Raw genomic sequence first — 283,109 nt, 5'->3', positions numbered from 1 at the left:
ATTTTTGATTTTTTTTTTTTTGAAGGTTATGGTCATCAGTGTGTGCAGTTTTTAATGCTAAGAGAGTGCTAAAAGCAAAGCTCAGCTATGGAAAAACACCAACATGGGGAGTGGGTTATGTTAAAGGGCAGTGTGCATCCCAGAGAGCTCTGGTGTAGGTGATCCTGCTCTGGCATGGGGGTTGGATTGGATAATCTTTCAAGGTCCCTTTCAGCCCCTAACATTCTGTGATTCTATGAAGCAAAGGAGCTTGAAGGAAAGGGCTGAAGGAGGAGCACGTCCCATCAGCAACAAAGGTTCCTCTTCCCCTCCTGTGTGCTATCTGTTCAGGAGGTCAGCATCCCCACCCAACACCCGTTTAATTCTCCTTGCAAACTCCTCACTCATTTTCATCCAGTTTTCAAGAATACTTGTTTCTGTCTTTCCTGATTTGAGAAGAAATGGACAGTCCTACATAACCTCAAGGTAGAAGAGTGGGAGAGGTGGGTTTCTGCTCTTCTGGCACCCTACTGAAACAAATCCCCAGGCTATCTAGAGCCATTCCCAGGAAATCTCTGTTCTACCCCAGTGATAAGCTCCCTAAGCATTCAGGAAGACTCCAAAAGCGATTTCACAGTCTGTGAAGAGCTGCCCTGTGTCTTCTGGTTCCCTTTTATGTTTTTTACTTGTCAGAGTGTTCAGATTAGTATTAATTGCTGAGCCCTGCAGAAAAGGGAGTGTTCTGTTGCAGGCTGTAAAAGGAGATCACATACTTCAAAGCATTTGAGAAACAGGCAAAGGAGAGGCAGAGACATGGAGATACAGCTGCCTTGAACCCTGGCCCTAGACTAGACAATGAGCTCTAGCCCATGGGGAAGCTGCCAGTTTATTATAGATTTATGGAAGGTTTTGGGTTGGAAAGGACCTTAAAGATTATCCTGTCCCAACCCCACTGTCATGAGTAGGGACACCTTCCACCAGACCAAGCTGTCATCACCTCAGCTGCAGGCAAAGCAGAACATCAGCCTAGCCCATCTTCATTCACAACTCCCATGCAACTGAGGCAGCCATTACTGCACCTTCTCTCCTCCAAGGTGAACAAATATTGTTGTTTCCTGGGTCAGAATGGAAGGATTTGGACTGCAAATCCAAGCAGGTGGTGCCAGCCCTGCAGTGTATCTTTGGTCCCATATGAGGCCTCCAGCACTGACAACAAATAACTGCTCTCATCACTGAAGGATTTTGGGGTCTCAGCCAGCTGTCCCTCCACATCGGTGAGCAGGGCAACTGACCTGCACTCTCCCTTTCCATTTTGATTAGACCCTGTTGATTAGCACAAATGAAGTGAATAGAAAGAGGAAAATTGCTCTGGAGGCCTGGCACTAGGCAATAGATTTTTCTGTACAAAAAGGAAATGTCTGTCTCTTCAGCTTTAAGCGTTCATATTCTTAAGCTAACAAAGAGGTTCCTGGTATTCCTCCTCGGCAGCCATTCATTTGCCTCTGGGAAAGGTTTGGCCTCAGTCCTTGCCAAGCTAATCAGTGCAACAGAAAACACAGAACGTTAATGTGCATTTACATCCCAGGAGCTCTACAGTCACTAAGTAAAGAAGAAATGTTTGAGAGGCATCCACCTGATCCCCATGGGCACTTGACCCCAGTGCCTTAGTCTAGGAGGAGAGAAGCAGAAGGGATGTCTTCCATTTGAAGTTCACTGATGGAGATACCAGCTAGGACAGGAAAAAACCTGGAAGACAAATGATGGGCCCTGAGTTCCAGGTTGGATAAGCCCCAAATACAGACATTATCCCATCACTCAGTGTAATTAAGCATCGCTGACAAGAGCAGGGCTGCCAGGGAGGCCGATGCACAGACAATCCCGGCAGGCTTCCCAGAGGGCTTGGCGCCGAGGGGGCTGGCATTAAGCTGACCAAAGGCTTTGAAATCCTGCTCCATGTTTCCTCCTGGGAAAAGCCTTCAGCGCTGGCATTACACTATGTGTCTGCCTGTCTGCCTGCTGGGAGGCTCTGTGATGTGTGGGTCTCCCTCTCTTTGACATCAGATGTCTGGCAGCCTCATGTTAGTTGTTCCAGGGTTCTGGGCATGGGCTGGGTGTGATGCTGTGTGATTGGAGTGGGCAGTTCCCTGTGAGCATCCTCTCCTTAAACCTGGCTCCTGTCCTGGCTGGTTTCCTGGAAGAGCTGTGCTGTGGGCAGCAGCAGAGCTGTGGCATGGTCAGTGCCTCCTCTCCTTAGCAGAACATTACCAAAGCAAGTAAGGGTTTCATAATGTTTGCTTTCACATCTGGAAAGGGAGGAACCCCACAGGACTGTGATTTAGATCAGCCCCTCCAGCAAGAAAGCCTAACAGAAGCAGGAAATCAGCATTCCTGAAACTTCTCCTTGTACCAGAGGTACCTCAGCTTCAGAGAGGGCCAACAGCCTCTCATCTGTCCTGACAGGTAAAGAACAGCTGAACAAAGCTTCCCTGAATCCGGAGGGAAAACTGAGAGCTTCAAAAATATTTTGAAGTTCAAAAATATTTTAAAGTATTTTAAAGCTTCATTTGAACCCCGTGGCCAGGAAAATGTTCTCCACCTTGGCTGGGGAGGGGGACCAAGCCCTGCAGAAGTCAGGGTGCAATGGCTAAGACACAGCCTGCTGCTCCTGCCACACACCTAACATTGAAGCTAGGAGCAGCCTGCACAGAGGATGCTGGCTGGCTGCAGTCTACAGCCAAACACCAGCTGGGTAGTTTGAGTGTTTATTTCTTGCCTGTTGGGTTGTTTAGGGTTCTGTACTAGTAAGGAAAGAAATGGAAAATTACCACCTTGTCCACAGTTGTTAGAGAAACATCAGGCTCTGGAAATCTCTGTGCTTGCTTGGTCCCAGGTCCAGAGCTCACTCCTGAGGGCTGTTATTTAGCTTCTCAGAGCTGAGATGTTGAGGGTCCAGTTTTCTCAAGTGCTGCATTTTGGCAAAAGCCTCAAGCCCCTGAACTGTTTGTTTGCCTAAAGGTGTAGAGGTGTGAGTGTGGTGCTGCAGAGCTGTGTGTCTAAACTGTGGTATTTTTCCAGCACCTGAAGACCAGCCCTTTGGGAAAGTCCCAGCACTGCTCAGCAAATCTGAGGCTCTGAAGACTGAAAAGTGCCCTCTTCATTTCAGAGCAGTTAAATCATTCCTCTTCTGCTGCAGCAGTGCCCCTGAAGAATTCCTGAGCCAAGAGCCCTGCTGTGGTTGTCTGTGTGTCCTCTGTAGGCAGATTGACCATTCTGGGATGAGCAAAGCAGGGAGACAATAATTCTTGGTCAGGTTTGCCTGGTCCTGGGGCTTGTTGGGCTGCCCTGGACCTATGGTCCCACAGCAGCTGAGGTTCTTCAGGAGCCTTTCTGCAGAAACCCAGCGGAAACCTTCCTGGGAACCCAAACTGGTTGTCTGTAGGGGTCCTCCTTATCTATGTTGCCTCCTTCAAGCAAGGACATCTCTTCTCTGGAACTCTGAATGTGTTTAGACTTCTCCTCCACTCAGTCTCGGTTTTTTCCCCCGTGCATATTAATCTTGTTTCTCAGGCTTCTCAGAAGGGATGTTGGATGTAAAACAACCAAGATTGCCCCTGGAGACCATTTTAGAAGGGGTGTCACGTTTGCCATTTTCCACTGATCACTTTGGTGATCAGGCAGGTTTAGCTAATAACTTTAAAAGGCTGATTATCAGTCATTTTGTGTTTGATCTCGTTAGACCTCTTGGGGAAGTGCTATTTGGAGTGTGCTCTTCTGCTTCCATTATTATAATTTCATAACCTCTTTTGACTGAATTAGCTGAGAACCATTAAATGCTTCAGTGACTGTCAGCTCCTTCCTATCTCCACCTCCCCCCCCCTTTCCCTGATTGTTTTTGCTTCTGCTGCCATTTGTCAGCAAATACAGAGCAATGTAGTGTTCGAACCCCTCCTGTCTCCTACTGAATCCCAGCTTTCCCTGCCAGCCTCTCTGTGAGCTTGGCTTGGCTTCTTTTTTTTCCATCCAGAAACCCACCAGAGCCTGAGCACCCTTCATCCTCTGCCTCCATGGGTGCCCTGGGCTGCAGGGGCAGAGCTGCACCCACAGCCAGGACCAGCCTCTACACATGCTCTGTGAGAAAAGAGCCAAGGTGGAAAGCTAGCAGCCAAGGGGTGATGCAGGAGGATACCTACTGCTGACACTTAGCCACCTTTTCTCCCCCATCAGATAGGGAGGACAGTGCATGGAGATCCTTCCCAGCTGAGCTGTGTGAGCTTTCACCAGAGCCCAGGTTTTCTAGCCCGGGTCATCTGTCAACAGCTGCCCATAGACACATTTGCGACCACATCTAGAGTCCCTAGATCAGGGGTCTGGTGGGTGCCTTGAATCCAGGTAGAGCTTGAGATGATGCTGCAGTTGCTCTCAGCCTATTTATATGACCATGTGTGACTTTTGGCTTTGCCACCTCTCTTCCTTTGGTCAGAGCTGCACAAAGGGACAGAGCACTGAGGTAAATGTGCAATTTGCCTCTACTTTTTGAGCCTCATCTCCCTTCATTCCTTCCTCCCTTTGGGATATGAGTCAACCCAGCAAACCTGTCAAACCTTAAAGTTAGTGAGGCCTTTAAAGGGAACAGAGATGAGGAGACTTTACAGGATGGCATTATTGAAGAGCCAGGAAAATGTACAGCTAAGGTGCTACCTGAATTTTCCTCACCTTGTCAAGTGCATCCAAATCTCAGGCTTTGCCTCCTTAGCTCATGACAGACAAGGTGCAAATGAGAGTCTCTGCAGTGTCTGCTGGTTGTCCTGCCTTGTGGTCTGAGACACTTTCACCAAGGTTCCCAAGTGAGTGTCTTTATTGCACAGTTTTGTTGTCAGAGTTTCATCTTTCTGGCCCCAAATCAGTGATGTGCTCATAGACAGGAGCCTTTGATTCAAGACTGAAAGGTGAACAAGCTTTGAACTTGTCATCAAAGGCAACAGGGTTCCCTGTGTAGTTTGAAATGTAGTTTTTGCAGTCTCACCTGAGCTTGGCAGTGTCCTTGTTTACTGCTTCTGTATCTCCTCAGGCAGACTAAAAGCAATAGGTGCTGGCTGGGGCACCCAAAGCAAGCTGCAGTCAGAGATGAAGCCATAAATGTGCACAGTAACAGCTGTATGTCCATCACCCACACAAAGTGACTTGTCCTTTCCACTTCTTAGTCTCTTCTCCTAGCATGAGTTTTCTGTTAAGGAAACATGGTTGCCTTGATTGATTGTTTTTCTGTCCTGTTTTCCCACACAGAGGGTGAAGAAGAACCTCCTAAGAAGAAAACATACACTAAAGGTTGTTAGAGGCTCAGAGGCTTCTGGAGCCAAGAGTCTACTACAACAAAGGAAGATGCCTTCTTCAGAGAACCTCGGAAGGGGTTGGTCACCCCTCCACACACAGGCTGTTAGATCTGAAGGGCAACAGGTTGCTGACCTGTGCCACAAGCTGGGCTGCAGCACTGGAGCACAGGTAGGAAGTGTTTAGCTCTCACTGTTACCTGCTGGCTCTTCACACCACAATGGAAATCGTGTGGCCAGCTGTCAGGCAAGAACTGAACATGCTGTCAGTGGCATCTGTATGATTTTAGCGGGGGGGGGGGGGGGAATAAATTCAAGGCTGAAGATGCAGAGCCCAGTGGAGTCACCCCCCTGTCAGCTGGGGGAGGGCAGACTTAACAGAGGGCAGTGTCAGACTGCTTTGCTTTGTTCTGTCACCCAAGCCTTTCAACTGAACATTCAAGGGCTATCAAATCCATTTTGAAGCCTTTCTTTTACAACCACTTTGAGGCTCCATTGAAGGTAGCTATTACATATTTGCCATTTGTACTTTGAATAATAAAGTCTAAATTGTAACTGTCTACAGCAAATCAGAAGCAATCCTTATGGCATTGTTGCTCTCTCTTCTTAGGTCTCCCATTGAAGCCCACTTTGTACAGCTTGCCCCTCCACCCACTTGCTGGTGATGAATTCAAGTGCTTCTTAGAACATATGCTAATGGCAGGCTTGAATCTGAAATGCTGTGTTTGAGAGCTCTGCTCCCATTTAGGTGGACAGCTAATAGCAGATTGTACTCCGACCCAGGGAGCTGGTGCCTGAATATCACTGGAGGATTAGTTTGAACTTCCCAGTTCCTGCCACCTGATCTGCCTGATAATTTGACTCGAGACAGCAAGTGAATTTAGAATTTGGTTGTAGTTTCTGTCTGAAAGGTGCATTATCAGTTGTTTAGAAGTCTGGTGTTTCCATCCCAGTTTAGGATCTCCTCCATACGGTTGCTGCCTGTGGTCCGTGCTCAGTGAGCCAAACTCAGCCAAAGCACTAAGTGAAGGAGTCTGGTGCAGGAGATCTCACTCTGCAGTTCAGAAGTGATTAATTCAACCCTTGGCCATGCTGTTCCCACCTCAGGTGAGCCCAAGCTGGTCTGTAAAATGTGCCTCTGGAGGGAGAAGGAGGGTGTGACCTACACATCACCCAGCCATGCCCACTGAGCAGCACAGATGGGTGCAAGGCTTGGTAATAAATATTTCAGGGTTTCAGCTATAACTTCTGTACCTTAAAAACTGATGATAACAATAGAGTAGACACCATTATCTGAGGGCACAAGGAAGAGTTCTTGAAGCTCATAAGTTACAATGCCCCTGGCACCAGTGTATCTGCAGCATTATTAATTCATCTGTCTAGAGGGCATCCAGCCCTCCAGAAAACAAAGATACCTCCTGACATTTAAAATTAAGTCAGGAGGAAGAAAGATACTGAATGTTGTTAATATCTCCAGTTTGCAAAGTCTCCCTGGAGATGAGCAGGTAACTTGAATCCTGCCCAAGAAAAACAAGCAGAAAACGTGAAGTGATTTTATTGCACAACACAACATTCTGCTCCTAAAATCTTTTCTGCTAGGTACAAAAGCAGACAAGAGTCAGTTAGACACCTGAGACACGGAAAGCAGAGGACTGGCTGGTGTGAAGCAAAGGCCAAAGTACACAGTATCAGTGTCCTTCAAAGCATCAACACCATGGGAACCCTCAAGCAAAGAAGACTCCTTTCATTGCCAGGACTTCTTTTAGAACAGCTTGATTTCAGCTGACTGCTCTGAACATGGCTGACAAGGACTTTAATCTCTGCTTGGCTTTCAGGTTGTAAATTATCTAAGATGTTCTACTCATTAAGACATTGAGGCACACACATGAAGCCTGACTGCCCAGCTGCTCAAACCTGTTGCAGCACTGGGACCCATGGAGATGCTCTGCTGAATCACCTGGACCAGTAGCTCCCAGGAAGGACAGCAGGAGGCTGTGTGTAGGCTGGCTGAGCATGGAGAATCAATGTCAATCACCACAGAAGCATATGGCAAGAGTGGGGTGAAGGCGAGCAGCTTCTTCCTCCTCCTCCTTCACAAAGCAGAGCTGCAGTAACCCAAAGCAAGAGGAGGAATCAGGAGGAGCAGTGAGGCATTTAGCTTCTTGCCTGTCCTCAAGCCAGAACTCAAGCAAGCAGCAAGGCATGTGGGCAATAGAAGCCAGGGAAGAGTCTCTGTCCCCAGCCAGGAGGGTTAATGAGGACTGTTGTTGAGGCTGGATGTAAGCAGTTGCAATGAATCAAGTCCTTCAACCAGTGAGTGCTTCAAGAGGCCCTACCATATACCTGTAATTCAATAATTGGCACCTGGAGAAAGCTAGCACACCTAGGATTTTGCTGGAAATGTGATTAGACTGAAGTCATAGCTTTCCTCTTGAACATCTGCAGTTATAAAGCCAGGAACAACATGTGTCAGACAAGAAAAATGAGAGAGGATAATGAAGTGGCTCTTCAGATGCATGGGAATCTCACATTTCTGCTGAGAGTGACTTCAGGAGGAGGAAAAAAATACAGAAGCCTACCAGATCATCTAGTTGTAACGATAATAAATGTATAGCATATCCTTGCTACAACCCTCAGGCATGAAATTCCATACAGCCAGCACAAGACTTCATTCTGCTGCTGCTGAAAGCAACTGGAGTTTTGCCACAGCCTTGAACTGGAGCAGGTCTGAGACTCTGGGAAGCAATAAATAGGAAATTCTAAGCGAAGAACTGATTTCCTGGAAACACACATCAAATGTGTGTCTTTCCTCCTACACAAGGAATTGCTGTCTCCATCCATGTGTTCTGTTTCTTCTCTTTACCAGGAAGATCTTCTCTGGTTTGTCAATAAGCCTCTGGCTGACACGGTGCAAACCGGGGTGCTCAGTTGGCTTCGTGGCAAATATCCCCAAACTGGGAAAAAATAAACCTTTGCATTATCATCACTCTTTACTTGCCTTGGCAGAGGTTGGAGATGATGCTGGAGACCAGAGTGTGAGCTGAAGCAAGGACAAGTGATCCCATCAAGGCTCAGCAAAAGCACAGAGAAGCCGACACCTGAATCCCCATTGAACTCCCTGGGCTTTGAGTTGGGCTCTTCAACAACCCCCTTTCAGGAAGGTGCCACAGGCACAAACCTTCCACACCAGCTACGCTGGGAATTAACGTGGTGCAGAGATCAAACTGTTAGGATCAGTGTGCCTGTGTTCTGGCAATTCACATAAGAAAACACCAAGTTTTCATTCTAGCTCCCATTGATGACTTTTGAGAGCAGGCAAATCTGTGAGAAGAAGAGTCATGTTCCTTGTCCACAAGAACTCGGGAACAGCTTGTCTTCAAAGGCAACAGGGACAAGCTGCATGCACTTGTGTGTCAAGCATCCTGCCAGCTGATCCTTGCACTTTAAAAGAGGAGAATAACATCGAACTTGTAAGCAGCTCTTCGCCCTGCTTAAAATGCTATGAAGGAACACATGAGGCATCACTGTCATAGAGTTCTCTGTGCTGGAAACGTCTGACTTGTGTCTGGACCTCTCTTTAATGCCTATAGAGCATGTGGAACCCTATAGCATGGAAATGCATCAAGAAAGAAGCCCTCACCCACGGTGCTGCTCTCGAAACACATGCGTTACATGGAGATAAACCCTGCTGCCCGGGGCTCAGGTCGGTACAGAAGCCCTGCGCTGCCCGTAGGAAGCAGGAAGGTACCACGCTCATGGGCAAAGCCGCGTTAAGGGCTAAACCGCCTGGTGAGCACGGGGTGAGCCTCAGCGCTGTGGAGACGTTCGGACGGTGCCTACCCCACAGGGCACAGGGTGCTGGAGGCAGGGAGGGGCGAAGGGAGACGGGGACCCCAGGGCGATTTTTATGAATGGAGGGATGACCCCTCCCCGCGCCCCGATTGGCGGTGCCCGGCTGCACGTGCGGGGCGGGGCTGCGGGCGGGGGTCGGTGCCGGGACGCGGAGGAGTCACTGCCGCCCCGTGGGACTGGAGCGGAGCATGCGGTGAGTGCCGGCGTTGCGGGGCTGTGTGTGCCCCGGTGCGGACTGCGCCGGGCAGGGGGCGAAAGGCTGCTTTTTGGTGGGAATTCAAACGTCTGGCGGAGTGCCGCAGGAGGGACGCGGGTGGATGTGTTGGCATTGGAGGGTCAGCCCTGCTGTACCAGGAGGAAATCCATGTTGGAGCAGCCAGGAGCATCCAGCCAGCCTGCCTGCTTGCCTGACTGAGCTAGGGAAAGTTTGACTGGGTGGGCTTTCCCTCTCTGCTCCTCCAAGAGATGCAAACTGAGAAGCAGACTCTTAAAACCGTAGCATTTCAGCTCATGAGATAAAGCTCACGAGATAAGCTGGTTCAACACACCCTTCCTCAGGAGAGCAGGGAAGTCCTCTCTGCTGCACCCATCCAAGGCAGCAGCCAGCACCGAGAGCTGCAAAGCTGTGGGGTTTGGATATCGAAAGGTGTGAGGGAAATTCCATGTTAGAAAATCAGGTTGCAGCTCCATCACCTCAAGCTCTGCCGTTCTCCTTGGGCTTCCCAGGAAATGGTACCAAGGATGCACCTGAGTGATGCTCTTAGTCACATGGTTTGGTGTTAGGTGGTTCTGCAAGGAGCAGACAGTGGGACTCCATGATCCTTATGGATCTCTTCCAACTCAAGATGTTCTGTAATTTGTTCCTAGAGCTTCCCCTGGTAAAAACAGGGTTCAGCCATGCCATGGGGCAGTTCAGGAAAGCCATCCTGAGGATGGGTTTATTTAATTTTCAGATGGATCAGGGGTTTAGTGTGATTGTGCAGGAACCTGCTGCAGTACAACTGCTTTGCTCTAGCAGAATCCATGAGCACTTGTCACTCTCTGTCCTGCCTGGGCTTCTTTCACTCACAAATTTACCCAGGAAACAACCACTGCCTCTTTTCAAGATTTGTTGCTCTCCCATCTCTTGGACAATTCCTCCTTCCTGCTGCACCACCAAGTTGTGTAACATCCACTTGCTCTTGGTAGGCATCCTCTTTAGATCCTCCTGTATTCCTGATGCTCTCCAGAGGAGACACAGAAAGCAAAGTGGATTGATTGTATTATGGGAATTTATGGGTACAACCACATTCAATCCCCAGTACTACCATCAGAAAACCATTGCTCTCTGATTCTCAGCAGTGGTTGCAGCCTAGGCCAACACTGTGACAGAGCAGCGGCTGGGGGTGCTGGGTGTCTGCCACATGCCACCACCTGCTGTGCAGTCAGGGGCTGACCTGGGGAGCCTCCTCTGGGTCTGCTGCACAGGTAGGGGCTGGGGAGAATTTTAGCACTCTGAAAGCTCTGCTCACCATGTGAGATCCATTGATCTGTGCTTGGCAGGCATGACAGCAGCACACAAAGCAGCCACCCTCCTGGAGAACCCAGCAGAGCTTCTGAACGATTTTCTGCCCCTGTGTGCAGCGTGTCTGTAAATAGCAGTGTGCTGAGTTAACAGGTTCCACCCAGCACCAATAGATCAATGCAACCTGAGCTCCCCAGGGGTGTCTAAGAACGGCTCAGTAAAGGTGAGGAGGCAGAGATGTTTGTCTGGTGCGTGTCTAGCTCTGTATGTTGGTTTGTTTGTGATGGCTCCTCTGTGAGTTGCATGCCTCTACTGCCAAGTCTCTTTTTTTTTTTTAAAGGAAAGACCATTTTCTGGATGGAACTGAAGTGCTGGAAGCAGAATTCAACTATTGTTTGGAGCAGAAAATATGAAAATATGAGATAGATTGAAGGCAGCTTCTGACGTGATTTTCAGATTCTCACTTTGTGGTACCTGCTGGGGTTAGATGCAGACAAAAGCCACCCCTGCTCTCAGAAATGTTCCTCCAAATGTCATTGCCTTCATATTTCAGCAGGAAAGAATTGGGGGTGGTTTGAAGTAGGGGATGAAAGCACTGGGAGCACAGCCTTCTGCCAAACTGAGAGGAAAGATGGACTCAGGTGAGAACAAAGAAGAAAAATCTGATGTGGGATTAAAACAACTTCAAAGCCCTCCTGAGGTTTTCCTGCTTCTGGTACATGTAATAACTAGTTCTTCCTTCCAGCCCACCTGTGGAACTATTGCTCTTCTTGATAAATGAAGGGGTTGAGAGTTTGCAATCCTAAACCAGCTCCTTTTCAATGTGCCCATTGGAACTGCTCCCCAGTGATTCCTCTGTCCCTGGGGAACCCTTCACACCTTAGGGCCTCCCTTTATAGCTTTCCATTTTAAGGTGGTGTTTGTAACAACAGCTACACCTTCTTAGAAAGCCAAGCAGCTGGAGCTGATGGGTCACTTGCTGTGCTCTTATCCCAGAGGCCTGCAGCTGAGAGGAGACTCAGGGTAGCTCACTACACCTCATTGCTGATCCAGTCATACAGGTCACAGACGATGGAGTTCCTTGGGAAGTCTGACCATTATTCTTCCTTGGCCAAGCTCCTCTCAATCTACCAAGCAACCAACAGGACAACCTTCAACTGGACAGACAGCCGCATTGTTGAGTGGGAGAAGTTTGCTGAGCTGGCGAAATATGAGCCAGAATCCCAGAAGCCAACAGTGAAAGCTCTCCTCATCGTGGCATACTCAGTCATTATCATCATGTCTCTCTTTGGGAACATGCTGGTGTGTCACGTGGTGCTGAAGAACAAGAGGATGCACTCTGCTACCAACCTCTTCATTGTCAACCTGGCTGTGTCTGACATTATGATCACCCTGCTCAACACACCTTTTACCCTGGTAAGTGTCCCATGCTGCTAGCCCTTCAGCCAGGAGTGGAGCCTCTTAGAAGAATGCTCTGCCTGGTGGTCACAGCTTCTCTGTGCATGCTCTTCTAGGACTGAGGTGTTAACACAATCAAGTCTAATAGACAACTCTGCCAGGCAAGTAAAATGCTGTTTAGAAATCTGTGGGATCCCTTTGCTCTGTAAAACTCTGTCTCCTGAAAGACTGAAGCCTCTCCAAACATGCTACCAAACCACAACAAGAGCTTCTTGGGGAATGCAGGATAGGTGGGTGGATGAACATGGACTTCTAGTGTACATGCAGGAGAGCACTAGAGAAGCACACTTGAAACTTAGTGGGTCAGAACAACTCGAATGCCAGTCATACTTGGGCAACTGGAAGAGAGTAGTGAAGCTTTTCAGAGCTACCACTTGGGTAAAGTCTTCAGTGAAAGCTCTCCAGACCTGAAGAGGGGAGGGGTCATGTGAACAAAACCTGTTCCACTCTTTCCAAATATAGGTGTTAGTATGGTCAAAAGTTATTACTGCTATTCATAAACTGTGTCTCTAGGAGCAGCCAGGAAGGCTGAGCTAGCACCACTCACTTCCTATGTGGGGTTTGAACTCATAAACCCTTGTGTGGAAATGTTTCAAAATCCACCGTAGCCAATCTTTCTTTGGGCCTTGGGTGGAGCTGCACAACCAGCCCAAGCCCATGTGCATGGATGGTGGATTTTCACAAGCAAACAGCAGGATTCAATGTCAAACCAGCAGATTTCTGCTCTAAATTGTTAGATATCCAGCAGAAATCAATTTTCCATCCCAAACCATTGGAGTTCCCAATCAAACCAGTACATGTCTAGTCTGAATCCATGGATTTCCAAGCGACACGCATGAATTTTCAGAAGAAAACAGCAGGATTCAATCTCAAACCAGCAGATTTCTACTCTAAATCATTAGATATCTAGCAGAAATCAATTTTCCACCCCAAACCATTGGAGCTCAGAATCAAACCAGTAGATACCTAGTCTGAATCCGTTGACATCCAACCGACACGAGTAGATTTTTCAAGAGAAACAAGCAGGATTCAACGTCAAACCAGCAGATTACTGCTCTAAATCATCAGGTATCCAGCAGAAACCAGTTTTCCCCCACAGGCTTTCCTCATGGAGTGGCTGTCAGTACCCTTGCTGGCTGCTGATCTGTTGTTTCCCCCCCAGGTTCGGTTTGTGAACAGCACGTGGGTCTTCGGCAGGGCCATGTGCCACATCAGCCGCTTCGTGCAGTACTGCTCCCTCCACGTCTCCACGCTGACCCTGACAGCCATTGCCCTGGACAGGCACCAGGTAAAACACCACCCAGCCACTCTTTAGTGTGCAAGGCTCTTCCCAAACCCCTGTCAGCTGTGGTCAAGCCATGGGTTCAAGGTGGCTGAACTTTGGGGATCAAACCCATGTCCAGCGAGAAGGTTCTAGAGCTAAAGTCAAAGACATTCCTCGTGTGTCGTGGGTAGGAAAGCTTGATGAACTTCTGTAGGCTCCTAGGTATGGGGCAGGAGGGGAAAAAAAACCCAAATACAGCATCACAGATTCTACAGGACACTTCCAGAATACTCATCCTTGTCAGTGGGAAAGGGTGTGGACAGCTTTTTCACAGAGTTCAAAAAGAGCCATGTCCAACATGTTGGTACCATAGGCTTTGCTTTACATGGAGAGCCTTGAAAATCAGCAGAGCCAACACTGAGTGCAAAATGTTACTTCAGGTGTATTGGGAATTTTTCCAAACCTCCTAGTTCCACCACATGAAGCCCAGAGAGCATCACTCTGCACTGTCCTGAGCCTAAATTCTGGTTTAGCTGCCTGCTGGTTCTTTTGCTTTCCTTCTCCCGTTGGGCACTTGCCACACCATCAAGTTGCAGGACAGCTGAAATAAAAAGAAATTCTAAGACTAAAGGCCTGGTAACCATGGGAGTAATGATGGACCAGTATAAAGGGGAGTGGCAGAGCAGGAAATCTCTGTTGGGAATAGTGGGAGGAGACCTCAGAGCTGAGAGAGGACTGTGCCCACCACATGCCTACAGCAAGGCTGTGTCAGCTGCCTGCTCACTGCATTGCCAGTGCAGGAAAGAGAGGGCAGCCCAGGCCACCAGCTTCTCTCTGTTGTCTGCTGTCAGTTGAACAGCATCTTCCAGCCTCTCAGACTTTGTAAGCCCTTTACCTTTTCATCTGACAAAGAAAATGTCATAAAAGGTGAGATAATGCCTCCAAAAAGGGGAGGAAGGCTCAGCTTCACAGGTTGAGCTAGAAGAGAAGTCATTTCTGTAGGTAATTCACATAGACTACATGGACATTGCCCTCAGTGAAGAGACTTATCTGGATAGCTTCTTTTCTTCCTGCCTAATAATACCCACAATTTAGGGGAAATGGTCCTCACAGAACAAAATAGAACAAAAGTTTATTTGAAAGCACTTCTGAGCAGACTGGAAAGTTCAATGTTTCCCATTTGCCAGGTCACTCTAATAAGCAGGGCATTTTTCTCATCATGGCTGTCATTTTCCTAAGAGCATTAGATTGTGACCCCAAAAAGCCTCTGCTGTGTGTATTGAAGGAACTTGGCTTTCTCATGCCCCAAGTGTCAGGTTGTGATGTCTCTGTTGCAGGTCATCCTGAACCCTCTGAAGCAGAGGATGTCACTGACGAAGGGAGTGCTCAGCATCTCTGTCATCTGGCTGATGGCAACCTGCTTCTCCCTACCCCATGCCATCTATCAAAAGCTTTTCCAGTATAATTACAGGTGAGGTATCTCCCCTCCCAAGCACAAGTGAAGAGATGGTAAGGGCTCTCAGTGGGGAGAGCTGCTGGGAGGGGTCCCAGGCTGGGGGTAGGACATGGCATCAGTGGGAGTTTGTGTGTGGATGAGCTCTCACTGCTCACAGCAGAGGCTTGGCCTGCTGGAAGAGCCCCCCAGCTCATGATGACATTTGTGGGTGGGAAGTTACCTTCTCTAATGGGGGGAAAAAAGACCAGAAGTTTAGGGTTGGTTTGCCCTTGCAGGCTGTTGTTTCTCCATGGTGCACAACTTGCCCCCATCCTCTCATCACCACTAGCCTGTAGCATTGCTCTGTCTCCTCCTGGCTAGAGGACAGCCCATAATGCTACACAAAGTGGTGTACCTCCATGGTGTGTGTCACGCTGATGGTGCCTGCACCTCACAGGAATGCCACACTCAAGGTCAAGGGGATACTCTTGACACTGAACAGCATTTTCACCCCATGGCACAGAGTGAGGAGGTGGTAATGGGCACCAGGAGGAAGAATTCTGTTGTAGCTACTGAGTTGCTGTAGAAAGGACAAATATCTTCCCTCCTATGGCACAGCCACATCCCTCCCATCAGCACAGCAGGGAGTGTGTGACTGCCCTCACAGGCTTTTACTGCTGTTGGTGTAGGAGAGGTTACACAACACAGGAGCATATTCTGGGCCTTCACAGCTCTTCCTTACTTGTGCTTGATCTTGACTTGCCTGTGAGATACCTCTGCAGGGGATGTCATGCCTCCAACTGCTGAGACACAGTAAACAAAGTGCTGGGTTACTCCTGCCCCGCATCGCTCCGCAGCTGTGCCCAGGGTGTCACTGAGCACATTGCTCATGAATGAACAAACTCTGCTATCAGTTTCGTGGCACCTGTCTCTGCTCATCCCTTCACATGGCCAGAGGAAACCCAGCCCCACGTTGGCATGAGGAGCTCAGTGATATAAGGACTTCCAGGACGTTCTATTCTCATCCCTGCTTTCCATTGACTAAAAACTGCAGTGGTAATATAGCCTGTAATAGCTGCTGCTGGGGCAGGGGCTCCTGAGAAGTCCTTCCAGGGAGCTGTTGGGGGTTCTGGGGACAGGAGAACATGGGCTCCATCAGCATCAAACCCTTCTGGCTGTGGTGCACAGGGCCAATGTCATATCAGAACTTACCAGAACACAACATCCTCTTTGGTGTTGCTCTCAATCAGCCTCTTCCCTGAAATAATTGAGCCTTTTCTGCAGCAGCAGGCTGGATCCTGGGGAGAAAGGGATCAGGAGCACAGTTCAGAAAGGATGGTTTTCCCTTCTCTGTCAGCTTCTCTCTCAAACAGCATCTCCAGGGTCATCCATGGCCATACTTGGCAGAGCTCTGCTCCTGCACCCACTGTCATCCCTCCAACAGCCACACTCACAGCCCTCTGTTTTCAAGCAGTCTTCTGTTTGTGACATAAAAGGCAGCTCCAAAGGTTGAGAACAGGATATTAAAGATGTTAATCAATACCGCAGTGAATAATGCGGCGTGATGGGGACTCAAGGCTCTGCTGAACACAAACGAGCAGAGGATAAGGACTGAGAAGGGCAAAATGGAATAAGAGGGCAGAAAAGGGATAGAAAAGAAGAAAACATCCACCAGAAATAAATGTGCAAGTGCTCCTGTGTCCTAATGCTCCATCACTTCCAGCCAGCTGCTGCGGGATGCGGAGGGGACACTTACTGCTCTGCAGAGGATGCATCAGCTGGGAGCTGATGCTAGCCAGAAAACAGCCAGAGAGCCTGGATCCATCAGGTCAGAGGGGACAGATCACTCCAGTGCTGTTAAAATGAGCTACTGCAGAGAGCTAAACTCCATTCTTTTGGTAATTAACCATCAGGAGTCAAACTGCCAGGATGCAGTGACCTTTAAATGACCACGTTTTGTAACAGCCTAGCCTGTTTTCAGATGTAGCAGTAAGGTGTTAACATCTGGGCTCCTGGGGAGCTGGGGGGGTAGTGACTGAGGGTCCTGGGGTTGTTTAGCTTGGAGAACAGGAGCCTCAGGCTCCCCTGCAGAACTTATTGCTGTCTACAACTACCTGGTTGTAGCCAGGTAGGGGTTGGTCTCTTCTCCCAGGCAACCAGCTACAGAACAAGAGGACACAGTCTCAAGCTGAGCAGGGGGAAGTTTAGGCTTGATCTTAGAAAGAAATTCTTCACAGACAGAGAGACTGGCCATTGGAATGGGCTGCCCAGGGAGGTGGTGGTGTTGGCATCCCTGGAGGTGTTTAAGAAAAGCCTGGATGAGGCACTTAGTGCCATGGTCTAGTTGATTAGATAGGGTTGGGTGATCAGTTGGACTTGATGATCTTGGAGGTCTCTTCCAACCTGGTTGATTCTATGATTCTTCCAACCTGGCTGATTCTGTGATCCTGGGCTGGATTTCTGGATGGGAACATTCAGGAAAACCTGGGCATGATGCAGGTAGGAATCACCTACAGGGCTAGAGAAGAGCAGGAGTTAGGTGGGTCTCATCCATTGCCCTTTTTCCACCTGCTCTGGGTTTCTGGGAGCAGGAGGCTGGTGTGGCTGTGCCTCTGTGCCTGTGCCCATGGGGAAGGGGTAGCTGCAGCCAGGTCAGTAGCACCTTTTGTGAGAAGGGGCTGTCAGGGGTGACTTCTGCCATGTTAAGGGGACATGAGGGACTCCTTCAATGAAAATTAACTGCAGCTTCTAAGAGGAAACTCCAGTTTGTCTTTCCAAGAATGTTTTTTTTTAATCAAGCAACACAACAGCTTAAGGGGAAAGTACCACAGAGTAGCCAGACTTATCCTCGGTGAGACAGAGAACATCATGAGAAGATTTTGTGGGGAAACAGAGGTTTGGCTGAGCTTTGTTTTGTGGAGCTGAGCAATATCTGGCCCCACTCTGTCCATACCACAAATCAGAGGAGGTGCTCATGGGTGGTGTGGAAGCTCCATTGTGGTTTGCTAAGCTGGCAGCATCCATCTGCAGCGCCGTGGCCACGAGCTCTGTGTGTCTCTCTTTGTTTTCAAGGGAAGCCACTGTCCGGAGTCTGTGCCTCCCAGACTTTCCTGAACCTGCAGAGCTGGTCTGGAAGTATCTGGACCTGTCTACCTTTCTCCTCCTTTACCTCCTGCCTCTGCTAATCATCACTGCCACCTACACGCGGCTGGCCAGGAAGCTGTGGCACCGCAATGCCATCGGGGACGTCACCACCCAGCAGTACGTCGCCCACCACAAGAACAAGAAGAAGAGCATCAAGATGCTGGCGCTGGTGGTGGTGGTCTTTGCCGTCTGCTGGTTCCCTCTCAACTGCTACGTGGTGCTCATCTCCAGCCTCAGCATCCGGGCGAGGAACTCTCTCTATTTCGCCCTGCACTGGTTTGCCATGAGCAGCACCTGCTACAACCCCTTCATCTACTGCTGGCTGAACGAGAGCTTCCGCTCCGAGCTCCAGGCCCTGCTCTGCATCTGCCAGAAGGTGCCCCGGCCCCAGGACAACCTGCAGCCGCCCACCGCCACCTCCTGCCGCGAGGCCTGGATGGAGCAGGGCGGGCACAGGAAGGGACCTGCCTCGCAGACTGCTTGCTCCACCATAAACCTGCGGCCAGCCAGCACGGACCTGTGAGCCCGAGGCTGAGGGGAGTTAGCTGGCTTTGGTGGGCATCACAGGGCATCTCCCCGTTTCTCCTCAGGAGCTGCTCTGACTTCTGACTTGTACCAGAGTCACACCTGCTCCCCTTGATGCAGAGCCCCTCAGGCACCCTCGTGTGTGTCCACAGCTGGCCCAAGGAGCAGGTGTGTGCAGGGGGCATGGAGATCTATGCCCCAGGGTGTCTTGCTTTCAGGGGGTTCCCATCTTATAACTTGCAGAGGGAGTGGGACCTGGATTTCTATCCTTTCTTCTGTTGTCCCAAGCCACTGGCTCTGTCTTGTAACAAGTGTCACGACATCAGGGCTTTGCTGAGCAACAGCACTGGACCCATTCTGACGTGTTTGAAGGAAAGAGTTGCACACCCAGGTTGATTATGTCCATATGGAGGTTCAACAGGTAACTTATACTAAAGCCTCCCAGCAGAGGTAAGAGTCAGTCAATAGCAATTTCCCCTTCTTGCTCCTTCTGCCCCCACTCTGTCCCATCACTCAGCCACATCTGGAAGCCAGCCATGGTGAGAGGCAGCAGGAGGAACACCAGGCATTGACTGTGGCAGCCACAGACCATGTGTGTGGGGACACACATTTAGTCCATTCAGACTTTCTTCTTTGTTTTCATTATAGATACATTCATTCAGGAAATAAACCTGCACTGGCGCTGAAGAAAAGGAGACAGAAGATTTCATCAGGGCTGTAGCATTCACTGATGAAATCACTTTTCATAATTGCTGATTGCTGTAAGAGAGTTTCAGATGAAGAAGGGAATTGACTCTGACTAAGAGGGAAGGGTTTGTTTAAAGTCCTGGGGAAAAACATACAGGTTAATTTAGCTACACTTGGGAGCCAGGTGATGGAAAGGATGGAGAACAAAGGAAAGATTTAGTACATGAATGGGAGTTAAAAAAAAAAAGACAGACAGTGGAAAGATACATCAAAAGCAGAAAGGAACCAGAACTGTTACCTGAGGTTACAAGCAGTGTGGAACAGTGGCTGGGAAGTGAGGTGCAGGAAATAAAAGGACCTCCTGGCCTGGCCAGAGGTGTCCCTTTCTCCATCATACCACCCTTCCAAAATAAGACCAGAAAGGCCAGACTTCTCCCAGCTTCTCTGGCTGAGCTTGAGCAAGGCAATTCTCTTACCTGGAGTAGATGGACAAAAGACAGCAAAGCATTTATCACTCACTTATCCACCCATACTTTGGATTGAGTAGTATTAGTCCTTGGCAAGAATAAAACTATGTGTGTTTTGAGCCCTGACAATTCCTGGGTAGTCCTTCAAAACCTGGTGCTGGTGACCATTCTGCAGTGGTGATAGAGCAGCTCTGGTATGGACCAGCTGGGTGGTTACTTCTGGTGCTCAGACCTCAAAATCAAAGGGAAACACTGTACCTAACACAAAACCCCCCAGACACACTGCTTTGCATAAAAAATATCCAGTGCTGCTGCATCCTCACCTTGACAGCCTGGGCAGAGCTTCTGCCTGGGAAGGAGATGGGGTGGAGCTGGGATGCTGATGAGGACATGCTCCCACCCCCGTCCGAAGGGAAGGTAAGAGAGCAAGAAGGGAGACTAAGGATTGAATTTTTCTCCCCACTTGTGCAGTGAGAAGGAACAGGAGAGAAAGGAGGGGAGGTGCTCACTTCCAGGCTACTTGACCCTACTTGGCCACCTTCCTGCAACTTGGGTGTGCATTGCAATAGCTGCACAAGGACAAGACACCATGAGCAGAAGCAGCAGAACACGATCCCAGAGGCACTTCACTTGGACACTAACAGTTATCTGAATATGAGACTGGGTGTAGGCTCTGCCTGCTCTGTCAGGAGCAGGGTGGGGGTCTCATTTCAGGTGAAAAATATCATTGTGGCTTTTCCAAGATGATAAAACCCTCTCTAAATAATGAGCTTCACCTTGTTTAATTATTGAAAGAAGCTGTCATCTACCTTTTGACTGCTCCTCCCTCCTCATCCACCTTGAGTGAACAGCTCTCAAACTACCACTTCATTCAAACATCATTTCTTGGGGGATGGTAGGTGTCAGCATGGAGGTTTTGGTCTCCACCCCACGAATGCAGCAGCCCATTTCCATTCACTTGTCTTCTGAAGCTTAAGAAACTTTTTTTCCTGAAGCCATGCAAACCCAGCATCCTTCAGCCTTTGCTTGCTGTAGTACAAGTTCTTAGCATGAGCTGAGGATGTCAATGAGACACAGTCATAAGGTAGAGTGGAGGGACTCCTCTCAGTGAATGGGAAGTTTCCTTCAGGAGCAGAAATGGGAGTGATGGCAGCCTCAAGACAAATCAGAAGATGACCATGAAAAGCCTGGGAGGTGCCATGCCCTATGGGTACAGGAAGAAAAAGTCCTGGGAGGTCCTGCTTTAAAAGGACTAACTGGAAAAAGCTCCCCCTGCCCCCAAGTCTAAGACAGGGATGGAAAATCAGAGGGGGAAAAGAGTTCAGCAAAGGTTGCGTAAAGCCTGGAATCACCTAGGACCTGGCCTTGGGCAGGAAGGGATAAGCCACTTGGTGCTTGCTCTGGATCTGAAGGGCTTGATCTGGGCGATTGGACTTCCCCCACATGCTCTCACAGGGCTCCTTCAGAAAATGAGGTTCAAATTCACTCTCTCATGTTTGCCAGCAGGTTTCATGAGAAGTAATAAGCAAAACTGAAGAGAAGCCATCTCTAGTGCCATGGCAGTGGTGCTGAAGTGACCCCTGTTAGGAGCAGCTGCCAGCAAGGCAGAGGCAGAGCTGGGCTAGCTGTGATCTATGGGGTCGTTTGCTGCCCACAGTTACTCAGCTGATCCAGATACTCCCAGAAAACTTCCCTGGTATCACAAAACCTCAAATGTCATCCTGGACAAGCATATTCTTTATTTGCTCTTGTATTTACCCTGGACAAAATTTCCTGCAAAGCAAACATTTCACCAGGGAAAAAAGAAAAAAAAAAAAAGAAAAAAAGAAGAATGATGAAAAAAATGACCTCCCACCCCCAAAAAGGTGCCTGTGACAGCTCAGGGAGCTCAGGAGCATGACCCAGCACCCAAGTGGAAGTGCTGGTGTAGCCCTCCAGCCCCTTGCTCAGCCCTGCATACAGTTTTCCCTGGGCCTTTTCATACACTCCACATGAACCACCACACAGAGTTTCTAAGGCTGCATTTCATTCCATGTTTCCTTCCAATGTTCATCTTACATCTTGGGCTTCTATGAAATAACCATAGCAACAGCTCTAGCACTGATCTCCCCCATCAGAAATATTAAGCTGTGGCTCTGGCTGTGATTCTGAAACAGAATCTACCTCACTGCTGGCAAATTCCAGGGCATGAGCCAAGGCAGGGATTAAATCCCACCCTTGGGGCTATTTTACAGCACAACATGGATAAGTAGAAATTTTCAGGAGTTTCTTGAGCTGTTTGGCCCAAGACTGCTGGCACAGACTGGCTGCTGGTTCGCTCACAAACAGCTACATTTCTGGGAAGCAACAAGCAGACCTTGGAGTGGTACCTGCCCATCAGCCCTGACAAAAGAGCTGTTCTGGAAGCCTCTCCCTAGTCTAGTGGCCATGAGTGAAGTCTTTTAACTTTGGCTTGAGTCCATTTTTAATATTTCTTGGGTTGTTTTATTTTCCTGTTTTTTTTTTTTCCTGTTGTTTTTGTTGCTCTTGGTTTGGAGTTTTTGTTTGTTTGTTTGTCTGTTTGGGGTTTTTTTTCTGCCTTCCTTTCTTTAAAAGACTGCATAATTTTTTTCCAGGAGGACTCAAAGTCCAGAGACATGCACCTCTCTTCATACTTCCTTGATCTTCTGCTAAGCCATGTAGTTAGCTACCTCTTGCTGTGAAAAATAACCTAGCTGCTTTTCCCTTGGATCTGTCAATCGTAGCATCTCTTCACTGCTGGATTTTTCTCCCCTAAATGGGCATGATGCAAAAGCTGGCTGTATTGCATCTCTGTAATGGCTTAGCTATCTAGACTGGCAATTATCAATGCCTGAATGAGATTCAAAGCCTCACACACTTTGCCTCTTGCCTTGAGGCTCTTGTATCACTGGAAGATGCCCTGGCTTACACAGCAGCACTCTGGCAGCAGTGTTCTGGCAAGCATAGGATCCACAACATGAAAAAAAGGGGAAAAAAAGGGGAAAAAAAAGAAAAGAAGATAAACTGAGCTAAGTTTTTTGATTTGGGCAAGGCAGAGTGACTGAGGGACAGGACAGGAGATTGCATTGCTGCTGAACTGCAGGCTCGGGGCTTGCTGCAGCAGTCAGAGGCTTACCTAGCCAGAGGCTGCAAAAGGGAATCTGAGAAGTTCTGCTTTTGCTGGCACAAGTCAAGATCTGAGCCAGCTCAGGAGGTAAACAGATGCTTAAACATTCATGAATTTGTCTTCAGACACACTGCTTATCTGTGGGAATGGCTTTCTGAGTCGTGCTGGAGGCAGCCTGCTGCCCAAGATTAATAGGAACAAGGAATAGAATCCAAAACAGGCCCTCCCTCCCCGTGGGGTGTTCTTCCTGCTCCCAGCAGGGCTGTGCCAGTGGCTGCTGTGGTTGTGTGCCAGGGCAGTGGTGTATGGGCAGCAGCCACAGCACGTTTGGCTCCCTGCAGCCCGATGGTTGGCAGCCCCAAGGCTGGAGGGCTGGTTGAGAGTGTAGGGTGGGAGAAGAGTCCTTCAGGAAGCCCATGCTGCCCAGGGAGTCCTTGTCCTTCTCCTGCACTGGGCACAAAGCTGTTACCTTGTGCCTTGGGTGACTGCAGTGCTGCTCTCCTTGGCAGGCAGGTGACTTGGATCTGTCCCAGGCAGGCTGAGTCCCAGGAGGCAAGCCCCTGAGGGTGAACTTGGAGGGCAGATTATTAAACGCTGAGTTACCCAAAGTCTGCTCCAGAGAAACTATTTGAGCACACACAAATCAGCGTGCAGAGATTCAAGAGACATGTCTGAGTGATTAACAGCCCAGATTTATTAAGGTTAGCTCATGCCAAATGCATCCAACTGCCTTCAGCACAGTTGCTGATGAAGACGATAAGAGAGAACACAGGGCAGGGGATACCTGAATTCCAGAGACAAATCCCCTTATATAGCTCCATCACACAATGAACAAAGAAACCACAAAATGCCAACTAGATTAACAAAAAGCAGGCAGAAAAAAAAGAAAGAAACAAAACCCACAATGAGTCAGAAAATTAGCTCAGGAAGGAGAAACAGAGCACAATTATCATCAGCTCTTCGAGTGGAAAATAGTACTGAGGGGCTGCCCAAAGCATGCTAAAGGAACAAATGGAAAGGTCTTCAGTTAAACTCAGACCAAGCCCTGGGAAGTGGGATGTCAGTGTCAGACCATCCCCTTGCACTGGATAGAACTCAGCAGACTGGGGGAAGGAGAGGCAGCAAAAAGCCCAAACCTGTCTCAGGAGGCAGGGATGGAAAGGGCACACCTAGCATTAGCACTTGGAAGATGATGAGCAGAGCCATGGGCAGCAGAGAAGAGTCTCTCCCTCAAGTCAGGGCAGATGGCTCTACCCTCTCACCGACTGTGGAGCAAACAGGCTGCTCCCCCCCGAGCAACCACCTCCTGCGCTGCGGTGGGGAGAAAAATGCTTCTGATCTCCACAGACATTGGGCGAGGCCCAAGCAGGAGTCCTGACAGGGTAAGGGCAGGTTTATCATGCCAAGCCCAGTGCTGCAGTCAGCTCTCAGTTCTGAGATTCAAGGCTTTTCACAGTGCTGCCCCATCCCACCACAGCTCAGCAGGAATTCCCACCCAAATCCCAGTGTGGATTCCTCAGCTGCTCCCTAGAGCCTGATGCCCATGCACCTCCTCCCCAGCAATAGATGCTTGTCCTGGTGAGCTGTCTGTGCCCAGTAGGTCTGGCAGAGGCAACCCCACTGCCAAGATAATGTCTATGCTGTTGGATTACAGATGTCAGTGTTGGGACAGGGCAGAAGTTCATTGAGGTCTGATGGTGGAGGCAGGAGTGAGTCACCAAGCTCAGGCAAGCCCGTGGGTGATGCTCTGCATTGTGCTGGAGCAGGCAGGTGCCAGTGGAAGGAGGACACAAGGGCCAGGACATCTCCAAGTGTCCACACCTGGTGTGCTGTGCTGAAGCAAACCTTCCTTAAGAGGTTACTGGAGGTGTCCTTAGACAGCAAATCAAAAGCATTTCTTTCCCTGCCTCCCCCACCCAGGAGTTCTGTCTCTGCCGCAGTAAGAAGGGTTGAGTTGATGCCTTTGGCCATTGTAACCAGGTCTGGTTCTCCCATCAGCCCATACTGGCTAATAACTCCTTGTCCTGTGGTGCCAGCTTGCAGGAGGACACTGCCCTCTGCAATGAGCTGTCAGTGAGGAGCAGCTGTCACTTATCAGAGGGGAGAGGGGGAAAAAAATAGTCATAAAAAAGGTCAAAACCCATCAGGCCGAGTCCTGCAGAAATGATGTGTCTGATTTTACACACAATAGTCTGTCACTTGAAGAGACTTTTCATGACAGGCCTCATAAAACTCTCCTTGGCAGATGAGAGCAGACTTTATAACAGCTTTATAAAATCAGACTGGTGGGGCCAACTAATTTGACTGCTGGAGGCAAAAGCAATTGCTTTATGGGACACCATAAGGGACAGTTATTATAGGCAGTGTCTCCATTAATGGAATTTCTGCTTATTGCCTTGCAAGCAACGCTGCTTCCAAGCACAAAGGTTTATCTCCTCTCCAGGTGTCACCTCTGCTTGATATACCTGTGTGCTGTCATTGTACACAGAACTATCTGACACAGGCTGTGTCCTGGCAGGCTGTTGAACCTCGGTGGTCTCTTGCCCCTCAAGGATCTTCAGTTGGTGTTGGTAGCTGAAAGCAGCAACCCACAAAGCTGCACTGGGATGGTGCAGGGCAAAGACCCCAGCTGAGGGTTAAGTCTGACCTTTTTGGGGGTGGCCCCTTAGATTGTTGCATGTTTCTTGCTCCTGCTTGTTTCAAGTTAACCATAGGAGGTCGGAAATGATGAAAATTGGCTCCATTGTCATTGCATTTGGTTGGGGTATTTATCTGTAGTCCAATAATTCCTTAAAATCAGCTCAGAGGAGGGTGTGAGGAGGGAGTGTGAAGAGGTATTGAGCGGCTTGCAAAACCACTTTATTCTTTTGCTAAAACTCCGTTCCCCGGTGCAGCTGCATTGGAATTCAAAGCCAGCCCATTCACCGGGCTGTTGGCTCCTGTTAACGCTGTAATTGTCGCACAGAAAGAGGCTGCCCAGGCTCAAAGAGCCTCATTTGCCACCAGGGCTCAGGGAAGGGACACAAGAACAGCGCTGGAGTAATGATGGATTTTTGATAGATAATAACAGCTGTTGGCATTGGGCTGTCCCTGAAGACAGAGTGTTTGCTTTTTGTCAGCAAGGCTTTATGATTGGAGCTGTGATGTTTTCCCTTAAAAACAGACCTCTGCTGCCAAGAAAAGGAATCAAGGACCCCTTTTTAACCCTTTTTTTGTTTGTTTTTGGTGGTGGTAGTTGCGTTTGCTCCCAGTTGAGAGTGTTTGGCTCTCATTAATGTCCCCTGATACTCTGAACACTCATCCCCATTACCCAGCCCTCTGACCACACAGCTGAACAGTTGGATGAAGGTATGGGGGTATGTTTTTGTCCCCATCTGCCAGTTTGAAGGGGATCTAATGACAGAGACAGTCCCTGGGCTGAGGTGCAGTCTGGTCTGCCCAGCAAAGACGAGGACTGATACTTGCACTTACTGGGTGGATGAAGCAAAGCAGTTGGAGATGCTGGTGCCCCAGACACAGGCACCATGAAGCTTTCCAGCTGCTCCTTGAAAACTGGAGAGTCCCTGTGGGACAGCTCATGGGTTTGAAAGGTGAGTTTGGAAGGTAGAAGTAACATAAATTTCTGCCTCCTGGCAAACACCTTCAATAATTCAATAATGTGCTGTGAAATATGTGTTTTCATTCACTGGTAACTGCCCTTGTGTCCTGCAGAGGAGCAGTAACATGAGAGCCATGTGTGCAGGGACAAGCCTGTGGAAAATGTGAAATGGGAAAAGCAGAGAGCAAGCAATAAAAAATGGTCTGTGGGGAGGAGAGGAAAGTGAAGAAGGAAAAGAAAGTCAGGACTGGAAATTCAGTTCTGTCTAATGGATTAAGTCTTCATTTTTAGCAACTCAAATGCAACTGCCTGTGCTCTAGCTCTGCAGAGGAGCCAGGAGCAGGTAGAAACTGGATTGCAAAGGTTTGGTGGCACAGATAGAAGCAGGACACAGGGCTGAGCAGGAGGAGCCCAGCAGAAGTACCTCATTATGGCACTAAGTGCCACCCATGCCAACAAGGATGAGCAAGTCCTATGAAAAGAGCAGCAGAAGAGCTCCCACCTCTCAACAAAAGCCAGCAGCTCACCACTGCCACTGGCTGTGGGGACAGAGGATGTTTGGAGCATAGTCCTGACTTTGCTCCTCCTGCCATTGGTGTCTGCATGGCTGGCAACAGCCTTGCAGGAGGGGGCACGGGGCTGAGAGCAGGGACCAGCTGCAGGTGCCAGCATGAGGAGAGCCAGCAGCACCTTGCACCCCTCCTTCCACTTCTCCCTAGCTGTCCCATCCTGGGGTCCAAGGAGAGCCTGTCACAGGTTTTTGAGGGAAACTTTTGGAGGAACTGGAAGCCAGTGAAGCAGTCAGCCTGTGCCTGTGTGCTTTGAATGCCTTTATACAGCTTTGCATCCCAGCTGGAGATGTTCCTGCCAGAGGCAGGGGAGGTGAGGACAGTGGACACTCCAGCATCTCACCACCAGGACCTCTGCAGATTGTGGCTAATGAGGCTCCAGGAACTGGAGTAGGTGTCAGCCCTCTTCTGACCACCTAGGAGCTGGCTTTCAACTCCACATTTCCCTGCTTTAATGGAGTGCCTCTGTTCCTTCTGCCAGCTCTGGTCCACAGACACTTACCTCTTATCTCAGTGCAGAGAACGAGAAGCCCAAGTACTTTGAGGGGTTTATTTATCATTGCTCCTTGTGCATCAGCCAAAGGTGAGGTGAAACCAGACAACACAAACACTGTGAGGCAAGGGGCAGAGCAGGGTACAAACGCCTTGTTCACAGGGAGCTCCTGGTTTGGGAGCAGTCACCCCAGGGACTTCTCCACAAAAGCAGACCCTTGAGGTGGGGCCAAAGCCACCCACACTGCACCTACTGAAGACATCCAGTCCTCAGACACCAGAGAGAGAATGCAAAGTCCCAGATGGTTCCAGTCCCAACTCAGGAGGCACTGGAAGGTAAAGGAAGGCATGCTCTGAATTCCCATTCCAACAGCCTGCTAGAGGCTGCTCTCTCCACACACACACCCCCCTTAGATCTCCCCTCCAAACAGCCTTTCTGCATTGCCAGCAGCCTCAGGCAAGCTGCTGGCATGGGCTGGGCTCTCAGCTCAGGTCTCCAGACCTACCTCACTCCTCCCAAGCTTGCAGCACACCTACCTACACCTTCCACCTCTGGTTTCACTTAGTTCTCAGTGCAGGCAGAAACATCTGGATCACTTCTCCCTTGCAGCCCCTCAGTGAGCCTGGTTGCTCTCCATGCAAATTAATTTCACTGGTAACTTGGGGCTATTACTTTGACCATTGGTGCAAGCAGGCTCCAGGCACCCCCTGAAAAAAAAAACACTTCTTTGAAAGCCAGGCATGCTAAATGCCTCACCAGCACTATGGTTTTGCACTCAGTGATGAAGGGCTGGTTCCTCTGGGCTTGGATTTCAGCACCTGCTTTATCTGTACCTATTGCAGTGTGCTGACGGCAGGGGAGCAATGCAGCACTGCACACAACAGCAACGTGTCTGGCTGCTCTGCACACCAGGAAAGAGCTGCAGCTGTACAAGCACCCAGAGAGCCTGAAAGAGTTTGGATTAGTAGAACAGCTCTAATTAGAAAAGAAAAATCATCATATTCTTCATCCTACTAATTATTGTAAAGAACAGACCAAGAGTAAGGGCATCAACAGGCTTAACAAGTGCTGTAATTACTGAGTTTAAAGTGTTATCAGTGAAGCCTTAGGAATGAGAGCTCCTTGGGCATCGTTTATGGACTCCCTGCATCCTCCCCATCCCCATCCAGAAACTGACGCTTCTGAGAATGAAACCTGCACAACAAACAGCAGCTGATGCCCCCTGGTCAGGGCAGACACCTCACCAGGAAGGGGCCAGGTGCTGCTCCCATTTAAGCTGTTCTTGCCCCTATCCCACACCAATGCCACAAGGCTGATGGCCTCAGCTGCAAAGCATCTTTCTTTGAGAAGTTCTGCCTGGCCCTGCCAGGCAAACCCCTCCCCTAGGACTGTGGCCAGCACACAGGTGCCTGCCCCTGGCTGCAGAGATGCCCCAAGGGTTGGGGTCTGCCCCATACTCACCCATGGGCAGGGGCTGGCCGACACACTGCCCGACAGACCAACCCTGAAGGAGGGAAAAGAATCAGAACTCATCAAGCACCAGCACCTCTGGCTCTGAGATTTATTAAACTACAAACACACAGTATCTGAGAGCACCATGCCTGGGGGGGAATGTGGGGCATGCACACACCCCCCAACCCTTGCTTAACAAAACAGGCAGGAGCTTCAACTACTGCTTTATGTGACTACAGACAACACCCCAAAACCCAACAGGAACAACTCTGCTCCAGAAGTACAACAGTAATGACATAGAATTTACAAAAAAAAAAAAAATTATATAAATAACCTATTCATAACCTTAAAGAAAAATAACATCTACTACAAAAAAAAGACAAACCCCACCATGTGCTCCCCTGGGTAAACCATGGCTACAGAAATGTATTTATTATTTTCATTGCAAAGCACCAGAGTCTGCTTTGTTTGGTAACCCAAAACCTGTCAGGCATGACTGCCAAACACTCACAGACTGTTCTGAGAAATGTGCCCAGATCACTGAAAAAAAGTTTTCTTCAGTATTGCTGCTCCTGCAAGAGCATATCAAAGGTACAACTCTTGTAAGCACCCTGGTCAAGAAAAGCACCCCAGGATGTGCTAAATCACTCATTATAACGGACACTTCAATAGCATTTCAGTCTGTGCCTATTTTTAAGTCTGTGCTTAAGAGCTTTCCAGAACTGGGCTGGATTTAAACTTATCACCCAAATTCCTCTGCAAATCAAAACTTCCAGACAAGAGTGGTGTCAAGAACAATTGCTTGTAAAAAAAAAAAAAAAAAAAAGATAATCCCACTGCACGAGAGCGTTTCCATCGTTCAGCCCCAGCTAAGGTTTGCACAGATGCTAAATGATTTGACTCCCTTCAGCTCTTTCTGAGCCATGCCAGCTTGGCATGAAGAGCTTCCTGATGCTTGCAACATCAGGTCCAGAACTATGGGAATTTCTTTCCCTTTACATTCCAAGTGTGCTGCTGAAAATACTATTAATAAACAAAACTCAAGTATCAAGTCCATTGGTTCCCAAGTAAGAGAAATTCACCACCCCGGGACTGTTGCTGTTTCCAGTGTCCAAACTGCAGCATTCTGCCCTGTTCTCCAGGCTCTCGTGGTTCTTCATTTCCTGAGGGCTGCAGCTGGGCTTGAGGCAGTTGATCAAAGGGGTCCCAAGGAAGGGGGGGTTAAAGGAGGATTAAAAGCCACCTCTAGAAATTTTGGCTCCTGTAAACACGGCTGATGTTGTCACTGCAGCTGGAGGAAAGGTGCCTGCCACAGACACCAATGTGAGGAGGAGCAGCCCTTGGGTGGGAGCTGGGGGGCCTCCACCACTGACAGACCCTGTCCTGCCACGCTCTCACCTGAGGTCAAGCTTCACTGAAGCACCAGCCACAGTGACTGACACTGAGACCTGGCATGAGGCTCTGCATGGGACTGAGAACAGCTAAAACACTTTAAAACCACTCATGTGCCAGCTCTTGCCAGCCCTGTGCTCAGGGCATGTATGGGGCTTGAGGGGCAACACCTGGCAGGGCAGGAGCTACGGCATGGCACAAATCCACCCCAGGTGCCACCTCCTCAGCCCTGAGGCAGAGGTTAAGATTGACTGTGAATCATATTGCTCAGACATCAAAACAGCTGAAAAATAACAGTTCAGTTTAAAAACTATGACAGGAATGAGGTTGATTCCTTTAAAGAAGGGAGAAAAAAAATATTAAAAATCAATCCATCCAGTGGGGCCAGAGCACACCCATGGGTAAAACTGCCCAGCTGTGCAGAGAGGACCTGCAGCACAGACCTGTGACTAAGTCCTCATTATTCACTGTTTTTAATTGGACAGCTGGTCCTGCCCATCCCTTGCTCCTGAGGGACAGGAGGTGGCCAGCTCTGCTGTCCTGCCTGGCCAGCAAGGCTTGGAGCACCTTGAGGACCACCCACTGGTGACACACAGGACAAGCCACCCAGACAGGATCCAGCTTCAAAGGCAGTGCTGGTGAGCCGAGCTCTTACTCAGACACTGCAGTGAATTTATCCCAGTTCCTGCTGGAAGTGACTAAGTGTGTCCACAGAGGGATTAAATATTTGTTGTGGTACGTGACTAATCCAAGAGCTCTCTCCTGCCACAGACAAACCCCAAACAAAAACCCCCAGCCGGGGCTGCGTTTGCTGCAGCAATGCTTCTGCCTGCTCTGTAACAGACCAGGCGTGTAACGGGAGCCTGCCTAACCCCAGCCTAAAACGGGCACAAGGTCTGATGCCTCTGGGTCTTACAGAGCAGAGAGCAATACAATGACCTTGATTTGGGAAGAAACAAACAGCAGGGGAGAGAAAGTGCCAGATCCAGCTGAGACTGCCCGTGCCTCCCCTTATCGAACCACATCCTGAGCACATTCAAGCCTTAACAGTGTTGGATGGAGAAAAGAGAAAGGCAGCAGCTATTAATACCCTCGTGCCAGGGCAGGACAGAGCAGAGGGAGCCTTCCCAGAAGGCTGTCACTTTTTTCTGAGTATTCTGGTCAGATAAAAGGCAAAACTTGTCAGCTTGGCCGGCAATGCCCTGGCCGGTCCCCAGGCAGGTGGCAGGGTAACAGTGCCACTTGCTGGCAGCCAGCAGAGCTGAGGACCCTGGTGGTGGTGACAGGGAGGAAGCAGAGGAATAGCGTTGAGGAACAAAGCAGCGAACAGCCAGGGCGAGCACTGCCAGCTCGGCCACAGCGGGGTCTGGGGACAACCCGGGGTGACACTTCCAGGATGCTACCCAAAGGTGCCTGGCATCGAACCACCCGCTTCAGCCCCACTGCTCTGCCCATGACCTCAGCGGGATCGGCATCCGTGGCCGCCTGCCGCACGCCGCCTTGGCGCCGCTCCAGTTGGCTGCTGTGCCGGGGCAGCTCCCCGCATGCCAGCCCGCCCCCGCGCCGCCGCGCCCCGCCGGCCATGCCAGGCTGCAGCCAGGGCAGCGGCACAGCTCCCTGGGCAGGGCTGGGCTCCCACCGCTCCCCCATGCTCCGGCTGTTCGGCCCCCGGCAAAGCCCCGCGTGGTGCCCGGGGGCTGGGGCAGATGGAGGGGAACAGCCCCGGGGCACAACACCCGAAGTCAGGGCGCCCAGCACAGGCAGGACAGCTGCAAGCTCTGACAAATTCTCCAGGAAGGAATGAAAGCAGGAGGGTGTTGCCCTCCCCGGCAGCTACTCCCAGAAACAAGGCAATTTTTAGGCAGGGGGGAAAAAAAAAAAAAGAAAAAAAAAAGAAAAAGGACCAACAAACCCGAAAAAGACTCTTTTTAAACCCAGCTGGCTCTGCTGTGACCAGCACAGGGACGTCACCACTGACTGTGACGCAGCCAGGGCTCCAGCCTCCAGCTGCCACCCAGTGCTAGCATGGTGCTGGCAGCCCCCCAGGCCATGGTGGTTAATCTGTCCTGCTTCTGCCAACCCCCTGTCACCCACCGCTGGGTGCTTTGCAAAGCCTCAGTGCTTAGAGGTGGTGGTCAGAAATGTCCATGTGTCCAGGGCCACAGCAGGAGCCTGGGGAGTGAGCCAGCACCTCCCCAGGCTGGCAGCCACTGTGCTGTGACAAGGACACGTGTCAACCCATCCCAGGGATCAGGCTGAGACTCCTGCACTGTGCCACAAAACAGACACCAAGGGGACAGCACCAGGGTGGCACAGGGAGACTGACGGTTGGAGCCCAGTGCAGCAGCCACAGCCAGGTGCCCTGTTGAGGACCATCTCTGGCACAGAGGAAGAGGAGTGAGTGAAGAGTAAACCAGAAAGTGGCAACTGGCACCTGGGAAAGCAGAGCACAGGCAGAGGAAGGATGGGACAGCTGGAATGGAAGGGAGGTGATAGCTGGGCCCATCAGAGGGTGGCTCCCCACAGAGACCAAGCCCCATGGCTGAGGGACGCCACACCAGCAGCAGGGTCCAGCAGAACCAGAGCAGTGTGGCACAAGCAGCACAGTGACCGATGAAGTTCTGCTGCCAGAGAAGGGCATGAACACAGACATGAAAAACTGGCTTCTAGAGGGGATTGAGCAAATGCTCAGGCCTGAAGGCTTGGAGGTGGCACAGCTGTGGCCTCTTGGCACTGCTCCGAAGAAGAATGCTCCCCTAAGGAGGGGGGATGCTCCCCGTTGCATCCTGCTGTTCTGTGATGCAAAGACCAACTCCACAGACTCCTCAAGTGCACACCAGAGACTATGTGACCACAGGGCTACAAGATGCTCTCTTGTACCAGCACACACAGTGCCTGGAGCTTCCTCTGTCCCTTGGCTGTCCCCTCTAGCGCTGGCGGCCCTGGGCCTGGCTGAGGGCAAAGTGGTCGCAGAGCAGGAGCAAGGCATCGAAGCGCTGGAGCCGCTGCAGAGCCTGGGCTAGGAGTGGGATGGTGATTGTGTCTCCTGAGCAGGTGAGGTGAGCAACGAGCTGCTCGAAGCCAGATATCCGTCCCAGCAACTGGGGTGCAACCCCCAGCTCCAGTGCCACGTGGCTGAAGTTCTTCGCACCATTCAAGGAAGGGTCCAACAAGAAGGCAAGGGACTGCACCAGGGAACGGGGCAGCTCTGCTACTGGCAGACCTGGGGCAGCAACACAGCAAAGTGGGGTTAGAAACCAACCTGTGTGGCTGGGAGATGGATAAACAGAGAAGCCAGCCCCTGTCCCTGCTGTGCCACCCTGCCAGGGAAGGTATCACCTCTCATATCACTTTCATGATGCTGGTTCAGCCCTGGGGAGGCTGGTAACTGGTGACAACTGGGTGTCCATCTACCACCCACCTACAGATCATTAAAGGCATTGTCACAGAAAATCTACCCTGTGAGCTAGCAACAAATGCCACGAAAATCAGGCAAGCCCTCACAATGACTGGCACCTCCATGTAGCTGTGGTGGACTTCTGGAGGAGCTCCCTTCCAAGAATCTGCCCCTCTCTGCCACCCCAGTACCTGAAGAACAACGATGAGGCTGGAAAGACACCTACCCTTCGCTGTGCTGCTGATCTGAGTCAAGAGGCTCCGGGCATCTTCCACCTGGCAAGACAAAGACCCAAGGCTAGTCACAGTCTGGTGAGAACAGCAATGCTCGTCACTGCTCCCAGGGCCATCACAAAGGCTGAGAGGAATGGTACTTCTCCTTCCAGCACTGCCATCCTACAGAGCCAACAACCTCCTTGGGATGCTCCAGGGCCTCCCAGCAAACTGGGAGCTAAGCTGCCAGACATCTTCTGACCCTCAGAGATGTTAGTCACCAGGTACTTTACAAGCTCACCAGAGGGTGAGGAGGAACCAGCTGCTCCCCCAGCTACCAAATCAGCTTCATGGGGATCAAGAGGACAAAAACCCACTTGAGAGCACACCAATTAAAGATGCTTATACATGCAATACATTGACTCTGGTCTTTTGGGTGTTTGAGAGTGCCCCAGCAGGTCACACCTCCACAGCTGACAGCCTGTTGAACAACACATCACCAAACATCTGGCAAATCACTTTTGGTAATTGCCATCAGTCCCAGACATTAATGAACCTGTCTATGTCCCTAACCCAATGACAAGCCCAGGCCCCTGTGCCCAAGCCCTGGGTGCCTGGTGATAGTTTGGAGGAGCAATGAGGCAGGAGGAACTTACCAGGTGCCCCCCACTTTCAGTGGTGGGATTTGGGAAGGCGGAGGGTGGGTGCTGGGGCCCCTCCTGCCCCGTGCCGCCGCTCTCTGCTGGCATCCTCTGTGCTGCTCGGCTTGCTGTGTCCTCTGGCCGCTCACCACCCACAAACTCTGCCTGGCTGGAGAACTTCTGGAGGTCCAGCTCGGTGCACTCCACTGGGGCGTGTGGCCACTTGTGCTGTATCTCAGAGGCGCAAGAGGACAGCGGGGCCAGGGGCTCCGCCGTGCCCTGCCGGGGGTTGGAGGGTGGCAAGACCCCAGCCCGGATAAGGGGCTGGCTTTCCAGGAAGCTCCTGCCCAGATGGGCTTTGGAGGCAGTGCCAACCACAGTGGCTGGTGGTAAGTCCATCTCTGGCTGGAGAGGGGAGAGCTGGAGACCCACAGCTTCCCCGTCTGAGATGAACTGCACCGCTTCCACGGGACCTGCAACCAGAAACCAGCAGGACTCAGCAAAGCCAAGGGTCTGCCTTGGACTGTTCCAGGGATCTGCCAGCCTCACCCTTAAACCTGCCAGCCCAGAACTTGTGGGCACAGCTGGGACCATGCTGTGAGAGACCAGACCCCTGCAAAGCCACTTCTATGCCTTTCTGCCAAGTTCTGAGTGAGGTCAATCCCTTTTTGATAGTCACAGGGAGAGCAGAAGCAGACCGGAGGGAATCAGGAGATGCAGGAGCTGCACGCAAGCATGGTTGATATAAGGTCTGGAAGTGTTTAAGAGAGGTCCCAAATTTCATGTCGGTGGGACTTACACACTGTCCAGCTCCACCCTTCCTGGCCAAGGACATCAGTAAGTCTGAGGCCCATATGAGCTGGAGCACAGCACCACTCTCCTTTTCCCCTGAGAAAGAAGAAGGTGGTAGGAGCAGGTACCTTCTGCTTGCCTGTAGCAGGGACTCAGGTTCTTCACACCCAGGCAGCAGGGACCAGTCATCTGCTCCTCACATAGGAATCTGCCGGGCGTCGCTGCGGTTGGGAACATTGCTCGCTGGCCCGAGAAGTTCTGAGTCCTCAGGAAGACTTGGAGGAGAGGAGAACCAGTCTGAGCAAAGGCTTGGCTTGCTTCCCCAGCATGTCCTCAGCCATGTGGCACATCTACTGGCGAGGAGCTGGGAGCCAGCAGCTCTCTGGCATGCTGCTGGATGCCAACATGTTCTGACCCCAGCCACCAAGCCTACTGCCCTCTTCCCTCCCCAGTCCTGCCCTGCAGAGCTGCTTAAGCTCAGCCCATTCCCAGGGAACCTCAGGAGAAGGGAATGGACAGTTCCAACTGGGAAACAGCATTCTCTTCCTTCTGACTATGGTACCAAGGAGAGGGGAGGCTCCTCTGTGTCTTTAATCAGGCAAAGCACAGGAGAAGCCCTGCAGGTGTCAAAAGCAGGATGAGGTGCTGCTTGTGTGTGAGCAGAGGAAGGCTTGGGTGACTGCACGAGTAAGAGCAGTGATGCTGGGGATGATGCTCTACACAGTGAGGAAGGGACCATGGGCATGTGTGAACTGCTCTGGGAGGAGGAGGAACACCTCAGGCACTGACCCACCTCGCTGGCACTGGCTCTTCCAAAACCGCTTGCAGTAGATGATGGAGAGAGCCAGAAGCACCAGCACGATGATGACCAGGGCACTGCTGGTCAGTGCAAGAAGGGCAGTGTCCTGTGGTGGTACAGTGGGGACAGCTACCTTCACCAGGGTTGTCCTGGACCGACCTGCAAACACACCAGCCACAGAATGTTGGAGCCTAACCCCAAGGCTTGGGCCACCCCCTCCCCGCCTGTCCCTTTTCACAGGCCATGAGCACGCCTCCTCCAGCAGGTCGTGTGGTGGCCAGTGGAGAAGGCTGCCCAGCAAGTTGGGTCAGTGAAGGGATGGTGCACATCTGAGCGTGCACCTTTGAGACAGTCATGGCAGCCTCACACGCTCCATGGACCTGCTGTCCATGCCCACCCTACCAGTCCCAGCCAGAGCACTCGCCCTGGGCCGATGGCACGGTGACACTCACACTGTGGCTCGGAGGAGGGCGTCTGCTTGGTGCAGGGGATGCACTCCCAGTCCAGCTGCCCGCTGATCCGCGCCTTGCGGTAAAACCTGCCGACAGAGCAGAGGGGCTCAGCAGTGCCCGGCCCCACGGCAAGCCCCTGGCCACTCCAGCTCCTGCCCCAGCAGGTTGGGACACTCCAAGGCAGCAGGTCTCTCCAGCACTGGCTGAAGTTCTGCAGCTATTTTTTGCATGCCCTACCACTTCTGCCAATAAGTAACATCCCTCGAACAGCCTTCCCCTACCCCGCCCCACACTGATGGTGGTTAACAGTTCCACGAAGGCACAGAGACGCTCCAGCCTACAACTGTGTCTGAAAAGAGGCTCATAAACCAGTGCCCTGACTTGTTCCTCTGTCCTAAGTCCCACTGCTTGCCAGCACACAGTCTGCAGCCCTTGGGCATTTCATTGGCTGGGTGCATGCAGCAGCTCCTTAAACCCATCACGCAGGGCACAGCCTGTCCTCTTTGGGGACCACCAACTATAGAGTTCTACAGCCACTCATCTTCCAGGGCTTAGCCACCCTGGTGTCCACAGGGCTTGGAAGAAGTTTTCTTCAACTGCTTGTTCATGGGAGACTTCAGGTGCCCCTCTTCAGGGCTACAGAGTGGGGGGGGGATGCTGATTAACATGCAATCAGCAGTGTTCTCAAAGAGGCAAGCCTGGGTCACCAGGGCCCTCTTAGATCCCATGTTCTGGGTGGCCTCAGATGAAGCCCCATCTGTCCAACCCCATGCACAGTCCCAGGTGTGACCGCCACGGCCCCACTCACCCTGGCAGGCACTCCCCACAGATTGCGTTGGTTGTTGCCGTGCAGTTGGACTTCTGGACACGGTTGATGAGGGTGCAGGAGAGGCAGGGTTTGCAGCCATGATGCCCCCAGCTGTCCTTAAACTTCCTGGGAGGGCAGGCGACACACTGTGCGTCCCCCCCACTGCCATCACCACAGTCCTGCAAGACACCAGGTGGGTGAGGGCATTGTTGCGGCAAGGAGATGCTTCACGTCACAAAGTGGTACCAAGGTGAATGGTGTCCCTTCCTTGGGAGCAAAGTGTCCTCCTTTGGGTGGGCAAAGGGTCCTCAGAACCCAGTCAAGAGCAGATGCCACCAGAGCAGCTCCAGCTGGACCATAACTTGGCAGCAAACTGCTTCCCTGTGTATTTCCACCAGCCATAGTTAGGGATGAGTAAAGATCCATCAGCAATGTACTGATGTGGGGACAGACCTTGACAGACACCTGGGTGGGAAGCACAACTTCTGCCACTGATCCCCCCTGCAGATCCCCCCTGCAGATCCCCCCTGCAACAGCGGTGTCCTGCTCATGGCCACCCCATGTGTAGCCAGGCCAGGCAGCGCCTCCCAAGTTCCTCCACTTGGGAGGAAATTTAGATTTTCGTCTGCAAAAAAGAAAGAGCAACTTGAAAAGCAACCCAAAATCCCTTCCCATCTCCTGCTTTCATCACCTTCCCCTCCTATACAGGCTGAATGAAATTGTTCACCATCCCTTCCCACCCAGGCCCAGCTCTTCCCAACATGCTGGGACCCAAGATTGTCCTTCCAAAAGACATCTGCCGGAGGATTCACTTAGCACTGTAAAAGCTTCAGTGCTGGGTGATTCCCAGTCCTTCCAGAGCAGCAGAATTACCTTGGAAAGCTCCTGCCCAGGCATGCAGTTTCTGCAGGGGATGCATTTCCCGTGCTCATCCAGGTACTCGCTCTCCTGGCAGTCCATCAGGGCTGGAAAGGGGCAGGGAGCCTGCAGAGCAGAAGGACAGAAGGCAGAGAGGTCACAGCCAGCCCCAACACTGTTAAGATGAGCAGCGTGCCTTTCTCTGGGCAGAAGTTTCTGCTCTGGATGAATCTCAAAACTCCACCTCCTGCAGAAACACCATCCAGAGCCTTCCTGAGGCAAACTGATGGCTCAGCCAAAGTTAACAGCAGAACCATCCCAGCCTTGGTGGAGCCAGTTTGCACCTTCAGTGAGGGCAGCTCACAGGGGAACATGGGACTGGGGTCTCACCAAGAAAAAGCAAATCAGACTGAACAATTTAGAGTTCTGGGGCTGTCCTCATTTCTGCATATTCTGGCTTTTCTGTGTGATGACAGAAAGGAAATAAAATCCACCCTCACTGGATCAATTTCATTTTGCTTTCCCCACAAAGTTGTGCAGCAAATTAGGAAAGAAACAGTGTTCAGCTAGCCTTGGGACCCAAACTCCTAACACCCACCAGAAACGGGGAACACCTGGAAATACTCTTTTGAGGACGACCACCCTGAACAACCTGAAGCACCTGAGAAAGCCTAGCACTTCAACCAGAGACATGCTGCTCCTCAGCCTCCTGAGGAGGAGAGATTCAGTCCCCTGTGAGCAGCAGACCCCAGGGCCCCCTCCAGGGATCCCTCAGCACCTCATGCCACAGCCCCCTTCCCTTCCATCTACATCGTTCCCGGGCACTGAGCACAAGGTCCCACAGCAGCATTCCTCCAGAGGCTTTTTCTGCACTCTTCTGCTTAATCCCCCACCACTCCCTTGCTGGTTGCCTTTTGGAAGGGGACACTTGGACAGGCTCCCCAGGCTCAAAGCAACCGAGATTCATTCGAGATGAAGTCTGCTGAGATTCATTGGAGATGAAGTCTGCCCTGGACGAGCATAGAACGTGAGTCACCCCTCGCCGCAGCTCCCGCACATGGCCGGGGCTCGCTGGCTGATAGAAGGAAAGGCAGCGAGGACAGGCGATGGGGAGCTAAGGGAGCTAAATTTATCTTGCAAACATCTCGGGAGGGGCTTGATCACTGCCTATAAATAGTGGAAAGGTTACTGACACTATCAAATAAATAAAGGAGATTTGTCACCATCTCAGAAGGTGCCGAAGAGGGGGCTCGGTGCCAGCGCCCCAGGAGGAGCACAGGGTTTAGTGTCAGGGTCCAGCCACCAGTTGAAGGCAGTGAGAGAAAGAAAAAGAGAGGAAGTGGCCCCCAAACAGGTAACACAACCACTCTGAAGGGCTGGCATGCTAACAGCCCAAACCCAACCTCACAGTGAGCTCTGAGCCTGCACCTGGCTCATCTCCACCTCTGCCCAGTGCAGGGATTTCAGCACTGCCAATGCCCCGATACAAAGCTTGATTTAGACTTTTACAACTCATCTGAAATAGAGTTGCAGGTAATAGAAAAAAATTAGCCAAGAAACTGGAGTGAAAAGAGAATTGATTTTCACCCACTATCCAAAGTATCATTGTAACAGAAAAAAAGAATTATCTACTATCACAGAACCAATTAGGTTGAAAAAGACCTTCAAGATCATCAAATCCAACCACTAACCCAGTACAGCCGGGTCACCACTAGACCATGTCCCTCAGCAACACATTTACATGCCTTTGAAACCCCTCCAGGTATGGAGACTCCACCACTGCCCTGAGCACCCCATTCCAGGCCTTGACAACCCTTTTGGGGAAGAAATTGTTCCTTGCATACAACGTAAACCTCTCCTAGTGCAACCTGAGGCCATTTCCTCTTGTGCTATCACTTGACCCTTGGGTGAAGAGACAAACCCTCAACTCACTTCAACCTCCTTTCAAGGAGTTGTAGAGAGTGAATAGGTCTCCTCATTTAAAATTAAGCAACACCCCCCCACACCAGACAAGCAGTCTTTTTGATGAAACTGTCCTGTGAACACACCACCACCACTTTTTTTCCTGTCTTTAAACCTTTCTGCACTCCAGGAGGTCCTGCAGTTCAGACACAGCCCATCTCCCCAGGAGAGGCACAGCTCAAACCTGTTTCCCAAAAACAAATGGTAGCACAAGCAGAAGCAATCCCATGGCAGTGCAAGACCTCCTGTGGGGACATCCACCAGTGTGACACTATTGCCCCACGACAGTGTGGAATCAGCATCCACAGCTGTGCCAGCAGAACCATCCAGCACAGAGAAGCCCTGATCCTTCTCAAGCCACAATATGTTGGTACATGGAACAGATGCCTCGTTGACTGTCTGGTGTGCAACTCCAGGCTGTAGGATTCCTGTGCTTCTTATTTTAACAATACCAGAGCCAAGACATTTAGTTTGTGAGTGGAGCGAACACCCAAACCACATCACATTGCCCTGGGAGGGTGGCAATTCCTGACAGTCTCCTAAGTGACTAAAACAACTGTTCCTCATTAGCTCAAAGTACAAAACAAACCCAAACCCTCCCTCCCACCTCTCTGAAGTCTACACAGGATCCCAAAGCCATTGCCAGAGCCAGCCAGAGGCTTTATTAGCCAAAAAGGAACATAAACATGGAATCATAAAATCATAGAATGGTTTGGATTGGAAGGGACCATAAAGATCATCTAGTTCCAACCCCCCTGCCATGGGCAGGGACACCTTCCACTAACACAGGTTGTTCCAGATCTCATACAACCTGGGGCCTCATCCAACTTACAGGTCGGAGGGAAGCAACACGTGCTGCCATTGCTTCATAATGCACAGAATCTAACATAAACCCACCACAATTTGTTGAAGGACTTTTATTATCCAAGTGAGACCACTTGCCTGAGCAAGGTGAGCAGAGTGTACTCCCCCCTGCACTATTACTCACAAGAGCAAAAGCATGAGTTACTGAATGAGTTTTACTGTGTGAGGTGAAGAGTGTTTCAGCAAAGCTGCAAGTTCATCCACCTCCCTGACAGTTCTGGAGCTCTCCTGGTTTCTTTTTCCACTGAAAAGGTGATTTAAAAAAAAAAAAAAAGACTGTACAGGAATCTAAACTGTTGTGTCTAGCTACTGCAATAGATTTTAGAAGGAAAAAGAGGGCGAGGACATCAGTAAGTGAAAAGGCACACACAAAAGCAGCAGTGAAAGTGTTAGTAGCTCTGGTTCTGCCTGTCTGACCATGGCCCAGGAAGTACCAGGGACAGGCAGCAGGTACCGGGAAAAGGCACCCCCACACCAGTAGCAGCTCTTCCCCTGTCACCATGTGAGCCAGGAGGACATCACAGGGGAGGTTTCTACTCTGCTGCAGGCCAGACTAGCACAGCTAGGCAGAAACTGTGTCTCAGATGAGACACTTGTATACATTGGAACATAAATCTAGGGAGCTAAAATCCTAAATAAGAACTGCAAGTGGAAAGGAGGGGGGGAAAATGAAATGTTATCTGGAAAATATTACTGCATGTGTTGGGTTTGGCAGTGTCCAGCTCCAGCCTCTAGTTCAGTCATTCCTCTGCTCCTGCTCATCAGCCTGTACTCATTTTGTCCAGACAGCATCTCCCTGTGCCTCCCTACAGTAAAAAACATGCTGGCAGTGACTCTGCCACCCTGAAGGACACTTTGTAGAGGAAGGACTGCTAAGAGAAGCAAAAACTGGGGGAGGAAGCTGAATCTGAATCTTTCCATGTGGCTATGAAATCAGCAAGTTTTTCAATGTATTTGGAAATCCTACTGAAAAGAACATCTAGTAATTGTTTAATCAGGCTGGGAGCTTCTGTTTGCTCTAAGTGAGAGCACCCCAGGCAAGACTTTGGGCTGGTCTCATCTCCTTTATCACACTCTAGGAGCTCCCTGGTTACAACACTCACTTCCTACTCTACTACCTGCAGAGGGAGGCATGTCAAACCCCATCAAACACCCAAAATGAAACGGAACACATCCCTCCCTGTGCTGCTGTCCCCGTCCAGCTCTGTGGCGATCTCCCAGGCACCCACTTGGTCACAGTCCGAGTCCCTGCCTAAAGGAAGGGCTGCCCTGATGCTGTGTGCCTGCGGGGAGCACTGGGACAACCGAGGCCGGAGAAAAAAGGGTCCTGGAGGAACACGACATCCCTCAGGTATGTGGATGACTTCAGTCCCAGGACTACATACAGGGCTCTGTTCCTGTCTTCACTGCATAGAGGTTTGATAAACAGAGACTGGGACCATAACTACTGGGTTTTGTCAAGTTCTGGCACTCCACCTTGGGCATCCACACTCGGCGTTATTACATAGCTCAAGTAAGGCTTCCAAAACTCCAGAAAAATTCCGATTTCTATCTGGTTTTTGCCCTACATCTACTTTTTAGTAAATGCCATCATCTTACTCGCATTAATAATCGAGTCTCTTGGAGTTTCTGGGTTTTTTTGTTAGTTTTGGTTTTTTTTTTCCCCTCAGTTCTTAACTCCACTCTAAACAAACTCCCCCAGATTACACTGAGGAGAAAATCCTCACGTACCTGGAGTAACGAGTGCTGTGGGTGAAGGAATGTGCGGTCAGCGCTTAGCCCGCGCTGCTCAAGTGTGCCCTTAACACCGCTTGGCACCCTTTCATAGATGAAAACACTCTCCCGAGGGGGCACACCCGGAGGCTGACCCACCAAGAGCTGGCTCACACGGACATCACTAACCCACGCGTGGGGGCCGCCCACGCGTCCCCGCCGCGCCGCTGGCCCGGCAAGCCCTGGCTCGCCCATCGCCCCCTCCCAGGCCCGCCACCCGCGGAGCCCGGCCGCTGCCCGGCCCACGCGGGGACAGCTCCCGGGGCCGCCGGGACCGCCGAGACAGCCCAGCCCCGCCGCGCCCCCCGTCGCCCGCCTCCGGGAATACGGGCAGCGCGCCGGGATATGCCCGGGCACGTCTCGGCGAGGGGCTTCTCGGCTCCGCAGCGGCGCCACCACCCCTCATCACCCTGCCGGGCGCCCCCCGCCCGAGGCACCCATCGGTCACCGCATCCATGGCCCCCGCCCCCCTCGGCCCGGTTCTCCACGGGTGCTCGGAGGTGCCCGAAGAGCCGGCTACAGTCCACGTGTATCGCCTCTGCTGCCCTCCCAGGTGCGGGACACACCGCAAACTTAATCGGTTCCCCCAATCTCTGCAACTGCCACCGCCCAGTGGTGACACGGACACCGGGGACAGTCTGGACCGCCGTGGACGGACCGGCAGGTGCGCGGACCCCAGGGCTTACCTGTGTGCCGGCAGGACAGTGAGGTGAGAGACAGACAGCGCAAGCAGGACAGGCAGGACCGGGGCGGGTAGCACAAGCTTGGCCAGGGAAGGACCGGAACCGGCAGGACCAGGACGGGGACCAGGGGGGCTCCGTGGAACCCGCGTGGAGCGGAGCGCGGCGCGTCCCGGGCACGGAGGAGCTCGCGCTGCCACACCCCGCTTAGCCCCGCCCCGCCGACTCCTATTGGAGACCGGCGCCGCCTGGGCGGGGCTATGCACAGCAGCGGCCCGTGCGGGGGCGTCTGGCAGCGGCGCCGAACTGCTGCGGCCGGCAACGGGAGCGGGCGGAGCTGGGAGCCGTGCTTCGGGGGCCGCGCAGCGCCACACGGTGTCCGGACAAAGCAAGGACGGGGCGTCCTGGTGGTACCGGCCGCCGTGTGGAACCAACCCCCTGGAACGCTCGAGGCGTGGGGCAGAGCGGCTGGAAACTGCCCAGCGGAAAAGGACCTGGGGATGCTGGCTGACAGAGGCTGCAGATGAGCCAGACTGTGTCCGGGCGACCAAGAAGGGCAACAGTGTCCTGGCATGGATTAACAATAGTGTGTGTGTTGGTGTGAGCTGAAATTCCCCCCCCACCAACACTTTCTCTGTTCTGAACTTTGCAAGGAAAAATTAAAAAGACAGTTTCAAACTATCACAGTGTGGCCAGCAAGTGTAGGGCAGTGATCAACCCCCTGTGCTCTGCACTGCAATTCGAGGCTGCACCTCGAATTCTGTGTTCAGCTTTGGGCTCTTCACTGCTAGAGACATTGAGGTGTTGGAGCGTGTCCAGACGAGGGCAAATAAAGCCAACGAAGGGTCTGGGAAACAAGTCTTGTGAGGAGCAGCTGAGGGAACTGGGGTTTAGCCTGGAGAAAAAGAGGCTTGGAGGAGACCTCATTCTCTGCAGGAGACTGGAGTGAGGTGTGGGCCTGTCTGTTCTCCCAGGTAGCAATAGGACATGAAGAGGGTATGCCCCAGGGTAGGGAAGGCAACCAGGATCCCAGGTGAGGACCTGAATCCATTTGGCAACTGAGAGCTACATTCTTATGGACTTTGGAGGAGCCCCTGTCCAACCACCCCTCTCCATCAGTGCAAGTGAATACATATGAGGAATAAAAGAATCATTTTCACCTATGGCACAGCCACACTATAGAATCATAGACTGCACAAACCTTTAAAGTCCAAACCCCTTGTCATGGGCAGAGGCATTTTCAACTAAGTCAGTTTGTTCAAAGTCCCATCCAACCTGACCATGAACACTTCCATGAGTGAGGCACACAAAACCTCTCTGGGCAATCTCACAATGAAGAATTTCTTTCTAATATCTACTCTAAATCTCCCCTATTTCATTTTCCCAGTCAGAAAAAAAAACCCAGGTTTTTGTGGCTGTATGCTCCAGCCAGGTTGATGATGCAATCTCCACAGGAGAAAAGTTCAACAGGAGCTATTGTGCAGAGGGGTGAGGATGACCTCATCTTTCACGTGGGGCAGTTTACCTCATGTGGTCTGTGTCTGATGCAACCAGCTCGTCCTGGAACACTGCTGCCCCTCTTGCTTCAAGCAGATAGCAGCACGCAAGAGGCAGCATGCAAGAGGCAGCGTGGACTGAGGGTTTGCCTGGCACTAGGGCTCTGAGGCTGGCAGGACATGAGCATAGACATAGGCAGGGGCATGTGGCACTTTGGAAGGCTGATTATAAGAGTTGTTCAACTGAGAAAAATCACATCAGGAGAAGTCATCTATAGGATCATTTTCTGCTAAAAAGCTGATTGAATCGAGGTGAAAGATCTGCACCACAGCATTGCCACACCACACTGCCTGGCTGATGGGGTAGTGATGGGCAAAGCTGCCCTCAGCCCCTGTGGTTTGTGGTGGCTTGTGGTGGCTTGCAGTGGTTTGTGGTGACTTGCGGTGGTTTGCAGCAGTTTGTGGTGGCTTGCAGCTGTTTGTGGTGGCTTGCAGTGGTTTGTGGTGGCTTGCAGTGGTTTGTGGTGACTTGCAGTGGTTTGTGGTGGTTTGCAGCAGTTTGTGGTGGCTTGCAGCTGTTTGTGGTGGCTTGCAGCTGTTTGTGGTGGCTTGCAGTGGTTTGTGGTGGTTTGCAGCTGTTTGTGGTGGCTTGCAGCTGTTTGTGGTGGTTTGCAGCTGTTTGTGGTGGCTTGCAGCTGTTTGTGGTGGCTTGCAGCTGTTTGTGGTGGCTTGCAGCTGTTTGTGGTGGCTTGCAGTGGTTTGTGGTGGTTTGCAGTGGTTTGTGGTGGCTTGCAGCAGTTTGTGGTGGCTTGCAGCTGTTTGTGGTGGCTTGCAGCTGTTTGTGGTGGCTTGCAGCTGTTTGTGGTGGCTTGCAGTGGTTTGTGGTGGCTTGCAGTGGTTTGTGGTGACTTGCAGTGGTTTGTGGTGGTTTGCAGCAGTTTGTGGTGGTTTGCAGCAGTTTGTGGTGGCTTGCAGCTGTTTGTGGTGGCTTGCAGTGGTTTGTGGTGGTTTGCAGTGGTTTGTGGTAGCTTGCAGTGATCTGTGGTGACTTGCAGTGGTTTGTGGTGGTTTGCAGAGGTTTGTGGTGGCTTGCAGTGGTTTGTGGTGGCTTGCAGTGGTTTGTGGTGGTTTGCAGAGGTTTGTGGTGGCTTGCAGTGGTTTGTGGTGGCTTGCAGTGGTTTGTGGTGGTTTGCAGTGGTTTGTGGTGGTTCTGCTGATACCCATTGCTCCTAAGGTACTAGGAACCTGCATTGCAATGTCCAGCCTGAGCCCACCCACACTGGGGCCAGGACTAAAGTAGGCAGCCCCACAGTCACCCTGGTTCCTGCCTTTGTGGCCTCAGGGGAGCCACAGAACACTGCCAATAGAGATGGAAATGCTCCTTCTGTGATGAGTTACACCAGTCTGACCAGCACCTCACAGCCACACACCAGTGCTGCCCCAGGGACTGCTGTGAAAGCCTGTAGTACCTTGGAGAGGTGGCAGGGTGGCCTTTTTGGCTTAGGCTTGGATGGGTTTTAGTAGCTTCCCAAATTGTACCAAGCTGTGACTGGCTGTGTGACGTTTGCCAGATCTCTGATATTCCAGCTGCACGGATCGCCAGGCAAAGTGCTCTGCATCCAGCAAATTTGGTGGTCTTCTGCAGTCTGAGACCTTTGAGATGCTAGCTGCAGCCTACAGAAAGGTGTGGTGAGGTATTTGGGGGTGTAACGTGCTCAGGATCACGTCATCTCCATGAAGTTGTAACTAGGTAGCATAATTAACAAAGTTACTGTGTCATGAGGTTGCAAACCCAAGAGTTCTGAAGCAGAAAAAAAATCTGCTTTACAGGTTGGTTTTACATCCTGGAGTATTCACAACAGTAGAGGGCACCAAGTCCAAGCAGGATTCTATCTTGGAGAAGAGAAGGTTGTAAACAGCCCAGCAACACATGGAGACAGATGCAGACACACAAACATCCTCCACAGATACAAGGGGATCCTCCACTTCATGCATGATGTGCTTAAGGAGTCACCCTTGTACAGTCATGTGGACACCTCCCACCTTCCCCTCTGCTTGGGACCAGTGCTCTGCATATCCTTGCCATGCCTGAAGCTGGTGGGGAGGTTATGGAAGGCAGTGGGAGTGGTGCAGAATTCCTCTTTGCAGATGCTCCAAGGCACCTGGCCTCCAGGTGAGGCCTGTTGAAGGTGCTCCATGGAAATGCTCCATGGAAATGCTCCATGTTCACCTGGACACAACGTTCATCTGAAGTCTCATCTCTGCCAGGCTGATGTTTCTCCAGTTTCAGTTCTTACTTCATGGTCAAAGCTACCTCTTCTGAGCCATCTTTCTTGCTTACCTTGTGAGAGAAGCTGCTTTGGGCTGAGATACTGAATTTTCCCTAGGAGAAATTTCCTATGATTGCTTAAGGTAGATCTGAGTAGCAAGTTGCTGTGGCTTTTTCTGTCCTTTGATTTGGTGCTCGTCCTACTCACAGTGCTCAAAATAACACAAACTAACACCTGTTACAAATGCTAGAGCATTAAGGGTTAAAAATGGTCCAGATCTGCTCGTCTTCACATCTAGAAAAGCAGCCTCCAGAACAAGTTATAATTTCTGAGCCTGAAAGCCCATTGGCTCTCCTGCTGTCTCATCCTGTCTCCGCTGTAAGCCTTGCTTTGGACCACTCACTCAGGGCTGTTTTTCCACACACAGCAGCATCTTGTGAGGGCAAATCCCAGGTGGGCATTGGAAGATGTGAGGATGCACACGAGCAGGTGGGCATGGGCAGGACAAGGAGCATCACCTGTGAGAGCTCTACAGAGGGGCCAGGCTGGCTTTGCACAGTTCCCCAGGAAGGAGTTGGGCTTTCTCATTAACAGAGGAATGAAGAGCTCAGAACTCTCCATGCCCTTGCGAAGCTGCCTGCAGCAGCTGCTGCTCGGCCAGTGTCAGCAGAGGGCACTGAGGGCTCACCAAGAGCAGCGAGGTTCCCTCCCCTCAGCACAACACACAGCAGCAAATCACCCTCTCGTTACCAAGCTTTAGTTCATGAAGATCACGCAAACACCAGCAATGATTTAAGTTTACTTTGCCCTAAATTCTGGTTTTTGTTTTTTTTTTTTTTTTCCCTTTCTACCCTCTCACTCACTTATTTCCTACAGGCTTTCCTCACTCTCCTTTGCCATTCCTTCCCAGACTTAAAATGCAAGATTTTCTCGCCCCCCAACACCAAGTCCCAAATGAGTTATTTTCTTCACTCCTCTAGTGGAAAAGTCAACGAGTAGCTACAGATTCTTCTCCCACCAGGGTCATAAGGCAGCAGGCTCACTGCCAGACTTGCAGACCTTCTGACAGCTCTCACTGTGCTGCCCATCAAGCCTTCCTGTAACCATCTGGCATGGGTTACTCTTCCCTGCCTTCACTTCTCTCCTCTGAGCAATGTCTTGCCACAGTCTCTTAGCTAGGGCCAAAAACCCCAAACTGGCCCAATTCCAAGTGGCATCAGAGAAGGCCAGATCAGACCTCCTGGGAATGATGGGAGGCACTCAATTGTCTTCAAGGACTGAGTGTGTCTGTCCAAAAGCAATGTGCAGGGAGCCCACTTTGTGCCTGGGAATGATATTCCAACCCTGGAAATATTCACAGCCAGGTTGGATAGAGCCTTGAGCAACCAGGTCTAGTAAGAGGTGTCCCTGCCCGTGGCAGGGGTTTGGAACTAGATGATTTTAAAGGTCCCTTCCAACCCAACCCATTCTGTGACTCTTTAATTATATAAGATGCAATTGGAAACTGAAAGCCCTGCTCCTGTATCTGACCCTGTTGCCTGTGTAAGTCTTGCTGGACTTGCTGTGCTTGGCTTTGGCTCTTTCCAATGCTCTCCATGTTGTCTTTCTTAAAGCAAAAAAGGGCAGGTGTATCCTGAGAGGTATCCCACGTTGTTTCACATAATTAAAGCCCCCAGCAACACTTCTGTACAGCTGCCTAAGGGATGGAATCACACATAGGTGGACAGCAGAGCAGAACTGGCTTTGATAGAGTGACTCCAGCAGCTTAGAGCCTCGGAGTTATCACCTTGCTGCCGGCATCCTGCACTCCTCTGGCACAGCAGTGGGCTCTGTGCTCCCCTGCACAGGGTGGGCTGGAAGAGCAAGGAGGTGGGTGTTTGTCCACCAGATTTCTTGCTCTCTGTCTCTGCCTCTGCTGCAGAATGAGCTCCCCCATGGCATTCCCAGCCTTCATCTCGGCAACACTGTTTTGCAGAGCACTGACAGAGATGCAGAAGAGCCTGGAGGTCATTGGCAACAGGGAAGAGAACAGAGAGAAACTCTAATTTGAGAGAAAATGGACAAGGAATTATTTTAACTTTCTTTTCCACATTCCCAGCTGGGAGGATGAAAAGCCCTTAAGAGGTAGAGGCTGCACAGCAGTGAGTCACAGCTCCAAGCAGCTGGGCCAGGAACTCTGGCAAGAGGATCAGGAGTGTTAAGCGTGCAGCTTTCATACCCACACTACAGTTCAGACTGGACCTCAGAGTCTGAGTCCTCTCTTAACAGCTGACATTTACTTAGGCACCATGACAAATAAGGGCTCATTCCAGCTCCCCTTGCAAAGACACTGTACAAAGAACCACCTAAAGCCTCTGTGTCCCCTGAGGGTTTCTGGTGAGCCATCACCAAGATACTCCAAGCTGTCCAGAGTAATTTCTGCCTGCCAGTGGAACAGGCCTAAAATCAAGCAGAAACAAACCACGGTCATGGTCTTCTCAATTCAGCGCTTGGCAAAGGGAGTCAAGGAGTTTGCTGGCACTCCATAAACATACTGAGGGCTGATATCTCTTCTTGTCTAAACAGGCATGAGAATCAGTCCATCAGATGAGTTTTTCATGGAAATGAGTTACAAGGAGACAGATCCCTCTAGTGCTGATTCAGAAGAACTTTTCCAAGGCATCCCTACTCCCACTGCTGATCTTGTTCCCTATTTACAGCTGTGTGCTGCTGAGACACTGGGATTTTCCTAAAAGCTGCCATCATTCCTTTAGGATCTTCTGGCAATGCAACTCTCAAGGACCCCTTTGGTCACCTGCCAGGCCATTTATGTTAGATTGAGTTTTGTCACACTCAACTCTGCTGTGCCAAGGAATCTAGCTGTTGGTACAGGGTATTAGGGAAAGGCATAAAAGACTCTCTAGAAATCCTTGAAAGAAATTATGTGGCAAAATATTTTTCCATCTTGAAACACACCCTGTGTTTTCTCTCAGCCTTTGCAAAAGTAAGTCCACACGTTTTGCTTCATAATGAACTGGAATTGGATTTGTGTGGTGATTTGATTCCATTTTCATGTTGAAGGAGAAAAGCAAGCATCTCCTGTGCCACAAGTGACAGATCATGGGAAGCAAAACGAGAATCCTTTCCTTTGGAGCTTCTGATTTTTACAAAGCAATGTGGGAATGGGCAGAGTGTGACTTTCACACTTCCCAGGGTGTCAGATTCTTACTGCTGATGATGGGTTCTTCTGCAAGAGACAGATGTCACTGGGTATATGAAAGCCTGCAAGGACTGGGAGCAGGCAGAGGTCAAAAACACCAGATGACAGCAGAGGGATGTTTTATCTTAGAGCAAGCATTTTGAACATGGATGGTGCTTCTCTGGTCACTCCAGGTCAGAATCCAGGAGGAGGACCCTCAGACAAATGCAGGCTGTGAGAACAACAAAGTGCCTCCTAATTTCAGAGGGGGAAATAATGGCCAACAGATGGGTGGAAGATCTGGCTGGGTGCTTTGCTGTCTTGTGTAGACGGAAATAGTTCTGGAAAGTTGACTGTCAGCTGGTTAACATGTGCCAGATGTCTCCTTCCCTGAGCCGAGTTGTGCAGGGAGGAAAATACTCCAGGAAAGATCCTGGCTACAAAGGAGGTTCACCAGCCAGAAGGCTGGTCCTTCACTGGACATATGAGGACTACACCCACTGTTCTTCATTCCTTCCAACACTTTAAAGAAGATCTAATGGGAACCAGAGTCTTGGACATTCATCAGGAAAGAGGCAGAGTTTTCCTTGCAGAGTGAAGCCCCTTCTGGCATTCATTTTTGGCAGCCTGTTCCATCAGCATGATTCAAAGTAGAAGAGATAGGAATTGCTGGCACACATCTCTGCCCTGCAGCATTCAGAGGCCACTACAGTGTATTTCAGGAGGTTTCCTTTGGCTGTACTGGTAGAAAGTTACTGACAAGACACTGTCAGAGAACAAAAAACCTCATTGTTCTTACTCACTCCTAATAGCTGCAAATTTGAGAAAAGTAGGAATTATGTGCTTAGAACAAATTCATTGCTGTTCCCCAGCTGGAAAAAAAAAAGAGGTATTTGAATATTGTTTGTTGTTTACTGACTCACCATCTTACCTTAGGGCAAGCTGGCATCATTCCCAGAAAGATTAAAGGTGGCATAACTGATGAGTAGCCCTGAGCTCTACAGCCTGGGTGGCTGTAGGATGCAGAGCACACTGGGGCATGTTCCAGTGCTCATGCAACAGGGCCAAGGGCTGCAGTGCCTCTCCCTTCTGGAAGAAGACACCATGGAGATATATCCCAGAAGGGAATTCTCTTCACCCCAGGCCAGTTTGGCAGAAGAATCAAGTAGGTAGTAAAAGCTACAAACTTCCACACACACTTTGAACAAACCTGGTGCATTTCTACCACTCTTTCAACTTTCTCATGTAGCCTGCCAGACAGGGGGTGGTTCTTGGTTCAGTTTTTGCTGTCACAAACACAGGGTCAGCCACCTCTGGGCATCTCCTCACTGCTCAGTCCTTCTTTTGTGGCACTGCTTCTTTCACTGGTGACACAAACATTCTTGATGCTCTTTTAGCCATGATTAATGGTTATTCTATAGTGTTGGTCCTCTGCACAGCATGCAGAAAGAGAGATGTTCTTCCAAACCTTAAGAGCAGACCTTGCCTTGAAGATCTCTCAGGCCAGATTCAAAGAGCAGAATAAAAATGGCAAAGAGCACAGGAACCTGAGCTGGGCACTGGAGCTGGATTGAGTAAAGCTGTTGATGTGAAAGTCTGGAGGGAGTGGGGTGAGGCTGAGCATTGCCACAGACAAGTGGCACAAGGACAAGGTGGCATGAACCTGACAGAAAGGACCATTTGTAGATGACTGAAGCTATGTAAAGCTTTAGAGGTAAAGACAAGGTCTCAGTTTCATGGAGGGAAATGCTCCTGAAAGAGAATTATCAGAGAACTGAAAAAGGAGCTTCCAGGACCATGTCAAAGGACCCTCCAGCCCTGTACCCTGATGCTGACAATAACCAGACGAGAAGAGAATGAAAACAGAGCACAAACATTTCTTTAGTAAGCCTTGGCAAACTTCTCTTCCTTGATCTCCCTAGTTTGCTCCCAAACCCATGGACAAACAGAGAATCCCCAGAGTCTTTTGGTGAGGAGTTTCATGGCCCAGTTACTTGTCATATAAGGAAGGAAATATCTCCTTCTACTGGCTGTGAACTGCAAACCCAGTGCTTGTTTGACAGCCTCCAGTTTTGACTTACAGGAGGAAGTGAGCAATCATCCAACCCTGGGTGTCCTGACCAAGCTGAGGAGCAGGAAAGAAGAGATTACCTCTTCAGGTGCACTGCAGCACAGCCCTGCTTGTGTGCCATATATTCTTCTGGCTTCTACGCCTGGTGCTGCTGGACTGCAGCTGCAGAGATGACACTGCTTTGACATACACCCTGCAGGCTGCTCATGGGAAAGGCAAGAGCCTCAGCTTGCAGCAGGGAAGGATTTTATTTGTGGCCACTGAGGCCCCCCTGATTTTGCAGTCATGTGTAACTCCTCCAGTTACAACAGCATGCAGTCCATTTGCAGCTGAACAGGAGTCACCTTAAAAATGTCTATACATCAAGTGCCAACACTGGCAGTCCAGAACAATCAATTAAGCAGAAACTCAGCCACAGCATTAACAACCTGCTGCCTGAAGGAGGTTTGCAGGCATTAATGCAAATCTACTGTTCTTAACCTCTTGGCACTAACTGTGGCTGTTACACAGCCACACTGTTATTGTACAGCTAAATAACATTTCAGCCTTTGACAAATGAATATTGCAAAGACCTGCTTCAAAAGGGCAGTCACAGCATGAATCAGCTTAAATGAGTGCGATATTTTAATGTACCAGGATCCAAGGGCAACCTTTTGCTCTCACCCCTACCCACAGCCTCCTTCTATGCCAATTGATTCCATTCTTTGAACTGATTTTTCAAACTTCCTTTCAAAGCCATGAGAGAGTTTCCTCTCTGCAAGAGATGAGGCAGTGTTCAAGAGCTGTAGGCATTACTTACTCCTCTGTTCCACTCAGACCTGTGCCCTGACCTCTCATCTTGCTGTTGACCTGTGGAAGTAAGAAAAGCAGATTATTTTTTTTTTCCCAACCACTAAAATATTCTTGTCAAGGCAAGTTCTTTTGCTGAGTGTCATTAGCACTAGCTCATGTACCTTATTTCTAAGGGTAAGTTCAGACTTGTTTACAGAGTGCCAACATGGGGGGCTGGCCCCATCTTGGGGAGTGTGAGTGACATTGCAGATGAGTCCCCAAGATGCTCTCAGCTGTGAAGCTACTGTTGCTGCTGCCATCCCTGGAGCATAAATAGGGGGAATTGATGCATGCACACAAGGCAGCAGCTGCCCAGATGTCAGGGTTACAGGTCTGGTACCTTAAAAAGCAGATCCTGTTTCTCTCCTCCTTAAATACTCAGCTCTTTGCACATGCACTGGAAGGAAAAGAGTTTTCAGCCTTCTCTCATACACAGAACCCCCCCAGGGCAGCTGCACGCAGGAGCAGACTGACTTTCAGGCAGAACTGAGCACTGCCAACTCCTTTGAATCCACTGGCAGCTGAGGGCATGCAGCAAGTAAGATTTTTGTTGAGAAGTGTTGTTAACACCAGAATACTGCTGGGAATCACGCTGATTTAAAAGAGTTTGTATCAGCTTTCTGAGGGTCTCTCTTTCAGTGAAGGATGGATTGAAACCTGAAAGGATGATATAGAGAGGTAGGTGCTGGTCTCTTCTCACAGGTAATTAGTGACAGAACAAGAGGCAGCAGTCTCAAGCTGCACCAGGATGGGGTTAGGCTAGGCATTAGGAAAAAATTTCACTGAAAGAGTGGTCAAGCATTGGAACAGGCTGCCCAGGGTGGTGGTTGAGTCACCATCCCTGGAGAAACAGCTAAGGGTTGTTTAGCTGTGGCACTTAGCAACATGGTTTAGTGCTGAGCTAATTAGAATAGAGTTAATGGTTGGACCTGATGATCTCAAGGGGCTCTTCCAACCTCAGTGATTCTATGATTACAGCACAACACCACGGCATAGAAATACTGGAGAGATGTCAGTGCAGGGTTCAGAATGGAATGTTTGCTTCCTGGAAGGCAGCTCATGCCATCACTCCAAAGCCTGGGATCAAGACCTTCCTCATCACACGCACAGTATGAATTGGTATGAATAAGGCAGCAAAGATCCAGCTTTCCCTGGTGTCAAACAACTACTTGGGGGCTGGGCTGCTTGTTCGTTTGCTTGTTTCTTTTGCTACTTTGTATGTTATTTCTTGGCTGCTGCCACATGAACATAAGGGAAAGCTTTTTCCCTGTGAGGGTGACAGAGCCCTGGAGCAGGCTGCCCAGAGAGGTTGTGGAGTCTCCTTCTCTGGAGACATTCAAAACCCACCTGGATTCTGTTCTTGTGTAAGCTGCTCTAGTCGATCCTGCTCTGGCAGGGGGGTTGGATTCGATGATCTTTCAAGGTCCCTTCCAACCCCTGACATTCTGTGATTCTGTGATTTCAGCAACATAAAACATCTACAGAGTGGTTCCTCAAAACCTCCCACACTCCTGTGGTAGGGGTTCCCAGCAGGTGTGCTCCTCCGTAAGATCATTCAGCAGGATCATGCTTTATCTACTCTAGGCCTCTTCTTTCTCACTGAAAAATGCACATCCCAGCAAACCCACACCATTTATACTGCTCTCTAGTATGCTGTATGGGGACAGAGTGCTGCCACAAGGAGGGGTACAGGAGGACCACTATTGCAAAGGGGTAGGAGACACCTCAGCTGTGGGGCATCAGTCAGCCTGCTCTAATGCGGGACTAGGGAAAGGAGTCCCTATGAATAAACAGAAAGCCAGCCACAAGCTTTGTCTTTCCAAAGTCAGCTTTCCAGCTGTCTTTCCAGAGTCTTTCCAGCTCAGATATATCAGCACTGGTGCCACCAGTCACCCAAGATCCCTTTGTTCACCTTTTTCTGAAGGCAGAGAAGCTTCACTACAGTGTTTTCCTTAAAACATAATACTGAAGTCAGCAGGCACCACAGCAAGAGCCCTGCCAAGCCCACACTCGCCAAAGAAAGGGACAGTGCATGTGTGTGACACAGCTATTCTGACATCCATGAGCCTGGCAGGGTTTTTGGCCTCTCAGCCACTCCCCTCTGCTGCTCTGCACCCTCAGCTGCTGGGACATGCAGCAGCTCTTCCAGAACTGAAGTGCTGGGGAACCACAGCTCAGTAAAGACTTCAGAAGTGAGTGATGGTCCTGCCACTCTCACATGAGGAAGGGACGGTGGCCAACATCATGCCAGATGGGTGGTATAGATAAACAGCCATTAGGAGCCACAGGGGTGGACGAACCTGGCTGCATTTTGGACTTTGAGCAGGACTGGAGCAAGGTTTCCAGAAATGAGACATAGAACTTCCAGACACGAGCAGTGGCTGGGGGGCTGTAAGCAAGGACAGCCTTTTATTTACTGGGCCCAGCTCCTATGTTCCATCAAACCAGCTACAGCTCGACCTACAGGACGCTTCCCAAGCTGGATGCCATGTGTGTGAGAGAAAGCCTGTAGTTATCTACCATCCACCTCTGTATTTATAGCCTTCCTTTAGAGCTGTGTTGTTGTTTGTTGGCCTTGTGTCTTTTTCTTGGTAGTGACAATGACTTTTCTACTGTAATCTAAAGGAGGAACCTGTTCCAGGTCATTTTCACAGAACACTGGTCACAAACACAGGGCAAGCCACCTGCCAGAATGTCTCTGCTAGCCTGCTGTGGGGCAGGCAGCTCCAGCACTGCCAGGAGTGCTGGTGTGTGAGGCTGCAAAAAATAGAAAGCTGCTTGAAGATGGGCCTGGGTCATGATTTCTTTTGATGCACTTCATGGAGGAAGCAGTCAGAGCATGAATCTTCTAAAGGTCAGATAGAGACATTTGCACCAGGACCTAGAGCACTCAGAACTTCAGACATTTCTTGGCCCAGGCTATTTGAGCTCCCAGGAAAGTTGCTTAGGAATTCAGGCAAGGTCATTTTCTTTAGGAAGACATAAGCACACCAATGATCTTTTCCTCCAGCCTCTTCTCTAATTTCAGTTTTAGCACTTTTGTCACATGTCTTTTTTTGCTCACCTAACTGTAGACTTCATCTTTTCCAAACCCTCTGTTTTCCCCAGAGGACAAAATGTGTCCATGCATAAGCACAACCTCAAAGACTCCCCAGAGCAGGAAGACTTGGTGAAGCCCAGCTCAGTAGAGCCCAGTGGGCAACATCAGGGGAGTCAGACATTTCTGATTCTTCTCGGAGGAGACTGACCCAAGACTCTTGTGCCTGGCTTGTCTTGGGAAGCATGGAGGGAGGTGACCCTTCATAGCTGCTGCACAACCCAAGGCCTCACTGGCACAAGAGAAAACAATAGATGAATCTATCACTTTGTTCATTGCAGCTGGTTTTGCCCTTGACTGTTGATCTTTCCAAGGCAAATATCAAATAAAGTCATGGTGAAAACAAACTGCCACAGATTTATAGCTTCAGTTCTTAATTAAATTTTTCTTTTGTAGCTGCTCACTCGCGTGCAACACTCTTGGCTCCACCAAGAGCCCAGCAGAAGGTAATAAATACAGCTTTGCCCTGCTGATGGGTACCTCTCCCTTCTGGCCTGGTGAGAGCTCAATCACAGTTTTCCTGCTGGAAAGAGACAGAGAGAGGGACACCAGGCTGTCCAAGACCCCAGCAAACAGCCAGCAGGGTCTCTCAGGCAGACCCTCCCTTGATTCTGACTCGGCTTCAGCTCAAAGTTTCCCGGCTCGGTTTGACCTTTGGCAGCAAGTGAGTCATGGCAGGGAGTGACTGTGTAACATCTGCCCAGATGCTGGAATCCCTGGCAAGAAAAGGCAGCCCTCATCAGCACTCATGTCTAACAAGAAGTATTTCTGGGTCTCAACAGCCTGCTTTCAGTTCCATGAAAAGCACAATCATGAGGTGGCTGAGGGGACACATGCAGAGCAGCTGTCCATGCTGCATTAATTCTGGTTGCAGCTCTGCACATTCTGTTGAAGGCTGGATTCAGACATAAGATTTTTCTGCACACTAAGAAAAGCAACCAACCAAGATTTCTTTCTGGGAAGCCTTTAAGCGTAAGTATCCTTCATTCTCCACTCTGTCCTGCCTGTCACTGTCACACCAGGGGATATGTGTGGAAAGCAAAGTATGTTTTATTGGTAGGAAAAGGAAACAAATCACTCTGTGGGTACAACCAGTAACTAATCTCCATCCTTCAGCAGAGTCTGTGATGGACTCCCCAGCTGTCAGCATCACATGCCATGAATAAATGTCTTTCTAATGTCACTTGAAATGTCATTCTTCCTTCCAGCTCCTGTTCCACTACTGATTTTCTTGTAAGAAAAACATCTTTGCCTAAGTGAAGTTTCTGGCTGGTTTCCAGCCTCCCAGAGAACGAACTGCTAACTGCTCTCTGTCCAAGCCCTCTCCACTGACACCCACTGCCCAGGCAGTGTCCATTGCAGCCACAAGCAAGGTTTTCCTGGATACAGCAGTGTGGCATGAGCAATGGCATTGTGCCACCCTTGTGCATCAAACCAAACCGAATCACTACCAAAGGGTTCTTCTGGGAGGGCAGCTGCCAGGCCGGGAAAGGAAGCTCCGACACTCTTTCTCTGCCATTCTTTATCTGCTGCTCCTCTTTCTCTGCCACTCTTTATTCTGATCCCCACTCTTTAGCTGAGCAATAGATGGTGGAAGAAAGCACTTTCCCTTAAATCCTCCTGACAAAATGCTCTGGCAACAGAACATCTACAGAAGAGTAGCTGCTACACCAAGGAGAGTAAAAGTGATTGCTCACTGCATTTTACTCAGCCAATTAAAACAAACAAACAAACAAACAAACAAAGAATCAATCCTGTTGTTGATAATCCTTTGAAGGCAGACACTGCAGTGTTTGCAGTTCCACCTGTTCATCTCTTCCACCTCCTCAGCGCTATGCACATTAACTGTGCCTGTGTTTGTGTGCCCAGCCTCGCGCTTTCCCTTCCTTCACAACCAAACAACCCAAGCTTTTGGCAAATGTTTTCAAAACAAAGAAACCTGCATTGCGTGACTCTGTAAATAAAATTGTATATAAAGAATGGGCCAAATTTCAGCTTTCTTAATCCTTACCATGGGAGACTGAAAATAGATTTTCTTTGCCTCATTACTTGGCAATAACAATGCTTTACTCTGCTCTGGTGAGACCTCACCTGCAGTACTGTGTCCAGCTCTGCAGCCCTCAACACACAAAGGACATGGACCTGATGGAGTGGGTCCAGAGGAGGGCCATGAAAATGATCAGGGGCTGGAACACTTCTGCTGTGAGGACAGGCTGAGGGAGCTGGGGGTGTTCAGCCTGCAGAAGAGAAGGCTCTGGGAAGACCCAATAGCAGCCTGCCAGTACCTGAAGGGGGCTACAAGAAGGCTGCAGAGGGACTGTTTGCAAAGGCCTGCAGGGATAGGACAAGGAGCAATGGTTGAAATTAGAGGAGATTTAGATTGGATGTGAGGAACAAATTCTGCACCATTAGGGTGGTGAAACACTGCAACAGGTTGCCCAGAGAGGTAGTTGAGGCCCCATCGCTGTAGCTATTGAAGGCGAGGCTCAACAAGGCTCTGAGCAAGCTGCTCTAGAGGAGGATGTCCCTGCTGACTGCAGGGGGTTGGACTAGATGAGCTTTAGATGTCCCTTCCTACCCAAACCATTCTAGGATTCTGTAACTCTATGTGCCGTTTACAGAAAAGCTTTAAATGGCCCAAGTGGTGGGTTTTCCATGAGAAGCTCCAAGCCCAGGTTCCTGACTGGGTCCTCAGGTCACTTTCCCACATACCCAGCCTATTTTCCTTTTATCCACCCTTTCACTTACACATTTTAATCTTCAGGTTGTAGCCAAAATGAATTAAATTTCCAAACAGAACTTGACCCCAGAATTCATTTAGTGGCATATTTGCTTATCAAGGAAGAGAAAGTGAAAACATAAAATAAATGATGCAGAGAAGTACCAGAACAGTCAAATCCAATCAGATCCCAGCATGCTCATGTGAAAAACTGGCACAGTGTGGACCTTCATTGGACTGAAACATCGTCTTGTTGTCCCAGTTCCTATCCCTTTATCTTTTCCTCCTTCTCCTCAACCATTTAATGATCATGACTGCTCTTGGATTTTTATTTCAAATTGAAAATACCAGTGTTAGTGATCAATCAGCTGCCACCCAGCTGAAAAATCACACCTTTCTACAGCTTCATCACACAAATCTTTAAAGCCATGTCACTCTGGGGACCACAGATGAGCAGAGATTGAAACATCAAACACAAGCCAGCACACAGCGTTTGAACAAACTTCAAATAGAAGCAGCTCACAGGGACAGAAAAGGAGGATTCAACAAAGATCCTGGGGTCACTACAGGACATAAATTCATGACATGAAAGTGGCTGCAGAAATGAATTATCATGAAAATAGATAATTCTTTTTGCATTTGATGTACAACCAAAGGGGCAGAAGTTTGTGAGGTGGATGATTGTAGTTCCTAGCTCTTCAAAACAGGAAGCATTTCACAGCAGCAACTTTTTAGGTTTATCAGAAACACTCTTTTTTTTATCAGCTCAGAGGAGGAAACTGTGCCTGAACTCCACGACTGGCTGCACTGGTGAAATCACATGGAAGCAAACAAAGACTGGTTCAGTGGAGCTCATCCTTGGAGACCCTGGCAGAGGGATCACTGAGCAACCCGGATGACAACAAAGGGAAATCTACCAAGCATGACAGTGGTCTGATAATGCCATAGATAATGTAATGATAATGACATTAGAAAGCAGCCCAATCAAGTGTAGCAGGCTACCTGAGCAGTGCACTGCTGCTCTACAGGCAGTCACACTGAATCATGAAGTGTGAGAGAGTTTTAATCTCCTCAGGACCCAGAACCAGATGAATGTCACCTGCTCCAGTCATGTGCCTTCTGCATGGAGAACAAAGGGACTTATTATCCAGAGTAAAGCAAGTGACCATCTCTCTTGGCCAAGGCACTGAAGCATGCATCTGTGCTTTTGTTGGAAAGCCATTAAGAGAGGATGTAGAACTTGAATTCTAACCAGGCTTGGTTACTGTGTATCTTACTCAGGAAGACCCTTGGGTTCTAGAAAATGCCATCAGCACTCAGTTGTCAGCTACCACTCTCTCCTAGCAGAGATGCCTTCCTAGATTGAAAGAAAGCTGACAGACTTGTGAAGTCTCCACGACACAGTAGCATGACCTGAAACCACTGTCTGCTTCCAACTCATGCAGCCACTGCTCCATCACCAGCATGAATTCACTGCTCAGGCTTCAAGAACCCCTGTACAGAAAACTGGTGTCCACGTGAATTCACCTCTGCAAACTTCTCCTTTCATACTCTGGAAGATTTAAATTGTGTCTAAGTGGTTCATGAGCTGGGCAAGAGGCATCTAGTTTTCCTCTGAATCAGGGGAACCTCTAGCAGCCAGTCAGCAAGGAGGCATTGTGCTGCTGGTAGTGAGTGGCCTCCTCCCCTTTGGAATCCCTCCAGGGATTCCTCGAGCTCTCTTATTAGAGGGAGATGCATCATCACGAGCCCAACAGAAGCCTGTGTAACAAAAGATGCCCAGTGAAGGACAAGAAGCAGAGTTTTTCACTCATCCCACCACGGGATGAACTAACACCCACACTGCTTGTTCTTATGGCAGCCACTGATAAAAACAGTAACATGGGAATGGTGCAAGACCACAAAGCAAAAATAGGAACGAGGGGAGGTTCTTGCTGCCATGAAAGCCTCAAAACTGACAACCTCCAAACATTTGCCTCTGCACAGGCACTAAGAGAGTAAAACAAATCACAGACCTCCAGGCCAGCACGATTGGGGCATATGCTGTCACCATGGGAGGGTCAGGAAGAGTGTTTAGGACAGAGTTGCAGCAGTGCAGCAAGGAGACCTGACATTTTCCCTGGGTTAGACAACATCCTCATGACTGTCTCAGTGAAGGAATGATTCATTTAAGAGGCTGAGATGGCTACAGAGCTATCTGTTGTGAACAAAAGGCACGAAGCCTCTAACAGACAGCACCAGTTCAAACCTGTTAATTACTGCGAGTGTGCTTCCAAAAAATCCCTGGGGGGTATTCCTGGAGCAGACGTTGCATGTGACTGCTATTATTGATCAGCAAACACTGCCAAAACCTGGTAGATTAGACACCCATCCCGTGCACATGGCTTACACCATGCCTACAGCAGTGTGTATATCCCTCAGCAAGGGAGGCAGAGGGAGCAGGATGAGAGGAGGTGCTCTGACTACTTTGCAAAGAGCACATTGAAATAAGTGTGCAGCTCTACTGAGCACAGGAAGGGATTAGACACTCAAGAGCATCCTACAGAAGACCCTTCTTGTTGGTCAAACTATGTGCATCAGCATTGCTGATCTGTACTGAAACGATGGATATCAGGGATTCCAAGAAGCTCAGCAGAGCAGGATCAGGTAATCATCTTGCTCAACAGAGATGAACAAAGCCAGGGGGGTGACTCGTAGGTGTTCAGGGAATGCCACACTCAGAGCTAACCACAGAATGAGCACTGGATGCTGTTTCACGCTCTCGGCCAGGGCTCATGCCAGCCAGACTGAGCCACTGATCAAAAGGACTGAATTTGTACTTTGACCCAGGGATTCCTGTGGAGTCAAGATTTCAGTTTTGTCTGTTCAGAGGCACTGAGCACTCAAAGCTTGCAGTGGTCATAAAGAGAAAAACAAGTTGGTATAAAAGTCAGTGCTGAACAGCCATTGAGAAGGAGATGCCACATTCCAGGGAATGCAGCCCTCAACAACAGGAAGGACATGAACCTGATGGAATGGGTCCAGAGGACAGCCACAAAAATGATCAGGGGACTGGAGAACCTCTGCTACAAGGACAGGCTGAGGGAGCTGGGGCTGCTCAGCCTGGAGAAGAGAAGGCTCTGGGGAGACTAATAGCAGCCTGCCAGTACCTGAAGGGGGCTACAAGAAGGCTGCAGAGGGACTGTCTGCAAAGGCCTGCAGGGATATGATGAGGGGCAATGGTTTGAAATGAGAGAGGATGGATGTTAGGAACAAGTTCTTTACCATGAGGATGGTAGAACAGTGGAACAGGTTGTGCAGGGAGGTAGTTGAAGCCCCATCCCTGGAGATACTCAAGGTCAGGCTCAACGAGGCTCTGAGCAACCTGCTCTAGTGGAGGATGTCCCTGCTGACTGCAGGGGGATTGGACTGGATGACCTTTGGAAGTCATTTCCAACCCAAACCATTCTAGGATTCTAAGATATAACAGAAATGCCTTCTCTTCTTGGTTGACACTGGGTGTGTAAAAGGTAAGTTCTGCAGCACACTTGTGTCCCTCTGTCACTTCATCTAGAAATCAGTTTTTAATACAGAAATAATGGAGTCCTGTAATTAAATCTCATCCTCCCAAGGGCAATGGTTTAATTGTGACTTCTGAGCATTAATAAAACTCTGGAATAAAGCATTTTATCAGTATGCAGATTGTGCATTCTGTACTTCAAACAGAGCTCTCAATAATTAACAGGTTTTTCTAGTCATAATCAATAATTATGGAGAATGCTCTTGCAAGTGTAGAGCATAAAGTTGATGAAATAATGTGATCATTTCCATTTGCTCATTAAAACTGCACAAACATAGATCCTCCACCCACATTTCTGCTATGCAGGGTTTAGCACTGGTTCACCTCTGTCTAGCATTCATGTGGAAAAATAATCCCACCTCAGATCAGAAAAAAACAACATTATCATTCCCCAGTTTTTAGTTCTGTTTTCTTGGTATTATAAAGGTAGAGAAAAACCTACAGAGTCAAACTTAGAAGCTCACTATGAAATAAGCTTTAGAAGGGGAAAAAAGCTGGAGAGCAGTGAAAGGGACCTGGGGGTCCCAGTGGATGGAAGGCTGCCCATGAGCCAGAAATGTGCTCTTGTGGCCAAGAAGGCAAATGCCATTCTGGGCTGTATTAGGAAGGCTGTGGTTTGATGGTTGAAAGAGGTTCTCCCCCACCTCTACTCTGCCCTGCTGAGGTCGCATCTCAAGTAGTTCTGGGCCCCTCAGCAATATCTTTTGACACTTTAGAGCCTCACCTATGAGTCTGATAGGCTGGATAACAGTATTGCTCTTCACTTTCCCTCAAAGATCATACCAGCAGCAGCTGCCTGTTCACAATGCCTAGTTTCAAGCTAGTCTCCTGAGTAAGACTTATCTAGTTATACTGCCCTTCTGGCCTTCAGATAGCTGTTAGCCTCCTCAGGAAGGACATGGACCTGATGGAGTGGGTCCAGAGAAGGGCCATGAAAATGATCAAGGGGCTGGAGCACATCCGCTACAAGGACAGGCTGAGGGAGCTGGGGTTGTTCAGCCTGCAGAAGAGAAGGCTCTGGGGAGACCTAATAGCAGCCTGCCACTACCTGAAGGGGGTTACAAGAAGGCTGCAGAGGGACTGTTTGCAAAGGCCTGCAGTGACAGGATGAGGGGCAATGGTTTGAAGTTAGAGAAAAGGAGATTTAGTTTGGATGTTAAGAACAAGTTCTTTACCATGAGGGCAGTGGAACACTGCAACAGGTTGCCCAGGGAGGTGGTTGAGGCTCCATCTCTGGAGCTATTCAAGGTCAGGCTTGGCAAGGCTCTGAGTAACCTGCTCTAGTGGAGGATGTCCCTGCTGACTGCAGGGCTCTTGGACTGTTTGGAGGTCCCTTCCAATCCAAAGCATTCTATGATTCTGTGATTACTTTTTGAAGCCCTGATTAGCTTCACTCAGGTGTGGCTCAACAGCAAAGGTCTTGCAGAAACCACATCATGACAAGTTTTGTGCAATCAGTGGTGGCTGTGATATATGAGAGAGATCACCACTAATGTTCTCATGAAAGAGAAAGCTACAGTTTGAGCTGAGGCATGATCTGTGCTGCTGCCAGTGTGGCTGTCAGGAGAATGGGAGTGAGTCAAGGAGATGGAGGAGCTGAAGTGCATTAGGCAACGTGGGTTGACTTTGCAACAGGAGGTGCCAGGATGCTGTTGGGAGAGTTGAAAAAGGATGTGGAATGAGCACTGGTAAATCAGTAGCAGTATTCAAAAGACAGTTTGTTTTCAAGGGAGATGGCCTCTCAGGCCACATGGCTCATACTTGAAGCCTTACTGAATTGTTTCTGTAAGAGATGAAAATGATGATGTGAGTCAGATCTTTTTTCAGTCCATTCCTTCCTATTTACAGGTGTTGAAACTTCTTTTCTGTAAACATGGTAAAGGTCAGAAATAGATGGAAGTTTCCATGCTAACAGTTTCCAAGCACACTTTTCTAGCCAGCTCTATGCCCTGAAGAACTCTTTTTTGTTCTCTCCTTGCATCCAATGAATTCTCCAGCTTTCCATTTGCCTTCTGCCTCGAATCTGCAGCCAGACAAAGCTGTGATGTCCCACAAGCACTGGTAGCCTGTTTCCTAGGAAAACAGATTGTTTCACCACAGTTATTTCTTGCTTTGGACTTGCAAAGCAGCATTTCATCTTGGGCAACAATTTCTCTTGGTCATCTTGTCGCAGAAAAGATCTGCAATAATATCTTCCATTTATCAGGAAGAGAGGCAGCCACCTCTTCCCTTAGCTTTATCAAGAACTCTATTTCCCATCATCCAAGGCATGCTTTTTAGCCATCATTTTAGTATCTTTTGATATAACACCTCTTTTTCCATACAGAAGCAGACTTGAATTCTGCTTTCCCTTCTAAGAAGGAGTTGTGAAGGAGGATCTGAAAGACACCTATCACACTACGATATGACTGGAAAAACAGTGAAGTCAAAAAAGACTTGTTACCCAAAATGGGATCCTTCTCATGCTCTGCAGCTGAAGTACCCACTCAAACATGCACAATAGTCCTAGATCACAGATAGCCTGATTTTAGAACATAGATTACAACAAAATAAAGCTGAAATATAAACTCAGTACAGGTTAAATCCAGAAGGGGTTAGAGATGTAGAGCATGGTAGTGATGGAGAGCAGAGGAACAGAAGCTTGTGTTACAGTTATGGAGGAAATAGAAGAATCAGATCTAAAGAGGTGAAAGGAAGAGGACTTGACTGATTTGCTGCTCGAGTTTCTTCTAAAACTCCAACACAGGACAAGGCAATAGAGGAGATGGAATGTGAAATTGCTTCTTTTGCAATTGCTTATTGATCTCAGATAAGAGAACCTCCAAACAACCTGTGCTGCCAGGTTGGCTCTGCCTTCCATTGCCACTGCTGCACATAAATACACTATGGATTTGTGCCTAGGGTTTGGCTGCTTGGCTTCAGAGCTACCAGAAGGGCTGGAAGAAGCATAAAGCTTTGATGGGCTGGTGTGGAGTGGAAGTGAAGGCTGCCTGCAGTGACCCCATCTGAGTGGTTTGGAAGCAGTTCAGGTCTGAAAGGAAAAAGATGAGAAGCTTCATGCCACTCCTTAATTCATGCATTCCATGCTGAATTCTACAAGCCATTAATGAAATCCTGTTTAAGGCAAGAGAGGAGCTTTTGGAGAACTGGAAAGTTCCTCCCCCTCTACTCTGCCTTGGTGAGACCACACCTGGAACAGTGTTCAATTTTGCACTCTCTGATTCAGGAAATATGGAGAGCAATAAGGGTGGTGAAGGGACTTGAGTATCTCTCCTATGAAGAAAGACTGAGAGACCTGGGGCTGCTTAGTGTGGAGAGGAGAGGGGGTTGAGAGGGGATCTGATCATCTATAAATGTCTGAGAGATGGTGGTGCCCTGTGACAGGACAAGGACCAACAGGTACAAGCTGGAACACAGCAGCCTCCACCTCAGCATGAGGAGTCACTTCTTTATGCTGAGGGTGCTGGAGCACTGGAACAGGCTGCCCAAAGAGGTTGTGTAGTCTCCTTCTCTGAAGGCTTCCAAAACCCACCTGGGAGTGTTCCTGTGTGGCCTGCCATATCTGATCCTGCTTTGGCAAAGGGGTTGGACTCCATGATCTCTGGACATCCCTTCCAATGCCTACCATTCTGTGATTCTGTGATGTTAGACTCACCAATGGTGTGGGCTGGGGTGGGCCAAGCTGGAGCTCATTTTTTGTCTTCAGTAGCATGCCAGGACACATTCAGGCACACTAGCAGAAGATTCCTCAAGAAGGCAGTGCTGTAATGTGGCAGACTCATGGGTTAGGCATGAATCCTAAACCTGTGGGAAGGAAACCAAAGAAAGTAAACTAAACAAAACCCAGAAGACAGTGTGAATTCATGATCACCACCAAGGGAAAGTTCAGAAGTGTGGTCTAGCCAGGGAACTGAGTGTGAACAATGACATCCAGAAACCTGCATCATGAAAAAAGGCATCTTGGCCTCTGGATGGCATCTTTTTGTTCTATAAAGAAGAAAGATATCTTTGCAGGGAGGAACTGATGGGAGAATGTGAGACCCCCAGAGGAGCTTTGAAGAATGAGGATGTACTAACTGAACAGAGAATAAGAATCCTTCCAGTACAGCAGCAGGATGAGCAGGAAGAAACTGATGACACAGGTGCTATAGTAAAGGAATTCCTCACAGTCTCCAAAGCCTGGATAGGAAAATTGCATCATTTCAACAAGTAGCATCTAACTTTGACTGTTAGACAAACTTTCACAGAATTAAAGAGAATGTAAAGTAGGGAAATAGAAACCCATGATGATGAAAGCACAGCACTCTCATTGTGAAGGTAGTTGCAAAAAAGGGGATCAGTGATGTGGCTTTGCGAGAAGGATCTCAAGAAACAGACAAAAATGAAATCTGGGGGATTCTGCCACTCCTCACTTAGCCACAGAAATGGCAGGAACACCAACAAAAGTCAAGAATTTACCTCAAGGAGAATTAAAGAGATTTTAAACACTTTTGAAAGCAAATTGATATGGGAAGAAAGCAAAGTGTGAAGCATTTTTCAAGTCAATGAGTAATGTTGCTAGTGATGGAACTAACACTGGACCATGGAAAATTGTCTGCAGTAAAGCATAATGCTGGCACACAGACAATGGGCAGCAGACTGGCACTGTTAATGGCAATCTACATCTCTGGCTTTTTGGATGTCAATCTACACAGTTTCTGAAGGTTTTCTGACCTGGTTTCCAGTGTCCCACAAATCCTCATCAAGTGATGCGTTGGTTCCGCACCTCAGGTGCAGCAAATCCCAAGCCCTCACCAGAACATGGCATGAAGCTGCTTTGTGTGCTGCTGGATGGAGAAATGACACAGAGACACCTCACAGAGCAAGTGTCAAGTCTGGGCAGTCTGGAGAAATGAGTTTCTTGGGGCACAGGGCCTCCTCTTGCAGCCCAGGGTGGCTGACCCATTGCTCCTCTGCAGCCTCTCACCCCAGCCAGGCTGTACTGCCTGTGATGGGGACTGCAGCTGCAAAGCAAACATGCCTAGAGCAATGAACCACAATTTGCTCTCCTTCACTAAAGGTGACTGAGGTGAGAACAATGAAATGAGATGGACACAGTGAAGGAGAGGGGTGCTGAGTGGCTTTACAGAGCCAGCATCGCATGTGAACCCACAGCAGCTGCCACAGGGACTGGAGGCAGGAGAGCACATTGTATGTGAAGGTGAGCATCCTGCCCCACAACACATCTTGCAGTCCCCAATAAGGCTGCTCTGCCTGGTATACAAAAAGCCAATCCACACCACTGAGACGAGGTGTTTGTCTTTTATTTCCTTTCTGCAGAATAGGGTGCCAGGCATCTCACAGCACACAGCACATCCACCACTGCCAGGCACACGCTGTTTAGAATGGCACAAGGCACCTGACTGCTTTCTCATACTTCCATGTCCATCCTACAACAGACATGTTATCAAATGATTAAAACATTTTAGGGGTGTTCAAGGAGGTTCCGTAATGAGCACAACTTTTTTTTTAACCTTAGTAGTGTGTATTTTAGCATTACAATTACCCAAAGTTACTTTAGGATGCACTCTTGGCTCCTCTTTGGTCCACAAGTTATGTATTTCATTATCTTCTGTCTCAGTCAGCAACAGCAGGAGAACACATAAGACACATTGTTTTGTTTCACGTCCCATTCAAGGTTAGGGACTTTCTGTGATGCCTCAACCATGTTTCAATCCGAAGTTCTTGATAAATTTGTAGCCTTGCTCTTTTGCCACTGGTCTCCCTGCAGCCTTTTAGGACCACAGGCTCACAGGATGTTAGGGGTTGGAAAGGACCTCCAAAGATCATCGAGACCAACCCCCTGCCAGAGCAGGACCATAGCACAGGTCAGACAGGAATGCATCCAGATTGGTCTTGAAAGTCTCCAGAGAAGGAGACTCCACAACCCTCTGTGCAGCCTGTTCCAGTGCTCTGTGACCCTCACAGTGAGGAAGTTCCTCCTCGTGTTGAGGTGGAACCTCCTGTGCTGTGGTTTCTATCCATTGTCCCTTGTCCTGTCACAGAGTGCAAGTGAGCAGAGCCTGTCCCCTCCCTCTTGACCCCCAGCCCTCAGATATTTATAAGCATTTATTAAATCTCCTCTCCACTTCTCCAGACTAAACAGCCCCAGGGCTCTCAGCCTCTCCTCACAGGGCAGTGCTCCAGTCCCTTCATCATCCTGCTGGCTCTCCGTTGGAACTCTCTCCAGCAGATCCCTGTCCCTCTTGAACGGGGAGACCCCAAACTGGATGCAGTGTTCCAGGTGTGGCCTCACCAGGGCAGCGATCATTTCATGTCACAGCACCACACATTCATTGCCAGGCATTGCTCTTTCAGCTCTGACAGCAACACCAGGGCCAGCTAGCGACACCGGGCACCGCTGTACCATTACACCGCTTGCCGGGTGGGTTTCAGGACGCCCGGGGCCACGCCCGGCCTCACGGTCCCGCCTGAGGCGGTCCCGCCTGAGGCGGTCCCGGCGGCCGCCGCAGAGAAGCAGGGCAGCACAAGACGGCGCCGCCCGCCCTCCCGCTCCCCGCGGCGGGACCGCGCATGAGCAGCTGCCTACTGCCCTGTCTGTCCATCGCCTCCGCGGCACAGCCCGCGCGAAGCCCGCGGGTCATGGTGGGTCAGCAGAGTGAGCTGCTCTGTGTGAATCCCGTCGAGGTCAGTGGAATGAACTTACACTGTGTGTTTCAGGGCTTCTGGTCTGAGGCAGTGCTTGTGAGTGCCCTCAGAATGCAGCTTCCCTGCAGTATTTGCTCAATCACAGGGCCTTTAAATAACAAATAGCACGCTTGGGGCTTGGGCCAAAGGATCGATACATCTGGGGGCATGGCACACTCATACACCAGTCCCCGGCCCTCCGCAGTGGCCAGAGAGCAGGGAGAACCCTGCGTGGCCTTGGCTTTGGTGCCACAATGGCCCCAGCACCAGGCAAGGTGTGCTCCGGCAGTAGGACCTGGACCTCAAACCTCTGGCAGTTTCCTAAAGAAGCTTTTTCACACCTCTGATGTCCACCACAGTGGTAGTCAGGGCAGAGGGGAGGACAGTGAAGAAGAAATGAAAACACTGGCAGGAGGAGAGACCTAGAGTGTCTCTGATGGTGGGCAACACAGTGCGCTTCCACCTTGCTGCTGTTCCAGGGAATGTGACAGTGGTAGCAGGACCATGGGGTTTCTTGAGAGGGAAAAATGGCACTGGCACGATTTATACACGGACTTCAGGGCCTAATTTTGCATCAAAAGTGAGTTCTGCAGTCAAGTCTTTTCTTTGTAGCTGCACACTGGTACTTTTATTCAAGCAGGGCACATTCAATTAGGCGTTGTGTAGTCATTTTCTTCAGCCACCTGCAGTAGGAGATGATGGTCAATCACGCTTGCTGGGGTTTTTGAAGGTAAAACCACTGTGGTGTATTATTGAATCGACAGCTCTGTGCTGCTTGAATTCAGCAAAGGTGATAGCTCCACTGGTATTCAGCAGCACACTGACTTTTGCTTGCTCTGGCTAAGCTAAAGAAAATTGGTGGGTTTGTTTAAACTGGATGTGAAATGCTGCCACTGTGCAGTTTTTCTTAGATGGGTGCTTGCTTGCAGTTTTTCTTAGATGGGTGCTTGCTGCTCTGCTCTGAGCTATCTAGGACAAGATGCGATGAACACACTTCATCAGCCCCAGAGTCTGCACTTAGAACTTGTGGTGAAAGTCAGTCCATCAGGATGTAAGAATATTTGTGTGCTAGTGCTATTAAAACCAGTAGAAGAAATTTAATGGCTATTCAACCCCTACTTAGTTTTTGAACTCTCCATTACCTTAATATATTTTCCCCAGTATTTGTGCTCCATATTTCATGCCTAAAATGCGTTGTTGTGTCAGTTCAGACCAAAAGCCAGCTGGCAGCATTACCTATTTAAATGCTGGAGCTAAATGCTGACCTCATTTTTCCTAGATGATAATAACAAGAACAACAAAACAACAATAAAACCCAAGATAGCCTGATATTAAAGATTCTTTGTACAATTGTATGTTTGTTCTTCCACATATGCATATCAACATATGCATATCTATTTAGATACTTCAGTGAGGGCAGCATCCTGTTAGTACCACTGTGGTTACACCTTGAATCACTCCTTACACAGTTCCATTTGGGTGGTGAAGCCATCCTAAGTTGGGAATAAAGAAAGCTTTTTCCACTTTGCAGTTTGATTCGATGTACTGAACTGCTGCTTGGTTTTAGAGCTTACCTAGAGGTACACTGCAACAGGTTACCCATGGAGGTAGCTGAAGCCCCATCCCTGGAGATATTCAAGGTGGGGCTCAACAATGCTCTGAGCAACCTGATCTAGTTGAGGATGCCCCTGCTCACTGCAGAGGGGGTGAACTAGATGAGCTTTGGAGTTCCCTTCCAACCCAGACCATTCTATGATTCTATGGATGAAACGATTGAGAATTCCATCAGATTTAAGTCTAGCCACAAGTCATTGAAGGGCCTGAGTAAGGTCACTTGCTGATCTTTTTCATCTTGCTTTCATATTTGTAGAGTTAAAAGATGTTGAAAGACAATAGTAGAGTTCTTAATACCTGTGGTAGAATAGGCAGGACTGGGAGGCTGTGGCAGATGTACTACAGAGAGGACAAATGGAGGTCAGTGCTGTTGTAAGGAGTGACCAGGTGCCAAGGTCAAAGGTGGGAAGTGAATGTCTGTCCAGAGAAGAGTGTAGACTTAGAATGGATCCCAAACTGAACACAAAATAGAATCTTTCTGTTATCAGAAAGACAGATAAGATGATGTTTATTTAGAAACACAGCCAGCAAGACAGGTGAGGTCATCATGTGGCTCAACTAAGTTTCGGTAGAGTCTTAAACAAAACACTTCGTTGGGGGTCCTCTATATGGAAAATATTAACTGGATGGAGAGTCTGCAGGCAGAATAACAAAAAAAATCATCAGAGATGCTACAACCTGTCCTTATAAAGACAGATAACTGCCTGCAGATATGTAAAATGCTGTGGCACAGACAGGAATAATCTGTTCTTTGGACTCATGCTGGATAAGACAAGAAATAGTGTGCTTAAAGTACAGAAAGAGTGATTAAAGTGAGGCATAAAGTAAAAACAGCATTATCAAGGGACAATAAAATGACTCGAATGGATTGCCTGGGGAGAAGATGATGGAATCTTTGTTATTGGAGGTCTTTAAAAGCAAGTTGGACGCTCATCTGTCTGGTTTGATTAGATGTGGTTTGTGGTAAAAAGATGGATTATCTAGTCTCTGGGGCCCCTTCTGATTTTCTGTGATGTTATTGCTTCTCTCCTGGCCTTGGAGTACTCCTTCCTGTGGTCCTGGCTTGCTGTGGGAGAATCAGTAAGGAGCCAACCATCGTGGTGTAGTGGATGCTGCCAAGTCTGTGTTGCCATTGTTTCCTGAGAATGGAGCTTGCCTTCCAGTGTCCCATGTTATCTGCATTGCATGTTTTCTCATCTTAAAAAAAGCAAGCAGAGTGGACACTGAGGTTTTATGGTCAGTGAACTGGGCACTGAGGCAGGAAGCATTTAAAAGGCATCTACCAAACTTCCTAGACAGATGTTTATTCCATCCCATCCCATTCCATTCCAAGCACTGGAGTAAAAAAATAACTTAGCCAAAAATCTAAATGCTAATAATGATAACAGCTCCCCTGATAGACTTGGGACAGACACTTCTGAAGTAAAAAAATAACCTAATCAAAAATCTTAATGCTAATAATGATAACAACTCCCTTGATAGACTTGGGACAGACACTTCTAGCCCCAATAGAGTTGAACAGAGTGTACTGTGGTAAACTTCACTGCACTGGGCACTGGCCAAATGGCTTTATTGGAATGACCTCTGGATGGAGAGCCAGGTCTGCTGTGTAAAATGCAAGTCAATAAACAAATTAAACATTTGCAGTGCTTAGTTGATCAAAGGCTGTTTTATTCAGCTTGTCCTCAGCAGAAAGCAGTGTTACAACCTACAGACCAGATAGGTTTGTTTCTGTGAGATTTGATGGGAACTGATAATTCTGGAACCCAAGGAGCTGAGCAGGAAGAAATAGATGGATGTTAGGATTTTTGCTTTGGGGGATTTATTTTTCCACCCAGTGTTTCTCTGTTGTATTTTGACTTTTGTTTGACTTTTATATGTCCCATGTAATAATTTCTCAGCCAGTGTTAAGCAATAATGACTTGCATAAAAAGCCAAGTTAGAACTGGAGTGGAACTGTGTCACAACTCTCTCTGTGCCATTATTCCAACATGTTTTATCTTAGAAGTAGTTTTAGTAATCAAAGATCATACTGGAACAGGTGTGGAGAAAGAATACTCAGGAGGGTATGGAGACAGGCTGAGAGGTTTGGGGTCATTCAGCCTGGAGAAGAGAAGGCTGCAAAGAGACCTTAGAGCAGCCTTCCAGGATTTGAAGGGGGCCTGCAGGAGAGCTGGAGAGGAACTTTTAACAAAGGCATGGAGTGACAGGACGAGGGGTGATGGCTGCAAACTGGAAGAAGCTGGACTGAGATGAGACACTGAGACGAAATTTTTCCCTGTGAGGGTGGTGAGGCACTGGAACAGGCTGCCCAGAGAAGTTATGGAGGGTCCAAGTCTGGCAGTGTTGAAAGGCAGGTTGGCTGAGGCCTTGAGCAAGCTGGATTAGTAGGAGGTGTCCCTGCCCATGGCAGGGGGTTGGAATAGATGATCTTGAAGGTCCCTTCCAACCCAACCTATTCTGTGACTCTCTGACTCTGTGACTCTGTGATGTTGAGGAGACAAGGAGCCCCATGTACTGACACCAGGTTACAGTCAAGGTGTAGGCTGCCATGTGGGCTTGGCAGCATTTGAGTTGTCTTTAAATTCAGTAGCTTGAGCACTGAAAGAAAGAAAACTCCTGGTGCGTGTGTGCCCTCTTCCTCTTCTAGCAGGGACAGAGAGAAGGAAGAAAACCAACCCCTTTGGTGCATTTCTGGATGGGGTTATATGATATGGTGATGAAAATTATTGACTGCTGTACATAATGACTTGTGGCATCTCTTGTGTGCTCTCTTCCCAAGAATTTGAGGCAAGGACTGTCCACTTTAAAAGGCATGAAATAATTGAGCCTCCACAAAACAACCATGATGCTGCTGGAGTTTCTCTTCTGTTACCTGCCCTGGTGAGCAGGAGTGGGGTATCTGTAGGGAGAGAAATATCAGTATTTGTCTCTGATGCTGGTATTTACTTGTATTTTTTATTTTAATCAAGAAAAAAAACATACAGATATGATCTCCATGGCCAAACTATCTGAAAAATCCCTGATTGCCATCACCTTCTACCCTTGTTCCATTGCAAGAATAGACAAGGGTTGTGCATGGAAAGGAAATGTCTGGGGGAGCATGGAGAGGAAGATAATAGTCCTTGCTTTCAAATGTGACTCTCTGAACATGTCCCAAACCCCAAATTCTCTTGCATTCTGGCTTTAAGCTTTTAGTGTACTCACAAGCAGAAGTGAAATGATGTATTTTTATCTTTTCATACAGGGAGAGCAAGCAGAAGAAAGGGGTATGCAGATCCTGTGGAGTTGTGTGCTTATGTGTGTGGAAACACAGACTATGCTGATGGAAGAGGAGACTCTTGCTAGCTGACAACAGAGAAAACTGACTCCAGGAAAGGTAATTTAGGGATCACCATCTGATCCCAGGTGATGCCAGAGGGTCACTGCCCAAATAATCTATTCCAAAAGAAGGAAGCAGTGTACCTGGAAATTCATCAACACACTCTCTATCAGATTTGCACCCACAAATACAATATTCTAAAAGCAAAGGCAGACTAGAAGGCAGAGATGTGAATGCAAGGCAAGTCTTTAAAAGAAGAATGCAAAGAAGAAGCTAATTCCTTTTGTCATTCCAATCCACCTCACCCCATCCCCAGATATCACAGAACCACAGAATCACAGAATGTAAGGGGTTGGAAGGGCTCTCTAAAGATCATTGAGTCCACCCCCCCTGCCAAAGCAGGATCACCTAGGGCAGGCTACACATACCCCTATTTTTGTCAAGTTTTCAGTTCATTTTCCAGGCAATTCTTGCTTCCTACACTAGAATAAACAGAACTAGCTGGCAGATGTCTTGCATGGGCAGTCAAAGCTGAAAGTGGATGAAATTGGTGGATTAGCCCTGGCACATGAACACATCTATTAAAGGATAACTTTGTAGGTGCAACAATGCCATGAGTGGGACACTTGTGTCCAACAGTGCTGGACCTGTAGGAGTCATGTAGTGTCTCTGTGTGTGTGTTAAAGAATGGCTTGATGCTAAGCTGCTGCTCTCCTCTTTGTACCAAGTGCAGTTAGTGCACAGTAATGTGAGCTGAAAAAGAGGAAGATTTTGCCATACCTTTTCTTTTTTTTTTTATTCATTTGCCTGAAGCAAAGGAAACTCATATCTCAGAGATGTATTGCTAGAGAGAATCCTGCAGAGAGCAGCCTGTGCTGTTAACTGTGCCTAGTAGAGGCATAATGAAATGGAAGGGCTGAAAACTCGTGTTAGGAAACTGCAGTTGAGGAGCATGACCTGAATGCTAATAGTGGGCAGCTGTTGGGACAGGCTAGCAAGAGACTTGTTTGTTTTTCATCACTTCAGATCAGTAAGTCAGGACTGGAAGCTTTTATAAAAGCTGCTGTCTAGTTCCATGAGCAGATAGCAGGCTTGATGGGAGTCTATTTGCATAGCAAGGCAGACTGTTATCCTAATATCCTTCACTGGCCATTGGAATGTGCTGCCCAGGGAGGTGGTGGAGTCACCATCCCTGGAGGTGTTCAAGAGGGGATTGGACATGGCACTTGGTGCCATGGTTTAGATAGTCATGAGGTGTAGGGTGACAGGTTGGACTCGATGATCTTTGAGGTCTCTTCCAGCCTTCTTGATTCTATGATTCTATGATTGCATGTGTTAGTGGGCAAAACTGCTCCAGCTTGTGTTGCAGAGATGAAGTTTGTTACTCAGAGCAGCCTCCTTTAGCCCTGCAGCATAGAGGAGGTGTGTGGGAGAAGCAAAATGCAGAGGCCTGCTTTTTGTGTGCTGTGACTGCTCTCTTGCAGCAGGCAGGTTTTCACCACCACTAGAGGATGTTATTAGTGAGTATGGTAATGGACTTGCTGTAGCTAGTCCAGCTGAGTGAACCAATAGAGCCAGTTAGCATATCCCCATGAGACAGCCACAGTGTATTCTGGTTCCTGTAAAAGAGCATTAATGACTGTGTTAATTGTGTAGCGTGGAGGCAGCTTCCAGTGGCATATACAAAGAAAATGATGATGGCTAGGTAGTGAAATATCCCTTCCCACAAAGTCCCATCAAGTTGATGACATTTACCTTGTGTTTCACTGTTTACTAAGGAGATTGACTCTCTGAGGAGCCTCAGAAGACCATGATGACCCAGGTGACTCAAATTTCTTTCTTGCTGTGTTAGAAGAAAATAAACTGCATAAACCTCCCTCTCCTGCCTGTGTCAGTCAGCCACTTTCACAGGCCCTTAATACATGGATTGAAATCAGGGATTACGAAGCTCACAGACTTAAGCTAATAGCCTGGGGAGGACAGAACTTATCCTGATCTTGTGTATTAATTTGTACCTGCCTGTGTTGAAGCAGTGGAAATAGCATATGAGTAATTCTCCAAAACTATTTGATACAAGTAGACCACAAGTCTTTCCCAGTATCTCACTGTCTGGACCACTGCAATCATGTTTATTCCTTTTTAGAAGCCATTTTTCAGTGACTTTTGGTGACTCCTGTCTTGGTGCATTTCCTACTGCGTTATGTTTGGAGTGTGGGCTGGCTACTGTTGCACCTAGGCAGAGAAAGAAGCAGAATTACAGGGTTTTGAAATAACAAACAGCCCAAGAAATCATCCATTCACCCACCTGTCTTCCACAGATAACAGGTGATGTTCGCTTCTGAAAGCCTAAAGGGATGGAGTTTTCAACCTCTTTCTTTCCACTGTCTTCAAAACATATTGCTGTGAAAAGTTTCCAGCTGCTCAGTCTTTTGTAGGAAAAAAAAAAAAGGTATGTGTCTTCTGTCTCCTGTGCAAGTGCAAGTGCAGTGCAGGGCAGCTAGAAAACAAAACCTGAGCAGCCTGTGCTCTTATCTTGAGAGAGAGCACTGGAGGAGCCCTCTGAGAGCCCTCAGAAGGTTTGTGAAGATGTTCCAGAGGATGATGAATGTGCTCCATATTCTGTGTCATTTCGTGGCCTGAAGATTCCTGATTTCATCCCAGTGCACAGCATCTGAGTGATAATTTAGGAAAGGGTGAAAATTGCTGGATTTTCATATGGGAGATTTCCTTGAACAATTGCAGCACTTCTTGAGGCTGTGTCTACTCTGCATGGATGGACAGTGGAGGAAGTATTGTTTGTATTTCCAGACATGAAATTAGTCAAGTAAATAAAGACAGAAGTGGAAAGAGTAGAGAGATTTTAATTTGGTACAGGCATCATTGATGGTTTATTTGCTTTGTGATCTTGGAACTCACACTGTTTCTTAACAAATGAAGGATGCTCCTTAGCAGCTGCAAAGTGCAATGAGGAGAAGAAGTGAGAGCCAAAAGTGTTATCTTTCACAAGACATGATGCTAATTTTTTTGTGGATTGCATCGTAACAAAAAAAAGCATCACAGAACTGCCAAGACCCCAGTTGTTACCTGTGACCCATGCAGGAGCTGCTGAGTACAAACAGAAGTGTTGGAGTTCTTTCTTCTGCTTCTCTTGACCTCCATGGATGCACGAAAAGCAGCGTGGCCAGCAGACAGAGAGAGGTGATTCTGCTACCCTGTTCTGCTCTGGTGAGACCTCACCTGCACTACTGCATCCAGCTCTGGAGCCCTCAACACAAGAAGGACATGGACCTGATGGAGCAGGTCCAGAGGAGGGTCACGAAAATGATCGGGGGCTGGAACACCTCTGCTATGAAGACAAGATAAGGGAGCTGGGGGTGTTCAGCCTGGAGAAGAGAAGGCTCCAGGGAAACCTAATAGCAGCCTGCCAGTACCTGAAGGGGGCTACAAGAAGGCTGCAGAGGGACTGTTTGCAAAGGCCTGCAGGGGTAGGATGAGGAGCAATGGTTTGAAATGAGAGAAAAGGAGATTTAGATTGGATGTTAGGAACAAGTTCTTCACCATGAGGGTGGTGGAACACTGCAACAGGTAACTGTTAGTTGAGGCTCCATCCCTTGACCTATTCAAGGTCAGGCTCAACAAGGCTCTGAGCAACCTGCTCTAGGGGAGGATGTTCCTGGTGACTACAGGGGGATTGGACTAGGTGAGCTTTGGGGTCCTTTCCAACCCAAACTACTCTATGATTCTATGAAATATTATCACTGATTACAGTTAGACCAAGCAACTCAGCCAAGGCAGACTGTGGAGAACTGGATTAAAAGTTTTAATTCTGGTGAGTGCTTGGAATAAGTAGAGCAACCTTGCAATTCTTTGGCACTGTGTGATTTGCAATTCATGTGAAAACTTGCCCAGTACTTAGTGAGCAACATCAAAAGAAGTCACACCTTGATATCTGAGATGTTTGACAGAAAAAAAACAAGCAAAGGAATTCTCTTCAGTGCTTGACAGCTGTCTGCCAAACAGATCATGTCCTTTCCATTCTTCATGGATATCCCAAAGCAGTCCCAAGCTGATGATTTTGCAATGTGCAGCTGGAGTTCTCTGCAGGCTTCAGTGGATGTCTAGATCCTCCCCAAGGAAGCAGTTTGTCATCAATACTTCTCCAGTCAGATCAGTGTTATTTTTTGATTGATTGATTAATGCTTGAAATCCAGAAAGAGGAGAGAATACAATTGCATAACAGACATCATTAGCTTAAAAGCACAAGTTGGATGAAACAGTGCTCTACAGAATAGCTTTCCCAATAACATCAGTTAAAAGCCTAAATTCCATTCCATCACAGACTTTCTCTCCCAGCCTTTTCTCATGCATACAAATGAGCTCCATCCACAGAAGGCAGTGCAGCTGACACCATCAGTGCATGGGAACTCACCACAGCAATGTGGTAGCCATGAGTCCCTCATTTCAGGGGTTCGAGGAGGAGGTCACTAATTAAATCTCTTTGTTCTCTGCTTAGTTCGAGATGATGCTAGGTGATTTGGGCAGCCCTTCCAGCCTTCAGCCTTCCAAATCAACAGAAATCCTGGAGTCTGGTTGATGAGTGGGTGCTGTAACCCTTTGTTGCTACTGAGACATTAGCTCCTGTGTTGCTCAGACATGCCAGGTGGGTTTTGATACCAGCACTGCAGCAGAAAGAATATACAGCAGTGATGGCTTATCTTTCTATTATAGCCTTTGGCCTTCTCTTCTTTATACACCAGCTGCTCTCTGATATGATCACAGATCCTTGGGTATAGATGTTTTGCATGCTTTAGCATAAAAATATGACAGATTTACCTGAAGAAAAGAGAGGACAACGTGATCACATGGCCAGCTGAGGTCTGAGAACTGCTGGGGTGACACGGTGCCTGCAGGCATACACAGAGAGCTCCAGTACCCCCTGTTCATCAGGCTATTCTCATTCCAAAAATGTGGATTTGGGTATATGGGCTGAACATCTGTTCAATGAACAATTCCAGAAGTACCTAGTAATGGATGCTGGATAATATCAGGCTCACAGCTGACTTAAGAGAGGATTCCTCTGATCACTCATGAGACAGGGAGAGGGAGGGCATCAGTACAGGTGCAGAACACAAAACTGAAATACGAAGGAAGTGCTCATGTTCGTTATTTACCAGTAACTCCCCCCCCACCACCAACAGTCAGAGTTCTCAGGGGAGATGATTCTCACTCTTTTCTGGGTTGTATGCTCAGAACAAGACTTAATAGAGGCTGCTTTAAATTTCTGTCAAAAAGATTTGATTATTTCTCCTTAAATCCTGTTTTTGACAACTGTAAGAGAGCTGGAAACAGGTGTGCACGTTGTCACCTGCCTTTAAAGCAGCCACCTGGCTTTTTGAGACACCTGATTCTATCAATCTGAACACAGATTTGCAGGAAAGGAATCAATTGCTTCACTTTTCTGTCGAAATGTAGTCTTGTAAGACAGAGGCCCCGGGGTGCTGGGCAGACCTGCTGGCCCAGAAACCAGGCAGGTGACATTTCACTATAGCTTTGCCAGCGAACATCCATCTTGATTTCTTCCTCCACTCTGAACCAAGAAGTCCTGCCTTTTTACATGAAGAATCTTCATAGAATGGCTCAGGTTTGAAGGGATCTCGGAGATCATCTACTCCAACCTCCCCACCATGGGCAGGGACACCTCTCATGTAGACTCAGCTGCTCAAGTCCTCTTTCAGCCTGGCTTTGAACACCCACAGGGAGGAGGCATCCACAACCTCCCTGGACAACCTGTTCCAGGTCTCCCCACCCTTATACTGAAGAACATCTTCCTTAGTTCCAATCTAACCCTGCTGCTCTCCCTCGGCTTCAAACCATTCTCCCTTGTTCTGTTGCTACACAGCCTTAAGAAAAGTCCCTCTGCAGCCTTCCTGTAGGATTCCTTCAGGTATGGAAGGCAGCTCTAAGGTCCCCCTGGAGTCTTCTCTAGGCTGAACAACTCCAGCTCTCTCAACCTGTCCTCATAGCAGAGGTGTTCTAGCCCTTGGATCATCTTTGTGACCTGCCTCTGGACTCACTCCAACAGTTCTGTATTCCTCTTATGCTGGGGACACCAGAACTGGAGGCAGTATTCGAGGTGGGGTTCTCACAAGAGCATAGTAAAGGGGCTGAATCCCCTCCCCTGACCTGCTGGCCACACTCTTCTTGATGCAGCCTAGGATACAGTTTGTCTTCTGAGCTTCATGAGTGCACTGCCAGCTCATGTTGAGCTTCTCATCAATCAATACACCCAGGTCTCTTTGAGGTTCCACCTTCCAAAAGACCCTTAATAACAGTAGTTTGTGAACCTAATACCAGGTAGTTGGATATGTCAGCATGGAAAGGACCTATGTCTTTAAAATTCTTCTGACACTGTCCTACCTCCTTCCACTGAGATGGAGCTTGTTTTGCATCTGCCTGTGAAGCTACAGCTTACATCATTTGATGGACAAATGTAATAATGATTCAGATAGCTGGAAGCCAAGTCATTTGGACCTTTCTTCCAGCTGCATTCCCAAATCATAACATGCATCAAAAAAAGGAAAAAAAAAAAAAAGCTTGTAAGTAAAGATTCTCAATCACTACCAGAACAAAGAAACAAGTGATGGCTAGTTTACAAATGAGAAAATAATAAAACAACAGCATACAACATTTTTTAGTATTTCACAAGTGAAGACATACCAACGAATCATGTAATGGTTGAGGTTGGAAGGAAACACCTGGAGATATCCAGTCCAACCCTCCTGTTCAAAAGCTCAGAGCAGGCTGCCCAGGGTGATGTCCAAGCAGGTTTTGAATATCTCCAAGGATGGAGACTCACAGCCTCTCAGGGCAAATTACTGCAGTGTTTGATCCTCCTTACAGTAAAAGGTTTTTTACGTAGGTTTAAATGCTGAAGTTTGCACCTCAAGTGTACACCAGCTGTAAGCTCATGCCTTCTCCTCATGTCTAATTATGGAAGACAAGATGGAGACAACCCAGCAGCACATTTCCCTGACTCTTTGTCCTTTGGCCCAACATCAAGCAGCTGTTCTCTTGTTTTTCTTTGACTCTCACTGCTACAAATATCAGAGACGAGCTATTGGCAGACATTTCAGAATGCATCTTCTGAGGCAGAAGGGAAGCTGAGGAATACTCCAGCCTTTGAAATGAAGATCTCCAGAGGCTATGTATTAGGTGGTTAAAACCCTCAAACAGAGACAAATACAAAAAGATGGATAGACTAGCAGGCTTTCCACAGCATGGCAACCATCTCAAGAGCCATATTTATTACTGGTGTTTTGGAAGGAAGGACAAAAACCTGAGCCAGAATATGCTGTGCCAGGGGAAGTTTGGGCTCGAGGTGAGGAGAAAGTTCGTCACAGAAAGAGTAATTTGCCATTGGAATGTGCTGCCCAGGGAGGTGGTGCAGTTACCATCCCTGGAGGTGTTCAAAAAAAAGATTGGATGTGGCATTTGGAGCCAGGGTTTAGTTGTCATGAGGTGTTAGGTATTAGGTAATAGGTTGGACTTGATGATCTCTGAGGTCTTTTCCAACCTGGGTGATTCTGTGATTCTGTGATTCTGTGATTGTGGTCTGTGGCAATTAAAAAGACAGGTAAATATTTTCATCATTGGATCTCAAAGACACCTGAGATTAATTATCAGTACTGGATATGTTCAGCCATTCAAAGTGATACCTTCCTCAAGGGCTTGCAAAGCTTCTTACACCTGCTTGGTTTTGGACAAATACTCTCATTCACTGCAGAAATTAGTAGTCATAAAGTGCAAAAATAAATGCTGTCAAGGTGCACACTGTCCTCCAGAGCAGTCACCAGGTAATGTGCAAGCGCCAGAAAGGTTTCTATAATGTGCTGCCTACCTGACAGAAATGTTTTAACATGAAACCACTTGCACAGGCTACCAGCTGAAGTGGAACATCCCTCATGTCCTTACAGTGCTACACAACTTCTTTCAGGCTTCAGTGCTGGTTAAGCTCCTGGGCCTGACCTGAGTGTAATTGCTGAGCTCTGTCAGTGTTCATCAGATAGTGGAGCTCACTTTAGAACAGCTCAAAGGTTGTATTTTGCTGGGGAATGGTCTGAACCAGAACTGCAGCTGGACCTGAGTCAAATGCCTGCTTGGTACTTCAGATGGATGCAGACTGCAGATCACATTACAGTCAAGTTAGCCAGAACTTGGTCGTCCATCTGAGCCTCTCTCAAACTCTTTGCCTGCAAATAACATCCCACAAGGTCTTCTCAACCTGACTTACTGCTTCTGCTTAAGCAGAAGCAAGCATTTCCCTGTTTAAATGACTGGATTTGTTTTCCCAGTTCAAAGTTCCATCCACTTTTCAGATTATGACCACATGGGTTTTTTTCTCTCCCTGTTTTTCTCTGACTTGTGCTCTTGCCTACTAAATTTACAGCCTATGTATGCTGCTCAGCAGCTTCAGAACCTCTGTGTGACACCCACCCTCTAAGTACTCTTCTTTGCAAGATGCTATCTGTTACCAGAGTTCCAAAATACCAACTGAACTGTAAATTTTCACTTACCCTCTTGAGGTTAGTAGGCATTCTGCAGTGACTGCAACCCAGATAAACGACATTTGATTCTTTTTTTATTTGCCCTCATTCCTGAGCATGGGTTGGATATGTTTTGCTCTTCCTGACAGAAGTTTAACTGGAGATCCAGAACAAAATTAGAAGCTGGCTTCTATTTACTTCATTTCCCTGAACACAGTACTCTTTCTCATCTGAGAACAACAGCCACAAAACCCCTCTGACCAAAGGAAAAAAATGCATCTGGTTTCCTCTGTAATTGCAGCCACCATACAGGGCTCCATGGGTTCCTATTCCAAATCTGGATAGGACAGCATGAACTTTAGGACCTTGCTACCTTGCTTTTTTTTTTGGCCAGCATTTTAATACCAGTGCTGGAAGTTATTTTGATCCTCAGGCATTTGAGGATCAAAACCCTTGAGGGTTCTATCTTCAAAGTATCTCTGTAATACAAAAAAGTGATGATGCATTGGGGGAGGGAGGAGAAAGGCTGTTTGATCTGCACTGTGTTGTCAAATGTGTTTTTCTTGTCATCAGTTTGCCACATGTGGCTTCTAAAGAAATTATGGCTGTGTCACCATCTCTAAGCCTAACAGGACTGTTGTGTAGCAGATCTAGAAATGCTGCAGAGGTGAGGATTTTGTGACACATGTTACAACCTTGGCAAAGGAACATGCCTTTGAAATTTTATTCAATTAATTTCTTAATCAAAGACACAACAGAGGAAGGAGAAAAATCTCACAAACACTCCTTTGTGTAGCATATGCAGCCCATTCCTTCCTTGCCCAACAGGCAAAGAAAAGAGACAGTGGATGGGAGTCATTCCAAAGACAAGAGAGGCTGTTGACTCAGCCTGCAGTTACTCTCAGGGCTGTACTGATCTAGAGACTCTACTAAAGAGCAATGAAATTGTTGCCTGAGGGTTCTGCTTTCCAAGGTACTGACCTGGAGAAGAAAATGAGTCTGTGGCTGGTGTGCAAACACATGGCTGGATCAGGAAGGCTTGCGTGTCAAAATGTAAGCCTAAGCTGATGATCCTTTGCAGAATGTTAATGATACTTAATGAGCTGAATGAAATCCTGCAAGGACAATTGCAGAGTCTTGCATCTGGCAAAGAACAACCCCATGAACCAGTATAGGTTAGGGACTGACCTGCTGGAGAGTTGCATAAGGGAAAGGGACCTGGGGGTCCAGCAGACGGAAGGATGACCATGAGCCAGCAATATGCCCTTGTGGCCAAGAAGGCCAGTGGCATCCTGGGGTGGATTAGAAGGGGTGTGGTGAGTAGGTCAAGAAAGGTTCTCCTGCTCCTCTACTCTGCCCTGCTGAGGCCACATCTGGAATATTGTGTCCCATTTTGGGCCCCTCAGTTAAAGAAGGATCTCAGGGAACTGCTTGAAAGAGTCCAGTGCAGAGCCACAAAGATGATGAAGTGGAACATCTTCCTGCTGAGGACAGGCTGAGGGAGCTGGGGCTCTTTAGCCTGGAGGAGCCTGAGAGGTGACCTCATTCATGTTGATAAAGATGTGATGGGCAGTTTCAGGAGAATAGAGCCAGGCTCTGCTCAGGGATATCCAATGATAGGACAAGGGGCAATGGGTGCAAGCTGGAGCAGAGGAGCTTCCATGTGAACATAAGGAAAAACTTTTTCCTTGTGAGGGTGACAGAGCCCTGGAGCAGGCTGCTCAGAGAGGTTGTGGAGTCTCCTTCTCTGGAGACATTCAAAACCTGCTGTGGATGTGTTCCTGTGTGACCTGCTGTGGGTGACCCTGCTCTGGCAGGGGGGTTGGACTGGATGATCTTTCAAGGTGCCTTCCAACCCTTAGCATTCTGTGATTCTATGAATGCCCATCAATGAAAGAAGCTGCCATACCAAACCTTATCAGTGGCAAATCTCTGTCTAAACCATGCTGCTCACCCTCTGCTCTCTCACTGAGTCTCATGAAGCTGAAAAACAGCTTCTTTTGAATTGTTGGAAGCACACAAAATCCTCAAGGGAAATTCAGCTCCTGTGGGAATATTATTAGCCTACCTGGCTGGCTGTATGCAGCACTGTTCCATACACAGCACTTTGTGTGTGGTATGTGTGTAGATACTTGTGCTGCTTCTTTCCCCTTCACATCAGCTGTTCAGGATTAGATTGGGGGTTTAGCAAGGGTGTAAAGGTCACCAACTGAAAAGCTCGGCTCTGGAGAAGTTCCTGTCTGGAAACAAACATTCCTAGAGTGTTTCCTCCAGCCAGGGCACCAGGGCATTCTCTGGGACAGTTCCATGTGTTCTCACCAGTGGGCTGCTTATTCTCTTATTTGTAACAACAAAAATATCTTTTCTTGCCTCTCTGCTCTCCATCCCTGCTGCATGGCCTTGCTGTGACCACAGGCTGCCTTGACAGAAATCACTGCCTGGAACGATGTCCTTTGCCATGGTTGCCTTTATTTAGACAAGGTTCCTGCTCTCTGAATTCTCTTGTAGGAACAGAGGGGTCATAAAGTGTGTGCTGCACCTCAGGTCGTGGAGGATGTTTGGTGTGCCCAGGGGAAAGTGCCTTTGACATTCCCACCTCGATTGGCTTCTTCTCATAGTTTCTTACAGGGAAAACAGGAACTTCTGAATAATTTAGTGGTGTAACAGACAGTAAAGATTGATTTTGCTTTGAATATAAGCCTGAGTTATGGACAATTCTCCTTCCTACCAAGGGTGATACTCAAGACAAGTTATCCCCAGACAAATGAACCATGGCAGAGTGCATGTAATGCAGTACATGTGTGGAACACACATGTGGAGCTGGTATTTCATGGGAGCCTAACACAAATCAGCCTCTGAGGCACTGTCCCTGTGTGCAGCATTTCTACTGAAGTGTTTGCATTCAGAAATGAGAAAGATTACAGGCTGGAGATTTAAAGAGCAATAGAAAACTGATTTTCCCAGACCAGTGACAAAGCCAGGAATGGAGCTTTGGTTCCTGTTAAACCAACAACCTTTCCTAAATTTATACCAAGTGGGCAGGATAGGTTTGGCCTGGGTTTAACATCATCCAATTCTACACATATTGGGAGTTTTTCTGGTTAGGTGTCAAGCTAGAGAGCTGAGATATGAAATAGTGTGGGTAATGGAGCACTTATGTTTTATTACAGGGAACAGAATTCAGGGTTGGGATCCTGCTCCTCATACAGGCTGAGAATTCTGATGAGTCTGTGCAGAACAACAGGAGGAGAGGCTGAGCACAGATCTTGGTCTCTTATCCCCACGGAGAAGATTTGGGATGAGTATTTCATCAGTTCAGAAGTGTTTGGAGAAATCTGCATGATGTAAAGTACCAGTTAGTTGGAGAGTGGCTAACATCTATTCAGAACAGAGTGGATTTTGTGAGGCTTGCAGCTAGATCAAGTCAGGCATCTTTCCTCATTTCTATGCTATGAAACACCCTCTATTACTCACTTAGCTTTTCCTTTCACCAATGGGGGAAATGGAGGCCTCAGACAAAACAGATGATGTTTGCTCACATAGGGATTTAAACTGGCCAGCTAATGGTGCTGATAATGCTGCCTGTTTAAGAGTCTTATGTGCTGAAGACACTTGTGGCACACAAGTAAGTGAGAACATGGAGCAGAATCTGGATCAGGGGACAGAAGTGCTCTGTTAGCAGTGTCAGCTCCTTAGGCTCATGCTCATGCTTCACACCTTGTCTGTCACTGGAGTTTGTAAATGTCCCTTGCAGAAGCAGCCTTCCTGCCTCCTTTTGTGATTTATCTGACATAAATTGATAGCAGGCAGTGTACAGACATCATGGAGTCACAGTGTTACAGTCTTAGAACCAAAATAAATCATAGAAACATAGAATCCTCGAATGGGTTAGGTTGTAAGGGACCTGCAAGGCTCATCTAGCCCAACCCCCTGCAGTCAGCAGGGACATCCTCCACTAGAGCAGGTTGCTCAGAGGCTTGTTGAGCTTGACCTTGAATAGCTCCAGGGATGGGGCCTCAACCACCTCCCTGTGCAACCTGTAGCAGTGTTCCACCCCCTTCATGGTGCAGAACTTGTTCCTAACATCCAATCTAAATCTCCTCTTCTCTCATTTCAAACCATTGCTCCTCATCCTATCCCTGCAGGCTTTTGCAGACAGTCCCTCTGAAGCCCTCTTGCAGGCCCCCCCTTTCACGTACTGGCAGGCTGCTATTAAATCTCCCTAGAGACTTCTCTTCTGCAGGCTGAACCCCAGCTCCCTCAGCCTGTCCTCATAGCAGAGGTTCTCCAGCCACCTGATCATTTTTGTGGCCCTTCTCTGGACCCACTCCATCAGGTCCACATCCTTCCTATGTTGAGGGCTGCAGAGCAGGATGCAGTATTCTAAGTGATGTCTTAAATCCTTTTCTCAGCTGTATGCAAAAGTCAAGATACCGAGGCTGGTTTTGCCATTAGCTTTGCTGTGACTATTCTGTGCATGATTTTGCTTTTAAATACTCCTAAATTGAGGTTTGTGACATGCTGGGTCAATTATTTACTGTGGGCTAGCTAGGCATGAGGACGTGACTCAGTGTCTCCTTAACTCTTATCCTCCTCTAGAACTGGTTCTACTCAGTGTGACTTCCTGTGGGCTTGTCTGAAAACTCAAAACTTTGGAGTTTATAATCAATTAAAACACTCCAACCTTTAAGTTCTGTAATAAAGAGTCCAGTGGAACATCTGTGGAGAAGATAAAGTTTCCATTTGGTGTCCTGATCTCCTGGGAGGGTGTCATGCCCATCACATAAAATCAGCAGAGTCATTCCTACAGGATCAGAAGCAGTGATGGCCAATGTCCTCTTGATGACTGGGATGTGGCTGGTGTTCCAAGTGAGTCTGAAGGAGCTGGTACTCTCTCAAGGATGTTTATTTAGGCAGTTATATGATCTCTACTTTCCCAGGTATTAGTGAACTCTAACCTGGAGCTTTCCTTACTGGTGTTTAGTAGATGTTGCTCATGTGGCTCCTTGAGCACCTAAAAGGGACTGAGATCATGTTGCAGCTTTTCAGCTCCAAGTCATTAGTAGGTTCTTCATACATATTTTCACCACACTGCTAGGATTTTACTTCAGGCTCCTTCCTGGAAATAGTCCTTCTCTAGCAAAAACAGTGAGGAGATCCCACACCTGGACTTGTCTGGATGTGGACACACAGATAGCATGACAGCATTCGTTTAATTCCTCAGGGAAAAAGGATGGAAAAGAGGAGGAAGAGGAAGTGCCAGTTGACCTTCCCAAGTCAGTGATTTATGAAATGAGCAGACATGGAATTAATTTGTGCTGTGCTCCAACACAAACCCAGAATGAAATCCATGTGGGAGTTTAGACTGAAACACAAACAAACTTGTAAAAAGCCCACAACAGACTGAAAAGCAATTGGCAAAACCCCACCCCCAAGGAGCAATGGCTCTGCAGTGACATTCCCCAGGAGAGCAGGTCCCCACCCAGCTCACCCTCTGCCCTGTACCTAGGCTCAGCTAGGAGGGCTCATGGAAAAAAGGAGGGTTCCAAACCACCAGCTCTAGGGTCTGCCCCTTTTCTTTCTTAGTTTGGGCCTAGCTGCCTTGGTTCTGTGTTGGCAGAGTGAACAGCTGGAGCAGAAAACAAGGCAAGAAGCAAAGAAGCAAAACAAGGCAAGACCCAGCTAGGAAGCAGGAAGGAGAGAGCGAGCTAGTGAGGTGCAGCTGGTGAATTTCTCAAATGAAGTGGAAATTTTCACTTTCTGTGATATTTTCGAAGGAATTTATATTTCAAACAAAACTTCAGCTTATGTCTTCTAAGTAATAAATATTCTCATTAGAAAGTTCCTGGGATGGTTGAGTAAGTGAAACAGAAAAGCTGCACCTGCACAGCTACGAGCCTGGCTGTCAGTGTGGAAGAAGGAACCCCCAGTGTCTGGGCAAGCTGGTTGGGAGAAGATTCCTTGCTGGTGAGAAGCCCTGTATCCCAGGTGGCCCCTGGATCATAGTGGGCAAGTACCTGTGATCTGTGAGCACTGCTGTTCTCGGGAGTGAGCTGTGTGGGCAACAGGAGCTTGTGGCTGGAAACACTCAGTACTGGGCTTGGGCAAGGTCTGTGCAGCCTTTTGGAGGTCTCAGCCTGCTGTTTTCCTGAAGGGGTGGAAGGAGTCGAGTGGATGAGCCTGATTGTTCTGCCTCAATCGCCCCAAGGAGTGGAAACAAGCTGCTTGAGTGGATGGAGATGGAGATAAAGGTTCTGTTGAGAAGTTAGGAGGTTTTTCCAGGAAACCAGAACAGATTTTTGGTCTGCTTTAGCTGACTGGAGAGAAAGGAGAGGTAGGAAGGAGGTCATGGGAGCACTCCCTTTGGGTTTGATTGAAGGGCTGCTTTTGCCAATACAAGAGCAGCAGGGTTTGCAGCCGGAGGGGAGCTAAGCACGTTCAGCTTATTGGGAGGCTGGGCAGGGGTAAACAACTGGCCAGAAGAGCTGCAGCCAGCCCAGCACATGCTGACAGAGATGGGAGCTGACCTAGGCACTGAAGGGAGGGCTGGGATGAGGCCAGGCCTGCCTAACGAGAGCCCAGAACTGACCCAGCAGGTCATAAGAAATGCTTTGCCTGAGTACTAGAAATGGATGGGCACAACTTCCCATCCATTGATGACAGACAGGGAAGATCCTGATCTCAGTGTGGTAAGGGACAGGGAAAGTGTGCAGCAACAGTAATGCTGACTTGTTGGCACAAAAAAAAAAAAATCTCTCTAGAAAGCCCAGGCCTCACAGAGAAACTTCCAGAATGGATAAAACCTCAAAACGCTGAAAATTCAAATCAATAATTGCTAAGCCCTCTCAGATATTTATTACCCTCCACCAAACACAATATTCACTATTTCCTCTCTTTAATTGGATTCTTGAGCAGAATTTCAATTGCAGCTATTCATTTTTTTTAAGCACAAAGAAATAGTTTTAAACCTTTTATAAGCATCTGGGCGAATTGATATTCTTGACACACACATCCCCCTACCAGTTCCTCTATTTACACCAGAAAGAAGCCTGAAGCCAGAGAAAGGAGTTGGAATAATAAGAACTAATCTTGGTGGATGACAACTAAAAAGCCCAAAGCAACTCATGGCATACAGCAAATTGTGAGGTGCACCTTCTGTGGCAGTGTTTGGGAAACTGAGCATGCCGCAGGTCTCTCTTAGATCTCTCCTAGAATTCTACATCTGTTGATCTGGGTCACTCAGCTCTGTCTCAGCCAGAATGCTGGTAGGTGTTAGATGCCTAATGCAGACACCACAGTGTGTTAGGAAGACAAGTTCCACCTCTGTCAGCATCCCTCTCATTAGGAAGATGCCTTGTTTGGCCAGAAAATTCCTTTGCATGTCTGTGAGTCTGCTTCTGGCTACAACGAAGTGATCAGCACAAGAAACTCAGGTGCTGCAGAACTATAAACCAGAGAGTTTTGGAGTGCTGACAGTGGCACTGCTTCTGCTGCTGACATGTCATCTTACTGAAAATCCTTGTTCCACGCAGGGCAGCACTTTCAGTCTGAAATATTTTCTTATTCCACAGTTACTGGTTGTATTGCTATAATTATACTTGTAATTATTTCCTGACCTTAGGGCATTCAAACCTATCAGAGAGGACCACATCCACTGTGTTTGTAGCCCAATCTTGCTGGTTATGTGCAGAAAGGAACAGCTTTCATCATTCCTGTGGGTGTCTCTTCTTTTGCTGAAATGAATGCAACATCTGCAGAGAAAACAAAATGTGGTGATGGTCTCAAGTACAGGAGCATAGCTGAGTATGTAGGGTGCTGAATTCTGGCTCCAGTTTCCCTGCTGTGGAGGAATTCTCTACTGTGGCCTGATGAGACCACACCTAGAATACTGTGTCCAGTTTTGGGCTCCCCAGTTCAAGGAAGACAGTGATCTGCTGGAGAGAGTCCAACAGAGAGCTACAAGGGTGACTGGGGGACTTGAACATCTCTCCTATGAAGAAAGGCTGAGGGACCTGGGGCTGCTTAGTCTTGAGAAGACTTAGAGGGGATCTTATTAATGTCTATAAATATTGGAGGGGTGGGTGTCAAGGTGAAGGTGATGGTCTCTTTTGGGTGGTGCCCAGTGATAGGACAAGGAACAACAGGTACAAACTGGAACACAGGAGGTTCCACCTCAACACAAGGAGACACTTCTTTATGGGGAGGGTGACAGAGCATTGGAGCAGGCTGTCCAGAGACATTGTGGAGTCTCCTTCTGTGCACTCTTCCAAAACCCACCTGGATGCTTGCCCTAGATGATCCAGAAGGGAGCTTGGACTCAATGATCTCTAGAGGTCCCTTCCAACCCCTAACATTCTATGATTCTGTGAATAAACCCAGACTTCTCCTGCTCCATTTTCATCTGCTTTGGCCCATTTTCCATTTTTCAAATGGTCCAAATGACTTCCAATGTTTCATTACACGGTTTGCAGCTGTTATGGTCAATTATTGTCACAGATTCACTGAACATGGAGGACTTTGTGAGTTGCTCCCATCAGCTTTTGGACAGGCTCAGAAGTGTCTATGTGTCCTTGTGAACATGTTTGTACATTGTCTGCAGCATTCAAACCATAATGAAGTGATATGCTTTGATTTTGATATTTTGTTAGTATGTTTGCATTTTAAACTTGGCTGAAGAGCTGTGGAGTTCCAGATTATCCACTACCTTCAGAATTGTTGTGTTGTTTTTTTCCCAAAGAAAGGGCAGAGATATTCAAGAGGAAAACAAGAGAGCACTCTCCAGGTTATTCCCTCAGTGGGAGTGAGTCATCTGCAAAGCTTCAATTGCTCCACAGCATGATATCTGTCTTTAAATGTTTCTGAAGTAATCTGAAATTTGGACAAAGATTTTTAAAAAGGAGAAGTAAAAGAAAATCTCCACTGGCAGGATGAATTATTTGTGGTTTTAGCTAATCTGAGGCTGATAAAAGAGCTGGAGCAGCAGCTTCAGGCAGTCACAGCCCATTTGTCTCCATACTCTGCAGAGCAGTGGTCTGGCACAGTTAGTGCACTCACTGCCAGGTTCTGCCCCAAGCCCTGGACCCACTACGGAGCAGCTGCACGTTGGTGTCCTGAATTTGAGACAGTTCCTAAACCAAAGTGCCTTTGAGATAAGACCACTCGTTAAAGACATCTCGAAACACCAGCTGTTCACAAAATCACAGTGTCACAGCATATCAGAGGTTGGAAGGGAACTTAAGAGATCATTGGGTCCAACACCCCTGCCAGAGCAGGGATCTCTTAGGGTAGTCCGCACAGGAATACCTCCAGGTGGGTTTGGAAAGCCTCCAGAGAAGGAGACTTTCAAAATCACCTCGTTTCACCTCATTCCCTAACTCTTGGATAGCACAGGAGGGCTCTAACCCTCCTCCAAAAACATGATGTATCCAATGTAACCTGAGCTCAAAGAAACCTTGAGGAGCAGTGAGCAGATGAGGCAGGGATGCTGAGCTCACTGAATGCCAGTCTTGCACTCCCATGGAGGGGATTTGCCAAGCAGATTGTGTCTGGTTCATCCTGCTATTCCAGTGCCAGACTGGGATCAACAGAGTGTAATCCACAGTCTGCCTCTGCACAACTGTCAGTTTGCCTTCAAATTGTCCTAATGCTCAGACTGAGTTAGAGAACGACTGGTTGGTTGAATTTCAAGGGGAAAAAAAAATTAATAATGAATGCTATTGATTTTGGGGAAGGCACAAATCAAATGCTAGCATGTTCATCCTGGTCAAGGAGCTGAACTTCCTCCTCACTTTAGTTTGGAAAGAAACGATGGTGTGTGCAGAAAAGAGCTGCCATGGCCACGCATTAGAGACACTGAAAAGAAGGAATGGAAAATACCTGTTTAAGATTTCTGTTGGAGGACATCTGATTCACAGGGCACACACATACCAGAATCTGCCAGTTACTAAATGGGCATTTTAGGACAGTATCAATGAGTCTAATTCTAAGAGAAATGATGCTAACAGATTTAATCACTATTGATGAGCTGATATATCTGGAAGTGTATTTATATGTAGATTCAAGTGTGCGCATCTGTTCTGAAAAAGGGCTGGGAGTAGAAGAAGGGAGCCTCACTAGACTGAGGAAGAGAGGGGAGCTATGGACAAGCAAGGGAAACACTACAGGACAGCCACAGGGTGGGCAAAATGCCTAAAGCTGAGGGCATGGCTGGCACAGGAAGGATGGAACATAGAGCGAGATTTAGAGAACAGTGGAGCCAGGCAGCCCTCAGAAGAGTTAGAGCCTTTACAGAGAGGCATAGAAGGCAGCAGAAATGCTCTAGCAGAAGGAGAGAAGTGGGAGATTCATGTCCGTGTGGCAAATGTGTAGGATCTGACAAGCAACAAGCTCAGGAGAGAGGAATTACATCGGGAGCTGCCAGAGGCCTGCTGGTGCTCAGCCATTGGACTGGGCTTGTGGCAGTGAGTGGGAAGGACAGATCACAGAGGGGGAGTTTGGATGAAAAAGCTTTCCCAGAACACAGGCTGGTGTCACAGTCTGAAATTACTCCATTCTGGGGTTGGGTGTTCCAGCAAAGCTTTACAGACACCCCAGACCTTGATGGAAACAGAGAGAGAGAGGGACTGCAAGTCAGGGGGAGGTAAGTTAGCAGCAGAATAAATGAAAACAACTGAGGCTTGCAAGTTTGGACTGAAAGACCTAAAAAGAGATGGAAAAGGTAAAAGAGTGGGTCTAGACATGAGCTGGCAGTGCTGTCTAAGAAAGCCTGTGAAGTTTCTGCATGAGACCAGCTGTCAGCAGGTGTGAGGGGCTGCTCACTCTTGTCACTGGCCCTGCAGCACATCCAGTGCTCAGCTCACCAGCCTGGATACTGTGGGCCTGTGGCCAGGTCCAGAAGCCAAAAGGCAAACAATTAGCTGCTTCAGCACCCTTCTTACCAGAAGCTCCTGCCTCAGAACCAAAGAGAGCCCCAGGAGCATTTCAGATGCCATGTGGTCCCTTCAGCACACTCCCCAGTGAACTCATCTGCACTCTCTTGTCAGGAGATGGTGCCATCAACACCTCACCTCTGCCCATGTCAACAGCTGCTGCTGGAATCAATCCCAAGTTCAGACCTTTCTGTTTCACTCTTAAACACACAGAACCCTTTCTTAAGCAAAGTACTTCCCTCCACCCTCAAGTAGGTGTTTCCACATGAAGAAAGCAGCCCAGCACAGGACTCTGGTTTACCACTGGAACAAGCACTGGGACAAGCAGGCAACTGAAGAATGTGAGTGCCCTTTAGGAGAGAAAATCAGGAACAAGAACAAGCTGCAGAATCCTGGCCTAGACAAGAAACACACAACAGTTTCCAAGTGATGTTTTTTTTAACTCCAGGGGAGCTAAATATCATTGACATATTTTACCCTGGTTTCTCTGCTAAAATGGCCAACAGAAATAGTAAGTAACTGTGCAGGTGGGATGTGGGATCCTGTTCACCAACAAATGCACAGCACCTGGGCATGCTGACAATGAACCCTTCTCATAAGGAGTGTGCTCCTACAATAGCTCATTCACAATCCTCACCTCTCCTGTGCCTGCTTCACAGAGCAGAACATGCTCCTTATATGTCCTCCATGGCATTGATCTTGATCTCCATCAGAACAGTCCCAGAAGAATGAAGGTGCAGTCACAGCCATGGCTAGAATTACAGTGCAGTGCCTCGAAGTTCAGCAGTGACAGCTTAATAGACCTGCAATAAATGAACGGCAAGACAAGAACAATATGCTGTGGGAACCATAAAGATGTGATTATGAAACAGCAAGCCAGGATTCCTCTAAGTGCCAGCAGCCTTCTAGCATTCCATTTAAAAACTATAAATCTGCCACAGCCCAAGCTGAGTAAATTCCCCTCAATGCAGTAAACTCTTTGTGCACAGGAAGGTTAATTATCCTGCCTCTTGGTGCAAATAAGAGATGCCCACTACAGAGCACGTAAAATTAAACAAGGATCTTTTACACTGAGATGGAAAGCTCCCTCTGACATCTGGGGCAAGCTCCAATCTTCTCAAACAGAAACAGTCTCTACCCAGCATTGCTGCATATCTGCATCTGCTTCCTGATGCAGTGGGAAGAGGAAGGGGTTAAAGTCTCTGGTAGTTGTTGCTGTGGGCAGGAATGGATCCTGCAGTGAGCCAGGTGTACATTGAATGGGGAGGATTTCTGTGAGAGGAGCAAGGTCAGATCCCAGGAACAGGAGCTGAGAGTTTCTTAGTTTTAACCTTGGTTCTGGCATTGACATTTACAAGCTTGGAGAAAACAGAGAACTTCACCATGGACAGCTGAAGGATCAGAAAGCTCACCAGTCTACCAAAGAAGTTGGGCAGGTTAACCAGGATTTATTTTCATAGTGCTCAGAGATACACTTGAGAAGAACATTTGCAAAAGGTCACAGATCAAACCACAGATGAGAAAGTTATAAAATACATGTTACATATTCAGTGGCAGCAGCAGGAATGTTTCAGATACAAGTTAAGAATGGGAACACTGTAGAAAACCAACTCAGCTTCCAGTTTCTGAACACCATACCTCTGTAGGTCATGAGGCTGTCAGAGTGACACTGTTAGTGCAGTGGCTGAATTCCTGGGCAAGTTCAAATCCCAGTGCCCATGGGCTGGGTGATACAGCAACTAATTTACCCCCTTCTCTATTTGCTCCTTGACTCCTTCCATGACTTTGTAACTTGTAACTGTTTCACAGAATAACAGTGCATTAGAGGTTGGAAGGGACCTCAAGAGATCAGGTCCAACCCCCCTGCCAAAGCAGGCACCCAGGGTATTCTGCACAGGAATGCATCCAGGAGAGTTTGGAAAGTCTCCAGAGAAGGAGACTCCACAACCCCCCTGGACAGCCTGTTCCAGTGCTCTGTCACCCTCACTGGAAAGAAGTTTCTCTTCACGTTGAGGTGAAATCTTCTCTGTTCAAGCTTGAACCCATTGTTCCTTGTCTTATTATTGTGCACCACCAAAAAGAGCCTGGCCCCCTCCACTTGACACCCACCCCTCAGATATTGATAGACATTGATCAGATCCCCTCTCAGTCTTCTCCACACTAAACAGTCCCAGGGCTCTCAGTCTCTCTTCATAGGGAAGATGCTCAACTCCCCTATCATCCTCATGGCTCTCCATTGGATTTTCTCTAGCAGTTCTCTGTCTTTCTTGAACTGGGAAGCCCAAAACTGGACACAGTACTCCAGGGGTGGTCTCACCAGGGCAGAGTAGAGGGGGAGAAGAACTTCCCTAGACCTGCTGGTCACAGTGGCTCAGAGTCCTGGCCTGAGCACACACACCTACCAATGTGCATTGGCTTGGTGCTGAGCTTGCTCTGCCAGAGAACATTGCTGAATCATTTGGTGGCAGAGGACACTCTACCAAAGTCCAAATCTTTGCCCTTTTTCTCCCTTCACCTGCTTAGATGTCAGAAGCAAATACCAGCAGCACTGCTTTTGCAGCTGTACAGAAAAGAGAGGAGGTGGTTTTGCCCAGAGAGAAGGCAGCCAGGCAGCTCTGTGCTGCAGGAGCAGTCAGCACTATGGTGGATGGTCTGGTCTGCATGTCACTGAAGTGTGCAAAGTAGCTAAGTTTAAAGCAGAAAATTATTCAATTAGGTACCCAGGAGCATGGACAAACAAGCAAGAGTGATTCTAGCTCTGGGGAGAGTCCATGCATACTCATAGACCTCTCTGTGTGACAGAGAACATGGAAGCTGACTGGGACATGATACTTTGCTGTAGAAAGTGTTTATGTCTTCCAGCCCAAATTTTGCCAGAATTTGGTTCTAGGGGAAGAGCTGTTGACAGAGGCAGAGGAGCTGGTCTGCTCAGAGGGATGGGGGAGCTTCATAGAGGGAATTATGTCTTGTATGCCAACAGCCTTTCACAGACAAAAAGGAATTTTCTTGCCACTTGAAAAGACAGCTTTTTCATGATAGCAACACCCTGACCATTCTCAGGGAGGACATGGAAGGTCCCTTTTCTCTGTTGGCTGTTTGTGATTCTTCCACCAATGTTTCTGTGTTTTGTTCACTGTTCTGTTGTGGTTGGCACCCCATTTTCCTCTCCAAATCTACAATTTCATCCACCCTTAAAACTGACTGGAAGCATTCCCTGAAACTGATGGCAGGCAAAAAGTTCTTGCCTGGCTGAGAAGATGGAGCTGGATAAGGGCTTGTATTTCGCTTTGCCAAATTAGTGAACAGAATGAAGGCAGCAGTCATTTGGTAAACATGAGGCAAAATCTGGCACCTTCCTGCAGACAGACAGATAGATAAGACAGTATGGAGGCAGTGTGTCCCACGTTACCCAACAGGCAGCTAATGGGGATTTTCAGGGTGGTTACTGAGGTCTGGAACAAGAGCAGATAGTTTGTTGGAAAGAAATTTTCTCTGCAGAGAAGAAGATGAATTGGAAATGCTGTGCTGACCCACTCAATCCCTTTGAGGCACACTGGGGTTTTTTCAATACGACTTCAGATATTTGGTGTCACTGGTGAAAACAACCAATTCCTCTCAGATCGTTGCTTCTCTGAGCTCCTAAATCTTTTTTCCAAGAAGACTGTGACTAAGACTTTTCAACCTTATCTGCAGCACTCTTCCACAGGCTGATTCCGCCTTCTTTGGATCAGGTCTCTGATTCTTCAGGCCTGGCTAGATTCCACCACCAAAAAGCACAGATGATTCGGACCTTACGCAAACCTCAGAGCCCAGAAGGCTGTGGACACTCAGAGACTTGCAGAAACCTCACTCTTAGACTTCCCTTCCTGGCCTTTATTGTCTCTTTGCATATCAGTTACACTGGAGAGCAAAAGCAGCCAATTCAAATTTCCTTGTTTGCCATGTGGTCTGCTGAGCTAATACTGGATGTGTTTGTGTTTCCAGGTCTGACAGGCTTACTTGTACATAAATCAGCCTCATTCTTGTTTGTTCAGATCAGTTTTCTCCTTGCCTTCCAGTCCACTTTTATGACAACTCAGGTTTAGGGATTGAGACTCTTAGGAGCTCCACTGGCTACACAGCAGGATGATTAAACTTCCCTGTGAGATGAGAGCATCTGACAGATGGAGCACAGGGCTGAGTCCAAGGACAGCAGCTGGACTTGCCTGCACTGGTGTAGCTATGCAAAACTGCCTGTGTCTCCTAAAAAGCACAATGGCCCAAAGGTATTGAGGCCATTGAGGGGTTGCAGACCTATTGCTGTGCTGTAGGAAGATCAAAAAATGGAAAGGAAGGACTAGCCACCACTAAAAGGAAAAAGGGAGAGCAGCCTGTGAATTTATCCCTTAGTTCTTTGGCTGCCAAAAATTCTGCAGCTGTTTGCATGCAAGCTGGAGCAGAGGAGGTTCCACGTGAACATAAGGAAAAAGTTTTTCACTGTGAGGGTGATAAAGCCCTGGAGCAGGCTGCCCAGAGAGGCTGTGGAGTCTCTTTCTCTGGAGACATTCAAAACCCACCTGGATACGTTCCTGTGTGTCCTATTCTGGGTGACCCTGCTCTGGCAGAGGGGTTGGACTGGATGATCATTTGAGGTCCCTTCCAACCCCTAATGTTCTCTAACTCTGTGTTTGCTTTTCCCTTTTGCTGTAGTAAGGTCATGGATAGCAAGGGGGAAGATCACCTGCTTGGCTTTACTGCACTCTTTGGGCCAGCTGCTTTTCACATTTCTTCTGCACTCGTTTCTCTCAGACTGAAAAAGCTGAAAACATTTTGGGGTGGTTTGGTCTTTTTCCTCTCATGTGCAGACCAACTCCACTCAGGTGATGTTCATCAGACAGTACAGATTTAAGGCAATCACAGGTCAGTGGTGAGGCAGGAGCCGAATAGCGGCAATTGATTTGTAACAGATTATTCACTTTGTTTGTTTCTGCTTCACTTTATTTTGGTGGCACTAAATAGGATTTTGTCTAACAGAGCAGAACAGGTAGCCCTGATGAGCTTGTTTGAGCAGCCCTGGTGAAGAGGCAGGAAGCACTAAATAATTGGTTGGAACTCTTGGCTTCCCAGAAAAGAGTATAAACAATGTTCACAGAATCACAGAATCAACCAGGTTGAAAAAGACCTCAGAGATCATCAAGTCCAACCTAGTACCTAATACCTAACACCTTGTGGTGGGTTGAAAATTCCTCCCCCCAGCATTAATTACTAAAGCTACCACACACCTCATGACAACTAAAGCATGGCTCCAAGTGCAACATCCAATCTTTTTTTGAACACCTCCAGGGATGTTGTCAGATGACTGACAGAGATTCTGACACTGGGGAGTTCATTTGTCTTGAAGCTGTGTTTTCTCTAGCATGGTTCTTTTGCCTAGGTTACTGCTGCAGGTTTGCAAACACAACCCTCCTCCTCCAGCACAGCCCTTCTAAACCCAAGGAGCTGGCCATAAACTTGTACCACATCCCAAAGCCCCTGCTTCCAGCAGAACTAATGGCCACTGCAGGGTATGCTCTTGAGGGGATCACAGAATGTACCAGCTCGAAGGAAATGTTGAGTGTGTGTTGATTCTGGACAGCTTTGTTAAATAGCTGGGCTGAACTGCTGCAAGGAAAATCATCTAACAGTTTGATGTTCTCTATAGCTCCATGAGAGTTGCCTGTTTGGTGCAAACAAGAGCAGCAAGTTGGTATTTCTGGCTAGCTCTGTGCAAGTTAGAATGTGGCACTACATCAGTTGATTTCTGAAGGGTTACACCTGTGTCCACATAGAATAAAAACATGAAACAAAATGAGTTAAAATGAGCAAAGTGTAGCTCTAACAGAGCTACAAAGGCCTGGCTTATCACCATCACCCCTCCCAGCCAACTATGGCTAATGTGGTCACAGGTTCAGGGGAGGGAGAGGAGACCAGAGACCAGGAATGAAATCCGGAACAAAAAACATCACCTTCAGGCCTCCTTTCAGCTGGTAAAAAGGCAGTGGCTGGCTGCATCTACAGGGCAGAGGGATTGCTTGTCACAAGGGTGGCAATTAGAGAACAACCCTGATAATGAGCAAGGCTTTCTGTGGGGGTGGGCACTAGGCTGGTGAAGCCTGCTGTGAGGATAGGTCAGGATTTCAAACCCTGGTCTAGACAGAGATGGCTTTTCTAATCTTTGCTTTCAAACTAGGGCTTGACATCCACAGGGTGGATTCCTGACAGGCAAAGCTAAAACCCAACATACTACAAAACCATGCAAGTGCTGAGGACTTTTCAAGTTTTATAGGGACCTACACTAACAAGAAAAGTGCTTTCTTTTTTCATTTTGTTTTATTTTGTTTTGTTTGTTTTGTTTTCTTCATTATCAAAGCTTCCAGTTTCTTGATGTCTCAGGGACTGCCAACAGTTTACAAGCATGAAAAGCCTCCCCACATGAACCCACAATGTTTTCTCAAAGTACCCAGAACATCACACAAGGAACAATTATCAACTCTAAAAAGGAGGCTTTGGACAATACAGTTCCAGATACAGTTATATAAAGTTTTAAATTCATTGAACATTGGTTAGTGGCTGAGCACAGACCAACACCTCACTTAGCAGTGTTACTGTTCTCTGTTCACCCAAGGGGTGAGAGAAGATTTGTAACCACTAACAGCTTCCCTTTCCTCCCTTCCCAGTATGGGACAAAACTGTGGCTCTTCAAGTGTAAACCTAATGTTGAAGATCTGAGCTCGTTGCTTTTGACTGTTATAGCCTTTCCTGAGAGCTCACATTTGAAAGCCTAATAAAGTGCTTTTCAACCATTTATGAGAGCAACTGTTGATTGCACACTTCACAGAATCAGAGAATCGCAGATTGTTAGGGCTGAAAAGACCTCCAGAGGTCATTGAGCCCAACCCCCCTGCCAAAGCAGGATCACTTAAGTCAGGCCACACAGGAATGCATCCAAATGTGCTTTGAATGTCTCCAGAGGAGACTCTACAACCTCTCTGGGCAGCCTGTTCCAGGGCTCTGACACTCTCACCATAAAGAAGTGTCTCCTGTTGTTGAGGTGGAAGCTGCTGTGTTCCAGCTTGTACCTGCTGTTCCTTGTCCTGTCCCTGGGCACCACCAAAAAGAGCCTGGCAGCTTCATCTTGACACCCACCCCTCAGATACTTACAGACATTGATCAGATCCCCTCTCAGCCTTCTCTTCTCAAGACTAAACAGCTCCAGTTCTCACAGTCTTTCTTCATAGGAGAGAGATTCTGCCAGTCAAGCAGTTCCTGTGCTGTGCATGGCTCTGGCATTGCAGCTTCTGCTGGCTCAGAGCAGGAACCTGTCTGAGATGTGGCAGGGCTCTGCTGGGTTCCTGCACCCAAGAGACCTTTCCAGGGCAAAGGAATGCTTCCAGGGGGGCACTGAGTGCACCAGCTCTGTCCTGCTGTGGAGTTAAGATGTTGCTGAAGAGGGCAGCTAGAACCAAGAGATGAAGGTTCTGCCAGGTGCCCTGATTTAGACATGTTCTGTATAGGCAGTGTGAAATTTGCTGATAAATAGCAACCTGGAAACAAAGTGATTTGTCTGCTCCAACTGTCTCCTGTAATGAATATGCATGCATAGAGCTTCATTTTCTGTGTTCCAGTCATTCAGAGGGGCTGAAAGAGCTCCAGCATCCATGTGTCTGTCTGTGTGTCCACATGTGCACCTCTGTGTGCTGTTAAGGCTGGAATTGGAGCAGCAAAGACAAAGCCTAAGAAAAAAGCATGAAGTCTCTCTCACCATGAGAGCAGCACTCTGGACATACTGCTCAGGATGTAGGAGGGCTGGAAGTATCTGTTGCATCCTTATGCCAAGATTTGCTGCCTTGTAATGATGTCACTAACAGTTTGTTTTGTACTATCAGCCAAAATGTTTCATTACCAATTGAAGGGCAGCAGGAAACAAAATACTGAAAACCTGTTTCACCAGCAGGTTTCTTTTGTACTGCAGGAGAACTCTTGGTGAACAGAAACCCAACCAGTCTCTCAGCTTTCTTTGAATTACCCTCACCTCTCTTAAGGGTAAGATGTTGTTCTCCCTCTGTCCTGGTCACTTCAGCCTTCCACATCAGAAGGTTTCTTTATTTCAATTCACTGGAGCCACTTTGGAGACACTGTACTACCCATGTAGGGATTTAAGTCATTAGCAGCACAAAATCTATCATACCTTTCTATGAAAATCTGTCTCTACTTGCATCTGCCCTCACTGATCTTTGCCATCCCTAGATGCCTTCACTCTTTCTGTGCTGTCACCTCAGGACACCTACACTGCAGACTGCAGAATCTGCTGTGCAGCACGGGAAGAATTCAGCTCTAATCTTTAGGATGTGGACCCTCACTCCATTTGAGGCAGCTCAGCCTGCTGCAATCTTGTGCTACAGAAATGTAAAGAAATAAGACCTGAGACCAATAGGAACTTCAGAAAGGTTGCTACCTACAGCAGGTGATTGCTATGGCATCAGTGGCCCAAAGACACTTCCCTTGGTACAGGACCAGGATGTGCTCTTTTCGTGTCAAATATGCAGGTGAAAGCTGTCCACTTGGATGCTGATCACCCAGTCCTGGTCAGTGGAGACAGGCGATACGATATGTAGACAGCTCTGTGTTACTCTTTAGATGTGTTACAAGGTCTTTAAATGGCAACATTGGAAATAAAAACTTAAAACAACCTCCTACACATACTGAGGAAGAGCTGTGGCTGCTGAGACAAGGACCAGTAATGTTAGAAACTTCAGATAAAGGACAGTATTCTGATGGAGCTCTTCCTGGAGCACCTCAGAGCATTCAAAGAAGCAGCAACTACCTAACACCAAGTACATATTTAAGCCTGGATGAAATGCTGGCCTGCTGAAGGCAGTAGCAAAGCACCTGTGGACTTCAGTAGAGCCAAGGCCATCAGCCTCTGGTATCTCAGTTTAGGTGCTTGTCCCTGTCTAGTAATGGAAGTAGCCTTATCCCAGGCTCCTCTCAGCTGTACACTGGGAAAATGGATCTGTCAGCATTGCTGCCTTGGACCAGATTTCATATAGGAACTTGGAAGTCACGGTGTTTTACCTCCATCTATTACCTCCCCAGCTCCCTGAGGAATGTTAGCCTCTGCCCAGAATGCAATTGGGCAAGAGAGGATAAATGGTACAAATGTGGGTTTCATTAGGAATGGAGTTTCTTAATGTCTTGGCCACTGTAGTAATCGTCTGGGATCACAGGGTCCAGGCACCTCAGTCACTTTGTCAAGGTGCATGAACAGGCTGTTCTGAAAATCTGTCTTCGGCTTGGGAGAAGGAAAAATACCTCAGCAATCATTTGGAGGTGACAGGGATGTGTTCGGGCAAAGAGAAGAATAACATTTCTGGTGGTTGTAACTACTCCAGAAATATTACCTAAGACTTCTGCTCAGCCCTGTATTTAAAGCAAGATTTGTTTCATGATGTGTGAACAAAGACATTTGAAAGCCAGCATGGAGGGCTGCTGCTTTCCATGCAGGGATGCTGCCTGTTGCTGAGCAACCTGGAGCTGGCCCGATGCTGCTCCTGGGCAAGGACCAGCCAGTGGATCCTGCTGCATGCCAGGAACTGATCAAACTCATCTTCTCCTAAGTGCTTTCTTCTCAAGAGGAAGTGATGCTCAATCAATCCTGTCCTTCACCAGGACAAGGCATGCAGGGTGACTGCTGGACAGAGCAGGAGCCTCTCACTGAAGGCAGTGCCAGGAGCACACCAGGTTTGGGCTTTCTTGGGGCAAAGCAGCGCCGAGTGTTGGATGTCAGGGAGAGGTACAGGGGACCACAGCAACCTGTAGTCCCAAATCAGAAAGACACAACACATTGAGCAACTAGAGACAGGAGACATTCTTACTGATCAGGCTTAAAATAGTTGGAAGTGAAAACATTTTCTGCACCCACCTGCAAGGATGATTTTTAAAGCCTCTTGAGCCGCCCATGTGCACTCACACATCTGACAAGGCAGGGCACAGTTAGCAGTCCAGGCTTGATACAAATGCCCCCAAACTTCACATTTTAAGGAATGTGCTACCTCTCTGCAGCTTGAGGCAACCTAAGAGTAACAGGCTCGATCCAGTCATGAGGAGAAGCTGTGGGTGGTGGAAGTGGTGAAGCTTGGTTTCACTCAGCCTCCTGCTTTGTCCCCACCTGCAAGGGCTGATGGTGGCAGGTCCCTGGGGCTGCACCAGCTCTCTGGAGCCTGACGACCTATCAGCCCACATCATGCTTCCCTTGGCGACTGCAGCCAGAAGAGCTACAAATAAGACTTCTCACGCCTGCTTGGATGTTCTTTCCCCCAAATGATGTGTTCTTCACTGTCATGGAGTCTTTGCTTCCCTGCTGTAGTTAGGTGGGAGCAGTAACCAGTTCAACACACACATGTGTAAGGCTGGAGGGCCTTTAGCTGATTCCCCTGCCCCAGCTGGACAGCAGGACACTGTTTAGTCTCTAGATTCTTTAAAATGTGTGCCAGTATTTTAAACATATTTTTAATTTCACGTGTGGTTGGGAAGGACTTCCTTGTGTCAGTATTCACAGGACGTCAACGAAGCAGCTTTTCCATAGCTCCATTATAAGGAAGTCAATCACCTCAGGGCTGGGACAGCACAAAAGAAGTGGTGCAGTCAAGATAATGCTGTAGGCAACAGGCTAATGTGTCTGCAACTTGCCTCAGATGAGTGGAAGCAAAACTGTTGGACTGTGTGTTATCAGCCTCATTTCACCAGAGATCAGTGGCAAAAAGTGATTGATTCTGCTCCTGGCAAGCTCCACAGGAGTAAGATAACATTTGAGCTCTCAATGGCTGTAGATTTGTTCTCTTTCAAGATCACCTGCCTCTGGAAGCTTTTCAGGAAAGGAAACAAAGGAACAGCTATTAATTTGGAGTTTAGAGAGAGAGAGTTTTAATGGCATCTCCCCCACCTATCTGAAAAATGGTGCTTGCTGCAATTCTGAGCGGTCATGTAGGATACCCTGAGCCAAAGGATTTTATCAGAAAAAAAGTATTTTCTTGGTGTCTGACGTGTTTGACAGCACTTCATAAATAAGCAGTCTGGTAAGGCTCCAGCAGAGCACTTAAGCAAATACTTAGCATTAAGCACATCAGTATTTCCTAGATTTCAGTGGTATTTATATATTTAAAGAGGAAAACATGTGGAAGCATTTTGCTCTTCAGCATCTGTCCCCCTCCCCCCACCCAGCTCTCATTCTGCTGCTGCTGGTGTCAGACATAATGCCTGGGCAGTACCACAGAATCAAGCCCATCGTTTTTTGTTTGTTCTCCTCCTTCTGTACTTACATTGACTCTCTCTGAGCTGAAAAACAAACCTCTCAGTGACATCCACGGATCAGAGGATGGCGAAGATCCCTCGGAATGATCTGCAGGGGGCTTTAAAAGTCACCCTTTAAAAAATATTTACCAACAGATACAAGTTGCCTCAATATTTGCTGTCAAAAGATTGGGAAATAAAAGCCAAAGCCTTAACAAATTCAGGTTGAGAACAGGTCATCTCCAACATACTGCCTGGTGCCTAAAGCAGGAAGACCAGGGAACAAGATCTTTTTCATGCTGTTCTCTCAGGATGTTTTGTGTGCCTCCTCTGCCAACAGCCCAGGTTTCTTCTATTTCTTCTGGAAAGCAGAGGCTGACAGAGCTAGAGACAGCAGTGCTAGAGACAGGCTGGCTTTTGAATGCCACTTTCCTTCTCTCTCACTGAAGGCTGGGAATCTGGGAGAAGAGCAAGCTGGAATCTTTCTAACCTGGCTATTGTGTCAGCTGGAAGAATCCTCTGTTTATCAAATGAGCTGTCTCCAGGACTGACTGAGAGAGAAGAAATTATGAAATAACCAGAGAGATGATAACTTTTCTAACTATGACTAATGTGCAAAGAGCCACACATGAAAAAAAAAAAGAAAAAGCCTGGATCAGAGCACAGAAAGAAAACTGTGAGTGCTGCTCCCAGCCCTGCCACTGACTCACTGTCTGATCCCACCAAGCCACACTGCTGCACAGCCCCCTTGCTCTTCCCCAGGCAGGAAACTGGGACCAGTTGTGGTCCCACCACCTACCTCCTCTACCCACATCTTCAGCCAGGCTCACTTTGAAAAAGGCTGTAGAGCATTTTGATGCTCACACACGGGGAAGCCACAGGAATAGTGGGAAAAGCAGAGATGTCTGACAGTTTTCTACCTGATCAGAGGGAATTTCTAAAGGCTGCAGTTCTGAACCTTCCTTGAATAAGGGTTAACCCGTCTCTGTTTCCACACACTTTTCCTTCACATCTTAGGCATACACTCAGATTGCATTGCCTGTATAACAGCAGTGTGTGTCTCCCCAAGGCCAGTCAGAGGTTACCCCAAATCTGAACACTCCCTGCATCCTGCTCTGACTTATCTTGGGAAGCTCTCCACGTGTAACCAACTGCACATGGTCCCTGCCTCCTTCATGAGGTTAGAAGGATCAGAACTCAGCCATTCACATCCCACTTTGGCCATGGGACAGAAGGAGAAAGGTTTTCCTGCCTTTCCCAGCTTTGTGCACATGAGGTACTGAACTGGATAAGCTGAAGGTACTGAAATGAACAATTGCCTGTGATCCTCAATATGACTTGGCAAGGACGGTTTAGCTGTGCAATGAACATCAGTTTTAAAGTGCTCAGGCAGTGACCTCCACCAGGCAAATGGCAAAAATTTCTCTATGACCCTGGAAGCAAATACAGAGAATAATGTGATGGCTTCAACTTTAATTTAATTTACTTTTATAAAGGGTATGAAGTTTAGACATGAACCTAGGGTCTCTATTTTTGAAAGCAATTATTCTGCATGCATTTAGTTTATATTAGTAACCACTCATCAGGTGAAGGTCAGGGTGATGCTTCTCTTAACATCATTTCATGCACTTGACATTTTATTTTCAAAACCTGGCCTTTAGCTGTATTTTTGCTCTCCTTGCCCCTCTGTCCTAATCCACACCTCTCTGAATGCCAAGTATTGCCCTGTCGATGTGCTGCTCAGCTGCACAGGACAACAAAACAACCTCATGGCTATGCTCCTCCTGAGCCAATGGAAAAGGAACCCTAAGGAGCAGATCTGTGCAGTGCTAGATCAGGGCAGAGCCTGGCAGAGGCAGCCATGGAGCTCAGGGCAGAGCCTGGCAGAGATGGCTGGGGAACCAAGGGCAGAGCCTGGCAGAGGTGACTGGGGAGCCGAGGGCAGAGCCTGGCAGAGGTGGCTGGGGAGCTGAGGGCAGAGCCTGGCAGAGATGGCTGGGGAGCTGAGGGCAGAGCTTGGCAGAGGTGACTGGGGAGCCAAGGGCAGAGCCTGGCAGAGGTGGCTGGGGAGCTGAGGGCAGAGCCTGGCAGAGATGGCTGGGGAACTGAAGGCAGAGCTTGGCAGAGGTGACTGGAGAACCAAGGACAGAGCCTGGCAGAGGTGGCTGGGGAACCAAGGGCAGAGCCTGGCAGAGATGGCTGGGGAACCAAGGGCAGAGCCTGGCAGAGGTGGCTGGGGAACCAAGGGCAGAGCCTGGCAGAGATGGCTGGGGAGCTGAGGACAGAGCCTGGCAGAGGTGGCTGGGGAGCTGAGGGCAGAGCCTGGCAGAGATGGCTGGGGAGCTGAGGGCAGAGCCTGGCAGAGGTGGCTGGAGAACTGAAGGCAGAGCTTGGCAGAGGTGACTGGAGAACCAAGGACAGAGCCTGGCAGAGGTGACTGGGGAACCAAGGACAGAGCCTGGCAGAGGTGACTGGGGAACCAAGGACAGAGCCTGGCAGAGGTGGCTGGGGAACCAAGGGCAGAGCCTGGCAGAGGTGACTGGGGAACCAAGGACAGAGCCTGGCAGAGATGGCTGGGGAACCAAGGGCAGAGCCTGGCAGAGGTGGCTGGAGAACTGAAGGCAGAGCCTGGCAGAGGTGGCTAGGGAAATGAGGGCAGAGCTTGGCAGAGGTGTCTGGGGAACCGAGGGCAGAGCCTGGCAGAGGTGGCTAGAGAACTGAAGGCAGAGCCTGGCAGAGGTGGCTAGGGAAATGAGGGCAGAGCTTGGCAGAGGTGTCTGGGGAACCGAGGGCAGAGCCTGGCAGAGGCAGCCGGGGCCCTGAAGACTCTCGGCAGGCTGCTGGCATGGGGCTGTGCTGGACCCACAGGCCCATGGCTTCTCACCACCTACTCACCTGGCACACACCAAAGACACTGCCAGCTCCCTGGGCTGAGGGGAGGAACGTGATTTAGTGACACCTTCCTCCTACTCCTTTCCCCTTCTTCCCTCAGCATGGAGCTGTGATAACCTGAAGGAACATTTGCTACCAAATACTCAGATAAGCAGATTTTTCTTTGAGTCATTACTTCACAATGAAAGCCACATGTACCTCCCGTAGAATGAACATGGTTTGGAAGAAAATGTGTTTTCACTCAGGGCTAATTTGCCATCTAAATGATGTGTTACCCCATTACAAAAACAAGTAGCTGTGGGGAGATGGCAGCCTGGTGTGTGGCCTGATGCTAGCAGCCCTGGCAGTCATGGAATCATAGAATTGTCAGGGTTGGAAGGGACCTCAAGGATCATCTAGTTACAACCCCCTGCCATGGGCAGGGACACCTCACACTACAGCAGGTTGCTTGGAGCCACATCCAGCCTGGCCTTAAAATCCTCCAGGGATGAGGCTTCCACCACCTCCCTGGGCAACCTGTGCCAGAGTCTCACCACTCTCATGGGGAAGAACTTCTTCCTAACATCCAATCTGAATCTACCCCCATCTAGTTTTGCTCCATTCCCCCCAGTCCTCTCACTACCCAACATCCTAAAAGGTCCCTCACCAGCCCTCTTGTAGCACCCTTAAGATACTGGAAAGCCACAATAAGGTCTCCTTGGAGCCTTCTCCTCTCCAGACTGAACAGCCCCAACTCTCAGTCCCGCACAGGGACAGTGCCACTATCCAGGGACCTTTGGTTTTACCCTGTGCAAAGAGCTGCTCTTTCTGCAAACATGATCTGATGTGATCTGCAGTGCATTCAGACTGGAATCCTGATTTGCTGATTTTAACGTTAATTACATAACAGAATTCTTACACTCAAACTTACCAAATAAAATCAAGTACTGCTGGAACACTGTAAGAGAAGGCTTCAGAATTTGTGAGACAACAAAGCAAAACAAAATACCTTCAGCCTGCCTTCAGCAATAAAAAGCTGTCAGCTGCACAGACACCTTATCCTCAAGCACCGACAGGGGCCAAGCAAACATTCAGAATGTGGGCTGCCACTTTGCTCCAAAGAGAAGCACAGGCTCAGGAGAAAGGCATCTCTTTGGCACAGGCAGGCTCATGCTATGCCTCATTTTCCACTAATTTGATAATCCAAACTACACCTTATCTTACAGAGAAAATACACCTTGCCAGATCTCTGCTAGGTTGGGGCAATCCTAGATATCAATACCTGCTGGAGGATGATGAAATTGACAGCAGTCTGCAGAAAAGGACTTGGGGGTGCTGGTGGATGAGAAGCTGGACATGAGCTAACAGCATGTGTTTGCAGCCCAGAGGGATGGCCGCCTAGGCTGCATCAAAAGAAGAATGGGCAGCAGATGGAGAGAGGTGATTCTGCCACTTTAGTCTGGTGAGACCTCACCTGCAGTACTGTGTCCAGCTCTGGAGCCCTCAACACAAGAAGGACATGGACCTGATGGAGCAGGTCCAGAGGAGGGTCACGAAAATGATCAGGGGATTGGAGCACCTCTGCTATGAGGACAGGCTGAGGGAGCTGGGGGTGTTCAGCCTGGAGAAGAGACCTAATAGCAGCCTTTCAGTACCTGAAGGGGCCAAAAAGCAGGCTGCAGAGGGACTGTTTCCAAAGACCTGCAGTGATAGGGTGAGGGGCAATGGTTTGAAATTAGAGGAGATTTAGGTTGGCTGTAGGAACAAGTTCTTTACCATGAGGGTGGTGGAACACTGCAACAGGTTCCTCACAGAGGGAATTGAGGCCAAATCCCTTGAGCTATTCAAGGTCAGGCTCACAAGTCTCTGAGCAAGCTGATCTAGTGGAGGATGTCCCTCTTCACTGCACGGTGGTTGGACTAGATGAGCTTCAGAGGTTCCTTCCAACTCAAACCATTCTATGATTCTATGACTATGCCTGTTTCAATTTGTCACAGCTCTGGGGATTCCAGGTGCCAGCTCAGGTTGTGGGTGATTTGTGAACTGCAGAAAACAGTTTAATAGAAAGGCTTTAACTCAGCTATAACGAAACTAGTAAAAGAACTTGGAAACACTAAAGAAAGTTATGTTTTGGTATTTGTAAGATAGCAACTGCAAGTAAAACATTCAGAGCATTCATTGGCAGTGCTGATGTGTCTTGTTCACCAAGTACAAAGATTAAAAACCACAAAGCCTGTGAAAACCAGCACATGTACCCAGAACCATATACACCCAGAAAAGCCACCAACATTTAATCATTTTTTAAAACAATGGGACAATAAAACACCCATTGGGTGCTTTTCAAGAAAGAAATTAAAAGGGGGGAGGGGAAGTAAAAAGAAGGGGGGAGGGGAATAAAAAGAAGGGGGAAAAATAAAACAAAGGGGGGGAAAAAAGAGAAGAAAACAGAGAAGCTTTTCCAAATTGACATGAAGATCTAATCACAAAATTGCTTCTAAAATAGAACATCTTAACCACACAGACAATCAGTCAAAAGCAAAGTGTTGGCTCTGTAAACTGAGAAGAACAGAAACCATTTTGCAGTCAGTCTTTATGAGTCAGTTGTGATTAGTGTCTCACAAACCTCAGCAGCAAGCTTCAGATGCTGGGAAAATCCATCACCTGCAGGCATGGCAGAGATGGGGGAGGCCAGGAGAGTACCAAGAGTGGCAGTAACAGAACCAACTCAAAAGCCAGGGAATCAGGAAACATGCATGACAGCCCAGGTATGCCCAATCTCAGGCAGAAAAGACTGCTTGAACAGGAAAGTTCTGACTTGTGCTGAGGTCCTCATGGCTCACATGGTGTTTCATTGTGTATGAATTGAGGATGTCTCTTCCTTGGTGGGACTGGAGGTGTCAAAGTTCTTATGTGGCTTCTCAGAGTTGCAGGTGTGAATAACTCTTTTTTGTTTAACTCACAAAGCCAACTCTTTCTCCAGGGGTATCACAGTGCATCTCTGATCCTCAGCTTTTTGCAATACATTTCTTGATGGAATTTTGTGCTGGTTTTCTTGATGATAAGCCTCTAGACTTTTGCCATCATTTCATAGTGCAGAGCAGACAGGCTGCAAGTGATTTCTGCATGGCTGGTAGGAGGAGTGAGCTCTACACACATCTGTGTGCAAGAAACAAAGGGAAAAAAAAAGGTTCTTTGAACTCTGGCTCTAGTCTTTCAGAAAATCCAATGAAGGCTTTACATCAGCTCTTTGAAAAGCAGTGCACATGACCTCACTTCTGCAGGAGACACTTCTTTCCCAAGCCCAGGAAAAGCATCCTACATGCAGGCCTTTTCCCATGTGGGCACGTGATAAACAATTTGTAACCTGATTAGGACTTGACCACACAAACATTCTTCTTGTTCCTAAGTGTTTCTTCACATCTCCCTGAAACACCTCTCTGACCCTCTCCTGCCATTCCCTTTCCTCTTTCTAGGAGCTGCAGCTACTGTGGGGCTGGGGCTTCTGGACAATAGGTGGAGAAAGCCCACACAAAGCCTTGGCCATGCTGTCTCCAGTGACACTGAGGCTCTGGCCAGCCTGATCTATTGTGAGGTGTCCCTGCCTATGGCAGGGGGATTGGAACTAGATGATCCTTGTGGTCCCTTCCAACCCTGACTGATTCTAGGATTCTATGACACAGGAGGGGTTGCTGAACCCTGCCCTCTCTACAAGAAGAACATTGAAGTGATGAATTATGTCCAAAGGCAGTCAATGAAGCTGGTGAAAGGCCTAAAGCACACATCTGAGGAGTGGTTGAGGGAACTGGAGTTGATTAGCCCAGGGAAAACGATGCCAAGGGGAGATCTTCTTGCTCTCTACAACTACCTGAAAGGAGGTTAGAGTAAGGTGGGGGTTGGTCTCTTCTCCCAAGGAACAAGTGATAGCTCAAGAGGTAATGGCTTCAAGTTGCACCAGGGGAGGGTTAGGTTGGACACAAGGAACACTTTTTTCCTTGGAAGGATTGTCAAGGCCTGAAACAGGCTGCTCAGAACAGTGATGGAGTCCCCATCCCTGGAGGAGTTTAAAAGTCATGTAGATGTGGTACTGAGGGACATGGTTTGGCGGTGACCTGACACTGCTGGGTTGACAGCTGGACTCAATGATCTTAAAGATCTCTTCCAAGCAATACGATTCTCTGATTCTGTGAGTGTTTGAAGAGCCACTCTGCAGTTTTTTTACAGGATCTCTGTTTTTTCAGGTGTTAGCTCTGCTGCTTCACATTGGTAGGGGCTGCATTAAACCCCAGCCTGGCATTTCAGCCATGCAAAAAGCCAAGTTTCTCCATAAATTCTTTTCCTCACCAACAGCTGGGAAGAGCTGGACACAGTTGGATACCACCCCTGCCCATTGCTGTCCTGCCCCACGGACAGCAGCCGACAGTAGGTTTGGAGATGGTGGGGTGGCATTGCTGCCATCCACACCTTTCACAGCAGCCCTCTGCCTGCCCTGGCAGTTCTCTGACCATCAGACACTTTGGGGGAAGCTGCCAAATTTTGCTTGGCTGTACTTAGGTTTTGGGGGATTTTTTAAAATTATTTTTATCTTCTATGGCTTGTAAAAGTGCTTGTAAAATTGCTTGTAAAAGACTGGACACGATTCTTTGTTTTTCCAACTGGTTTCACTTCTCCATTTGCAACAACTTATTGCTTCTTTCCCTTTGTCTCCAGAGGGGTTGAAATTAATGGTCTTGTTTTAACCTCTCTCCGGTGACTGATTCCATTACCAGGTTGCCTGGGAATGGTGCCTACCAGAAACGGCTGCTTTGGGACTGTTATTTAGGACCAGTAAGGGGAGCTCAAGTCTTGTTTATGGTAGGTCCTACAATAATTTTGTCTGCTAGACAGGTCTTGCTGAACCTTGTGTGTAACGGGAGAAGTGACTCGCATAAGATGCACCAAGTTACCGTTTGGTGCTGGTGGGGATTATGGAGCGATGTGGAGCAGAGGAAGGTGGGAGCAAATTCTCCCTCTTGTTGAGGAGAGGGCGGCTGGTGCCCTCGGTAGGAGTTGGGGTTGTGAGGATCACACACACCCCTGCGAAAGGAGCGTTCCTCTGCCGAATTCTGTCCAATGGGGTGCACTCTGGAGCTGCGAGCGCGGAGGAGAGTGAGACAGAGAGAGAAGCCGGTCAGAGCCCCGGTCAGGGCCCCGGTCAGGGCCACAGCCAGGGCGGTGGAGGGAGCGGCATCGGGAGAGGCTGCACAGTTTCAGTCCCGGTGAGACCGGGACAGCCGCGCCCCCGCCCCGCCCCATTTCTCGCCCAGAGGCCGCGGTGACGGGCGCAGTGCCCCGGTGGGCCGGGCAGTCCTGTCGCGTCCCGTCCCGTCCCGTCCCGTCCCGTCCCGCTCAGCCCGCGGGGCCGACTCCGAGAAGGCACCGAGTCCAGAAATTACGGCGGAGACCGGCGGCGGCGCTGCGGCTCTGCTGCTTCGGAGCCGCCCCCGGGGCTCCGCTCACCCCACCCGCCCGCCGCCGGAGAGGGGAGTCGAGCCGAGGGCCGCCCGGCCGCTTCCTTCGTCTCCTCGGTACCGGATTAATCTCTGCAGAGCAGCGCCGGGACCGCGCCGGCGACACGGGGCGCGCTCCGCCGCCGCACCTCCTCCCCTCGGCGCCCGCTCGCACGGAGCGCAGGCAGCCTCCCGCTCCCACGGCAGCAACTTTTCCTGCCTGTTGCACGCTCCTCGCATCCCGCCCGCGGCTCCGGCGGGGATGGCCGCCCCGGCGCCGCGCCGCCGCTAACCGGGACGTCGAGAAGCCGGCCAGGGGGTGGCCTCCCGGGGCTCTCCGCCCCTGCCTCGCCTGCCGCTGCCGCTATCGCGGCTCCGCGCTCGGCCGGCATGGAGGTGCAGCTGGGGGTCGGCCGCGTCTACCCACGGGCGGGGGGCAGGAGCTTCCGCGGGGCTTTTCAGACCTTTTTCCAGAGCGTCTGCGAGGCTTTCCAGGAGCCTCGGGAGGAGCCGCCAAGCAGCCTGCAGCCGCCGGCGTGCGCGCCCTGTCCGCCGAGCCCCCGTCCGCCGGGCTCGCCCGCCTGCCCCTCCGCCCCGGAGCCCCGCGGCGCCGGGAAGGCGCTGCCGGCCGGCGGTCGCGTCATGGGTTCGCCCTTCCCCGGAGCAGGCGAGCTAAGGGAGCTGCTGTGCGAGGCGGGCGCACTGCCGCCGCTGCTGCCCCCGCCGCTGCCTCCGCCGCTGCTTCCGCCGCATGCTGAGCCCGAGCCGGTGCCCGGGGAGGACCCGCTGGGCGAGAGCGCTAAACAGCTCTGCCGCGCCGTGTCTGCCTCCATGGGCTTGGCGCTGGAGGCGCTGGAGGCGCCGTCCGAGCCACTGCCCCCCCCGCTGCCCCGGGAGGACTGCATGTTCGCTCTGCCCGCTGGGCCGCCGCCCCGTGCCCCGCGCCCTCCCGCCGGGGACCAGCCCGAGCCGCCTCCCGCCTTCACGGGACCCGAGGCCGCCCTGGCCGTCGACTCCCCCACCGGGACGGGGTTCTACCGCGGCTCTCCGGGGCCCGCGGCGCGCCCGCCCACCGCCGTCTTCAGCCTGGCTTCACCGCCCGCCCGCATCAAGCTGGAGAGCCCGCCGGGGCCGACGGCGGGCGGCGGCTGGCCTGTGCCGTGCCGCTACGGCGCCGAGCTGACCCCGCCGGGTCCCGCGGGGCCCTGGCCCACTTTCTTCGCCGAAGAGGGGCAGCTCTACGGGCCCTGCGCCGAGCCGCCCGCTGGGCCCCTCGCCTGCGGCCGCGGACCGCCCGCCGACACCGCCGACTTCCCCGCCGACGCCTGGTACCCGGCGGGCCGGCCGCCCTTCGCCGCTCCCGCCGCCTGCATCAAGAGTGAGCTGGGACCCTGGGCCGAGGGTTACCCCGGCGCGTACAGCGATGTTCGGTGAGTACTCCCGTCCCGCCAGCAGCTGCACCCTGCATGCCCCCCGGCACCCTGCATGCTCCCGACATCCTGCATTCCCCCCGGCACCCTGCATCCCGCACCGCACATCACCACGCATCCTGCACCACTCATCCGGCACTGGCATCCTGCGTTCTGTCGACACCGGCACCTCGTGTCCTGCGTGCACCTTGCATCCTGCACCACTCATCCTGCTGGCATCCTGCATCCTGCTGGCACCCCCCGCCCTGTGTCCTAACTGGCCCCGGCATGATTTGCCTCCCCACTGCTGGAGGCTGCAGTCAGGGTGCAGGAGTCGGGACGCTGCACTTGGGGCACACACTGATCTTGGATGGAGTTGGGATTCTCCCTGCACCAGGTGAGCAGTGAGTGAGCTGTGCTGAACAGGCTAAACCTGATGAATTTATAGGCAGAGAAACACTGAGTGTGCCCTCAAGTTCAGTATCAGAAAATGTGTAAAACTAGAGATGGACGAGCATTTAGGAATACAGCAGAGGAAGAAAGGTTTGTGTAAAGAAATGCTCGATCAAAAGTATTTTTTCATAGGGGTCTAACCTCAGAAAAGCAGATTACTGCCTGTAAAAAGTGTACACCACCCATACCAGTGGGCACACTGCATCATCACCTTCCTTGTGGCACAGCACATTACTGTGGGAAGGAATCACTGCAGCCGATAGAAATTGAGTGAGAACACTGCTGCAGGGGGGGCAGCCTCGGCCACAGGTTGTTGGTGTGGCTTCAGATCGGGTCTGCGTCGGTGGAGGTTCACATCCGTGTGCTCATCTTGAGGTCTTCTGTCTGGGGGAGTAAAGATTGAAATGAGCAATCGTATTTCCCCTTTAAATTAGAACAGGACAACTCGTGCTTCTGTGCTTGCTTTGTTGCTTTGAAATGCTCACAGCTTTATTTGGGCAGTGTAGTAATTACCATCCACACAATAATTTGCTTGGGGATTTTACAAAGAAGTTGAGGACTCTGTAAAAAAAAAACCACAAGGGGTAGAAGTAAGAGCAGATCAGAAAGACCAACTGAAAGCGTGGTGTGCGTGGGAGGATTTGTATACCCTGTGTGTCCTTCTCTGGAGCCCAGATCAGTGCAAAATGAGCAGGGTTGAGTAAAGTTCGAAAAGTTCAGCTGTCCAGATGTTGTCAATGGATGGTGCAGGGTTTGGTATCAGAAGGCTCAGCCTTGTCGTGGTTGGTTTGTCAGTGAAGCCCATGAAATAGAACTGCACACAGACTAGGACTATTGCAGAGAGGAGGGCAGGTTTGGGCTTAGGTGGTGGTCAGAGGCTGAGTGGGCTGAGCCAGGGCAGCAGGTAGACTTTGCCTGAATCTTGCCTTGGAGATAAATTAAATCTGCCTTATTCTGGTGGGAAATCATAGAATTCTTTTGGAAGAGACCTTTTATGATCATTGAGTCCAACTGCTAACCCAGCACTGCAAGGTCGCCACTAATTCATGTCCCTCAGCACCACATTTGCACAGCTTTTAAATCCCTCCAGGGATGGGGACTCCATCACTGCCTGGGCCGCCTGTTAGCATGCCTCGGATGCTGTATCCTCTTCTACCCCGTGGCTCTGTTCAGCATGAGGTGTGCATGTCCCCCACTTCCCTACCTTCTGAGGGGTCCTGGGCTTCCACTGGCAGACTGAGGCAGGGGTCAGCAATGTTAGAAATAGCACAGGGCTCTTGTCTTGTCCCATGAATTCTTCACTGGTACAGCAGGTGCTGCAAGGGCATGACAGCGGTGTTGGATGTGGTCTTAAACTGCTGTAAGGAAAGCAGAGCCCTTCTCTGTGGTCTGGCTGAAGCTTCACGGGTTAACTGCTGCCAGATTTAGATGTCATTGTAGCAAAGTTACTGTCAACTTCACAATGTCCTGCCTATCGTTTGCCGTGGCTTTTAATTTTCGGCCAGATATGCAGCAGTGCTGCTGCAGCAAGCAACCTCTGCTGCAGCTGGGGCTGGTGGCAGTGGATTGTGCAGCAGCTGCCCAGGCAGCAGTGCCTGTGAGGAGAACGGGGCAGGGGCTTTGTAATCAAGCTCCCTCACCAAGGGACCATCTGATTTGTACCTGTCCAGCACTGCTAGCTTTGAGTGCTAGGTTTAGGTTCCTGTCCTGTGTGGCATTGCACAGAAAGCTTTACCCACTTCACCTCGGGCAGTGGGGTCTCTTTAAGAGGGTAGAGGGCAGCGCTGGGGCTCACTGCGGCGGCGTTGCCTGCCTGGGGAGATCCCAGCGCCGTGGCACCACGGCAGCTGCAGCCTAGGTGTGCTGCATTGTGTGGTGTATTGCTTCTAGTTCCTTCTGGTTTTGAACGATCCTGCTTTGTGCTTGTGGCATTGCATCACTTCCCTCCGAGGTGACCCCCTGCTGCAACCTGGGGCAGGTGTAGGGAGGCATTTTTAAAGTTAGAGATACACTCCCTCCTTCCATCTATGACACTGAAGCATGAACAGTTTCTTAATATCTGTGGGAGTTGTTTCCATTTGCTCTTTTAAAGAAAAACTATTTGGTTTGGATTTGGGGGTTCCCAGTAGAGGAGTTTGGCTCTGAAGCCCTGAAGGAGGGGAGTTGGTTGGTTGAGGAATTGTTAATGGAAAATGGGGTGCTGGCTTCCACCTCGGTCTGGGATACAGCACAGAGCTTTTAAACCAAGCACAGTCCTGGTGCTGCTTCAGAAACCAGCAGCTCTGACGGGACTGAAATAAGGTGCTCCTGACCACAGCCCTCTTTGCCATGGAGTGGTTGGTGGTCTCCAGGCAAGAGGTGCACTGGGACCAGTGCAGATCTGTATCTGCTGCCTGCCCTTTTGCTTGTGTGGAGAAGGGGGTTTGTCTGGGTTTGGAGGCTCTGAAACATCCCACAGAAAACAAAGTGGGTGTTAACATGATTTGGTTGCATTGGATGCATTGATCCAGTACCTGACTGGGTCTGCAATGTTTATGTATAATTAGCAAATTAATCCCAGCTTTTGTTACACTGTGGGCTCATAGCTCTTTATCTTGATGCTCTGGCAGTGCATAATTATTACCAGCAGTCTTTGAGGTGACTAAACAACAATCTGGTTTAAGAGTGAGATGCAGTGTTTATAGAATAAACCCAAAGTTCTGGCATCAGTCTGCCTCTTCAGATCAGGACAGGGTGCCGGGTGGGCGGTGTGGGGCTGTTTGCTCTAAGCTAAAATGGAATCAGTGACAGAGCTGTTACTGAAGTGGTGGAAACAAAAGTGAGAAATGAATTTAAGGAGTAATTTGCTCAGAAAAAAAAATCTCCCTGTGTGGTTTCAGATTTTTTTTTTAAGTGGTGTTTGCTGTTGCTGCAGTTCATTTGGTACCCCTGTGCTTGCTGGTCACATCTACCTGTGGATTCCTTCATCTGCTTGGGCTGAAGTCAGCTTGGGCCAGTGCCCTGTATTTATGCATCACCTGGTGTAATGGCTGTCTAATCTTTTGGTGGCCAGCTCAGTGATTGTGATACTGCTCACAGATAACAACTGTAATAATTGCTGCCTGCTGCAGGAGGAGATAAGATTCTGATAGTGAGATCAAGGGTGGGGAGATGAGACAAGGTGAGAGGCCATTCCCTGGGCTGCCCTTGCTCCCAGTCTGTGCCTGGCCACCTGTACCCGGCACTGCTTTGGCATCCTGTCCCCCAGGGGGTCTGGAGGACCCTCAGCTGTTCCCTGGGCTGCCCTTGCTCCCAGTCTGTGCCTGGCCACCTGTACCCAGCACTGCTTTGGCATCCTGTCCCCCAGGGGGTCTGGAGGACCCTCAGCTGTTCCCTGGGGGTACTTAAAAGCCCTTGGGAAGGGGATGAATCTCCCACCTGCTGTCATCAGTGTGGCCTTTCTGCTCAGGTGAGCAGGGATTTTATGTAAATACTTCTTTTGAAGATGAGCCATGCTGGAAGAATGCTCCCTCTGAAGCCTGTCCCTCTGGCCAGCTCCATAATAGGCACTTGTTGTCTGCAGCTATGGTATGGATCCATGTAGGCAAATCTTGGGAACGTCACTGATGTGTTGAAGCTTTTTGATGGTTCCTGATAAAAGAAGAAGAGAAAGCATAAAACCAAATTCTTCCTTATTGCCTTCCACTTCTTGTCCCTGCTGACAGGCATGGGAGGGCTGCTTTACACGCAGGCCAAACCACCTGTCCTGCACAGCTGCTGTGTCTGGTTTAGAGAGCTGGAGATTCCTTTAAGTGTGTGCTGGCATGCTACCAGGCTGTGATGAGATGCTTATCTGTTGCTGCTTCAGTTAAGGTTGTGAAACAAGTGATATGCTGAGGCTGGTAACTGGAGCAGCCAGGATGTTCAGGTTCTGCTCAAGGCCTTGCTCCTACAGAACAGCAGTGGGTGCAGTGAACCCCTCATGACCAGGAGAGTGGCAACAACAGGCACTGCCAGCTGCCTTGCCACCGTGCTGGGAGCACAGCAGATGGGGTTCTCTTTTTCCTGCTCCTGAGAACTGCTGTCTGCACAACTGCAACATGCAAGCCTAGGCTTACTCATTTTCTTCTTTGCTTAGCTAGTTGCCTTGTTTTCCTCTTGTTTAGGGATGCTGTTTTACATAATCTCTCCCATCAGTTAGCATTCATTTCGTGTTCATTGATGACTGAGATTGTCCTTCCCCACAGCAAGTTACTGAGACTCAGCCCACAATGGTGTGAGGGCAGTGAGTGGGCCCTTTCTAAAGACAGGCTGTTTGCCTTGATGCTGGGTACCCACCAAAATCAGCATCAGGAGTCTGGCTCCTGGTGGTCTAAAGGTGGGGAGAGACCAGCTGTTTTCTTTTGGAGATGCCCAGAATCTCCCAGGAAACACTCCAGACTGGAAGGATCATGGTCCTTGTATTAACTGGGCTGAGCCTGTGGGTGTTAGAAAAGTGTTGGTTCTCTCCATCCTCACCCAGGCTTGTGTTTGCCAGTGGAGGGGCCCTGGTGGGGTGGTAGAGGTGCTTGAGTGCTCTGCCCGAGGGGCTGGCACAGCCCTGTCCTTTGCCATGAACGTGAGGTTTACAGCTGTGGCCAGGAATGAAGGAAAAATAACTGTTTCCAGTGTTCTTTCTTTGCCAGCTTGCTCCTTCCACTCAGCTGATTTTGGTTTCCTTCTTTTCTCCTCCTTCCTCAGAGGTTCTTCCTTCTCTTCCTGACTCTCCTACTATCCCTTTGCCATGAGAAGAAGAGATACATCACTCTGTTAAGGGACAGACACTGGGGGGGTGTTTGTGTGGAACCTGCCTCTCTGCTCTTAACAGCACAAACCAACTTTTTGCTCTTTGCCCTGTTCCAGGGCAGATTTTGTCCCATCCTCTTCTGTGCTTTCCCATCCTCTTCTCCCCACGTCTTGAAGTTTTTTTTTTGCTCTTAAACCCTGTGAAAACTGCTTTCAAAGTCTCATGCTTGATATCAACAATGATTATATCACTCCCCCAACTTCTTTTAAGTGTTAGTTGCAAGGAAAGAATAAGCCCTGCATAATGCTGGGCATAGAAAACAGTGCCTGAGAATTCATTACACTTCACCAAAGAAGTAGTGCATAAAAGGCTTTAAGAGTTGTTTTTTTTCTGAGACAAAAAGTGCAATGTATTTCACTAGACTGGATGTGCAGGAGAGATGAAGGGTGTTTTGCAGTCTGTGTAGGAACCTGTGGTTTGCACACTGCTGTATCTGAAAGAAAACCATCCTGGTGCACTCTGTGCCTTTCCAGCCATGACTCCTTCTTGGAGGGCCACGGGGCAGGATTCCTCTGCAGGATGGGCATCAGCCCCTGGAGCAGGATCACACCCATGGGGATGAGCATGAGCCCACAGGCATGATCCCCCCTGTCCCTTGGGCCATGACTCTCCTGGGGCTGCCACCACGTGCTGAGCAGGAGGTTGGTGCTGCTCCTGGCAGCACAGCCATGCTCAGTGGGGATCTGTCACCAGGCTGCTGAGAGCCCCTGCAGGCACAATGGGGTAGAAGGTGTCAGCATGGGCCCGGGGCTGTGCTGTGCTGAGAAGCCTGGGAGCTCTGTTGGCTTTGTCAGTGCTGATGTTGGGACTGTGCCAGTGTGTCCCTGTGGTGGGAAGCTGACGATTCCTGGAAATCTCTGCCTCCAGCCCTGGCTTTAGGAGGAGGAAGGTGTGGGACAATCCTGGCAAGGATTAGAGCAGAAACACTGTGTCGAGGCTGTATGCTGAATGCCATCTGCTGCCCAAGCAGCCTCTCTGGCTGATGCACAACTCCCCTCACCTCCGCTCCGAGGAGCTACCAAGGCCACGCTCTGCTCAGGAGCAAGACAACAGTTTCCTCTGTGCCCGTTCCGGGGGGGGCACCTTGGCATGGCAGCACCCAGGCACGTGGGAGATAAAGGCAGGCAGGCAGTTCAAGGAAAAAGCACAGTGGAAAGTGGAGCTGGTCAGAAGTTGGAGTCTGCTTGTGATGGGGTTAAAAATAAAGGCATGCTACTTGAACTAGGAGGAAAGAGGGAGATGTCAGCAATTGTTGCAGGACATAAATTCCACAATTAGGTCCTAAAACACCGGAAACCTTTGTAGTCCTGTGGGAAACGTTTTGGTTTGGTGTGCTGAAAGCAGCTTTATTTTGCAGAGTTAAAAATAATTTGTATTAGCAGTAGCTCAGCCCTTTGTAGTTTTCTGCCACTCGGGTTAGTTACACTTTCATCTCAGCACTCAGCTCAACTCCATTCATATTTTGCTAATTGCTGGTTTCAAAACACTGCCTTCATGTGCCATTTCTGTGCTGGCAGTTGTCACTTGAATTGGCTTTCAGTCTGTACATGGTGTGCTCACTGTGGCTGTCTATGAGGCCAGGGGGATTCTCTTGAGACGGAGGCTTTCAGCTTGGGGCCAGAGGATGAAGTTACATCCTATTGTTTTGTCATCCCCTGGAACATTTAAAATTTATCCAGTGAGAGCTGTCTGAAAAAAACCAAACCAAAACAAAACAACTCTGTGGGAGATTTTGTACTACTTCTAGTAAAATCCATTTGCTTTGCTGAGCTGCTCTGGCAGATCCCAAAGCTCTGTGCAGTGGCTGGCTGTGAAACACAGAAAAGTGAAGCTCCTTCTCATAGGCTTAGCCAGTTGAATCTGATGATGAATACTCAGTACCATGCTGATGTCATGTCAGCAGGAGGCCTGGGAGGGTCACACTGTGTGATGGTCACAGCCCCTGGGGATGTGGTATTGGTTGGAACAAGTCTTGGCTGCATGGTGCTCATCCCCCCTGCCCTGTGCCTCCTCATCATAGAATCATAGAATGGTCTGGGTTGGAAGGGACCTCCAAAGGTCATTTAAGTCAAACCCTCTCTGTAATAAGCAAGGGCATCCTCAACTAGATCAGGTTGCCCAGAACCCTGTTTAGCCCCACTCTTCAGTATCTCCAGGGACGAGGCCCCAGCCACCTCCCTGGGCAACCTGTTCCAGTGTTCCACTACCCTCATAGTAAAGAACCTGTTCTTAACATTCTGACATGTGGGTTTTTAAAGGAGGGGTTTGGTGTATCACAAGATGATCTACAAGCCTCCAGAGGTGTCAGCTGTGCTTGTTTTGCTTTACCATTCCTCTGTTCCCCTCTGCCGTTTTCAGAGTGTTGGCTGCAGTCTTGCACACATCTGCAAGTGGAAAAATCTCAGCACAGCATCATAGGCAGGAGGCAGTGCTAAACAGGAAGCTCCAGATGAACTTAGCTGCCTGAAGGGCTTCTGAGACATGGCCTGTTCCTCCTCTTGCAGTATTTGTTGCAATTTGGAATGAATTTTCATTTTTTTTCGAAAGCGCTGCATAGCCTCCGCAGAGTTCAGGTCTGTGATGAAGCACACGTGGAACAGATGCACCAGCTTCATCACTTTGATATCAGCACCATTTTGGAGGGCACCACTTCCCTGAGAAACAGAGAGTAGGAACTTCAGGCAGCAGTACCCATTTGCTCCTCAGCTTTTCTTAACATTTCCTGGTATGAAGAATGTTTTCTGCAAGAAGGGACACCTGCACCAGAAGCCAATACAGAGCAAACACCAAGAAGTCATCTTGGACAATCCAGCTGACCTGTGTCACCTGGAAAGAGGCTGCTCATCGATGCCACATCCAATTGGTGACATGATGCAAAGGGTGTGGGTGTCCTCCTTTGCTGTTACCATTGGGTATGATGTGAGCATTGGCCAGGGTGATTTCCTCTCCTTGGATGAACCCATTTCTACACCATACTTGTAGGAATGCAGCACTAGCAAGGTTTCTGTGTGGGTACTGGGTTCTTCTCAGCTCTTTCTTTTCCTCAGGAGAGACAGGAGACAGTGTGCATGAGAGGCAGGTGTCCTGTCCCTCATTTTAGTGGAGCATTTATGCCCAGTAGATAAGTAAAAGCCAGGTGCAGGCTTGCCATCTCTTCATAGCTGGCTAGTGCAGATCTGCTGTCCTGCCTCTGCCAACTTCCTTCCTCTTCTTTTCCCAGTTGGATTGCAAACCAAGCTGTGACATTGCAACTTCTTGTAGCTACCTGGAATTTGGAGGTAGGTCCAGAGTGGATCTCACTGGCCTCTGTGGGGCACAGCTGCAGCTGTAGGAGGTGGCTGGCAGTGTCTTTTGTGAGTCTCTGCTTTGGCTGGATCTTCTCTTTCTCCCACACAAGCTAGCACAGATTCCAGCAGGGAGTACCTGGAAGATCCTCTCTGGTCACTATAAATCTTCTGTGTGGGAAGCAAGCACAGCAGTATGGACTTGGAGGGACTGGTAACCAGCTCAGAGTCCTTCCCTGGGGGATCTCTGGACTGCTTTAGGGGTCTGTGGCAGGTAACTGGCAATTATCTGTGGGTTTGGGTGTGCTGTACAGGGAACCTGTCTGCACTGGTGTGGATGAACCTTCCTGGCTCTTGAGCTGCAGTGACCTCGTCCAGCCCTGACCTGGCCTTTTGGGGCTGAAGGCTGCAGAGAGGCCAGGCTCTGTTTTCCTGGGAAGGAGGAAAGCAGTGTGGTCACTTTGGGATTTTAACTGGGGTGGTCTGGTGGCCCTGGTGTCGACAGACACTGTGCATTGTCTGGACCAGAACTTGCTTTATTTTTTTAACAGTAATAGCCCTATGAGGGAGCTCATTAAAATAAAAAGGAACTGACCCAGTTGTCATGGCAAAGGCTTGTGACGGAGGTGCTTCATCCATGTTCCCTTTCACTGTATCCTCTGCTGGTTTTGTCTGCTCCTCTGATCTTCCCAGTGCTGCTCACCCACAGCCAGCTACATCTTAATCCTCCCACCAGTTCTGGATGTAGAGGAAAGCACAGGAGGGGAGCCCTGTGGCCCTTGGGTGGTGAGATGCTGTACTCACCTGGGCAAGGTCCCTGCAGCAGGCAGCGTTGGCTGGCGTTGCAGCATGGGTTTGTGTTTCATTCTGCTTCACAAATAATGATTCCAACCCCAGTTCTTCTCCTGAGTACTTTTAAATGAAGTTCAATGTATCCTCTAACAGTAATGAAAATGCTACCAGTGATAGTACTTTGTGCTTCTATGGCACTCTTCTTTTGAAGCATTTAAGAGCAACAGTTCCTTCAGCCTCCAGACAGCCATGCAGAGTAGGTGTTACTCCTTCTGTGTAGATGGGGGGAGAGGAGGTTTGTCAGGAGCTGGTGCCTTTGGGAAGAGTCCCTCAGTGCCATGGGCCCTGGCAGCCATCCAAGCTGGGCTCCTGAGGCCTGGAGTAGATTTTGTGCTTGCTTTTGGGAGAGTCTTCTTCTTGTGCCCTGGACTTTATGCTCTGTAAATAGTCCCATTTGCTTTAGCAGACACCAGTGCTGTCCTCAGGGATGTCTGACCCTGTCCATCTCCCAGGCACCAGGACAGTGTTTGCAGGACAAGGGGTTACGGGAGGGCAGCGTCTCACCTCAGGGGACCCTGGCAGGAGCCTCTTTGCTTGCCAGGTGGCTTCATGGGCTGGGGCAGATGGGCTGGGCAGGCTTGGCTCGGGCTGCTGGGGCTGCTCAGCTCAGGCTGCTCAGCTCATGCTGCTTGTTTGCTGCTGCTGCTGTTTTCCTGTTTAATACAATGTCAGGCAGAGCAAGGTCACCCATCTCCTCTGCAATTTGAAACTCCCCAGCCCCCTGTCCAGGGGGACCTTCGTAAATAATGAGAACGAGCGAAGTCAAATGCTGACATATCCTCAGGAGTGGTGAGAATGATTTGTTGGGACAGACCACAGGTTAAGTGATTTCAAAGTACTAGAAATCATCCTCAAAATATAGCCCAGCTCTGCAGTATTTATAGCTGCTGCCCTTTCCCTGGCAGCGGGCACCCATCCCACTGGGACGGCAATTCGATGCTGCCCGGCCTCCAGGCATCTCAGGTATCTGCACAGCATGGATGACACCCTGAGCTCTCTTCATGTCTCCTGGTGACTTTCCTGTGCAATGAAGAAGTGGGATGGTGCACACTGATAAACAGCTGGGAGCCCCCTGTGATAAGCAGTGAACAAGGCCATGGTGTTGCTGGAGGGGTTGGTTGGGTGCCTCCATTGCACTGCCAAAGGGCTGTGTGATGCCACGGACCATGCTGAGCTCCTCAAGGTTGCTGGCAAGGTAGCTGCCACTTCCAAAAGAGCTCTAGGAACAAAAGATGTCTCTTAAATAAGGTTTGTCTTCAGTCCAGCCCAACTGGAAATTAGTTTGGCTTCAGCTGTTGAAGAGAACAAACATATTAGCAGCTAAAGGAGAATTTCTGTCCTTTCTTGGATGCAGGGGGAACATAGTGGTAAAGGCTCTGGTATTTAATACCTTCTTTGCCTCAGTCTTTAGTAGTAAGACTGGAATGTCCTAGAAGACAGGAATGGGGAGCAGAGTGAAGCCCTATAATCCAAGAGGAGGTGGTTAGTGACCTGCTGCATCACTTTCCATTATTTACCAGTGGTCCTGGCTGAGTGAGGAGATTCCAGCTGACTGGAGATTGGCAAATGTGACACCCATCTATAGGAAGGTCTGGAAGGAGGACCTGGAGAGCTAAAGTGCAGTCAGTATGGCCTCTGTGCCAGGGAAGGTGATGGAACAGATGCCATTGTGCAGCATGTGCAGGGCAACCAGGTGATCAAGCATCATTAATGAAGGCCAGGCCCTGATCTAGGACAAGAGGATCTGCTTAGTGGATGAAGGGAAGGCTGTGAATGTTGTTTATGTGGACTTTAGTAAAGCCTCTGAAATTGTCTCCCACAGCATCCTTCTGGAGAAACAGGCTGCATAGGGCTTGGATGGATGGATACTTTCCTGGGTTAAAAACTGGCTGGCTGGCCAAGCCCAAAGAGTGGTGGAGGATGGAGTTCAATCCAGCTGGCAGCAGGTCACTAGTGGTGTTCCCCAGGGCTCAGTGTTGGGGCCAGTCTTGTTTAACATCTTTCTCAGTGATCTGGAGGAGTGGATTCAGTGCACCCTCAGCAAGTTAGTGGATGACACCAAACTGGGGGGAGTGTTCAAACAATGTGTAGCTGTGGCACTTGGGGACATGGTTTGATGCCCATGGTGGTGGTGGGTTGGTAGTTGGACTCAGTGATCTTTGAGGTCTTTTCCAAGCAAAACAGTTCTGTGGTTCTGTGATTCTCCGACTGCAGAGCCACCAGCTTTGGGACACTGACAGTGTTTGTATGGAACATCCTTGGCTGTGAGGACACAGTGCAGGGAGCCATGCTGTGAGTCAGCTGGGCAGAGCAGCCAGGCACGTTTTCCTGTGTGTAAGCACCGTGGAGTTCATTGGGTCTGCACCCCAGGGAGCTGCAGTGCCTCCAGGACGTGCTCCCTGTGCTCTCAGGCTGGCAGAGCCTGCGGCGAGCGGAGCTGTGCAGGGTGTGCGGAGCTGCTAGTGTGCTGTCTGTGGCCAGGATTCATCTTCAGCTCCTTTAGTGGCTGTAGGCAGGTGCCTCTGACAGGTGGTGCAGGGAGGGATGTCCCTGGATGCTGGGCACCTGCTCTGGGGTGCCAGCACTGCCTGCAAAGCTGGGGTTAAGCTCTCACTGGAGCCTGTGGGTCTGGGTGTGAGGGTGGATAGCTGGGTGCAGGCTGCTGGGTGCCCTCTCCCTCCACATGGCTCCTGCTGGGACTGGCAGCTGGGGCTGGCTGTAGCTGGTGGCTTCAGGAAGAGCCCCTGGGGGAAAAGCTGCCTTGCAAAATCTTTACCCATGCTGCCAGACCATCATCCCACTGGGTGTTCCTGGAATTGCTGCCCTCAGGAACAGTGCCTACAAATGCCAGAGGGGAGAGTGCAGATTTCCTAGAATACATTTCAGAGAGTCCCTGGGACGTGTTCAGTTCCCGGGATGAGGTGAGAAAACCCTGAACTTTGCTGCCTCTCCCCCACGTTCTCTCACTGCTTGGGGAAGGCCTTGAGAGCTGCTGCTTGTCTTTCCCAAGATGATCCTTTCCTGTTCTTGCTGGTGTTTTTTCCAGCAACCCTTCAGCAGTTCTCCTGCTGTTACATATTTTAGCTCTGCTGCCTTTTTGCTGGTTAGAAATGGCAGGAAAAAAATGCTTTGACCTTGGCCCATGTGCTAAGAAGAGAATCCAGGCACAAGTGTCTGTATCAGTCCTTTTGGAGTGAAGGCTCCTGCCTCCTCCCCCTCCCCACCAAGCTGGAGCAGGAGCAGCAGCATCCACACAGCCTCCAAAGGGCCACTGGGGAGGATTTGGACAAGCGTCTCTGCAGCTCCTCTTTCCTCTTACAAAGGAGAGAAAAAGAGAAAAGTAATTGGTGTGCAGATGAGGTTAATTGCTTTCATCTGGCTGGCAATCAGGTGCATTAACTGGAACAATGAAAGACTGCCTGCAAATACTGTTGGGATGCTGTAGAGTTTTTCTTGGATCATGTGTGTGTATTTGTGGGCACACAACTCCTTCTGCCCCGGAACGCAGCAGCTCCTCGCTGTGGGATGAGTGCTCCTCCATCCCTTGGCTTGGTGCCTGCAGCAGTCCCTCTGCAGACACTGCCTGGGGAGGAGTTGTAGAGAAATGGGCACTTTGCACCGTGCTGTCTATGTGGGGAGAGCTGCAAGCCTCTGTGTGGGGACAGGTATGGAATGGACATCACTTCTGCCTGCTGCCACACCTGGTTGAGAATGAATCCCCACGGTCACCTCTCATCCCTTCTCCTGCTGTCTCCTGCTCCACTTAGGAGGGCAGGTCTGGATGGCTGGGGTCCAAAAGTCCCTTCACAGGGACTGTGCCCCCTCCTTGGGTGGCTCTGGGCTTTGTCTGTCTGTGTGCTCCTACACTTCAGAATGTGTGAGGTCATCCTCGCAAGTCAGTTTATTTTTCTGGTTTCAGGTATTTGCTTTGTTTTTATCTGCCTCCTGTGATCAGAGAAGAAAGGCTTTCCCTGATAATATGATCTTCCACTTGCAAATAAATCTATTACTTCCTGATCTGCTCCCAAGTCCCCAGGAACATCTTTAAATGGTTAGAAAAAAAATAGCAGCGTCGGGATTTTCTTCCCTGTCTTGTTTTACAGCACAGACTCTGCCAAATGCTGGGTCCTTGGTTCTTGGCTGTTTTGGAGAGTAGCTTGGAAGGGGGAGCAGAATGGGGCAGTGCTGGGGGCTTTGTGGGATGGAGCATCTTCCCCCTGTGACTGTGCTGAAGGTGGGATGGGGCTGGGCTGGGGGCAGCAGCTGAAAGGGGCTGGTGGAGGGGGGGGACAATGGGTGTCCCTTTGTCCAGCCCCTCTTCTGTTTTGCCATGTTGGTGCTTAAAGACTTCAATTGTGTCCTGAGTTGGAACAGTTGCCCATGTCCCAGCAGGGAGAAGGTGACAGCCTGAGGTTAGCAGGGTGGTGGGCTGGTGCCTCTGCAGTTTCCAGTTAATGGAGGGGGCTCCCTGTGTCCTGTAGGGTCCCTTGGGGTCAACAGATATCTGTTTGCCCTCGATTGAAGGAGAGGATGGGGCTCTGCCCCCACACACCCTCTGGCTTTCCAAGACTTGGGATATGGCAGGTGCCTGGCCGCTTGGGCAGCTTTGTCCCAGGATGACTATCTCCCTGCTCGCTTGAAAGAGAGTTGAGAGAACACTCTCAAGGCTAGGAGGCCTAAAATTAGCTGTGGCATCTGTGTTTTGGTTTGCAGGCAGGCTTCAAAGACAACAATTCCTGGCTGCTTTCATTCTTTGCCTGCTCGGAGGAGCGAGGCAGAGGCAAAGCAGACAGGGTGCTGGGCTCCTGAGTGGTAGCAAAGACACCCTGGCTCTCTCAGGACGTGGCTGCTCAAGGGGACTGGCACATCTGCAGGTTGCTGTGTCTGTGGTCATGGGGGTACTTCCCATGAACACAGATCCCCTGGGTTCAGTCAGTTGCTGCTGCTGCAGGGTTCTGCCCTCTGTATTTCCCAACACATTGTTTCAGTCTCCAAACCCACAGGTCTGGCTGGCTGTGCCTTGTGTCACTGTAAAGCATGCTGGCATCAAGGCAGCACTTCCAGGGCTGTGCCAGGCTGGGATGCCCTGGGCTCACCAGGCATGCCACTGGGGATTGTACCAGCACAGCTTGTTGCTCATCCCTGCCAGCTTGGCCTCATCGAGGTTCTGCAGTCCTGCTGGCACCAGCTGATGTGGGCAGATATGGGCAGCTGTGGGCCATGGACATGCATAGCTGTAGGGCAGCTGCTGGGAAGGCAAGGCCATGGAGTAGGAGGACCTGGCTGGATGTTAGCTGGTTGCTGTGGGATGCTGAGTAATTCGCCTCTCTGCTTCCTCTGTGGCCAAGATCAGGGCTAAGAGTGCCAAGAGGACCAGAGGACCAGAGATATGTGAAACCTTTGTTATAATTGGCCTGTTTACTCTTTGTGAGATGACTCAAAGCATGATCTGCTCTGAGGGCATGGGGAGATGCTTCTGTTGTGTAAGTTCTTAAGTCTCCTCTAGAAAACAAGTGGTTTGCCAGCTGAGCTGAAGAGAATTCTGTAGATATAGTTTATACCTGTTCCCAAACATAATAGGAAAAGCATTTTCATGCCCCAGTTGCTGTGCCTTGGCAAAGGTTTGGTCTTGGTATAAACACATCTCGAAGTAAAGCAATTCTGCCAATAAATTATGGCACTGGCTGAAGGTCCCAGCCCTAAAACCCCACCAGAGGCTCCTGATGCTGGAGCTGGCACAGCTGGACATGCATGGCTGCCACAGTGAGTCTCAGCATCCCACCTTGGCAAGACAGATGCTGCAGGCTGAGGGCGAGGGCTGCTCCCTGAGCTGTGTGCAGATGTTCCTTTCTCTCTTCCCCATCTTTGCTGGGAGGAGGAGGAGACTGCTGGCCTGCCTGGCAGCAGAGAGGCAGGAGCAGCAGCTCTCTGGAAGGCAAGCAGTGCGGCCTTCTGCCCTATTGCCCATTCTAGCAGCTCTGGCATGCCTCCCCCAGTTGGGTGCCTCCAATGCCAGTGGTGTTTGTGGTCTTTTTCCATGCTGGATCCCTCCACTCTCTGCCGTCAGCCCATTTTCAACTCATGCTTCATCCAGTAGAGAAAGAAAAATGCAGAATTTGTGGCACTGGTTTCCTTAGCAATAACTCCACTGGCAGATAAACTGGGGAAAATGTGTTTTAAATATCCCAGTCTGGGAATGAATCCTGACATCCCTCAGCAATCCAGCTGGGAGCCGTCCCACTATGCACGTCGTACTGGTGGTATGAGGTGCAAGTGTGGCAGGGAGGGCTCTGCCCTGCAGCCCCTCTTGCACTGACTTGCTTTCTGGTGGAATAACTGGAGGGTGGGATCATCACATGGGCTTCCACAGGATCAGAGGCAGGTGCCATCTCTGGCTGCAGAGCTGGTGGGGCAGGTCACTGTCAGCAGGCAAGAGGAACGCTGCTAAGGATGTGTTGCAAGCGGGAGACAAGGTGTGGAGCCACATTCCCACCTCCTCATCGTGGAAGAATGTAGAAGCCTGTGATTACTAGAGCCTGGGAAACTCAAGAGGAGGTCAGTGAAATATGGTGGTAGGAGGTTCATGGCTTTTGCTGGCATCTCGGAGGACACTGAGGTCCCAGCAGGAGTCAGCACCTCAGCACCAGCAATCCGCTGCATGGCTAAACCAGCTCTGGAAAGTAAAGCAAATCCAATTTCTGCAGCCAGCTCAGCTCAAAGGCTAGCCATTCAAAACTGAGATCTCCTCAGAGCTGAAAAAGCCAGGATATGTGGGAAGTTTTCTTCTATCCCATGCAGAGAATGAGGCATGGAACTCAGCAGCTAGTAAAATCGTGGAGATCCCTCTAGGGAAAGCCTGCAGCTCACAAACAAGCCTGGCTTGGCTTTGATAGAGAACTGCTTTGAAATAAGGTCAGCTTTGATAAATGTGCTGCTGACTTACCAGAACACCTGAAGTGCCCACGTTTCCCTTGAATTGATGGATCCCTTTGATTGGAACTTGTCACAACTGAAATATTAACCCAGCATCTAATAAATGAGAAATATGTAATACACCGTTTTCTAACTTACAGAGTGGGGAAAAGCAAAAGTCAGGACAAACTATATAATTGCTTTAAAAAAGAAGGTGTTTGCTAGAGGAGAAGGCTCTTGCTGATGAAGGGAGCTGTCACGTCCTCTGCAGAGGCACCAGCGTGGCCCTGTGGAACATGAACACACTCTGCACATTGCAGAGAGAAAATGTGAAGGTTGGAATGACACTGAATGTGCTCTTCAGGGAAATCCTGCAACAGAAAAGCTGGAAATGGATGGTTTAAGTAGAGGGATCCTTGTTGCCAAGTTAAATTATGCTGACATTTGATGTTCTCTGTGATGCTGATGTCAGTCAGCCCACCTTGGTTATCTTCCTGCAGTATCTTATCAGATCTGTGGAGTTTACTGAAGGTTCTTGAAAACCCTGATGGAAGCCCTGTCCAGCAGCACCCTTCTCCAGCCCCTTAGGTCCCTGCTGAGGAATGGCTGGAAGGGTCAGGCCAGCTCTGGCAAAGAGACAACACAGCTTGAGGTGACCCTTGGAGGGAGTTTTGATGCTTGGGGTGCTCAAGTGTTGGCTGCCCGGTTCTGCTGCCTATGGGCTCAGGGTGACAGCACCTGAGGGGATGCAGGCCCTGAGGTTTCCTGCCCTGTGTTGAAAAGCCAAGGCTGGTGAATGCTGGTCCCACTGCCAGGCTGTGAAGGAGGTGTCTGTGGGTGGGAGAGAGGCAGAGGTGAGCAGCATTGACATCAGCCCGTGCCAGGCTGTGCACACCACACCAGCTGCCCCTCCAGCAGCTGTTGTCTGCATTCCAGATATGGCAGGACTTTGGAGGTTGGCCAAAGGATTTGTGGAGATACCTTGAGGATCAAATGGTGGTTTCATGTGGGGTTGCTCTGATACAGGTCTGGTTGTGCTGGTTGACCACTCTGCTTCTGCAAAGCCTGCCCTTATCCCTGTGTCCTTCCTGGGAAAAGAGAAGTCTCAGAGCAGGTATTGTCCCACAGAGGCTTTGTGAGCAGCAGCAGGGACTACTTGTCTGACATGTCAAAGTGGCACTGGCATGAAGATGTGTGCTGCAGACACAAAGAGAACATTAATCTGCATCTGAAGGGCATGTGGAGGGAGTGGCTTTGCTCTTCTTTCTGATGGCTCCAAGCTGTGCTTGTGGCATGGACAACCATGGGTCTGGAAGCCTCCAGTCCCCTTCCCAACCCTGGCACATGTGGGCTGCTGAGGGGTGGCCCTGGTTGAGGAGATCTTGAGGGGGTTGGATCACCTCTGCTATGAAGACAGGCAGAGGGAGCTGGGGTTGTTCAGCCTGGAGAAGAGAAGGCTCTGGGGAGACCTAATAGGAGCCTTGCAGTACCTGAAGGGGGCTACAAGAAGGATGGAGAGAGACTGCAAAGGCCTGCAGGGACAGGACAAGGGGCAAGGACTTCAAACTAGAGAAGAGCAGATTTAGAGTGGGTATCAAGAAGAAGTTCTGCACCATGAGGGTGGTAGAACACTGGAACAGGTTGCCCAGGGAGGTGATTGAGGTGTCTTCCCTGGAGATATTCAAGGTCAGGCTCAACAAGGCCCTGGGCAGCCTGGTCTAGTGGAGGATGTCCCTGATAACTGTGCAGAGGTCAGACTGGATGACCTTTGGGGGTTCCTTCTAGCCTTGATCATTCTATGATTCTAAGAGTAGATTTAAATTGGATGTTAGGAACAAGTTCTTCACCATGAGGGGAGTGGAACACTGTAATAGGTTGTCCAGGGAAGTGATTGAATTCCCATCCCTGGAGCTATTCAAGGTGAGGCTCAACAAGGCTCTGAGCAAGCTGCTCTAGTGGAGGATGTCCCTGCTGAGTGCAGGGGGGTTGGACTGGATGAGCTTTGGAGGTCCCTTCAACCCAAACCATTCTGTGATTCTGTGGAGATGGGCAGTGCAATCTGACTGGTGTGAAAAGCCACCAAGGCACTCCATCACCTCTCCTGATGTTTAATTTAGTATCCCTGTGCTCAGGTTGTGGAGAGGGAAAGCTTCCTGTAAAAGCAAGCAGTCAGTACTTGGTACTGCCAGCCTGCTGCGCCCTGCCACATACATGAGCAGCCAGGGTGCTTTCAAAGAGACACTTGGAAGCCTGTGCTCCCTCTCTGGCACGATGGCAGCATCTGCTGGAACATGAAACAGGTGGATCAGGAGTATCTCATTATTTGTCATCTTCTTTATAGGCACATTTTCTTTTTGTCAACAGCAGAGATGGATTTGAGAGTGGAAGGTCATGCTGTGGGTTAAATTCAGTTAAAAAAAAACATTAGTCAGGACAGACTGTTTCCTTGGGAAATAAGAATGGCTTCCTATGCACCCAGGACACCAAGGTCTTATCCTTGGAGGCTCCAGGTGACTGCTGTCACCAGGACAATGTGCTGTACAGCACCGATGACCTTGGAGTGCTCATCAGGGCTGAAGCCTGCTTGCATTACTCCTCTTCTGGTTTTTTGTCCCTTATGTGCTTCATAATCAGGTGAGTTCCCATCATGAGTAACCTTGCAATCCATTTATGCCATCTCTTTTCACGGATGCCTTCTCTCTCTGGGGAAATCAAGTGTTTAATCTTCTCTGAGCTGATTTATGTAAGCTGCTCACTGAGCTCACTGCTTGGAGCTGGGGTTTTGAGGCACAAGTTTTGGTCTTGTGCTGCATCCAAAATGCAGGCAAGTAGCCTACTGCAGAGGCTGCAAGTGTGACTTGCACCCCAGGACAGCACACCTGCTTCCTCACACCTTTGGAACCTCATTTTCTGCTGCTTTCTTCAGGATGACTGGAAGGAGAGAGCCAGTGGTGGGTTGTTAAAGTCAGGAGAGTCCCCAGTGGGTTGGGCTGTGGCATGGCTTCTGCTGTCCACCCCATCAGCAGATGTGCACCAGAGGCTTGCCTGGCTGGGGTAGCTGGTTGGGACTGTCCCCAGGGTGTTGGGACTAATGGCAGCCATGTATTGATTGGTGCAGCTCTAGCCCCTTTCCAGCCAAAGGAAAAAGAACCATGGGCTTGCTGAGCTAGAGATGGGGCTTTGGATATGACTGGGACCCGATGTGTGGGGGAAAAAAACAACCAACCCTGTCAAAACAACTAAACAGAACATCTGAAAAGAAAAATGATTTTAATTGGGGAGATTTAAGAATAGATTTGTGCAGCTGTGCTTGTGGAAGCTATTTGTGTCCCTTGGGCTGGGAGGTGGCTTGTGAGCTGCTGCCTGCTGCCCTCCCTGCTGCCATCTCTGGTGCCTGCTGCCCTTGTCTCAGCTGGAGAAGCCCCAGCCATCCCTCCTGGGAGCTGCTGGTGGGAGGACCTTCTCCTGAGGGCCTGCTAGTTGTGCCTGCCCTCCGTGCCAGGGCTGTTTGGAAAACCCGTTGTTATCTGCAGCCCACTTCCCAGATGTGTTTACCATGGGCTGTCCCTCTTGTTCCTGCTGTGCTCTACCCTCTCAGAGATGCTATCTGGACCTCTCTGCCTCCAGCAGTTAGGCAGGAAAACAAGGCATGGCCAGTTTAGAAACATATTCAAGGCTATTTAGAAAGGAAAAAAAAAAAGGAAATAAATTCAGTGCACAAGGCTGCATGCTTAGAGATTAAACTGCTCCAAGTGTTTTAACAGATGGGATGCTTCAAAGTGTCTGTGCAGGCCTTGTTATCTTCATCAGCATGGCTTAGTGACTGCTGAGGGAAGTTGAGTTCAGCTCTGGCTGAAGCCAGTGGCAGCAGCAGGACAGGAGAAGCATGCCTGGTGTGAATGGTCATGCTCGTAGCTAAACGTGGGGCTGGCACCTCAGTGTGAGTCACAGACCTTTGTCCAGGTATCAGCCACCCAACTCCATTGGCAGGCAGCCAGTTACTTTAATACTGTGTTTGAAAATGTCAGGCACAGATGATGCCACTTTAAAGGCAACATTTACTACTCCACAGCATCTCAGAAATGCACAGTACTTAGACCAACGGGGCAGGATTCTTTGTCACGCCAGTCTGTGTGCAAGTGCTCGTCCAGTCCAGGGTTTAGCATCTTCTCCAGCACTATGGCCAGGCAGATTTTTTAGATAAAGCATCTTTGATAAGGTGCAAAACCACCAGGCACCTTCCCTGAAGCACAAGGTGTCTGACTAAAAGCTCTTTGCCCTGTGGGTTTCCAGCTGATGGTTGGCATGAGCTGGGCTGCCTGACAGCCACTGTGGGTGAGCAGGCAGATCTTGGTAGGGATTCTTCAAAGGCCAGCTGTGCTTGCAAACCCATCACTCAGCTTTAGCAGGCATGCTTCTGGAGAAGGCAGCTAAATCTCAAAGTGGGTTCCAAGCCCACTGGTGCAGACATTGCCACCAGGCAGTTCCTGCAGGGAGCCTCCACAAGGAGGTTGTGCCAGCCCAGCCGAGAACAAGGCTGCCATGCTTTGTTCAGCCTGGTGGGCTGTGCTGCTGGAGCAATTCTGCCGTGGAAAATGTCAGACTTGAGAGTGAAGGAGGTGGAAAATGTGCTTGTTCAGTTATGTCAGACTGATGGAAAACAGAGGGAGTGTGAGGAATATGCACCGTGTTCAATTAGCATGGTGAAGTGCTTGAGCAGAGAGCCTCACTGGAGCAGGTAGGCTCCGTGTGTGGGCTGCAGACACCATGCAGATAAAGCAGCAAACATAGCCTTGCCTGGTCTGCCTCTGGGCTCAGAACTTCAGGGGAGGGAGGATGGGGGGTGGGAGGGGACAGTTGCACCTTGGCTCCTTTCAGTTAGTGTGTGCCATCTGCTGCTGAGATGGTGGGCTGTGAAAAGTGGTGGACTTGCCTCTTACCTGTGCTTGCCCTTGGTTCCCTGGGTGTGTTGTGAAATCTGGGCTGCTGGGAGGAAGCAGCTGTTGACAAACAAGTGCCTGCCTTGCCAAAGAGGCATGGAAGGAAGACATTTCTGCCCCCTGCTCCACAGAAATATTTGCATCTGGCATGAGCTCAGTAAGCTCAATTTTCTTAAAGAAGCCTCTTCAAAACAACAGTAAAATTCTTCCATAAGGGAGATACTGGAGTTGTTTGTTCTCCCCCTGGAAAGTGCTGTGCTCCTCTGCGAGCTGCACTGACCTTGGCCTTTGAGCTGTGTGCCGGGGCTGGAATCTCTGCCCGACGTCACTGCTGCTCCAGTTGTGTCTGCCTGAGCTGAGCTATCTCCCTGCTTTGGTTTTCTGAGGCATGGTGACACTTGCTGTATTTTGTGCGTGCTGTGGGCACGTACCCCGGAGCCCCCCACAAGGTGCTGGGAGCTGGTTTTGTCAGCCCCTGGTATGGCCCTGGCTCCCTGGGGTGGGTGCAGGCAGCAGGTAGCAGCAGAGTGCAAACTTCCTCTTGGGGCGAGCTTTTGGGCAGCCCATCATGAGCCTGCTGCAGAGCCACCTTCCTGGCCCCTGCACAGGAGCTGCAAACACCACTTGGTCCCCTCCAGTCCCCTGTGCAGTCGCTGCTGGTGGCTGGGCTAGGGGGATGTCAGGGGCTGTGCCCAGGGCACTGCCAGTCCCCAGGCCCCTGCAGCCACCCTTAGCCATCTTTTGTAGTGCTCTTACCTAGAGATTTTGAGAAAGCTCTTGAAAGGTCTCTAGGAAACCAGAAAATGGATGGTTAAGGGTCCCATTATTGCAGCACACTCCAAGTTGCCTGTGTTTTTAGTTGTATTTTTCTCACAATTTTCCCTCTAAGGATACTAAACAAAAGGCGAATTGAAGTCCTTTTAAAACCAGAGGTGTTCCTGGGCAAATCCTTGAGCTCTGTGGACAGCAGCTGCTGGTGGTGAAGGTGCAGAAGGGAGCTGGAAATGGTGCTGGTGCTCAGGGCTCAGCCTGTGCCCAGCTGGTCCCCAGCTGCCCAAATGTCCCTGTCCTGACCTAGCAGGGCTCAGGTGCTGAATCCTGCTCAGTGCGAGCCCTGAAGGTGTTACAGCTGGGATGAGCCTGTCCTGTAGCCAGGATTAACCTCCAGGGTCCCCCAGCTCCTCCCGATTTCTACCTGTGAGTGGCACTGGCAGAGCACACAGGGATTTGCAGGGAGAGGGTCTACTTGCTCAGCACCTGGTAGGTCCATGTGTGTGGGTACCCTGGGACAGACCTCCCTGAAGGTGTATCTGCAACTTTAAATAATTAAGCCTCAAAACTACTCCAAGGTCTTCTGGAGGTCCTGCTTCTCTCCTCGAAACAGGCTCCCTGCTGCTGCAAGAGCCAATTTTGCTCATTTCTAGTATGAAACAGATAGTGCAAAGAGTAGGGAAAGCACAGTATGGAAGGTCTTATGGGAAGGAAAAAAAAAAGATAAATTAGTCCTTTTTTTGGCTTTCTGATCACACAGAGAGGAGAAAAAAGGTAGCAGGTGATTAGAGGAAAGGTCTGGTTCTGCTGGGACCTAGAGAACTGTGGGATAACTGAAGCATTTCTAGCCATGCTTTTATATCTGCTGCTGGCTATTATCAGTGCCTCTTCTACCCCAGCTCTCAGTGGGATTGCACTGGGAGGATGGGCAGGATGCTGGGGAGGACAATACAGGGAGCTATGTGCTGCATCAGGACTTAGCCATGGCAGAGAGATTGCAGCAGACTGCATCTGCTCCCCTTAATCAGTAATTCAAGAACAGGCTTGGAATTTGAGATTGTCTGGGAAGAGTGGTGGAGCAGCACCTACAGATGAGTCACTGATGCCAATTGCTGCTGCTGAAAAGATGAAATCACTCAGAATGTTTCTTGCCTTAAGAAGGGAGATTAGAAATCCTGCTCCAGTTATTAACCTGCAGTTTAGGTAGGACCTGCACAGCTCTCATGTCAGGAATTGAAGGATGCAACTGACAGCAAGATGAGAGCAGAGAGATGAGCCTGGGTTTTGATCTCACCAATAACTGTCCTATTTCGTGCTTTATTCTCAAGGGGCTTAGAAAAGCCAGAGCACTTCAGGGAAGAGCCCTGACCTGTGTGAAAAGCAAACTGGTGCTCTGATGGCAGTTAGGCTTTGCTTGAAATGGAGCAACCCAGCAATACAGAATCACAGAATTGTAGAATGGTTTGGGTTGGAAGGGACCTTAAAGATCCAACCATGGGCAGGGACACCTCCCACCAGACCAGGTTTCTCAAGGCCCATCCAACATGGCTTTGAACACTTACAGGTTTGGAATCTCCACAGCTTTTCTGGGCAGCCTGTTCCTGTGCCTCATCACCCTCATAGGGAAGAATTTCCTCCTAATGTCTAATCTAAATCCATCTTCTTCCAGTTTGAGCCATTACCCCTTGTCCTGTCACTCCATCCATGCCTTTGTAAGAAGTCCCTCTCCAGCTGTCCTGTAGCCCCCCTCAGATACTGGAAGGTTGCTATAAGGAATCCCCAGAGCCTTCTCTTCTCCAGGCTGAACGATCCCAACTCTCTCAGCCTGCCCTCATAGCAGAGGTGCTCCAGCCTTCTCATCATCTTCATTTGCCTCCTTTGGACCTGCTCCAACAGTTCCACATCCTTCTTGTGAGCAATCTCTTATCCTCTCTGTACCGGAAAGTGATTTCCAGCCTATGGCATGATTTAAACCAGTTCCTTATCTATTCTTGAGGGAAATACTTTTTCTCATGTAAAGCCTTTATGTCTGTTGGGAAGTGGAACAAAAGGGAACAGACAGTCTGAGCTAAAGAAGCTGCTCCTATTACCAAAAGGAAAGTATCTGAGCAAAAGGTGACAACCAGGTTCCTGACCCTACGTGAGCACATCACTGTCCTTGCTGCAGATCTCCAGAAAAGTGATGGCTTCTGAAGCTGGTGCACAGTAAGTACTTTAATTCTGATGTAGTTTAATCCTGCATCAAAGGAAGTGTGGCCAGCAGATGGAGAGAGGTGATTCTGACACTCTGCTCTGCTCTGGTGAGATCTCACCTGCAGTACTGCATCCAGCTCTGGAGCCCTCAACACAGGAAGGACATGGACCTGATGGAGCAGGTCCAGAGGAGGGTCACGAAAATGACCAGGGGGCTGGAACACCTCTGCTATGACCACAGGCTGAGGGAGCTGGGGTGGTTCAGCCTGGAGAAGAGAAGGCTCTGGGGAGACCTAATAGCAGCCTTGCAGTATCTGAAGGGGGCTACAAGAAGGCTGCAGAGGGACTGTTTGCAAAAGCCTGCAGGGATAGGGTGAGAGGCAGTGGTTTGAAATGAGAGGAGATTTAGATTGGATGTTAGGAACAAATTCTGCACCCTGAGGGTGGTGGAACACTGCAACAGGTTGTCCAGGGAGGTGGTTGAGGCTCCATCCCTGGAGATATTCAAGGTCAGGCTCAAGAGGGCTCTGAGCAACCTGCTCTAGAGGAGGATGTCCCTGCTGAGTGCAGGGGGCTTGCACTAGATGACCGTTGGAGGTCCCTTCCAACCCAAACCATTCTGTGATTCTGTGTGCCTGGGACTGCTGTTTGTACTGGTGCAGGCTGCAGGACCTCCCTCTGTTCTGGGAGCAGTGAAGGGAAATGGGGGAGAGGAGATGGCAGAGGTGAAGGATGGTATGGGGCTACCTGCCCAGGTGCCTGCTGCAGTCGCAGCCTTGCAGGTGCAGACAGCCATACTGGGCATTGTAGCATGGAAACCCCCCTGGAAAAGCTGGTGGTTAGCACAGACAGCACACACAGCTTTACTTAATTAAACCTTAATTAAACCTTGATGTTGCCAGCTGCTCTCTTGGTGTCTGGATACCCTCTCCTGTGTGTCGCACCTGCCTGTGGCCCCATGGAAGAAGAGGTGCTGACCTCTTGGGGTAGAGGACCCTTGCTCTGGGGTCTGTCTTTGACTCCTTTTTCTAGAAGCTGCCAGACCTTGCAGAAGATTGACAGCATGGGTTCTGGCTGCCACCTCTCGCAGAGCTATTTTCTGTTTCAGTGGACTTTGGCTTGACTCCTCTTCTGAGCCCCAATGGGGCTTTTCTAAGTATAAAGACCCTTTTTTTTTCCTAGAAGTCCAACAGTTGTCACATTTGCTTTTAATATAGTTTAGTTTCCAAGAGCTCACTTGCAAGCATTCAAACCAGTACCAGAAACCAAGAGCAGATCTAATTCGGACCAAAAAGTTGCGGTGACCTGCTGACTGTGGGAAGCTGATTTGACAAACAGCAGGGCTTAACAAAGAACTGGAAATGCTGTTTATCACTCCCCATGCTGCCTGGATCTGTGCTGCCTTGGGATTCTGAGAAGTGCTACTCCTGCTGCCCTCCCTTCCCAAAAAGCAGCTTCTCCACGGATCTGATCGGACAGGCGTGTGGCTGCCTGTGTCGGGAGGCAGGTGGCAGGATGGGCACCGACCGGGGAGGAAGGATTTGGGCACATGGATGGAGGGAAGCCTGAGGAGTGTGCAGTTGGAGAGGAGGGTTGGCTTGCAGAGTGTCTCAATGCTGTGGTTAATGTGGGTGGTTGGCACAGTGTCAGCCTGGCATGCAGGGGTGACATTCTCCCCCGGGGTGCTGGCTCACGGGGACACAGTCCCAGGTGAGCTGCAGGCTCCGCTGGCTGGGGAGAGACAGGAGGGGTGGAGGTGTGGACCTCTGCCTCCTCAGCACCCCACAACTGCTGCATCCTCTTGTGCTTAGCACCTGCATGGGTTATGCCAGGGTTGCAGGAGGCTCCTCCTGTGTCCCCAGCAGAACTTGGAAGAGGTTGTGTCAAAACTGGAGGTTGGGGAAAGCAGCAACAGGCAAAGGTGGCCCCAGACCTTTGTGGAGTTCATGCTCGGCCCCTGCTTTCAGATGGTTTCCATCCACATCCCTGCTTCCAGCTACCCAGAGTGAACCCCAAAACAAGTTTTTCTGAGTGCTGAGCTTGGCAAATGGAAAAGGTAAAGCTCCATGATCTGCACTGGCCCATTTCCAGCATTTAATCATCGTTATCTGGCAGACCCTGCAACTTTTATTTTTACCTCTGAGGTTTGTTTTCACTCTTTTGTGGTTGGCAGGGCCATGCACTACCCATGGGAGCAGCCCAGGGCAGGGACCTTGGTGGCACTGTCCCAGTGTGCCCCCTGTCATTGGGAGAAGCAAAGGCAGTGCCTTTAGTCATGGGATTGCTGGGACACATGCACAGCAAATGCTTTATGTTTTCCCCAGAGGCTTCTGGCTGGATTTAGTGGTCATGTGGCTGAGTAAAGTATCTGAGAAGAAGCTTCCATCCAGCTGTTGCTGGGTCTTGGAAGGGGAAATAGGTAGCAAAGAAGTGAGACAAACAAAAAGGCAAGAAGGAAATAATAGCTTAAGGGAGTTTTGATAGTTTAGGAAAACTTCATTTGTTTAAATGAAGAATCAAAGAGGTGAATTGATCTGTAGTGAAGTGACAATGGCCTCAGTGTAGTGGGATCATGTTGCTTAATGAGCAGGCAGAGTTGATTTTTGATTTAGAAGACAAAATTAGATCAACAACCAGTCTGAGCTGTCTTCTGCTTCTAGGCTGTGCTGTCACCATGCCTGTCACACGCTGTCCCCCCTCCTGTCTAGGTGCAATGTCAGGAGAGCTATCCCAGCTTGGTCTTCTGTCTGATCAGGGTGAGGCTTGGCTCAGTCATTGTTTGCTAACCAGTGCTTGGTTTGTCCCATCACCAAAATGCTGGGGTGTGCCATGAATGTTCTCCAAGTGCTCACCCATTGCTGACCCTTTTTCTCTTCTTCCCTTCCTGTTTTCTGCTGCAGGTTGGAGGCTGGCCGGGAGCACGGCTTGCCCATTGACTATTATTTTCCACCTCAAAAGACTTGCCTGATCTGTGGAGATGAAGCATCTGGGTGCCACTATGGAGCCCTCACTTGTGGTAGCTGCAAAGTCTTCTTCAAACGGGCAGCTGAAGGTAATGCCATGCAGAGAGAGGAGGGAAAACCACTCCCACCTCCAAGTGTTGACTATTTCCACCAAAGCAGCCAGAGTCAAATACTGCTGACAGGTTCTCTGGCAGTCCAGTCATTAACATCTAAGCGCTGAAGGCATCTGCAACATCAGGATATGCTTTGCTCCTGTTGGAAGAGGTTAAGCAGCCTTGCTTTAGGGAGCTGCCAAGCCAAGGGGGCTGAGGCAGAAGTGCTGGGGACAAAACATGGTGGGTTTCTAATGAGAGAATTCAAGGATAGGTTGAGTTCTTTGTCCTGTCTTTGTCATTCCACATTACAGATTGCCCTCAAAAAAACAGCCAAACCAGTTTGCCAAAGCACAGTCCTTTTCAATGCCTGATTGTCTTAGTGACCCAGTGAGACCTTGGAGTGGTCAGTTCCTACTTCTCCTCTTGATCCTCTTGGTTGCCATCAGCCCTCCTGTGACCTCAGACCCACAACTTCACATTTAGGAGATGCTTTTCTTCTCTTGCATCCCATTCAGAGCATCACTGCTCTCAATGCCTGCAAACCAGCAGAACTGGCTGTCCATTGAGAGCCATGCTCTGACCCTGGTGTCCATGACCCTTCTCTCCAGCCCTTGAGAAAGCAACTTTTTCATATAAAGCTCTGTAGTTCCAGGCTCTGCAGAGATGAATGTTGAGCCCAGATGTTAGCTGTCAACAGCAAGGTCTGTGCACCATCTTGGGAACTAGCATGTGGCAGGACATAGCCCAGCAGACTGGGCTGTGGGTCAGCAAGGTCTGGTTTCTAACTGCAGTTAAGAGTGGTGGTTCCTTGGCAGCAGGGTGACTCTCTTGAGGAAGCCTGAATGTCTGGTAAGGAAACATGTCTGGAAATCACACATCTGACTGTTTTTTCTGGAACAATGAACCAGTGCAAACCACCACTGTTCCTTGGTGACATCATTTATTCAGGGCACACTATTGACAATTGGTGTCACAGGCTGTGGCCTGCCTGTAGAGGGAGACACCCTGGTCCCTCGTGGTGGCCAGTGACAAGGGATGATAGAGAAGGCTTCTGGCTCTGTCTTGTCTCATTGTGACCTTCCCCTATCATGCCTTGATCAGAGGTCCCAGACCAATGGATACTCGACTGCCAGTGTCAGAGCACTGCCTCTAGATTAAATCTGGTGCTCTTTGGATTAACCCTGGCATGGTCTAGATTAATTCTGGTGCTCTCTGGATTGACCCTGGCATTTTCTAGATTAATTTTGCCACTCTCTATATTAACCCTGGCATATTCTAGATCTGGTACTCTAGAGTAACACTGGCACTTTCTAGGTCAATTTTGACACACTCTAGGTTAACCCTGGCACTTTCTAGATCAATTCTGCCACTCTCTAGATTACCCCAGGCACGTTCTAGATTAACCCCTGCACTTCCTAGGTGAACTCTATCACTTCTTGATTAACTCCAACACCATCCTGCACATTTTCAGGCTGGATTTTTCCCTCTCTCATCGTGCATGCCAGAAGTGAAGCTGGCAGCAACGTTTCAGGGAAGAACTAATGTTGTACCACAGGACCACAGCATCCTGGTGCCATGATAGGACAGTCAGGTAGTATTAATAGATAATGAGCTTGGTTTATTTTTCCCAAGTAAATAATTTACAGATCTGTCTCTGGTGTGCACCAGTGCTGTGTAAGGCCAGATGGATCGGCTCGTGCAGCCAAAGTAAATAACAGATGCTTATTTAAGTCAGCAAGTCACTGTTGATTTATAGTAAATGAATCTTGGCTCTCTCTGTCAGACAAACTGCTGATTAAATTCCCTGTATCTAGTGGTGGGTCCTGAGGTGATGCCAGTGGGGTGGGCTCTGTCCTGCATGGTGGTGGGTGGGTGGCTGCTGGGGAGACGAGGCAGCCTGGGCTGCTCGCGCTGCCCTTTGTGTGCGGCGCTGGTGATCCCTCTCTTCACTGTGTTAATTTAGAGGGTATTTATGCCTCCTCTTAGTTTTTAAGCCTCAAGGTATGGCAGAGGGTTGGATGTGTTTGGTTGTGTTAGACGCAGGCAGCAGCAGCCCTTTGCCTTTCTCTTGGAGGAGCGTGGAGTGAAACGTGCCCAGAGTGAGGAGCAGTGCCGGGGGGGCAGGCTTGCCTGGTGGTGAGGTTTCACCTTATGTTACCCCGAGGTACATGGACAGAGGCTATTTTGGGGAAGAGGCAATATATCATAGTCCTTTATAAATCCTGAATGCAGGCTAGTGCTAGGTGACAATTACTGCTCTGACTCTTGGTAATTTTTCCAGTGAGACCTTTCCTCCTTAAAGTTGAGGAGCAATGGGGAAAGCTGATATTTCAGGGTGTTCTCATGCTTTAAAGTCCATAAAGTGCTTCTCTGCAAAACCTTAGGTCATCTTTGGAGGCTTTTCACATCAGCAGATCAGAAAGCTTCCCCAAGGAGAAGAGAAACCTTTTCTCCTGCTCTTGTTACCTTCCCTTGACTGGTGTGAACCAGGCGCCTCTGATGGGCAGGAGATGCAGTGGACAGGGAGCTGAGGAGCAGCACAAACAGATCACCTCAGAGGGAACAGCTAGACACAAAGTTTTTACTTTTCTCTTATTCTTTGCCTAATATAATACTGAATTTACTTGGCAGTAACTCAGGGCTATTTAAGAAGGTTTTAAAGACATCCCCTGACTTGGAAAGGCTAAGAAGGGGAAAAGATCTCATGAAAATAAAGTTAGCCATTGCTGCTTCTTCCCTTTGGAAGCATGCTGAGGGATTTGTGTGGTTTCCAGCAGATAACTCCTGCTCTGATTCAATGTTTGACAGATTTGAGTGTTCTTTTCTTTTTTTTCCTTTCCCAGGCTCAAATCCAACCTGTTCTTCCAGCAAGATGTTGGAAGAGTTAACAGAAAAGGCATGAATATTTTCTTGCTCTCTTTCTGTGGCCTCTGTGATTTATAGACTCTTCCAAGTTGTCCAGATTATATATAGGACAGCTCTAAGATGCACCCTGCAGATTATTCAGCTCTGATGTGGATTTCCTCACTTGAGAGATGGCCAGCCATCAAACCTGGCATTTGGCTCTCCCTTTCTGTCTCCCCTCTCTGCTGTCAAGTGCTAACAGCTGGGGCTTGCTGCCATGGCCAGAAGTGCTGGTCCTGCTCCTCTGCTGCAGACGTATTCACAGCTTGCCAGGAGGACTCCTAGTGATAGGACTGGGGGGAATGGAGCAAAACTAGAAGTGGGTAGATTCAGATTGGATGTTAGGAAGAAATTCTTCCCCATGAGGATGGTGAGACACTGGCACAGGTTGCCCAGGGAGGTGATGGAAGCCTCATCCCTGGAGGTTTTTGCAGCCAGGCTGGATGTGGCTCTGAGCAACCTGCGGTAGTGTGAGGTGTCCCTGCCTGTGGCAGAGGGGTTGGAGCTTAGATGATCCTTGAGGTCCCTTCCAGCCCTGACAATTCTATGGTCCTATGACTCCTTCTCCTGATTCTTCTTTCTCCTACAGTAACAAAGATTTGGTAAGCAAGAATTGCATCCACTTCAGCAGAAGTTTTGTTTTTTTCTTGACACAAGTAAGCAGGGCATGACTCCACACGGTTAGGATGTTCAGATGAGTTAAAGACATGAGGGTTTGGTTCTCCTGGTCCTACTCTTGTCCCTGAAACAGAAGAATGCTTCAAACATCACATGCTTCCAAATCAATTGGCAGTCCTGTCCCATCCAAGAAAGGAGCAATTTTTGTGTCCCCTGCATCCATCCATCAAAAATGGGAGGCCTTCCTTGTCCCTCCAAGCCTGCATGAGATCTGAGGGCCACCTTGGTCAGTTCAGAGCTGCCCCTGTGCAGTGTTCCTGGTAGCGCAGGACTGGGATGCCTTCAGCTACCTCCCTGATGGGGCTGCCTTTAAATAACAGAGAGCTACATGAAAACCACCACAGCATTTGACAAATTTCCCAGAGGGCTAGCAGGCAGGCTGCACAGCAGTCTGTTCCCATTCCCTCTCAGTCACTCTCCACGTGGATCGTCGCTCCACATCCTCACCTGCTGTGGCTTAGCCTTGCACCAGAGAAATGTCTCTGGGTCAACTCAACAGTTTCTTGCCACTTTTCAAGATGGCAACAAGTTTAAGTGATCCCTTTTAAAGACCATCAGCATGTTTTGAAATGCTTCCCTCTCTGGAGACATCCAAAACCTGCCTGGATATGTTCCTGTGCAGCCTGCATTTCTCTGGCTGTCTCATGTTCTCTTGCTTCCGGTTCTCTGGAGAGCTTTCCCCTGCCCTTCCCACAGAGCTAGCCACCTTCCCAGACTTCCTGGTCTCTTTGGGCTGTTGAGGTCCCTGCCATGAGGAGGAAGCTGGTGCTGGATCCTGCACTGTGTCTCTGGGTCTGGTTGTTTTCCTTCTGTTTTCTTTAGTCTCCTGGTAAATGCTGGTGACTACTAAGGAAACTACTTTGCAGAGATAGTTTATTAATAGAGGCTTAGTGTTGGCACCCCTGAGCTTTGTAGCTGTGCCCTCTTAGTTTTTTTTTTTTTCTAACAGGGACAAAGAGTGGGAACTTTGGAGTGTTCCCAGCACCAAATCCACAGGCTCAGCTCTTGCCACAGCCCAGCTGGTGGAAGGAATGGGGACCAGAGTTTTTGCAGAGGATCGCTGGAACCCCTTTGTTTATGCAAGACCCTGGGGATTCACCTTCTCAGAAAACCTGCTCTTAGCCCCCAACAGTCAGAATTTGCTTTATGCCCTGAAGTACAAGGGTGGGTCTCTCTTTCAAAAGGCATTTAATGCATTTTCACATTCACAGTGCTTAATCTTACCTCCAGACATTTGCATAGATTGCATTTTGTATAAGAAAGTTGCTCTGGGCACAGCAAGTCGTGTGCCAACAGGCCTTTAGTCAAGTAACTCCTTGGTGTTGAGCAGTGGAGCTTTCTCCATAAATCTTTGCTCAGTTGAGACTGGAGAGGTGTTCTTCCCTCTGCTCCTGACTCCTGTTGCAGTCCCAGGGGATGAGCAAGAGGACTTGGTGGTGGCACGGGTGGCACAGGAAAGATCTACAGCAGCCAGGGGTTGCAGTGAAGGGCACTGCCACAGCAGCAGAGTGGGGACTTGCAGCAGCCTGCTAGGCCTGGGCTGATCTGGGGATCCTGGTCTGGTTGCAAATAGCAGAAGAGTACTGAGGACCTTCTAACTTCACTTCTCAGAGACACAGATGTCAAGCAGTGGAGGAGGGGTGTCTGCTCTAGGCACGCAACACCCAAGTGGGTAATTAGGTCTGAGGCTGCTGCCCTGCCAACAGCCCTCTTGTAAGGGCAGTTGGGTGATTGGCTTTGCAGAGAGCAGGGCCACTGGGTAAAGCAGGAGAGGAAGTCTAAAGCTGAAACCTGTGCCTACAGGTTTGCAAAGCAGGAGCCTCTGGTGTGGAGCAGCGCAAGGGAGGGTCTCAGTTGTTTGCAGGATAGAAAAGGAGAGCAGAAATCATTCCACTGTTAAACCAAAGGAAAAGCAAATTCAGTTCATTTATCTCTGCATAAAGAGCAGCTCCCTGCTAATGTCTCATCTTGTATGGAGATGGAGAGAGTAAATTATCCTGAAATTAAAATCAAATCTCTGTATGTGAGAGGTAAGACAAGTGGAACTCAGCTGTATTCCAGCCATCCGTCCTTGCTCTCTGCTTCCAGTGGCCCCTTCTTCTCTGTAAGTCTCTGCCCAGGTGGCACAACTGTTCGTGTCCCTATGCTCAGATGGCACAGCTGTTCATGTCCCTATGCTCAGATGGCAAAACTGTTCATGTCCCTGTGCTCAGATGGCACAGCTGTTCATGTCCCTATGCTCAGATGGCACAGCTTCTCATGTCCCTATGCTCAGGTGGCACAGCTGTTCGTGTCCCTATGCTCAGATGGCAGAACTGTTCATGTCCCTATGCTCAGATGGCACAGCTGTTTGTGTCCCTATGCTCAGATGGCAGAACTGTTCATGTCCCTGTGCTCAGATGGCACAGCTGTTCGTGTCCCTGTGCTCAGATGGCACAGCTGTTCATGTCCCTATGCTCAGATGGCAGAACTGTTCATGTCCCTATGCTCAGATGGCACAGCTGTTAGTGTCCCTATGCTCAGATGGCACAGCTGTTCATGTCCCTATGCTCAGATGGCACAGCTGTTCGTGTCCATATGCTCAGGTGGCAGAACTGTTCATGTCCCTATGCTCAGATGGCAGAACTGTTCATGTCCCTGTGCTCAGATGGCACAGCTGTTTGTGTCCATATGCTCAGATGGCACAGCTGTTCATGTCCCTATGCTCAGATGGCACAGCTGTTAGTGTCCCTATGCTCAGATGGCACAGCTGTTCATGTCCCTATGCTCAGATGGCAGAACTGTTCGTGTCCCTATGCTCAGATGGCACAGCTGTTCATGTCCCTATGCTCAGATGGCAGAACTGTTCATGTCCCTATGCTCAGATGGCACAGCTGTTAGTGTCCCTATGCTCAGATGGCACAGCTGTTCATGTCCCTGTGCTCAGATGGCACAGCTGTTCGTGTCCCTATGCTCAGATGGCACAGCTGTTCATGTCCCTATGCTCAGATGGCAGAACTGTTCGTGTCCCTATGCTCAGATGGCACAGCTGTTCATGTCCCTATGCTCAGATGGCAGAACTGTTCATGTCCCTATGCTCAGATGGCACAGCTGTTAGTGTCCCTATGCTCAGATGGCACAGCTGTTCATGTCCCTATGCTCAGATGGCAGAACTGTTCGTGTCCCTATGCTCAGATGGCACAGCTGTTCTTGTCCCTATGCTCAGATGGCAGAACTGTTCATGTCCCTATGCTCAGATGGCACAGCTGTTAGTGTCCCTATGCTCAGATGGCACAGCTGTTCATGTCCCTATGCTCAGATGGCACAGCTGTTCATGTCCCTATGCTCAGATGGCAGAACTGTTCATGTCCCTGTGCTCAGATGGCAGAACTGTTCATGTCCCTATGCTCAGATGGCACAGCTGTTCGTGTCCATATGCTCAGATGGCAGAACTGTTCGTGTCCCTATGCTCAGATGGCAGAACTGTTCATGTCCCTATGCTCAGATGGCACAGCTGTTCGTGTCCATATGCTCAGATGGCACAGCTGTTCATGTCCCTATGCTCAGATGGCAGAACTGTTCATGTCCCTATGCTCAGATGGCACAGCTGTTCGTGTCCCTATGCTCAGATGGCACAGCTGTTCATGTCCCTATGCTCAGATGGCAGAACTGTTTGTGTCCCTATGCTCAGATGGCACAGCTGTTAGTATCCCTATGCTCAGATGGCAGAACTGTTCATGTCCCTATGCTCAGATGGCACAGCTGTTCGTGTCCCTATGCTCAGATGGCACAGCTGTTCATGTCCCTATGCTCAGATGGCAGAACTGTTCGTGTCCCTATGCTCAGATGGCACAGCTGTTAGTGTCCCTATGCTCAGATGGCACAGCTGTTCGTGTCCATATGCTCAGATGGCAGAACTGTTCATGTCCCTGTGCTCAGGTGGCACAGACATTTGTGTGTCTGCCCTGAGGTGGCACAGACATTCTCTGTGTTAGACAGTGCATGCTCCTAGCTTGGAGGGAAGGGAGCCTACACCAGTGTGGCTGGAGCAGAGGAGCTGCTCTTGCTGCAGCACCCACCAGAGCCAGCTGGTCTGGCAGTGTGTCAGTTGCTGCTGGAGGTGACAAGCCTCCTGGCCATTGGGGCTCTAGATGTCTGACATGCTGAGCACAGGTGGTTCAGGATGGTTTGGCTTCTGTGGGGCAGTGACACAGTGAGGTCCTTCTCCCAGGTGATGGGTTTGTTTCACAAACCATGGCTCCAGCTGGGGCTGGCAATGATGAGGGTGCCAGGTTTCTCCAGGGGAATCTCAATGTCCCTAGGGTTTAGGACGAGATGAGCAAGTGACTTGTGCTCGTGCTGAGCAGAACCATTGCATGGCCATTGGTTTCCCTTTGCTTTAGTGGCTGACAGCTCAGAATAAACAGTGCCAGGCTGTGCATGTAGAGTTAATAGAAACTCCATCCCTGCCCCAGAGAGTTATTTTGTGAACCAGGAAGCAGGTCTGTGATGTTTCAGCAGAATCACTGGGGGGTCAGTTGGGGACTGTGGTTTAAAGCCTTGTGCAAATCCCAGCCCCTCGGCAGGGAGGTGATGTTTTTTCAGAGTCTTCCCTAATGTGCCCAGTGTGTGCCTGGTGGTGCACCCAGCCTGGGATCTTCCTCTCCCTCTGTTCCTCCCCACCAGTGCCAGAGGTGGTGGATGCAGCTGAAGAACTGATGAGAAGTGGCATGGCTGCCTCATTGAGCCAGGCTTGGACTCAGTCCCCTTGCTCTCCTTCCATGGGTGCCTGGTGGGGACAGAGTGGGGTGGGGCATTAGCCCATATTTGGAGACACTGCCTGGAGCTCAGGGCAGAAAAGGAGGCTGGGGCTGGTGGATGTCCTTCCTCTTGGCAGAGGAACTGAGATAAAGCTGTGCCTGACCATGGAGTGTCCTTGTGGGGCTGGGGCAGTGACTGTGCTGCCTTCCCTGACTGAAGCCAGTCACTGGAGACACTTGACCTTTTTAAAGATTTTGAGCTATTATTCTTGCAAAAATGCCATAGTTTAGACTAGGGAGGGGAGATAGGGAAGGAGCAGGAGCCAAGGGGAGAGGGCAGTGGTGTCTCTGCTCACAGCAGCCCAACAGCCTCGGACAGAGACAGAGCTGGCCCCATGGTCCTGGTGGTCTCAACCCAGCCACTTTATACTGAGCTCTGGAGCATCCCAGTGTCTGCTGTGGTGCAGCTGGAGAGGAAAGAGAGCACAACCACCTCACAGCTCCCTGTGCCCATGCCTGAGAAAGTAGGGCGTCCACTCGGGTTTGATGTGTGCACGTAACGAGGTCAAGTGAAGAGAGTATGGCCTGGGCACATTCATTTCCCATAGCACAAAAAATAACTCCAAGTAACCCAGTTTCAGCTGAAGTTGTTTATTACTCATCCTTCTCAATGAACTGTTGAAAGAGGATGGTGCTTGTGCTCTCTGGGATTTGGTGTAATAGCTGCTTCTGAGGCTTGTCTAAGTGTCCTTCATGGTGGTAATGAGCAAGGGGAGGGGTGGGGTGAGAAGAGGTGCTGAAGAGAACGGTGTTAAAAGGGTTTAGTAAGGTATCCTGTGCTGTTCTCCTGCCCCATTAAGTCTCCAGCAGTGACAGCTATAGCTGAAGGTGGTGTAATGATCAGCTTTTAATGGGGAAGATTCCAAGAAGTTCAGGCATGTGGTATTTTTGCAGCTCCCAGGTGTTGCCTGGTGCCTGCACACCGAGGAGCTGGTTATATGCCAAGCCTTTCCTGCAGCCCTGTGAGGAGATGCTGTGGTGGAGTTTGCAGCTGGCACTGGTAGTGCCAATGAAGCCCCATCTGGGCACTGCTCGCAGAGCCAGGAAGGAGTGGTGGGACCTTAGGTGGAATCCATCCTCCCCAGGGTGTGGGGAGGATGTGCTCTCTGGGGCTGGGAGGGCAATGGGGAAGCCACAGCCAGTGCCAGTGAGGTCTGTGACACTGGGTTGCTAAAAGTTTGCCTTTCTTTCTGATTCTGGTATCTTCAGAATTTGTAGATGTGAATATGGGAGGTGGAGAACTACTAAATCACTGTACAAACATTCATGCATCTCTTCCAGCTACCCCAAACTGGCACATTAAGCAGTTACAGTCAACCCCTTCCTTTTAATGAGCTCTGGTAATTCCAAAGGGCTATTCCTGTAAGAATATAGAGAGCAAACACTTGCAGGATGATAAATAAAGGCTAAGCTGGATATAAACTGATTCTCATCCAGGCTGCTGGTGCAGAGTCTGTGAGGTGCACAGCTCTAGAATTGACTGAGACTGGTTTAGTTTGGAATGCTGTGAAGAACATCAAATAAATCCTGATGCAGTAAATGTGTTTAGACTCGACAAGAAAACAATTGGTGAGTCAGGAAGGAAAGTTCATTCTTGGCATGTCTGGCAAATGAGGCAGGGGGAAAAAAAGAGCAGACACGTGGAGCTCTGAGGGCTGCTCTCTGAACAAGTGGGAAGGTGAGTTTGAGATACCAGTGATTCTGCTAAGCAGTAACCTCTGGTTTTTCTGCAAGCCCCCCCAAACTGGCTGTAGCAAAGGGTCTCCCATACTGGGAGGTGCTGGTCCCAGTTCCCTCCTGGCTGTCCCTGTGTGCAGCCCAGGATCAGGGTGAGCAGTGCCAGCTGAGCTGGTGAGGCAGCAGCTCCCCGTGCAAACAGTCCCCCAGCCTCTGTGTCTCTAACCCGCAGGCAACAAATTGGTATTGGTGAGTGGTACAAAAACTAATTCAGCCCCAGGAAGCCCTGTAAAGAGTTGTGGTTGTGGAAGGAGGGTCACTGTCTGGGAACCACTTTCAGTGAGCTGTAGGTAAATGCCATGGCAGGAGGTGTTTTGGAGATGTTCGGGAAGAGGAAGGCTCATCACAGCCAAAAGGCAGCGACAGATGTGTGACCTTCAAAAGAGAGAACCAACCAGTCCAAATTTCATTGCTTTTTGTACTTGCTGTTTATTGACTAACCCTGCTGTGCTGCACAGTGCAGAGTGGGTTTGTGCTTGAAGATCTTGGCCTACAAGTCTCAGCCATGTGTGGGTGAAGAGGAGCTCTGCTGCCCAAGCCGCAGATGGGCAGGTAGAGGAAGGTGCTGGGGTGTGGTGAGACAGCAGTGACCAGGGTTGCATTTGGGGCAGCCAGCTGCCCTACAGAATGTGGGTGTCTGGAGATGAGCCACTCCTGGAGTAGCAGAGGAAAAACTGTGCTTTGTTCCCCAAAAGACACCAACTTCCAGCTTAAGTCTTCTGCTGGGGGGTTGAACTGGGAAATCAGCACTGGTGTGGTCTTGTCCTTCCCTGTGCTGTTCTCCCAAGAGATGGCAGCTTCCAGCACAAACCTTCTGCTGGGGGGGCGGTGAACTGGGAAACTAAACCTTCACTGATGGGTTCCCACCATCCATCTGCCATTTCCTCTGATCTTTTTGCAGGTAAACAGAAATACCTCTGTGCCAGCCGGAACGACTGCACCATCGACAAGTTCCGGAGGAAAAACTGCCCCTCCTGCCGCCTGAGGAAGTGCTACGAGGCTGGCATGACTCTGGGAGGTACAGTCTCATAGAGAATCAAAAATGCCTTAGGTTGGAAGGGACCTCAGAGAGCATCTACTCCAACCTCCCCTCTGTGGGCAGGGACACCTCTCAGCTAGACTTTGCTGCTCAAGGCCTCATCCAACCTGGCCTTGAACACCCCCAGGGAGGAGGCAGCCACAACCACCCTGGGCAGCCTATTCCAGAGCCTCACCACCCTTATACTGAAGAACTTCTTCCTAAGATCCAGTCTAAACCTACTCTCCCTTAGCCTCAAATCATTCCTCTTTGTCCTATTGCTAGATACCCTTATGGAGAGTCCCTCTGCAGCCTTTCTGTATTGGAAGGCAGCTCTAAGGTCCCTCCAGTCTGGATGATGTCTCCTGAGTCTGTGCAATGGGCTGGGGCAGCTGGGCTAATCCTGCAGATAAATGATGTCCTTGGCCTATTAGTAGTCGGTAAATGGCTGAAAAAATGAGGCTGATGGAGCATGATGAGCTTCAGGAGACATTTGCAGGTTTCTAATCCCAAAAACCATGAATTTCATTAAACCTTTGTTTGAGTTTTGGGAAACCATTTTGGTTTTTAATTGAACACCTTGTTCATTTGAGGAAATCAGATCAGCTGGCTTCTCATTCACACCAAAGCTTCTCTGAGCAGAGCACTCCTATTTCAAGATGTTTTTTTCCAGGCAGGAAGGGACATCTTTCTTTAGAAAGTCACAGCCCCAGTATCATTCTTCACTGACTGGAAGTTGCTCCTGGTAAAGGTCCTTGTTACAGTTTGTCTCAGTTCCAAAACCTGTAGCTCTGTCAAAATCTGTTCCTATCCAAAATCTGAGCTTTTCTGCTCAAAATCTAGAACCTACAATGTAGGTCATCGAGTGGCTCAACTTCTGAGTGCATTTCATGTGAGAGGGAGAAAGAAAATCCTCTGAAAAATGGGGCTGGTGAACCTGACCCTCAATGAAAAGGCCTCTGGCAGTGGAGTGGAGGGGAGTCAGTGGGTTACAGAGAAAAGAGCCCCAGGCATGGTCAGGCACAGCACAGAGGGAAGTGGGCAGCTCTGGATGGTTTGGTGTGCCAACAGTTTAGTTTATAAACTTCCACAACTGCTGGGATGGGCCTGGGTGCCTCCTGGAGCTGCTGGGTTGCTGGAATGTTGTCTTGAAGAACTTCCTACCAAGCTGGTTCTGGTTTATTGCTCATCAAGGAGCAGTGGTTTATTTTTCTACCCAGAACAGTCCTTAGAGCTTAGGTACTAGCAACCATGTCCAGTGAGCAGGGCAGGAGGCAGCCTCTGCCCTTCTGCAGCAGCAGGCAGTCAGTTTGAGTGGTGGGGTTATAATTCTTGGGGGGGCTACAGAGATGTTCAGTGTGCTCCCTTCCTCCTGGTAGCAAGAAGGAAAAACAAATGTTTCTGAAGGTATTGCAGTCCTAAAACCTGGTGAGGTCAGCCTCGTGGGCAGGCTGTGGTGGCTCTTCCCTCATGCTCCTGTGTGCATCACAGGTGAGTTGTTAGCTGACTGCACTGCAGCGCTTGGGGAGCGATGTGCGTGGCACACCTGCAGGCACACCACAGTTTGGGAGCACCAGAGAGGTGCCCAACCCACCTATGCCACCAAGCAGGCAGTTTGCTTGCTGAGGTTTCCAGGTGGTCTCTCAGTTACAGCTTCCCAGTATCTCTTGCACCACTTCTGCCCTCAGCCCTGGTCATCCAGGCCAGCCAGGAGGGAGCAAGGGCAGAGCAGCTTGTCCTGGTGCTGTGCCCATCCACACGCTGTCTTGCAGGAGCTCCTGTGACAGCTGTTGGTAGCTGTTTGTAGCCATGGCTTCCTGAGGAAGCAGGGAGACTCCTCAGGGACCCTTCCCTGGTCTGCCTGGCAGGGTTGGGACTGGGACGCTGCCACTGCCCTGCCCATGGGATTGCTGGGCTCCAGAGCTGGAGGACAGGGATGAGAAGCCAAACCCAGCTTCCTGGTCTGCAGCCAGCAGAAGGGTTTGGTAATGCCATCCAAAACAAGCATGCTCTTGTTTTGCAGTGCCTTTTTCTTTCTTTTTTTTCTCTTCTCCTGATGAATCTTCCTTAAGTGAGAGAAGACATACATCAATATAACCTTCTGCAGCACACTCTGACAAAATGAATGCTAATACTGATAGCCCCCATCCCCCAACCCTCCCCCTTTTTTTTTCTCTTCAGCTCTTTAGGTCACCCTGACCTGTTCTGCCTGGTCTGTTTTACATTTGTTTTGAATGTGGGTTTAAAGGCAATTGTTAAAAACATGCATGCTATGAGTTTGTCCACAGTTATTTCTACCACAGTAGAGGGGCAGAGCATGTGAAAAGGCTCCCGAGCTCCAAACAGTTGTTTTTTAACTGCCTGTTAATTACCAGTCCCTTGGAGGGTTTAATAGAGCTGCCTGTGATCAGCAAACCTGCAGCTTTCAGTGCTGGGTGGGAGGAGGAGGTGACACCCTGAATACCTTATTTAGGACTCTCTGCTTTGGCACAGGATGGCAAGATGTCGAAGCACTTCATTATTGATTGAGATCACTCTGACCTGCAAACTGAAATCCATTAAACAGAATCTTCTCTCCTGATCAACACTGAAAAGGCCCAGAGAAGGAAAAGATTAAAAAAAAAAAGTAAAAATATATAAAAAGAAGAAGTGATAATGCTGGCTTTGTGTGCTCAGTTCTGCTGGTGCCTCTCCCACCACACCAGCTCCTACTGTGAGCACAGGTGGCTGTGCCAGCCCTGTGCATGGGGAGCATGTCCCTGCACACATGGCTGCATGGATCCTGCCAGGCCCCTGCACACAGGGGCAACCATGGGCAACCATGCCCCTCCATCCTCCTCCAGCTATGGGCAAGCAGAGCCCTCCATCCTCCTCCAGCCATGTGCAACCAGAGCCCTCCATCCTGCTAGAGCCATGAGCAGCCAGACTCCTCTGTCCTGCTCCAGCCCAGCCCCTGCACACCCCTCAGCCAGTGCATTTCTGTCACTCTGCTCTGGATTTAAGGGCAGTGGAGTTTAGCCATGGCATAGGAGGTCCCATGGGCTGTTCCCACTGTGAGCAGCAAGCACCTCAGCCTGTGCTCTGTATGGATTCTCTCTGGGGTCAAAACCTCCTTGACATGTGAAGTTCAGTTTGTTTCATTGATGGCAGGACTGGAGACCTACTGCAGTAACTGCTGATAGCCCACAGCTGTGCCTGGTCCAGTTGCTGTGGTTGAGCAGAGCTCATGTCCTACAGAAGCATCTGATGTTGATGTTGATGTAGCATTGCCAGCAGTGGAGAGTCAACCACGTTTTTACCATTCAGTTGCAGCAGTTATTTACACTCAGGGTTGTGCCTTACTTTTCATCCTGTCTGTCCTTGATTTCCAGCAGTTGTATCTTCATTACAGCTTTCCTTGCTAGATTGAAAAAAACTGCTGTTATTGATTTTCTGTCTCTGCCATGGATATTTGTTGGCTGTGGCTTAATAACCCTTCAGTCTCCTGCAAAAATTCCTTGCTTCCCTGCTCCCAGTGTGTCAGGTCTTTTACTGGTGGTGTGGCTTCTACAGTTTGCCATCCCCTCCCTTGTATGGTGATCATGTAGTGACTGGATGAGGGGTAATGGCTTCAAACTGGACAAAGCTGGAGTTAGATTAGACATTAGGAGGAAACTCTTCACTGTGAGGTCCTGGAAGAGATTGCCCAGAGAAGTTGTGGAGGCTCTGAACCTGGAGGTGTTTAAAGCCACATTGGATGGGACCTTGAGGAACTTCATCTAGTAGGAGGTGTCCCTGCACATGGCAGGGGGTTGGAATTAGATGGTCTTTAAGGTTCCTTCCAACTCAAACCATTCTGTGATTCCATGAATGTCTAACCACAGCATCAGCAGCATCAGTGCTTCCAGGCCAGTACTTCCCTCCTTCCTGTGGCCTGGTATCCTGTTTGCCCTGTGTCCACTGAACCATCCCATCAGCCCAGGTCCCTGTGTCTGTCTGCCAGCCTTTGGTGTGAGTTCAGGCAGCCAAGGATGGAGCTCACTGGGCAGTGCTCACGTGAGGTGTGTGGTCTGTCTCCTTAGAGGGATGTATACTCTGCAGAGCACTCAGCAGACCTTGATCAGTCTCTTCAGTGTCAGTCCTTGTGCTCATTACAGGCTTCCCATCTTTGCACAGATTTTCCTGGTAGAACTGGTTAATTCTTTTTTTGGAATGAATGTGGGCATTGACTAGTGGAGGGCTGTGAACAGCTCAGGAGCAGACCTGTCTGATGTTGTTCCAACATCTGTAATTACTCTGAGCTGCATTACCTGGGTGATTGAGAACCATTCAGCAGTACCATCTGATTTTATATCATTTGAGTTTTAATTCATGTGGGCCAGACTGACTCAGAGATCTTCAAGATATACTGTTACAGTTCCCAACTTAAATCTGTTGGGCCAGAAGAGATTGGAGATGTGGCAGGGGCTGCTTTTGACAAGCCATGTGTTGGAGTTAGTAAAAAATATGAAGAAGAGGACAGAGGTCAAGCCTGGTTTCATCTGCTCTGTCATTTTGCCTGCAGCTGTAGTCAGTGTGCACAGGAGTGAGTGACTCTCTCCTCAGGGCTTTTCTCCATCTGGTAACATCAGTGGAACAACATGGACATGGGGCTCCCCTGAGAAGGGCAGCTCTCATCTGCTTCACTGCCCTCCAGCTTGGGTGGGTTTGGTTTGCAGCTGCAGTCTCAGAGCCAGTGTGGCTGGTTGCTTGCCTCCTTTCTTACTTCACTCAATGTTCACTCTTTTTACTTCACTCAGAGGAGTCCCCAAAGGTGATCAGAAGACTGGAGCACCTCTGCTATGAGGACAGGCTGAGAGAGTTGGGATTGTTGAGCCTGGAGAAGAGAAGGCTCTGGGGAGTCCTTATAGCAGCCTTTCAGTAATTGAATGGAGACTACAGGACAGCTTGAGAGGGACTTTTTACAGTCATGTAATGACAGGACCAGAGATAATGGCTTCAAACTGGAAGAAGCTGGATTTAGATTAGACATTAGGAAGCAATTTTCCGCCATGAGGGTGATGAGGCACTGGAACAAGTTGCCCAGAGAGAGGCTCCAACTGTGGAAGTGTTCAAAGCCATGTCTGGTGGAAGGTTGTCCCCACCCGTGGCAGGGGTTGGAAAGAGATGAACTTTCCAACCCAAACCATTCTGTAATTCTGTGATCTTTCAGTACTAAGGGGAAAAAAGAACATTTAAAGCAAACCATATGTGTGTTAGAGAGTGTGGGTTTGGCTTGCAGAGGCCCTGGAGCCAGCACTGGTTGAAGGGTATCACCCTGCACTGCAGCCCAGTTTTCTTGTTGCTCTCTTCTATTTTTATTACCCTTTCCTCCTCTGTTTTTGCAGAGCAACCTGGTTTAATTGCTCCTAAAGTAGATCATCCAAAGTACATTACTTAAAGATCAACGCTTTGGGTTGATTTACAAAGCTGTGCTTTAACTTGACATTTTTATGGTTTTGCTGCTTGTTTTTCTAATTACAGCTGAGAGGAAATTCCAGATAAGTATCATGTAATGAAGGAGCCAAACCCCCAAGGACAATGGGTTTGATGTTACATTCTCTGATTGAATTAGACAGTAGGGGGTTGGGTTTTTTTCTTCTCCAATTAATTAGGGTTTTGGAGTTGATAATGGGTGAAGGCTGCAGCCTGTGTTGTGCTGAACACCATCAGGCAGGTGGCAGATGAGGTGCACACTGGCTCTTCAAGAACTCTGGAGCCATGTAGCTGAAGCTCCTGGTGCATCTTGAAGCCTCTGTAATGAAGAGCTGGATGCACAGGAGAGTCACTTCATCGTGGTGACATGGGCACAGTCGTGGGCTGCCTGAAATCCCAGCCCCACAAACCCACTCTGTGGATGTTGCACTTGAAGCTGGCCAGCAGAACAAGGGGAACCCCTGCTCAAGTCTTACCCTCACCAGTGGGTTAGCTGAGGAGACTCCAGGGGAACAGCCATGGAACCATGGATTAGCTTTAGAATGTGTTTTCCATGGTGTATTTTGTTAGTAGTGACCCTGCTGGGAGAGCTTGCTTAGGGGGCAGCAGCACACAGGAGCCCCAGCAGGGAGAAGGCAGCTCTTGGTTACAGCCTGCTCCCACTCCAGCCTGGGATGGAACCCTTGCACTTGAGCTTCTGAGTGCAGTGGCTTTTATTTCCCTGGAACATGACCATCTACTGAGCTTCTTTGCTTGTGTTGCTTCCCTTTTTAACTTCATGTGAGTGCTTGTTTGAATTGAGTCACCTCTGGCTGTGGAGTCTTCAGCAAGGGAGAGATATGGACCTGTTTGAGCAGATCCAGAGGAGGGCTCAGAAATAATCCCAGGGCTAGAGGACAGGCTGTGAAGCTGTGAGGACAGGCTGAGAGAGTTGTGGTTGTTCAGCCCAGAGAAGAGAAGGCTTCAGGAAGACCTTCTTTTGTGGCCTTGCTGTATTAAAGGAGGCCTGTAAGAAAGCTGGGGACAGACTTTATAGCATGGCCTGATGGACACAATGATTTTAAACTAAAAGAGGGAGACTTTGACTAGGTATAAGGAATAATTCTTCTAAGCTGAGGGTGTTGAGGCACTGGCCCTGATTGCCCAGAGAAGTGGTAGATGCTCCATCCCTGGAAACATTCTAGGTCAAGCTGGTTGGAGCTCTGAGCAAATGGCTCTAGTTGAAGATGTCCCTGCAGGGAGACTGAACTAGATGTCTTTAAAGGTGTCTTCCAACCTAAAGCAGTTTGTAATTCTCTCTCTCTTTTCCTTGGTCCTTCCTCTGTGTTTCTAAGTGTGTGGGGGGGGGGTTGATCTGGGAGCAGGTACAGCTGGAGATGTACATGATGCTGTTCTTTCCCTGTAAGATGAATGAGCAAACGGATTGACCTGTGCACTCTGTGCTCCCTTTTGCCCTCACCTGAGGTCTGCAATGCCAGGGCACTTCCTGAGTGATGTGCACTGAAGCAGCAGCTGCTGCTGGTCATCAGTTTCCTTTTCCCTTATAAACCTGATGGAGCTGGAGGCCAGGAAACCTCAAGAGTGAGTCACACTAAACCATGTCCTCCCCACAGCCCGCAAGCTGAAGAAGCTGGGTAACCTAAAGACACAGGAGGATGTGGAGGCAGCCAGCTCGTCCAGCCCCACCGAGGAGCAAGCCCCCAAGCTGGTGATGACACGCATCGATGGGTACGAGTGCCAGCCCATCTTCCTCAACGTCCTGGAGGCCATCGAGCCTGGCGTGGTGTGTGCCGGCCATGACAACAGCCAGCCAGACTCCTTCTCCAATCTGCTGACCAGCCTGAACGAGCTGGGCGAGAGGCAGCTGGTCTACGTGGTCAAATGGGCAAAGGCTTTGCCAGGTAAGGAGGAAAGCAAACAGATCCCTTCCCTGGCATGTTCCTGAAGCCCCTCTGCTTCCATCGCCTGGGGCGGGTTCAAAGGGGGAGGTCTGTAGCCTGGGTCCCACCATCAGACAGTTCCTTTTGGGAGCATCTTCACAGGCACCTTAAAGCAGGCTGCAGCAGCCTCAGGTTTGTCTCCTTTGGGTGGCTGGTTGATGGAAGAGGTAACTAGGGGCTGACAAAGTCTGTAGAAAGTTGCTCTTTGGGATCTGATAACACTCTACTGTCTCACCATGCATGTCATTCCCCACATGGGAAGGGTTGCTGCTGCTCAGAGCTTCAGGGTCTTGTGCTCTTCCTACTCTCCCTGCAGGGCTTTTGCTCTCCTTCCAGGGCTGTGTCCACTAGATCTGCAGAAGTCTTCTCTAAACAAATATTAGCCTCATCCAGTAACCTCATGAATCAGTTAAAAGGGTAAATTTCTCAGGAGAATCAGAAGTGTGCCACTTCATGATGTGAAAATGAGATGGGGGAAACTGGACTGAAAGGAGCTGAAGAGATCCTTCCTCACCAGCATTGTGTTTCACGAGCAAATTGATAGTAAAATAGCAAAAGAGAGATGGAGAATACTAAAGGGCTTTTCCCTGGCTGTCAGGTTGCTCCTGTGTGATGCATTCAGAGCTGTGATATGGGAGAACTTCCCAGACCTTTCCAGATGGTATTAGCAGGAGCTGTAAAAGAAAACCCTCTGGTGCTGTGCATGTTCCACTGAAGGTGCTCCTTGGTTCTGGGCATGGAGGTTACCAGTCTGTAGCAGGCTCCCCATTGCATGTCATGGTCCTGCCAGCTGAATGAGTGAGACTGCAGGAGGCTGAGATCTCTGGCTGCAGTGGGATCCCTCCAGCATTCCTGAGGCTGGGACACAGGGACGTTACTGAGCTGCTTCCCTGGCCCTGCTCCTCAGGAAATGCCTCAGAACACAGGGATTCTGCTCTTCATGTGCAGGGCAGTGTGAGCAGGGGAAGAAACTGGGGCAAACTAATCTTGCCTCTATGTGCCAAAACCTAGTGGTGAGCTCTAGCAGATGGTTGATGTTCCCAGAACTGTGGCAGGCCCCCCTCAGTGGTCCTGGAGGGGCTACTTTGAGTATGCTGAAATGCAGAGCAGCCCATTCTGTTTCTTATATTCCTGAGCCAGAAGAGGTTCACCTGATTTACCCTGTGACACCAGGGACAAAAGGTGCTCTCCCTTCCACCTTATCTACCTCAGACATCAAGATTTCTTCAGCAAGGTACATGGAGACACCACCAAACCCCACTGGCAATCTGGGGTGAGGCTGTAAAAGAGCAGCAGTGCTAATGGAAAGGGAAAGTGCTTTGAAAAACCATCTCCATTGTAACCACCTCCTTATCAAAGGCTTTTCCTCTCTCATAGTGCACCTGATCTCCAACCCCACGGTGCCTGGCAGCCTGGTGGTGCCAGCTGCTGCACTGCTGCCTCCCGGGGCTGGTGCCCACTGTGCCAGCAATGACAAATGAAAAAAGTTAATGCTGATCTTCTTACATCTGAGCACTCCTTGCTCTTGGGGTAGATCAGCATGACTAAAGGCCTGGGATCCTTGAGCCATGGAGCCCAGCTCTCCTGCCTGGACATACTGTCTGTGAGGGATGCTGCTGGCTGCCCTCCCCATCCGCCGGCCCTGGAGCTGATCCTGGCCTCGCTGTTAGCAATGTCACACCCAGAGCAAGAGGCAAAGCCAGTTTGTTTTCCCCAGCTTTCTCCAGCAGTTCCCTGACTTGTGCCAGTGCTGGAGATCAACAGCAATAACCACACTTTCCTCACTTAGTCACCCTCCTGATGTTTTCCAGTGGAGGAATAAACAAGGGCAGTGCTGTTGCTGTTCTGGTGCTTGGGGCTGTGGTTCTGCAGCCCCATCACCCCAGCTGCCATAGTGGGGAGGTGGATCTCACCCACTGCTGATTGCTGCCAGCTCTGGGGCTCCTGGGGGAGCTGGGCAAGGGATGGGCACAGCTGGCAGCACTAGCGTGGGTGGCTGTACCCAGGCACTGCCCTGCCCTGCACGCGCTGCAGCCACCTCTCTTTTTGGGTAGGTGTGCAGAGTCCTGCCCCATAGCCAGAGGCAGTTTGCTGTCTGTAATTTATCTGAGCTGTGTTTGGCTCAGTAAAGCAAAGGTGTTTGCCATTCCTGGCTCCGTGGCTTGGCTGGGCAGCCTGGCACACAGCAGCTCAGGAGCGGGGTGATGCGGGCGAGTGCATGCAAACAAACCCCCAGGGAGTCCAAACAGTGGGATGCAGTTGTTTGTATCAAAACAGAAAACTCTGCACAGGCTCTGTTGGGAGGCTGGGGCTGGCTAATGAGCAGCACTGCTGGCGAGGTGCAGAGGGAGCAGACCAGAGGGCTCAGCCATGCTTAGGAACAGGGCCCCAGGCTGACAGCCCAAGCAGAGCATCTCAGCTGGTGTCCCTGGTGCCAAGCAGGCAAACCCTGCTCTGTACCGTGCCCCAGCAGCAGTGTCAGCTCCCTGCTGGAAGTGCTGCTGGTCCTCAGTGGCATGCAGTGAGGGTGGAAATGTTATCCAAGCTTCCCTCTCCCCAGCAGCAGAGCACATCTGGCACTAGCATTGGCTTAGCTAAGTGTACACAGCCTGGCCTGGCAGGACATAGAAGAGGAAAGGGGCAAAGGTTTTGCTTGCCAGTGGCTGCTGCTAGTGGGGAGGAGGGGGAACTCGATCCTAGCCATAGATTAATACTGGTTAATAGATGATGATTAACCTTGCACCCTGCATTGAACTTCCCCTGTACACCAAGAGGGATTGGTATGCAGCAAGGTGTTGCTGCACCTCTTCCAGCGAGGTTTCAGTGATATCCTTGGAACAAGACTATGTCAGGTTGGAGCATTTCTGAGTTCTGCTTGCCTGCAGTAACAGCCTCTCTTTGGTGGAGAAAATGTAATGTGTGACCCTTTGGACCCTCTGCAATTGAAATTCTGCGTAGGAGAAGGTGGAATCTAACTGTGGTTTTGCCCAGAAAGGAAAGATTAGATAACCACAGTTTGCTGAGAGAGCTGCTGAAAAACAGAATTTAAAAGTCTAATTAAACCCATAAAACTTGCCCACTTCAAGGTAAGTGGAAGGAAAATGTGTTTTCCCTTTTCCATATACATAAGCCCAGTAAAGGTGTTGGAGTTAATTTAGATCAGCACTCAAGCTACCTTAGGTGATGAGAAGTCTCTAGTTCTGTCAGGAATCAGTCCATGAAACAAACTGGCCTGTGGTGTGTGGGGCAGGGCTGCCTCAGAGCTGAGCAGGGAAGCAAGGCCAGACTGCAGCACAGCTCCCACTGAGGCAGAACAACCCCAAAACCCTTTGTGGTTTGAGCTACTTGGGGCCTTGGGATCAGGTGAGATCACAGATCCTTGGAGCTGCTGCAGATCTCTGGTAGGGAGGGCTCTAGAGGGGGTTCAGGTGTTCTTGTTCTTCTGTTTCAGATATCCTGCCTTACAACAGCTCTAACTCACCTTTTTACTACAAGGATATGATGAATTGTGCATCTTTTCCAGTCTATGGGCAGTCAAATTTCCAGATGCAAAAGAAGTGCTTCTGTTAGAAACTTTAATGTGACGTGTGAGGTGTGCAGTTGCTGATTGAGTGATGTCCTTCTGGCCCCACACTGCATCAGGAGAGAAGATAAAAGATCTATTGTCAAACTAAGCTGCTTTAAGGTTATTCAGAAGAAAAAGGTTTGGCATTAAATCTTTTTTTAAGTCACCAGTAATGTTTACTTTTCCTTTTGCTCTGGTTTCTTTCTGGAGAAGGTATCTTGGATCTCTTGTAAGTGAGCCAAGACTAAAATATTCAGATGAAATGATGAATATTTACTGTTTATGCTAAAATACTCAGATGAAATGATGAATATTAACTGTTAATGCTAAAATACTCAGATGAAATGATGAATATTAACTGTTAATACTAAAATAACACTCAGATGAAATGATGAATTTCAACTGTTAAGGCTAAACTATTCAGATTAAATGAATATTAACTGTTAATACTAAAATAATATTCAGATGAAATGATGAGTATTAACTGGTAATGCTAAAATATTCAGATGAAATGAATACTAACTGTTAATACTAAAATAATATTCACCATGGGACAAGGTGGGATGTGGAGGTTCTGCTGTAGGTGCTTCCAGTGGCTTTGTCCTGTTGATGGTGGATCACCTGGGAGAACTAGGGTTGTATTTCACCAAGCTTGCTCTTCATAGGGATGTTTACTGTCTCCAAGCCACTCAGAGAGGATAGGTTTCCTTTGGTGGTAGGATTTATGGGCCTTGCTCCCACAATACAAGCATGAGGGAAGCCAAACCATCAGAGACCTCTGATTTGCCTTCCCCTCTCCTGCCTCATCCTCTTCATCATGCCTTGGCTTGCTTGCCTTGGGTCCAACTCATCATTGGGAAGTTCTTGTAGAGTTTGAAGACAGAGCATCTGCCATCACAGATGCATTTGTATTCTCAGGATTTTCCTGGTTAGGAGAGCATCTTTCCTGGGGAACTCCTTCACCTGAGCATGCTGGCTGTGTGTGTCTGTTCAGGGTCAGGTCAGGAGTGCTGCACAGAGCTTCCTTCAAACTATGGGAGAAGTTCTGGCCATCAGTCTTCAGTCTGATCTGTTCTTTCATGTTCACCCTCCTTTGTAATAGAGCATTGTCTGCAAATTCCTTTAGAGAACACCAAAAGCTTTTCCTTCAAAGAGCAATTTAAAAAGAAATAAACCCCAACCTCACGAAGGAAGGAGTGTGGTGGACTGGCAGAACGTTCATCCTCATTGCTCAGTGCCAGTGTGGAAGTGTTCCCTGCACCATCTCACTGCCTACTCACTGCAAAGCCTCAACTACTGGGCCATCAGCATGACTCCTCTTCAAGTAACTCAAAATTTTCCTGGCTTTTCAGAAAGTCTGGGCAAGGAAAGAGAAGTATGGAGCAGGAGGAAGTTCAGGGAAGCAGTCATTGTGAGTGGCTTTGGTTTTACTAGGTGGTAAATTCATCTCTGACCAAATCTACTGGATAAATAGAAAGGCTTTTATAGCATGCAGTGGTGTGATGAGCTGTGAAGATCTAACTTAGACACGTCCCAGAGGTGGTTTGACTGATCTGGTGAAGGCTTCAGCTGCCCAGATGCCTTGTCCATACTTGCATGCTGTTGAGGAGTTCCTCTCTGGCTGCCAGGAGGTTCATGTTCAGCTGGTACCTGAGAGCCCCCTGGATGGGAATCACCTCTCTGGGTTTGGTAGGACACTGCTGGTGCACAGACTTCAGTGTTTTAATGAACTGTGAGAGGGAAATGTACAAAGGCAGAGCAAGTTTAGTCATCAATACATCAGCATGCTTGTTTGCAGCTGACAGCTTCCCAAGCAAGAGACAAATGCCTGCCTCAGTGGATTATAATTATCCACTGGAGGTGTTAGAATTGCTTTAATATTTAGTGGAAATACCTTATGATTTTCTTGAAGCCAGACTACGCTCGACTAGCTACAAGCATCTGGAGAGGCAGCGTAGCGTTGGAGGTGATGTTTGCGTCTGTGTTGTGAACACGCCTGGGACTTAGCTGTGAGCCACCATCTGGGAAGCCTGAGTGGAATTTAATTGGGATTTCTGTTTGGCTTGTGATTCTGCAGAGGTTTGCAGTGTTGTGGGCACAGTCATTAGGTAAATGCCCTGTGCAGAGCAGTCTGTGAGCCGTGTGGTGAGGCCTTGGGGTTACTTGCCTGCCTCTTGAGCACTAGACAACAAAATCCGTTCGCTGAAATTTGGTGAAGTCCTAACGGGTTGAAAACAAAGGAAGATTATCCTCTGGTTTCCTTGTGCACCACCAGCAGCAAGTGGTTAATGGGGGCTTGTTCCTGCCCTGGTGCCTGGAGAATGTGGTGTTGCTGCTGGGGCTGATCAAGCCCTGTCAGCAGCACGAAGCAAATCCATGCCCACGGCTCACATCCAGTCTCAGAACAGGGTAATGGTGAACATTTTGGAGCAGAGGCTTTGAGAGTTATGAGGTGGCTGCAGAACGTGTGGCACAGGAGAGTTCAGCCAGGCTGAGTGTCTGATGAGTGCCAGGAATGAGAGCTGTGCCTGGGTGAGCTGGTGCTGAGGGGCTGGACCTGCTCAGCACCCCTACCTGGATGGATATCCTAAGGGAATTCACTGAATCCCATCCTGCCTGTCTTTTTTTGTGTCCACTCTGTTGCAGAGCGATGCTTGTTTACCTCAAGCAAAGCCTTCAAATGCAGTTTGTGAAGGTCTTTGAGACTCACAGGGAGAAGATGCCATTTGCCACTTGTCACTGCCTTCCTTTAGAGCACTTTGCTGCTTGTGTTTTGTGTTATTCCCCCTGGGTGTCTGGGGACCCCTTTTCTCCAGTGCTCTGGTCTGGCTGTTTGTGATGGCACATCAGGGTGTGAAGCACATCAGGTTGTGCCACCCAGCCATGTGTGAGTGTCTCAGGACCAGCTGAGGTTAGGCTGTGGACCACTTTTTCACATCAGGAGAGCTGAAGTCTGCACAGAACAGTAACTCTAGGGACCCAATATTCAGCTCTAACATCCCTCTCTCCTTCTTCCATAGGATTTCGCAACCTGCACGTGGATGACCAGATGTCCATAATCCAGTACTCCTGGATGGGCCTCATGGTTTTTGCCATGGGTTGGAGATCCTTCACCAATGTCAATTCCAGGATGCTTTACTTCGCTCCAGATCTGGTCTTCAACGAGTAAGTGCAAAATAACAGCAATCCACTGCTGTGCTTTGGCTGGGGCAGGCTGGAGGAGAGAGGAGAGCAAGACACACAGCTTGCTTTCCCAGCTGCTGATAAGGTACAGCTCGAGTGGCCCTGCTTTCAGAGCTCACCCACAGAGCACAGGAGGGCCCTGGTTTTCTCCTCCAGTTACTCTGCAGTGATCCCCAGGAGCAGTAAGGTCAGCTGTAATGTCTCTTGTGCTCCTCCCTCCCTGCCCCTCAGCCTTGCCTCGGGTTCAACTTTCATCAGGGCAGCAGCAAATGCTGGTGCTGGCTGTGGGGGGTGGGTCCATACAGACCTGCCCTCTCTCTGAGGGACTGGAGTTGCTCAGCTAGAGTTGGTCAGCAAGAGCAAGCAGAAACAGACATTTATTGTAAGCTCCTGATGGGTTCTGTCAGCTTCGAGTTGGGGAGGGTTTGTTGACACTGAAGTAGAAGAGATTAAAAACAACAACTGAGCACAGCAGTGCACAAACCCACACCTCTGAGAGAGCCCTGAGCTCCACTTGGAAGCCCTCACAGCTACCACGTTCAGGACATCGTGGCAGTGGTTTTCCAGGAAGGCAGAGGCTCAGAGGAGCCCTGCAGACACCAGGTGGTCATCCCTGTGCAGACAGAGAGCATTACAACACAGTCCTGCCTGCAGCAGGGATGTGCCAGGCGAGGTGGGAGCTGCGGCGTCAGGCAGAGCATGTCCACCCCCCGCCCTGCAGACAGGGCTTTGATCTGCCGGTCGCACGCCTTGCCCTGCCAGGTACCGGATGCACAAGTCCAGGATGTACAGCCAGTGCGTCAGGATGCGGCACCTCTCGCAGGAGTTCGGCTGGCTTCAGATCACGCCCCAGGAGTTCCTCTGCATGAAGGCTCTGCTCTTCTTCAGTATTAGTGAGTACTCACACCCCCTCCTCAGCAGATCTCCAGCTGCTGTACGCTCTGTCGCCCTAGAGCTCTTAGGTGCTCTCCCCATGCACATACTCCTGCTCCCCAAGAGATGGCTGTGGATGTTCCTGAGCTGCTGAATCAGAGACAACAACCTGCTGAGCACAAGGCTTCCCCCACCCCAGCCCCCCTTAGCCAGCCCACCCCACTGGAGGGCAGTGCAGCCCTTGTCCTTGAGGTTGCTCCTAAGCCTGACAGCTGTCACATCATGGGCACCTCCAAGCATTGGCTGCTGAGCAGGAGCACAGCACTGCTCTGTGGCACACTGCCTCTGGAGAGCTGGTAAAGGGCCCTTGGGTTAGCAGTAATGCAACGAGCTGATCAGAGTGAAGGCCGACAAGGTCTGCACTGACCACGTCTTCAGCCTTCCTCACACTCTTTTCATGCTCTCTGGCCAACCCTTATGGATTGCTTCCCATGTTCCACCCAGTTCCAGTGGATGGCCTGAAGAACCAGAAGCTCTTTGATGAACTTCGAATGAATTACATCAAGGAACTGGACCGGATCATCGCTTGCAAGAGGAAGAACCCCACCTCCTGCTCCCGGCGCTTCTACCAGCTCACCAAGGTCCTGGACTCCGTGCATCCTGTAAGAGGACACTCAGAGGTCTGGCTGTTCACATAGGAAAGAAACTTGCCACAGGGAGAGCAAGCATATCCCCCTATTACAAGAGGGATCTGGACATGCTGGACCATGTCCAGAGAAGGGCCACCAGGATGAGCAGAGGGCTGAAGCACCTCTCCTCTGAGGACAGACTGAGAGAGTTGGGGCTGTTCAGTCTGGAGAAGAGTAGGCTCTGAGGTGACCTTCTTGTGGCCTTCCAGTATTTGAAGGGGGCTACAAGAAAGCTGGGGAGGGACCTTTTAGGCTATCAGGTTGTGATAGGACTAGGGGGAATGGAATAAAGCTGGAAGTGGGGAGATTCAGGCTGGATGTGAGGAAGAAGTTCTTCCCCATGAGAGTGGTGAGAGCCTGGAATGGGTTGTGCAGGGAGGTGGTTGAGGCCCCATCCCTGGAGGTGTTTGCAGCCAGGCTGGATGAGGCTCTGGCCAGCCTGATCTAGTGTGAGGTGTCCCTGCCCATGGCAGGGGGGTTGGAACTGGATGATCCTTGTGGTCCCTTCCAGCCCTGACTGATTCTGTGATTCTGTGATTCACCTCCCCAGGGTCATGGTAGTCCCTTGCCGTGGGGGGGAGGTTTCCCAGGCTCTGGGTAGCCTCGACCATGGTCCTTTTCCCAGAGAAGTTTGACTTGGTGATCTTGCAAAGTCCCTTCCAACCTGGGCTGTTGGATTCTTTGACTCTTTGTGGTTTGTTGCTGGAGGACCTTTGCAGGGACAGTGCCGCAGTGTGCTCCCAGATTAGGTGACAGAGAAAAGCCAGACATGAACTCTGCTGAGGGAGCAAAAGTTTTCTGTGCCTGTCAGTCCCTGCAGTGAGCACTTTTGGGCTGGGGTTTGTGGGCTTCCTTTTTTAGCCATGAAAAGCTCTTTGTAGATGATGCTTTTCCATCGTTGGCCTAGCAGAGCAGCTCCAAGTCCCAGTGCCCCCAATGAATCTTCTCTGATTACAGCAGTGAAAACACATTTTCTGTTTGTGACTTAGAGTACAGCATGAGCTAGACCTGTCCTCCCTCCTCAGCTCCCTGCCCACACAGTTAAGTGTCTACAAGCAAAAAGTAATCCCTGCTAAGTGCAGCCAGCAGCACCTGCAGACAGCAAGGCAAGGTGCTGCAGGAGTAAGAAGGTGCTGCTTTTGTGCAACCCTAGTTTTGTGGCACTTGGTAATCTCTGAGTGGGAGGGACCATGGCAAAATAGGCATCATGCTTCCAGGCTGGTTGGTTCCCTGCTCCATTCCCAAAGACGCCATCTGAGAGCTGCCAGCAAGGCAGTGATGGCTGCAGAGCAAGGCAGGTCCCACTGCAGCAAGGTCCAGCCCTGACCTGCTGTGCCTGCTGGGTGTCTATCCTGAGGTTTTGCTGACCTCTCCTTTCACAAACTTTCTTCCTTTCCCAGATTGCCAAGGATCTGCATCAGTTTACATTTGACCTTTTAATTAAGGCACACATGGTGAGCGTGGACTACCCTGAAATGATGGCTGAGATCATCTCTGTGCAGGTTCCCAAGATCCTGTCTGGAAAAGTCAAGCCTATCTACTTCCATGCACAGTGATCTTCCAGAGGGATCTCCCAGTTCTGCCATCCCCCATTTCAGCCATCTCCTGCCTGTTACTTCTGCACTACTGTACTGCAGTGCCTTGGGGAATCCCCTCTACAGCGGCCACGTGCCACCAAGATGGACAGTCCCAAGGGACAGCCTGCTGGGATTCCTGAGATTTCTATTTTTCTTGAGGTACCTCTGAACTGAACTACCTTCTGCCTAGCTTTGGCTGGCTCACTCTGCTGGGACAGTGGCACTGTGTCTGTGCTCTCTCATCTCTGTGATTTCCACAGTGGCTTTCAGTGGTCACAGGGGATGGGGACAAATGCCAGAGGTTGTTGGCTTTGGGTTGTTTTTAAAAGCAAAGCAAGAAAGAAGCAGGTTGAACTTACCAGTTTAGGTGTGAGTTGCTTCACTGGCCTCCCTTCAGGACTTTTTATTTGCTTTATGGTGCTGGGAAGCAGGTGAGTTAAAACACTGCAGCAAAGAAACAGAGAAGAGTTGGGGGGACAAGATGAATTCACAGCCTGATGGATTCACAGGACCTGCTGCTGGCTGTGGTGGGGTCGCTCTGGGCACCATGCTGCTGCCTGCAGCCCTGCAGACCCCCACGGATGAGCTGATGGATCTCAGCAAAAGGGCTGGAGAGGAAGGTGACCTTCAGAAATCCCCAAAGGTGGCATGTGGCTGCTGTTTTCCACCTGGGATGTTTTTTCCTGTGGCTGGTCAAGCTGGATCTCAGTCTCATTCCCGTCCTGGGCAGCGGCAGCTCCTCTGCCACAGCCGTTCCCACCTCCACAAGTGCCTGATGCCCTCGGACCTCACACCCTGCCCTCCTGCCATGGACACCTGCAGCCCCTGCCCAGCTCCTGCCCAGCTCTGCTCCTGCAGGCTGTCCTCACAGCCTGGGCTCCCCACGCTGCTTGTTTCCCATTTGTCCCAACTGCTCTTTCTGATGCCAGCAGAGGCCTGGGAGTGAAGCAGTGGGGCCGGGACCTGCGGGACCCACGAGGCCATGGAGCTGCTGCTGTTCATCCACCTTGGGAGGTGACTCTGGTGCCAGGCTGGTGCTGCCACGGTGCTGCTTCAGGGGCTGTAAAGGAACCATGGCAGGGACTTTCTGCCCTGAGGAGCAGTGCCTGCAGTTCCTCCTAACTGCAGTGGCTGATTGCAGCCTGGGGCAGCACTGCCCTGTGTCCCACATGCCTGGTCTCACGTTCGTGGTCCTCCAGGCACTGTCCCACACTGTCCCCAGCAGCTGCACAGGGCATGGTGGTGACTCAGCCCATGCCCAGGCTGCAGCTTTGCCATGAGGGACAGACAGATGTGGCCTGGCTAACAGGGGCACTGGCCCCACAGCCAGCACACAGTGCAGGCAGGTGGCTGCCTGCTTCCTGCGCAGCCCAGAGCCCACCAAAGCTGCCAGCTCAGACCCTGCTGGGGGTGCAGAGAACATGGCATGTGCAGGCTCTTGCCAGGGCAACACTTCTTGGGGGGCTGTGGCAAGATCTGGCTCTCCCAACACAGACATCTGCAAGGGGTCGTGGTGCCACACACAGTTCACTGGTGGGTGGTGGTTTCATCACTGTAGTGTGGAGTGAGGCTTTTGGTGGAGCTGTACTCACCCAGAGCTTTATAGCCATCCAGAACACTGTGCCCACCTAAAGCATGATGCCCACCTGAAGCATGATGCCCACCCCAGGAAGGTGTCCACCCGGCACGCTGTACCCACCTAGAGTGCCCAGTCAGAACATCATGCCCACCCACAGCTCGATGCCCACCCAGCATGCTGTGCCAACCCAGAACACTGTGACCACTCACAGCTCTGTGCCCTGAAGCACTGGTGCCATCTTGCAGAGACTGGCCAGAGGCAGGAAGCAGATGCCAGCTTTGGGGAGGAGAATGTGATGGGACACATGGATCACACCAGGCTGTGTTCCCCTGCCTGAGGCTCTAATGGTGAGGGGAGGGAAGTTCAGTGCAAATACTTCTGCTGCCTGGGCCCTTCACAAGCTGAGCATCACCCCCTCTTCAGGCAGGTGCCCTCATGGCCCATCTGGGTTCTGTGCCAACTCTCAGTAAACTTTTCCTGATCCTTTTCAATCATTCTGTGGGATTTTAATTAGGGGACATGGGTCGAGGCAAGAAGCCAGAACTCTTGGAAGGGGAGGAAGTTGTTTGTGATGGGCTTTCCTACCCTGCTTAGGTACAGCTCTGACTGTGTTCCTCCTCAAATCCCTTCTTCTAGGTGCCAACAGACTCTATAGAGACCCATCCTGAATGCCAGCCAAGAGGCCACTATTCTCAGCAGCTTTTCCTGGTTTAGGGGGCTCCCAGCGTTTTAAATGTCAGTGTGATTGACTAACATTTGTTAATGCCCCAGTAAAAACCAACCCTGCTGGTTCATTCCTCTCTCCTTGACCATTTTCTGGCTGTTAGCAGAGGAGTGTGGCAGCAGCTGGGTGGGAAAGGCCCTGATCACTGTTCTTCACAAGGAGGATGTTTATGAGCAGTTTGAGCAGCTCCTGGAGAGCTTTAGATTTTGCACGAGTTCATGTGAGTGAAGCTTTCATTAGTGGAAGGTGTCCTGCTGGGTGCTCTTCTGCTGCAGGCTGGGGAAGAAATCAAACTTAATAGGGCTTTGCTGGAAGCACAGTGTGAAGGAAAAAATGGTTTAGAAGGGGACACTGCCTGTGTGTCATCTGCCAGGGGTGTGCAGCTTCTCCATCTGCTTGGGCTTTGAGAAGGAGGTGAGTGGGGAGCAGGAACTTGCTGAACTCTCCCCAAGTGATGGGGCAAGGAGCATTCTGGTACCCCCACAGCCCCCTGCCCTCAATGGGGCTCTGGGGTTTTGTTCTGTCTCTTCAGCATCCAACTAAACTTCTGCAACTTCTTTGTTCAAAAGTTGATGACTGGAGAGCGTGGGGCCCAGGAGCACCAGCCCCCAGGTCTAGATTTGCTGGGGGGAGTTAACTCTGGCTCCTTGTTTGTTTTCATGGGCTGCTGGCAGAACTGGGAAGAAAAGAAGCTTAAGACATACCAAAGTCTGGGTCCTGACGTGTATCTCTGTGTTTTCTTCTGCATTTTCATGTCTGCTTCTGCTTTAGTAAAGCAAAGAGAATTTCAGCATCATGTTGAAGGCTCCCTGAGGCTTCCCTCAGAACAGCCAAGCCCTGGTGGGGGGACCCATGTCCCTGTCCCCCTATGGATCCAGTGGCTCTGCTCTGGTTTAACTGGGAAGTGAGAGGGCTTTTGTGCTGGCTTCATCTGAGTCACAGCTCACACCATCAGCTCCTGCTGAAGGCAGCAGATGGAAGACAAGGAGCACACATGCTGGTGTTGGCCCAGGAGCAGCGTTTTTTGCATGGAGGGGTTGAGGTTCGTGAGATAAAGGGTGCAAGATGGAGTTGCCTTTAGCCAGCGTAGGAGGAACTCTTCCTCAGCCCTGTGTCATGCCAGGAGCAGTGAGCCAGACAACATGGTACAGCTGCATGCCCAAGCAGGCAGCTTCCATGTGCCAGTGACTGCAGAGCTTTGCCCACCTTCACCCAGCCACTGTCAGCAGAGCTTTGCTTAGCGTGGGTCTGAGCTGGGGCAGCAGCTCTCCACCTGGAGACACGGTGTGAAGGCTTCTGCAGAGCCTGGCAGCATCCCAGCACTGCTCTCATGGGAGTCAGAAGGCCTTTTTGAGCTTGGCTTGGGGAAAAAGGTGTTAAGCCACAGTGCTGAGCACCACACACCATGAGATGGCAGTGCCAAGGGAGCCAGCCCTGCACAGGGCAGGCAGCACCCTCGCTGCCTTTAGCACCACCTGCTGGGTTCCCATCAGTCAGTCTGGGCCTGTGGTGCTGGTGGGGTCGTTGCCACAAGGTGCAGGGGTGCTGAGGTGGTAGCTGAGGTGTCACCTGCCCCCCCCCCAGGCCCACAGCATCACTGGGAAGAGCCAACTCAGGCTGGCTTCTGCTCGCTGCTGTCTGCAGCTTCGCTCAGTTGCTGGTCTCTCTCCCTGGGGGTTTCAATAACATGAGATAGGTTAAGCACACACACACACACACATATATATATATAAATAAATATATATATAGTATATAACCCATTTTTTATTGCTAAAGATATTTATGTAATGCTCTAAGAGACTTTCTACTTTGGTTGCACAAGGACTGCAACCAAATTCTCTGCAGGCAAGGAGTCAGTTTGTGCCATTAGGGTGTGAAACTCATAGTAGTTTTTTTCTGGCCAAGTACTGCCCAGTTTTCCCAGGGCCATCCTTTGGTGGCATGAACAGAGCATATGCTGGCACAGCCTGGTGGTGGAAGCTGTTTCTCCAGCTTTCTTGTAGCTGCTTCTGGTTAGGCAGGGATAGTCTTTGCACTTGGGGGGGTGATGGAGTGGCCTTTGTATCTGCTCTCTTTGGCTGCATGGTGTCCTCACACCTTAGGACAGAATCCTGGAGTTGTAGAGTGGTGGCTGGGTCCTGGCTGTTTCTGAGCAGACTTAGAGGCACAGCAATCCTTTCTGGTACCATGCTGACCAGTCCTGGTGCCTGCTTCAGATGGAAACTGGCTGCTGTGCTGGTGTGGCAGGGGACCAGCGCCATGGGGCTGGGATCTTTTGTGCATTCCCAGGCTGGTGGGGATGGGACTTGCAGCATGCTCACAGCACAGCCTCAGCCAGTAAATGGCTGGGGGAGGGGAAAAAGGGCTCAGGTGTGGGTCTGGATGAGAAGGGCTCAGGCTGCAGACCCCCCATGGCCACCTCTACCCAATCACCTGCTCCTGGGCAGCATGGACTTTGCTCATGCCCTGGCAGGGGAACCTGCACTTGTGATTCAAAAGGTAAATGTCTGCAGCACACATCCAACCACAGCAGATTTCTCTTGAGCTGCTCTCTGTGCTGGCTGTGTTGTGTTCTGTGGCAATTTAATGCTGATTTGATTTGTTACATGTCTCTGTAATAAAAAGAGTTCTCTAGATTGATATATTTTATTTTCTTTGTAATAAGCCAAAAAAGCTCATTGTTGGTGCCTTTTTTTGCCTGGGGGGGGGGGGGAACTCCCAGCCCACAGCTGTATTCATGAGAGTAACACAGCATAATGTCTGCAACTGCTCCTTTGGCTGTCCCGGGGTGAAGTCACTGAGCAAGCACTGCAGGGCCACCATGAGGAAAGAGCAAGGACCCTGTAGAAAGGGCAGAGAGATTTTTCAGGTGCAACAACCAGGCCTGGTTCCCAGGCTAGAGTGAAGCTTTTGGCTGCCCATGCCTGACCTGGACCAGCCTCTGCCCTGCTCTGGTGGAACTTGGCTCTGCCAACCTTGCTGCCCTGCAAGGTGTGCAGAGGGTGAAGCACACAGAGATCAGTCTGTTGTGGTTGCAGCTGTATGGGGATTGCACCACTGTGATCTTGTTTCAGGCACCTGGCAGAAAGGGCAGCGTTTTGCCCAAACTAACAGCCTCTGAGGCCAAATTCTGCTTCTAGAGAAGGACATTGGATGGATTGCTGCCACTGCTGGTTTTTTAATTGGAACTGAAGACACTGACTAAGGAAAGTTCCATCTCTGATGATGAAGAGCAGTGACACTGGCTGCCTTGGCTGGTGAGGTGCAGTGGAGGATGCCCAGGAGACAACTGTGACCCAGACATCACTGTATGGCCCTGAAGGACATTTATTGTGGTACCCAAAAGAGAAGCTAGCCCAGCACCGGGATACAGACAAAGCCAATCACACTACAGCAGGGGAGATGCAAGCTCCCTTCTTTGGCCTGGGTTAGTCTGTGCTTGGGGCCCCTGCAGGCCCTGGGCCTGCACTGCGCCACGGGGTAGAGCCTCATGCTTGGTGTTCAGCTCTGTCTTTGTAACCTTGAAGTCTGTTGTTGTTCTGAGTCCAATAAAGGCAGCATCTCGTTTGGTGGAACACAGCTCTGCACCTCTCTTTGGCTTCTGTTTGCAGCTGCCTGCATGACAACCCCTGCCCAGTGTGAGGAACATCAGCTCTTGAGGATGCCAGGGCCAAGTGGGTCATTGTTTTTTCCAGCAGCCAGGGCTCTCTGTTGGGTCCTTCTTGGGCTGTTTTTCACAGTCAGGTTTTGCTCTTAATCACCTCTGAACTGTTAACTTCATTTACACACCAGCTGACTTAATTCTTTCATGTATGCCTCTCTGGGTCTTTTAAGTCCAGTTTCATTTGATGAATGTATTTCTCAAAGCAAGGAGCTAATAAAGGCCAGTGTCCTCCTCCTCCTGGTGGTGTTCTCAGTATCTTTATGAGCAGTTGTAAATCCCCTCTGCTGCAACTTGGTTCTCAAGCTGACCTGTGCTCTCCAAGTCATAAAGAAGGATCCTTATCAGCTCAGTTTTCAATTCAAGGTACAGATGGGAATGCAGCACAGGGTCAAGATTTTATTCAGTCTGAGACAAGGCAAAGAGCTTGGGAAAGAGAAAAAAAAAAACCAAAAAAAAAAAAAAAAAAAAACCCCAAAACCCCATCACTCATCAGTCACAACTTGCTGGCAGTGCCCAGCAGTAGTACCTGTGCCAATGGCCTGCCAGCTGAAAGAGCAATGTCCTGAGCAGCACAAAGAGCCTTGCCCATGAGGAGCAGCATCATGGTTAGTTACCTGCAGAGAGCCCTGTGCCATCCTTCTCTCTGAGTCCCAGCCAAAAGGGAAAGTATCACTTTACAAGTGTGCCCTTAACTGGCAGTGAAAACTCCCCTGCCCTGCCCAGGCTGCAGTGCCATCTCGTGCCTGGCAGTGCCAGCCCCATCAGGCTTTTATTTGGCCACTAATGTCCCTTGGGGTATCCAGGAGCTGCCACTCCAACGTGTCATGGGGTGATGGACCCTGTCCTTCAGGTAGCCACACATCTCTTGGTCCTACCATCAGCCTCTGTCCTCCTACCCAGCTCCAGCCTCAGCTGTGTACCTGCCACAGTATTTCCCCATATGAGAGCACTGAGGAAACCACTGAGTGTCTGCAGAGGATCCCTGGAGCCATTCCAGGTCAGACTGAACAGGGCTCTGAGCAGCCTGCCCTAGCTGAAGATGTCCCAGCTCACTGCAGGGAGGTTGGGCTGGATGACCTTTGAAAGTCCACACACACAACTCCATGACTGTGATTGTCTCTGGCCAAGAGGCAAATCCCCTTCCTCTGCATTGGTTTTGCTCTGTTCAGCCATTTCTGCTGCACATCACACAGGGATCCACCACGACCTACAAACTGCACCCCAGCTGCTGATCCTCCTCTCTGTCTAACCACACAGGAGCTGTGTGGCCTGGCAGGGCTGGTGGCTGCTGTGGTGCTGGCATGGTGCTGAGCTGCAAGCCTAGAGGGATTAGAGGAGCCCTTGGAGAAGCACCAAGCTCTCCAAACACAGCCCAGTTACCATGAGCAGCCAGGTAATGAGTCAAATTAATTGTTTGCTAGGAAAGTCCCTTAGATTTGGGTTAGTTTCTCCACAAGAAGCAATCAGTTCAGGAAAAGCAACACTTTTCTAGAAGAGTTTTACTTCTCAGCATGGAGGAAGACTTGTTGGGAGGTCCAAGAGGGCTGCAGAGCTCCACTTCATGCTGCCAGGCACATTTTTTTCTTTCTTCCTGTAGGTCTTTGCAGATTCCTGGCCCTTTAGCCAGCAGTCCCTGTCCCAGGCAGGCTCCTGGATGCCCCTCCTGGAACTTCTCCCTGAGTGGGGCTGCCTGGGGACGTGGCAGCATGTGTGGCACAGCTGGCTGTGCCTGGCTACTGCAGGGTGGACTCCAACAGCAGAAATCCACTGAGGACGTACCTTGGATTGGTTTTAGTTTTGGCTTTTTTTTTTTTTTCTTTTGTGGTGCTTGGTTGTGGTTGTTTTGGGGGTTGTTTTGTTTTAATGTGCTGGCAATGCCTCATGTCAAGCAGCCCCAAAGTGGCTCCATGCTTTAAAGCTGTTTGTTTGCCTTTGTCCTCAAAACAGCCAGTGGGAACTTTTTAAAGCAGCAGAACTGTTCCATTCCCTAAAGCAAGTTGCTTTAAACACCCCCTGGATGGTGGTTTTCCTCCCCAGGGGCCCTGGGATGGCTGTGCACAGGCACAGCTGCACTGGCAGCTGCTTCCCCCTGCCTGTGTCCAGCTGTGTCAGGGTTTGGGCTGCACTCAGCCTCTCAGGCAGCTCCCGAGCGGAGGGAGATGCTCCATGTGCTGGATTATCCCAGGAGAAGAGGAATCTCAGTCAGCAGCACAGCCCAAACCTGCCCCAGCTGTGGGGACCCTCGGAGTGCTGCTGGGCCAGTGCAGGGTGAGCAGTGTGGGTGCTGAGCACACACAGCCTGCGCTGTGCTTCTGCATCACACTGAGGGTTCAGAATCCGGCCACTGAACCCTGCTGTGACTGCTGATACCTCACAGCACTGACCTCAGCCAAAGAGCAGCAACGAACCCAGGAGCCCACAGGACATTGGCTTTCCATGGCTCTAGTACCCATCAACCACTTAACCAAAGCATTTGCAGACAGTGGCCTGAGACTGCCCTTTACACAACCCTGGGGATGAAGGACACATCCAGCTGTGAGAAACTGAGAGGAATGATGGCCTGGGGCCACAGGGCCAGGCAAGGAGCAAATTAATTGGTTAGTCTGAAAGGCCTTTACATTTAGTTCAGCTTCTCCAGCTTGCCTACCATAAGTTCCTGCAGCTCCTTCAAGGATCAACTAATTTAAACTCCAGCCCTCACCTGGAGTCCAGAGAGCACTGTGCTGCCACTCTCCCACTGACCTCTCCAGCACTGGTACTGGAATGCAGAGCCCTGGCAGTGCCCAAGGTGCCAGCCAGGGTGGTGATGGGCTCCTGCAGCTCCCTGCTTGCCCAGCTCAGCATTTTGTTCATCCCAGATCCCCATGGGAGCACCACGAAGAGCTTCAGGGTGCAGGTTTCAACAGGAGAGCAGCGTGCAGCCAGCGTGGGGATGGGAGCACAGCAAGCTGCTGCCCCTGCCAAGCCTCTGCATGAGACTTTGGGGTTGGGTTGTTTTCTTTCACACAGAAATCACCCCCTCTGTCAGGAAAAGCCTGGAGGTGGGCAATGGGTCGATGACACTGGCAGCTGGCAACACCAGCACATGCTGCTGAGCTGGGGCAGGTTCACCCTGTGGCTGCTCTCTGGCCAGGAAATGTGTGACCTGCCCAGCCCAGCTCAGCAGTCCCCAGCTCACCGTCTTCAGGGGGAAGTCCTGAGCTCCAGCCCCCAGGCCCTAGCCTCTCTTCTGCACCTCCCCTTTCAGGTGGGGCAGCTCTTAACTGCCCCTGCAGCTCACCCACCCCTACCCAGGGAGCAGCAGGGAGGGGGCAGGGGCTGCTTTGCATGGGCCCTTACCCCTCAGGAGCTCCTTTCTACAGCACCAGTAGGTGAGGTGGCAGGTGAGGAGTGCCCACCACGGGTGCTGCCCCTCAGCTAGAGCTGCCCTGGCTGTTCAGTGATGGGGGCTGTCTGCTTCTTGAAGTTCATGCCTCGGTACAGTTGGCACCTCCTGCATCCTGCCTGGCTTTAGCAAACAGCAGTGAGCAAAGCTGGGTGAGCCCAGGAGCTGCTCTGCCCTCAGCCTGTGCTGGGCTCCAGTTCACCAGGCAGCCACAGACCTCAGCAGGGTCATGGTGACTTGTGTGCTCTTGCCATGAGGAACTGTGGCCACCTCTGGGGTTTGCTCTCTACCCAGAATTGCTGCCACCTCCCACTGCTGTCAGCAGGCAGATGCCAAGGAGAAGTGGGCAGGGCTCTGCCTGCCTGTGTCCTGTCCCTGCTGGAGCAGAGCAACTGTAAGGGCACAGTGCACTGGCACGGTGTGGTGGCACGGTGCTGGGATGAGCCCATGGAGATAGGGCAGGGGGGAGGGACTGGGGTGTGCAGGATGAAGATCAAAGGATGCAGGACCTGTGGAAGGATGGAAGTCTTGCAGGGGGCAATGCCCTGGGCAGGGGAAAGGGTAGGTCTCTAAGCCTCCCCGGGAATGGCAGCATTTTATATAGGACTCCAAGCACCTTCAGAGCCTCTGGGGACCTCTGATAGAGGCTGTGGAAGCTCTTCTCCCATAAACTTCTGAAGATGTGATGAAAGTAAATCACAGTGCAGCTTTCACTGGTTCAAAGCATCTCCTGATTTCTTTCTAAGCCAATGGCAGGATATTTTTGGTGTCCCAACCCTTGATTTATGGCTGTGTAGGCCAAGTAATGCTGCTGACAGCTGCCAAGAAAACATCAGCTGCAGAAGGCTGCTCCTAAATCAGAGCCTTCAGCTGGCTGACTGTGCAGGGAGCCAGGCCAGGCAGAGCGACGGAGCTCCAGCCCCAGGCTCCCATCTCACAAGAAGTCCTGTGTGGGTGGATTCCTGTGCTTTCAGGGGTCTGCATGCAGCACACAAACCTCAGCTGTCAGTGCTCCACTGAGCACATTTCAATTCTAAATTTATCATGTAGCTGTGTCTACTGAAGTGTGCCTTTAACCCCTCGGAATTCTTCCTCTGGGAAGCCCTCGCCGAGGCCCAGCCTCCAGCTCGGACTCTCTGCGATCTTTTTCCCTACCAGGTTTTACTTCCACTGGAAAAGATTTTTCCTGGCTTAGATTCAATCAAAATGTTCTCTGTCAGAAAGCAAATCACCCACCCTGTGGCCTGGGACACCAGAGGTGTTGGGGTAGTGACTTGGTGCTTGTACCAGTTCAGTCAGAGAATGGTTTGGGTTGGAAGGGACCTCCAAAGCTCACCTAACACCAACCCCTCTGCACTCAGGGACATCCTCCACTAGAGCAGGTTGCTCAGAGCCTTGTTGAGCTTGACCTTGAATAGCTCCAGGGATGGGCCCTCAACCTGTTGCAGTGTTCCACCACCCTCATGGTGCAGAACTTGTTCCTCACATCCAATCTAAATCTCCTCTTTGATTTCAAACCACTGCCCCTCATCCTATCCCTGCAGGCCTTTGCAAACAGTCCCTCTGCAGCCTTCTTGTAGCCCCCTTCAGGTACTGGCAGGCTGCTATTAGGTCTCCACAGAGCATTGATCATTTCATACAAGGGGTAAAGGGAAAGGCAAAGAGGTTGCCTCCTCAAAACTGTTCTTTTGGAGGTGTCTGGCCCTGCAAAAATGACAGTCTGCAAAGGAACATTTTTAGAGACAGAAGGAGACAGAAAAAGGATGGGGAAGAAACCTTCAAGCTGCTGCTTCACCTCATGCCACCCAGGCATGCAGACCCTGTGTCCATCCCAGCAGGGGATGCTCTGGGCACAGGAGTGGGGTGGGACAAGCACTGGAGGTGCCCATTGGGGATGTACTGTGTGGGGCTGTGCCCACTGCCAGCTGCTCCCCAGTGCTGCCACTCAGTTTCTCCACCTTCACTAAGGACCTTTAGTTTGTTCTGGGTTTGAAGCATTTTATGCTTCACCAGCAGCCTGGAGCCTGAGTGTCTCCAGGTGGCTCATGCAGTGGAATTTTCTGCCAGTCCCACAGTGGCTGCTGCAGGTGGATGAACCCTGTGGGTCCAGGTGAGACTTGTACAAGTGGTTTGTCTGGGGACAGCAGGGCAGGTCATAGGGGATGCTCTCGAGCCCACCTACCCCTGCTTGCTTGATCCAGGCTTTCCCTGAATCCTCACACCAATCCCAGGTCCAGCCCTGCTCTTCATCTTTTCCTGGCTTCCACAGCACCCTGCAGGTGAAGTCACAGAATCACAGAATCAGCCAGGTTGGAAGGGACCTCTGAGATCATCAGGTCCAACCACTCACCCAACCCTATCTACTAGACCATGGCACTAAGTGCCTCATCCAGCCTTGGAAGTCCTGGACAGCTGTCCTCACAGGAAGTTCCACTTCAATATGAGGAGAAACTTCTTTACTGTGAGGGTGGTGGAACACTGGGAGCAGGCTGCCCAGAGAGGTTGTGGAGTCTGCTTCTCTGGAGACTTTGAAAACCTGCCTGGATATGTTCCTCTGCATCCTGCCCTGGGTGATCCTGCTTCGGCAGGGGGGTTTGGACTTGCTGATCTCTGGAGGTCCCTTCCAACTCTACCATTCTGAGATTTCCCTCCCCACATTCTTGCTGACAAAGCCCTGTCCTCCAGTACCCCAAAGGTAACCCAGGAATAACATCCCCAAGTATTCCTGGGATGAAAACTGGGATGTTTTCAATCACAAGGCAAGTGAGATTTTGGAGGCTGTGTCCTTGCTTGGAGGGGGTCAGTCAAACTCTAGCTGTGGTGGGGTTAGACCAGTTTATAAAAGGACACACAGAGAGCCATGCCACTGCCTCTGCTGGTGGCAGGCAGGACACACCAGGCCATGGAGCACCTCCAGGGGATGCCCTAGTGCCAGCTGGAGCTGCCTGCCCACTCCTGCCCTCCCCAGCTCCTCTTCTGCCCCATACCAGAGGGTTCACCCCGCAGCCAAGCCAATGGCTTGAGCTCTGAGCTCTCCTAATCCTGGGTCTGGTCCAAGCCCTCCTGAGGGAGCAGATTCCTGCCCAAGCCCTGCGAGCGCTCACCGAGTGGAGCTGAGCTGCACATTAAGCCAGAGGAGCTGAGGAGGGTCCTGTGCCAGGCTCCTCAGCCTGGGGTGAGCTGTAGTCATTGAAGTGGAGCTCTGGGGTCTTGCCAGCTTTCACCACTGGCATTAGTTTTTCCAGCTGAAGAGCCAGGGAAAACAAAGCAGGGAAGAGAGGAGGCAGTGCCCATGATGTGCCACGGGCCTCACGCTGCAGCTGGGCACTTCGGCCAGCACTCGCCCCCTGCTCCTGCCACACACTGAGCTGGGATCAAACCAACATTGCCCTCTCTCCCCCTGCCAGGAGGGGGATTCATTTTCTTCTTTGCCAAGAGAAGAAAAGCCAAGACTCCAAAGCACTCTGAGCTGCAGCGAGTCCTGCTGTGGGGATGGTGCTGCAGGGACTCCGTTTCCACTCCTTCTCCCGGCAGTGGGGGGTGCAGGTGCATAAGGGGCACTGCTGGGTCCCAGGGCTGGAGGGGATGAGGAGCTGGGGGGCTGCTGGGGGGTTACTCCCACTCCAGCTGGTCTCTGGGGGAACATGGGAGCGTTCTGGCCACTGTGAGGGGGTCTCATGCCCTGTGCCACAATGGTGAGCAGGGAAGGGGAAGGCAGAACCGTGCCTGGGCAGATGGTGCCAAGGCAGGTTCTTGCTCAGGGCCCTGGAGCTGGGGCAAGGCACAGAGCTGCTCCCAGCCTGCAAGCCTGGACTCATGCTGTGAAGCTCAGCAGCCTTTAACTAGGGTGGGAGGGATACAGAAAAATGTCAGCTGGGATCCTGAGAACACAGCAATGAGTGCCTGGATAAGGGTGGAGTTGGGAATGCTCTCCCTCATTTGGCTGAGGAATCTCAGACACCAGAGCTGAACCAATTAAGTCATCTCAAAGTGCCAGAGCTGCAGCCTTTTCCAATCACCTTATCAGGTTAAAATAATAAACCCCTCACCAAAAAAGCAAGGGCTGCACTCAGGAAACCTGTGGAAACAGGCTGCACCTCCAGTTTGGGGAGGAAGCCAAAGGCTGCAGAGTGCAAGCAGCAGGAGGCAGCTCACCTACCCCATGCTTTCCCAAGGACCATCCTACCTCTCCTGGCACCTCACTGCCAGCTCCAGTGTGGGTCACCTCAGGCACTTCTCCTTAAATTCAGGCTCAGAAGCAGGCTGCAAGGCTCCTCTTTAAGGGCTGTTTTCTCCTGGGAGAGGTCGTGTTGGTAAATAAAAGCAAGAAGCTTGAAAAGCAAATCCTGGTGCAGAATGGCAGAGCTGGGAGGGATGGGAAAACAGCCACGAGGGGTGAAGAAGCTCCTGGGTGGGTGGAAGAAGCCAGAGCTGTGCCTGTGGTAATCATAAGCAAGCAGAAGGGTGTTTGTGGTGTCAGAGGCTGCTCCCTGCAGGGTCTGAGTGAGGATGGGATGGCTGCAGCATTGCCTAAAGGGCCACAAACCACACTGGGACTCTGCTCTTCTTGTACTTCATGGAAACTTTATAAACACTGCCATGATCCATGCTTGCACCCAACAGAATGGCCCCAAGGCTGCTGCTGGGGGCCCTGGCATGCTGCACAGGGTGTACCCTATGAGCTGTGCCACTCCTCTGGCTCTGGCAGCAAGGATTTGTGCCCCAGCCTTCCACCAGCACAACCCAACATCCCACCACTGTTGGTCCAGCACTCAGCTGTGCACACAGAGCAGGAAAAGCCAGCAGGACACATGTGACAATGTCTTTAACAGGACACAGGCTGGGCAGACCAAATCCCAGCTCCCTTGGATTCCTCTCTTCCCTCACACCCTGCCATGGGGGAGATGCAGCAGCCACAGTGTCCCAGCAGCCACAGTCTCCAACAGGACAGGGACTGTGGGTGCCAGCACTGCACAGCCTCCATGCCAGCCAGAGCCAGCCCTGTCCACAGCAGCTTGGAGTGGCTCCACCACAGCCATCCATGTCCAGGTGAGTGTGGGGGTGCCACCACCACAAGCCACCTGTGTCTGTGGAAGCCTGTGCACTCCCAAACCTTGGGGTTCCTCAACACACAGCCCCAAGAGGAGAAGGCATTTTGGGAGACATTGGCCTCCTGTGAAGGAACCACTGGCCTGACAGCTCTGGGACAAGCCACCCCACGAGGGGAGGATGCCACCAAAGGGCAGGCTCAGGCTGAGTGGCTGCTGCAGGCAGGTCAGTTGGGAGCTGGGCTGCTGGAGAGGCTTCCCAGTGACCACAGCTGGGCTGCTGGAGAAGCTTCCCAGCGACCACAGCCATTCCATGCTGGCCAGGGCACCTCTCCCACTTCATCCTGCTGGCTCAGTGTCTTACCTGCTCTCCCAGAGCAGGGCACCACGACAGGCTCTGGTTTGGTGCTGCTCACCTCTCTGGCTGCTGGCAGAGGGTGCAGCAGGAAGGGCTCAGTGTAGCTCTGCAAAGCCCTGAGGAGCTGGTGTGTGTAACCCAGTGGAGGTGTGGGCATCACTGGGTCTCATGGGGGGGTTCTTTTGCAAAGCCACTTTGACATGCCACTGTCAAAGCAGGAGTACAGCAGCAGGGCCACTGGCAAGGCCTGTAGGAGTGGAAGCACCATGGACACAACACATCTGTGTCCAGAGAACTCCAGAATTACATTCAGCAATAAAAAGCAAACAGGGGCTGGATGCACACACAGGGCAAGGAGGAGATGGCACCATGGCAGCACCCCCCCTGCAAACCCACCCTGGGCAGGACACAAAGCAGCTCGAGGGGATGGAGCACCTGGGAAGCAGCTAATGGGATTGGGAATGCTCCCAGCACCCAAGGAAAATCATTTGGGACACAGAAGCTGCCTCTGGGCTGTGGGAGGAAGCAGGGAAGCTGCTGGTTGCCTATTTACAGGTAAATACTACAGCCCAGGAAGGGAGCCCTGGCACCAGCTGGAACCACAACCAAGCCTCTGCTGTTAACAGGGTACAAGGGGTGGTCCTGGCTAGGAGAAACTTTCCAGACCAAGGGCATGATCTGCAGGGCTGCTGCTGAGGGAAGGAGACTGGACACCTCTTGGATTGGAAATCAATGTAACAGACAAACAAGGAACTAGGTCCCTCTAAACAAATGGTGGGTTTGGACCCACATTCAGGGAGTTCCAGCTCTTCACCACCTCTCTGCTGGCCCACCAGAATAACCCTGGGACAGAGGTTTCTTGGTGGGGCCATGGGAAGTGAATCTGGTGGAACAGTGGCTCATGCAGGAGCAGGAGGAGGAGAAAGAGGCCGAGGATGAGGAGCACCTGTTGCCTCCTTCCCCCAGCAGTGCTCTTGGGAGGCTGCTGACGTGCCTGGTGCTGCCCTGCAGGCAGGGGTTTCAGTCTCACTGAGGCCAGGGAGGAGATGAAGATGTCCCACAGAGCTAAGCACAATGGTCTCCGGCTCCTGCCCTCCTGCCACAGCAGGAGCAGAGTTTCCAGTTACATACGCTGTGCTCCTACACACTGACACACACACTACAGCTTACTGAGAGAGGAAAACACAACAGAAAGGAAGGAGCTTCTGCAAGCAAGGTGGGGCCAACCCCAGCCCCAGTCATTCCACCCCTGCACCAAGCACAGGGGGCAGCCCCTGGTGTTTTGAGTCCAATGTCTGTCTGGGGTCACCCCTGCCGAGGCACCTCCCGGCGAGCGTGTGGGCAGAGGGCTGCTCCTGTTGCCTGCTGTCCCTTCTGCAGCCCACTGGTGCTCACTCAGCCCTGCAAATGGTCCCTTGTGAGGGCACAGGAGTGTCCCTCACAGCCTGTGCAGAGAGGAGTGGTGGAGGGCCTGGAACAGTTCAACACAAGCATCTGGGCAGGGTCTGCTCTCCAGCGTCACCTCCCTCTCTTCTAATTTCCTGAGCCGCCTGTGACAGTGAGCTCTGGAACTGCTGTCCAGGGGCACTGGAACTGGAAAAGTCTCAGCTGTGACACAGTCATTTCACAAGCACAGAGGATCTCCTGGGTCTAGCTGGGCTGAGGTGGTTGCAAAGTCTGGAAGAAGAAAACAAACATGTTCTATGCAGCAGCTGAACTTCATCAGCGATGGCAAAAACACAGCCAGAGCCAGCCCGGACCTTGGCACCACCAGAGCAGCAGCAGGCTCAGGATGGGCAGCACAGGCTGATTCACCCCACCCTGCCACAGCACTCCCATCTCTAGGCAGCATCTTCCTTTCTGCAAGGCTGTCCTGCAGCAAGGAGGTTTCTTATCTTTCTTTTGAGGCTCCCAGTGCCTCCACTGAACTCCTGCCACCCCCTCACTGCTGGACTGGAGTCCCATGTGTGTGCTTTTGGGTTATTATTTGATTGATTGTCATAAACACATACCTCAGCTCTCATCACCAGGGATCCTGCCTTGTGGTGATGAAGAACTGCGAAAGAAAATGACAAAGAAACGTAAGTTAATGCAATAAGCAAGTTCAAAATTGGATCCACAAACTAAACAGAGGCTTGGCAACAGCCAGGCCAGGGATATGTTGAAGACCTTGAGCAGACTTGCTGTCAGCACGAAGCAGACAGCATTTGCCACTGACACACAAACCTGCTGGCACTCCTGGCAGCAGCTGGTGATCTTTCAGAGCAGGAAAACGAAGCTTATGTGAGCAGCTATGATTCAAATTGAAATCTGCTGCCACAAAGCACCTTGCCTGCACTTCCCAGCCCTGCTGTCCCAGCCCAGCCCCAGCTATCCCTCACTACCCAGCCTCTGGAGGAGCTAGAGCTGCACATACACTGTGTGTAGGACCATCCACTCTCTGGCCACGCACCTCTGACCATCTGCCACGATCTCAGCAGCCCTCCTCCTCCTCCTCATCCCTCCCATGAGCTTATCTGAGCTCCTTGCAGAGGCTGAGCAGCAAGCACAACACGCAGCAGGCTGACTCAGATCCAGACAGCTGATAAAAGAAATCTGTAGAGCTGTTTATTGCTTAGCAGATTGGCATTTAGCTTATCAGCTCTCTTATCTGGCTCATCTTTTATGCTTTATGCTCTTTACTTGCTTTCAGCATTTTAGCTGCCCCATGAGTAGCAGGCAAGAGAAGCCTGGGCTGGGGCTCCCCAAGGAGACTGGCTCTGCCTCCACAGGAGCACCCTGCAAAGGTCTGTTCCCATGCTGCCACTCCAGGGCCAGGCTTACTTGCTTGTTCTTCGGGAAGCTGTCTCAAAGAACTTTGTCCTGGAGGCCACCCTGCAAAGAGAAGGAGAGAGGTCACTCCAGTGATCCTGCAAGGCAATTTAGAATCATAGAATTGTCAGGGTTGGAAGGGCCCTCAAGGACCACCTAGTTCCAACCCCCTGGCCATGGGCAGGGACACCTCACACTAGATCAGGTTTGTTAATTTGCTAATTAGATCTCCTCTGCACCAGGGAAAAGAGCATTAGCAGACTAAGGTGAAGGTGATCACCTTCTAATGATGCCTTCTCTGCTGAGGCAGCAGCCAAGCTCCTGCTGCTGCCAGCTCTGTTCCCCTCTGCCTGCAGGCAGCCCTGACCACAGAGCCTTTGATGCCTTCTGGCCAGACCATTTCTTTCCATGCTTTTGCTCATAATCCTGCATGTTGGTTTCTAAACCTGCACCCATCCCTTCCTATGGCCTCTCCTTTGGCTTTCATGTGCTTTGCATTTAACTTCTAGTTGTCTTCACAGAAAGACAAATTCTAACAAAGGATTCAGGAAAGCAAAGGCAAGGCCTGACCCTGCCCTACGGGTGTGGAGCTGAGCCTCACCAGCACCTTTGGTGAACTAAGGAGTGATCAGGTAGGACTTGGATCAGCTGCACAGCATGGCACAGTGAGCAGAGTGAGCCAGCACAGTCCTGGCTGCTGGGCATCTGAGATCCTCAGGCTTTTAGTCATCCTTTTCTCTTTAATCCCCATTGAAAGCAGCAGGATTTGTCTCTTTAAAATCTGAAAGGGATCTGATAAGGAAGCTGAACACAGCCCAGTTTCCTTAAGAGAGATCCAAGCTGGATCTTGTTCTTCCCCTAGAAGAGCCTCATTTGAGAGGCTTGCTCAGGGCCAGGCAGGGAGGGGGCTCTCCAGATTCACTGACATCAGAAACAACAGAGAAGGTGACAGGGCAAAGCTCAGCCCCAGGGCTGTGCCAGAGAAGGGTCAGAGCTTTGTTCTTCCAGCCCAGCCTCTTAGGAGGAGAGACTGAGAGCCTTGGGGCTCTTTAGCCTGGAAAACAGAAGAATGAGAGGGGATCTTATAAATGCATGTAGGATCAGAGGATGGAGGTCATGAGGATGGGGCTGGGCTCTTTTCAGTGGTGCCCAGTGGCAAAGGGCAACAGGTACAAACTAGAACACAGAAGGTTTCACTTGAACTTAAGGAGAAACTTCTTTCCTGTGAGGGTGCTGGAGCCTCAGAGCAGGCTGCCCAGAGAGGCTGTGGAGTCTCCTTCTCTGCAGAGATCTCAAACCCTCCTGGATGCATTGGTGTGTAACCTGATCTAGGTGACCCTGCACTAGCAGTGGGGTTGGGCTACATGGTCTCCAGAGGTCAGCTCCAACCCCTCCCCTTCTATGACTTGCTATGGGCATGTTTCCCTTCTGGGCTGTGCCCACTGCACAGCTTTCCAGCATGACATCAAAGCCATGCTTGCTGAAGGGGGAGTCCACAGGCTCCAGCCAGTGTATGCCCCCAGCACTGGAAACCAATGTGGTATTTCTGCTCCTCATCTCACAAAACTCCCCACAGGGGACACCAGCTCCTGCTCCTGCCACCCGGGCTGAGCCCATCCTCCTGCACACTCCTCAAGCCCATGGGCATTAGCAGCCCCCTTGGGCCAAGCTGCCCAGCTGGGTACCACAGGCCCGCTGAGCACTGCTAGCTTACACGGATGCAGGCGTGTCCTCTGCTGTTCCTGCTATCAGATCTGGCTTCTGCTCCAGCCTGGGAGGGATGGAAGTCCTGCATGGTGGGTCTGGAGGTCTCACAGGGGGACGTGTTATCACGGGCTTGTCCCCATGGGATCGTGGCTTAGGGACACCATCGCACTCGCCTGCAAGGTGGAAGGTTACAAGGCCTGAGTAGGAAGCTTTGACAGAGGGCTAGATGGTTATCAAGAGGCATTCAAGGCTTAGTTCTCCTCGTCTGCTCCAACAACCTCCCTCTGACAGCAGCCAGTACCCAGAGTTCAGGGAGACTCTGAGGAAAAGGCAGTTCCCAGTCTGCTTGCCCCAGCACAGCCCTCCTGGCAGCAGGCAGAGGGCAGATGTTGGACCCTGTGATGACAAACCTGATAGAGCTGCTGGTTGCAGGGATGCTATTCCTGGGAACCAGTTTTCTGAAACAAAACCTGTGCAGTGCTGCCCATCAACAGCAAGAGGAACAGCACAAACAGGTGATCCCTGCAGCCTGGGGTTGCTGCTTCTCCAAACGTTTTCCTTCACCAGTGGCACTCCCCCAGATTTCTGCTCTGTTCACAGGAGTTCCAGCCCCAGCTGCCTTTGTTCCCCAAGGTCCAGCCAACCTCATTACTCACTGATCCCTTGGAGACTTTCAAGGGTTAAGTGAATAAGGAGTAAGTGCCAGACTTCACCTGACACCTCTGCTGGCCCCACACCTTCCCTCAGTCCCTCTCCTCCGGCCGTTCACAGGGCTCAAAACCATCTGAAGGGCTGGGTTCCTGCCCTTCCAATTTAAACATTTCCACTGCTAGAGAGTCCTGTTTCTGATTAGAAGTCAAAGATGTTTTCTTGTTTTCTAACATAATCAGTTGCTGCAATTACTTAACCAAGGCTTTGTCAACCCCTTAGCCACTGAACCTTATGGTACTCTGGCATGCATCTCAAACACCAGTCCTGAGCCAACTCTCCTTTCCTCCAGCCTTGTGTTTGTAAATCCTGATCCTAAATGCTCTCCTTGGTAAGCTCCATGACATGAATCGCTCAATACAAGGATTTCTGACCCTTCAGCCTATTCTTCCTCTTGGATTCTCAATCCATTGTTCTTCCAGCACTGATTGGCAAGTATCAGTACAGATGTAACAGGACTTTACTACTGCTTCAGTGATCTCCTCGCCCCGCGTCCAAGGATCCGCAAGCAGGGGTGGTTTATGAGCTGTGGCTCCGGGACATGCTGTCAGCACGCCACGTCTGATAATGCAAACCCATAAACCACGGAGGCACTAAGTGCAGCTGATGTATAAATCAGCCTTAAAAGCTATCTCCCTCTTCTGAAAGCAGATTTCCACCTACCATTTACAGTACAAATTCCAATTTAGCCAGCAGCGTCCGTCAGATGGATTTGATGTTTGCCTGGCCACCTACCAACTCCCCGCTGCACAGGGAGTCATGTGTCAAGAATTCAGCCTGGTTGTCATTCCCTCAGTACAAGGCTGTGGGGCTGTCAGACCCAGAAGCTGGCAGATTGCAGAAAGCAAGATGACTTTTATTACAACCACTGGCCTGAGTGCTTTATAAAACTCAGCACCAGGTGCCCTCCCCAGTCGCAACAACACAAAGTGTTCTGGAGCCAGCTCTCCAGAGGCACAGGGGACAGCATCTACAGACACAAAGATCCACCAACACCCACCTGCATTCCACCCCTGAAATGGGCAATGACAGCTCAGACCTGGCCCAAATTGTGAATTGTTTCTACTTGTAATAGCTTTCTGTATCAAGCTCCAGAGACTAGAAATAATAATCATAATTTATATTTAACACCAACTGATCAACAGCTGAAATAAGTGTTCTCAGGAATGCCTCGGTGAGCCAGGAGCTGAGTCACAGGGGTCTGGCAGATAAAACCAGCAGAAATCAAAATGTGAAACTGACTTTTGCCATTTTCCCCATCTTTGCTGAGGAGTGCCCTGGCCATCCAGAGCACTGATGGCTGGTTAGAGTGGGTGCAAATTGCTGGGGGGGTTAATGGTCTTTCTATTGCTGCTCAAAGGTGGATTTTGTAAGTCCACTGAGCTAGGCTGAGCTCAGAACAAGCTGAGCCTTGGCTATTGCATGGAAATCCTGCTTCATCTGACACTGGTGGCATCTGCCAGCTAGGTGCTGCCACCAGCACCAGTACCAGGCTCTGCAGGCTGCTCTGAAACCCTGCAGCAGCAGCAACCCCAGTAAGCCACAGACCAAAGGTGGTCTTACTGTTTGCTGTCTGAAATAATCTGGGACAACCCCAGAGGCCAGTGCTGGATCAAACCCTCAAGCTGTTCTGGTCTCCAAACCCCTCCTGCTGAGCTACTTTAAGAGGACTGCAGGTGAGAAGCCTGCCACCCAACTCCAGTCATCCCAGCACACGATGCGCAGTGGGGAGGGCTGGCTCAGGCACCTCTGGATCTCCCCGGGAGAACATCTTCTGCCTCACCTTGTCCGGGAGCCCGGCACAAGCCACAGCCCTGGGCACAAGCCACAGCCCTGGGCACAAGCCACAGCCCTGGGCACACACTCACCCTCTCTGCCGTAGATCCCTGGCCTGGGAGCAGGTCTCCTGGCCTGCAGCGTGGAGGTCCTCAGTGCAGGGCTGGCCACCACCCCGTTGGCAGCCTTGATGGCTGGCTTCACCCCTCCGTCCTGCAGCCTGGCCGCCAGCTTCCCCAGCTCCGCCTCTGCCCGCGGGTCAGGCCGGCCCTCGGCGGCCGCTCGTCCCGGCTCGTCCCCGCCCGGCCGGGGCGCGGGCAGGCGGCTGCGGTGCAGCGGTTTGGGGACCTCTGTGCCGACGCTGCTGCTGCTGCCGTTGGGGGTCTGCCCCTGCCGGTCTGCTGCGGGGCCGAAGGGACAGAAAGACTTGGGGTTACAACCACAGAACCACAGACTGCTTTGTGTGGGAAGGGACCATCAAAGGGAGCTTCCATCTAGTCTGAATCTCCCTCTTCAGTTCAAACCATCAGCCCTTGTCCTGTCACAACAGGCCCTGAGGATACAGTCTGTCCCCATCTTTCTTACAGGTCCGTTAAGTACTGAAAGCACACAAGAAGGGCTCCCCAGAGTCTTTTCTTCTCCAGCCTCAACAACCCCAACTCTCTCAGCCTGTCCTTACAGCAGAGGGGTTCCAGACCTTGGATCATTTCTGAGGTCTGGACCAGCTCAGGACCCTGCTTAGGAAGCAGGACAGTGATGTATGTGTGGGGGGGTGTCTCTGCCTGTGGCAGTGCAGAGCTCTTGCCAGAGCCACCTAGCTCCTGCCATACTGAGGGACAAGGACACTTGCAGCAGGGGATCAAGAGATCCTCACCCTGAACAGAACATAAACAGCAAGTGACTCACACAAGTGCTGAGGAATAAAGAAAAGTGAATCAAGGCTGAGAATCACAGGATGTACTCCTGGGTTTCTTTGCAATTCCCAAGACTCCTGCTCACAGCAGATATGCACCATGCTTCACAACCCACCAGTCTCATCCTTCTCACTGTGGAAAGTGACTGCACCCTTGCAGCTTCTGCTCCCCATTTGAGGAAACATTTAAATTCAAGGCCACCTCTCCCCACAGGAGCAGCCTTGTGAATTCCAACAGCAATTTGAATCAATCATGTTTTGCTGGTGCCAGGAAGTACACTTGGAGTATTAAGCCTAAAATATTAGCAGAGCCCTGAAAGCTTTAACAGAGAAAAAGACCTTTTGTTTCTTTGGTGATGATGTGATCTAGGGCACAGAGTAAATTGGGTGGAGGCAGAAACATGACTTTGAATCGATGTGCCCTTTGATGTGACAGTAAGGGCCTCACATTTCCTTACAATCAAGTGAAATCAACAGCAGGCTTGTACCTGGTCTAGAAAACCCTGTCACTGGGTCCTGAAAAAGTGCTGCAGAGCTCTTGCTCTGGTGTGAAATTACAGCAGCTGGTCCAACCCTGCACACCCTGTCAGGGTCTGGTGGAACAAAGCTCTAGCAACAGGCAGTCACTCCCAGCCTGGACCCATTCTCACTGTCCCACCAACTCTGCTCCCCATTTGCATTTCCATCACTTTGTGTTCTTGCCTCTGAAGCTGCAAAACCTCTCCACTGCTCTTCTCACACACGAGAACCAGTTTCAGTTTAGCTAAGGAAGAACACTGCAAGCAACAGAAGAAGAGAAATCCCCCTGGAGCTGGAGTTGTGAGATGACACAGCCTATCTGTGAGGAGGTTTTCTTGCTTTCCTTTCTCACTGACCAACAGACCTCTCTCTCTCTGCTGTCTTCCTCACCTGGGAAGTACACTTGTCTTATTGTTACCCTCTCTGTTTTGAGAAAGGTGTTAACAGAAACAGGAGAGGTGAGAGGCAGGTAAGGTACCAGGGAACAGCCAGACTGACCTGCACTTTCTTCCACAGAAGCTCCAAAGAAGACAGGTCTCTCCCTAAGGGGACGTTTGGAAATGGTGATGGGTTTGTGCCGCCGAGCAGTCACCCTGGGAGGAGGCACTGGGGGTGCAGTGGTGTCTTCTGGAGGCCCAGAATAGATCTGTAAAGGCAGACATGTTTAGATGACCCTCCTGTCCCATCAAGCTGAATGCCATCCTCAGATCTTCACCTCATTAACTGCCTGTCATCAAAAGGCAGCTCGCAGCAGATGGAGTCAGGAGGTTGAGTCAGATCAGGAGCACAGACCCAGCCCCTGCCACCTGCTGCCTCTGCTAAGGGCTGCCCTGCTGCTCCTCTCTGCTCTCCAGCAGAAGCTGTCTGCAGCCCAAGTCACCTCTGACTGACCCAGGAGGGTTGAAAAGCTTCAGCTGCCCCACACCACTCCAACCAGCCACAGCTGACAGGAACCTGGCAGGGTCCTCATCTGCCCTGCCAACCTCCAGCCTTTTTGGAGAGGTGAGAACCAGCCACTCTGAGGGGTCAGGGGCACCCAGGGAAGCCCTGGGGCTAGAGAGGAGCTGGAGCAGGGCTGATGCTTTAAGTGGTGTCTCCAGTGACACATCCTGCCATGGGCTCTCCTGCTCTGTACCTTGCACAGCCACTGCAGCAGCCACAGTGCTGCACTAATTAATGCAGCAAAATCACCAACACAGGCCAAAAGTGTAGCAGTAAACAACCCTGGAGCAGAAGCCAACAGGTTCTGAGAAGCATCAAGTTCCCCACAGCACTTGGGTGATACAATCTACAGAAAGCACCATGGAGCTGGCTTAGATTTAAGGCTGAGAAACCCTTCAGCTCTTGGCTTACAATGGAGTGTGTGGCACTTGGGAATTATCTTGGATGAAATACTGGCATAAACCCAATGCTTCTCAGGAGTTTTATCCCCTTTTCTTACTGCTCATACACTACCTATTTGGTTGGATTTGATTTAGAGGTTCTTGTTTATGACAGTGTTGTTTTTTTTCCCAAGAAAAAGAACTGAGCTTCTGGGCAGGCCCCTGAAGATCTGAAGCAGCACACTGAGGATGAAAACCACCTGCTCTTTGTGCCTTCCCCCCCTCCCCCCATGGATATTAATTAAATGTACAGGCAGCTTTTAAAAGGGGGTTACTACAGATGGAGTAGGCTGCTGTGACCCAAGACTACACTTCCCATCCTGGGACAACACAAAGCTGGTCCCTTCCTTAGCATTGACAGAAGGCTCAAGCCCAGAGGGCAAGAGCTGGTGCCAAGCCTACCAATAAGCAGAGCAACTGGTCCCCCAGTGCACCCTTTGTCAGGGAAGAACAATATTGTTGTGTCACACAGGAAAACAAAATTGAAATGATGTAATTGAGGCCTAAAGCATATTCATCCTTCTGCCAGCCAAAGAGCAGTTCTAGAAGGTCAAGGTGGGGGCTGAGAGAGAAAAACACTTTCCCACTTTAAACTGCTTGATCACAAAAAGCAGGCAGCATGTGCCAGGGTGAGGGTGGCAGCCAGGCTCCCCACACCTCCCTTATCTGGGCAGCACAGGGGTGAGGTTGGACCTGAGCTGCTCCCAGCCCCATCTGCCCAGGCTTTCCATGCAAAATCATGCACTGGAACCTGGCCCTTGCTCTGCCTTGGCCTGCCCTGCTCTGCAACTGGACAGGAGGAACTGCACACCCAGGGCCCAGGCGAGCTCCAAACCCCAGTCTGGTCACTTCAGCTCTCCTTCTGTCCCAGTTCAGTGGCACTATGGTGCTGATGATGCTTAATGCCAACAGAGGCTCTGTTCTTTGCAGGGGTGGAATGTTTTCTCCACTCCAGAATGCAGGGTCCTACATGTTCCCTACCCCAGGATTCAGATGACTTTGCTGTGACATTAACAGCCCATGACTTAGGAGTAGCAGCTCATGTACTATTGAAACAGCAAAGGACTACTTCCTGCAGCAAGGCAAGCTCTGGAGACATCAACCTTGTTCCTACACATTGACAAGAATCCAAGACTGTTTTTAAAGACAAAGAAGTGTTAAGCTCCCCACAGATGCTTAAACAAGGACCATAGAATGCTGTCCTCACGAGATGCTTTTCCACATCTGAAAAGCATGCTAACCCCCACCACAAACTGCTCTTCTGAAAGCTGTGGGGGCAGCTTCTGCTTTGCTTCTGCCTTCTAAATGAAAACCCAAGTTAAACAACCCCGATGTACAACAATATTGACAGACCCTCATATATAGAAGGTTTGTAGAGTAAAGAAGGTTTTTCTGGGGCGAGCAACTCATTTAATTTAACTGAAATATAAGCTGTGGCAACAGCAATTATCCACAAAGACTTCAGGAATAGTTACTTTGTCCTCAGAGACTTCATATTGCACTGTATATACCACATCCCTCTCCTCCTGCAGACTCATTTGAAGTGTTTGCTCATGTGTGAGCTGAAGGCTCTTTAAACTCTGGCGCTGAACTTAGCAGCTCAATCTAATAAATGCTACTAAGTTAACCTTATTACTGAAGAAATTAAAAGCAAGCAGAGGGATGTCTGGCTTAATGAAAGATGTCATTCCAGCTCTGGGAGGTAGCAGTGTAAACGGTGTGTTGACAGCCTGCACCGTGGGCTGTACGGGAGGGGAGAAGAGAGGCTCACTTCTGGAGCGAGCTGTGTGAGGCTGCCAGCACACAAACAATTCTCTGTTTTGCTGCAGGAAGTTATTAAAAGCGTTTGCAGAGCCCTACAAAGAAGCTCGCTTGTCATTTTCAGGTGGGTACTCAAAGGCCTCTCTGAGCTCTTTCATCCTCTTTCTCTGGTTTCAGCCCTCGCCACTATGGCCAACTCCTACACTGCCTATCTGGTCCCTGTTTGGTTGCTCTGACACCACATTCACCTGTGCAAGAGCCCTGCTCTTCCAGCTTCAGCCTCCACTTCCTCTCCCCAAAAAGGAGCTGTACTTCTGCTTGTGTGCTGCCCTGTCTGCTGGGAGCACTGCCCCATCCTCTGTACAGCAAGAAACACCCTGCAAGGGATGGTTTCAGACTTTCCCCTCCTCTAAGACACGAGAGATTGCTTGGACACTGTCGTATCAAGCAGTATGAAGGACAACTCCTTCCTCTGAACCTTGTGCTCCTACAAGGAGAGCAAGTTGATCTCTGTGCTGATCTGAATGCAAAGGCTGCTTGAGTGTTTGATAGTGAACAGACAGCTGGATCATCCTCCAGCCACCCTGAGCCACAATACAGAGATCATGAGAAGGAAGTGCTGCCACAGGAGATGGTGGAATAATCTGCTTTCATCAGGAGACAAAATGCCACATCACAAAAAGCTGCTCTCCACAAGTTAAACTTTGGCATCCAACACAGCAGACCAAGCCAGGCTGTGTGTTGAGGCAGTGCTTGCAGACAGAAACACTCAAGAGCAGTCCCATGCAAGCCAAAAAACTGCTGGAGGCCTGTGGAGAGCCCTGCCCCATAGGGAGTTCCCCTCCCCAGCCCTACCCACTCCATCTCTGCACCTGCAGCTGAACAGCTGAATGATTGTCATCAGCCTTTCAATACTGGCCTGCTTTGGGTTGTCTTTCCCTGTATTAATAGTTGTATAGTGCTTCATTTTGCTTTGTGCCCACTGGAACCAGTTATGCTCCGGTCTAGCTCCTGCCTATAGCACAGAGAAGTGTAAAGCCCTGTCATGTCTAGAATTGCCTGGAACAGAATGTCCAGAATTGCCTAGAATAGGTTTTCCTTTCCAAGAGATTCCTCTTATTTAAAAAGAAAACCAAAACCCCTAGATGCAGGGTTTCCTTCAGAACTAGAATCGTGCAACCATTTTCCAACCCCAAACCATTCTATGATTCTGTGGTTCTATGATTGTTAATGATTCTTTTGAGTCTTAATGTAGCTGAAGCCTAGCTTGAAGGCGACAGTAAGGAAGGTACCTACAACACTTTTTGCTTCCTTCTGAAGCATTCAGAACAGTACATTACATAAAACATATGCAGCCTCCAAGGAGGCTTCAGGAAGGAGCCAGAACTCTACAGTGTTGCCACAGCAACAGTTTGCATGAATATGATGGAGCAGCCGGGAGTTTTGTGAAGGCTCCTGGGGCTGCTGCCCATCCATACCTTCCCAAAGTGCTCAATGAGGATCTCCACTACTATGTTTTGGAACTTGATGTTCATCATTGCAGCCACGGTGTCCTCCTGTGCTCGCATGAGGGTAGGTCCAAATATCACCCCCATGTTAGACGGCGACATCAGATTCTCTCGGCTGTGCTCACAAACGCTGCAGAGAGGAAAGAAAGAAAGAAAGAAGGAAGGAAGAGGGCTTGGTGTCTTCCAAACAGATCTTAAGCCCAAGAAATTAAGGGGTAGAGTAAGAAGCAGTCATTCAATTCTCTTCATTCTGTCTCAGGAGGATTTGTTTCCTAAGCTTACCAGGATAAAACATGTCTCTGGCTATGACACACGTGCTTGGCTAAGGGAGCTGGTTGGGAGAGCAACATGCTGGCAGCTGTTTTATTTGATCCCTTTCCATTCCCAGCTCCTCTTTTAACCCTGAAATCAAGTCATCTGCACAACACACACACAAAAGGCAGCATTTCAATCACAAGACCCTGTTTATCCAGAGCTGACTTCTGGCTTTATTTTCCCCTCCTTCTGAAGGAGGAGGACTGGCTGTGGGGAGCACACTATGGAGGTCGTCAATAAATCTCTACACAGCACCACTGCTTGCACAGCATGGAGCTCTGGCTGTCCAGCAGCCTTCAAGCTCTGGAGGACTGTGCAAGCCTTGGAGCAGCACTGATGGCTGACTGAATGGTGCTTAGGTGGGCACTGCCTTCTTCCAGGAGTGGACCAGAAGAGAGATACCCTGAAGCTGACACAAAATGAATCCTGGGCTTGCTCTGCAGCTCTGATGTTAAAGAGGTTTCTGTCAGCATGAAGGGGAGAGGGGATGGACTTCAAGAGTAAACACTTGCAGGAATAAACACAGTGACCACAAGTGCAGTATTGGCTCCACTGGCCTGCACACCAGGCATGCTCAGCTCTGCTACTTACACAGGAAGGTTTCTAAAACCACCCCCCCACACACACATCTGCAGGCAGGACCACCCAGCCAGAGCTCCTTGCCCCATAGAGAGGCCATGGCACCATTTTTGGATTATCTTCTTTTTTCCATTTTTGAATTATCTTCTGCTCGGTGCTTCTCAGCAAGGGGCTGAAGCTGGTAATTAGAGAAGCACCACTCAGTGCAGCAGGTAGCAGGGATAATCACACCATTTGTGCAGTCTAAATGTAAACCCTAAGGGGGACTGTGGTGAGTAGAATTTTGCAAACCCTACCATCAAGGTGATTCCATTATTCCCCTTACTTTGGCTTGAGAGAAGAAGCCCTGCTTACTTGACAAGGTGCTGGATGAGGAGCTCTAACATCTCTCTGTTCTTCTCAGGGAGTTTATAGACCAGCGTGTGAATGGCTCCCAGCCTGTAATCCAGGTTCTCAGACTCTGGGGGAAAACATAACACAAAGAAAAGTTTGTGCCCACCACTTTCACAAAGTAAATACCAGGAGAGAAAGACAAAGGCAAAGAAAATCTGTGGGAGCTGTTCCTTCTGCAGGACAGGGCTGGCTGAACCCAGTGACGTGAGGCAGAAGGAAAGTGAGATTGCACAGCCACAGGGTAATCATTGTGAGAAACAAAATGAAGTGGAAAGAGGGAGAAATGAAGCTTGAAGGGAGCTCAGGGTTGCACACTGCCTCTGAGCATGGCCAGGTACTGCCCTGCACAGCAGCCCATGGCTGGCCTCTCTGCTGGGTGTCTTATCAGCCCAGAGAGCTGTCACCCTAAACAACGTGTTAACGTGTCTTGCAGGGGAAAAAAAATGGAGTCCCTGACCCAAAGAGGTCACCCTTAGAGGCATAAATAATCAAGAAACAATAAGATACTCTGTGTGAAAAGAATAGGGTGGGATCTTGGTAGCTGGGAAGCTCAATGGTCCAAGTTTCTGAGGGAAGGTAGGGAAGGGATGAGGGTTTTGCACGTACCCAGCCACCACTCACTGAACCACTTCTGAGACTAATAAATCTTGGGCTTGGGCTCAGTCAATAGGTGGTGGAAATTTTTCCTTTCCAAAGACAGAACAAGTGTTATTCATTCCCTGCAGACCCACAGTGAGGAGAGGCAGGAGCTCTCCTGCCCTCCCCTGACTCCAGAAGGCTGTGAAGGATGCTTTCATCCAGAGTGCCTCAGTGTGCCACACGTTTCCACATGCCAGTGCTCTCATGCTGAGGGAGATAACCAGCTCCCTCTGTCCCTCTGGTCCCCATCTCAGCATGCAGGCTCTCAGCATGCTCAGAGGATGCAGCCAGCCCAGATTATTATGGTTTATTTGAAATGGCCATTACAAGAGGACACCCAAGGACTGGCTGCTTTAGCACACCCATGTTACTTGGCTATCTCTGCTAATGCTGGCTGTGGCTCAGTTCCAAGAGCTGCAGCAGAAAAACGTCTTTTGTGTACTGGTAGACACTTTGTAGCCAACATGCCAGGACAAATCTTACAGCCCAAAAGGAGCACCTATCTATCTGTGCAACAACAGCACATCCCATTCCCTCACAGGTTTGGAAATAAATACATTAACAGTATCAAGAAAGAATTTTTCTGGGACGCTTGTGCTGATTGCAGGTATGTGGACATCCCCTGGCTCTCCTGGCTCTGAAAGCATGAAACTCTCTTAGAGAAGAGCACTGCAACAGCAAAAGCAAGAACCAGCACCACCTCCCTTGCACAATGAAGCACTCAGCAGAGGGAGTGACTCCTCTTTCTGCACGGGGAAGCAGCTGGACCCCCGATGTTGGGCTGGCAGAGCTCTGCCAAGCGATTGTGATGCACATTGGCTGTGAGGGCAGGGCAGCTGAGGAACTTACTGGCAGCCTGGACCAACTCTTTGTGGAGCTTGTAGGTCATGACAGGTTCAGACAAGTTCCTGCAATAACCAGAAAGAAAACTCAGCTCAGACCCACTTGTGACTGATGTCAACGCCCTCCAGCACCACCCCAGTGGCATCTCCCTCCAAGCCAGTGTTACTTCAACAGCTTTCCCAGTAGGATGAAAGGTTTCTACAGCAGGCATGTTTCTCCTTTGCCTGTGCAGTGCTACCTGAGATAAAACTTCAGGGAGCTGGTAATTGTCTTGATGTCCCAGTCACCACTTTGGAGATCCACGTCCCCTGGGCACTTTGGATCTGGGGGGAAGAACAAAATGGCTTCAAAAAACAAAACAAAACAAAACAAAACAAAACAAAACAAAAAACCAAAACAAAACAAAGGTCTATCTTGAGGCTGTTGATAAATAGGGCTCTCAAGAACAAATGGAGCTCTAACAGCACAAGAAGAAGCTGCTGATTCTCACAGTTGGGTAAAGCAGAACAGCACCAGGGTCAGTGTTTTGGGAATGCTGCAGTGCCACAGGGGCAGAGGAGCAGCAGAAGGTCACATTTAAGCAGTGGTGGAAAGTTAGCGAGGGCATATTCTCCACAGTTTGCTTTTTCCTAGCACAGCCAAGAAATATGGCACAAATTCTATATTTCTACAGATTTGAAACAAGCTTTCCTGACACACAAAGTAAACGAAGTGTTCAAGCTCCAACCCTCCCTCACAGTGACTCCCTGGAGGCTGTTCTGCAAACATTCCCTCTTGCTGCACAGAGAGGAGGGGAATCAGAGGAAGAGACACAGCAGTGTGGAGGTCGACTTTGCTCCTGCCTACCCTCACCCAACAACCACATCATTTCTGTGGTACAATGAAGCAGAGGACATGGTTGGAGGATAAGGGGGGGTGGGGGTGTGTATGTGTGTGCAGCTGGACTAAAGAATTAAACTGCATGATTTGTTTTTAAAAATAAACAGGACTAGAGAAAAAAAATATTAAAACCCTCTCCCTCCCCACTGCAGTTCTGGATGAAACCCTCCTGCAGCAGTTCTTTGTCTGTGGCTGCCCTTTTCATCATGAGTTTGTGAACAGTGGGGTAGCAAGTGGTCAACCAGTCCAATGAGTATAAAGGAAACGAGATGCCATTGGCTGGTGCAGAGCAGAAAACCACAGAGCTGCTCTCAGGGAGGGTGAGAAGAAGCAATAAAAACTTGGTCTAGGCAAGTAGTCATCAGGGAAGCATAACTGGAGAGCTGTCTGGGGTGGCAGCTCCATGGGAACTGGGTATACAGCTCTGTGACTGCTCAAAGCAATCACTTTAATAAACAACAACAATAGTAAAAGCAATAGTAAACAAGAGGAAAACACAACTGTAATAAAAGCCTCTGAGTGTTCCACTAATATCAGATTGTCTGCACAGGGTGCTGGAGTGAGCCTGAGGCATGCAGGTATGAATGTAAATGAGCCTTCTGTGAGTACAGCTCAGCCTTGGAGATGGACCCTTTGGGCTCACCTAAGGGAAGGCAGCCTGCCCTGGCCCATGTGTGCCACAGGGCAGGGATGTGATGGCCTCAGCATGGAGCAATGTTCTGTGAGGACAGGCTGAGGGAGCTGGGGCAGTTCAGCCTGGAGAAGAGAAGGCTCCAGGAAGACCTAATAGCAGCCTGCCAGTACCTGAAGGGGGCTACAAGAAGGCTGCAGAGGGGCTGCTTGCAAAGGCCTGCAGTGACGGGATGAGGGGCAATGGCTTGAAATGAGAGAAGACTGAGATTGGATGTTAGGAATACCATGAGGGTGGTGGAACACTGCAACAGGTTGCCCAGGGAGGTGGTTGAAGCCCCATCCCTGGAGATATTCTGGGTCAGGCTCTACAAGGTTCTGAGCAACCTGCTGTAGTGAAGGATGTCTCTGATGACTGCAGGGGGTTGGACTGGATGAGCTTTGCAGGTCCCTTCCAACCCAGACCGTTCTATGATTGTATGTTGCTGAGCACCACAACCTGCTGCAGGGAGCTCACCTCTCTCTCACACAGACTGCCCATGCACTTACAGCCTTGTATCAAGCACAGGGTTCAGAGCACAGGGGACCTGCAGCAGAAATGCCTGCACTGAATGGTCAGTGCTTACAGCAGAAAAGCACACAGGCACCTACCAATGAACACATCCCACACACTGCTGGGGCTAAGCCAGAAACCAGGCTAACAGCCCCCCTGTGAGGGCCACCATCCCACTACAGGTCTCCACAATACACCACCAAGAAGAAGGGTCCCCCTGAGCTCACCTGCAGGGCTGATTTAGGAGGTCACCATGGGACATGGCACTCTCCATACCCAGCAGTGGCTGGCACCGGCACTGCACGAGGAGAGGCTGAGGGCTCCTCTCTCCTTGGCCAACATCCTGCACCCTGGGTTGGTGGCAGGAACATGTCCCCAGCATGTGACTTCAAAATGCCCCAGTATTTTTAGCTCTTGATGGGAGAAGTTTTGTCCCCACTGTCACTGCCTCCCTTTATCTCACAGCTGTTCACTTAATTTACAGTGCAGGCTGCACCACCAACATGGAAATGCAGTTTGAAGGGAGAGGCCCTAGAGTGGGATGCAGAAAAAAGCCTGGAAAAGGGGAAGATGTGCCTTGAAGTGACCCCAGGGACCAATCCCCATGCTGGCCTTTTCTTGCTGTGAAAACCCAGCCCCTTGGTCCGTCCTAAAGAATACAAACCCGAGATCTAGAGTCACAGAATAATGAATTCTTACCAAAAAAGGCATTCAGCAACTTCTGCACCTGAATGTTGCTGCCAACAGTCCGGTAGACACCCTCCGTGGTAATCCCTGAGCAGGAGAAATCCAAAGAGTATCAGCCAAGGTCTTCCCTGCTGCTGGGAAGTCCACAAGCCCCATCTAGTGGAACTACACTCCTGGGTGTCAGGGTTCTGACTGCAGAAATGCTTCTTCTGCCCCAGTAGAAGGGGTTCTGTTCCCCTGCACACCAGGCTTGCACACCAGGCTTCCACCCCAGCAGAGTTGGGATGGGTACCCTCTACTGGGATGGGCACCTTCTGCTGGGCTTGTGTCCTGGTGGGGCCAGCACAGCTGCCTAAACACACCATATCTGGAAACATTGCTGCTGAAACCTGGGCTACAAAGATGCTGAGGGGCCTGGAGCACCTATCTCATGAGGCTGAGACCTGGGGCTGTTTTTAGCCTGGGGAAGAGCAGACTGAGAGGAGATCTTCTCAATGCTGATCAACAGCTAAAGAGTGGGAGGGCAAGAGGATAGGGCCAGATTCTTTTCAGTGGTGCCCAGTGACAGGATAAGGGGCAATGGGCACGGATTGGATCCCAGGAGGTTCCATCTGAACATAAGGAGAAACTTCTTTCCTGTGAGGGCAACCTGCTGGCTGCCCAGAGAGGTTGTGGAGTCTCCTTCTCTGGAGAGATTCCAAACCCATCTGGACATTGTGATCCTGAGCAACCTGCTGTGGGTGACCCTGCTTTAGCAGGGGGTGGGACTGAATGATCTCCAGAGGTCCCCTTCCAACACCCCCCATGCTGGGATTCTGTCACAGAAGACAAACCCATCTGAGCAGGTTCTTTGAACACAGCAGCCAGAGTTAGGAATCAGGCCTGCTGTATCTGCCTGGCTGTGCAAGGAGGGTATCCTTACCCTGCTCCTCCTCACTTCAGTGGGGGTTGGCTGGCCTTGTCCCTCAGACTCTGGAAACAAACCCAACCACCTTTCCCTGTGGCAGCTGGGATCCAGGCACTCTGCAGTGATTGATCTCCATCCCATGAGCCACAGCAGTGCTGTACACTGACACAGGCCAGGGCGTTTCACCAGAGCAGAGGGGAGCTACCGCCCACCAGCCTGCCTCTGACCTGCTGCTTTAACAAAATGGGCCTGGATAACCCCAGCCTGCCCTCCCAGTACAGAAAACACTTCCAGACCTGTTCTCCTTCTGCCTTACAATGAGGTTTCTCATAGTCAGATGAGAAACTGATGAATGAAAACAGAACAGAGGTGGAAGTTCAAGCCTAACCCAATTTGGTGTAACAACGCTCTGGACACACAGGATCCCTGCTGCTCTGACACAGGTTGTTCAGTTCAAAGTCAGAGTCTTGGTTCACTGACCAACACCAGAAAACACAATACATTCCAGGCCACAGGAAGCAATGCCAGGATGGCAGCACCCCCAGGGGCTGATGCCAGGGCAGGCACCTCACCTTTTGTTTCCACGGCGTTGATGCACTTGCGCACAAACTTGAAGCCGACCTCGTTCAGCTCCACTGTTCCAAAGGAGAGAAGCAGGGTTAGATTCGAGCACAGCACAAGGGAAAGCCCCAGCCCCAGCCCCTGCTCTGCCCCAGCAAACAGCTGGCTTCACAAGTGCATCTGCACTGGTGACAGCAGGGGCATTCTTTACCTCCTGACAAGGAGTCATCAGTTCCATCGGTTCTCTCTTTTGCCTTGAATTTGAGTTACAGCACTGCTGCCTAACCCCTTTCTGTCTTTAATCATAAAAGCATAAAGCAGAGCTCCACCACATGTGAATTTGTGCTGGCTAATCATTTCCAGAGCACTGCAGGATTGGCAGTCAAAGCTCTTCTGCATCACAGGTTGGTGTGATTTCTGCTTAGCCCCTTGACTAGATTAAAAAGCCCAAACAATGGAGCTGGACACGCTGAGTAAAGCAGAACACAGGTTTTGTTCCAGCCAATTACCCACAGGCTCTCTGTGCCTGTCTTGGAGGCATCCCACAGTTGTTTTGTTTGGAAAAGACACTTAAGATCACAAGTCCAACCATGAAGCAAGTGGAAAGCCAGGAACAAACTCTGCACCATGAGGGTGGTAGAATGCTGCAACAGGTTGCCCAGGGAGGTAGTTGAGGCCCCATCCCTTGGGCTATTCAAGGTCAGGTTCTACAATGCTCTGAGCAACCTGCTCTAGTGGAGGATGTCCCTGCTGAGGGCAAAGGGGTTGGACTGGATGACCTTTGGAGGTCCCTTCCAACCCAAACCATTCTAGGATTGCCTATCTGCACATACATTGCAGCCTCTGTAAATCCCACTGCTACCTCTGCTGATGCTTCTGGGCTATCTGGAAGGATTGTCCAAGTTATAAAAAGTGAAATCTTTTTCTGCTCAGGGCAAACATTTCCAGTGAATTCCTCCTCAATGACCATGCTCTTGTTGGTGTGGAATTTGGGGGGTTTGGGTTATTTGAGAGGGAGTGGGAGTGGAAATGCTTGGTTTTTATTTATCTTTTTAACATAAACCAGCATTTTACTGGAGTGAAACAGCTACAGGACAACTCTGAACCAACTCCAGTCACAGCAAGGGCTGTGAGAGGCAGCCCTGTGAAACCACTGTGTTTTCAGCAAGTTGTTTATAACAAGTCTCTGTCCTTTGAGCAACAGTGATGAAAAGGTCAGAAACATCTTAGATCTAAGGTAGGAATGAGTAAAGACAGCCTGAAGCACCAATCCACTCAGCACTTGGTGCTGAGTGATATGAGAGGGCTGGAAGCCTTGCTAGCTCTAAGCCATTAAAACAGAGTATTTACTTTTGTGGAACACTCAGCTGCATTCCTCCCCAGTGTGCAATGCCAAGGCAGGCAAACAACAGGTTTCCTGCTTATGCCCTCTGATAGGGCTACCTCTATGCTCATTAGAGCCAGCTAATTAAAGTGCTGATCAAAGCAAGCTGTAAGATACAGAATGCACATTTTCAGCCAGCCAGTGAAGCCCCTGGAGTTTTCCAGGACACTGGAGTTGCAGAGAGGAGGGGACACCTCACTTCTGAAAGGGGACAAACAGACAAAGGGGTGGCTGGGGGCTCCAGGGAACTAAAACCCACCTCCATTTTCCTATTAAAATCTTTGCTAAGGGAAATGTGCTCAGAATCTCTCACTGATCTTTTTTTTTTTTTTTTTCTTTTCCCTCTGTTATTTGGGGGTTTAGATTCATTGAATGGTTTGAGTTGGAAGGGATCTTAAAGATCACAGAATCACAGAATTAACCAGGTTGGAAAAGACCTCAGAGATCATCAAATCCAACCTATCACCCAACACCATCTCATCAACCAGACCATGGCACCAAGTGCCTCATCCTCTTATTTTAAACACTTCCAGGGATGGTGACTCCACCACCTCCCTGGGCAGCACATTCCAATGGCCAATCTCTCTTTCTGTGAAGAATTTCTTCCTCACACCCAACCTAAACCTCCCCTGGCATAGCTTGAGACTGTGTCCTCTCCTTCTGTCCCTGGTTGCCTGGGAGAAGAGACCAACCCCCACCTGGCTACAGCCTCCTCTTCTCCAGGCTAAACCACCCCAGCTACCTCAGCCTCTCCTCATAAGGCTTGTGCTCCAGAGCATCTAGTTCCAAACCAGTTCCACTAGACCAGACTGCTCAATGCCTCATCCAACCAACCTGTCCTTGAATACCTCCAGGGAGGGGGCATTCATGACCTTCCTGGGCAACCTCTTCCAGTGTCTCACCACCTTCACTGTGGTGAATTTCTTCCTAATCTCCAGTCTAAATCTCCCCTCCTCAAGCTTAAAGCCCTTCTCTCTAGAGGTGCAAACTGAACTCTGCATCCCACTAGTTGTGCACACTGCAAATATCTTGTACTGTCTGCAACTTGTTCTTATCTGGCCTCAGTGTCAGAGATGGAAAGGGCTGGAAAGGAAAGAAGCCACAGCCTGCCAGGGAGGGAAATCAGCCTGATCAGCAGAAACCAAGGATGAGTGTATCTGCAGGGAAATACACTGCCTGACCTCAGGACAGCTCTGGCAGCTCAGAAGAACAGCAAGAGAAACAACTCACTTTCTTCCTGTTTCGTGATGGGGCTGTGGTAGATCTGAAAAAGGGGAGGGAATGGAGGAGGAGGAAGAAACAAAACCACAACAAAACAGAATTCAGTTATTTATTTCCAAAGAACATGCAGCACCCCATCATGCACCCAAAGCCAACATCCCTTTTTATGATGAAGCTAGATACCATCATCAACACCAGAAATGAGCTTTTGCTGACTTCCTACCTTTCACTGGAGCATCTATTTCTAGGAATGGAATCTTGTCCTGTAAAAACAGCCTGGCACATGAGGGTTGTGGGGTTTTGTTTGCCTGCTTGCTTTCACAAATTCAAATATCAAGACAATCCTTCATCCCATACCAACATAAATCTGAGAATCGGTTATTAATAACAAACAGTGAGTGCCATACTTGATAGAAAAATCAAAAGTCCTTTATCCATGGTAACAGCAGGCAAACCAAATGAGCCCCAGACATCCCCCAAATGACTGTCTGCCCTGCCTGAGCACACTAACCCTCCTCCTCTATGCTTCCTCATGTCCTTCCCTCATTTAAATGAGGACAAAAGTGCTGTGGAGAGTGCCTGTGCCCATCTGCCTACTCCCACATCCCACCTCCCCATCATGAGCCACACAGCCCTGTGCTACCTCACTGCCAAGCCTCCTCCCAGAGCTCACTGAGGGAACAGCAACTCTCCAAAGGCAAGGGGAGCTCCCAGCAATGAGCTGTCCTGCACTGAACAGCTCCAAAGGCAAGAGGAGCTCCCAGCAATGAGCTGTCCTGCACTGCACAGCTCCAAAGGCAAGAGGAGCTCCCAGCAATGGGCTGTCCTGCACTGAACAGCTCCAAAGGCAAGAGGAGCTCCCAGCAATGGGCTGTCCTGCACTGAACAGCTCCAAAGGCAAGAGGAGCTCCCAGCAATGGGCTGTCCTGCACTGAACAGCTCCAAAGGCAAGGGGAGCTCCCAGCAATGGGCTGTCCTGCACTGAACAGCTCCAAAGGCAAGGGAGCTCCCAGCAATGGGCTGTCCTGCACTGAACAGCTCCAAAGGCAAGAGGAGCTCCCAGCAATGAGCTGTCCTGCACTGAACAGCTCCAAAGGCAAGAGGAGCTCCCAGCAATGAGCTGTCCTGCACTGCACAGCTCCAAAGGCAAGAGGAGCTCCCAGCAATGGGCTGTCCTGCACTGAACAGCTCCAAAGGCAAGAGGAGCTCCCAGCAATGAGCTGTCCTGCACTGCACAGCTCCAAAGGCAAGGGGAGCTCCCAGCAATGGGCTGTCCTGCACTGAACAGCTCCAAAGGCAAGAGGAGCTCCCAGCAATGAGCTGTCCTGCACTGAACAGCTCCAAAGGCAAGAGGAGCTCCCAGCAATGAGCTGTCCTGCACTGAACAGCTCCAAAGGCAAGAGGAGCTCCCAGCAATGGGCTGTCCTGCACTGCACAGCTCCAAAGGCAAGGGGAGCTCCCAGCAATGGGCTGTCCTGCACTGAACAGCTCCAAAGGCAAGAGGAGCTCCCAGCAATGAGCTGTCCTGCACTGAACAGCTCCAAAGGCAAGAGGAGCTCCCAGCAATGAGCTGTCCTGCACTGAACAGCTCCAAAGGCAAGAGGAGCTCCCAGCAATGAGCTGTCCTGCACTGAACAGCTCCAAAGGCAAGAGGAGCTCCCAGCAATGGGCTGTCCTGCACTGAACAGCTCCAAAGGCAAGAGGAGCTCCCAGCAATGGGCTGTCCTGCACTGAACAGCTCCAAAGGCAAGGGGAGCTCCCAGCAATGGGCTGTCCTGCACTGAACAGCTCCAAAGGCAAGAGGAGCTCCCAGCAATGGGCTGTCCTGCACTGCACAGCTCCAAAGGCAAGGGGAGCTCCCAGCAATGGGCTGTCCTGCACTGAACAGCTCCAAAGGCAAGAGGAGCTCCCAGCAATGAGCTGTCCTGCACTGAACAGCTCCAAAGGCAAGAGGAGCTCCCAGCAATGAGCTGTCCTGCACTGCACAGCTCCAAAGGCAAGAGGAGCTCCCAGCAATGGGCTGTCCTGCACTGAACAGCTCCAAAGGCAAGAGGAGCTCCCAGCAATGAGCTGTCCTGCACTGAACAGCTCCAAAGGCAAGGGGAGCTCCCAGCAATGGGCTGTCCTGCACTGAACAGCTCCAAAGGCAAGAGGAGCTCCCAGCAATGGGCTGTCCTGCACTGCACAGCTCCAAAGGCAAGAGGAGCTCCCAGCAATGAGCTGTCCTGCACTGCACAGCTCCAAAGGCAAGAGGAGCTCCCAGCAATGGGCTGTCCTGCACTGCACAGCTCCAAAGGCAAGAGGAGCTCCCAGCAATGGGCTGTCCTGCACTGCACAGCTCCAAAGGCAAGGGGAGCTCCCAGCAATGGGCTGTCCTGCACTGAACAGCTCCAAAGGCAAGAGGAGCTCCCAGCAATGGGCTGTCCTGCACTGAACAGCTCCAAAGGCAAGGGGAGCTCCCAGCAATGGGCTGTCCTGCACTGAACAGCTCCAAAGGCAAGGGGAGCTCCCAGCAATGGGCTGTCCTGCACTGAACAGCTCCAAAGGCAAGGGGAGCTCCCAGCAATGGGCTGTCCTGCACTGAACAGCTCCAAAGGCAAGGGGAGCTCCCAGCAATGGGCTGTCCTGCACTGCACATCACATTGTCCATTTAGAGGAAACTCAATGAAGCACAGGAGTCTGTGCTTTGCTTGGATTGAGGAAGGAACCACCAGCAGGTACAGATAGGTGGATGAATGCTGGTGTAGGGTGGCTGCTCCCATGGAGCAGACTTTCCAAATGCTCAGAGGAAGGACAGATGTAAAAAACCAAAAAAAATCAGCTTCAGCAGATTGCAGTGAGTTGTGAGCAAGAGGAATACAGAGTGTTCCAGAGCCAGAAAGGCCACAGTCCTTCAGCCCTTGGGCTGTCTGGCACAGCTGGGGAATGACCACAGCTTAAAAGGGGGGAAACCCAAATCCCCACGGCAAGCTGTGCCACAAGCAGAGGAGCAGCATGCTCCCGCTGGGATGTGCAGTAGCAGATGCCAGAACTACCGGCAGCTGTGTCCCTGCTCCTTCCCAGGACCGGCCAGCAGAGGACACTGCTCGGCAGCATATTCACGGCGCACAGCAGCTCCTGCAGCACTTACCGGCTCCTTCCCGTCCATGGCTTCCATCCACAACCTGCGGTTGGCTTCCGAGAGAGCTTGCAGCGTGATGGTCCCAGACCTGCACAGCGTTCAGCCACGGACAGGCGGGAAAATGAAGCAAAATGTGTGTTCAACAAACGGCAAGGAGTGATTTCAGCTGGGTGAGCAGGGTCTGGAGGCCACCTGAACCTGAAGCACCTCACCTTTCGTTTGTCTCGATGTCGAAGCAGAACCTTTTGTCTATAGAGTCAGTCTTCCTCCTCACACAGGATTTCAGTGTCAGGTCTAATGTGCCCTAGGAGAGAAAAAGCAACATCAAGGTTAGAGGAAAGTAACAAAGGAGAAGATTTCAGGTTCCTTAGTGCCCCTTGGCTGCAGCCCAGCACAGCACTGCCTATGGAGCACCAGGTCTCTACCCATGGCATCGGTACCAGGAAGCACAGATGGTCCTTCCCACCAAGAACAAAGGCAGGGATCGAAGGCTTTGTGAGCCACACTTCCTCTCCTCAGCCACACAATGTTCTAGACTTCACACCACTACTCTCTCACACATGCTACACATCTCAGAGACAAGCAACATGCCTCCACGGAGCAGGAACACTGCTACAAACAAACCTCACCAGGCAGGTGCTCAGTCTGGGAGGCCAGGACTATGCTTGTCTGGAATTTGACACAGCTGAGTTCTAATTTTGATCAGAACTGATCAGTGCTACCAGTTACCCATAGCACTCACAGTCCAAACAGCTCCAACACAAAGTATCTTAAAAAAAAGGAAAGCTAACTAACTAAATCTGGAGCAGAGGCACTCTGGTGGAAGCCTGGCACTGTGGGGCTGAGCTCTGGCCCCTTGCATTTGTGCCCCTTAATAGAGGGGCATTAACTGACCCTACAGCAAAGTCAATTTGGAGCATGACTGTGAGATCCCCAGGACTTTGCAGCAACATTGAAGAGACACCCAGGAGACCTCACAACCAACCACACCCTAGGGCTGCCTCTGCAAACCTAGAATGTGTTCATCACCCTGGCTGTCAACACATTGTGCCTGTGAGATCTCTGACAGAGGAGGATGGGGCAGGCCCAGGAGAACAAGGACAGCCTCCTGCAAGGTTACAGCCAGCTTACACATCATGATGATAATCTCCTGGCTGTGCTCTCTGTGTGTGCTGGTTGGTTGGGACTTTTAAGAGCACAGCTTGTAATTGCAGCATTTGAGTCTGCCTGTCCAACCCTAACCTGAAGATGCAGATCACCAGACAGCAAGGGTTTGGGCTGGGGACTAATTTACATCTTTACAAGCCCTTACCCTGCATTAATTGCCCTTAGGAGACATGTTTACAGCAGAAATGACAACAGATCTCTCCAGTCATTGTTTTGGATGTTTTTTTTTTTTGCCAAGGTCTCTGCCAAGGGCTTCCAAAAAAGAGATTTTATTTTATTGCTGCAGAGTGCTGCCAAAGAGCAGGCTGTGAGATCATGAACTGGAGAACAGCATGCCTGACTGGGAGGTCCCTGGGGGCTGTTGCTCCACGGCAGGGCAGGGTGGGTGGACTCAGCTGGCCACACTTGTATTGTATCATCCTGCATCCTACCCCTCCTCTGTCACACTGAGGAACTGCAGGGAACTCCCAGACACTGGCAAAACCCAGAGCAGCTCCCCACAGGGCTGCCTTTTTGCAGTTTAAAGCTGCCCCAACTCCTCCTCTCTCAGCACTGGTCCTCCACACACATAACCAGTTCTGAAGAAGACAAACCAGAGTCACAAACCAGTGACTGTGTGAACATGCAAAGGCAGAGAAACACTGCATCTGGAAGCACTCCACTGACTTGAGTAATTCAAATACTTGCAATGGCTGCCAGAGGCCTACGTGCACAGAGGCTGCAGGTTCACTGCCTGTTTGCAGGGATAAATACAAAATTAGCTTGTCTGGAAAGGCAGAGATTTCACACTAGACCAAACCTCCAAGTCACCACTGCCCCAGTAATGCTCAGTGTTACATGAACCTGTGCCTCTGCTGCCAAACCCTGCAGGCTTTGGGCCGTTTGGGAGAGGGAGATGAAACTTCACAGAGCTGCTTAGGACAAGGAGCAGTGGGTACCAGCTAGAACACAGGGGGCTCCACCTCAGCACGAGGAGAGACTACTGTGAGGAGCACTGGAGCAGGCTGTCCAGAGAGGTTGTGGAGGCTCTTCTCCGGAGACTTTCAAAATCTGCCTGGATGTGTTCCTGTGACCTGCCCTGGGTGATCCTGCTTTGGCAGGGGGGTTGGACTCTGTAGGTCCCTTCCAACCCCCACCATCCTGTGATTCCTTCAGGTTGCACCAAGTTCCTGGCCTGTCCAGCCAGGAAGAGCAGGGACAAGAAGCCCACCCCTCTGTTCTGTGGCCAGGAGCCCTTCCACAGCTGGCATGCCTTGAGGACCAGCTCTGCCAGGCAACTGCTCTTGACAGCAAGGGTGGCCTCTGCTGCCCTGGTCATAGCACCTGTACATCTGTTTGCCTGTGGAAAGAGATGATGTGGGTGGATTGAAGGTGAGACCTGATGTCTGGGTCAGTGTTTGCAGGAAAACAACTCACTTGTTTAGCTCCAGGCTTCTGGTCCATGGGTGTCATCCGTAAGGTTTTTGCCTCTTTTTCATACTGGCAGTAATATTTCACCCAGGAGATGCCCAGTGCCCCTGCAGAAATACACAGGAAGCTGGGAGTCAAAGACAACATCTCAGTTGGATGCAGTCAGCAAGGCATGGCAGGCATTCTCCACATGTCTGTACTCCTCTGGGGAGGGACTCATTTCTCTCATCAGCGTCTCCACTGACAAGAGCTAGGAGGAGAAAGAGAAGGAGGAGGATGAGAAGGAGGAGGAGAAGGAGGAGATGACGGAGGAGGAGAAGGAGGAGACGAAGGAGAAAGAGAAGGAGGAGAAGGAGGAGGAGCACTGGAAAGCAGCCACCTCCAACACCCTCCCAAAACCCTGCTGGTGAAAGGGCATTTGTGGGACTCTGGCCCTGAGCCAGGCTGGTTTGACCAAGCCCAGCCAAGACCTGCACCACCAGGATCCTACGTGGCTTGAATGCTTGTTTCACACAGACACCACTATTTCTCCCTGTTGATGAAAAAACCTGGTAGTCAAGACAAGAGCACCTTTAAGCCACTCTAAAGTTCCACTTGTATCACAGCAGATTTATCCACACTTTTTTCTACTGCCTTACCTGAAACCCTTTACATGAAACACTTAACTGAGTTTTTCCTGTAATTTCTAAGTTGCAATTGTTGGGAGGAACAACTCCCTTCACACTCAGTTTGTAGGGGAAACAAAGAGAGGCAGCAGTCACTGGTGTGCAGGGACAGGCAGCATTTGTTTGTGGTCTCAGGTTGCTGTCTATGTGTTTTCAAAGCAGGATAAACATACACACAGATGTATGCAGAAATACAGCTGGTTCTGTCATCCAAACCCTAACTGCTCACAGATCCAGAGGCCACAGCTCTGCACACAGGCTGCTGTCCCCTGAGTGCTCCTGCTTGCATGGCCATGGAAAGGTGCAGCTTTTACACGACTTGTAACAGACTGAATTTGGGTTGGTTTGCTTCTGCAAAGACTAACAAGGAACTCTGCTCTCAGAAGCTTCACTCTCAGTGCTGGTGAACACTTCAGCTGTGCTCAGATGCCCTCAGAGATGCTGTGAGAGGGAAGCTGGGCAGGCCACCAGATTCGTCCTGATAAAACACAGCCAAGGAGCAACCTGCCAGAGCTCTGGTCTCCCCAGTGCTACAGCAGAGCAATAAATCTCACCTAATTGGAGCACAGGGCAGTTAGCTCCTTGCTCACACAGCTCATGTAACCCAGGGACAGCTCAGTGCCACTGCTGAGAGAGCTGGCAGCTCAAGCTGTTACTGATCCCTGGGCTCTGGCAGTGAGTGACACAGCCCAAGGTGCTGCCACAACTAAAGCTGGCCTGGGCACAGGAGCTGAGCAGGGCTATGAGCAGAGCTATAAGCAGGGCTATAAGTAGGGCAGCCTGGGCTCACACATTCTTTACAGGCTGCCCAGAGAAGTTGTGGAATCTCCTTCTCTGGAGACTTTCAAAACCTTCCTGGATGAGTTCCTGTGTGACCTCCTCCAACTGATCCTGCTCTGGCAGGAGGGTTGGACTCGGGGATTTTTTGAGGTCCCTTCCAACCCCTAACATTCTGTGATTGTCTGATTCTTTCACACATGGAAGAGCAGATAAAAACCATTACATTTCTCCTGAGTGTAGAGATAGCCCTCAATGGTTGGCTGCCCAGGTAGCTTGCAGGTGAGAGGAGCTTCTTTCATCCTCTTCTTCAGGTCTTCCAGCTCCTCCCTCGTGCTGGAAAAATGATTCCTTGTCTGTTAAGAGAAAACAAAAAGCAGCACATTTGAGCATGACCCAAGAGCAAGCTTCAGGTGTCTCTGGTCAAATTTTAGGTGCTCTGGCAGAAATCAATTGGTCCCCAGTGTAGAAAATACAGAAGTTTTGGGTAATAGTTCTCACCTGAGAACCCCAGTTGTAAGAACACCAGGCTCTTAAAGATGATTAAGAGACAAGGTCTAACATACCATGCATGGAATGGTGCTGAGGAGTCATGACTGGGAGGGAGGACACTTTTCTTTCAATAAAAGAGACTTGGCACCCTTTTTAAGGCTAGGTGGAGCCTGAACTCCTCTTTGCAGCATTGCTGAGGTCACAGGAGTATCCTTCTACAAAACTAGGGTGTGGATCACGCTACACTGCTTGGCATGAAATGATTTTTAAAGAGTCACATCAACATCAAGGTGCTTTTATAGGACACCACTTAGACCAATGAATGAGACTCAGCTTGGCACAGATTTATGGCTGCTGTTCCACAGGACTGAGGGCCAGCCACGAAAAGAGTGAGGATAAAAGAAACAGGACATGGATATTTCACTCCCTGAGTACACTCAGCCAGCAGAGGAGCCTATCAAAGCACATGGTAAGCCCGCAGCATTAAGATCAAGATTGGAAGCCTTTTCAGAAGTACAACTGCAACCTGATGACACTGGAAGAAATTCTAAATCTTGTTTATCCACTAGGTTAAGTGACACAACTGCTATAGCCCCTTCTAGACAGAATCTGCTTTCAAAACCACTGCAACAGCACCTGCAGACTCTCTTGTGCAGGAGAGGAGAAAAATATGTGTGAAGTGAGAAGGAAACAGCTTTATCTGCACCTCCCACAGTGCAAACATGGACAGTCTGGTTTGCATGGAAAAGCTTTGCCACATTTAAATGTAAGTGAGAACAGAAGTCACATGAAAAAAAAAAAAAAGAAGAAATCCTTCAGCTGGGGCAGGAACTCACATTCTGCAGGCTGAGCTGAAGCTGCTGTTTGTAAGGGAGGAAATCCTGCGTGAGCTCAACTGTCAGGTTGTTGTAAGTGAAGAGGCTGTGGAGAAAAGCCAGCACCTGCAAAGGAGAGGAAGGACACAGATTCAGCTTCTCTTCTATGTTCCTAATCAGGGGAAAGATAAGACAGGAAAGCCTCAGAAACGATACATGCAAATGTGTAGGGTTTTTTTTTCCCTTGAAGTTTTGGAGTGATGCAAGTCTCAGTGTTACTTAGCCACCACAATGTCCCTAAAGCCCAGGTCTACCACCCACACCCCTGTCTTAAGGAAGCACACCTGAAATGAAAGCCCCTGCTGGGAGAACAAGAGCAGATCTGCAGTTTCCATGAGACCTACCCAGTTCTACACTCAACCACATCTGGGCAGAGCCAGCCACCCACCCAGGGCAGGATCCCCACACACAGCCAGGAGCTGGGACCACTGCAGCCCACACTGTGACAGGGAAGCAGGTGAGATATCACCTCTCTCCCTCTGAAAACAGCTGCCACCAAACACAGAGTGCCTGAGATGATTCATAATGACACCTCCAGCTATCTACAGCATCCAGCCTGTTCCTCAGGATCAGCTTACAGACAGGAGAAACAAGCCTGTGGTTTCACATTGCTCCAGCAAACACCACTAATGCTGTTAAGCTGCAGCAATCCAAGTGTGCAAGGTTCACTCCTGCTCCATCAGAAGACTCTCCAGGACCACATGCAGCCTGGTAACTCATTCCTTCCCATGTCAGCACCTGAGTATGAAACAGCAAGGCCTGAAAGGAGAGGAAGCTCCTACCGGTTCCACAATACTGAATTTCTTGCTCTCTTGTACTTCCTGGATCTGGTACACATACTCAAGGGAGGACTCAAAGAAATTGTGTCTCTCTTTGTCAACCTGAAGGTCAGCCTGGAAGAAAGAGGGAGAGGTGAAAAAAGAGAAAATACATCACATCTAGCTTGACAATATTTGACTAGCATTTGTCTGTCAGCACACAAATAGCCCTGTCCTCACTTCAGGAGAAGCCTGTCAAAGGTGCCCAGCCCAGTCTGGAACATCTGCCCAGGTTTGCACAGGACCAGAGGACTGGAACTTTGCCCATTCTTCCCAGGTCTGCCCTGTTCTGGCTCCATTTCCTTTACAGAAACCTTTACCCCACTCTGCAAGGACAAAGTTTTTCTGAAGGGTGTTTGCTCCTTCAGCACAAGCTCCTTCAGCACAAGCTCCTTCTCCACCTGTAGCCCTGCACTGGTGAGGGCAAGGCCATTTTCATGATCCTCTTGCCTGACTCAGCTGTGACCCCAAACCAGCAATTCCAGAGCTGCAGCACCAGGTAGGACAACCTGGCATGCCACACTACCACAGCTGACACAGGGTTTGCCTTGCAAAGATGTTTGCAGGTTGATCTGAGAACTGGTTTGACAGATCTGATTCACCCAGCTCCTCTGACGTGGCCTGCAGCAGCTGGTGCTCTCCCTTCTTGTTGCAAAGTGCTTGGCAGCAGCAGCATCTGCCAGGGGGATCCCCTCCTGTCTGCCTGTGGCTCACCACCACCATGGGCCTGCTGCACAACTACCTCTGCAAGAGGAAACCAGGCTGGCCAAAATAACAACAACCACCAATTCTTTTTCAGCCAGATCACTTCCTCAAGGCAGGTGAAAGGGTGGCCAAGCCCTGGCAGGGCCACTACAGCTGCTCACTGCCCACTGCTGCAAGGGTGAGAAGTGATGCTGCTGATGATTATGGTGAACTACCACCTCAATATCCTGGTCTCCTCCAGGTGAATAGGCTTCAGGGAGATTTAATTACTTATCAATTTCAACTGGTTACTGAAAGGGATCATTTCCCCCCGTTCTCAAGATCTAGAGCAGCTGATGGTGTTGCACTCTGGACCCAGCTCTGAAGAGAACTCCATACACACCTCCTGTAACTGGGATTCCTTCTTCTTGGAAGACAAATGTAAATGGCGATCCAGCATGGAATAAAACTTCTCACCATCCTTCTCAAACTTCTTCTTTCTTTCCTGTAGGTACAAGAGTTGAAGCAGGAACAGTTACTGGCATTTTCCAGATAAGGACATGCAGCAAGGCCAAGATCTTCTGTGCAACTCAGTATTGTCATGGAGGAATTCTGGCTGACCCACCAGAACAGGAGGTCACTTTCCATCTGCTCTCTGTTCACAGTCTGTTGCCTGTGCAGGGTTTAGTTACACCTCTTGAAGGCCCCACCCCTGCAGATGGTCTGATTCTTGCTGAGCTACTGTCCACCTCAAACATGCCCACCACAGGCATGTAAACATGACTGTGGACTCATCTGTCAAGTGAAAAACAGAACTGTTTGCACTGACAAACCTGAAAAGGTCTAGAACGAGGGCCAAAAGAGAGACTGAAGAATGAAACCCTGAGAGGAGGCAGGTAGGAGCTGAGCTGAGGACCAGGCTGTGTGCTTGTGCCTTACAACAGCTGTGACACCACAGAGGACTGTGGCAATTCAAGAAATAACCATGAGCAGAAGCTGGCTTGACAAATACCCACATGAGATTAGCTAAAGGAGCCATCAGTGATTGCTCAGAAGCAGCTAAATGGCTACAACAAGGAAACTCCAGCCTGGCAGCAGCCTCAAGGTCATTTTTAAGCAGCTGATTGGTGTGTACATACTGCAGGCTATGTATTAGATGCTCAAATCCTCTGCCTAGCTTTTGGAAGCTCAAGAAGGTGGAAAATTGTACAAGGAAATCCCAGCCTCCTGTGGAATTCCTGGTATCTTTTAACAATTACCTGCTCAAAGCCTTGAAATCCTGGTCTCTTATGCTCAGTCAGAAATGAATGAATAAGCAAACAAAGAGTGATGCCACCAGGAGACAGAGGAGATGGGCTCTGCCAGGCTGGTGGATGTTAGTTGTTCTCCTCATGAATTCAGTAGTGACCACAAAGTCTGAAGCTGTGCTTCCTTTAGGAAGCTCTTTCTCTTTCTGTAGTTGGTTCTCCTGCCATGAAGTTTTGCTTCCCCATTCCTCCTGCACAGACTCTCCAGTCTGTCCAACAGGATGTCCTCACAGCAGGATGCCTGGGGACTCACAAACCCAGCACTGTGGCTCTGCAGGCTCAGCCCCTGCCTAACCCTTGGCTTTCTTCTTTGCCCCTTGCTGCCATACTGCCTCTAGAAGAAGAAAGGTTATTTTGTGGTGGGCACCCATGGGGAGATGCTCACAGGCTGTTTTCTGGGGCACATGAAGCTTGCCCAGCTCCCCACATTACCCATTATGGTCAGCATCTGTCAGAGAAGGGTAAAGGCACTCACACACCTGGCAGTCACCACCTTGGCTTTGGCTGGAGGAGCAGCTTGCCATCAGCACCCAGGCTCTTCAGAGGCACCACAGACAAAGGGCAGACAGGAGGCACTGCCAGCTGTCTTCCTGCAAGAAAGGGTTCTCACCCCACAAGAGTCTAATCCTTGCACACTGCTATTGTGAAAGCAGTGGAGCTATGGAACAAAGCAGAGGCACCAACTGGATATCCCTGCTCAGACTGAACTGTCTGGAGCAGGGCAGGCCTAGACCAGCAAATCCTTTTTACCCCAGTAATTAGACCTGCTGCCCTGCCCAGACCCTGTAATTAAACCCCTGAGGGGAAGAGCCTCTTCTGCAACACCAGGGATACTGCAGCTTGGCCTTAGCAAATCCATGCCTTTCCATGAGGAGATCCATATCAAATCCAGAGGAGGAGAGAGTCCTCCAAGAGTGAAATCTAACTGAAGCAGAACTGCAGCTGTGGAGCTGGTGCCAGGAAGGTCTGCCCAAACAAACCACTACCCTCGTGACTAACACCCTGAGAGGTCAGCCCAAACCTAGAGAAGCCTCTGTGAGGGGCTCTAAGGCTGCAGTTCTGGGCTGGCTGTGACATTAGCTGCCATGTCCAGCACAGCCAGGAGCCTGGGCTTGCTCTTGTTTCTGTACTGAGGAGCCACCAAACCCTGAGGCCACAGGAATGCAGTGAAACAGAGGAAGAGCTGCACTGAGAGCACATGTGGCCAACACAGCTCTGTGGGTCTGCAGCTCACACCTCTCCTGCTACCAACTTCTTGTTCTTGGAGAGGATGGCTACACCAGCAGCAGCTCCTGGAATCTGCCACTGATGGCAAGCCAGCTCCAAATCTGACCAAGGAGACCTCAACTCCCCCTACAGAGGTGGCACATGGAGGTGACCTCTCAGCCCTGCTCCCTGGGGCACCCACAGGTGAGCAGACAAACCTGAAGCATGGCTCCAGGTGTCCTGTCCTGCCTCTCCACACCAGAGAGTAGCAAACGTGGGGGGACTCAGCTGTCCCCACCCTGGTGGAGTGGTCAAAGGACCACAAGCCCATGGCTGCAGGGGAGACCTCGAGCTGGGACCCATGCAGCAGCTCTGCCTCCAGCTCCCATGGGCAGCACTCCACAGGAAGGCACAGCCCATCCTGCAGCAGAGGCTGCGAGAGGAAAGGATTGGCAAGAAGAAAGGAAAAGCCTAGGGAGCAATGGAAGAGCTTTTTCCACAGCAGGAGCTCAGAGGGCAGACAGCAGCTCCTTCAGGGAATGCCTTCTCCTCCATCAGCTGCTACAGTTGGGCAGGGGGACACAGCTGGGCCAAGGGTGTGGAGTTTCAAGCATTCCCTAGGGACTGAGAGCATCAGGACCAACAGCCTAGATGCACACCAGTGTGTGGAGCACAGCTTGCTCCTGCAGAGAGCTGCTGCTGTGTAGAAAGGAGTGCAGCACAGACCAGCATTTCTGGCTGCTAAAAGGGGGTTTGCCAATTACTTCCTACTCTGGCTAATTAACATATAACTGAAAAGCAGAAGGATGAACTACAGATCCTGCCTGCTTGTCAAGCCAAGGCTTCGAACAGCTTGTTGGCTGCTGAACAGAGCAAGCAAGACAAAAAAAATACAACACCAAAAACCCACCCAGACTGAAGCATGAACATAAATCAGTTCCTGATGAATATTCCACACAGGACCTCCACATTAGGATCTGCCAAGTCCAAGAAGCCACTCAACTTTATTTGCTCACCAAGAGGAAAGGAGCTGATTGCACCTGAATGCAGGCAGAGCTGTGCAGCAACAAAGGCACCCAAAGGGCTCTTCAAAAGCTTCAGCAGATGCTGTGTTAACCAGAAACAAGCAGGAGTCCTCAGATCACCATGAGCTGCCTGTCCAGCAGCTGATCCACCAGCAGCTTCAGCCAGCTCTGTGTGGGACAGGGGTAAATCTGGGCCCCCTCAGCAGCCACTCAGTTCCAGCTTGAGCAAGAGATGGGGCAGCAAGGACTGCAAGGAGGGAGGGCCAAACATAGTTGCCAAAACTCTCTCTTTACCATTAGCTGCTAATTAGGATCCTTTGAAATTCCTGTCCTAGAAGAGGCAGTGAGCTGCCAGTGAGGAGCCCAGCTCACATGGCTACTTCTCTCCTTCTTAAAGAAAACCAAAATGAAATGAAACACACTATGCTTGCTGGGAGCTTCCACCTCTGAACACACCCCGGGGGCTGAAGTGGAGGATCAGCACCCAGCAGGATGTGCAGCTGGCACTGGGTGCTCCCAGGCTCCCTGCTCTCACATCCTGGCTGCCTCCTCAGACACGGCTCTGAGCAACACCACGAGTTGAAGGCCTGAAAATATGAAATGAGTCCAGGTCTGCTGCATCTCCCATCCCAGCATTCCCTGTTTTGATGAAGGTGACAACAAAAAATTGCAGCAGAGCTCCTGTGCTCATGACATGGACACCCACAATGCACACAGAGGGTGACTTGGTCACCACCACTTGATAAACGCAGCACTGAATCAACTCAAACCCCAGCCTGGAGAAATCCCAAGCTGCTGCTGGAGAGGAGCTGAAGGCATGAGATGGGCAGCAGGCTCTGCCTCAGCTTCTGCCAAACAGTGGAGGGAAGAAATGGGAAGAAAAGAAGCGTGTTCATGTGGAAAGAAATACCTCATGCTTGAGTTTAACTGATTTTTGTGATGCATCAGCAGATGATCCAGCAAGAGAATTTGTAGAAGTGAGGGGGGTGTAGAAGGAGCATTGCTGTAAAAGCACACCCAGTGTAGCCTGGTTTTTCTCCCTCACCTGCTCCTTACAAGCTCCTTAGATCCTCCTCCCAGAGACACAAGCAAGCACAAGTTACTGTCCTCCCTTTCTTTTATAATTATTAGTAATGAAATATCAATAAGAGACTTAACCAGGTGCTTTTAGGAAGAAGTGTTATCTCCTGGTGAGGGCTTTCTCAAGGACACTGCACTTATTCAGCATCCCAGAGGGGAGTAAACATTGCTCCAGCAGCTCGAGAAAGTTTCTCCCCCTCTGCCTTTGTTTTGCTTTTGTGTTTTGGGTTTGGTTCGGTGGTTTGTGTTGGGTTTTGTTTTTTTTTTTCGTTTGTTTGTTTTAAAGCTGGCTTCTTCCAAGTGGAATTGGAATGAAACTTTGTCTATTCAAGTCCTCCCAGAATTCATGACTGCAGCAAGGCTACAGAGCTTGCCCACAGCAGTGAGCTGGAAGCTGAGGGCTTTACTGGCAGGCTACTGGCAGGGAGGGGTCTGGTCATGTGTGAGGCCTCTATGGTAGCACCCCCAGGGGGTCTGTCCTTCAAGGGGGTGAGGAGGGGCTTTCCTCAGGCTCCTGCAGAGCTGCATCTGCTGCAAAACACACACATTACTCTGTTGCAGGGCTCTGGAATGTGTGCTGAGTAACAGCATGCTCACCGGGGGCTTCAGGCCACAACCAGCCCCACCATGCTTCCCATGCCCATCTGCAGTGAGCATCCTCCTCATTACCCCTCCTCATCCAGAATTCCACCAGCCCATGTACTGTGCTGCTGGTTTTCAAGCCTCACTGTCAGGCTTGGCGTCACCAAGCACTCCTGGAGCACAGCTTCTGCCCAGCAGAGATGGCACATGGCACAACATCCACCGAGTCCACTGCATGGACTGAGCATGTGGTCCCTTGCAACCACAGCTGCTGCATCTACCAGGGGATGCCACTGCCAGCAACTGGCTCCCGCAGGTGTGTGGCTAGCAGGGGAAGGTGGCTGGAGGGGGTGGCTGTGGCAGGTCCCAGTGCCACCCCAGGGGCTGCCATGTGTGGGAGCTCACCATCGGGCTGAGGAGTTCCTATTCAGCCCCTGGAAAACAGGTTAATGCAGACTCAGATGGCTCAGTCAAGACTGGCTGGCTGCTCTCCAACCAGAGCCATCACAAAGACCCAATTCAAAGCCTTTTCCTATCTGGCTTCAGCATCTTGCAAAGAGAACAGAAAACATCTCACAGGAGGCGACTCAGCCAAGCTACGGAAACGAAGCAGAGGCCACAAATCTCTGTGCCACGTCTCTGCTCTGCTGCACAGCCTGCCCACGGCCTCTCTCCTCCCTGGTGTACATCAGGAAGGACCCCCTTGGGTGATGCTAGTCAGCAGAGGTACAGCAGAAGTGGAGACAGACCCAGGCAGAGCCCCACTGTGAGGAGCTCTCATTTGTATTTCTGGCCTTCTGCTGAGGGATGTGACTGACCCTGAGGAGCTCTGAGGGCTGGCAGTGAAGGAAGGCTTTGTGCCCAGGTGAGACCAGAGGACACAGCACAGTGGGACCCAGGCCAGCGTGGGCTCCTGTCAGGAATGCATCAGAGGTGAGGGCAAGGCTCTGGAGTGGGCTGGGGTGGGCAGTGACCAAGGTCACTGCTCAGTCTTGTGCTCCACCATTGGGTGCAACCAGTATCAGGTGGCAGCTGTGGGGAGGAGCAGACAGGACAGGTGAGCCTAAACTGACCAGCAAGGGATTCCATCCCATGGACATCATATTCAATACAAAGCTAAGGGATCACCAGGGTCAAGCTGCTTCTTCAATGGCCAGTGTCTGAGGAGGACTCAGTCTTACTGAAGATCTTATTGACCCTTGTGCTCCTGAATCCAGTTCCAGAATCCAGCTCCTTCATCTGAGTCCAGTCTGGGACTTGCTCAGTGACTGCCCACAGCATCAGTGGTGTCTGTGGCTAATTGCCATTGGGGGTTGGGTTTGATATTGGTTTGTGTCTATTTTATTTTATTGTTATTTCCATTAAACCACTTTTAGGTTTCATTTCCACCTCATCAGTCTCTCTCTCATATTCCCTTTCTCTTCCCTTTGGGAAGGAAGATTGGTTCATGCAGAGTGTCTGTCACTCATCTAGTGGCCAGCCCAGCCCTAACTCTTGACACCTACAAATGCAGTGGGTGCCAAGTGCTCCCCTGCCAGCTCCTGCATCCCAGCACCTCTGCAGAGCTGTGGCAGAGCCCTCTTCTCAGCAAGGACACTCGTGTTCCTTCAATGAAACACAACCCAAAGCCAAACCACACAGAGCTCCAAGCAACCTGCAGGGAACCCTTATCACCTGCCACCTTTCTCCATGGCTTCCAAGCAGCATCTTCCCATGGTTACTGACTGATGCCTGTGCTCCAAGCACCTTGCCCCATCAGCAGAGACCAAGGAAGGGCTGTATGTTGCCAGGTGAACCTGTGTCAGTGCTCAGAGCACCTGCTGCCAGGGCTATAACACCAGCTGTGTCGAGACACTTGCCTGCCAGCTGGGCACCAACCAGCTCCAGAGCAGGAGATGGGGTACAAGACCCATGGGCATGGCTCTCAGAGGAGAGAGCACCCCAGGCTGGACACAAAGGAATTCTTATATGCCTCAAGGGCTACTTGAGATGAAGACAGCCTGAAGGACACTTTAATAATGTCATCCTAATATTTTTAGACTGCTGCCCTCTTAAGTGTTCTATAAACACAGAGGGGAAAATAAGCTTGGCCTTGTCCCCATGACTGCTTCCTAAATCCACACTGGCCCTTTTGTTAGTGTAGACAGATCAATCCGGAGGGAGATTCCTCCCAGTCCTGGGCACCTGCTCATAACACCCAGATCTGCTGCAAACCCACTGGTAAGTTGGTGAGAAGGCTAGGAGGAGAGGAGGCCCTCTCCCTGTGCCTGGCTCTGGTGACTTCACCAGCACAAGACTGATGCCCACAGCCACCACCTTGGCCACGCTCACACTGCTGCAGCTTCTCAGAGAGGCATCTACACACACACAGCAGTACAGGGGGTTCTGAAGGGCAGGATGGTGACCAAGGACCATTTCTCAGATCCTGTGCTTATTAAATGTCAAAGGCTCCAGATGGGCTGGGCTGAATCCAAGGCCAAAACGCTCTCCAAAACAGCTCCATTTCTGCACTGGTTCAGAGCCAGCCCCATTTCAAGCTGCTGCTGAGTAACATGGAACCTGGATTTCTTGGTAGCAGGGAAGGGAAAAACAATCTTTTCTGCTCAACATGTGCAGGATTTGCTTTTTTATAAGTTGCTTCTTTAAAAATTTGGTCCATCTGAAAGATTCATTAGATGCTTGATTTAAATGTTTCATAACAAAAGCCCTATGACCACAACCAAGCTCTGCCTGCCTGCCTCTGCTGCTCTAACAGTCACTTAGCTGAAGAAAGTATTTTATTCTCAACAGCACTGAACAAACAAAGAAGAGAAGAGAGAAAGAAGCAAAGAGTGTCTCCTGATCACCACTCAGCACAAGTGGTGCTCCTTGCTCAGAACACAGTCAGTACTGGAATTAGGCCAGAAGAGAACCCAAAGAATTCAGGAAAAGGTTTTGGAGCTGCTTATGATTGAAAAATCAGACTAAAAGTCACAGCACAGACTCTCCCGTGCCAGCAGCTGAGAGGCAGCATTAAATGGGGAAGTTTCTGAAGGCATGAATTGGAAATGGAGCACAACAATAGCCTGCTTTTCTATAAAAACAGGAGAGAAAAAAACCACCGACCCAAGAGAATTCAAAGACAGAAAACAAATCTGTTTAAATTGAACACAAGCAAACACCAGAGCCTTACCTTGGTGAATCCTATCTGCTCCTTCCGAAAGTTTTCCAGAGGTTTGATCAGCAGATCGCTGGCGTTCTGCACCTACAGCCCAAGGCAAGAAATGGTTTAATTACAGCACCCAGATTCATTTTCTCCTAACTAGAGGCTGAACAGGGCTAGAAGCCAAGAAACTCTGACTTTGAATGTCTCTGACTTGCAAACTTGCTCTCTGTCCGCAAGTGAAGTCACTTAACCCACCCATAGCCAGGGTTCCCCATCTGCTAACACACAGATGGCACAGAATCACAGAATGTCAGGGGTTGGAAGGCACCTCCAGAAATCACTGGGTCCAACCCTCCTGCCAGAGCAGGATCACACAGGAGCACATCCAGGTGGGTTTTGAAGGCCTCCAGAGGAGACTCCAAAACCTCTCTGGGCAGCCTGCTCCAGTGCTCTGTCATCCTCACCATAAAGAAGTGTCTCCTCATGTTGAGGTGGAACCTTCTGTGTTCTACCTGGTACCCATTGGTCCTTGTCTTATCACTGGGCACCACCAAAAAGAGCCTGGCACCTTTATCTTGACACCCACCCCTCAGATATTTACAGATGTTGGTAAGATCCCCTCTCAGCCTTCTCTTCATGGCACGTAAGGCTCTGGGGACACTCTGTAGAATACAACTGGATTTCCCCAGCCTGCCACCAGCCCTGTGCCACAGGCTGTGCCCAGGCAGGACAACCCTGTCAGTGACAGCACCTGCCACTCACCCCATGTTAAGAGAACCACTGGACACAGGCAGGCTGGGAGCACTGCATGTTCTTCACTGGCTGGGCGAGCCCTCACAAGCAGCAGTCCCAGGAGGCTGGGCTGCTTGTTTCTTTCTAAGAGAAGCACAAACCAGAACAAATATATTCTCAAAGCACACTGGAGGCTTCAGCTCAGCTGGGCCCAAGCCCATAGCAAGCTGCCCTGCCTGCTCTGAGGGGAAGGAAGGGAGCAGAGAAGACTATGCCGCTGTGACAGGCTCTCTTCTGAGCTCCAGAAAGGGGAGGGAGGCAGAGAAGGGGATACAGCACTACACTGCCACTGCCCCTTCAGCTGATTTAAAGTTGATCAGTGTGGTGAGAGTGTGAGACCTTCTGAGTGGGCTACTGCAAAGGACTGGTCCTACAAGCAGGGGACAGAACAGTTGGACACCATCCCTAGAAACGTTCATGACCCCTTCTGCCCACTTACCTACTGCCAAAAGAGCCACACCACCCGGGATGTAGTGAATAAAGAAATCTTACAGCTTTCCTCCAGTCTCTGACTGGTTTCCTCCCGTTCCCTGCCTGCCTGCGGACCCACGCTGTGAACGTCCCTGTGGCGGGGCCCAGCCAGCAGCCTGGCACAAGCTCTCGCTGCTGCACGAGGCAGAGGAAAGTGGAGCCAAGCAGCACATTCCTGGCATGCTGTAAAAGCTCTCCACTGAGCCTAACCTTCGTGTTTTTCCTGGAATTAGGAGTGAAACGGGAAGCCAGCACTCAGGCTGGAGGAGCTCTGCAGAGGCAGAGGGCACAACACAGTGGGAGACCAAAGGCAGCGCAGCACCTGCGGAGTTGTGCCAGGGAGGGCAGGGGCACAGGGGCAAAAACAAAGCTAAAAATACTTTTTGCTTCCTATTCTTCCATCACAAAACCAGCTTGTTACCAGCTCACACCCACCTGGCTCCACAGAGCAAACCTGCTGCAGACAGCAGGGCCCTGGGGCTCCCACCTGGCAGGAGAAGTGTTGGACGTTGTGCAGGACAATTTCCCTGCCAAGCACCTCCCCTTTGCTTGGGGCCCACAGTGATGGGCACCAGGGACCAGACAAGGTACAAAGCACAACATTCCCAGTGCTTCCCAAATGCCAGGGTACATTTGGCATTTAAAGATTGTGATGAGGCAGTAAGTAGCAGAGCACAGTTCGGATCACCTTACCATCATGGACCTCTCCAGCTCTACCTCCTGGAGCAGCTCGGCAAACTCCTTGAAGGACTCAGCTGTCAAGAAAAGAAGAGGCTGTTCAGTGGAGCTGGCATGTGGCACTGAAGCATGGCAAACACGTGGGGGTACCCAAACCTGGCTGCACCTCCAGCATCACCAAATTAGGCTGGCCAAAAAAGGGGGGGGGGGGAGAGGTGGCCTGGAGAGTCTGGCCACTGGGGAAGGCTGGCCATGAGGAGCATTGATTGGTGGACTGGAGAGCAGGGCCTCCTGCCTGGGTAATGCCATGGCAAAGGAGGAGGATGTTAATTAGCTTTCATTAGGAATTTTATTGCAAATCCAGTAAGGAAGGCAGCAGGGAAGGGGCAAAGAAGGTGAGGAGACCAGGGACTGCAGCAGGATGTGCTGTGCCACAACAGGGATGTCTGCCCTGCCTGGATGGCTGCCAACAGCACCAGAACGTGCTCAGCACCTCTGCCCAAGCTGGGAAGAGCTGCAGGTGCTTTCCAGGGCCAAGACAAGTCTAGGAAATGAAACCAGCCCAGACTGACAAAGATTGTAGGCATTGACAAGCAACACTAATCCCATGTACCTATGAAGGAAAAGCTGGGGGTGTAGAAAGGGTCACAGACATCAACACCACTCCCCCAAATGTTAAAAATTAAACAGATCTTGTTGATAATATTTTTTCTTGGAGTCCAGCTGCAACAAAAAAATGAGACCTTTTATTTTACAAACTGAAACAAGGTTTATTTAGCCTTGGGAAAAAAGAGACTAAGTAGGAGGGGGTGACTCTCCCCACACCACCAGGATTATCACCAAGAAGGAACACTCAGCCCTTTTCTCTGCCCATTGGAAGGGGCTGAATTTGTAGCAGGGGAGAAACAAAACCTCTCTCATCAGAAAATCACTCACAGCACTGAAATGAGGAGCACTGCAGAAGCCTTGGTGGATCTCCAGGAGACTGTAAGACAAGGCTGGGAAAACATCTGGCTATGCATACAGCGTGTCTGGGTGCTGAATGCCTGTGGGGAATGATCTGATTGCCCCAGTGTTCCTAGGAGTTACCTGGGAGTTGGCTGGGAAAGGTTCCCACGGTGCCACTTACTGCCTTTTAGCTGTGAGAGCAGCACCCAGCTGGGAGCAGGGCTGGGGACAGGTCTGTCTGGTTTCATGTTCACTCCTGCAGCCATGTGTAAAGCACAGAATGGCTCTAGGAAAGCTACAGGAGCTCATGAGCTTGCAGTCAGGACTCTGCACTCCCTGCCAGCACACTGAGCAATTTAAAGACTCTCTAAGAATGACTCAAAGAACCCCAGAAGTGCCTGGCTGATACCAGAGCTTGAGGCATCCAGAGCTCCAGCACGCCTGGCTTGGCATAAGGGATCAAATCAGGCATAGAGCAAGGACACACAGCAACAGCTCATCCCACAGACGAGGGGGAGAGGGATGCCTTTGAGTTCTGTCTGCAAGCTGAAGCCCTCTCCCCTCATCCACAGGCAGTACCTGTGGAGAAGGACCCTCTGCTCAGAACCAGCAGTGATGCTGAGACAGACATGGAAGGAAAACCACAGCCTTGTAACACCTTCCCTCAGCTGGCAGCATCAAAACAGAACCTGCCTGATGAGCTGGGAACTTCTGAGTTCTCCTCCAATGTGAGGGCTTCAGAGCCTGGCATGTGCAATGTCCTACTACTTTATTACTCCCCACCACAGGGCTGACATGATGACTTTCACTGTGGTTACTCAGGATGAGGTGAAACCTGAAATGCACACAGACACCAGGAGCCAGAGCCAGGAAAGGAATTATCTTGGGAAGAAAGAGAATCCAGCCCTGAACTTAGAGGGAAAATGTCAGTGCCTAAAATTTTCTTTAGATGTTTTTTTTTTTTATTTTTCCTTTGCTCTACAGAAAGTTTCCAGGAACACATTTCCTGGCATAGTCACAGAGCAAACCTCTTTGTCCTTGCACCACAAAAGCAGTGTCAGAGAGCACCAAGGGGTAGCCACACTTCTGGCCTGAGTTGACACTTGCAAACCCTTCCAGAGCAGAGCAAGGAGGTTGCCTGCCACCACTGCCTGCCACCACTGCTTGTCACCCGTGTCTGCCACCACTGCTTGCTCAGCCATGCCTGTGGACTGCCTGGCAGTGGCTCAGCTGGCCATGGTCAGCAGCATCCAGGGATGTCAAAAAGAGGATTTTAGGCTCCTGTGCCTGGGAGGGAGGAGGGGAGGGATACCTCATCTCCTCTCATTCCTCCATTCACCTCTGAGGAGCTGCTGATCCCAGGTCCCACAGGGCTGACTGGTGGAGGCACCGCAGCGCAGGTGTGTCTGCAGCTATGAACATTTCTGAGGGAAAGTCCTGCTCACAACAGACAACATCAGGCCAGCTCTGTGTCCTGTCTCACACTTGCAGTGTTCAAAGCCACCACCCGACGTGCCAGGGGTGCCAGCCTCCTGTCTGCCTGCGCTGAGGGCGAGAACTGCCCTGTCAGTGACACACAGATCAAAGGCGTTCCCTGCAGCATGCTAAGGAGTTGCCTCTGAATGTTTTGCTTCATTCCCAGACCCTGCACATCAAATGAGCTCCCACACAGCTCTTTGGCACTCTTGCAGGACATGGAAGCTACTACGGAGATGTCAATGCCCTGCTGATGTTTTGGGAATAAGGGAGCCCTGTGAAGCAGCTCAGCCACAGCAGGCACTGCAGGGTTTGTGGAGGAGGAGGAGGAGGAAGAACACAGCACAGGCTTCTTCAGTGGGGAAACCAGGGACCTCTCCTTAAAAAAAAAAAAGCTAAACAAACGTTCCCAGACAAAAAGAGAAGTGGGGAGAAGCTGGTTTCACCACAGAGGGTTTTATATTTACTGTAAATCTTCCTTCTCTCCTCTGCCCACAATAGCCCTGTGCAACCTCTGCCATTTCCAGCAGGCTTCCCTGCCCACCAACCACTGTGGTCCTGCTGCACCAGCTCACCAAAGCCCCACCACGGTGGCTCGTCACAGCCCTGCCACACCAGCTCACTGATGCTGTGCTCTGCCCCCTGCCCCCAGAGGCACAGGTGGTTGGAGCTTCATCCTCTCCAGCCAAGAGGAGGGAGGCTCCTTCCTTGGGCTGCTGCTTGCTTCAGATCCCTCTGCTCCCAGAGGGAGCATTTTCCTCTGCTTTGGAGGTGTTTGGAAATTCAGCACCTCTGGTGCTATTAGCTTGGGAGGCTGACTCACTTCCAGCAGGTTTCACCTAGAGACTTTCCATAAAGGAAATCAGATTTTGCAGGGCAAGCTGCAAGCTGCTTTAAAAGGCTTTAAATAAAACAACCCAAAGGCTTTACTTCCTTCCCCTTTCCATGATGGCTGAGAGGCCTGACATCAGCAATGTCACACTTGCAGCTGCTCTTCAACAACAGCCTGACAAAAGCTTGCGTTTGGTTGTTTTTTGCCTGTCCAGCCCCCCAAGCAGCAGCCTGGCTCAGGCCCTGTGTCCCCACCATGGGTAGTTCCATCCCAGGAGCCCCAAGGTTTTGTGCCATGGTCCAGGGTCAGACCCTCAGAGGCTGGAGGATCTCTTGTTTGTGCTGCCAGCCCTGCACCCACAGCCCTGCACTGGCCATTCAACAGCACTAGCTGAGCCAAGAGCAGGATGAATGTGAGAAGCATCATGTTTAGGGGCACTGAGGCCACTTGGTTTAGCTGCCTGGGTGCAGCTGGCAGCTGTGTTCTCTGCAGAGCTGCATGAGGCTGGCAGGGACATAAAATGATTTCAGGATTGCTAATCCCAAAACAGATGTACCACAGGCTCCCCTGCTGCGATGGCAGAGACTGGTGATTATTTTCCATATGACAACACATCCAGTAATTAATTTTTCCCAGCAGTTTGCAGCCTGGTCCCCTTTTCAGGATTCTGGGGTAGCTTTGGTTTTGTTTTTGGCAGAGGAAAGGCAGTGTTAGGAGCAGCATCTGCCTGGATTGGGCAATGTGGCTGATGCTCAGTGCCATGCATGCTCCTACTCCACATATGGCACTGGGAAATAGGACGTGCTGGGAAGGCAGTGTCTGGCAGCACTGAGCAGGGCTGGAGCCATGGAAAACCTCTGCAAATTGCAGCCCAGAAGGCAAATCTCATCCTAGGCTGCATCAAAAGAAGTGTGGCCAGCAGATGGAGAGAGGGTGATTCTGTCACTTCTCTCTGCTCTGGTGAGACCCTACCTGCAGTACTGTGTCCAGCTCTGGAGCCCTCAACACAAGAAGGACATGGACCTGATGGAGCAGGTCCAGAGGAGGGCCACAAAAATGATCAGGGGCTGGAACACCTCTGCTATGAGGACAGGCTGAGGGAGCTGGGGGTGTTCAGCCTGCAGAAGAGAAGGCTCCAGGGAGACCTAACAGCAGCCTGCCAGTACCTGAAGGGGGCTACAAGAAGGCTGCAGAGGGACTGTTTGCAAAGGCCTGCAGGGGTAGGATGAGGAGCAATGGTTTGAAATTAGAGAAGAGGAGATTTAGATTGGATGTTAGAAACAAGTTCTTTACCATCAGGGTGGTGGAACACTGCAACAGGTTGTCCAGGGAGGTACTTCAGGCCCCAATCCCTGGAGCTATTCAAGGTCAGGTTGGACAAGGCTCTGAGCAACCTGCTCTAGAGGAGGATGTCCCTGCTGAGTGCAGGGGGGTTGGACTGGATGACCTTTGGGGGTCCCTTCCACTCCAAACCACTCTGTGGTTCTATGACTCTATGAAATTATGCATTGGAAATGGGAATGTGAAACTCTACCCAAGAAAGTTCGGCCCTAAAATACACTGTGGAATAACCTGGCTCCTGATGCTCTCAAAGAACCAGGCAGAAAAGGAGAGACTTTCTAGTTACTGAAAGTTTGCATCAAAAAGCAGAAAACTTACCAATATTGATCTCGTCATCTGTCAGCGTGTCACCAATGAAGTCAAACTGAAAGGACTGCAAAGTCTGGGAGAATTTCTGTACTGCAGAGGAGTAACCTGGACAAGAAGAGAGCAATGATCATGGCTGGGTTAGTGTAGCTGCTTCACAGAAACAGCAAGTCTTAAAACTTTAGCCTGAATGGAACAAAGCTATAAGAAAATCCACAGAAACCCTGAATTTAGGTACTCCAGAAAACATCATAATATTGATAACCATGAGAGGCTGCAGAAAACATTTGTTTTGTCTTCTTTTTCTTTCTCAGTATTGCTGAAAGTGCTTGTGCAATGCTAATGGATGCCTCACATCATGCAAACAGCTGATCAATAGCCTCGTGCCCTGCTGCTTACAGAAGAGACAGGGACACATTCCCTGCAGGCAAACACCCAGCTGCACATGCAGCATGATGCAGGAATGGTTTCAGAGGAGCAGATATCCCTGGTGCCACACAGGCATCGGCACAGCTCCTTGGAGCAAGGAGGCTGCCAGACAGGCTTGGCACTGTTCAAAGGCATGTTTTCATTACAGGAGAGAAAAATCTGTAGAGTCAGAAAATAAACGTGGGGAAGAGGACAGGACTCAAAATAACTGCCCCTCCTCAGGGGGTCACAGACACAAACAGGCCCTAAGAGAAGCTCAGCAGTGCTGCAGCTGAGCACAGAGAGCCAGAGGGCTCAAGCTGGGCTCATCACAGCATCTGCAGATGGCCCCAGGACCCACTCCTGGCCTGCTGGTGAAGAAACCTTCAGTCTTGGAGCAAAAACACTTCCTGATGGTGGTTGGTAGCTCAGCCCAAATTATTTTTGGACTCTGCAGAGAAGTTTCTAGCCAAAAGGATCCTTTGTGCCTTTGCATCCTGTGGGGCTGCTTCACAGCTTGGTCAGTGGCTCCGTTGTTGAAGGCGGCTGCCGATGCTGGCAGAGGAGCTGGAGACCTCACAGCAGTGACCTCACAGCAGCCCCCAGAATCACCCAGCCCCCCAGGGCTGTGACAGCCACAGGTAACACTGCACCGCAGGACAAACCACGTCCTTCTCCTGCAGAGCACTGGGAGGTGTGGTGGATGTCACAGCCCCACATCAACCGCAGCTTCCTGCACAAGGTTTTGGGGGTGGTGTGCGTCTCTGTGTCTTTCTCCAACAGCAAATACCCAAGAGACACATAAAAGGAGGCTGAGCTTGTCTGATCTCAGTGAATAGGATGCAGACACTAAAACAAAAGCCAAGGAATGATTTTATACTTTGATTTATGTGGCTATTTTCCCTAATTCTGGACTCCAGCAATAGGCACAGTCCTAGGCTGGGGTCATTCGTGGGGTGCAGCTGAGACAGTGCTTTCTGAAATTCAGAAAGCTGCAACTGTGGAAGACATGGATGGCACAGACATTGATACCAACACTTCATAGAATGGTTTGGGTTGGAAGGGACCTTAAAGATCATCTAGTTTCAACCCCCCTGCCATGGGCAGGGACACCTTCCACTAGACCAGCTTGTTAAGGCCTCATCCAACCTGGCCTTGAACACCTCCAGGGAGGGGACATCCACAACCTTTATGGGCAACCCGTTCCAGTGTCTCACTACCCTCACTGTAAAGAATTTCTTCCTAACCTCCAGTCTAAATCTTCCCTCTTCCAGCTTCAATCCATGTAGTGAGAGCACTACAAGCCCTTGTATGCACCCAGCTCACCCTTTGCCAAACAGGTGTACATGTGGCTTTTACATCTGTACGCTTTTGGAATCAGTTGTTAAAACCTGTTGGGAGATGGCAGCCAAAAATGAGGTGCCAGTAATGTGCAGGAATGGTGTCTGCACAGCATAAGCTACCCCGTGCATTTCTAGCCTGAGGAAAACGGTGACCCAGGTGGATTTTTGTTTGTTCTTTTCCACTGCAGACTCAGTGAAGAGAACAAGAGAACTCGTCACCTCACTGGCAGACATGGGGGTTCCTCAAACACTGCTATGAAGGGGAGAGAAAAATTTGACAATGCTGAATGGGACGCTGGGAAAAGAACTCAAGCAGCCTGTGTGGGATCCTGGCAGGTCCCCGTGCTGCTCTGCTTCCCCTGTCCTCAGGCCAGGAGCACCTCAGGGTCCTGAAGTAGCCATGGCATGTGAGGACAGTGAGGTCCCAGCCTAGAGGAGAAGCATGGCCTCAAAGTGCACACAGTCCCTGCTTTCCCCTCAAAAGCCTCCTTCAGCAGTTTCCTCTGACGGGTCAAACCTTGGCTCCTGAATGGGCAGATTCAGGCCTGAATGTGACTATTTAAGCACAGTTGCTGGTGGGGGTGCTGAGAGCAGGGACATGGGTGAACTCCAGCACAGAATGATGTCATTGATTTGATGGAAAAACCTCAGCAAATAATTCACTCTCAGTCCCTGCAGTGTCTGCTTCAGGCCAGGGCTGGAGGCTGTAATTCAGTTGTACTCAGGAGAATCTTTGTTTGATCCCCTGCAAAACCTCTGCAGCAGGTTGCAGAGGGAGGTCCTGAATGCCTCATACCTGGAAGTGTTGAAGGCCAGCTTGGATGAGGTCTTAACAAGCTGGTCTAATGGAAGGTGTCCCTCCCCATGGCAGGGGTGTTGGGAGTAGATGATCTTTAAGGTTCCTTCCAACCTAAACCATTCTATGAATCTATGACTCTCCCTGGCTGCTGCTGCTGGCCTCTGCCCAGATCCTCCTCACTTCATAACTATGTTTATTAGTTGGGGAGCTTCAATAACTGCACCCAAACACCCACCCTGACCCAGCACTGGATCCCTGAGCAGCCCTCAGGTAGTTCATCATGTCCTATCTTCCCACATCCCAGCCAGTGTCATAGAATCATAGAATCCACCAGGTTGGAAGAGACCTCCAAGCTCATCCAGACCAACCTATCACCCAGCCCTATCCAATCAACCAGACCATGGCACTAAGTGCCTCATCCAGGCTTCTCTTGAACGTCTCCAGTGATGGTGACTCCACCACCTCCCTGGGCAGCCCATTCCAATGGCAAATCTCTCTCTGTGAAGAACTTCCTCCTGACATCCAGCCCAAACCTCCCCTGGCCCAGCTTGAGACTGTGTCTTCTTGTTCTGGTGCTGGTTGCCTGGGAGAAGAGACCAACCCCCTCCTGGCTACAACCTCCCTTCAGGTAGTTGTAGACAGCAATGAGGTCACCCCTGAGCCTCCTCTTCTCCAGTCCCAGCTCCCTCAGCCTCTCCTCACAGGGTTTGCGTTCCAGACCCCTCGCATGTCCATCCGTCCCCTCCACAGCCAGTCTGTCTATTCCCTCCATGCTTGTTGGCTGAAGGGAAGGTGGCAAGGCTTGGCCAGCTCTGGATGTGTGCATCCCATGGGCCTGGAGCACACACAGACTGCTCTCACTGTCCCTGGCCAGGACCAAGGGTTTGCATGCACCATTTTTCCACCATGTGTCAGCTCAGTCTTTAGCTCCAGCACTGGTGGAACAGGACTTGGCCAGCTGCTGCTGTTGGAGTTTATAGAAACAGGGGATAGAGAAACAGCAGCAAGAGTTTGAAAAAGCCAAACACAATACATTTCAATCAGGAAAAAAAAAATACCAATTTAAGTTATATTTTCCTTTCAAAGCACTGTCTGACCTGAAATTGAATTTGCCAATTGCCTAGCTGAAGGAAATCCAGGTGGATGTGCTACAAGCCACGTCTCACAGCTTAACAGTGGAAAAAGAAATGAGCACCCCTTCATTAGTGCACTGCTCTTTGGTTTGGCTTGGGACAAGGAATGGTTTTCATTTGGGGGAGTTATCAAAGGTAGGAGTAGGCTGTGAGCAGTGATGATGTGCATTCATAGGATCATTTTGGTTGGAAGAGACCTTTATGGTCATCAAGTCCAACCACTAACCCAGCACTTCCAGGTCCCTCAGCAACACGTCTCCATGGCCTTGAAACCCCTCCAGGAATGGGAACTCTGCCACTGCCCTGGGCAGCCTGTTCCAGGCATTGACAGGTTTTTGGGGAAGAAATTGTTCCTCAAGTCCAGCCTAAACCTTCCATGGTACAACTTGAGTCTGTTTCCTCTTGTCCTATCACTTGTTGCTATCACTGACCCCAACCTGGCTCCAGCTTCCTTTCAAGGAGTTGCAAAGAGCAAGAAGGTTTCCCTGAGCCTCCTTTTCTCCAGGAACAACTCCAGTTCCCTCAGCTGCTCCTCACAAGACTTGTGCTCTAGACCCCTCACCAGCTTTACTGCCCTTCTTTGGACAGACTCCAGCACCTCAATGTCCCTCCTAGAGTGACAGACCATTCACTATACTGCGCCACGCCACTGCCTGCAGCTGATGGTGGCTGAAGGCAGAGAGCCATCCCTGCTGTCCCATGCTGAGGTGGCAGTTGCTGAGAACATCACTGGGGTGGCCAGGGCACCCACCTGACACTGTGTGACAACCCCACCAGAGAAAGACAAGTGTGGAAGTTGTGGGGTTAGGAAAGGAGAGGACAAGTTGGAGGGAGCCAGTGTTGCAAAGGCCTGGCACTGCTCCTCTGAGGAGCCTCTAATGCAAACCAGACTGCTCCAGACCAATGAGACTCATCCCTGAGCACGTAAGGAGCCTTGGCTGAACACAGCCTTCTGACAAACCCTGTGCACGCACGCAGGACAGCATCGGCCACCCAGGGAACAGAAGATGCTCCTGCCTGGGGGCTGTGTCTTTGCAGGGTCCAGCAGCCAGGACAGCACCAGGGCCCTGTGCTGCTCACACACTTGGTAAGAAGCTGTCCCTTCCCTCAGTGACACCCAAACAGTGCTGTGGTGATACCAGGGGACGGGGCAGGGCATGGGGCGTTGGGAGAAAGGGATGAGACAGCCACAGGAAAGCAGTTCGACAGCAGGAAGCGGCCACCATAGTCATGGAGCTGGGCAGGAAGCTGTGGGGAAAAACAGGGCCACATCTCCACGCTGGGAGAGATAAACCCATCTGCTCCCTCCTTCTATCAGGCACTCAGAAAACTCTCCCCTCCCCATACAAGCACAGGGCTGCCAAACACCCCCGCTTCGCACACCCAAAGCCTGGCAGGAGGGAGAGGGTGCGGGCTGGAAGGAGGCGGCTGCAGGGTCCGTCCTGCTCACACAGCACCAGGAACATGTGTGGAGAGCTGGATCGCTGCTGAAGGAATCCCACTGTACTCCCAAGCCAGGGACATCCCTGCAAACAGCATGCAAAGGCTCACCACCCCCCTGCAAGGACTGCCTGCTCTCGGTACAGCTCAGCTTGTTTCCATGGAAACCTACCAAAATGAATTCGATCATGAGTCCTCTAGGACTCTTCTCCCCTCCAGCACGCAGCAAGCAATGCCAGCTTCCACAATCTGTGGTCACAGCAACGTGCTCCTTAAGTGAAAACCAGGCCCCATCTCCCTGCACGGAGTAACCCCAGCCTGGCTGGAAGGAGCATCAGCTGCAGCTGCACCAGTCGCAGGAGGCACACAAAGGACTTTCTGGTGGTATTTCATAGAATCATAGAATGGGCTGGGTTGGAAGGGACTTCCAAAGGTCATCCAGTCCAACCCCCTCTGCAGTCAGCAGGGACATCCTCAACTAGATCAGGTTGCTCAGAGCCCTGTCGAGCTTCACCTTGAATATCTTCAGGGGTAGGGCCTCAACTACCTCGCTGGGCATCTGTTGCAGTGTTCCACCACCCTCATGGTAAAGAGCTTTTATATGTATAGAAACACAACTCCAGAGACTGCAACTATTGAAGACTGTGCCCCACAGCCTGCTCAGCAAAGACCTGGAAGAGATTTTCATCTCAACCTTTCACAGTGTCCACAGGTAAATTGAAGACCACAAGCAAAACTATTTTGCTACCTTTGTGAAAGCCACGGGCCTCTCAAACAGCAGAGATTGCCACCAGGAGCCTTGAAACAGCTTGTGGTTCTGCTTTTTCCTCCCCAAAGCTTAGAATTTAAAACAGAAGGAAACCATGACCACAGGACAGACCCTGAGGGGGGACACAGCCTGCTGCAGCACCACATGCTGCAATGGGGACAAGTGGATGTGGCCGGGCAGTGAGGCTCAGAGGTGCTGCTCCAGGGTCCACAATGCTCAGTGCATCACAGACACACATCTCCAATCAGCTTTGCACTCCCCAGACGAGGGTCCCACTTCCCCACGTTTCCATCTGTGTGACTGCAATGGTCCTGCCTTGCTGAGAGAGGAAACCACATCCCCAAGCAGAGGGAAATAGGAGTGCCAGTGACAAACCACTGGGGACAGCTACAAGAGCCACCAGGATCTGTGTGCACCAGGAAAGGAGGATCATGCTTGAACTGCCTCACCTAACACCACAGGGACACAACAGGATGTTGAGTGTCACAGAGATGCAGAAATAACACTTGGAAACCCAACAAAGCCTCCTACTGTCTAAAGGAGCCACAGAGCATGCACCTCACAGCTGCCAGGACCCTCACACAGGTTGTTTCAACCTAAACGTCCCAACTCTGTTATGTTTGTGAGGTGAGCAGCTGTTGGGAATGCCAGCACCATCTCCACCTCTCCCTAGGATGTAGCCAAGTGAGAACTGCTGCTCCTCTGAAGCTAAGGGACCCAACAGGCAGCAGGTCCAGCAGGTCTTTGGCTCAACCTCAGTCACACACTGCTCCCTGTGTGTCACACTGCAACTTGAGGGGAAAAAAGTAAAATAAAATAACCCCCCCACACCCCTCATCATTGTAATATCATTGGCCAGGAACACTTCCAGAGCAAATCACAGAATCACAGAATGTTAGGGGTTGGAAAGCACCTCTAGAGACCATTGACTCCAATCCCCTTGCCAAAGCAGGATCACCTAGGGCAGGTGATCACACAGGAACACATCCAGACATGGTTGGAAAGCCTCCAGAGAAGGAGACTCCAAACCTCCCTGGGCAGCCTGCTCCAGTGCTCCAGCACCCTCAACTTAAAGAAATTTCTCCTCATGTTGAGGTGGAACCTCCTGTGGTCCTGGAAGTTGACTTGGATCCAACCAAGGGCAAGACCAGCTGAACTGTGATGGGAGTGCCCCTGCCCACACTGGAGGGTGAGAAGCAACTTAACTGGACGACCTGTGCCAGCATAGGGGCAGTTAAGGGATGAGAAACCAGCAGAGATGACCACAAGGGAACAAGCCATTCCTACGCTTCTGCATCTGACCAGCTGATCACAACATGCATATGCCCAGCAAGGAGCCACTTAGCAGCAGCTTCAACAATCCATCCCCAAACCCCCAGCTGCTTCTGAGCTATGGCAATGCAAACAGAGACAGTGTATGGGGAAGTTCCATTTCTGCATTGTATTTTCTTCTCCTCCAGCTTGAAAACAGAAATATCAAACCCACACACTTTTTATTTCCTCCAAATAAGCAAACGAAAGACAATAAAAGCTCATTCTGTACTTAAATAGAAGCTTTTTAAGCCAAGGACTGATTTTAGGGTTAGGATTTGAACTCTGGAAATCCATTTTTCTCAGGGCCATGTTGCAAGACCCTGGGGGGCAGCAGCTGAGGATCCACCTACATTTCTTCCCAGTGCTTGATCATTATGGAACACTTTTCACTTCCTCATGGAGGGCTGTGCCACAGGACATGCAGAACGTGAGAAATACCATTTTTCCTTCAGCATATGAAAGAGAGGACTCTGATCCCTGAGGGGGAAAGAATGAGCCCATTGTTACCAACTCCCACTGAAGAACTTCCCAGGGAGTTGCATCATGAAGGAGATGGGAGTTCATCCATGCTGCCAGCCCAGAGAGGAGGTTCTGGACATGATACTCAGTGGACCCTCTGTGCTTGCAGCAAAGCTTTATGAGCCAAGACACAAAGTGGTTAGCCCAAGGGCTGATTTCTGCTCGGAGTTTGTTGCATTCACACAGCATGTCTGAACTGCATGAAGTCCCCAAACACTGTCCCACCGAAATACCTCAACTCTGGAATACATACAGCTGCCCTGTAGCAGCCCAGAAGTGCCATGGCAAAGGTGAGTCCTGACTCTTTGAATGCTCCTAAACTCCCCACAGCTGCTCAAACACAAAAACATGTCAGGTTTTTCAGACGAGGGAAAGGCTCCAATCAGCCTTGTAGGTAGCTCCAAACATCTCCAAGGCTCTAGTGAGGAAAACATCACTCCTGTTACTGCACAAACAAGGAATGGTTACCATTGGGTAATTCAATCTGGCTTTTTGGGTGCTGTGGGGGTTCAGAGATACCAACACACCTCACAAAGGCCATTTTCTCACAGCCTGACTCAGGGTTTCCATTTGCCAGAAGTAAATGTGTGGTTCACAGTGATAAGACAAGGAACAATGGGTTCAAACTTGAACAGAGAAGATTTCAGCTCAACGTGAGGAAAAACTTCTTTACAGTGAGGGTGACAGAGCCCTGGAACAGGCTGCCCAGGGGGGTTGTGGAGTCTCCTTCTCTGGAGACATTCAAACCCCAGCTGGATGCATTCCTGTGTGGACTACCCTAAGTGATGCTGCTCTGGCAGGGGGGTTGGAGCTGATGATCTCTTGAGGTCCCTTCCAACCCCTGATATACTGTGATGCTGTGATACTGTGTAATGGCTAGCATGAGCTTCTAAAAATAACTACCTATCTTCAGCTGCACTTCACCAACCCCTCCCAAAGGAATCCAGTGGATGTCTAATACCTGTGAGCCATTTCTCTTTTCTAATCAGTCCTTATCGACCAAGGCTTTTACAAATTGCAGGGCTCTGGTTCAAGCACAAATGCATTTTTCAGTAACTCTCCCTTACCTAGCTGTCTGTTGCTTTGCCAGCTGGATATCTGCCCTCTGTACCATTACCTGAACTGACATCTCACCCACCCACTTCCCCCCACCCCTAGTTTCTGTTTCCTGTCCTACATCTGATTTTTTATCCTCATAGATTCTCTTCCTTGCCCAGGCAACCTCCTGGCAAGTGCACAGACCTGCTCGACAGGCTTCATTTCTTTGGTTACTGTTTAATTAATACAAGCCCAACACAGCAATTCTTGACATTTATCATGCATTCCTTATGCTTGTCTTCTCTCCCTGATGACTGATGGGAACCTGCTACACCACACCATCACACTTCAGAAGAGCTGGCAGGCCTTGTCATGCCAGAATGAAGATCAAGGAAGTCAAACACACAAGAGAAGGGTTTTCTGACTGCCATGAGTAAGAGGTCTCAAACCACAGGTCTCTCCTCATCAAGAGGCAAGCTGCTCTGGGTAACCCTGCTTTAGCAGGGGCATTGGACTAGATGATCTCCAGAGGTCACTTCCATCTCCCCACAGAATGATTTGGGTTGGAAGGGGCCTCCAAAGGTTATCTACTCCAACGCCCCTGCAGTCAGCAGGGACATCCTTCTCTAGAGCAGGTTGCTCAGAGCCTTGTCCAGCCTGACATAGAATAGCTCCAGGGATGAGGCCTCAACTACCTCCCTGGGAAACCTGTTCCAGTGTTCCACCACCCTCATGGTAAAGAACTTGTTCTAACACCCAATCTAAATCTGCTCTTCTCTCATTTCAAACCATTGCTCCTCATCCTATCCCTGCAGGCCTTTGCAAAGAGTCCCTCTGCAGCCTTCTTGTAACCCTCTTCAGGTACTGGCAGGCTGCTATTAGGTTTGCCTGGAGTCTTCTCCAGGCTGAACACCCCCAGCTCCCTCAGCCTGTCCTCCTAGCAGAGGTGTTCCAGCCCCTGATCACTTTTGTGACCCTCCTCTGGACCTGCTCCATCAGGTCCATGTCCTTCCTGTGTTGAGGGCTCCAGAGCTGGACACAGTACTGCAGGTGAGGTCTCACCAGAGCAAAGTGACAGAATCACCTCTCTCCATCTGCTGGCCACACTGCTTTTGAAGCAGCCTAGGATGAGATTTGCCTTCTGGGCTGCAAGCACACACTGTTGGCTCATGTCCAGCTTCTCATGCACCAGCACCCCCAGATCCTTTTCTGAAAGACTGCTCTCTCCATCCCCCAGCCTGGACTGATATCTAGGATTGCCCCGACCTGGGATTCTGTGAACAGTTCAGAAATCAGGCAACACAGCAGCTCTAAAAAGACAAAACAAAAAGCAAGTAAGTAAGGCTGGAAGGGCAGCAAAGTTGTGGGAATATTGATCTGGTTTGGGAGCATACTGGGAGTGAGTGCTGTGTTATGGCTTCTGGGGAGAATGATGCACTCTTCCCTCACCCTTGATTCACTGAGCACTAATTATCCAACGCAACTTTTCTTCCCCAGGCCTTCATACTGCCAGACACTGTTGCTCAGGAAGACAAGAACACAGCCCAGCCAGGCAAGAGACAGCACATATGGACCCTTGTGCTCTCCCCACAAACAAAACTGGCACCAGCTCTTCACTGAGTGCTCCTCACGTGAGTGAGAGGTAAATCCTGAACTCCTCAAAGGACTATTTTTACCTCTGGCATTTTTCTGTCCTTTCAAGCTAATCTCACAGTCCCACAAAGCTGGAAGGGTTCCTTCAGCAGTGCTGGAAAAGGACACAGGCAGACAGCCCAGAACACGTGGCTAGCTGAAATGGAAGAGAAAAACTGACTAGCAGCCTTAGAAATCAGCAAAAGAGATGAGATGTGCATTAAGAAACACTACCACTATGATTTATCTCAATCATACATCTTATTATATCCACTCAGTATGTCAGAGGGGAAATGATCGATTTTCTGCATTAATTTGAACCCCAAGCTTACAGAGAAGCTGCCTTGAAGAGCTCCCACCTCCCCTCCCAGACCAGAGGGGCTGGCACACATCTGTGGTGTGGTGCAGTCATCTCTCCTCACAGGTTAATGCCACCCCAAATTCTCACACCAGGGATGCCTTCATTCATGATCAAGCTCTTGGCAAAGCCCAACTGTTTAGAAAATTACTGTTTTTTGTATTCCAGGTGAGTTAAGGCGATACAGAGGAAAACATGCCTCATGAAGACACCTGACCACAGCACCCAAGGGTGCCAGGAAGCAACATTGGTGAGCACTGGGCTCTGCACAGCTGCAGGACAGGGGTGAGAGGCTGTGGTTGAGCTCTGCACCTCAGTGATACAAATGGCATCATGCAGCATGTTTCCAGTCTAAGACTCAACTTAGTCACTCAGACAGGAACAAGTGGGTTTGGAACCAATATTCAAAGGGTCATAGATACAGAGAAGATCTACCAAGGAGGAAATGCTGCCACAGCCCTTTGGTCCACCATGGATCAAAATCCCACTGTAGAGGCTGACTGCTGCTACATCCACATGAATTTCAGACCAACTAGTGTCTAAATCAAACTACCACTACAAAAGTGAATTGCTCAGCACCACCCTGGAGTGTTCTGAAGTGGAGGGAATGAAGGAGAGCCTGCTGAGAGCCTGCTGAGAGTCACAGAGCAAGGGGAACACTGCCCAGCTCTGCAGGTATTGGTGCCACAGAGAAAGGTGGTGCCATTTTTCCTGTGCTTGGGCATTCAGCAGCCCTTAAACCCTTCACAGGAGGGTTCCAAGGGTGGTGCATGGGGCTGCTCTCCTTCCAAACACCAAAAACCAAAGCTGCTGGATGCTTGTCCCTGTAGCAGAGCACACCAAGGCTACCAATGAGCACAGGGATGGCAGTGCCAGGTGAGCTGAGGCAGCTGGGTGTTATGGCAGGGACTAGAGCTGGAATTCAAGCAGCTGGAATTTCAAGGAAATAGGGGGAGGCTCACAGGAGGCTCTGTGTGCTGCACCTAGTTATGTACCTATTTATATCATCATCACATGGAGACTTGGATCCATCCCAGCTGCCAGGAGCCACTTCCAGCCCATGCCATGCCAGCCAGCACCACTTGGGAGCCTCTCAAGCACCCCAACCAGACCAGCACCAGGACATCCCAAAACCACCCACACTGATTAGGTGGTGCTTCCCTTTTTCTAACAGCTTTCCCCAATCCTGGGGACAGGGCTTAGGGATGGTGCCCAGGGAGGTCGTGGAAGCCCCATCCCTGGTGGTTTTTAAGGCCAGGCTGGATGTGGCTCTCAGCAACATGATCTAGTGTCCCTGCCCATGGCAGGGGGGTTGGAACTAGGTGATCCTTGAGGTCCTTTCCAACCCTATCGATTCCATGATTCTATGGTGAGTAAATGACAAACCCTCTGAAAAGCAAAACCCCCCTAAAACGCTGAGCCATGGAACACCAATGAATGTTCTCCTTCGGGAGGTGCGAGCTGTGGAGGAGAGGCTGAGCGCCCCCCTCCTGGGTGTATGAAGCGGCTGGTCGGTAAGGACAAGGCAGAGCCGCACAAATCCTTGCTGAGCTTCAGGCCACCCGGAGCTCTCCGGCTCCGAGCGCAGCGGCGCAGGCTTTGGCACGGCCGCTTTGGCGTAAGCGGCAGCAGGGTGTGCTCCAAGAGCCGCGGCTCCCCGCTGGACAAGCAGTACGAACGCAGGGAAAACAAACACGAAAACAACAGCCTCTTATCCGGGGCAGAGCATTAGCAATCCCCACAGAGATATCTTATGATCCGCAGAGCCATCAGACGCATCCCGTTCCAGCCTTCCCAGGCAGGGGCAAGGCGAAGGGAAGCCGAGCGCTGGCGGGCGGCTGCAGCGGGCGAGCGGAGCCAGCGGCTCGCTTCCCCGGGACGCGGTGATTTCAGAGTTTCCTTCGATAAGGGCGCAGGCAGGGGGCCAGATGACTCACCCGCGGGGCAAGGGCAAGACTTGCGAGCAGCTTACGAGTGATTCGAAGCGGTTCAGCGTGGGGAGGAACACGCATCCCTCCTACTCCAGAGCTGGGAGCCGCTGCCAGCAGCAGTGGGAGCGTCCCGCACCAGCCAGCAGCACCTGGGAGCTCCCTGAGCACCTTCAACTCGGACCAGCGCTGCGATGTCCCAAACCCACCCACCCTGCAGAGCATTGTTAGATGGGTTTTGCTGAGAGCTACCCCATTTCCGGGCACCTCTGTAAGCCCCAGATCCCACAAGGGCTTTTCAGTTTCAAACCCACCCACCCTGCAGAGCGTTGTTAGATGGGTTTTGCTGAGAGCTACCCCATTTCCAGGCACCTCTGTAAGCCCCAGATCCCACAAGGACTTTTCAGTCTGGCTCTTGCCCTCCACCACAGAGGGTCTCGCAATGTCCTGCAGGTCCCCAGTTCATTATTTGATGGCACAGGAAAAAGTTGTCCCTTATTTTCCATTTTCATAGCTACGAGTTTCAGCAGCATTAATAAAATTACTCTTGTTTTAAAAGTATCTAGCCTCAGCACTTCATACTCAGTCCTGTCTGGAGAAACAGGATAAAAAAAAAAAAAACCATGAAGAGAGAACAGACTGCAGAGAGCAACCTGAATTCTGAGCTTATGCCTATAAACTTTATCTCACTCTATTCAGCTGCTCTTATCGTCATTAGAACAACTCGTGACTGCACATTCACGGAGAATTCGGTGACAACAAAGGCCACCAGCCACAAAGGGAGCATTTGGATGTGTCCCAGAAAAGGCAGCATGACCTGGGGATCACTGCTCCCCAAGGAAGAGCTGGGCTGACAGCCGTGAGCAGTCTGCAAGGCAAAACAAAGGCGGGTGCGGAAAAATCCACCATCCCCAAAACAAAGATTAGGAGTTTCCAAAACCTTTTTCCTTCATACATATCAGAAGATCAAACAGAAGGTTTACACATTGGAATCATTCATTTAGTGTTTTGTAAGAAAAATAATCACCAGCACAGCCAAAGGAGCTTTTACAGAACCACAGAGTCACTGAGGTCAGAAAAAACCTTTAAGATCATTGAGTCCAACCATAACCCAAGTCCCATGACCACTAAACTATATCCTGAAGCACTACATCCACAGACTTCTTGAACACCTCCAGGGACAGCGACTCCACCACCTCCCTGGGCAGCCTGTTCCAGTGCCTCACCACTCTCTTAGTAAAAACTTTTTGCTAATGTCCAATCTAAACCTCCTCTGGCAGAACTTAAACTCATTTCCTCTCATTCTGTCACTGGTTGCTTGGGAGAAGAGACCAACACCAGCCACACCTTTCAGGTACTTGTAGGGAGCAATAACATCTTCCTAATTTAGCCTTCTCTTCTCCAGACTAAGCAATCCCAGCTCCCTCAGCTGCAACTCATATGCCATTGCCCTCCAAGCTCCTAATGTCTCATTGCTCTTCTCTGGACACACTCCAGGACCTCAATGTCTTCCCTATACTATGGTGCCCAGAATCTAACCCAGTACTCAAGCTGTGGCCTCACCAGTGCTAAGTACAGGGGCACAATCACTTCCCTACTCCTGCTGAACATTGGTTTTGATAGAGGTTGGCCTTCTTGGCCACCTGGGCATACTGCTGGCTCACGTTCAGCCAGCCATCCAGATCCTTTTCCACCGGGCAAAATTCCAGCCACTCTGCCTCAAGCTTGTAGAGTTGCTTGGGGTTGTTGTGACCATAGTGCAGGACCCAGCAGTTCTTCATACTGCACAGAACCTCTGTTCTCCTGCTAGCTAGTGCTGAGGGACTGTGCTCCTGGCACCACTTACTGCTCCAGCAGCACGCTGTGCTGCAGCCCAGCATCCATCACATGCTCTTGTCCCTTTCCCTGCTTGATGAACAAACCATTGCAGACCAGATCTATAGCAGAGATGGGTGCTAGAGTCATCTTCTCCAGGCAGGTACAACATGGCAGAGAGCCGAGGAGCAGCATGGCCAGGACTGTGCCATGGGGGGGTAACTGGCTCCATGCCATGGCACAGATGAGTGCAGACACCATTGCAACCCCACAAAGCCAGGCTGGCACACAGCAGGAGAGAAGCCACCAATGAAAAGCTTTTGGGCAAATGTGGACACCATGTCTGTAGTCACCCACAGAATTAATTAAAATATTCCAAAAATTTCTCAAGAAAAAAGGCAGAAAAGCTGAGTCTTCAGATGGTGACTCAAGAGGAAACTCTTTGGTCAGCAGCAGTGCTGCTTCGAGCCCATGGGCTGTCAGACACATTACAAAACATGGATAACACCCACATCCTCCCAGGGAAGGAGCCAGGAAAGGACACAGAAGATGGATGATCAGCTCTCTCTGCATGTCTCATGTGTGGCAAAGAAGAAAAGATATACTTAAACACGTGGAAACAACTTAACCTCTTGTCCTGGCCCTTTGTGCAGATGTATGCAGGCAAGTTCTCAGGAAGCATATTGGGATGCTGATCAGGGTGGAAAAACCATCACCAAACACTGCACATTGATTTGGTTTAAGGTGGACCAGGGCTGGCCCCAGCCTCTTCCCTAGCCCCTGCATTGGCAGGAAGAGGGATGGCAGCAGGGATTAGTGAGGGGTGGGAATAGATGCCAGCTGATATTCCTGGCTTGGGCTTCCATCAGCAAACCCAGCCCTGAGCACCCATTGTGTGGGTGACAAGGACAGTGGTGGAGCAGCTGTAATCAGCAGAAGCCAGAAGTTCCTGGGGAGGAGGCTGGGATCCCAATGACCCATCCCGGGTGACAACCCTGGCTTCCAGGGCTGGTAGCCTGCCCCAGGACTCCCAGCATCCATAGAGCTTGGCACCACACAGCTTGCACTGGAGCCACTGCCATGCAGCCATGCCGCTCTGCAACCAAGTCCAGTGTGCCAGCCACATGGCAAAGCAAACACTAGGATGCCAATGTGCAGGGCAAGCACATTGCTCCAACCTGGAGCAAAATCTAGCACACACATACACCAATGAGCTCCAAAAGGAGGGGTAAGATAGGCTCACAACTGGAGCAGGCAGATACCATGCATTATCCATGTCCTTCCTGCCTGCATGTGATGATACAGCTTTGGTGGCTGGGGGGAGGGATGGCTTTTGGAAGGGTTTTTTCTTCCTTTTCTTTTTTTGCTATTGTTTTCTATTTTCTGGTAAAAGCATGTCTGGTTTAGATTTGCACCAACTCGGGGCTCTACACTCTGTGTACAGAGCCTACAGCCCAGGAAAATGAGCTGCTTCATTGCCAGGGAGAGTGACAGAGGTGGCAGCCAGCTGAAGTCCCCTGTGTCCATGTACAGACAGAAACTTTCTACAGGTTGAACATCACAGCAGAGCTGCTGCTGGGGAATTTGTACTCCCACTTTAATGAAAGGCAGAAATGCAGAGAGGAAAAAAGGTTGTGATTTTTTCCAGTGGAAGGAGTCACGTTTGGTGGATATCATCCCACACAGTGATGGCAGAGTACTCCCAGGATCGCTTCTGTAAATGGCACTGTGTGTTAGCAGCACTGCAGAAGGCCCTGTCCTCTCTCCCACACACAGTTTATCTACTCAAGGTCTCTGTGAACAATTTCCAGGTAGGTACTCCTACCATCTCTTTGCTGTAAGACACTGCAAACCACAGCCTGCAAGCTGTAGTGCAGTGATGCTCACAGGAGCATGTAGGTCTCCAAATGCTCAAGAAGACATTTTCATAGTTACTGCATGCTTCTGTTTTGCAGAGAATCCTGGTTCCTGGCTAAATCAGCATGTCTTCCACATCTTTAACTCACTAACTGGTTTAGGCCTAGAAGGTGTCCAAGTCCATCTCCCTAAAGCAAGTGACTGTTTATAAGCTGGATGTAGGTCTGAAGTCTTGTCAGACGACTAGAGCTGAGAAGTTGGGAGAACATTCTTAAGGCATGAGCAGTAAGTGGAGCCCTTACTGGATGAAACTCCTGGTGAGGATGGAGAAGACCAGCAAGGAGCAGACAAGCACAAGGAGAATACATTATTCCTGGAGGGGAATGATGTACTTTCCATCAAGTCATTTTTCCCCTGCTGAAGTCCAGAAAGAGCTTATCACGAGCTGCTACAGCATAGTGTGCTCCAGGAATGAGGGGGAAGGTGTCCCTGTGGCAGTGAGCCACATCTGAAGAGTTGGCCCAAGGCAGCTCCATCCAGTGCCACCAGCATGGGTGGAAAAGCAGGTCCCCAGTTAAACAAAAGACTTCAGTGGGAAAGCATTAGGAGAAAACCACCAGACCTGTATCTGCATCTCTGTGATGCTTTCCTCAACATCCTTCATCTGGAAGTTGACTGAGGAGGCAGTGGGACTCAGCCCTGCTCCAGGCAGGAATGTTCCATTTGCAACTGCAAGTTGAGGTTCCCCCTAATGCTGTGTAATGCATCTTCAAATGCAGGGATGGCAGATTGGCCAAGCTAATGAGCCCACCAAGCCCCTGTTCAGCTGATTATACCCAGCTAGGGCCAAATCTTTGTTCTGAGAGCAATGCCTACTGGTACAGGGTCAGGTCAAGGCTTGGCTACCGACTGTTGCTGGGGTGCAGCATAAGCAGAGTGCAAGGATACAACTGGAGGAGAAAGAAGAGGATGGACCAATTTTTAAGCAGTCAGACTCGTTCAGCAGCAGCTGCATGACTGACCTGGGCACATGAGCAGCTCTTCACACTCTCTTGGCCAGTGGCATCAGAGAAACTGCTTATACAAGTCTTGTCTGGGCTCCAGATCCCCCTGGTTATACTGAAAAGCTTAACAAGCAGCTTTCCAGGAGACAGAAGGCCCCTGTGCAGCTACACGGACGACTTCTCTGCACATCTTCACGGATGTGCCATATGCTGGCTCACAACTGAGCTGTCTTTGTGGGACAGGATATTTTTAATGCCGGTGCCGCGATGCCAAGCCCTGCCGGGAGCGCAGAGCTAATGTTTGCCTGGAAAGCCGCAGCCTTTCCTGCGCCAACAGAAGGGCACACGTGGGACAGGCTCCTTCCTCTTCCTCCTTTTCCACAGGGGGCTTTAGGTTTGTTCTGACACAGGCAAAAAAAAGCCCCCTGTATCTGGCTGCAACACAATGTGAACCAGACGCAAGGCTTTGTCTCCAGGCTCTACATGAACCAGCACATGGGGTCTCTGCAGGAACTGGCCAGAGCAGGTCACTCAAGGTGGTTTTAACCTCATTAAAACCCTGCGTTCTGCTTGCTACACTCCAAAACATTTAGCCCCCAAGCACCACCTCCAACAACAGCACAGAAACTTGTGGAGAACAGGTCTGTCACACCGAGGACCGCAGAGTCCCCTGAGCTGACAGCAAAGTTCCCCCACAGCAGACCTGCAGGAAGAGGGTGACAGTATGAGTGTCCCTGGGTCCCCCACTCAACCTCATCCTCAGGCAAAAGCCCACCCAGTCCCTTCTGGTACAGTCTGCTGTGTGCTTTGCAGGCACAAACGCCTCTGCACATTCCTGCAGCACGTTCTCTTTCCAGGATAAACCACTTGCACTGCCTGGGGAGGCTGGTTAACTGACATGCAAACTCAGAGGCAATCTGCAAAGCTTTATGCAGTGCAGAAATCAAGTTCCAAACCACGTAGGCAATGTCTGCATGAGAACTGAAAGCTCTTGCAGCTTCAAAGGACAGTTTACACCCTTGCAGTGCTTGCAGATTAATGAAAAGAGCCTCAATTTGACATTTCTCAAACTCCATTTGATACATAATTGGCGAGGGAAGATCAAAGAGCGGGGGAAAATGGATGGGTTTGCATTACCACACACAGAGCAGAGCACAGTGAGGAGAGATTCCAAAAAACACACAACATACTGAGCCACAGACAGAAAATGCTGTACAGAAGCCATTCTTACGCCAACTGTGATCCTACACAGTCACCTACTTGTGACATCCTTGCCTGTGGCCTTGAGCTTGCAGTGAGTCTTGCCTGTGGCACCAGTGTTGGCCACCAGGCTGTGGGACACGAACGAGCTGATGCCGGTGCCAAATCCTCGGTGACAGGGCAAATCCTTGCTGTCCACACCAGGCCCTGACTAGCCTGAGGGGTCAGATACCACCTCAAGGCGCAGACGGATGCCAGCCTGGTGTGCTCTGAGTGAGGCAGACCTTGCAGCTTCCATGAGGGCCAGCCTGGAGTGCCCAGCTTGGCTTTTCGTAACTCCTGGCCTAAGGAGTGCTGAGGAAAACTGTGTCACAGATGAAGAGAGCAGCTGGATACCCGGCCCTGGGGAGGAAGGCAAACCTCCCAGCCCCTTTCTCTCCCTCCCTGGCCAGGGCCAAACCATGAGCAGGCTTCAGCACTGCCAGCACAACGTATGGCCCTGTCACTTGGCACCACCAGAGACTCTGCATACTCCTGGCATGAAAAAGAAGGGCTGTAGCCAACTGCACAACGCAAATAACTCACCCTTTCTGCTGCAAAGAAAGTCATTTGCTATCACTGACTTTTCACACCCAAGATTACTCCAAATGAACAATATTTTTCTCTGCTTTAGACAGTTTAATTTCTCATTTGGCACAACTTCATACTCAGCTATCCTACGGCATCCCACATACAGCCAGCTGCTGGCGGCTCTTCAGTCACTGTCAGCCACTTCCAGAGACAGTGACACGACTGTGACTGCACAAGGACCCACGCCAGGGCGTGGGGTGCTGCACAGTGCTCAGGAGGGTGTTTTATCTGTCTCAGCTGGTAACATGTCAGAGTCAGGTGGGTGTGGTGGAACCCATTTCTCTTAATCACTCAAAAGGCAAGAGGAGTTCCAGGCACCCCTCACTTGGGTGCACAGCCCGCCACTTCAGACAAAGCTCTGAAGTAAGACCTGCTCTGCAGAAGTGGAATCTGAGGCATGCAGCAGACCAAGAGGAGCTGAAGTTCTCCTTTACTCTGCAGAGCAGGACAGCATGACTAAACCCAGGAGCACACACCTTCCTGTTTGCGTGGGCTGGGGCAGATGGTGAGGGGCTTTCTGCAGCCCCCTGACAAGCCTCCTCTGACGCATGTGCTTTGGAGCAGCACAAGACACAGCTGCCACTGGCAGCCCTCCTTAAGCCCACTCCCAACCCCAGCTAACCTGTGTGGGAGCCGCTCTGGCTCTGCCCCACCACAAACCCAGCAGGGCTTTCCAGGGATGGCTTCCAGTGTTGGCCCCTGGACAACTGCACTAGGCAGAGCTCTTCCTCTTGCTTCTCTGTGCAGAAGAGCGAGAGGCAGGAAGCCCTGCTGCCTGGGAAAGCATTTACCCACTGCCCAGGCTGTGCTTCCAGCCTCTCCCAGGCTGGGGAAGTTCAGCTTCTCATTAGAAACCTGCAGAGAAGCTGAAGTTGGCAAACTCCTGCAGAGGAGCAGCAGCTCGGAAGCAGATGAGTTTCTTCGCCAAGGCCCACATGCCCTCGCCCCGGGTCCTCACTGCCCTTGTCTCTCCATCTAGGAACACAGAAGCAGCAGATCTGGCTCAACAGCCAGCAGGAGCAATGCTCCCAAGCTGTGTCAACAGACAAGGCTCCCTTGGCAGGGACAAGCCCTGGAAGATCTCCATGCCATGGCATCTCCGTCGGGAACGGGGGACTCACCTCTCCTCCTCCGTGGGATAGCAAGTGGGCACCTACACAGAAGGTCTCACCAAGCCTTCACTTATCTCCTTAAGGAAGCACTGCTCATGTGTGCCACACATGGGAATCCCTTCGGGAAAGGGATTAAATGACACCTTGTTCAGACCAATAGGAAATCTCTGAGGAAGGGCCCAGGTCACAGTGAGCCTCTAGGCTGCTGGTATAAACACCAGTACATGAATCTGGAGTAAAGACGTGGCTGCCTTAAAACTGCTCCCTGCAGCACATTGCAGCCAGGTCACACTTAGAGTGATTCACCACTCACCATCCCTGACCATCACCCAGGATGGGATTAAAACTGGGAAAATGGGAGTGTGTGCATTTGTAACAGGAGTGATCCATGTCATTAAACCAGCACAGCACACTCCATGCTGCTTGAGACTTGTTTAAACTCAAGTTCATTTGCTACACTGCTACAAATACAATTGTGGTGAATCAATCTACAAGCAAAAGGGCTACCAAAAAGTAAAAAACATCCTCAAGTCTCAACTAGAAGCCACTGAAATTGCACTTACTACCTGCTGGATGCCTAGCTTGTGCTGCTAATACAATCAAGTGACAGCAAGTGGGGTTTTTCTTTCCTAACCTCTAGAAACTCTGCTAGAACACTCCTAATATTTTACTACCCAGCAGGTCAGCTGAGACAACCTTAACTGGCTGGACACTTTCCACAAGAGCACTGCCAGCAACCAAGAACAGAACACCACATGTGCTCCTCGTATCACAGGCAACTCAAAAACGTCCCTCCTCAGCCAGCACATGAACTGAAGGTCCTGCAGCACTCCACATAAAGCTGTGCTCACTTTTCCCCCTATTACACAGAATCACAGACTGCTTTAGGTTGGAAGGGACCTAGTCCAACCGCCTTACAGTCAGCAGGGGACATCTCTGACTGGAATAAGTTGCTCAGAGCTCCATACAACCTGACCTGGGATATTTCCAGGGATGGGGCACCTAGCAGCTCTCTGGGCAATGTGGGACAGCGTCTCACCGCTCTCAGGGTAAAAATGTTCTCCCTTCTATCTAGTTTGAATCTCGTTTTAGTTTCAAACCATCACCCCTTATCCTGTCACAACAGTCCCTGTTGAAAAGTCTGCCCCCACCTCTCTTACAGGCCCCTTTAAGTACAGAAAGGCTGCAACAAAGTCTCCTTGGAGCCTTCTCTCCTCCAGGCTGACCAACCCAAACTCTCTCAGCCTATCCTCACAGCAGAGGGGTTCCAACCCTCACATCACTTCTGTGGCCTCCTCTGTACCTGCTCCCAACAGGTTAATGTCCTTGTGCTGAGGACAAATGAAAAATCAAAGATAAGTCTGAGCAGTCTCTGGTTTTTAAGTCTCTGTGGGCTGTGTTTATGGCAGATCACCTAAAGCACAGCAGACCCCATTTCCCTGCTCCTCGTTCCCTGGGAGCCTGTGTGGAGTGTTGCTGACTCGCACAATTCACGTGGATGTGCTGTTTGCACCCAGCCTGTGCTGCTCGGAGGCTTTTGTTCAGCAGTTTCCATCACGGTGTCGGCTGCAGAGCTCGCCAGCTGGAGACAGCAGGTGCTGGGCGGCTCTCGGAGCCAGAGCAAAATGGGGGCTTGATTTGCTTTAAATCTCATGGTGGAGTTCATTCATTAATTAATCAGCATGCACACTGACAACATCCACATCTGTAACACCACCAGAGGTCTGTGCTCCGCCAGTGAGTCAGTACCTCGGCACGGTTTGGCCAAGGGTTGAAGAGTGCCACGGAAACGGTACGGCAGGGGGCAGGACCTCTTGCACAGACGACAGGTCCAACCCAGTGTAATTAACCCTCTGTCCCTGACAAAGGGATCTCAGTCTCTCTCCTGCACTTTCGATTCCCAGCTGCTGAGGGCCAGATCCATCCCACAGTACTGCCCAAGGGCTGAAACAACCATCAGCCCACTCTGGTTTACCAGCCATCAGCCCAGGCGGCTTTGGGCACAGACAGTGAGGAGCCCCAAATTCCCATCCAAGTTCCACATGGACAGGATTCAGAAAGGAAGGTCGAGAATTGTTTTCAAATCATCTGTTACCTGAAGGGGAAAGAGTGAATCCAAGGGGGCTGAGGGAAGCCCAGGGTGGGTACTCCCCACAGCTCCCTTCTCGGCCACGTCCAGCAGCCTGCCCCTGCCTCACTCTTAAACAGAACCCAGCACAAAACCACCCCCACAGCATTTCAGGGAAGAAATGTGGGGGTTTGCAGTTCTAGGGGGTTAGCTGTGCTGTATGGATGGACTCAGTTTCCTTCTACTTCTCCCCTTCCTCTTTGGCCAGCCTCACTGGGATGCATCTGCTGACCCAGCAAAATCCCCTCACATCCCTGCTCCGAGCACAGCTCAGGGGTTTGGAAACATCAAAAACAGAAACAGTTTTGAGCAAGGCAATGAAGAAAAAAGCAAAGCATTTATATTAACAAGCAGCCCTGTTAAAATCCCTTTGGTTTTCATGTTGTTTGGGGGTTTTTGTTGGGTTTTTTTTTTTTGTTGTTGTTGTTGTTGGTTGAGTGGGTTTTGGTGGTGGTGTTTTTTTTTTTTTTTCCTGGGCTGAGCAGAGATTTGGGGTTGGTTTTTTTTTTTTTTTTTTTTGGTAGCACATTTCAGGGTCTTACAGTTCTGTGATATCTGCTCTCTCAGTCACACTAGCTTTTGTCTTTGCTGTTTTCCAGATGGGCAAACATGGGCTATTCCAGCCACGGCCTCAATAACAAGGAAGCTCTGAATTATTTGTAACAAAAGAGCAGCAGCTAACCCGATTAATACCAACTGAAAACCAACCAGCTGGCAAGAAAAACAGCGTATGAGCAGAGCCTGCCCTGCTGATGTTTTCATTTGCCTTCACTGGGCCTGAATGCAGCTGCCCTGCTGTCATGCCCTTTTGACCATATTTTTATACAAGCAGAGAAGACATGAAATATGACACAAGGAAAGCTATCTACAGCTCTTGGAGGAAAAACGAATTCTAAACAGAAGGAGAGGTCAGTAAAGAGTTAAACCACAGGACTGTGTGGTTTCAGGTGGCACAACCTGGCCCAGGTACTTCTGATGGTCTCGGTATTTCTGAACAAGCAACTCCCTCAAAGTCACTGAAATCGACATTTAATTGGGAAAAACTCTCATCGTTGCTGAAAAAGACAAAACAAGGACTAAGGTGGTGCCCTCCCAAGCTCACATCAGTCACCCCAGGGAAGCAGGGCTGGGTGAGCAGTGACCGGTGCTGCCCCAGCCATGCTCCACCCGTTCCCTGGTGAAGCAAAATAACGGAGCACTTTCTCCAAACAGGATATTATTTGCCTTAAATGAAGGTGGTGCCTGTGAAAGCTCAACCGGCTCAGCAGCTGGCGCCCTGTGATGCTGGTGGTGTCAGCCCAGCTCACTCAGATGATGGAGTTCGATGTCCCCATGCAATGCCAGCTCTGGATGGGCACCCAGCTATGGCAGAAGGCAGAGTTTGGTGCCTGTGGCCTGCCAGCCCACCCCGGAGCGATGTCAGTGACAAAGGCAGCTGCCAAGCACCGGGATAAGGGGACATGAAGCTCCGTGGAAGCCGAGCCGAAGGTGGGCTTCCAGAACCACGTCTGCAGGGTAATGTTCCAAAAGGAGAAATCCTGCTCAGCCCAGCACAGAGGCGCCGGGTGCTCCCGGAGCAGCCCTGGAGAGGCCCCATCCCCGGAGCACCTCCGGCACTTCGCCAGCACAGGCGGGGACGAGCAGGACACGGCCCCCGGTCCCCGACCGCTCCCCACGGCTGGAGGCCGCCGAGCCCCCGGCCGACCCCCGCCGCCGGCGCCGCTCACCCCGTATGGCGGCGATGAGCGCGTTGCCGTCCTTGATCACCTCCTTGATGAACTTGTTGGTCCGCTCCAGCTCCTGCTCGTAGCACTTGAGCCGCTCTCGGAAGTCGGGGCTGTCCAGGTAGCAGTCGCTGAACTCCAGCGGCGGGTGCCCCATGGCGCCGCTGCCGTTCCTCCCGCCGCCGGCCCTCCCGCCGCCAGCCCCGCCGCGATGCTGCGGGGCCCACACGGTTACCCCGCCCTGCCCCGGCCCCGGGAGCCCCGCACCGCGGCCATGCCGCCGCCCCACCCCACCGGCACCGCCCCGCCGGCACCGGCACCGCCCCGGCCTGGCCCCGCGGGCACAGGCGGGGCTTGCCCCGGCCCACAGCCGCTCCCCGGCCTGTCCGTCTGCGCCGGGCCGGCGACGGGACCACCGGGATCGCCGAGCTGCCGGGCCGGGCAGGGCGCTGCGATGAGGCGACCCCCGCCCTCCCGCGCTTCCGGCCGCCCCGCCGCTGCCGGGAGCTGTAGTTCGGGGAGTCATGGAGACATGGAATGGCTCGGGTGGGAAGGGACCGTTAGAGGTCATCTACAGTGAGCAGAACCCCATCCAGCCTGACCTGGAATGGTTCGAGGGATGAGGCAAATACCAACCCTCTGGGCAGCCCGGGCCAGGGTCTCAACACCATCAGCATAAAACACCGTCTTCCTTCCATTCAGTCTAAGTCTTGCTCTTTTAGTTCAAAACTATCACCACTTGTCTTCTCACAACAGGCCCGTTTTTATTGCAGAGGAATTCCAGCCTTTCAGTCACTTCAGTGGGCTCCTCTGGTCATACTCCAACAGGTCCATGCCTCTCTTGTGCTGAGGACTCCAGACCTGGACCCAGCACTGCAGGTGGGGTCTGAGCAAAGTGAGGCAGAATCCTCCCCACCATGTGCTGCCAATGCTGCCAGGGATGCAGCTTGGGACACGGTTGGCTTCTGGGCTGAGCGCGCACTTTGCTGGGGAATGTGCAGCTTTTCATCCACTAAGTCCTTCTCCACAGGGCTGCTCTCCATCCCTTCATCTCGGGATGCGCTGACCCAGGACCTTGCATCTGGCCTTGTTGAACCTCATGAGGGTCACATGGGACCTACTTCTCTGAATGGATTCTGTCCTTCAGGCGTGTCAACCACACCACTCAGCTTGGTGTTATCTGCAGACTTGCTGAGAGTGCCTCAATCCCACTGTGTCGTTGATGATTTTAAACAGCAGTGGCCCCAGTGCAGACCCCTGACAGACACCACTGATCTCCATGTGACCATTGATGCAACCATCTGGGTGCAGACATCCAGCCAATTCCTCATCCACCAAACCGTGTCCCCATCCAACCCATCTCTCCCCAGTTTGGAGAGAGGGACATTCTGAGGGACCAAGTCAAAGGCCCTGCAGAAGTCCAAGTAGACAACATTTTTCGCTCTCCCCTTGCCCACTGCTGTAATCACTCCATAAGAGAAGGCCACCAGGTTGGTCAGGCAGGACTTGCTCCTGTTGAAGCTGTTCTGCCTGGCCCCAGCCACCTCTCTGTCCTCCATGTGCATCCTCTAGGAGCATCTGCTCCGTGTTCGGCGGGGCTGGGCCTGAGCAGCACCCCACAGTGTTTCTCCATTATTGCTCAGTCTCAGCTGCTCCTCGCTGCTCGCTGGCGAGGACCAAGGGGACACGGAAGGGGCACAGAAGGGGCACAGAAGGGACAAAAAAGCGACAGGGGGTGGCCGGGCCGCACCGGCCGGGCGCGGCGAGGGCGCCCTCTGCCGGCGGGGCTGAGTTGGAGGAGGCGGCCCCGTGCCCCGCGTTGCCACGGACGCCCTGGCGACACGGCACTCAGCGGCGGCCGCCGCGCTCGGCGATGACGTCACAGGCGGCCTCCACGTCGCCAGGGCAGCCAAGATGGCGGCGGCCGAGGGGAGTGTGGCCGGGGGGCCGTTGGTGAGTGGGGCCGGTGGGTGTTCCCGGGCGCTCCTGGAGGGGACGGCTGTCTTCAGCTGCAGGGTTGAGACCGCGGCCCGCCTCGCCCCTGCCTGGGCGGCAGCGGGCCCGGCGGCGCAGCGGAAGCTCAGGGCACCAGGAGGCTGCGGCCGGGGTGGCGGGGCCGGCCGGGCCGCTGGCGTTTGGCGTTCGGCGTTCGGCCTCTACGCAGGGGCAGGGGGAACAGGCAGGGGCCGGAGGCCGAGGGCTGACGGGGAGCAGTCTGCCTCCCGCTGCTCCTTCCCTGCTGCTCACCGCCTGCCCTGTCTGCTCCGAGTTCACTCTGTAACTGGCCGGGCTGCGCTCCCTCTGCTTCCATCTTCCTCCACCTGCGAGGAAGAATTCGTTTCGTTAACAGGCCTGGCTTTGTGCTCGGCCTGCAGATGTCTGGGCAGTTTTTCATTGAGTTATTTCCTCACGGAGTCCATGAAAGACAGCGTCCCTGTGTGCTTTGGTGTGGTTGAACAGCTGTCAGACGTTAACTTACTTAAAAAAACACAAACAAGTCTTTTACTTCCGTTAGTTATTGCTGGCTAAATAAAACACAGGAAGCAGGTTATGTACGTTACTGAGGAAGACAGAAATGTTTTGTCTGTACATATCTACTCAGCTCTTTAGACTGAGCTGTGAAGCAGGCAGACAATGGCAAGGCTCTGTTGACTGTGTTAAGTGTTGTATCATTGACTTCTGAGCAGTTGTTTTCATTCTAAGACCAGCTGAAATACACTTCAAGTAAACACCATCTGGATTGTGTTTCTCTTTCTAAAGGTTTTGAAAAACATTTAGTTTCCAGGTCTCACAGATGTGTCAATATCTGAAGACATTCCGGTGGAAGGGCAGATTACTGTTCCTGTGGGATCTCACTCTCCTGATGAAGAATTCTCCACACTGGATGAACCTGTTAGGGATACCATTGTGAGTCTCTGGTAAAACATGTGTTTTGCTGATATTTTTGGACAACTGGTATAGAAAAGAGACCTAATAGCAGCCTCCCAGTACCTGAAGGGGGCCTGCAAGAAGGCTGCAGAGGGTCTGTTTGCAAAGGCCTGGAGTGATAGGAAAAAGGGCAGTTGTTTGTAATTAGAGAAGAGGATGTTAGGAACAAGTTCTGCACTATGAGGGTGGTGGAACACTGCAACAGGTTGCCCAGGGAGGTATTTGAGGCCCTATCCCTGGAGCTATTCGAAGTCAGGCTCAACAAGGCTCTGGTGAAGCAACCTGCTCTGGTGAAGGATGTCCCTGCTGACTGCAGAGGGGTTGGATTAGATGGCCTTTGGAGGTCCCTTCCAACCCAAACCATTCTGTGATTCTATTTTTTGCATAGCTCCACTTGATTTATGCTTCATTATAAATTTAGAGATTATTTTTTAAATTAGCTTCTTGTAGGTCAAAAAAAAATCTGAATTACTATCCCAAAGTTTCTCTGTGACCTCAAAATCTTTGCAAAGCTAAAGATGTGAGGTGGAACTTGGGAGAAAACTCTCCTGACTAATAGGATTTTTCATTAGTTTTATTTTGTCTAGAGGAGCAAACAAATTCTTGTTCTTAATTGGATGTTATTAAAGAATAAACCACTGTGTTGTTAAATGCAGAAAAGGAGGGTGATGTTTGTTGCAGAAGATGCTGAAGAAATTTTGGAGTTGGGCCCTGTTTAGATTCACAATCAGTACTTCTTTACTTCCATCTTGCAGGTTTCAGTTTGAACTGTGATGTTTCTGAAGGTGCTGCTTCTTTTGTTTCAGATGAGAGATCTGAAGGCTGTTGGGAAGAAATTTGTCCATGTCATGTATCCCAAGAAGAGCAGTGCACTCCTCAGAGACTGTGAGTATGAGGGAGACTTTCAGAATCTTGAAAGGATACCTTGGCAGCAGGGAAGAGGAAAGTTCAGGGGAGCAGGGATTCAGAAGTGCTTGTACCATGTGCATGTACCATGTTCTTCCTGTTGTTGTAGACTGATGAATAGTAAACGTGAGAAATCAGAGGGCTGGCAAAGGTCTTTGAAAGTGGAATATGTGTAGAAGAGATAATGTTATAGATTGTGTCCAAAGAGTTAACAGCTTGATGTCCAGATGGACACGAGTGACAAGTGGTGTCCCTCAAGGGTCTGTTTGGACCAGTGCCATTCAGTGAAATCATCAATGATATCAACAGCAAGATTGAGGCACCCTCAGCAAATGATGATACCAAGCTGAGTGGTGCAGTTGATAGGCCTGAAGGACAGGATAGCATCCAGAGGAACCTGGGCAGGCTGGAGAGGTGGGCTGAGGAGAATCTCACGAGGCTCAGTAAGGCAAAGTGCATGATCATGCACCTAGGTCAGAGCAATTCTATGTATCAATACAGGCTGGGAGATGAGATTGAGAGCAGCCCTGCAGAGAAGTACTCGGGGGTGCTGGTGGGTGAGAAGCTGGACATGAGCAGACAGTGTGCACTTGCAACCCAGAAGGCCAATGGCATCTTTGGCTGCATCAAAGGAAGCATGGCTAGCAGATCAAGAGAGGTGATTCTGCCTTTCTGCTCTGCTTTGGTGAGACCTCACCTGCAGTACTGCATCCAGCTCTGGAGCCCTCAACGCAGGAAGGACATGGACCTGATGGAGCAGGTCCAGAGGAGGGCTACAAAGATGATGAGGGGGCTGGAACACCCCTGCTACAAGGACAGGCTGAGGGAGCCTGCAGAAGAGAAGGCTCCAGGGATGCCCCTGGTCACTGCAGGGAGGTCAGACTAGATGAGCTTTGGAGGACGTTTCCAACCCAAACCATTCTATGATTCTATAACATGGCACAAGATGCTTGGTAAGAAATTTGTAAGGAAGCAGAATGTGCAAACTGATGCACTGAGAGTTGGGAAAGGTGCTTTATTAAACACAAGAAAATCAAACTGGACATCATTCTGTGATATTTATGAATTTTTTTTTTCCCTCACAGGGGATCTCTGGGGCCCTTTGGTGCTTTGTGTCTCGCTTGCTCTGTAAGTACTTAGAGTGGGGAGATTTGGGGGTTTATAATCTTTTCTGTCGGAGAAATGAAACATTTCTGTTTATGTATGTTGAGTTGAAGTTATATGATCCTTCTCTGGTCCTCTGCAGAGGGCTGCCTGTTTAGGTTTTTCTGTAAGAGCCACTTCAAGCTTAGGACCTCCCTTCTTTAAACTCAGGATTTGAGGGCGAACTCTTTCTAGTCCGCTGTTCCAGGAGTGATTTTACTGGGGGGTGTCCTTGATTCTAATGCATTTGGCCAACTTTGGTCCTCACCTGCAGACCAAAACCTTTGTCTAAAAGCTGCAGAGTCCTTGGCACGTATCCTGGAGAAGCTATGGAAAAAGGGAAACTTGTTGGGAAGAAATTTGTAGGAGATCATAGATAGGAGATGGTGGTGGCTCCCAGGAGCTTTGGGTGCTCCACTGTGTTGCTTGTATCCTGTAGTTAGTGTAAGCCTTTCTGAGAAGTTAGCAGACTTTAGGTGCATTAATTTTCATCTTAGCCTGGTGCCTTTGGTTTCATTCTCCTCTGTGTCCTACACAGTCCTCAAAACAGGTAAAGAGGCTGAATTCCCTCGGCTGAGCCACAATCATTTTCCTTTCTTATACAAAACTGAGGATACTACTAAAAATAAGGAAACAGCTGAAAAATGAGTCTGCAGCCTCACTGGAGTTAAGTTTTGGGGTTCCTATTCTGTCCTCTGCTCCAAGCCTACAAAACCTCAGTCACTGATTGCAAATGGTTCCTTTTATCTGTCACTGCCACAGGATGCTGCAGGGTGGATCAGCAGATAGTAAAGATGATGGAGGGCCCCAGTTCGCCGAGGTCTTTGTCATCATCTGGTTCGGTGCTGTTGTCATCACACTAAACTCCAAGCTGCTTGGAGGAACTATGTGAGTGGTGGTGAGCTTAGCAGTGCTTAGAATGCTCCTGTCCATGGAGCTCCTGCACTGCTTGGTTTGACTGCTTCTCCCCCGTTTCTGTCTCCATTCCAGATCCTTTTTTCAGAGCTTGTGTGTGCTGGGTTACTGCGTCATGCCTCTGACAGTGGCCATGCTGGTGTGCAGGCTGGTCCTGCTGGCAGGTTCTGGGACCATCAGCTTCATCATACGTCTCATTGTAGTCCTAGCCATGTTTGGGTGGTCAACATTGGGTGAGTACCTCTTCTGTTACAACACTCTGTGTGTGCTGAGTAGTGGGAATGCCTAAGGAGCTGGGGCTCCACACGTTGTGCTGGATATTAAACTGGGATGGATTCTGCAGTTTCAGGTGTTTCCCAGGCTGTGAAGTGCTGTAGAAATAATTCTTCAGCTGTTGAGTTGGCAGAGATTCAGCCTCTGCCTCTGCTCCTGTTAATTGGCCATGGTGCAAGCTGCTTCCAGCAGAAGGAAGATAAATTAGTATTGAAGCCCATGTGAGACCACTGACATTTTTAATCTGTGGTCTGTTATAAATACCCTTAGAAAGTGCTGATTTTTATACAGATGCACTTGCATTGTTTATTTTCTTAATCTGTAAGTCTGACTTTTGTTATAGAATGTTCATCAATTATCTTTCTATATGATAAAGTTTAAATTGGTGTTGGTACTGGGCAATGGATTATGCTGTTCTCTTCCAACATAGAATGGTTTGAGTTGGAAGGGACCTCCAAAGGTCATCCAGTCCAACCCTCCTGCAGTCAGCAGGGACATCCTCCACTAGAGCAGGTTTCTCAGAGCCTTGCTGAGCCTGACCTTGAATAGCTCCAAGGATAAGACCTCAGCTACCTCCCTGGACAACCTGCTGCAGTGTTCCACCACCCTCATGGTGCAGAACTTGTTCCTAACGTCCAGTCTAAATCTTCTCTAATTTCAAACCATTGTCCCTCGTATTGTCACTGCAGGCCTTTGGGAACAGTCCCTCTGCAGCCTTCTTGTAGCCCCCTTCATGTACTGGCAGGCTGCTATTAGGTCTCCCTGGAGCCTTCTCTTCTGCAGGCTGAACACCCCCAGCTCCCTCAGCCTCTCCTCGCAGCAGAGGTGTTCCAGCCCCTGATCATTTTCATGACCCTTCTCTGGATTTGCCCCATCAGGTCCATGTCCTTCCTGTGTTGAAGGCAATGCAGCTTGTCATTCAGAGTTGTTACCATCTTCAGTGGGCCTTGGGCTCTTGCTGCTGTTCATCTCTCAAGTGTTTTTCTCTCTCTCCAGCATCCACAGCTTTCCTGGCAGACAGTCAGCCTCCCAACCGCAAAGCTCTCGTGGTGTACCCCATCTTCCTCTTCTACTTCGTCATCAGCTGGATGATTCTCACCTTCACACCTCAGTGATCTCCCAGCAGAAGAGACTCTGTGATAACAGACTGGAGTTTGTTCATGAACACTGCTGCAGTTAATCCTTGGCTTTATCTCTTTCTAATTTATATATAGAGGTATTGTAAAAGAAAAGGCAGGTTATGGGATAAAGCCAGAGAACTGCACAAATGGGTCCTTTGTCTGTCCCTCTTTTCGAAGGGTGCAGAGCTCCAGCTGCTGAGGTTTTTTTTTTTATTATTTAGCTCTGCTCTTCAGTTGTGTTAAATAAAAAATGCCAGCTGTGACAAGGACCATTCCCCTGAGAAACAGAGCAAGGCTTTGGGTAGGTGAAGAGGAAGCCACAGGATGGCATGAGGTGGCAGAGTCCTTGCTGTGCCTGGATTCTCACTGAGGATGAATATGCCTTATGAAATAAGAACTGCTGTTAGGTGTTGGGTAAGGAAGAAATGTGTTCAACTCCATTCCCTTCTAGAGCAGAGAAATGTATATAAAGCACATCACAGGGCTGTGAGCTCTCACCTTGAAACTAGAGCTGTGCAAAAACTCAGTTGGGTCCATTTTACAGGTAACAGGAGCTGGGCAGAAGGGAGTTGCCTTTGCTTTGTCTGTTTGTTTTGTCCCTTCATGTGTTAAGAAAGAGTGTTGCAGCCAAATGCCTTTGACACCACAGTTCCACTGATCCACCCATTTGCTGAGATGGAGTTTGTTTACATGGGGTAGTTACACAGCTTTTCATGTGACCATAGGTTAGAGAGGTAAAAGTCCTGGAGAAACAGAACTGGTTTGCAGGAGAAATTTATCTGTCCTAGCGTACTGAGAGTGGAAAATTGTCTGGAGAGTACCTGCTAAAGCATCTGTATGTGTTAAAAAACAAAGCTGGGGTGTGAAGTGAGTCCAGGTTTCAATAGGTGAGATGTTTGGGTGCTAACATCCAGCACCAGGGCTTGTGCCTGGAAGTTTTAAATCAGGTTGGAGAAGGAAAACTGAATCATGTTGAAGGTGGTGGCTGCTGTAAAGTAGGAGATGAGTTGTGGTCTGACCTGCTTGTGTGAGACTTCATTTGGTTAGTTGTATGGACAGCACTGCAAACATAAATGTGTATGAATTTCATATGGTTTCTTGGTACTTAGAGGTTTGGGGGTTTGGTTCTTTTTTTCTTTTTGCTTACTTCTTTTTTATGAAAGGGGAGGAAGTTTTCTCCTGCTCCCTGTAGGTGCTCTGTGCACCTGCCTGGAGAACCACCTACAGGGGTACAATGTCACTTAAATTTCAGCACAGGGGCTGAGACCTAGACAGCTGCTCTTTGAAAACTATGGGAATTATTTATGTTGTATGTTATTGGCAGCATCCAGGGGAGGAGCTCTGAAACATATAGGGGAGAAAAGCTGCTCTTAAAATGTCACTTTTTCCTGAAAAGGAGCAGCTTTTTAGTTCCTTTTTCCTGTAGTGATGCAGAGAGACCTGAAATGGGTCTGTGTGAGCCCTGCTGAGGTGCAAACTTGCTGAATTTATATCTGAAAAGTGCAGTTTCTGCTATAAACATTGTAGATGTTTGACAGTTGGGATGGGAATTCCCAAATGTGCAGATTAAAAGGGCATTTTTTGCATTTCTGGGAGCACAGAGAAGTGGGAAGGAAAAAACTGCTGTCAGCAGGGATCCAGCTTTGCTGCACAGCAGAAGGATGTGCCAGGCTGACACTGTTCCTTCTGCCCCCTTAACACCTACACCCACAGCTGCTCTAAGTGCTGCAGGAGGAGCTGCAGTGTTTCATGTCCATGGGAATCTGATGGAAATGGGGAATTTGAAAACTTCCATTAAATTATTACTGGTGTGGAATGTGATTTTTTTTTTTTTCTCTTTTTCAAGTGCACAGTTTTCAATTTGTTTAAACACTGCTTTAGCTTTATGAAGCTGAAAAATACTCAAGGGAAGTAGATAGAAAAGCTGTTGATGGTGACTATGGGGTTCTTTGAGCCAAACATTATTTCCTGCAGCACAAGAATTTAACCCTCCTTTTAGAGAAATCCTTGGAATTCTGTCTCTGTAGTGTCTTGTGACTTAAGCTGATACTAGACCTTGAAGGTAATTGGAGTCACATTTAATTGATGCACTGTCTCTTTGAAAAGAAGGGAAATTGGTTTTAAGAGGAATTAAAAGTCCCAGCTTTTTTCCTCACTTGTTTCTAACATGGATATGTGTCTCATGATTACTTTCTGTCTCATTGCTCTTGGCTCATATGAGGGGGGAGAAAATTACTTTTGTATTAACTAGATTGACTTTTCAGCTGGTCCATGAAGCTTTTACTCAAGAGGTGCTTTTAACCTGAAAGAAGAGGCAGAAATGTACTGGTTGTATGGTGAAGGGCTGGTTTTTTTTCTGTCTAGACTGTTCTTTTACCAGGAAAAGCTGGACCAGATGATCCTAGAGGTCCCTTCCTATCTGCTATTCTATGATTTTATTTGGGTTTTGATTCCTAGCAATCATTTAGTGTAGAAGTGTCTCCTGGTTTAATGCAGTCTGCTCTAACAAGATCTATTTAATACCAATGAAAAGAACTTCTTTGTTTCAACTTTATAAATTAAAGTGCACTGAAAGGCCTGTGGGCAGCCCTGTGTGTGGATTACAAGTGCTGTGCTTCCTGTACCCATGGTTGGAGGTGAGGAATGGCCTTGTCCAGGTGCTACCCAGGTCTGGCTGTGTAGGTGGGAGCCTCTCCTAAAGCAGGTAGGCATTCCAAAGGGATCCTTGGACAAAGAAAGGTGTTTTGTATGGCTGTGGAGTGAATTAAAGAAGGGGAGGGACCTGCTAAGGTCATCCAGTCCAACCCCCCTGCACTCAGCAGGGACATCCTCCTCTAGAGCAGGTTGCTCAGAGCCTTGTCCAGCCTGACCTTCAATAGCTTCAGGGATTGGGGCCTGAAGTACCTCCCTGGACAACCTGCTGCAGTGTTCCACCACCCTCATGGTGCAGAACTTGTTCCTAACGTCCAGTCTAAATCTTCTCTAATTTCAAACCATTGTCCCTCGTATTGTCACTGCAGGCCTTTGGGAACAGTCCCTCTGCAGCCTTCTTGTAGCCCCCTTCAGGTACTGGCAGGCTGCTATTAGGTCTCCCTGGATCCTTCTCTTCTGCAGGCTGAACACCCCCAGCTCCCTCAGCCTGTCCTTGGTAGCAGAGGCCCTCCTCTGGACTCCCTCCATCAGGTCATGTCCCTCCTGTCCAGAGCTGGACACAGTACTGCAGGTGAGGTCTCACCAGAGCAGAGCCAAGTGGCAGAATCACCTCTCCTGGATGCCACTGGCCTGGGCTGCAAGTGCACACTGTGTGTCTGCACCAGTGAGTTAATCCATGTTGGTAGGAGCACCAGGGTGAGGTGTCAATCCTTTTCCCCCTCTGCTGGAAGAACATTGCTGCTGTTACAGGTGCATGTCAATATTTGATGTCCTTATGTCCTAGGCAGTTGAGCCTACCGTTTACTGAGAGCAAGGACCAGGGTGAGCATGGGATCTGTGTGTGCTGGGCTGGGGGTGCTGCTGGGAGGATCAGCACTGCTGCTTTTTGAGCAGGAAAAGCCTGAAGCTCTTCTTACAGGTCCATGGGGGAGAGGCTCTGGTTCTGCAAGGACAGGGCACCAGTGGGGAGCTGTGATTGGTAACAGCAGCAGGGCAGGAGGGAAGAAGCCTCCCCCAGAGCCTGCCCAGCACTGACATCAAGCACTCAGAGCAGGACACGTCAGATGTGAACCCATCAGACCTAAGCCAGAACATCAGTTTGAGTTTAAACTTTGCCTGTACTCCTGTCTGGTCCCAAACTCTGCTATGGGGAATGAGCAGCTGTGCTGGCTTAGTCCTAAACTGGTGTTTGTGCAGGCAGCCCCCCTCCCACTGCCTGCAGCTGCAGGGCAGGGAGGTCTCCACAACCACCTCCCTGCCCCAGTGCAGCTCACCAAGGCTTGGTGTGCTGAGATTCAGCTAGGAGGGGGCTAAACAAGGTGTGGGGAAGGAGGGAGGAGAAACTTGGTGGGAAGGTGGCCTGATGGATGTCAATTAAAACCCATCCCTGACTGGAACTGAAGCAGTGTTCGGGATTTGAAGCAGTAACCGAAGCACATCTGTGCTCCTGCGCTGTGCCGTGGGGTGACAGCAGGGACTCTCCCGCAGCAGGCTGGCACCTTGGCTGAGGAGCGTTCCCTGGGAGGGGTGGCTGCAGAGCCATGGCCGACCCTGCTCCAGAGCCCTCGGGTGTTAGAGGAGAAGTCACAATGTCCTGCGGTCACAAGAGGGCAGCAGGACCTCGCACTGCCTCAGAGCTTGACTGACTTTCTCGGTTTTTTGTGTTTTTTTTTTTTTTTTTTGTTGTTGTTTTTTTTGTTTGTTTGTTTTTAACCTCCTTCTGGCTTTAACTGCCACATCGCAGGAGATTTGGCCTGATCTGAGCTGAGTTCTGAGCGTCCAAGCTCAGCCATTTCTCATACTGCTGTGCCTGTCTTCTGATGCTAGAGGGTCACTGCTTGCTCTGCCTTTTCTGCAATATCTACCCAACTTGGAGCCTGAAGATTACTTTTATTCAGTAAGAGGCATTTTCAAAAGCCTGCTGAGGCAGTAAGGAAACAAACTGCTCTTTTTTTTTTTGCCTCCTCTTTTGTTGTTGTTTCCCCCCCAGCCTCCCTGATTCTAATGATCAAGCTCTGAATTAGAACAACTTCAGTTAGAACTTCATTAAAACCTTCTGGGTTATTTGCATGCTATTTAATGAATGTCTTCATGCTCTGAAGTGTGCCATCCACTTCTGCATTTCCCAGAGCAAGTACTCAAGGGGATTTCTTCTACCTGTGCCCAAGTTGCTGGTGGGTGGAACACAGAATTGTAGAATGGTTTGGGTTGGAAGGTGGCTCCAAAGCTCATCTAATCCAACCCCCCTGCAGTCAGCAGGGACATCCTCCACTAGAGCAGGTTGCTTAGAGCCTTGTTGAGCCTCACCTTGAATAGCTTCAGGGATGAGACCTCAGCTACCTCCCTGGGCAACCTGTTGCAGTGTTCCACCACCCTCATGGTGCAGAACTTGTTCCTAACATCCAGTCTAAATCTTCTCTAATTTCAAACCATTGTCCCTCGTATTGTCACTGCAGGCCTTTGGGAACAGTCCCTCTGCAGCCTTCTTGTAGCCCTCTTCAGGTACTGGCAGGCTGCTGTTAGGTTTCCCTGGAGCCTTCTCTTCTGCAGGCTGAACACCCCCAGCTCCCTCAGCCTGTCCTCATAGCAGAGGTGTTCCAGCCCCCTGATCATTTTCATGGTCCTCCTCTGGACTTGCTCCACCAGCTCTGCAGCTGGGTGGGGCTCAGGGTGGCAGATGACATCTCCTAGCAGAAGTTTTGGGGTAGCCTCTATATTCCCAGCAGCTGGAGGCTGTACTTTTACCAACACCTTGTTCAGGTTTTTTTTTCCTTCTTTGTTTTCTTGTTGGTAGTTTGTTTGTTTGTTTCCACTCCAGCTATGGTGACCAGATGTTTTAAACCACAAAAACACAGCCCAGAAATGAAGAATGATGAGTTTGGTTCTCTTCTTCTCCCCAGAGAGCCAAGCCCTTGTTCTCATAGCCAGCTCACAACCTGGGGAAGCGGAGAGGCTGCCCTCTGAACCATGCCATGGGAAAGCAGCAGGGATCCCTGGGCTCTCTGGGCTGGCAGGGGTGAGCACAACTGATATCGTGTCTCAGGGGTGCACTGGGGAACCAGTGCCAGAAATGCAACTCTTCCACTCAAAAGAAGATGTTCCTGGATGCAGCTCAGAGGTAGTAATTGTATTTTAGTTGGATAAAGCTCTAATTTAGCCTCCCTACCCCCCAGGCTACTGCTCTGTGTGCTGGATTGTGCATTAGGGAAATGAATGGGGCAGGTAGCAGTTGAAGGAAGGACCTTCCCAGTAAATTCAGGAATAATGCCTCCAGTGAAGCTGTTGAGTGTGGGCACAGCAAGGCCATGATGGTTGACCCTTGGCTTTCTTGACAGGGGAGTGATTGAAGTGGCTGCAGAGGCTGGAAGTGAAGCTGGAAGTTGTAGGTGCAGAGGTTTTGCTCAGTCTTGAGGCTGCAGAGCTTTTTTTGGGTGCTTGCTCTCCCCAGGAGGTGGACTGGGCATGGCAGACCCAGCAAAGCAGGAATCTCATTGGAGATAAGGTGGCTGAGGGGCACTGTGTGACAGGGAGCAGTTTCCTGTGTGGGACGAGTAGCTTCCTTATTCCCACCTTAGTTCTTTCCCTGGAATCTCTTCACCCTCTGCCTGTGTTTCAGAGCTCAAGGCCACTGGCTTGTAGAGGGAAGCAAACAGGGATGGTTTTGTTCAGCCTGTTACAGCCTCCCTGTGCCTGGCACCTCGGCACATCCTCAGCCTTCTGTGTTTGAGAAGCTGCTGACTGTGCTGAGGCTGAAGCCAGGGAGCTGAATGACAATAGGAGCTGTGGGGACAGGGAAGCAGATGTGGGCAGGAAGCAGGCAGGCAGCCTCCTGCCACCCTGATGCTCCCATCTCACTGCAGTGGTGGCAGTGAGGGGAATGAGCTCTCCCAGCACTGCTGCCATGCCTGGGCAGTCACCATCTGTCTTGGCTGAACTCCTGCATGTGCAGAAGCTATGGCCTCAGCTCCTCCCTGGAGGCCTGAGACCACATCTCCTTGCTGCACTAGCAGTCAGGTAGCACCCAGGTGAAACGTGGCTCAGCAAGCCCCCTCCCAAACCCCCTCTCCTCCTTCAGTGCTGCGTTGCTGGCAGCGACAAGAGCAGCTCTGTGAGCTCCTGGAAGAAATGGAGAACACATAACACAGGTGGGGAAGGGCTGAGCAGTGGTCCCAGAGGGACTGTGTGGGTCACATCTTCTGCAGGAGGTGTGTTAGTGGACAACACACAGCTGCTTACAGAACAGGCAGCTATGGCCCAAGTGCTGTTGCTCCAATGTGCACACTGTTTTAAAGCACTTTAAAGTGGTATTTGAAAGTCCAACTAGCTATTAGGTCTCCCCAGAGCCAAGAGCATGTGTGCTATCTCCTCCCAAACATGTTTTGGAGATGATCACTGTTCCCTGTCGTGTGCTGGCACTGTGCAGATGTTGATGGCTGTGTTTGGGATGGAAGGTGAGCTGGGTGCAGGACAAGCAGCTCTCTTCCCAGGCTTACACCAGAGCTCTCTGCTGGGAGAGGGGCTAGAGGAGCAGTCCATACTTCCTCATTGATAGAAGAGAGATCCTTGCTTGGGTTTTTCCCCTTCAGCCTGGGAAATGGGAAGTCCCTCCCTTGGACCATGGCCCATATTTGATTTCCCAGCAGGTGCTCCTCCTGCCCAGGGTGGCTCTGCCCACTGCACTTTGCTCAGCGGGAAGGAAGGAGAGGAGCTGCTGCTGGGCTCCTCCATCTTCCACCTGAGAGGAGCTGCTGCTGGGCTCCTCTGTGTTCCTCCTGCCATCTCTGATGCCTCCTAATGCAAGGTGGGAGCCTGTGAAGATCTCATTGCTTTCTACCAGAAAAAGGCAGAGGGTAAGTTTCAGAGCTCAGAAGAGCTGCTGGATATCACTTGGATTGCATTTTCTGGTTCTTCTCAAGCCTTATCCTGGTGTTTTGTGCTACTGTCTCAGGATCATAAACAGGCACTGCAATTATTTACACCCTGTGCTTATTTAAAACCTGCCTTTCCCCATCATTCCACACAGATAAGAGCTGGGATGGGGCTGCTGCTCTTTCTTTCTCAGGGTTTCTGAAATCCTCACAGCATTGGCAATGGGAACAGCAGTGGGACAGTGACCAGGGTGAGTGGGGAGATGTGGCAGAGGTTGCTGGCTCCCAGGAGGTGACTCTGGATCAGCAGCCTCAAGATGTCTCTGTAATTTGGAAAGGAAAGGTGCCTTTGCCCTCATCTTGTGCTTTGTGAAAGGATCTATAACCTGGTTGGGAAAGTTTGGGCTTGGACATTTCCAGTGGGTTTGAACCTGAGCTACAATTCCCTGTAGCTGTGACCCGGGAGCCCTCTCCCTGGCTCGCAGAAAGGTGGGCAGCCAGGGGGCCTGCAGGACTTGGTGCTTTCTGCCCAGAGCAACACACCCAGCTCAGACTGAGCATGCAGGACAGAGATCCCACCTGTTTATCTTTGTTTTTCCTCTTCTGCCTCTTCATTTGCTGGAGCATGAGGCTCCAGCTCAGCCCCTCAGGAAAGGATGCCCTTGGGATGAGCCTGGCAGCCCCTGTGGCTGCTGGGGGAAGAAAAGAATTCCCAGCTAAATAGTAATGCTTTTGTGTGAGGGTTTGCATAAAGGATTTCTGAAGCTGCCTCTGAGTTTTCCTGGCATCCCCAAAGAAGGGCAGCAGCGTGTGTGGCTTCTGGACAGCCTGGAAATACCTCTGGGGCTGTGATGCCCTTGGGCATGGGATGGGCACTTGCTGTGCCCAAGCAAGAAGCATCTCTGCTTATAGCCTGAAGAAAGGGCATCCTTGTGGCAGTGATCTGAGAGGGTGCCAAGAGAAGTTGTGCCTGATACTGATTTGTTCCAAATGTCTTCTGTGATTCTCCTGGGAGGGAAGAGCACCATGCCTTCAGTGTGCCCCTGCTGCAGCAACCTGCTTCCCACTTGCTGGACCTGAATCCCCTTTCAGATTTGGGCTGTTCTGCTGCTGAAGTGCCTACAAGATTGGCCCAGCTGTGTCAGGGTTTGACTGCAGCCATGGTCTAGGAGCATCTCCTGGAGGTGGGATTTGCACCATGGTCCAAGCAAGGAGGAGGCTTGGCCTGGCAGCAGGTTGGGCACAGCCCTTGGCTAGTGATAGCCATCCTGTGGAGACTCCAGAGTGCTGGAGTGTGACAGCAGAGCCCAGTAAGCCAAACTGGGCCTGTGCTGGCTTGTGGAAACCTTTGGGTCCTGTCCCCTTTGTGCTCCTGCCTGCTCAGGGGCTGCACACCCTGATGATGGGCCCATCAGGGGGGTTGAGTTTTGGCTTCATGAGCAGAGCTGCCATGTCCTGGCACCATGCTCTGCATTAGAGGCTGTGCTGGGTGGGATCTGCCTCTGGATTCAGGAGTGGGAATCCCAGTACAGGAATGGTCTAGCCCTGCCCAAGCAAGGGGAGGCTGTGTGTGAGCTCATCATGCAGGGGGAAATTGCCCTGCTTGCATGGAGCAGAGCTCTGCACCTGACTGAGATCCTCTTCTTGTTCATTAGTCCCAAACCCTGGCCAGAATTAGGGCTAGATCCTTCCTGGATAACAGCTGGCACCAGAAGCACGTGCAAAAAACATACCAGGCTCTCAAGTGCAGTTTACTAAACAGCAGTTAGCTGTGCAGGCCTGACAGACAGATGTGTCTCTGCTGCCTGGGATTATTCTGTGAGCTGCTGGGTGAGTTGGCTGCCAGAGGCAGCAGCCAGGCACCAGTGGGAGTAGGTCCCTTGCTCCCAGACAGCTGCTGGCTCTGGGTGCTGGTGTTGGTGCCACTTGTGTGAGCATAGAATCGTTAGGGTTGGAAGGGACCTCAAGGCTCATCCAGTTCCAACCCCCCTGCCATGGGCAGGGACACCTCACACTAGATCAGGTTGCCCAGAGCCACATCCAGCCTGGCTGCAAAAACCTCCAAGATGAGGCTTCCACCACCTCCCTGGGCAACCTGTTCCAGTGTCTCACCACCCTCATGGTGAAGAATTTCCTCCTAACATGTGATGCCAGCCCTCCCCATGCCACTCTCTGTGACAGAGATTTGTGGCTGCTGTCAGGAGAGGCTGGTTGTGAAGGGGAAGGGTTCCCAGCTGCCCCCTGCTAAACCAGCTGCGTTTCAGGCCCTGAAACTGTCCCTCCTCATCCATCTCCCTGGGCAGAGCCAGGCCATGCCCCAGGACCTGGGCTGTCCTCTGGCCTGTTAATAGCACAGCCCTCTGCTTTCCACACATCTGCCACAGGAGCCTCCCTGCCCTTGCTAATAATATGGGATGCTCGCAATTCCTGGGGCTGCTCTGGCGCCAGCCTCAGGGGCAGAGGATTAGGGTCCTGGGCAGACTGTAGCAGCTCTGCAGTATTCCCATGGGAAGGGAAAGCTGCCTTGGGAGCATTCTGTTTATGCTGCTCTACATCAGAACACAGCCTGTGTTGTGTTTCTCTTCATCTCCGAGGTGCCTCTGTGAAAACCGTGGCAGAGCGAAGGGTTCCTGCTGGATTCTCTTTGGGGTGGGAGGCTTTGGAGACTCTTCCCAGACACTTAGGTGCTTGACTGGGAGTAGAATTGAAATCGGTCAGGTCTACAGAGCCACAAGGATGATTAGGGGACTTGAGCATCTCCCCTATGAAGAGAGACTGAGATCCCTGGGGCTGTTTAGTCTGGAGAAGAGAAGGCTAAGAGGGATCTGATCAATGTCTATCAACAGCTGAGGGGTGGGTGTCAAGGGGAGGGAGCCAGACTCTTTTGGGTGGTGCACAGTGATAAGCCAAGGAACAATGGGTTCAAACTTGAACATAGAAGATTTCACCTCAATATGAGGAGAAACTTCTTTACAGTGAGGGTGACAGAGCCCTGGAGCAGGCTGCCCAGGGGGATTGTGGAGTCTCCTTCTCTGGAGCCTTTCCAAACCCACCTGGATGCATTCCTGTGCAGACTACCCTAAGTGATCCTGCTCTGGCAGGGGGTTTGGACCTGATGGTCTCTTGAGGTCCCTTCCCACCTCTGATGTACTGTGATACAGGTCTCAAATAAAGCCATTTTCCTTCTGCACCTCTTGGGTCTAGTTGTGTAACTGGTCTGTAGCATCTGAGGAACCCTGCCCCACCCATGATGCTCTTTTCAACCATCACTCTTTTAAACAGTGTTCTCCCTCCACGCTGATCACAAGCCCTGGGACTGCAGCATCATGAAATCCAACCAGCCACCACTCAGCCTCAACCACAGAGTGAGGAATGACCTGGGCTCATGTGCTCAGCCAGCAAGTTTGGAAATGACAATGTAAAGGCTGCACCCAAGTGTTCCCTATGGATAATAGCTGCTGTGGGTGGACGAAGAAGGAGGAAAGGGAGGAGGGATGGAGCCAGGCACCTGGATCCTCCACTATGCTCCAGCTCTGCGTTGCCCACCAGAGTCAGGTTGGTTATTTTTCACCAACAGCCCTGGAGGGGTGGAGGTGGGGGGTCCTGGGGAGCCCTGGGCATGCAGCAGCTGGCCTCAGACAGGGAGGGCACCCAGCTCTGGGGAGAGCCAGGAGCCTCACAACAAGGCTGATGGGTTTATGTTAATGGAATTTAGTGGTGCAAACCCTGCTGTTGAAGTCCTCAAGCCTTCTGGCTGACAGCTGCAGGCTATAGAGCCACAGAAGTCTCAGAGAAGGGGGGGGAGGGAGTAGCTTGTGCAGCAGAAATTCCACCAAAACATCATTGACTGGGTTGTGGGGGTTTGTTGTTCTGGGGTTTGGGGTTTTTTTTGTTGGGCGTTTTTGGGGTTTTTTTTGCCTCTATGTTATCTCTTGTTTAGTGAAATTGAAGAGTTTGGCAAGTCTGGGAGGACTAACCATCTGAAAAGTTTATTTAGCTTCTGGGAGGGCACACACTAAATAAAGCAATGTTTGTAAATACCCTGACTGGTGCTTACAAACCAGACCAGCCCTTGGGGAGAAATGTACAGATTCAGCCTTTCCTAGGATTCTGGGGAGGATGGGAGACTTCATCCAGCTGTGGATACAGCCAGGGGCCCTCAGGGCCTCTAAGGGAGACCACAGAGAGTATGGACTAAGGAAACTGTAGTTGGTGTCAGGAGTGAGACAAGTGCTGGGAGGAGGTGATGTCCTGCTCCTCTAGAGAAGGGACTTGCTGAGGGGATGCCCACAGGACTAGCTGGCTGCTTTGTTCCTGGGGGCTGGGGGATTTGTGCCTGCAGCCCCAGAAGGTTACAAGGTCCTGCCTGCTCATGGACTGTTTCTTTTTGCTGCAGGAGCCCACACGTGGGGATTAAGTAATTGCCTAATTGTTCAGCAGGGCTTTGGCCTGCTGGGTCTCTGGTGCAGCCTGTGGCAGCATGTGGCATTCCAGCAGCATGCTGGTATCCTAACAGCCAAATGCCAGCCCACATTCCCCCTCACAGAGGCACCCATCCCTAGCACATCCTGTTTGTGCCCCAAGACCCATCTCATGTCTCCTGTGGGGCAGGGGTGGACCTACAGCAGAAGAAAGAGGCTGGTGGATGTGCCCCCCAGGCAAAGGCTGGGCATTTCCCTTTGTCCTGGTCAAGACACCAGCCCTGGCTGGTGTATTCATAGCTTGTCTGACCCTCCTCAAAGTAGAAGCAGCAGCTGCCCTGCTGGAAATAGCTCTGCTTTATCACTAAATGGGCTCTTTGTTTGTGTGTGTCTGTCAAGGCTGGTCACGCTGGGTGGGGATCTTTTGTAATCAAGCCTGGTCACAACTGTCCCCTCGCTGATCACCATCCCGTGGCATCCCTCCTGGTGCTGCCTGACCCGCTCCCAGGGCAGAGGAATGGCAGAGCTACGGTTCCCTGCCTGCCTGTGCTGGGGCCACCAGCAGGGGAACGTTTGGCCACCTCTGGTCGAGCAGCAAAGGCCAGGAGCTCTGCTGGGAATGACAAGGTTAGGTCCCTGACAGGGCTGCTGTTGGAGTGGTTTGTTCTCACAATCCAAGCCAAGTGCTCTCAACTCTGATCTGTTAAAAAAACCAACAATAATAAGGATCTTAACAGTTTTCTCATAGAATCACAGACTGGTTTGGGTGAGAAGGGACCATTAAAGGTCACCTAGTCCCTGCAGTGAGCAGGGACACCCTAACTGGATCATCATGTTCCTGAATGCAACACTGGAGACTGAGATTATCTGTAAGGAGGAGCTTTTTAATGGAAAAGCCATGGTGGCAGGTGGGCAAGGAGCTTGGTGCCTCACTGGTGGACACAGGCTGGCTGTAGAACAGCAGGACACTGGGGAGTGTCTTCTGCTCCTCTTCAGCATTCACATATCTCAGGTGGCTTCTCATGGTCCAGCTGTTGTGGTGCCTGGTGGCCCTTCAGTAGCAGGGCACCGAGCATAGCACCAAGGTCCACGCTGGGGGTTGGCACCACAGTCTGAGACCCAGCTGTGGCACGCTGGCTGCTGGATCCTCCCAGTCCTCCCTCACCTAGGGCTGTGGGTGGGCTGGTCCAGCACAGGAGGGTTCAGCTCTCTCCTTGGGAAGGCACCATCTCTGCAGCCTCCCAGCTGAGCTTCCTAGGGACAGCAAGTTTTATGTCTTCTCCATCCTTCGTAGTGCTTGATGTGCCCTGTCAGCACCCACCCACCACTGGTAAAGAAAAGGGTGACTGTTCCCACCCTGCTGATGGGGCAAGCTCTTGGCAGAGCAGCTCCCTTCCTGACCCTGGGGAGATGCCTGCACACAGCAGCCAGTGGAAAGTCACTGCAAGCCCCCAGCTGGCAGGGGCTGCTCGCTGGCCAGGCACAGCTCAGACCTCGCCCCTGCCTCTGCAGACGCCCCAGGTCCTTCTCACAGAAGCAAGGCCAGCCCTTGGGAATGGTACCAGCAGCAATGGTGTCTTCTCTTGCTGTTGAGGACATTGCCTGGCAGGCTGCCAGCCTTTAGCTGCCACGAATACTGTGCCTGGGTGCTGTTGAGCAACAGCCATGACAGCAATAGCTCATCAATGGGACAGGAATAGCTCCTGGCCGACGGCGACACAGGACCCCCTGGGTGAGGTCTGTTGTGAGAAGAGGCTGCTTCTGTCCTGCAGGACACCAGCCCAGTCCTGTGACCTACAGGGAAAGCAAGATGCTTGTCATGGTGCTGGGTCTGGTTGGCAAGTGTCCTGCTGTCCATCCCAGCCCTGGGCACTGCGGGCAGCAGGTGGGGCAGGGCTGTCGTCGTGTGGGCAACTCTTAGTGAGCAGCTATGGTGTGCAGTGTTCCTCAGGGTCAGCTTCTCAAATGGAATTGAGTTTCAAATGGGCTGCCACGTGAGTCTGAAGGTGGTAGTGATGCATATACTTACATTGAGGACAAGCTCTTTACCATGAGGGTGGTGGAACACTGGAACAGGTTGCCCAGGGAGGTAGTTGAAGCCTGGATCCCTGGAGATATTCAAGGTGAGGCTCAACAGGGCTCTGGGCAACCTGACCTAGTTGAGGATGCCCCTGCTGACTGCAGAGGGGGCTGGACTTGATGACCTTCAGAGGTCCCTTCAACCCAGCCTAGTCTATGACTCTATAGGTGTATATATATATATATATAAAATGAACAGAAATGCTTCTGGGTTTCCTGTGGGTGCCTGTGGAGCAGATACATCAGAGACATTGGGAAGAGACAAGCACAGCAGCAGAGCCTGTGTCCTGGCATCACTTGGCAGAAACACCCCCCTGGTGCATCCAGCCTCCAGGACCTATCCTCACCAAGGACAGAATCCTGAAGAAGGATCCTGGATTTAAAATTACTTGAATGCTTTTGGCATGACTGGATAGGAAGAAGCTACACAAGAATGCAGAAGCCTCTGTGGTTTGTCTCCCAGGCCCTGGGAAGGAGACAGCTTTCTTCTCTTCGTGCTAACGTGGTGGGCTTTGCTTTTGGAGGAACTGGGAGGAGGACTTAACGCTGCCAGAGCAAGCTGTGAAGCAAGGTGCTGGTCTTTTCTGGTGGGCTGGTTTATTTCTGGTTCAAGCCATGGTGCTGCCTCACCTTTCCAGGAGGACTTTGCTAGTTTGGGCAGGACAGAGCCATCTCCATCAGTCTTTCACGACTACCCTGCAGATGTTTGTTTGCCCCCTGATCTGCTGCCCATGCTAGCTGGAATGGGCAGCTGCCCAACCTCCCCTTTCAGCAGAGCAATAGTGGGTCCCCTGGCAGCTTCCACACTCTGGCAGCAGGACCCTGTGAGCTGCATGGGGACCTGGAAGTAAGTACTCATCCCAGCTGCCTTCATCTGCCACAGGGCAGATCAAAGTCCTCAGTGAAGATGTAAGTCCTTAAGTCCTCAGAAGAAAAACTCTGGCCCTTGAGGCAGCAATGAGTGAGTGATGGAGGGTGGCTGACTCCTGGGCAGCAGAGTCTGTCTTCAGCTCCCAAGAGCACCTTCCCACAGATACACCACTTGCTAGGTAAGGTGACCCTGGACAACTGTCCCATGGGGGTGAGACTCTTCCCAGCCCTGGCAGTTTAAAGGAGGAGAAGAGGCCAACACACAAAGCTTACACTGTGCCTTGGTGCCCCCAGCCCTGCTGTGCTGGCCCAGTAATGCAGGGGACACAGCAAAGAAGCTGTGGCTGGTGCCAAGCCTGGGAGCCATGCCAGAGTGCTGCTGAGGAATGAGTGAGGGGGAGATGGAAGGAGGCAGCTGGAGCTGGCGCCGGGATTGATGCTGCCTGCATGCTGCTGCCAGGGCCATGCCAGTGCCACCAGGGCCATGCCAGTGCCACCAGGGCCATGCCAGTACCACCAGGGCCATGCTGGATCTGTGGCAGATCTGGGGGGACTGGGTGCGGGTCGGGTCTGCAGAATGCTGTGCGTGCCCAATGCCATCTTCTCCAGGCTGGTGCAACTTCTCCAGCTCTCTTGTGTCATGGTCATCCATACTCCTGTCCTTGCCTTGTCACCAGAGCTGTGACTGCTTGTCTCCCCCTCAGAGAGCAGTAGTGAGGCTGGCACTGCTCCTGCTGTAACAGAGATCTGGGAAATAAGCAGCCCCTTCAGCTCCATGGTCGTGGTGGCCATGGCCAGGAGGAGCTGCCATACCCTCTAGGATGTCCTCTGCTTGCACTGGAACCAACCTGGGCACTGCCAACCGTGGTTGTTAGTGCCTTGCTGCCTCTTTTATTCCTCTCCACGATGGTCTTCCACTCTGCTGGCATCTTGAGGTTGTTTTAGTGTCCCTTGCATGCCCAAAGCCAGGCTGAAGGGTTCTGGTTACAGGTAGGGAAAAGCAGCAAAGGTGGTCCCAGGACAGGCAGGAGCAGTCTGCTGAGGTGCCAGTCGTGCTTGGGGGTGGCCCAGCACCATGTCCTCACCTGCCTTCACTGGCATTTGGCAGCAGCCTCAGCTGCTGCACACCAACTGCTGGGGTATCAGGCTACAAATGGAGCTTTGGCCTGGGGCAGAGTTGCTGCACCCTGCACCCCAGCACAGGCTCCCCACCTGCCACTGGCACACGTGGGCACTGGGTGTGCATGGGCAGGAACAGTGCCCAGGGTGGGCAGAGGGCAGGAATGGTGAGCTGGCTGCTCACTGGGTACCCACTGAGTATCCTGTGGGAGGGTGGCTCAGCCCATGGAGAGGCTGGCTGAGGGCTGTGGCAAAGGTAACTGCCAGCTGTGCCCATGGCAAAGCTGCACCAGTGTCTGTTGAGGCTGTGGATTGCAGTGGGGACATCCAGGGACAACAGGGACGCCTTAGAAGGGACTCTCAGCTGTGACTGCCGCTGGTGAGGTGGCGCAGGGGCTGGGTGAAAACCTAAACCGCCTGGGGTTTGGGTTTCCAATGCCCTACATGTGCCTTTGACAGCCAAGCTCCTGTTCCTCCGGCTCCGAGGGTGTTCCTTTCCCCTTGCCTCTTCCCGCAGCCTGGGAACAGAGCCCCGCTCCGTGCACTCGAGGCAGGAAGGAAAGCCTGGAGCTGTTTAAAACTCGCAATCTTCAGGGAATTTCAATCGCCGTCCAAGCCTGTTCCCAACCAACAGAGTAACGGTGCAGGGTTTGAATCGCTGACCCGCCTCCGCAGCCTGCTGCCTCCTCCCTCCCTCCTGCCCTCCCTGCCTGCGCCAGCTCCTGCCCGCACCGGGGCTCTGCCCAGCTCTGAGCCGCCGGCAGCGGCCATGGGGGTGCCGGGGTGGGCAACCCCCGGGGTCTAGGGGGGCCCTGTGCCTGCCCCCTGCCCGGCCCATCATGCCATTGCTGGATTTTTTCTGGGCGTGCTTCAAACGAGCCAAGGTAAGGAGCTATTGAAACCGTGTCCCTCTTTCACACCCTCTGAGCCTCGGGAGAAGCTGCTGGAAGGGATGGTGGGGGGCACGTCTCTGTGGGGCTGGGGATTGTGCATGCTGCCTGATGTCTGCTCCCCAGGGATGTTGTGCCTCTTCCCCGTGGGCACTGGAAAGGTTAATTTTGGTTGGGGCACACGTGAGTGCTTTGGTCAGTTCACCAGTGATGGGGCCATGTCCCGGAGTCCGTGGTGCTGAGGGCAGGCAGGGTGCTGTGCCTGGCTGAGGCCATGTGGATGCAGCATGGGTAGGTATAACAGAGCCAGGGATGGGCTCCGTGTGCTGCCAGCCCCAGCGCGGTCTGCAGACACCCAACTGGGTCCTGCCACGCATGGTTCAGGCTGTGGCGGGGGCAGCCCCACAAACTGGGGCTCACTGGTGCAGCAGTGGGGCTACATCTTGCTTTGCCAGCCCAGGGGGAAGGGGGTGCTGCAAGCAGGATGACAAAGGAGCAGCGAGACCGGAGGCCCCCAGTTTTAATTTCCTGCAGCAGTGGTGCTGCTGGCATCTGGCGTTTTTCACTTGGGTTTAATTCCTCATCCGCCTTAATAATGTGCAGCTCTCTCCAGCTGCCCCTGCCTGCTGGGTTGGGTTTCTTGTCCCACAGCCCGTGTGGTGCAGGGGTAGGTGCTAGGGAGAGGTTTTGGTGATGTGGTTAGGACGGATTTCAGGAGCTTCAGACTGGGAAAAGCCGTGGAATGCCTCTCCAAGCGGCGCTGCGCTGTGGATCTGCCGTGGTGAGCTGGACGTGGAATGCAGGCTGCTCCCCCGGGGGTTCAGGGAGAAGCTTAAAATAGTTGAGCCCAAAACTGACATTTGTGAAATTCATTAATACTGTTAGTAGCTGTCTTGTCCCTGCTGTCTCCAGAGGGCTTAGCAAGTCCTCGTTAACCCTCCTTGTCCCTGCGAGCTGCGTCATCGCCGCTGTGCTCATGGTGACAGGGATCAGGTCCTGCATCCCCTCTTGCACAGCTCCAAAGGGCTTCAGCCTGGCCCGTGCTGGGCTCTGCTGCCCATGGACTTCAGCAATGCTGGAAACAACCAGCAGACCACTGCTAGCCTCGAGTGGCTGTGCTGGTGGGGAGGAGGAGGTGAGCTGCTGGGAGCTGCCCTTGCTGTCCCTGGGCACCCCCAGCCGCAGCTGCTCCTCTGGCTGCAGCCCCGGGCAGCGCGTGGGGCTCCTTCCCACCCTGACACGTTCCCGGCATTCTCCTCATCTGAGGAGACATCCCCATCTGAACCCCTCCAGTTCTACTGACCAAGGCCATGTTTGTATCCACCTCTTGCCTAGAAAACACTTGTGTAGGATGCCTGGAGCAGTGTGGGGACCAAACATGAGCAAAAGTCATCCACGAGGCTGGCAGTCAGTCTGTCCTTCAGTTCTGGGGTTCTTGCTCCCCATCAGCATTCTGGGCACTGGGGTGTCATGGCCAGGGACACCTCTGCAAGGGGCACTTGAGGCAATTGGAGGTTCCAAAAGATGTTTGCTGTGG

At 50.5% G+C, this 283,109-nt stretch overlaps 5 protein-coding genes across 6 annotated transcripts; 3 read left to right on the top strand and 2 right to left on the bottom strand.

The window, feature by feature from the left end:
- Positions 1 to 9,225: 9,225 nt before the first annotated feature.
- On the top strand, positions 9,226 to 18,486 carry LOC128972731 (G-protein coupled receptor 83-like). The gene is made up of 5 exons (XM_054388838.1): positions 9,226 to 9,351; positions 11,659 to 12,078; positions 13,283 to 13,408; positions 14,722 to 14,855; positions 17,892 to 18,486. Exons 1-5 carry the CDS (start codon positions 9,226 to 9,228, stop codon positions 18,484 to 18,486), a joined length of 1,401 nt encoding a protein of 466 aa, XP_054244813.1.
- A 14,714-nt stretch (positions 18,487 to 33,200) lies between these two features.
- Positions 33,201 to 38,334, bottom strand: EDA2R (ectodysplasin A2 receptor). Its single transcript, XM_054388837.1, has 8 exons — positions 38,248 to 38,334; positions 37,375 to 37,553; positions 36,567 to 36,652; positions 36,109 to 36,273; positions 35,444 to 35,590; positions 34,539 to 34,996; positions 33,897 to 33,945; positions 33,201 to 33,496 (listed from the first exon to the last, which is right to left on the bottom strand). Exons 1-8 carry the CDS (start codon positions 38,332 to 38,334, stop codon positions 33,201 to 33,203), a joined length of 1,467 nt encoding a protein of 488 aa, XP_054244812.1.
- A 75,546-nt stretch (positions 38,335 to 113,880) lies between these two features.
- Positions 113,881 to 170,583, top strand: AR (androgen receptor). Of its 2 annotated transcripts, XM_054388880.1 has the most exons (9): positions 113,881 to 114,521; positions 114,576 to 114,920; positions 142,030 to 142,181; positions 153,207 to 153,323; positions 160,391 to 160,678; positions 167,303 to 167,447; positions 168,228 to 168,358; positions 168,843 to 169,000; positions 170,428 to 170,583. In XM_054388880.1, the coding sequence occupies exons 1-9, from the start codon at positions 113,881 to 113,883 to the stop codon at positions 170,581 to 170,583; spliced, it is 2,133 nt and encodes a 710-aa protein (XP_054244855.1). The 2 variants fall into 2 exon arrangements, with proteins under 2 accessions (XP_054244855.1, XP_054244854.1); XM_054388879.1 differs by having other exon boundaries at positions 113,881 to 114,920.
- A 14,619-nt stretch (positions 170,584 to 185,202) lies between these two features.
- OPHN1 (oligophrenin 1) lies at positions 185,203 to 257,544 on the bottom strand. The gene is made up of 24 exons (XM_054388742.1): positions 257,391 to 257,544; positions 233,249 to 233,344; positions 228,349 to 228,410; positions 226,420 to 226,491; positions 218,451 to 218,552; positions 217,328 to 217,438; positions 216,507 to 216,611; positions 215,405 to 215,534; positions 213,743 to 213,843; positions 211,372 to 211,463; positions 211,169 to 211,247; positions 208,048 to 208,081; positions 205,445 to 205,507; positions 203,978 to 204,052; positions 201,455 to 201,539; positions 201,223 to 201,281; positions 199,696 to 199,801; positions 198,418 to 198,577; positions 194,295 to 194,442; positions 192,457 to 192,765; positions 189,888 to 190,053; positions 188,186 to 188,236; positions 187,375 to 187,418; positions 185,203 to 187,039 (listed from the first exon to the last, which is right to left on the bottom strand). Exons 1-23 carry the CDS (start codon positions 257,542 to 257,544, stop codon positions 187,376 to 187,378), a joined length of 2,403 nt encoding a protein of 800 aa, XP_054244717.1. The 3' UTR covers positions 185,203 to 187,039; position 187,375.
- Positions 257,545 to 259,280: 1,736 nt separating this feature from the next.
- On the top strand, positions 259,281 to 264,818 carry YIPF6 (Yip1 domain family member 6). The gene is made up of 7 exons (XM_054388693.1): positions 259,281 to 259,340; positions 260,166 to 260,294; positions 261,122 to 261,200; positions 262,307 to 262,349; positions 263,127 to 263,252; positions 263,355 to 263,512; positions 264,549 to 264,818. The coding sequence occupies exons 1-7, from the start codon at positions 259,302 to 259,304 to the stop codon at positions 264,665 to 264,667; spliced, it is 693 nt and encodes a 230-aa protein (XP_054244668.1). The 5' UTR covers positions 259,281 to 259,301; the 3' UTR covers positions 264,668 to 264,818.
- The last annotated feature ends 18,291 nt before the right edge of the window (positions 264,819 to 283,109 follow it).

The sequence above is a fragment of the Indicator indicator genome, chromosome 17 (assembly GCF_027791375.1).
Source record: "Indicator indicator isolate 239-I01 chromosome 17, UM_Iind_1.1, whole genome shotgun sequence".
Lineage (NCBI taxonomy): Eukaryota > Metazoa > Chordata > Aves > Piciformes > Indicatoridae > Indicator > Indicator indicator.
Note: the sequence above shows the minus strand (reverse complement) of the source record. Positions and strands in the feature narration are given on the sequence as shown.

Coding starts and splice junctions, on each gene's coding strand:
- LOC128972731 (XM_054388838.1), top strand. CDS start 9,226: ATGACCCCTCCCCGCGCCCCGATTGGCGGTGCCCGGCTGCACGTGCGG. Junction 9,352..11,658: donor GGACTGGAGCGGAGCATGCG/GTGAGTGCCGGC, acceptor CTCTTATCCCAG/AGGCCTGCAGCTGAGAGGAG. Junction 13,409..14,721: donor TTGCCCTGGACAGGCACCAG/GTAAAACACCAC, acceptor TCTCTGTTGCAG/GTCATCCTGAACCCTCTGAA.
- AR (XM_054388879.1), top strand. CDS start 113,881: ATGGAGGTGCAGCTGGGGGTCGGCCGCGTCTACCCACGGGCGGGGGGC. Junction 142,182..153,206: donor CTTCAAACGGGCAGCTGAAG/GTAATGCCATGC, acceptor ATCTTTTTGCAG/GTAAACAGAAATACCTCTGT. Junction 160,679..167,302: donor ATGGGCAAAGGCTTTGCCAG/GTAAGGAGGAAA, acceptor CTTCTTCCATAG/GATTTCGCAACCTGCACGTG.
- YIPF6 (XM_054388693.1), top strand. CDS start 259,302: ATGGCGGCGGCCGAGGGGAGTGTGGCCGGGGGGCCGTTG. Junction 259,341..260,165: donor GTGTGGCCGGGGGGCCGTTG/GTGAGTGGGGCC, acceptor AAAAACATTTAG/TTTCCAGGTCTCACAGATGT. Junction 260,295..261,121: donor AACCTGTTAGGGATACCATT/GTGAGTCTCTGG, acceptor CTTTTGTTTCAG/ATGAGAGATCTGAAGGCTGT.
- EDA2R (XM_054388837.1), bottom strand. CDS start 38,334: ATGGACTGCCAGGAGAGCGAGTACCTGGATGAGCACGGGAAATGCATC. Junction 36,274..36,566: donor GCCCTCCTCCGAGCCACAGT/GTGAGTGTCACC, acceptor GTGTGTTTGCAG/GTCGGTCCAGGACAACCCTG. Junction 33,497..33,896: donor GATCAGCAGCACAGCGAAGG/GTAGGTGTCTTT, acceptor TTGCTGCCCCAG/GTCTGCCAGTAGCAGAGCTG.
- OPHN1 (XM_054388742.1), bottom strand. CDS start 257,544: ATGGGGCACCCGCCGCTGGAGTTCAGCGACTGCTACCTGGACAGCCCC. Junction 216,612..217,327: donor AATTCAGTATTGTGGAACCG/GTAGGAGCTTCC, acceptor TCTCCTTTGCAG/GTGCTGGCTTTTCTCCACAG. Junction 201,540..203,977: donor GTTGCTGAATGCCTTTTTTG/GTAAGAATTCAT, acceptor TCTTCCCCCCAG/ATCCAAAGTGCCCAGGGGAC.